General features: G+C 36.7%; 1 protein-coding gene and 1 non-coding gene across 5 annotated transcripts; both read right to left on the reverse strand.

The window, feature by feature from the left end:
* Window positions 1-39,881: 39,881 nt before the first annotated feature.
* COL21A1 (collagen type XXI alpha 1 chain) lies at window positions 39,882-209,999 on the reverse strand. 4 transcript variants are annotated; one of them, XM_049653845.1, is made up of 29 exons: window positions 209,911-209,999; window positions 161,386-161,510; window positions 157,512-158,063; window positions 141,488-141,656; window positions 141,157-141,373; window positions 138,426-138,599; window positions 137,300-137,377; window positions 135,019-135,102; window positions 127,696-127,758; window positions 113,384-113,437; window positions 113,240-113,293; window positions 96,825-96,878; window positions 95,658-95,713; window positions 94,558-94,609; window positions 94,387-94,440; window positions 79,977-80,030; window positions 60,944-60,988; window positions 58,855-58,908; window positions 57,615-57,668; window positions 54,656-54,709; window positions 52,985-53,056; window positions 51,035-51,070; window positions 48,153-48,197; window positions 45,246-45,278; window positions 44,513-44,659; window positions 44,368-44,422; window positions 43,671-43,871; window positions 42,401-42,478; window positions 39,882-41,074 (listed from the first exon to the last, which is right to left on the reverse strand). In XM_049653845.1, exons 2-29 carry the CDS (start codon window positions 161,471-161,473, stop codon window positions 40,887-40,889), a joined length of 2,865 nt encoding a protein of 954 aa, XP_049509802.1. In that variant the 5' UTR covers window positions 161,474-161,510; window positions 209,911-209,999; the 3' UTR covers window positions 39,882-40,886. The 4 variants fall into 4 exon arrangements, with proteins under 4 accessions (XP_049509802.1, XP_049509803.1, XP_049509804.1 ...); XM_049653846.1 differs by lacking the exon at window positions 209,911-209,999 and adding an exon at window positions 163,289-163,808; XM_049653847.1 differs by lacking the exon at window positions 209,911-209,999 and adding an exon at window positions 162,601-162,898.
* Window positions 210,000-258,378: 48,379 nt separating this feature from the next.
* LOC125939196 (U6 spliceosomal RNA) lies at window positions 258,379-258,483 on the reverse strand. Its single transcript, XR_007462955.1, has one exon. It is a non-coding gene; the product is annotated as a U6 spliceosomal RNA (small nuclear RNA).
* Window positions 258,484-288,358: the final 29,875 nt, after the last annotated feature.

Here is a 288,358-nt window from a genome sequence, read left to right on the forward strand (position 1 = left end):
TTCTAGTTTTTATTGATGAGGTTACCCAAGGAATGAAAATATCTTCAATATTAAAGAAACAAAGTTAGGGGTTTAAATTTATTATTTCATGGGCTAAACTAATTTGTAACTTTAAATAATAGTAGTTTAATAAACCAGTGGGAGGATTTTTGTCAGGTAAGATGCACCTCATCTGTTTCCTATCTCTTGGGATCACTGTCTTTTGTTGAGTGTTATCTAGGATCTTGAAAAGCTTTGTTTCATAGGTTTTGTCTGTATCTGTCTTATTGCTTCAATAAGGTCCCTATTCAGTATGGTCTCTATTACTTTTTCTACACTGGAAGCAAAGTGTGTGAACTGATTTTAACAAGAAAGGATTCGTGAAAAGTTTTTGGAAGAGAGAAAGCACTGCTGAGGCAATTGTAGATGATGACATACCAGCCATTGTGGAATGGCGTGGAAAATAATAAATGAATATTTCATTGATTTACTTATTTAACCCAAGCACAGGAAAATTAATTTAGTCTACTTAAGAAATTATGTGGAAATTGACCTCTTATTTTGAGTCAGAATAGGGTGATTTTTCCTGCAGAAACAAAGATAACCCCAAAATTTTATGTACTGCTCCATCAGAGGACCCAGGCTGGTGTAACAGCCTGTATCTGGGGTCTCTAGTTTGATAGTCAAGGTTAACCCAGAAAGTGCCAAAACTTCAAAATGTTTTATTACTTCTTCTCAGATACGGTGCACATCACATTCACCCATATTCTATTGACAAAAACTAGTCACATGCCTATTCTTATCTGGATATAGGACCCTATAAGCAGGGGCCCTATAATGTAAGTCTCCTGAATGTTTTCAACAATAGTAAAATCTATCATGCTCAATAAAAATTATAAATTAGTGGATGCTCAATAAAAATTAAAAATTAGTGGTTCTTAATCTCTTTTGAATTCTTAAGAAGTTCTTGCAGAAAAGTACAAATATGCAACAAATATAGATATTTTTCATACAGTAATATCCTAGGCCTTGTGAACCCCTATGGTTTACCCAAGGACCAAAGGCCATAGACTCTAGATTAAAAACCTCTGATTATATAGCTTTGATGTTCTACATCTTTGGGGCCAGGAGAAATCTCAGGTTATTTTAAATTTTACAGAGTAGAGAGGTCATATTTTGAGAAAAACAGAATGTACTCCAATTTGATTGATTAAAATTCTAATCTGTTTGTAAACATATCAACATATCCCATGGAATAAATATAAATGAATATATTCAATATTTGTAATACATGTGAATTAAAAAGTCATTTAACATACCAGGACTTATGCTTTATTTTCAGGAGTATTGGTTGAACCATCTTAACAAAAAAATTCTTTAAGCTGAAAAAAGTTTGCTAAACTACATTTGAGTTTTTAACTCACTCATTTGATTGGACCTGTGAGAATAACAAAACACCTGTTGGTCAAAGAGTGTTACTTCTGTTTCTTTTAAGAAATCTTGCCAGATTTGTCAGACTGTGAGGCTACACATGCTCCATTAAAAGTCAGAGAATACCGTAACAATCCTGAAATAAGAAATGAAAGAAGTATTGTTTCATTTCTGTTTTGAAGAATGGAAAAGAAACTAAATCAAGAACAAGAAATACCAAAAAAACCAAAGAGTAAAATATTTCTGTTTAGGGCACAATTTTATCCATCTCATTTTGTATGTGAGATCTTTATGTTTATACTGTTATCATTATAAAGTATATGAAAATAGGTGAGAATATATTTATTGGTCTAAGAAAAGAGTATTATTTTTATATTTATTATATTTACTTAGATTTGGATTCTTTGAAAATTATAATTTTGTATCTAAAAACAGTAAACATGTACCACAAACTGCCTTAGGTTTTTTTAGAACAAAGTCAGGAAGCAAATTAATAAAGAAACCACAGTAGGATGACATGAACACTGTAATAATCAGAGTTCCAATACTCAAAATAGAAAAATACTAGGCACATTTATTGACGAAGGAACTATTTTCAAAAGCACAGGCAGAGGGTCAGATAAACCACAGTAACGCTGAAGCACTTAGAGTTAGTAACACTGAAGCCTGTTATGCAGAAGCTCAGAAGACAGAGGTGACAGCAGGTGGTGGAACCGACAATCAGAGTCTTGCAGAGAAGTGTGCCTACAGAAGAGCAATGACTTTTGGTAGAAGGGTGCCACCATCCCAAGATGATCACCCAGGAAGGAAGGAATCAGTGCCAGGGTCTTAGTGACCTTACTTTCCTGCCTCCTTCTGATCTGCTGGGGCTTCCCTTTGGTAAAACCCAGCTGGAAAAGCCAGAAATCAAGGAAATGGATCTTGAAGAGCAACTGGAAGGACTCTGGCCCAAATATTTAGGTAAATAATTGGAGAATTTTATTTTATTTTATTTTATTATTTTATTTTATTTTATTTTATTTTATTTTATTTTATTTTTAAATGTTTATTTATTTTTGAGAGAGAGAGCACAAGTGGGGTAAGGGCAGAGGCGGGGTGGACAGAGGATCTGAAGCAGGCTCTGCACTGACAGCAGCTAGCCCAATGTAGGGCTCGAACTCACAAACCATGAGATCATGACCTGAGCCGGTGCCATATGCTCAACTGACTAGCCACCCAGGCGCCCCAAGAACTGGAGGATTTTGAAAATATGAAATAAGGGGCGCCTGGGTGGCTCAGTCGGTTAAGCGTCCGACTTCGGCTCAGGTCACGATCTCGCGGTCCGCGGGTTCGAGCCCCGCGTCGGGCTCTGGGCTGATGGCTCAGAGCCTGGAGCCTGCTTCCGATTCTGTGTTTCCCTCTCTCTCTGCCCCTCCCCCATTCATGCTGTGTCTCTCTCTGAAAAATAAATAAACGTTAAAAAAAAAATTAAGAAAATATGAAATAATATGATCATGAGTGGATTATACTCCACATCTATGTTTTAACTGCAAAGTAGCATTATATCTTGCCTCATCATTATTTTCCTCTACTCCTCCCATAGGGAAGAAGGAGGGATGAAGAAGCAGAACAAGTCCCCTCAGAGACTTCTAGTCTCAACATCTATAAATTCCTCTCAGCAGGATGCCACACTTATAAATCTTTTTATCCTAAATGCCTAGCATGTATTTAGCACACAATAAATATTTATTGAATGAATGTAATGAATAAGTGAATGAATCATGTTTAAATGGGAAGGAACTGATGTAAATAAATCCCAACAGTAAAAACGGAAATCTATATAACACAGATTGTTAATCCTAAATGTAACTCCAACTGTGATTTCTCATAAATGTATGTGAAACCCAGATACTTTAATTCTCTAACACCCTGGCCTATGTTTCAAAATTATTCCTTTAGGTAATCTCATGCAAGTCTCTGTATATCTAAACATACAACAGGCCCTATGTTTTCAATTTATTTTATGGTACGATGGTTCTTGAAATATATCATTACTAATTCCTCCAGTTTTCTTTGGGTGTTATATTGTAACATATTAATCTCTAAATGAAAACAGGATGATTTGTTGGAATGAATCGGTACTCACTTAGGCCACCCCAGAGAAATAAATCTCAACACTTTCAGGAGAAGCAGGGGAGCCTTGTTCTTTTGGCCTCAGCTTGGCTCACCCAGAGAGTGATCATCTTTAAATAGCATAAAGATCAGAGTCCCTTAGAGACCCAAAACGTGTAGCTAAATCTATTTCCAAGTCAGTTTTCACTTGACTGAAAACACTGCCCCTATGTAATTTACACCCAGAAAGCCTATATCCTCCAGCTAATTATGAAGTCATCCTACTCTGTCCTTGACTTTTCCTTCTCTTTTCTTCTTCTATACCAGGTATAAAACATTCTCAAGTGACATCAACAATTATATGGAAAAAGAAGGAGGGCCAAAGTATATGCATAATCTGCCAATTTCTTTATAGACTTTATGATAGAAACCAACAGGTTTTTTGTTCAAATTTTATGCATTCTACCTTGAACATGGATATGACAAAAATGTCTCCTGTGTAATAGATGGTGAAGGAAAAATTAAAGGAAAAGGGAAAAGGAAGCAAAGGAGAAAGAAAGAGAGAGAAAGATCATTTTCTTCTACTTACCCATTTGTAATTCCTGAATCAGATGTTTCAGATCAAAGTAAGTAACAAAGGAAAAAATGGGGGAAAAATGTGTAAGAGAAACAATACATGTCACCTCAAGTCTTCCAGAACCTTAAATCATGGTCTCAGTTTGATGGACTATGCAGAAAGATCTTACTGACTCAGGTGAACTTTTAGACAAAGACAAAGGAATTCAGGGAAGAAGATGTAAATTCCATGTAAAGAAAGACCGTGAGCTTTTGAGTCAGAATAGGTGGGTTTCAGTGTGGCTATAACTTCAAATGTGTCTTTTGACCAAAAAGGATCCTGGTCAGTAAGTGGCCATAAGATGAGCTAAAAACAATTGCTAAGAAGTTTCTCTCAGAGCCAAGAGAACTTCTGCAGTTGCTTGGTAAGAAGGCATTTTTTGATGCAGGAAACAGAAACAGTGAACAACAAATAAATAAGATTGGTGTACATAACCTATAGGGATCCTTCCAACTCTTGCACACTGTCCCAAGGACTCTGAGGTCTAGTTAAGTTACTTCTTTGGATCAAAACATTCATCTATGGAAAGCTGCGTTCAGCAATCAACCAGCGTACAGCTAACAGTCCCATAAAGCAATTCAGGGCAGTTCATTATCAAAGGGTACATTTTGACAACTAGTTTATCTTAGTGGTCACAATATGAAATTATATTGTTTAAAGCCAAACATTCTTTGTATGATTGAGGTTTTAATGGTGGGAATTTAATGACATAATTTTTTTTTAGTTTTTTTTTTTTAATGTTTTCAAAGATACACATGTCCTAGTATTTGTCAGATGCTTAGATGGGTAGAACATAGTGGAAAAGGGGAAGAAACACAAGATGAAAATGTCAGAGTAGTTGAGGACTAGATAATACAGGCCATGCTGAGGTTTGATAAGAAATTGTATTTTTGTCTCAGAGCAACATGAACCAATTAAAAAGGTTTAAGAAGAGGAATATACAGTCTGAACTATTATTTCTAAATAGTTTTGAGTCTATTGAATAATGTGGTGGACTAGAAATTTTATAAGGGCAATAGCAAGAATCTTGTCCTTTTTTAAATATATGCCTTCTGTTAGATATATGTAGATATATGGTACTTGCCGAACTAACTAAAATGTCTTTATGGTTGATTAATAGTGCTTATAGTAGGCATCACCCTTCAGTGGTCCCTCCTAATATAATCCTCTCCTTTTGACTGTAGACAGAACCTGTGACTTGTATCTAACCAACAAAATATGCCAAATGTGATGGAATAGCATCTCCATGACTAAATTAGATAAGATTATAACTTCCATCTTACTAGCAGCCTGTGTTGCCTTCTGGACTTGTACACTGGGATGAAGCAAATGAATTCTGTCAGTTTTTCAATCTGGATGTAAATCCTCATTCAGTCACACTTTCAGATGAGACTTCAGCCCTGGCTGACATTTTGACTTCACACTCATGAGAGACCCTAAGTCAGAGAAGCCAGAGAAGCCATGCCCAGACTCTGACACTACAGAAGCTGTACAATAATAAATATGTTAAGCCACTACCTTTGTAGCAATTTATTACATAGCAATAGATAAATAGTATTATGAAGAGGTACTCAATTCACACTCATTCTTTTCTGAGAATGATTTTTGCATACAAGTGTAGGTGTTTGGGCTAAGAAACCAGGCACTCTGGCCACACTATTAGTTAATTCATGGGTAGTTTTCAGACCTGAACTAGGCCATTTGGAATCTGTCTCCCAAGAATTTAACACTTGGAAAAGAGAGATAATGAAGTGGAGGTAAGTCACCATTACTAGTGCTACTCTAGAAAAAAGGTTGAAGAACTCCTAACGTTGAGGGTATAATTCGAAAAACCATATTTATGCCAATGGCAGTGGCAAAGTAGGTGGATTTCAAAAACATCTCCTACATATTTAGATTACAAAACTTGAATTTATCCATACAACCTTTAAAATAATAATATAGGTGTGAGAAAATAAGTTCAGAAATTTATAGTCCTATAGCCCTAGCCTTTCATTTTATATTAGGGGAAGAGTTGAGTTAAATTTGTGGCCAACAATTTTTTGTCAAGTGTTTTCATCGTGGATCATGAAATTTGGGAATACAGGATATACATACATGTACTAATCATGGCACTTGGTTAAAAAAAGTGATCAGTGAGGGGTGCATAGTGACACAGTCAGTCAAGTGTTGAACTCTTGATTTCAGCTCAGGTTGTGATCTCACTGTTCATGAGATCCAGCCCCACTTTGAGTTCTGCCCTGACAGCCTAGAATTTAATTAGAATTCTCTCTCTCTCTTTCTCTCTCTCTCTCAAAATAAATAAATAAACGTTAAAAAAGCAATCAATGATAATAATTTGAGCTGGAAGTGGAGAATGATTAAAATTATAATTTTGAGAGGATAATACCCAAAATGCAGAGGTACTTTTTTTTTTCTTTCAGAATATGAGAAATAAGGAAAGGATAAGATGTGATAAAAATTAATCTCTATATTCGTAAAATAAATACACTAGACAGAATGTATCCTAACCTCCTTTAAAGTTATAAATTTTATGGCCGTACAAAGAACTTATTATAAGGGGGGGGGGGGGGGGGGGGAAAAAATCCCTTTTTATTATGTCCTTTCCAACAACTTCCAAAAAAGAAGTGAACAAAAAAAAAAAAAAAAAAAAACAATCAATTACATATAACCTTACCTCCTTTAAAGTTATAAATTTTAAGGCAAGAAAAAGGGGGGGGGGGGGGGGGGGGGGGGGGAAGGTGAGAAAATTCCATTTATACTACTGCCATTCCAACTACTTCCAGAAGAGGGCAGCACAAAGGAAAAGAAGGAAGACGCAATGCCTTAAGCCTTTTCTTAGTTCTTAGAAACCCAGTTACATTAAATATCACAAATAAACCAAGTTAAAAGAAAGAGATGCTTTGATGCAATAAAAACTCAGATAAGACATTTATAAATCTGGAGGGGGGGGTTGGTATACACAAAGGTATAAGTTTGAATTGTTATTTACTATGATTGATAATCAATCCTACATCATCCATCATCACAATTACTAATACACAAAAATCACCAACAATCTAATGGAGACTTAATATCAGGTTCCTTTATAAAAGAAGCGCTATTCTGGGTTCATATTTAGGCATAAAATGATAACTCAAAATGTCAACGTCAATTCAAGGCACCAGGAGGCAACAGTCACTCTGAATCTAGAAATTGTAATCTAATTAGCATGGCATTCCTCATTGGGTGGTGAGTGCATGGAAATTTGAATAGCTACTTTCCTTGCCTTTAAATGTGTATGCATGATCACAAGAGATGGAGAAACTGACTTGTAAAGTTTGAACAAGATGCAAGATTGTTTTTCTGTGTGGTCTCTCTTCTTGAAGTCTAATTTAAACTATTTACAAAATCTACCAAAACACAGCAAGGAACAATGGTGGAACTCTGAATTATTCCAAACCCCTTCTTTTTTCACCACTCAAGCTGTACACAGACATAACCACCAAGAACTAAATTGTGCCCTTAACTGCAGACAGGATGCCTTAGAGAAAGTCTCATGTGTGGATTTATGATAGAATTTGGCCCAATATCCTGTGTTAGGCAGATCCAGTCTTGTTTGTCACATTTATCTGGTTCAATAGCCATTATCTTAACTGTCATTTGTTATTGCGTCTATTAGAATACTCTGAAAAAGACTAAAGTTACACAAAACATTTTGAAAAGAGGAGATATTAAGAATTTATTCAGTTTGGGGATTTTTTTCTATTGGGCATGAGTGTATATGTATTTTAGTCATCAGTATCTCATGTTATGCAAATATATTTTACCTGTAGGTAACTGTTTTACGACATCCACGCATTTAAGGGATCCATTGCTAAAATGACCCAAGAAGAGGAAAAATAATTGAACAAAAGAATGCAACTATAATATAATTCAAATGTAAAAATTGTGAGGCAGAATTCTGAACTTTATGACTACTATTTTATGACTGCTACTTATCAATGAAATAGCTGTGCCTTGGAAAAATGTGCATGACTGGCTATATGGATATAACAAAAGTAGTTTGATTTATATAAAAAGTTCATTTGGGGGCATCCAGGTGACTCAGTCGGTTAAGCATGCAACTCTTGATTTTGGCTCAGGTCATGATCTCATGGTTTGTGAGTCTGAGTCCCACGGCAGGCTCTGCACTGACAGTGTGAGGCCTGCTTAGGATTCTCTCTCTCTCTCTCTCTCTCTCTCTCTCTCTCTCTCTCCCTCCCCAATTCATGCTCTCTCTCTCTCTTTCTCTTTCAAAATTAATAAACATTTAAAAAAAAGTTCATTTAGTCTGCTCTAAAATAAAATAGCTAAATCATCTGTATAACAACAAAAATTGCAGAGTGGTAAATATAAAGATACTGGACTAGAATTCAGGAGACAAAGAGTTAGACTAGGGCTGGCAAATACTTTCAACTCGAGTACCAATTCCAAATTATATAGCACCTACTTAAAACACTTTGATGAGAATGAGTTATGGACTACAGCTGGATTCAGCAGGAAACATACTGATTAGCAATTTTTATCCTAGGTAGGTACAGAGGGAAATGTGTTTGGGGATGGAGGTAAGGGTCAAGTGTGGAATCCCTGTCCTCAGCAATATTGCTGAAATAAGGACTCCAATTTAAGCCCTACCCTATTTGTAGAATGGGGTTGAAGGGAGGGGTGTGCCTCTATTACTCTTTTATCTCTATTTTTTCCTAGTTCTTTTATCTCTAGTTCTTTTATTTCTGAAAAGAGTATGTGGAAATAACCACATTTTTCTATTTAAAGACTGTTTTATTCAAAAATGGTTTAAATATTCAGAGGGAGGACCACAAATATTGAAAGAGAAAATCTGTACTGCCCAAACCACGCTCAAACTAATTTGTAAACCAGCTGGAATTCAGCTTCGGCAAACCATTGCTTTTATTTAAGCATGGATAGGAACCAGGATTAGTTAGTTGGAGAGAATAGTAATTGAGACACACTGTTGATGAGTAACCTTTCTCTACTTTGGAGAAGATCTTCACACGTTCTAACAAATACAAAGGAAACAATTTTCTCTCCACTCTCTGTTATGAGAAGACAAGTGAGAACATGTAATTGAAAGGTGAATTCAAGACCAAGCCAAACAAATAACAAAACCCAACAAAAGCAAGCCAAACAGCAGAGAAAGCACTCTGCACAGCAGACACTCAAGTTTACTTGTGGAGAGCTTTGGTCAATAATGGCAGGAGATCCAATGAAGAGATTCATGAAAGCTCTAATCTGTTTCCTTTTTTTTTTTAATCCTTTAATGCTTATTTATTCTTGAGAGAGACAGAGCATTAGCAGGGGAAAGGCAAAGAGACACACACACACACACACAGAATCCGAAGCAGGCTCCAGGCTCTGAGCTGTCAGCACAGAGCTTGATGAAAGGCTTGAACTCACGAACTGTGAGATCATGACCTGAGCCAAAGTTGGACATACAACCAAATGAGCCACCCAGGCGCCCTCTAATCCTTTTCCTTTTAAGTAGATTGTTACTCACACAAAGTCCTTAAACCCACTAAGAGCAAGACAAGGCATATTCTCTGGAGTTGTTCTGGCTCAGATGCAGAATTTTACCTCTAAGGTAAGATTAAATGGTGACCAATAATATTGGTAGACTTGTGACAGGGAAGAAAATTACACTTAGGTATTTGTGTCTTATTAAAATATTATTTTTTGTACACAGTTTTCCTAAATTTCCTTTGGGGAAGGCTGCTACTTTTCATCAAAATGCATCCCTCCTTCCTTCCACAGCAAGAAAATTGAAGCTGGGCATATCCTCTGGCTGGAAAGGTACCTCCCAGCCAGGCCTATGGTCTGACCATAGACATCAGTTCTCTGTACCATGAAGTTAGCAGAGGTGATGTGAGCCACTTCCTGCTCTTGGCCTTGTTTTAACCTTGGACATTTGTGATCTTCTCTCCCTTCCTATGAGCTGGCATGCACACACACACACACACCTGTGACCCAGATTTTACCATGAAAATGAGGTTAATGTTCTGGGGGAGGACAGAGCAGTAAGAGAGGAAGGGATTTGAGTCTCTGACAACATGAAACAGAGATACCCCCAAAACCTGGATTGTTTCCTAAAGATTATTATGTGAGAGAGGAGTAAATGAATGTTTTTCCTTAAGCCACGGTTTTTGGGAAGCTCTATTATAGCAGGTTAAGTGAGCACTAAAAGATTTTCTCTAGATATTTTTACATTTATTTACATTTACATATTTTACATTATATTTACATTTATGATATTGCATATAACATTGTAATATCATATATATATATACATACACACATATATGTACGCACACACACTTATAGTAAGACGGTGACCATCCCTGTACCCTTCTCTCATAATAAATAAAACATTGCCAATATGATTATGGTCCTGTGTGCTTTTTACCAATCAAAATTCTGTCTTTCCTCAACCTCTGAAGTATATATCAAGTAATCTTGAAGTTGATGCTTATTATTCCTTGTCATGTTTTTATATTTTACTAAGTATGTATGTTTTCTTAAACAATATCTGAATGTTTTATAACATTATAAAAATTTTATCTTTAGCAGCTGAAAATCTTAGTTGCAAATACAAAAGAATATGCTTTGGTTAGTTTAAACAGAAAAGGATTTTATTATAGAATATTAAATAATTCATAGAATCTCCAGGATTCTCAAAAGGCAGTCTAAAACTGCACAGTTTAACCACATCACAAAAGTTTCTCTAATGAAAACATCAAGGCTTCTAATCAGTAACTGTGAAGCTGTGGGATGTAAAGAAAATAACTTTGTGTCTGGGCACTCTGGATGAATATTGCTGAAAACTTAGGATCCTGGGAGAGTAGTTAGAGATTTCCAGAGATATTTACCTAATTCTAGAGGTATGTGTGTACATTTCAAAAGAAAATAAGGCCCAGGACCTTGGAGACATCTGTAGGTCACAAAAAACCAGAGAGATACATGAGGCTTCTATGACTCCTAGAGACATGTATGTATATTCCAAAAGGCTCAAGTGAGAACCCAGAATCCTTTCCATCCCATCTCCACAGAGCAAAGGTTTTTCTTCTTCCTTCCAGAAGAGGAGAGGGAAGGCAGCTCTCCTGCATAAAAGGAGGGAATCCATTTTCCTTGTGCCTCACCAATGGAATGTCCAGCTACATATGTAGAGAGTTTTTCTATCTGGCTTTCATCACATTACCTCAGGGGTAAGAATTTAGGTGAGGGGGAATCACACACCTATTAATTATAAAGTAATAAATATGCAATCTCCCTGATCAGATCACTTTATGTACACATTCAGAATAAGATTAATAAAGATGAATATTAAACCCCAACAAGTCCCTGGGAGTAGGTACTAGAAAATCCAACACACCACTCCTCCCCCCACCAAAACACAGTACATCACCACTGTACTAATCAGATGCCTTGGTCAGGGTATTGGGGGAAAAGGCTCTGAGGCAGAGACTTCTGTGGGGTATATTTATTGGGGATACTCTCAGGAACAGAGCCTCTAAGAAAGTGAGGGAAGTAACTTAGAGGGAGAAATTGAAATGTAATAAAATGGTAACAGAGGCCTCAGTCAATGCCTTAGAGAGCTGTGGACATTTAGAGTTGTCCTAAATTTAGACTAAGAGTTTATACCCCTAGAACTGACTAGTCATTGTTTACAAGCTGTCTCTGGGGAAGAGCTGCCCTCCAAGAGCAATTCCTGGAGAAAGACTCAGCTGACATCTATCATTAGCAACATTCTGGCAACTTCAAGATGGCTCCTTAAACTTCAAGGGAAGATCTGAGCAGTGTGCTTCTGCACCTAGCACCAGATCACTTCTTCCAACTGTAGCCATCTCTTCAACTTGCTCATTTCTGAATCCAAGACCTGCATGAATACATCTGATGGGAGGAAACTTTAAGACCTCTGGTGCACAGGAAAGACTTACCTACATCCAAGTGTGTGTTCCATCAAGGACAAAGCGCTTCCCTGTTCATGACAGAAGGTGTCCATTCCACTCAACTCAACATCAGTTGGCTGCTAGTCCCCTATGGTATGCAACTGCATTCTCACAGGGCAGAGGTGGGGAGCCAGTAAGGGGTGGTGGCAGTTATGTCGGGGTCAGGCGCTGCTGCTAGAAATCTAACATTTAGCAGTAGCCTGGTCACCTTTCATGAAGGGACATCCATGTTGAGCTATGAAACCACCATAATAGCAAATAGTCATTTCGGACATAAACAGACACAAACATGACATAGGTATGTAAAATAAAATTTACTTTTCTAAGTAAGGTTTACTTAGTATAGAAAGAAGTCAGTGCAATCAGAATACTGAAAATTAGAATGTAGCAATCAGGATACTGCAACAATCAGCAGCATTATCCATTAATAAATTTTCATATGACTTATGTTCTCCAAAAAAGGGAAAAATTGCAGGTGAAAAATCTTATTGAAAGTTATGTCAATTCTCTGAAAGCTCAAATGCTCTCCTTCTACCCCAATGTCATATACTAAAACCTGAAAAGGTTCTTCAAACAGGCTCATATGGCTATATGCCAAAGGCAATATCATATAAGGTGGGCAGATGTCATCAATCTAGGTGCTATAAAATATAATAATATAGTTCAATCAGAGGATCCATTATTAAGGGTTCATTTATCACCCCTGGCCTCCCTGGTTTAAGCGCTCTTCTCAAATGAGAGCTAAGAAACTGGAGCAATGATTATATCTGGGACTCATGCTAACAGATCCTATTCTTGTTGACCCTGAAGGTGTACTGCCATCTCCACATGGTAAAAGCCACTCTTTAAGGTACGTTCCTGAAGTGAGGGGGAGAGGGATGTATTTTCCAGATCAATAGCACCACATCAAGTACCAGTAAATTTGCTCTAGTAAAAAACTACATCCTCAATAGAGTCATCACTTTATTAAGCTGCCATTCATAACCCTTATTTCCCAAAGCCCAAGTACAACATGTAAGGTAAATGAACCTGTAATAAAGATAATCACACCTGCATCTTTCAAGTTTTGGATAAAATTAATCTGTATGATTTCTTAGGGATACAGTACTTCTTTGACTTACATTTTGGTAGGGAACTAGTATTCCACGATCTACCACTTGACTCTTCTTCCTTGACAATCTTCATACTATTTTTGAAATTGCTGGGGATGCCTAATTCAATCATATACTTAGGAAAATGAACAAATAATGGGAGGGCTGTGTTTTCACATCTCATAGGCCCACTATGACATGGTCTTATACCAAAACTCCATGTATCACCTGACCTCAACTCTCCTCAAGCCCATCATGACTAGTAAACCACAAGAATGTTCTGGGTGGTGCTATCAGTTTGCTCTTGGAGATGTGACAAAATACCACATATTTAGAAGTTTAAAACAATACCATTCATTATCTCAAAACCAGTAGGTTAGAATTCTAAGGGTCTCACCAGGCTAAAATCAAGATGCTGCTTCAAGGATCAATCCAATGGCTGGCAGAATTTAGTTCCATGTGCTTGTTGGACTGAGGTCCCCATTTCTTCACTAGCTTTCATCCAGGGGTTATTTTTGGCTTGTAGATGCCACCTGCATACTCTGTCTCATGACCTCCTTCACCTTCAAAGCCAGCAATGGCTGATGAATTCCTTATGCTTTGAATCACTCTGACCCAACCCCTTTCTGAAATATCTCTCTGTTTTCCTTTTGTGCTGCCATTGCAGTGTTCTTTCTCAAGGATTCCTGATCTTTTTTCATTCAAGATGCTCTGGATTTGTAAACAATGGATTAAGAAATGGTAAGATGACTTCTGTGGCCAAAAAGGAGTTAGACTGTTAGAAAGCGGCTTCACATAAACTTGGATAAAACAAATCTCTAATCCTAATGAAGTTTTCAAACACCAGTTTATTGTAATAAAGTAACATCTCAAATGTTTATAATTTGAAGTAATTTAATTGTACACTTCAATTGTCTCAAATAGGTATTGTATGGTATTAAATAGAGATAAGACTATAGTCTATATTTTGATGCATATGCATGTGATAACTCTATGATATGTGTGCATGAGAAAATATAGAAATAACAAGGTATAGATATGATAGTGGACACAGAAAATGTGTTTAATGTCATATGCAAACTAAATAAAATAATGACCTATATTTAAAATATGCACATGTATTATTGTACTTCATATTAAAAATATTATAATACTAATTTTCTTTTAGTATAATTAGTACATGAATACAAATAATTTTATTTATTTATAATTACTTATAATTTATTTATATTACTTATAATTATTTTACTTATAATTACTATTATTTGTATATTGACAAAACAAATACTTTAGTAGTTTATTTGGTGTTTATTAGATAGAATCTATTTCTAGCTAAGATAGAATCTAGCTCAACTGAGCTAGAAATTTCTCTGTCTCATAACCTATAAAGAATTTGTTCCACCAAGTCATCTTATCTGATGTCCATAGCATACTGTCTTTCTCTACATGGTCTGAGGACTTGCTACCATGTCCACTTTACAAGAGGCAGGATAGAGGAAGGAGACCAGAGAAGACAGTTTCCCTCCTTTTACAGTACAACCCATAAATAGCCCACCTCACTTCTGACTACATCCCTTGGGGAAGAACTTAGTCACATGGCCACACAGAGCTGCAAGGCAGATAGAAAATATAATCAACACTGAGATAGATGGCATATATTAAGCACCTACTTAGTTACTATACTAAGCCTTCAATGTTGAAGTTTATTTTCATTTAATATTCAAAACTAACAGCAAGCCTATATTACAATTGACTTGTCTGAAGTCACAAATTTGGAAAATTAGGACCAGAACTCAAGTTTTGCAATGCGTAGTTCTTTTCCCTTTCACTCTATCGTGCATTAGTGACAGCCTCATGACTGCATGCTAGGGCAGAAGGGTTTTATGCATGTAATGTGATGTACCCAGAAAGTCAAAAAGAAATTGTCTTTTCCATCAAGTGCTTTATGCAAAACACCATGTTAGATGTTTTTAGACTCTTCCTTGGAGAAGAAGAATAAAAATGAAAGGCCTCTCGATGGGAGGCCATCTATAAATTATGCTCAGCCTAAAAATTTTTGCAACTAAATTCCACCCAGAAGAATGAGAATCTCTAAATTTCATGACCCAATATAGACATGATGTCAAATGCAACTGCGCCTGTTCAGTCTCCAGTGCTTCCTGTCCAGCACAAATCCCTGTGGTCCAACAGGTATCATTTACCCTGACGATTTCCCTCCTCAGTACAAAACAAGCATCCACTTAAATCAGCTCCATTTCAATGGCTTCCTAGTGAGACATTTCACAACAACAACAAAATGCAAGTATATCATCATACAGAAAGATACATAATTTATGGGAAGAATAGTGTAGCTCAGGAGTTGAAACAGAGATGACAGTTTATAAAAATGATCAGATTTTAAATACCTAAAACAACACCAAAAAACAAACAAAACACCCACCCCACCCTTGAAAAAAGAGAAGACAGAAAGGAATAGGAAACAACTATGCAAGCTGGGACAAATTATACCCATATTATGTCCTACTTTGGTGGCCCTTAACTCTCATGGCAGACAGGAACTTAACTCGAAGCAAAGACCAAATCTCTCCAGCAGTAGTCATTCATAACTCCACTTCATAGGATCAATTCCTACTTTTACAACACCTTACCCTCAAGTAGTAATTATCAAAAGTGGTGAACGGGGTTAAAAATTCATACCAGCCCCACAAAGAGCTTGATTTGAGCACAAAATCTTTCTAGAATGAAATGGAAGATGGAATATTTCATGCCCCTGGCTTCTCAGAGTTTATTGGCTTTTGTGTAAGAGGGAGAAATAGACTGAAGGGATTTTGTGGTCTCTAACACAAGGTCCAGAAGTATTTTTAAGAGAGAAAGAAAAAATGGATGATTTTGTCATGAGCAGAGCATGCTAGAAATCTTTAAATATGCAAATGCGTAGTCAAAGCCTTGTATATTATAGTTTGACATTTTGAAGGTGAAAATTCATCTTCAGAGGACTGACATAATCTTCATCCCATACACACTTCCATGCCAAAGGCTCTTTAATGGAGAGCAGCTGTGTGGGCAAATGTTAAAGTGGTAGAAACCAAGATGTTGTGACATTAGCATTACCTTATCTCTGTTCCTGCTTTCTTCTGAGGAAATAGGAGACTCATTTGTCTCCATGAACCATTTCCCCTCTAGGACAAACAGAAGAAAAGGAGATAGGGGTGGGGGGAAAGGGCAGTAGGATAGTGCCCCAGGGCAAACACAGCAATCTAGTCTCTGCAATTTTTCCTAGGTTGGGGTAGAGTGGCCAGTGGGCAGCTAGGGCCAGCCAGCCCCACCTCTTGCCTTGAGGATTCTCCTTACAACCTTTTAAAGCTTAATTTCTTGGTTATTTTGGAGGCAATGCTTATGAAGGCTGTAAGGGTACCAATACTCACTTAAAATGAGCCAGGATGAGAGACCTCTGTAGTGGTTTGCACACCTCTGTCTTCCACTGCTGGAGGTCCTCTTGGCCTTGCCAGCTACACATGCACAGATGAACCTGTTCCTGTTTCAGTTCACACAAGACAATCTCCTGCATCATCTCCTTGCACCTAGGAGCTGGTGATCTCCATAGTCTATGTAAAGTGTAATGAGCAGGGCTAGCCTCTGGAAATCCATCCGTGCATCCATGCATCCACTCATCCATGCTTCTACCTCTCCTAACTTCTATCCTTCCTTCCTCCCCAACTTCCTTTCATTACTGTCTTGGCTGCCCACTACATGAGGTTTCAGCATCTCCAATTAATCTGTGCTTTCAGGGGCAGCTGGTTGTCTCGGTCAGTAGAGCATGTGACTCTTGATCTCAAGGTGGTGAGTTTGAGCCCCACATTCGGTGGAGATTACTTAAAAATAAAATCTTTTTTAAAAAGTTACCTTAAAAACAATCATCATCATCATCATCATCATCATCATCTGTGTTTTCAAGTTCTTTCTGGCAAACCTGAAATACATATATCTGCATTTAAACTCAAAGCTGTGGTTGCTGAAGAAGCTCCCAATGGCTCCTTGCTGGCCATGGTTGTTGCCAGAGAGAGAGGCTCGGGTCACCCACAGGGCAAATTCTGGTGGTCATGTATCTGTCCCAGATGCCAAGAATGAACAAATTTCCACCTGTCCCATGCGGAAGTTGCTTCCATATGGGCCTCTATCACTGTTGCTGATAATGGGGGTGGAAGAGGAGGCTATAGGGCCATTCTAGGGACTGCAGCACCTCACGGTTTCTGTGTGCGGGTCACAGCCTAGAGGCCTGGCTGGGCAAATCAGGCTGACTTGGATTCCTGGTGCTGGGCCTGGGGGACTGTAGGAGAAACAGAGGCCATAGAGACCTCAGACCCTGGCACAGTCAGGCTCTCTTGCCGAGACTGAGAATGAGAAATTTCTTGAGGTTTTAAGACTCTATGGACGTGTAAAATAGAATACGGCATTTTCTGTTCAGTCCTGGCTCACGCAGCTTCTCACAATTCTGTTCAGCAAAATGCAGGGAACTGTTAATCAGTGTATATATGATAACTCTCAAGCAACATATATTTACCAGGGTACATCCTACTTTTGACTCTGGAAGAGCTCTGGGGAAGCATAGGAGGATTGCCATGGAAGGTGTTCAGCTTGTTGCCAAAGGTGAATATTTTGCTGAACACAAAGTCTGCAATCTTGATGTTCATGGCAGCATCCAAGAAAAGGTTCTCTGCAGTTAAGTCTCTATGAACAATAAGCTTCTGGTGACAGAACTGTACAGTAGATGTTAGTTCGTGGCATTTGGTTCAGATGTCTTTCTTGGCTACTGCCTGCAGCACCAGGGACTCAAATACCTCTCCTCCACTAGTATCCTCTATGGGAAGATAGAGTATTTCTCAGTCTCTATCCCTTCAAATAAATTTCACTACATTGGGGTCATTCAATGCCTTCATGAATCTACTTCATGGAATCATTTCTGGAGGCTGAGTTCTGTTGAGTTTTATCAATGATCTTCACATCTATCTCTTTCCCAGTCAAAATGTGCTGGGTCAGTTTCACCTTGGTGAAGTTATGCTTGGTGAGGTTACCATTGGCAATGTTCTAGAAAGACCAGCAGTTGCCAACCTGGGCCTCCTGCTCATCAGACAGGACTAGCTGAGAGGCACTGCAGTGTGTTGCACTTACTGATGGGGTTGGAATCAAGGTGTCCCAAAGGCAGCTTAAGATTTGGAAAAGCTGGTTTTAGAAACTTGGTCCAAATCACCTTAGAAGAAAAACATTTCCCAAGCATGCCTGATGAGCTGATCTTTATAACAGAATCAAAACCTAATTGCCAGACAAAAACAAAAACAAAAAAAAAACAAAAAAAAAAAAAAAACAAACAAAAGACCTAGCAAGCTAAATTTTAAAAATAAGAAAATATTCTTATTGTCCATTTCCTTTCTGTAAAGTGTTCAAGTCCTTTGCACATTTTTTCTATTGGGTTGTCTGCCTTTTTTCTTTTTGGCTTAAAGGTATTCTAAAAGTAAAGGAAAATTGAGAAAAAGGATAAAGAAAAAAATGAGACAAAAATTCAGGAGTAAAAGAAAATAATAACAACAAGCAAAATAGACAAGATACCCACAATGCCAAAGAGCAAACTATCTTTAATCAAAATCCCGTAGGTTACTGAAAATCAACTTCTTGAGCTGGAAGGACCATAAACCTAGGCCCAACCAAGGATTTAAAAGCAGGCTTGGAATTCCATAACAATGAACTAACAATGAGCAAAGAATGGGGATTATCCATAGTGGTTTTCTCATGTTTGTCTGAAGGACCCTTTACTCTTTTAAAAAATTGTTGAGGACCCCATGGAGCACCTGATTGGCTCAGTGGTTAGAGCATGTGACTCTTGATCTCAGAGTTGTGAGTTCAAGCCCCATGTTGGGCCTAGAGCTTACTTTAAAAATCAAATTTATCGAGGACCCCTAAGAGCTTTTTGTTTATGTGGGTTACAGCTGTCAATATTTACTTGAGAACCAAAAATTTTAAAATGATTCTGTGGCATTTTGATGTCTAGTTTAAAAAGCTGTACTAATTTTTGATTTTCAAAGAACTCATAACATCTACACTTACATATTCAATTTTTTTTGTAAACTCTTAGTGATTGGACTTAAATGATGCCAAAAGTTGGGGTGCCTGGGTGGCTCAGTGGGTTAAGCATCCGACTTCGGTTCAGGTCATGATCTCACAGTTCATGGGTTCGAGTCGCATGCCAGGCTCTATGCTGCCAGCTAGGAGCCTGGACCCTGCTTCTGATTCTGTGTCTCCCTTTTTCTCTACCCCTCCCCTGCTCATGTTCTTTTTCTCTCTGTCTCTCAAAAATGAATAAATGTAAAAAAAATTTTTTTTTAAAAGATGCCAAAAGTTAACTGGCATCATGATGCTATACAAAATGTTCTGTTGCATAACACATAGTAAGATATATTATTATCATTCAAAAAGTTGACAAGAATAAACCTCTCATCATATTTTCATTTCTTATTTACAGTTTTTCCCAGTTGCTTTGGAACAGATATCTCCTTTCCAAGAGCCAAAGAACTCACTATGTATATATGGTTTATTATCTTTGACTATAGGGGTTACAGCTGCAGGTTGAAAAAGCAAGACTTCCACTCTTTTTTTTTAAACCAACAATCCATCATGTCCCATGTCCTTCTTATTCAGCATGGACAGTGATGCCCACATGCTGGACATGATAAGCTACTCCTACATGATTAAACTATTAATGATATATTATCTAGATACAGAAATGTGCACAAATCATCAATATACAGCTTGGTGACTGTTCACAAACTAAACTCCCTATTAAACTAACATCCAGACCAAGAAACAGAACATTACCAGCTCCCCACCATCTGCCATCTTCCCTTCTAGGCACTTCCTCCTGAAGAGTAGACACTGCTCTAACAATACAGATTACTGTTGCTTGTTTGTGAACTTCATATAAATAGAATTACAAAGTACTAAGTACTGTGTGTCTGCATCTTGTGTTTAATACATTTGTGAGATTTATCTATACTGTTTACTTTGTTTTTCTAAATGTTGTATAGTATACATTTTGTGACTATAAGACAGTTTGTTGATCCACTTAACTGTTGATGGACATATGGGTAGTTCTGTTTTGGGATGTTAAGAACAGTGCTGCTCTAATCATTCAGTTCTTTCAGTGAACACGTATATGCTTTTTTGCTGGAGATACACCTAGAAAGAGAATTGATATCTTAGAAGGTATGCATAATTTTCATTTTCAATAGATACTGCAGTTTGTACCATTTTAAACACCAGCATATGAGAGCTCTGTTTCCTCTCAACTACCTGTATTCCCTGCCTTTTACATTTTAACCTTTCTGTGGGTATATATTGCTGTAGTGTTGTGGTTTTAATTTGTATTTCCCTGATGCCTAATGAAGTAGAGCACCTTTTCATATTCTTATTGTCCATTTCCTTTCTGTAAAGTGTCTGTTCAAGTCTTTTGCCCGCTTTTTATATTAGGTTGTCTGCCTTTTTTTTCTTATTGGCCTAAAGGTATTCTTCATGTATTTTGCATATTTGCATTTAGGAATTTTCTCTCCTCCCACCCATCCTGTTAACTCTCTGACACCACCTCCTACTATTTTATCTATTATTCATTCTTATTTAGCCATTGGATTTCTTGTTCCTTGGATATGACAGCTGCACTTCCATCTCAGGATTCTGCACTAGCTCCTACTTCTGCCTGGAACATTCCCAGAGATCCACATACCTTTCCCATTCAAATCTTTATCCTAATGTCTCCTTCTTAGTAAGGCCTCCCCTGATCTCCCTATTTCTCCTGAAACATGTCTTACATATCCAATCTATCACCTACATTGTTTTCTATTTTTTAAAAAAGCTTTGTATTATGGAAATTTTAAACACACAAAATTAGAATAGTCTTAAGACTCTCCCTCACATATATATTATCTACCATGAATAATCATCAGTGTTGTTATAATCCATTGTATTTTATCCATAAGTATTTCAGTCTGCATCTTTAAAATACTTTTTTAATGTTTATTTATTTTTTAAATTTTTTTAACATTTATTCATTTTTGAGAGACAGAGAGAGACGGAGTGCAAGCGCAGGAGGGGCAGAGAGAGAGGGAGACACAGAATCTGAAACAGGCTCCAGGCTCTGAGCTGTTAACACAGAGCCTGACCCAGGGCTCAAACTCTCAGACTGAGAGATCATGACCTGAGCCAAAGTCTCACGCTTAACCGACTGAGCCACCCAGGTGCCTCAGTCTGCATCTTTAAATAAGTACTTTCTTAAAAACACAGATGCCATACCATCATCAAAATTAACAAATTAACAGTATTATATAATACCAATCCATATTCAAATTTCCCAGTTGCCTCAAAGATATTTTGTTTCAACTGATATGCCTGAACAAAGGGTCCAAACAAGGTTTGAAAAAGTAATAGATTATTATTATTTTACCTTTTATTCTAGCCTTCAAGCTCTATTCATAGTATCTTTTAATTTTATTTAAAAATCCTATGAATTATAAGAATTTCAGAGGAACTATGAATGCATGTGCTATGAAAGCAAAAGCTGTAGTAAAATTAGTTCCAAATATGATCTTCTTTCAATATCATGATTATTCAGACTATTTACTGGAATGCAGAACTACAGATAATGTGCCAAGATTCTCATATCTTGAAATTCCAAGTAAAAAATATTTGTAATCCTCAGAGTGGAGAACTTCACAGTTCATACAAATGTGCTTCATGATCAAAAATATGTCAATAAAAAATAATCAAATATGCTCTTATCCTCATATTATAAAAGAAGGATATAATGGAACTCACAGTTGAGAAGCATGATTATTTTAAGAAACCAACTTGCATACCGATCTATTAAAATAAATGATTAAATTCTTATTGTTCAAATCCAGTGTCTACAATATGTGTTGCAACCATTCATAGGCTATTAAAAGTAACCTGTTTATTGATATTAGTTTGGATTTCAACATCACATGGATTTAATTTAAGCAAGATTTGTTAGTATTTTGCATGGGCACAGAGCAAGGCAGCAGAGTTGAGAAGAAAACATACTGCCTTGGGAATTAAGAGATACAAGTTCTGGTATACTTTGTATTTTTAGCTAGATACTTCATTTTAGGGAAGTCAATAATTATTTGCCTCCATATCTTTCTTTAAAATGAGATGAAAATACGTGCTCCACTTAGCTCAGAGGGTTGTGTGAGCTTTCTTTGTAAAGTGAGACTTCTCTAAAGATACCAATAATATTTCCCAAACATACCATCCGTTTGACAGGCTGTTTTAAACAAACGTAATTGTTTTACAACTTACTCCTCTCCTTTCTTTTGCAAAAATTATAGGCATACACATTTCGTTTTGAATTTAAATAAAGTGATTGTATTCTAAAGCTCATATGGTCAAGTTTTCAATACATCATGAGTTTGGTGGCTATAAACATTGAGGGAACCATGGCCTTCTACAATGGACTAAGGTCATTCTTTCCAGTCACAACCACATCCAAGTGGATTTCACCACTCTCTCCACACACTGATTGAAATACAGTGGTACAGTGCTTGCTGCTAATTTAGAGACACCCACTGTCCTCATTCCAAAGTTCAGCCAACTTCTCTGCTCCTTACTGAAGTCCACAAATAGGATGGTACTTAACTTGACTTTTGAAAGTACTTTCACGTAAAGTATTATGTTATTCTCTTCCCTTTTTCTTTCACAATCAACTTTCTCTTCTCTTCTCTTCTCTACCCCCTCCATTTTTTCTCAAAATAGCCATAAAAAAACAAACAGCTGGCCCTTCTATAGCTCTCTTAGAAGAGGTCCTGAAGGACATTGTAGGATGAGAAGATAGTATCTGACAGTTCCAGTGTCCTTTTACAAATCAATCTTTCTTTGAAATTTTGTTTTAATGATCATCTGGGATAATAACTTTTGTAAATTTATAACCTGCTAAGTAATGTGGCATTGCATTTGCCTTTATTCAGCTCAAAACCACCTCTTTTCAACATAAGATGAGATTTGCTGGAAGTAAACACAGAGGCTATCAGAATGTAGTCAGGCTTTAATTGGGGGAAGCTGAACCAGATGCTGGGCTAGAATAGGATGCAGATTCAATGGAAGGAAGGCAATTAAAAATTTAGCTTCCACAGCTGTCAAATTTGGTGTGGGACTATAAACTGTCATACAACAAATGCAGGGGTCATTTCAAAAGAAAATCTGAGAGCTTTCTTTCACGTTGTTGAAAAGGTCAGACTCGGTTGAGTCTCTGTGCTAGCTCCTTTTTATTCCTGACTTCCATTTTACAAACATGATCACCAAGGAGTCTTACTGGGTTTGGTTTCATATTTTTCATTTTGATACATATAGGTAAAGTTTTCATGATCCTCATGAAATCTCTTATCTAAGAGAATCTTCTTCCTCTTTCTTTAATTTAGGATTGCAACAGACTTATGCTTTGTGGGCTTCTCTAGCTCATGTTAATATAATCTGTTAATCATTTCAACATTTTTTCATAGCTTTTTCTTTGTTGCTTTGCTATGTATAAGATTTTGAGATCAACTGTGTTTGCTAAATATTCAATAACATATTTTCAAATGGTCAATTAGCTTACTGTAGGTTTTTTTTTCAAATATCTACTTTTTAAGTGTGCTGAAATCAAATAACTATAAAATGAATTTGGCCTTTTTTCTTACTTTATTTTTTTAATGTTTTTATTTATTTTTGAGAGAGAGAGAGACAGAGACAGAGACAGAGCGTGAGTGGGGGAGGGGTAAGAGAGAAGGAGACACAGAATCTGAAGCAGGCTCCAGGCTCTGGGCTGTTAGCAAAGAGCCTGACACGGGGCTTGAATTCACAAACTGCAAGATCATGACCTGAGACAAAGTCGGACGCTTAACTGACTGAGGCACTCAGGTGCCCCTTTTCTTACTTTAAATAAGCCAAGAATATCAATTTTTTAAAAGAGGTAATGCATATACAGAACAAATACATTCCTTAGGAAGTAAAGATGATATAGAACCTAGGCTTTTCTTTGGCTTAACAAGAGAACTAGAGATAAGCGCATGTTGTAAACCCTAGAGGTACTACTACAATAATAAAGTATTTAATAAGTATAGCCAGTAACTCAATAATGAAGATACTATGAAACACCAAAATATATTAAATCCATTAGAAGATGAGAATAAAGAAAAATATAATAAAGAATAGATGGAACAGACTGAAAACAAATAGAAAATGGTAGCTATACACCCAACCAGATTAATAATTACTTTAAATTTAAATGGTCGAAATTAGCGGTTAACAAACCAGGGCTCATGTGTCAAATCCAGCCTGCCATCTATTTTTGTAAACAAAGCTTTATTGCAGCACAGCCAGCCTCATGTGTTTATGCATTGTCTATATATTCTTTTGTACTGCCATGAGAAAGCTGAGAAGATGAAAGGAGAGACCTGCAAAGCTTAAAATATTTACTATCTGGTTCGTTATAAAGTTTGCTGACCTCTGATTTAAACCTTTAGCTGAAAATAGTCAGACTAGATACAAAGCAAGATTCAACTATATACTGCCTACAAGAAATCTTTACACTTGTGATGTAAAAATGTAGATGAGATGAAAATCAAATGAAAAAGGTATTATTATGCAAATTATTTTCCAAAGAATGCTGAGTTTCTATATTAACATCAAAATGTATTTCATAATGAGGACTATTACCATGGATAAAAAGGAGAATTTATAAGCAAAAAAGAATCAATTCATCAAGAAAACATAACATCCCTAAATGTGTGTGCACTGTGTAAGAGAGCTTTAAAATACATAAAGCAAAAACTGACAGAATTACAAGGAAAGGAAACTCCAAAATTGTTGTTGGAAGTTACCATACTCCTCTTTTAGCACTGAGAGGACAAGTAGACAGAAAATCATGAAGAATAGAGAAAACTTGAAAAATACTATTAACTGATATGGTTTATGAAATACTCCATCTGAGGACAGCAGAATACATATTCTTTTCAGTATAGATGGTGTATTTCCAGAATAAACCATATGCTGCTCCATAAAATAAGTCTCATTACATTTAAAAGAATTGATAGGGTTTTTTTCTGCCAACAAAATTGAATTAGAATTCAGTAACAGAAAGAAATCTGAAAAATACCTGAATATTGGAAATTAAATAATACCACTTTAAATAATCCATCTATCAAAAAAGGAATCACAAGAGGAATTAGAAAATACTTTGAACTTCATGAAAATGAAAAGCAACATATAAAAATTTTAGGATATGGGTAAGGCAATGATTAGAGGGAAATTGGTAGCTTTAAATGCTTATATCAGAAAATAAGAAAGGTCTAAAATCAATTAAACAGTATCTACCTTAAGAAACTAGAAAACAGAGCAAAATGAGTCCAAAATAAGTCAGGGAAAGACACAAAAAAGAGCAGAAATTAACGAAGCATAAAATGGAAGAAAATACAGAAAATTTATGTAACCTACCTCTTTTTTTGCAATTCTTACAAATCTACACAAAAGCTATTTGAACTGATAATAAAATGTACATTTAGTAAGGCCCCAGAATAAAAGGTCAATGTACAAAAAAAAAAACAAAAAAAAAAAAAACAGTATTTACCTAAACTATATTAGCAAGGAACAAAGAAAATTGAAGTTTAAAATAATGCATTTACAATAGCGTCCCAAAACATAAATTACTTAAGGATAAATTTTTCTAAATAATTTGTACAAGTCCTATATAATGAAAACTATAAAATATCTCTGAGAGAAATAAAATAGAGAGATAAATAAATGGAGCTGAGATGCTCAGGGATGGGAAGATGAAATATTTTTTTTAAATGTCAATTTTCCCCCAAAGAGTCAATAGATTCATTGCAATCCCCATCAAAAATCCAGCAGGCTGTTTTTGTAAAAATTAACAAATTGTTTCTAAAATATTATGGAAACTGCAAAGGACTTAAAATAGCCCAAATGACTTTGGAAAAGAAGAATGAAGTTGGAAGACTCATACTACCTGATCTCAATCTCAGAGTAATCAAGGTAGTGTGGTATTGGCATAAGGAGAAAAATATACATCAGTGGAACAGAAACATACCATATATTTATAATCAAATGATTTTTGACAAAAGTGCCAAAGTAATTCAATGGGAAAATGACAGTCTTTTCAATAAACAGTGCTTTTAGTCCTTTTGGGGGAAAATGTATCTTGAGCCTTACTTCCCACTTTACACAAAATTTAACCCAAAAGAGACTGTAGGCCTGCCTAAACACAAAAGCTAAAACCATAAAAACTTCTAGACCTGTGTTGCCCAGTATAAGTCACTAGATACATGCGGCTATTTAAATTTAAATAAATTCAAATTGAATTAAAAATTCAGCTCTTCAGCTGTGCTAGTCACATTTCAAATGCTCAATAGCCTTGTGTGGCTAGTGGTGCAGTACAGATATACAAGTTTTCCATCATTGCAGAAATTTTTATCAGACAGAACTATTCTAGCAGAAAACAAAGGAAAAATATCTTCATGATCTCAGGATACACAAAGATTTTTTAGATGAAGCACAAAGAGTACAAGGTATAAAAGCAATAAAAACTGTACATCATAAAAATTTTAAAGTTCTACTCTTAAGAGGATTGTATTAAGAAAATAAGAATGCAAGCCATAGACTTGGAGAAAATATGTGCATTATAGAACAAAGGATTTGTATCCAGAAAATACAGTTGCTTACAAAGTTAAGAATATACTTACAATACAATTCAGTAACACTATTCCTAACACCCAGGAGAAATGAAAATGTATCTCCATATAGACTTGTAAATGGGTGTTCATTGAAGCGTTACAACTTTCCCACACCAGAAATAACCCAACTTTCCATAAACAGATGAATGAGTAATCAAAATGAAATACAGTCAAATAAAGGAATACTATGCAGCAACAAAAAGGACTAAACTATTGATAGACATAAAAGCATAGATGAATCTCAAAAATATTATGTGGAATTAAAGAAGCCCCACACCAAGGCTTACATCATGTATGATTCCATTTATTCAGAACTCTAGAAAAGAAAATTCTAATCTGAAAGCAGATCAGGAGTAGCCTAGAACTGGAAGAGGGATAAATTATCTGGGGAAAGACACAAGAAAACTTTTCAGGGGTAATAGAAATGTTCTATATTTTAACTGTAACGATAGTTTCATGGGCACATACATTTGTTGAAACCCATCAAAATATACACTTAAAAATGGATGCATTATATTGTATGTAATTCACACTTCCATAAAGTGCTCTTTCAGGCTAGCCTATTATATTTATTAAACATACACACTAAAGATAAAAATTTAGATTACATTTTGGTCTTTATATCAGCAAAAAGGCAGAAAAGGAGAGAAAATAGAAAAGCGGAACATAGGAAAAATAGAATACAGATCAATTTCAGGCAATTTCAAAATTCTGAAATGAGGTGGGGAGTGGTTATTTGATTTGTTTATTTATTTTTATTTGAACTATCTTTTGTGTAATCAGCAATACAAAACCACTGCAATTATTTTTGACCTCAGAATATTCTTTCCCCTGAGTAACATTAGGTACAAATTTCATTTCATAGGCATTTATACAGATTTTCATGTAAATAACATTATTGGGAAAGAATGCTTTCTTGCCAATTTCCAATGCAGAAATTAGATAATTCTAGGCATGAAAAGTTATGTGGTGGAACACTTTTCTTTAATTTCCATGCCAAGAGACCAGAATCTCTAATACTCAACAAGCTCTTCTAATTTCATCGGCAGTTAGCCTTATGGAATGCAGAATTTGGCACCCGAAAACCACATTATTCCACTGACAATTGGACAATGTAGTCATGTCCTTAGAAAGCACCAATATTAAATTGGTGGAAAATCAGAAAAAAAAAATGAAACTGTGAATTATGATTTTCCTTAGCAACATATGTATTTTTTCCTATTGTCTATTCCCCCATTTTCCCCTCAAACTGAGTGCCTTTTCTATCTAGTGTTCAATATTTTCAAGGCATTAGGTTAGACTTAATGCTTAAAATTCTCGTTAAGCATTCGTTAAAATGCTTAAAAGCCTCGTTTTCCTATTGCTAAAAAACAATATGGGATTTGGGGATGTTAAAAAAGACAACACAGTACATGTTTTCTACATATTTTAAAATGGAAAAAATGTGTCTGAGTACATTACTTGCTATTTAGATACAGTAAATTCCATTCAAATAATACGAATTAGTTTTGCCAGAATCACAGAAGAAAGTAAATACTTACATTTACTTCCAAGGAGTTATTTCATGATTGAATTTAATGAGTGAATAGTGAAACAGGAGCAAACATTTACAAAGTACATCAAAAATCTCCTGAAAATTCACAATTAGTTGCAATTCTCAGCAACAGTGAGGCCTGATTCCACAGTATCTTAGTCAAGTCAGCTGGATTTATTCAGGAAAAAATGTCATCACATATTTCAGGAAGCAGAGGAACTTTGTGACACGGCCTAATGGCACTGTCAATAGCCACCAGAGGGGCCACAGTCTGGACTGCAGACTGCCTGTTTCGTTACTGTAAATAGAGGCAGTTCTCTAGCTGAGCTAGGGGACTGGCATTACTGAAGGCATTAAACCAGCAAGGGTGGAAAAATGAATTCTGTTTTACATATTCACAGTTAAGTGATGGTACGATATTCCACTGAAGAGGCTTCACTAATTTTGTTATATAAAAGATCAGAGAAAGAGTCGGGATCAAAGTTCGAGGTAAGATCTGGTAACTGTCTGCATGGGCTAAATGTGTCCTAATACTTGAGTGATTACACGCATGACAAGGTGGTAACCAGCCTGAGGAAACCAGCCCCACTAGTAATCACAGAAACAGCTTGCCTCGAAGGGGTGCCTACTACATGTCAGACACTGCTCTGCATTTTTAAATTAATTACCACATTTAAAAATAAAACTCTGATGGGGCCCTTGGGTGGTTCAGTTGAGTGTCCGATTCTTGATTTTGGCTCAGGTCATGATCCTAGGGTCATGGGATCGAGCCTCCAAGTTGAGCTCCACACTGAGCATGGGACCTACTTAAGATTTTCTCCCTCTCTCTCTCTCCCCTCCCCTTGCCCTTGCCCGGTTCATGTGTGTGCACACTCTCTCTCTCAAAAAACCAAAACAGAACAAAACTCCTGGAAAAGGGCAATTCTGTCCAAAACCTGTGCTGCTAAAGAACTCCCTGGGTCCCTTGCATTTTTCTTGTCGTCATTGCAGAAGTTTACAAGAATAATCATCAGATAGCTAGTAGTTATTAAGCACTAACTGTGTCACAGATACTCTTCTAAGAATATTAGTCAACTCACCAATATCCTAGGCTTCTGGCACCACCATTACCCTCCCTTATGTGATCTTCATACTAACAAATATGGTTCAAAAAGAATTTCAAATCAAGCCTTGGCAAGAGGTGTACTTGAAAACATATTTTGAAACAGTGCAGGAAGCTTGCCTTTAACAAGCTCACAGACTCATGGTGGGGGGGCCAACAAAGAAAAGTAGCAAAACAGGGCTAAAAACAAAAATGCCATCCCAGGGAAATGCACAGAATATTAGTGGGACACTTGGAAGAGGTCCCAAAATTGACCCAGGAGAGTCACTCTGAAAGAAACCTGCAAATAACATTCCAAAGGACAGGACAAAAACAGTGCAACATCCTCCAACTAAACTGGATAAATTTTAAGGCAGTGAAAAACTGTGCCAGACACAGTTGTAGAATGATTGGATGGCCTCCAGTTGCCAACTAAATATTGTATTGCAACATGGACTATATAGAGAACACATTTTAGTGATACTCAGACTGAAAACATGAGCGTTGGAGCCTCGCAGATCTGGATCGAATCTTGGATTCATCACCGTCTAGTCATGTGAAGCTCAGTGTTTTCATTTATGAAATGAAAATCTTATTACCTAGTCCTAAGGAAGCTATAAATACTAAAGAAGGGACATTTGAAGTCAATGAATCAATAATAGCTGTTGTTATTAATGTCTTTCTTCTGGCTTCCTAATTTAACTGTCCTTGACAGAACCCAAGAACTCAGTAGATCCCTGTTTCTTCCCCTTTTGGCTTTCAGGACTCTAAAACCTGCCTTGGGGCCATTAACATTTCATGGAGACAGACAACAGCATTCATCTCTTACTCTCTGGGTGTTATTGGAGACAGTGATCATTTCTTACGTGAGCTAATGCCTCTAAAATTTTAACTAGTTTGCCTTAAAATGAACAATGGAATCAGGGTATGATGTGGCATAAAACTAATCAAAGCCAACTGTCCTCCCACCTCCCACCTTTTTTCTATGTGGGTGCCACTTATTCCTGTGAAGGCGTAAAAAGATGTTCTTGGTAAGGTGTGAAGGAGTGTTTGTCAGTTAAATGAAAGCCAGCCAGGACCCCTGCTGACACTTATTTAGGGAAGCTAAAAAGGAAAAGTTTCCTTAAGTGGGGTTAAATACATTATTATGAAAGAGATCCCTGGGCAGGTAGATTAAAGAATCTTAGGTGTTTCTGAAATTTTAAAGAAAATAAAGAAAATGTCTGCTTGGTGCTTAACATTCTTTCCTTTTATCCTCACCAATACCATCTTTAATCATAGACTTTCTTTTTCTTCAGCATCACTCATTTGCATAAACAAAATGCTAATTAACATTAACATTTTGCATCTAAAAATGGTAGGTTAACTCACACGAACTGTGATCAAAGCAATCCTCCAACATTATAATCTGTTCCTTACTCTTCTCTATTCTCTCAGTCTTTTTTTAACCAGACCTTTTGTTTCCTTGGACCCATTCAGAAACACAACATGGGGGAATATTAGCTATATTTCAATCTTCTCACTTAATGTGGAAGAAGGGGGTTCATCCTTTGAATACATGTGCGTCCACTGCTATGATGAAAGCCTATTCTCCATGACAAGACCATCCCAGCCCCAATCACTAACATTCTGTGTCATCATTGTTCCTTTCTGAATAATATTTGAAGTGTACATTTCCCAACTATGATTGATCTTTGCCCAAGTTACCCTTGGGATTGTGCTCTTTCTACTGAGCCACTTTCCACACTTTCCATATCGCCTCTCACTTGTAAAAGGAACAATCCTATTTTTCCAAAGCACTAAGCAATTCTCAAAGGCTCAACTGTCCAATAAATTCTTTCTAGTACAAAAGTTTAATGAGACTTGAGAAAAGGAAATATGTTCCTGACAGTATTTTTGAATTACATCTAACATTCCTGATTTTCTTAGTTTCTCTCACTTCTTCATTTGTCATTGAGAATGAGTTACTGAATACATTTCTTAATGTCTGGATCTGGAAATATTAGTTTGATTAAATCACCAGAGAAAGAAATTTCCATTAAAAGCCTTACGAGGTAACTACTGTTAAATTAATTAAACAAAGAGACCATTAGACTGAGAAGGCTCTAATGCCTTTGTAGCCTGCACAAGCAAACCAAAACCAAAGACTGAAGTGCCTCAAGATTAAGAAATTGAAACCTAGGGACAACCATTCCCAAATAGCCAACTAGCCTTTCCCAAATAAGGCACCTGCATAAGCTATCTCCAATCAAATATTCTTCTCGCTTTGCTTCCACCTCTTGTCTATAAGTCTTTCCCCAGCTCCTGTCCAGTGGAATACCAGTAACCACTTCCAGTTTGGTGCTGCCTAATTACGATCTACTTTTTGCTCAAATCTTAAAATTTTTACTATGTTTCAGTTTACCTTTTAACACACCAGTAACTGACATGTGAATTAGACACTGTTGCCTGAGCTCCTCACCTTTTTAATAATTCTTAAGGAAATTTGGAGCTTATTTTTATTTTAAAGATTTCTGTTGGGGCACCTGCGTGGCTCAGTTGGTTAAGCATCCCACCTTTGATTTCGGCTCAGGTCGTCTCAGTTTGTAAGATGGAGCCCTGGGTCCGGCTCTACGCTGACAGCTCTGAGCCTGTTTGGGATCCTCTCTCTCCCTCTCCCTCTGCCCCAAACACACTCACGTGCTTACATGCTCTCTCCCTCTCACAGTAAATAAATGAAAACATTTTTAAAAAGATTTCTGTTATCACTGAATTCATCATGAGGGGAAATCAGTTAAAATAAACAGGGGAGTAAAACACTTAAAACAACTTATTTAGCTTTTAATTCTCATAGGAGTTAAGATGGAGCATAGCCTGGTCTTTGAAAACAGGATTTAGGTTTCATTCCCTCCTGTTCCCCTAAGTCGTCTATAGCCTTGAAAAATCTGCACCTGAGTTTAGTATGTAAAATGTATAAAATTCATAGTTCATACAGTTAATTCTTAAATTAATAATAGGTATTATTCAAGTTTACAGAATTTAAGTTTATTTCTGGAAAATCCCTAGGAGAGGTCAGAAATGGAAACACACACACACACACAGTTTCAAATTGATTTCCCTCTAAATCCAACCCACATGCTCAGATACTCCTCTCTGTCTACTCCCCAATTCCCTTAACCTCGCCACTTCAGCCAAAGGCAAGGAAAATCACATCTAAATTAGATTTTGCTTTCCTCCAGGCAATTATTAACAATTGCTGGGATTTGGCTCTAAAAACCTCCATTTCCCATTTCTGGTTTAAGGACTTTTTCCTCTGGAAGGTGTTTCCTCCTAGAATTTAGGCTGACTACGGACGCCTTGGGGAGATGGGAGTACATCCTTTTATCAAATCAGCCAACTTGATTTATTGACCCTTTCCAGACAGGATGACACCTATAGACTTTCCGCTCCCCAGCAAACAGTCTGTGTTAACTTAGGGTCCACCTGTTTCACTCTGGGGTGACAAATTCATGCTCAGAGACCAAGTCTGTCTTTGCCAGCAATTTATTTAACACAGGTTCCCTGCAGGAATTTCACAACCCATAGCATAGAGGATAACGTCACTTCAAAAGCCAATGAAGAGGGGCGCCTGGGTGGCGCCGTCGGTTAAGCGTCCGACTTCAGCCAGGTCACGATCTCGCGGTCCGTGAGTTCGAGCCCCGCGTCAGGCTCTGGGCTGATGGCTCGGAGCCTGGAGCCTGTTTCCGATTCTGTGTCTCCCTCTCTCTCTGCCCCTCCCCCGTTCATGCTCTGTCTCTCTCTGTCCCAAAAATAAATTAAAAAAAAAAAATGTAAAAAAAAAAAAAAAAAAAAGCCAATGAAGAAATCACCTACTTTATTGTGATTAACCAACGATAGGGTAGTCACACTATTGTTGCAGGCAAGGGACGAGGAAAAGAATAAAGCCCACATTTAGTTGAGGTGAACCTTTTTACGAGTTGGTGTTTGAGTGAGAAGGCTTGGCCGATTCCTGAATACTTATCTCTGACAACAGATGAGATGAGATGAGGCATCCTGACACGGCTTAATTCACTCTCACGTGAAAACTTTCCTCCTAAAAACAACTTCACTTTGCTGGTCTTTGTCCTAAACAAGTGGATTTGAAATCATATCAAACCAATACATACCACATCATAAAAATAAAAAAGCTTACCCATCACTCTTTACACTCCCGGGGATGACCAGTGCCACAGCACTTACAGCATCGGTCCCAGCAGGAGTGAAATCGTGTTCTCTTGCATCCTGAGGCATCAGAGACAAAAGGAAAACAGATACAATTTACTGTTGTTATCGGCGAAAGACTGGTGTGAATAAGACCTAGGTGTGGAGACTGTCACAGTCAGAGCCAGCATCAGAAACCAGCTGGCATGTTTTGCCCCAGTGGAAGCCTGAAATGAATACTTTCCATGCAATTCCAAACCATGGTTCTCACGCTGACCCTGCCAACATTTTCAGGAGAGGCCCCTAGAAGATGCAGTCCTGAGCCCCGCAAACCAGCTCTTCCTAGGTCGACATCCAGGTGGAAGCCCAAAATGTTTGGTTCATTTCCTATCTCGTGCTACACCAGCAAGCCCTCACCTTCCTGGTGTCACTGGGGTACATTCTGGAAGTTATCTGTGATTTTAGTAGAATAAATTGATGGCCTTTTATTTTCCCCTCTGCCTCTGTCTTTTCCTCTTTTATCTACACTTCTGTCCTCAGTGCCACTGTAATGAAGTTATTTTAACTATTTTTTAATTTTTTTTTTTTAATTTTCAGAGAGAGAGAGAAAGAGAGCAGGGAAGGTGCAGGAAGAGAGGAAGAAAGAGAAAATCCTAAGGAGGCTCTGCTCTGACAGCTTAGATGCAGGGCTTGAACTGTGAGATCATGACCCGAGCCCAAATCAAGGGCAGATGCTTAACTGACAGCCACGTAGGCACCCCTGTAATGAAATTTAATTAGCTTCTCCACTTCCAACTTGCCTGTTTTCATCCACTCACACTGTAGTCAGAGTGATGTATCTGTGAGGCAAATCTCAAAATCCTGGAAGGTTTTTTTAGTATCTTCTCCTTCCCTTTTTATCCCTTTTTCCTACTCCTACTATTTCCACCCTTATCTTTTGCCACCTCTAGCAGCAGCTTTCTAAAACCTAAAAATAGAGAATTACTTCCACTTCCATTGAGCTGTGTTCTCTGGCCCAAGGCCTTTGTAATAGCTATTGCCTCTGCATGGAAGGCAAATCCATTACACCAGAATCTTGGTAGAGCCAAAACAAGGGAATTTTTTTTAAGCGCTAGGTGATTGTAATGTAACAGCCCAGGTTGAAAAATCACAGTAACTTAAACCTTTTGTTTCAGAGATAAGAAAACAAATTCAGAAAAGTTATCCGAGTCATCCAATATTACATGTCTCAGGACTCTCTTTACCTTTTTGTTGCTGTTGTCAAAATGATTTATTACTTTTTTTAATGTTTATATTAGAGAGAGAGACAAAGCATGAGCAGGAGAGGGGCAGAGAGAAAGGGAGACAGAGAATCCGAAGCAGGCTCCAGGCTCTGAGATGTCAGCACAGAGTCTGATGCAGGGCTTGAACTCACAAACCATGAGATCATGACCTGAGCTGAAGTCAGATGCTTAACCGACTGAGCCACCCAGGCGCCCCAAAATGATTTATTTTAAAATTTCACTTTGAATGTCATTCTGTAAGAGCTATACACCTCTCAAATTTGATTTCATTTTTATTTTTTGAGACAGTGCATGCAAGTGTATTGCACGCAAGTGGGGGAGGGCAGAGGGAGAGGGAGGGAGAGAATCTTAAGCAAGCTCTACTCTCAGCACAGAGCTGGACTTGGGGCTCAAACTCACAACCGTGAGATCATGACCTGAGCTGAAATCAAGAGTTGAATGCCTAACCAACTGAGCCACCCAGGCACCCCTCAAATTTGATCTTTTAATACTATTTTGAAATAGCAACTGAATTGGGGACATGATGGAAAAACTGTCACTGTGTCTCAGTTCTCCCTTATGCAGAATGATACTCCAGTCAGCTATTTCAAAAGCTCATTTTCATCTAGAATATCAATATGGGACTTCTAAAATCTATCTATCATGGGGGCCTGGGTGGCTCAGTAAATTAAGTGTCTGACTTGGGCTCAGGTCATGATCTCACGGTTCATGAGTTTGAGCCCGGCATCAGGCTCTATGTTGACAGCTCGGAGCCTGGAGCCTACTTTGGATACTGTGTCTTGCTCTCTCTCTGCCCCTCTGCTGCTCATACTCTATCTCTCTCTCCCTCAAAATAAATAGATGTTAAAAATATATCTATTCAAAGTTCCTCTGTGAAAACCTACTTTTGAAAATGCAGAACCCAGAAATAATTTAGTGAGTAGAGACAGCAATGTTCCTTATTTCAAATGTGTTATTTGGAGCAAGATAAAATTTTTCTACGTACCTTTTAAACTAAAGTTTTGTTAAGACGTTCCAGAGAAAACTTTACAGCTCAATTTAACTAACTTATGGGCTTAATTCTGGTCTTTTCCCTTAAAATTGCAGAGACTTTTAATCTGAGTTTCCCTCTGTGTCCCCCATCACGCCCCACACTCCTCAGAGATTAAGCTCTCAAGGCTTTGGTCACAGAGCTGCTAATAATCTCTTGTGCTGGCATTTTATACAATCTATTGTACCAGGATGATAGGATGTCTGGTTTACTCACTTATAAACTCTAGATAATGATAAGGGCACCTTTCTGCCTGCCACAGGCATAACAAAGCTAAAATACCAGTCAACTGGCCAGATTCGTAACTGAGGAAGAGCAGGAGTAAGTTTCAAATCTCTCCTTTGACAACACAGTTATCAGTTTGAAGATACAATCAAAGCTCCTAGCCATAGCACTTTAACCAGATGAACTGAATCCTACAAAGATAAAGCAGTCAGGCAAGACATCAAAATATAAACAAACCTCATTAACTGTGGCTTAGGTGTGCAATTTACAAAACCTGTGAGTTTTTTTTTTACCTTTGGGATAATAAAGTTTTGAGGATACAAATCTAACCATGCTTGAAAAACTGAGAAAATGTACACATTAAGTAAATATACAGTGATAGTTGATATAATTAATAAATACAATGAGAAAAAGATCATCACAGCTTGGTTCCAGATATGAGTGGATATGTGTATTCTGCTGCCCTCTACTGGGCATCAAAGAATGATTTTCGGTTCCATCTCCAATAAAAATCTTTTCACAATGGAAATTAATTACTTGGTGAAGTTCTAAGAACCAAACATAAAATACAGTTCATAAAAAAAAAAAGTTAACAAAATACAGATAAAATACCACAAACAATAAACCCCAAGGGTTTGATGGGTTTTTTTCCCCTAAATTGTTCCCACTTTACATTTTAGACCAAGATGATCAAAAATCTGGCTGAGCTTTTACTGAGAATTATTTTTATCCTTTTAAAAAATTGCTTAATGTTTATTTATTTTTGAGAGAGAGAGAGAGAGAGAGAATAAGCGCATGAGCAGGGGAGAGGCAGAGAGAGAAGGAGACACAGAATCTGAAGCAGACTTGAGGCTCCGAGCTGTCAGCACAGATTCTGATGTGGGGTTCAGACCTATGAACTGCGAGATCATGCCCTGAGCTGAAGTTGGACGCTTAACCAACTTAGCCACCCAGGCACCCCAGAATTATTTTTATCCTAAAGACTGAGAGTTTCATTCTGAATTGAAACAAATCGGATTAATCAGTTTTATCAGTATTAGTTACACAGACATAAAATGTTTTGAATAGTTAAAATTTCATCTCAAGATTTGCTAATGTCACACTGTATGTTTCTGGTAAGTTATCTAACTTTATCCCATGAAATAATTTTTTTGTTTCACCTAATACTAACTCTTGCTTTTAGGTAAGTACTATTAATATTTCCTATTCAACATATACAGAAATCTAGGCAAAAAGAAATAAATTTTCTGAAGACTCATACCAGAGAAAGCAAGTGGCAATTTGAACTCAGGCAAATTCATTACAGAAGTCATGCTCTTGTGAGTATGTTAAAGGGTATACATGTAAAATGGTGATGATGGACATTACAATGCAAAATGTCCTTGCAGGAAAAAATCACTCACCTATTCATTTGTGAAAGCCAGTACACCATGGTTAATTTCAAATTTGTCAAAGGCAGAAATATGTTAGGACATAACGTGTACCATGATAAATCACAGAAATATTTCATCTTGAGATATCAATTTGAAAAGTAGGGATACTAAAAGTAAATATGGTTTATATTCCACAGGTGATGTTCTCAGAATTCTCCCTGCTTTTCTAACTCCCCAGCTTTTGCTCATTTCCATTATCTTGACATGACTTGGTTAGGTTAATGCCTCCTCGCCTTTCAAATGTGTTTATAATCTTTGCTGCAGGGAAGTTTTCACTACTTTCACATCTGTTTTATGAGCTTGTGCAGAAAATAACAAAATAATATTTTATATGGCATTATTAAGACTGGCTGGCTTAAACAATAGAAATTAATTTTCTCACAACTACAGGCTGGAAATTCAAGATCAAGATGGGCTACCTTCCTGGCTTGTTGACAGTTGCCTTATCAGTACGTGTTCACAGGACCTTTCCTGCATGCCTGTAGACAGAAAGAGAGAGATTGTCCTCTTTCTTTTCTCATAAGGCCACCAGTCCCATAGGATTCATTACCACCTATAAGCCCTGTCTCCAAATACTGCCACATGGGGGTTGGAGCTTCCACATATGAACTTGGGAGGGACATAGCATCATCCTATACTTTTCTATAGCACTTCTCCTTTCTTAGGATGAATGTATTGGAATCACCTGTTTACTTACCTACATCTCATTACACACAAGTAACTGCAGGCTAGACAATGCAACTATTCTGCCACTATATCCTTGGCCACATGGTGAGTGGTGGCTAAATGAATTAATAGGTAACACTAACTACCTATTCTGCTCCTTTAGCATGTCTTAGAAAATGCCATAATCACCTAGGAGTTAAGCCTAAACAGATACCTAGGGCTTTGCTGGAGATTGAATATCCAAACAAGACTCATGCTATGGCTAGAATAAAAAAGTCAAGAAATAAAAGGTGTTGGCAAAACGTGGAGAAAAAAGGTACCCTACTGGTGGTAGGAACGTATATTGGTGCAACCATTGTACAAACTAGTATGGAGATTCCTCAAAAAATTAAAAATAGAAATACCATATGACCCAGCAATTCCACTATTGGGTATTCACCCAAAGAATAAAACAACACTAATTCAAAAAGATGTACACACCCCTATGCTTACTGCAGCATTATTTATAGTAGCCAAATTATGGAAGCAGCCCAAATGTCCACAGATAGATGAATGGATAAAGAAAATGTGGTACACATATATACAATGGAATATTACCCAGCCATAAAAAACAATGAAATCTTGCCATTTGCAACAATATGGACAGACCTAGATGATATTATACTGAGTAAAATAAGTCTGAGAAAGACAAATAATACCATATAATTTCACTTATATGAGGAATCTAAAAAACAAAATGAACAAACAGAAAGCAGAAACACCCCCATAAATATAAAGAACAAACTGATAGTTGCCAGAGGGGAGATGAATGGGAAGACAGGAAAAATAGGTGAAGGGGAATGGGAGATACAGGCTTCCAGTTATGGAATGACTAAGTCACAGGGATCAATGGCACAGCACAAGGAATACAGTCAATGGCACTGTAATAGCGTCGTATGGTGACAGATGGGAGCTACACTTGTGCTGAGCACAGCATAACGTATACACTTGTGGAATCACTACGTCGCACATCTGAAACTAATGTAGCAGTGGGTCAACTATAGTTCAATTTAAAAAAAAAAAACAAAAATGACAAAAAATTCTTGTGCGCTAACTCTGCTACTGAATGTTATGACTTGAGTCTCCCCCACCGTCCTCAACAAAGTGGCAGGATGACATGTCAGTTAAACTAAACGCTGATCAACAGTCACTCCAGGAAGCAGGTGCTGCACCCATTTGTGTGCGTAGTATACCAAATGAATTTCTAAGTTCTTATTTCAGATGATCGAGCTTTTCAAGAATAGGGTAAATAATTCAATAAAGTATAACCATTGAAAACAATGACCATGTGATACAGATACTACACTCAACAATCAGGTAAAATTATGTATTTTAAAAAAATAAAACACTGCAATCAGGCCTGTACAACACTTTATTGAACTTTGAATAACAAGCATGTAACAAAATTTAGAGCATGATTAGGATAAAATATCTCAAATATGTTCCTTACAAAGGCAGTAAGTACAGTACACAAAGACTGTTTGTAATATTTTAAAGTCTGCTAAAAATATCAAGACATACTAGAATCTGTGGAGTTAACTTTCCTCTCAACTAGAGCATTTATTCCCATTAGCTTTGCTACAATGAAAGTTAACATATAGGACCATACACATGTAATAAATGAAATGGAAAATGAAGGCATCCAACAAACATTCCAATTGCTAAGCAAGTATGAAGAATAAAGTCTTTTATTTCTGAACCATCATTTCCTTTGACAACACCAGGTACAAAGAAACTTTTTTCCAAAATGTTTTTAATGTTATATAATTTGGACCATTCCCATTGGAACCAATAGTCTTTCTTAGCATACTCATTAATCAAATTTGAGAATTTGCAAATGTACTTAAGAAACACGTTACTCTCATACAGAGGTGACATTCAAAACACTGAACAACCAGCAGCCCGTTGTCCCTACCCACCAAGCACAGATGCTGGAGTAAATGACTGGCATGGCAATACAGTCTGTCCTAGCTGAATATCAGCCCCGATGTTATTTCCAATGACCAGACACATGTTTTGGCTAATGTACAAGCATGTGCTATGAGATATGAAACATGAAATTCACACAGACATGAAACTGAACTCAAATACTCTGCTGCATGGAGGCTGAATGTGAAATATTTCACAGTGACTGAAATTGACTGGCTAACAGGCAATGGTGTTGGTTTTTTTATATATATAATTCAACTTTGATTAAAATAAATGGACTTATAAGACACCCTTGAGACTTAGTTAATGCTACCAATCCAAAGGCTCTGAATTACTGAGGAGCCTTTAAAATCAGTATATGTGACCTTTCATATATTTTTCCTTAAGAAAAAGTAATAATAAAAACACCGAGGTACTTTAGTTTCTTTTCAAGGGATTATGTTATTATCTTCCTGAGATGCAAAAGACCATAAAAGAAAAGCACCACGCCTAGGTTGCTGAATGAGGCATCAGACACTAATAGTTTGGTCCTTTTCTAAATGGATCTCTTCCAACAATTACACTAAAACATAGCGATGGATCGCAGATTCCAGGGGGGCCTGGTTGTCCTTGGATTCCAGGTTTTCCATGATCTCCATCTTTGCCTGGGAGACCTGGGTCTCCTGGAGGACCTTCTTTGCTTATTCCAGGAGGACCCTCTGGACCTAAGAAGGGACATGATCAATATATGAACAGAGGAGTTTTGGTTTTTGATGATGATATAGGTGATTCTGTAAGAAATGGAAATGGGAAAAAAAAACAAATCCTAAAAGTTTTACATATTTGCACTAATGTGAAAAGAGAAGTACTCTCTTGCTAATTCTATATACCTTCCATTTAGAAGACTATGGAGAAATGATCAGTAATTTTTATAAAACCAGGCTAAGCTATATCAATATAGCAATCACCCTGCTGATTAAGACACTGAGCTAACATTCTAATATTTTAATTGGTGGGTTGTCCAAACTTATTTCTTCCTTCCAGCATATCTTCTGCCAATTATTATAAATTAGCAAGTGAGAGATGAGTAAGGTAAAACTCTACAACTCTACTGAAGTCACTTTTGTGCCATTTTTGCAGTAAAATGATCTTTCATTACACACGTTTTTAGGTTTCCATATTTAAATACAGTGCTATTACCATGGCGTAATTGTGATCATTATACACACAAAGGTGTTACAGCACTAATTTGAGAACCACAGCCTAATTAGCTCAATTAGCATGCTCAAAGGAAGGAGAGTTAACAGGATATTATGTGAAAGGTGATGACTCAAAGTAACAAAAAACATTCAGGGTGTGAAATGGATCAGCATAGGTTGAGGCACTCTCTACTACTAATAATTCCTGCTGCTACCACTAAGAGACATTTAGTCAGCATTTAACTACAACTGTAGATACTGTTCCAAGCATTTTACATGAAGACTTTTGAATGCTTTCATCCCCGCAAAAGCCTCACGATGTTCTAACATCTAAAATAACAGTAATAGCACCCATTTACTGAAAACATGATTGTTACACACTGTTCCAAAAGCACATGTATTAATTCATATCATTTTACAATAATGTCATGATGCAGGCAACATCTCATCACCATTTCACCAATGAGGAAATGGAGGCCTGACGAAGTTAAAATAACACAGCTAGCCAAGGCTGCCCTACGAGTCCACCACTGCAGGTGTTCTGCTTCCCTGAGAATCATAAAGAGCGAACACTGATATACACTAGATAAGCTTGGGTGACTAAAACCACTCCAGAACTATTCTAAGGACCAGTCTTCTAAGGCATCCAAATGATAAACAAGAGAAAATCCGGAATGACTGATCAATAAGCTGGAGGAAGAAAATTCTAGTAGTTAGAGCTCAATATGTTCAATGTGAATCATTGAAAAAAGGAAACAAATGTCTTGATTTCAAATTTTTTGACATAGATTTATGCAGATTTTCTTAAAGCCAAATGTGCAGCAACACTTAGGAGCATGTACCAGTTCTTACCTGGGGGACCAGGAGGACCTTGTTCTCCAGGGTACCCAAACCCTTGGTTCCCCTTTGCCCCGTTTCTTCCTGGTAGGCCTGCAGAGTGTCAAAGATGGGAATAAGCTTACTTTTCCTATAAAATCACATCCTGCTAGATTGCTTCTTTCAAAGCTGTTAATATACACATTGGAAGAAAAATAAATTTTGGGGCGCCTGAGTAGCTCAGTTGAGCGTCCGACTCCTGATTTCAGCACAGGTTAAGATCTCAAGGTTTATGGGTTCAAGCCCCACATCTGGCTCTGCACTGATGCGTGGAGACTTCTTGGGATTCTCTCTCTCTCAAAATAAATACAAACTTAATTTTTTTTAACAAAAAAAGAAAAATCTTTTTTAAAAAAGCTTGCCACTTATTTATTATTACTAATGGGAAACAGAATTTTTGAAGCAAAAATTTCTAAGATTATCAGTGATCTAGAAGGATCTAATACGAAATATTGAAAAGGAAAATGGTTTGGGATTATTAACCCTTGTGTTATTCATAGTTGTTTATTACTTTGACTGAACATCTCAATTGTTCACATAATACTAAATAAAAAGGAAAGAATTATCAACTGACATTTCACATAAACATTCAAAGACAATGATAAGTAAGTTGTGGGCTATTAAGAAGTTTGGTGGCAAAACATAATTTTTCCTATAATAGAAAAATTCTTAAGTAACAGAAGTTACTGGAGTCAAAATAAAGGAAAGTGTGCTTTTCTATTTAAAGACCTTCTTATCAAAGACTCAGGCAAAATCTCTAAGTGCACTATCAATATTTTCTAATTTGTAACTTCACAAGCTTCAAACTTTAATTTTTCTCTACTTTAGAATACTGCTTTAAGAAAACAGAATTGCTTTTTAACTAGTTGAAAAATTATTTTATTTTTTTATTTTTTAGAGATAGAGAACAAGCAGGGGAGAGGGGCAGAGGGAGGGGAAAGGAGAGAAAAAGAGACAGAGAGAAAAAGAGACAGAGAGAAAAAGAGAGAGAGAGAGGAGAGAATCTTAAGCAAGACCCATGCTCTTGAGACTGATGTGGGGCTCAATCCCACAACCCTGGGATCATGACCTGAGACAAAAATCAAGAGTCAGACACTCAACTGACTGAGCCACCCAGGCACCCTGACAAATTATTGAAAGACTCAGGGATACAAAAAGCTTTTTGGCATCATAAAACCAAAGATGAACCCTTGCCTATTAAATCAATTTAGAAAGTGAATACAAAAGATGTACACAAGTTCAGCACCTTTTAATCCTCTGGCACCTGGACGTCCAGGAGCACCCACTAATCCAGGAACACCATCTCTTCCTGGCAAACCAGGAAATCCTCGAGGACCTTCTGGGCCTATGGGACCCGGTGGCCCAGGAATACCAGGAGAACCATGTTGAGACTGGCAATGATCACAATTTTGAATTCTTCCACTCTGAAGTAAGACTGGTAGCTGAGCTTAAAAACAAAGAAGCCCCACCCCTTAAGTTTAAATAGGCATTGGTAAAATCACTAACCATTTTTTTCACAATTTATAGATGCCCATCTCTTGAACAATAACTTCACTTCTAGGAATTTAACTGTGGAAATACTCTGTTCTATGCAATCATTTTATTATTACAATCACTTAAAATGGCGGGGGGGGGGAGTGAAAGCACCCCAAAAAAATAAATTGTGTAAACTACAGACATCCATATTTATGAATTACATTATCAGAATTATGTCAGAAAATTTAATTCATGGTGAAATGATAAATTGTTTTATTAAAAAGATTAGAAAAGAGTACATATTATTTTCATTTTTAAAAAATTACTCATCTAGGGAAAAAAACAGGAGTTTATAAATTTCCTTTATTTTCTTCTAATCTTACTTATATATTTTATAATTTCTACCAATAATTAGTATTATTTTACCAATTTTAAAAAAGTTATTAAAATCTCTGTTTGAGACTTACCTCTTAATACATCGGTGCAAACTTGTCGAATAAACTGTTCTGAAAATTCTCTTCCCTGCATCAAATTATTAGTGGGTTATAACATGTACATACCAAGTAAAAAGCAATGAAAACATGAGAAATTGGAAAGAAGCAGAATACATACAGGCTTTCCATCCAATCCTGGAGGTCCTTGAGGACCTGTTTCGCCAGGCTGCCCCTGGGGACCCATAGGCCCCATCAGGCCGTCCACCCCAGACTCTCCTTTTGGTCCAGTGGCACCTCTGATGCCAGGCTCTCCCTTTTCACCTCTCTAAAATCAGAAGAAATCTTCAGAAGTTCTGTTTCAATATTTCAGAAGGTATAACTGCATCATAAAAGTCCTTAAGGATATGAATATGAACATATACATACATATATATAAAGTACATTATGTAGAGAACAGCTGTGAAATGCTGTTATTGATCAGAGGGGAATTTTCATATCATATTAAACTGCCATTTATCCATCCATCCACCCATCCATCCAACCCCACAAATCTCTTCAATTTATTCAACACATTGTGTAGGCGATACATATAGCACTAGAGAAACAACAAACGTGCCACAGTCTTGTTCTCAAAGAGATTACATTCTGGAGAGACAAATACAGAAACACAATATTCTTTGTTAAATTTTTGCACAAAAAAACTTAGCTCCTAATACAGATGAAGAACCAATAATATTCACAAATATGCAACATTTCACACCTAATTCAACCAATCTACATATTCTGAAAATCACTATTAAAGAACTACTGAAGAATGTGAAAGACATTTTCTGCCAAAGCTAGATTTATTCAGCACTGAAAACTGAAGCAGTATGGACTGAAAAGAGAGCATAATACATGAAGAAACATACCTCGCCTTTTGCACCATGATGACCTTGAATTCCCTTTGAAAATTAGTAGGAGAAAAAAAAACATAATAAATCTGCAAGGTACAGTACTATTAGCATGGTGTGCACCTGTTACCACACATTTAATCAAACTTTACTTTTCAATCTGAAAAGTACTGATAGAATTACTGAAAGAATTACACATGATACTCTCTCTGCCTTTTTAAAGGAGGCTAATGACTAGGTGATATGCTAACTGGATAATATAAAATTGTTAATTTATGTCACTGTTTCATTCTTAGATATGAATATTTTTATATGCTGCAGGTCAAATATGTAGGTTAGAATGGGATTCTATGTGAATTCTATTTCAGTTCTATTCTGGATTTTAAATATGTTGTTATTTTAATGTAAATTAAACTCAATCAGGTAATAGAAGGTATGTTTATTCTTTTATTTGGTGATTAAGATAAGTATTCCATTTTCCCAAGTTTATGTTCTTAAAATTAAATTTCAATTGAGTACTATTTATAAAAGATGGAATAAAGCAAAGATGCCATTAAAGGCGATTAACAGGGAAGACAATACCCATTTGTCCTATGCCTAAACCACTCACTGCTGGCAATTCAGAGATTAGAAAAGCAGTGTGATGTATGATATGGTATTCTTCCCAAGTGATATTATACACACTGGGGAGCTCACGCATGAAACTCATTCACCGTTAGAATCACTGAATACATCTGGATGGTTCTATTAAATGATTTCCCACTCATCTCTCACATATTCATTACAATGGCAAATTATAGATGATAAGAGCTTTCAGGAAAGGCATGAAAATTTCCCATTTCTGAAATTCATTGTACACTTGGGCTTCAAAATCACCTGATATCAGTTCTGGGAAAGGGTAGAGCTTGCACACACACAGGTAGGACTTCATTATTCAAGTTTCAAATTAAAAGTCAGAGTTCTGCAATTCACTATAAAATTTAGCGTATGACATTTCACACAATGAAACTTGAATTTGCATGTTTATTTTGCTTTATTTCTAGGTCCCTTAAACATGGATACCCAGATTGGACAAAAGGGAAGACAAATGGGGTAAAATCAGAGTATGGCACAGAAACAGGCATACTCTCAAATTAAAACAAGAGCATAAAAACACTAAGTTTCCATGTAAAAATATATTAGTGAGTAAAACACTTCAAGATTGTTCTTTAAATATTGAAGTTTCTGCAGAAATGCTGAGGTGTTCCCTCCCAGACAGAACCCTACAACTGGAGCTTGTGTAAGAGGAAACACAGAATAGGAAGTTCTCAGGACTAGAAATGAGTTAGAGCTGCAACTGAAAACACCGGTGATCTGAGAATCCACTGGGATGGTTTCATGAGAGGAACCCAACATGAAGGCCAAGAAATCGCACACTTGCAGCCCTTTGTAGGATGACAGGTAACTAATAATGTTTACTTCAACAACTTGGGACAACTATTCAGCTGCTGAGAAGCAACAGTTGCTTTGACCCCCAGGTACTCAATTAGGGCTCAGTTACCGGTGGTGAGAACACCAGCATCCAACAAATCTTGGGCAGAAGTTTTCTAGGAAGCCCAAACCCTGCCCTAGGGTGGCCGACCACTATTTCCCTTGAGAAGTGAGGGGAAAAAAACCAAACATGTTTAGGGAAGTGTGAAGAGAGTGTTATCTGTAAGCCAGTGAGCTAGCTAAGTTGTGAGCTCAGATTCCACAGGAAATAGCCTTCTTCTCAGAAAGTTCCTGTAAGAATTTTTGGTGAAGGGTCTGGGTTGTGGAGGTTGAATGGACGAGGAAGTTAAGGTTGTCCTATGAGAAGAGCGGTTTATAGATACTGTGTGATTGACTTAGAGAAACCTAGGCAGTCAGTCTGTGCTGCCAGGGAGGAGAATGGGGTCAATGCTGGTCATGTCATCAAGTGGATCTAAGTGGAGGAGCAAAAAAATTAAAAGACACACTTTACTGAGCATAGACGTAGACAGACAAACTTCGTCTTTCTCCTCTTTTGCTCTTGCTGTTGGCTTCTAAATTCTCAACTCTTTTGAATATCTAGCACTCACCTTCCATCCTATCTTACAGACAACCCTGTGACCACATGCTTTTACACCTCTCTCCAATGGTCTCCGATATCTCCAGGCGAGGGACATAGAGACCCCTGTCCTTGAAGACATCACTCACAGTTTTATCCGCCCATCTCCAGAACCAGTGTAATTACTGAATCTGTCTTGAATGTCACATTCGAAAGAGGTCTATCCCATGAGGGGATCATATGTACAGTCGGTCCTTTCAGTGTGGACCAAGTTGGATCTGAGCTTAACTACTGGCAGTGCAGCAGCAAACAAGCTACCGTTACATACAAATCACTTTTATGCCACTTTTGGTCCAATTTGGCTGTGACTGTATTTACATGCCACATGGCAATCTCACTGAAGATAACATTTGAAAAAGTCTCTAGTGTAGGAAATTGTATCTCTGAACACACAAGAGGGAAACAAGAATATTCTTCCACTACTTACAGGCTTCAACTACTCCCATTTCAAGAAAAAAATAAAGAGTGAATAGTAAATATGGAGATACTGTCATTGTATGGCTGCCTTTGGCCAATAACTATTGCAGGAAGTAAGTGGAATTGTCTACCTTTAGCCATTTACTTGAAGAGAAAAAAGCATGGAGAAGCAAGTTTCATAGTCACCAATCAGTACAGGAAAATGAAAACATAAAACATATGATTAAAGCAAACCATTATCACCACCACCACCTGGCATTTTCTTCCTCAGATGCTTAGAATGAGCACTACCATCTATCTACCCTTCTCCCCACTCATTTCCATTTGCAAATAATCCTCTCCCAACACCATCCAGTTATGTGGTTCATTATTCCATTGTCCATCAAAGAAAACAAAAATACCTGTGACCCTGGAATCCCTTGTCTTCCATTTTCTCCCTTTTGACCCTTTAAAATTTAATAAACATCATTGATTAGCTTGCACACATACAATGCAATCTCATGTAAGACACAAACTATGTATAACACTGGTGTCAAGAAGAAAGGTCACAAAAAGCAGTGATGCAAATATGCAAAATGATGTAAGAGATAAAGAAGTTAGTCTCTTGGAGGAAGAAAAAAAGAGAGTCAACCCTAATATTAACAACGTGAAAGATAATTTAAAAACCCAATGGTTATGGATATGTTATTAATTTCAATGACATAATTATGTTTAGTGTTGATTATGTACATGCAAGGACAAGAAGACATCTTTAAAGGAGTTTTTAAAGATGAAAAATATATTACAAATGTGGAATACTACTCATACATCAAAAAATAAAAGGAATCTTGCCTTTTGTAACAACATGGATGGGACTTGAGGGCATTAAGCTAAGTGAAATGAGTCGGACAGAGAAAGATAAATACCATATGATTTCACTTACATGCAGAGTGCGACAAAACAAAACAACCAAACAAGACAAAACAAAAAACTCGAGCTCACAGATACGCAGAATAGAATAATGTTTGCCAGGAGGGAGGGGAGGGTGAGATAGGTGAAAGGGGTCAAAAAATACAAACTTCCTGCTATAAAACAAAGAAGTCATGGGGATGCATATACAGGATGGTTACTGTAGTTGATAATACCATAATGTGTATGTGAAAGTTGCTAAGAGTAATTCTTAAAAATTCTCATCAAAAGAAGAAAAAATGTTGTCACTTTGTATGGTGACACATGATGGTGATCATTTCACAGTGTATACAAATTTGAATTAATATGTTGTACACCTGCAATACAGCTGACCCTTGAATGATGGTAGGGTGACAGGCACCACCTCCCTCAAAGTCAAAAATCTGTGGATAACTTTTGACTCCCCCCAAATTTAACTACTAATAGCCCACTATCGACCAGAAACCTTACTAATCATATAAATTAACATATATTTTGTATATGTATTATATTCTATATTCTTACAAGTTAGAGAAAAGGGAATGTTAAAATCATAAGGAAGAGAAATACATTTATAATACTGTATTTATTGAAAAAAATCTGCATGTAAGTGCAACTGAGGAGCTCAAACCTGCATTGTTCAAGGGTCAACTATATACTGTTATATGTCAATTATACTTCAATTTAAAAAATACTGCAAAAATATTTTGAATGAAGATCTTTAAATCAGGCCAAATAAGAAGAGAGGAAAATTAACAAAGGTATAAACACATTTGTCCATTTAAAACATACTTGTGGATATCCATCATATATAATGCATGGTACTAACCCCTAAAGTACTACCTCATCCCCATGTGGGACGAGATAATTAGCAGGGAAAACATATACCCAGATAATAAAACAGTGACTTATCTAATTACCTAAATTTTAAATCACTCTAGCACTGTTGATTTATTCATTTATTTACTTAAGTGAATTCCCAATATTTATTGAATGATACCTATTTGCTGGTTCGTAGGGGCACTGAACCAAAAACTGGTATCATCAAGTTGCTTACTGTGTGGTGGTAAAGTTAAGTCATTAAATGAAGAATGATGAAAATGCATAATTAAGCCTCTGGGCTGGATACTATGGGGACAGAGGAGGGGGCATCTGAGAGAGGTGCATCCTACAGGGTGGGGAGAACTACTCAACCTTAAGTGTAGGCTTTAGGGATAAGTAAAAGAGAGCCAAAATAGTCAAGTCAGGAAGCACTTCATGGAACAGACTTTAGCTTGAAATGTGTGGGGCACCACAGAAGGATTCCTAAGCGGATGTGTAGCTTAGTTATTGCACACTGGTAGGAGCATGAGAGGAAGTGGGGAGGACACTGGTAATCTGAGACCCATGACAAGAAATGATTAGGACAGTGCGGACAGGGAGAAGGGGCCAAGTTCAAGAGAGATTTAGATGTGAAACTACCTGTGAAGAGAGAAGAGACTGAGTTTTAGGATGGCTTTCAAGCCTTTTTCCCTGAGATCATTTCATGGGTCTACCAATTACCATGACCAAGAATAGAGTAGGAGCTGGTTTATGGGGAAAGGTGATAAGCTCTGTTTTGGACCTTTGGATGTGTACACATGACACATTCAAACTCAGTACCAAGAGGGAAACCGGAATATGTGGGTCTAGAGTTTACAGACACTTGCTTAAAATCTACCTCACTCCTAATTTCAAAATTACAGAAATCATAATAATACTTGAGTATCTTTAGTAAAAGGTACTGAATCAACAGCTAAAAAACAATTGTTGACACTGAGACCTCAGCAGATGTTCACTCTAATATTACTTCAATTTGTAATCTCCTTTTATGCCTCCAGAAATCCTAGAACACTTTGCCCTTGTGGTAACACACCCAAATGAAATATCCTTTCTAAATCACCCTAGATTTCCTCAACCTGATTTTTTAGTATAATTCTGCTTCCAATTATTAGTTTGAACATGTTTTATATTTGGTGTTAAATATAAAATCTTATCACATTTATTTGTGCCATAATCCATTCAAATCATTTCTGGAAACATATATAATATACATATGTAATATTTCAAATAAACATACTAGAAGTATGTAATACAATCTACATATGTTTGGTTGAATCATTTGATTTCCAAGTTTCTACAACAGTGAAATAGAGAATAATCTTGAAAGGAGATCTGATGTTGTCCGAAAAGTTTAGAAGAAAAGAAGAAAGCTGAGACTTAACAATTAGATACTGATGGTGAAGCAGGAAGGAGCCAGAAAACCACGCTACAACTAAAAAGAACAAAGCCCTGATTTTATTGCCAAGCAAAACTTTTAAAAAACCCAGCAACATACCTGAATGCCTTTTTCACCTTGACTTCCTTTGTCGCCCTGCAAAAAGGCAGTTTAATGTCTATCATAATCTAGGATATTCTGTATCCTTTCAAGTAAACATATTTTTCTGCAGGAAAAAAATATATATGGTCTCCTACAAATTCCACAAGTGCCTTATATGCAGAAGCAGACTCCAAAAGGAGAAAAATCATATTATGTCAAAATGTTCTAAGTGAATACTTCCTTGTGCTCTTACATTTCAAAGGAAAAATTATTATAATTTCTAGTTTACCAGAAATAAGAAAATTTGTCTATATTGATCACAATCTGAGGTTTAGCAAACAAACATGAGAAAACTCATTTCGGCAATTGTTTTACAAAATCAAACTGAAAAATCTTCCATTGAGCTAGTAGTAGCCACAAATTTATAGGAAACAATGAAGCAGAATATAATATTGAAATGGTATTTTTGAAAACATACACTTCAAAAATGAATTTTTGGGGTAAAATCCATATTCCATAATATAAATATTCCTGGGACTTTTCAGCTAGAGTAAACCTTCCAGACCAACTAAGTTCAATGTCCTTGTTCTTAGATAATGAATCTGCAAATTAGGAAAGATAAGCACTTGCCCTCAGATGAACTTGGACACTGTTTCCAAATTTCTTTCCTCCCTCACCATGCTCTCTAAACATTAAGAGTTTTGTGTTACAGCCAACAAAATACAGGTGTTCTTTTAAAGGGCAAGTTTTGAACAAGAAATTTCTCAAAACCTCAACATATAGTCCTAGTAGGTTTATGTAATATTCACCAAGGTTCTGACACTTAATTGCTGCCCTGAGGGTCATCCTGTCTCAGCAAGTGTTGCCTACTGCTCACTGGAACAAAACGGTCAATGATCATACTGGTTATAATAACCTAGGGGCCAAGTGCATGACACATGAGAAACAGAAAAATGAAATGGTAGCAAAACCAAAACAGCAAGGGATATAAAGATGAAGATGTAAGAGTTTGTATCTTTTCCAGAATCAAGGTCAACATATTTACTTTTAGACTGAAATGTATATATTTGCAGTGGCATGAACTTCTTTGGCAAACGGGCTGTCAGTTGTTGCTTAAAACCACCAAACAAATACTATTTATATAGATACAGCTTCACGGTTCCTTTTTGAGGAGAGAGAGAGAGTATGAATCTAAAATGTTGCTCTCTTACCTCACCAAAACATTTTATATCAGAATACATGATTTGTATTTTAAACTCCTTAATTTCAAATGAAATTCTATGCAATATAATCTTTCATAAATAGGAACTGCATGGTCAAGTGTTCTGGGTGTAGTTGTTACTATTTTAGACCTTTGTCCCAGTTTTGATAAGAGTAATATTCACATTTTAGTAAGAGTGCCAGACATTGAATACTTTTCCTAAAATAGTCTTGACTCACTTGGACCGACTGCAAAACAATCTGAATTTACAGGCTTTACTTAATAGAATGTTTATATTTTCTGAGCTGCATGCCTCATCCAAGGCCTTCATCTAGGAGACAATACCCATGCAGGAATGTGAAAGATGAGACACAGCTATGGGCATGCGATTGATCATATTTCACATATACCAAATATAAAGGTCATTAAAAGTACAGTCAGTCCAAATTGTGCTACTTTCACAAAAGGAAGACTTACATGCTAATAGCTGATTAAAAGTTAATTTTATCCTGGGGCACCTAGATGGCTCAGTCGGTTAAGCGACCCACTCTTTGTTTCCTCTCGGGTCATGATCTTGAAATTTCATGGGTTCAAGCCCCTTATCGGGCTCTATGCTGGCAACACGAAGCCTGCTTGGGATTCTCTCCCTCTCTCTCTCTTCCCCTACCCGACTCGTGCTGTCTCTGTCTTTCTATATAAATAAAAAAATAAATAAACTTTAAAAAAAAAAAGAAAAAAGTTAATTATATCACCTAAACAATGCATACCTTTTTTCCTTGAACTCCCGGCAAACCCAGGTATCCCGGTTCTCCTGGGGGACCTACTGCTCCTTGTTCTCCCTAAGTAACATAGAAATTACATAAAGATTGCATACCTATTGCTTATGAAAGACACCACTGTTTTTATCTCGACATAAATCCCAAATGTATAACTGATGGTTACAAAGTTTGTTGACCTTTAGTTATTATTGCAGAAATAGTAAAGAATGAAAAGTTTATGGGAGTCCCAACAAAACTTCTTGTACCTTTTCCTAACATTGTAAGTTAAAATAATTCTGATAGCATAGATTTTAAAATTTTATACATATTTTTCATCTTTATTTTATAGCTTCAACAATAAATAGTAAAGCAGTGATAATAAACATAGGTATCTCGTTTTGTTTGCTAACACTTTCTCTTCCTCCTTGAGACTGCTTATTCTCATACTGCTACTTTAAAGAACCTATTTTATTGTTAAAAAACTGGTGAGGAAACTACTAAAATTGCCGAAAATCTCATTATTCATTGTTTTTATTTTGTTATATATTTTCTCACAAACACACAATACACAATTTAGTTACTAAGGTTTTCTCACTACATTAGGCCTAATATATGTCTTTCAACAAGACATATGAATATTGTGATGTTCTTTATATGCCATTATGTTTTTAAAACATAATTTTAAATTACAGAATAGTACTTAACTGTAGTGATTTATCATCTTTAATAAAATGCCTATTGTTACAATTGGTTTTCACAATGTTTATTTTTATAAACAATATGGGGGTGAATGTCTTTGTAGTTAAATCATATGCACACTTATGTTGGTTCTTCATACACAGGGAAAAGTATTTTCTTAGAAGTAAATTCTTGAGTTGTTTTCAGTACAGGGAATATTCCATGACTTATCCCAATTTTTCTACTCTGCATCATCCCACAGGGATTATTTCCTTCATGGAATAAAGATTCCTTACAAGTCTTAAGTAAGAACATTTTCTGAAAGTATATAGTGACGAATTATCAATGACATTTAGGTAATGTCTGTAAGACAGGGGACGCAAACCTGAATTTGCCTCATGGTTTTTGGTTTGAGTTTTACCATTAGTCCCAAACTCTATCACATTAACTAAAGCCTACTGTCTTTTGTGGAAACGGTATTGCCTCTTTACTTACTAGGCCCACTCCTGAGCTAATGATTACTACTCTAGATTGCTAAAGGCTTGAAAAGAATTAAAAATCCTATTGAAATAAACATCAATTATTTGGTTTGGAGGAAACTGGTATAAGCAGCTCTGAGTCCCCACACTGAAGTCCCATCAAGCAGTAAACAAAGGAATAGCATCACTTGTGAGAGTCATACACACTTCCTTTCAGTTACAGAAGACAGGGATAGTCTCTGAACCAAAGAGTAGGTTCATATAAGCATAGGGCTTTTACCATTTCTAGGAAAATCAAGCCAAAATATATTTTGTCTTTTTTACCTAAACTGTGAGAAAGTGTCCCCAAAACAATTGAAACCCCCCATTGGCCATTTTCTTTCCTGAATGAGAACTCTGTGATAGAGGTAATCCTTAATTTCATGTAACTTTTCTTAACGGATACACACAGTAATCTCATCAAATAATAAAAGGGACTTATAATATTTTGAATGTATTTCCAAATGTATCAAATGATAATTACCTTTAGCCCAGAAGCCCCAGGCATCCCTTGAAGTCCAGGTTCACCTTTATTTCCCTGTCAATGCATCAAACCATTTGAGTTAAAAAAAAAAAAAAAGTCATAATATATCTGATATACACACTTAAGGGAACATCTTTTAAATAATTTTTATATTTCCAACTTTCCACCTGTTTGAAACACAGACTCTGTAGGTTAAGCCTATTTATTAAGAAAAAACTCTTGTAAGCAAGGAATGGGTCTGCACATTTATAAAGCTTTCCAAAAGTGTGTTTTAAATCTAGAAGCTCCAAGTAAGGGAAGAAATTCAAATCCTCAGGCACCAGTGCTAATTAGCTGGGTCTCCATACCGCACAGGCCAGAGCCATGGATTCTGACAACATCCTATACATTGAGAATCTTCATATTTCCCTGTGTCACTTTCTCAGGATGACTCACCTTCGGTGTGCAGTTGAAGGAAAGAAAATTAGATTCAAATGTACAGTGGCTTAAAAATATATATATATATGTATGTATGTATTACATATATATGTATAAATGTATAAATTGTGTGTGTGTATACACACACACACACATGCATATATGAAAAGAAAACTTTGTGTTCTTTTTCAGGATTTAAGTGAAGTCCTTTCCAACAAAAGTTTGAAGGACAAGACCAACTTGACAAAGAATACAAAATTGTAAAAAGAGTGGGATATACAGAGAGAATATGTCTGCTGGCTAATAGGAGAGACTGTCAAAGGTAGTGTTGGTTTTCATACACATTCTGATACCTAAAATCCCAACCCGGTTCTGGCAAAAGCCAGAACCAAACTGGATACACTAATAATTAAGGTAACCAACTGCATTTTCAGCTTTTGAAAAGTTTTCTAGGTTGCTCATGTTGAGAAACATATGAACACAATATTTGGACTTCATTAAGCATTGAGCACATAACAACGTTATTAAGCTGTGGAGCATTGGTTCCTTAAAATATCTAATTTTACAAGTGATTCAGCAGAAATCCAGAGGTGACAACTTGCTTCAAGTCACATGACTTGATTATGTTAACCTATCCTAATGTCATTTAGATAATAATTTTAAAAACTGGAATATAGTATGTTTCAGTGGCTATTTTTTAAAAAGGTATTATAAACCAAATTAGAAGTTTTCTAAAGATCTACCACAAAGTTTCAGCCTCATCTTTGCCCTGTTTAATACAGCTTTGTTTTTTTGGTCCCACTCTAGAATTCATAGCAACTGATAAGGCATAGTTCACAAACATATTAGTTGACAAAATAGGCAGGGATAAAGTAACACACAGGTAAGTAACCTACAGCTGATGGGCTGACTCCAGCCTAATGCAGGCTTTTGTAAATAAAGTTTTGCCAGAAACAGGCACATCCCTGCTTGTCCACTGCTGCTTTTGTATTACAAGAGCAGAGTTGAGTAGTTGCAACAGCAACTATATGGCCCTCAAAGATTCAAATATTTACCATCTGGCCATTTGCAGAACACCTGAGCTAACATACTACATGAGGAGAATTTGAAGTGTTTCACTGAAGAGATTATATTTAAAAGGTAGGATTTTAACACTTCGAATCTATTTTTAACAAAATAATTGCACAAGTACAAGATGAGAGGAAACGAACTTCTTAGTAATTCATGTCAAAATAAAGTGATTCTGGAAACAGCCACTTGCCTTCCCAGCCATATCAGCAGAATCTACTCAAATGGCTGATAACACAAAGTATTGTTATAAAACCTTTTATGGAAGTTCCAGTAGATTTAATTGACCTCCTGCTCAGTGTGAGCCAACAATGTGAAGTGGCTGATGAAATCTTAGGTTGAATTCTTAAGAATTACAGCATCCAGAACACCCTGGGGGATCCATCGTATCCCAGTTACTTAAGAAATATACAACTACCCAGCATCTTCTTAGAAAATGACTTTGAGAAATTATGGAGAATCTCCACTTGGCAGGCCCAGTCACTCAAGGGTTTTACACCAACTCTGTGCACACTTACTACTACTAGGACTCCTCACTCCAAAGATTCACGAGGGTCTACCATTGGTGAAAGGGCAGATACTTTTCCCATGATGTTTTATCCTATTTCTTTCTCTAAGTAATTTAGAAATTAAAAGTAGAATAGATTAGGTTGTCTACTCATCTACTCATTCTGCATGCCAGGGTCTATTTCCATGCAACATTGTCTAGTTAGAGGGTCAATGCTTCTAAAACAGCAATTCCATCATTTCCTTTGGAAGGTTGTCCTACATTCTCTAATCATTAAATAGTTGAGAATAGTCTGAGTCTAGCCAGAATGTACTTGATTTGACCCTTCTAGTAAACCAAGAAAAAAAAATAGTTCTCTTAGCACAGGATTCTATACATCTAGAAAATGGTCAAGGCATGGTATTTGGAGTTGCAATTCTATCTTGAAAATAACCTAACCTGACATCCTGAATACGTATGTCAGGTTTGGCTGACATTTTTTAAAAAATGAAAGTAAAGATAATACACTATTTTACCCACAGTCCTGAAGGAGAGAATGCCTAATAAAACCCACTAAAAGACATTTTACAATAAAAACTCCGTATACATCCTACTAAATAAAAATATCAAGAAGAGGACTCAGAAATTGGCAAAAGTCATCCTCAATCAAAACCACTAATCCTCTATATTGGTGAGGTTTGACATGAAACTCCATAGAACTCCACATAATCCTCAGTGCCTGTGAGATGACAATAAAGGAGAAGAGGGTCAAGTAGTGAGAGATTCTGGACTTTTTCCAGCTTAAACAAGACCTGCATTACATTAGCCTACTTTATACAATTCATTTTGTCTAAGGTTTCATTCTTACAAATGACTGTTCATAGAATTAAAACCACACTTAAAATCAGTATAATTGAAAGTTTTGCTGAGGCACACAAATGGTAATTTTGCACAAGTGTTCTGTCTTATTAATTTCATTTTATTTACCTTAGATCCTGGTGTTCCAGGCTGACCCGGTGAGCCATCACGTCCCATCATACCCTATATTTTTAAGTGGAAATTTCAAGAGTTTTATTTCCTTCAATAAAGTATAATAAAAAATCTAACTATGCAAGATAGCCTGAAGGCCAGCAAAGACCTCTTAACGTGGTTAATCAAATAACCTACAAATAGCAAAAATTTCTGGAGAGCTAGTAAAAGACAAATGTAAAGGAAAGTTCATTTTTTTCTACATTCTTACTTTCTTCCTTATGTCATGATGACTAAGAATTAGGTTTCTTGGGGAGCCTGGGTGGCTCATTTGGTTAAGTATTCAACTTCGGCTCAGGTCATCATCTCAGGGTTCCTGGGTTGGAGCCCCGCGTTGAGCTCTGTGCTGACAGCTCAGAACCTGGAGCCTGCTTCAGATTCTGTGTCCCTCTCTCTCTCTGCTCCTCCCCCACTCATGCTGTTTCTCTCTCAAAAATAAATAAATTTAAAAGTAATTAAGAATTAGGTTTCTTTATAGATGTTATCCTGATCAACTTTACTTCCAATTTCTATTTTCTTAAATGATATTCTGAAAGAGTGACAATCTAATAAATTCTCTGAATATAACAATCTCTCTTCAAGTTACAAAAGAGTCATATTTTTAACTAGCCATATGACTCAAAATAAAACAACAATAACTAGCAACAAGGAACTGATTTAATTTGGAGTCTACTTTATTTTTTAAGTGTTTATTTAGAGAGAGAGAAAACACAAGTAATGAAGGGGCAGGGGGAGAGAGAGAGAGAGAGAGAGAGAGAGAGAGAATATATGAGAATGAATCCCAAGCAGGCTCCATGCTTAGTGTGGAGCCTGACACAGGGCTCGATCTCACAACCATGAGACCATGACCTAAGCCAAAATCAAGAGTTGAGATGCTTAACCAGCTGAGCCACCCAGGCACCTCTGGATTCTACCTTAAATGCCAAAACAAACATTAAAAGACATTGCTTTCTCTTAAATATAGCCAAGGAAATGTGATGAGCAAAAAATATTCAATTAATATCATCAGGAAACATAATCTCAGTATGGTCATATTGAAAATACCATGTCATCACTATTATGCTTTGCTATCAATTTAGTATATTATTTCACCTATAAAATGTAAAATACACTAATTCATAGCATAGGGTGCAAAATATTAGAAATGGCACATAATAACTATATTTCATATATCCTGATAATAATGACATTAACCTACAGGAATCCCTGGAGCTCCTTTTTTTCCTAGTGGTCCTTGAGGCCCAATTTCTCCCTAAAAATCAAATACAGATCAAATTTAAAATTGAAAATTATCAGTTCATTTCAATGAATTTCCTACCAAAGCATTATAGAATAAAAATTCAATACCAATCAGCTCAACTGCTTCCCCTTTCTCTACTGTAAACAGAAGCAACAGAGTGTAAAAAACATGGTACATGGTATCTTAAAGATCTGAGCCAAGGGTCTATGGAATCACTAAGTCAAATATTTTTATTAGAAAATCAGGAGTGATACTGTCATTGTTTGAAAGGAAGATCTGGAAGTTCACACAGAGTTGGTGAGGAGAGACAAGAGGGACAAGAGGGAGAGACAAGAGATCAATCTATTTATCATAGATTAAGAAGTATAACAGTTAACATAAATTAATAAAAAAATAGGATAGAGAATAATAGCATTTTTACTTCAATTTCTCAGATTTCTATACCCTACAAGCTAACTAGGTACTCCAAGGGAGTCTGAATCTTGAACATAAAAAAACAACAAACAACAACAAAAAAACAACAACCAACTCTGGAAAGAACATCTTCTGTGAGGGAGTTCTGGTCTTTCAAGAAATGGGTGAAGTCTTCAAAGATCCCTTATTTTAATTAAATACACTCTGAGTTGGGGCTATGATTAAAAGGATTCGGAACAATGCAGAAATCTTGCCAGAGGTCAAGATGCAGAAGCCAAGAAAAGGCCAGAGGCATCTAGAATGCATGTTCAGCTCTTGGGAAACTGAATGGTGGGCTAACAGTGGGAAGAGGGCAGGAATCTTTAATACCTATGATGACCCAGGACTCTAAAAGAGGGCTGACATGGTACCCATGGCAACCAACAGGAGGCAGCTCTCCATGCCCCAATTAGGCTGACAGAACCCATGCCAATTAACATGAAGCAATGAGCTCATATTTAACAAGAAAGAGGAAGCAGCAAGCCACAAGACTGAGAGTTAACAGAAATAACAAAGGGCATTTGGTGGAATTGTTAAAACAGAATTAAGAACAATACATGAGATCTTTACTAATTAAATAATGGAATCATGAAAGACTATTAGGACTGCAAATGAAACAAGAGGCTATCAAGAATAAAAAGATGTTATTAAAAATTTAAACTTTTAGAAAAGTATTTTTTTAATCAACTGCTTAAATAACAGATTAGACACAGTAAAGGAAGAATAATTGGGCAACATATCAAAAAAATTTAACCAGAATGTAAGAAGCAAAGATATAAAAATAAGATACTCTTTAGAAACATGGATGGCAATATGAGAAGGAATAAAATTTCTCTAACTGTAATTCCAGAAGGAAGGAATAAAATTGGAAGAATTGTAATTTGGAGATAATGGATGATGTTTTCCAGAGTTAATGGAAACAATACCACACAGCCAGGATCAAACTGAATTCTCCCCAGGACGACTAAAGAGGCTGTGTATCTAGATATACTGTAATGAGTTTTAGACCAAAAAAACAAAAAAAGCAAATAAAATACCTTAAAAGAATCCCAAATAAAGGGACATATCACTTACAAAAGAACAATACTTAGAATGAGAGCAGATGTTTCATAGTTAATAATGGCAGTCAGGAGACAATGGAAGAAAATCCTCAACATGTTAAGTGAAAATAATCATCAACTCTGAGTTGTATACCCTACAAAATTATCTCTCAAAAGCAAGAGTAAAATAAACATATTTAGAATTAGATAAATCTGAAAGTTTGTTACCAAGATATCTGTACTCAAAGAAATGCTAAAGAAATAGTTCAGAAAATAGGAAAATTATCCCAAAAGGCTGGTCTAAGAGCACAAGATAGAAAAGTAACCAAGTAAAACAGAAAGCATATGTATAAATCCAAATTAATATTATCCATATAGAACAAAACAAAAACTAATTATAAGGACAAATAATACTTTCTGAAATTATATCATATTTCAACAATTAACTATTGCCACTAATGTGGTAAAAATGCATTCTATGTGAAGATATCAACACTTTGTACTTTTAATAAACAGATCTAGGCCTAAATCTTTCAACTTTCATTAATACTCACCTTTTGTCCCATTAATCCTTGATTTCCAGGAAATCCAGGTAGTCCCTAAAAAGTAATAAAGTAGAATCTTAATTAAAAAACAAAACTATATATATATATATAGAGAGAGAGAGAGAGAGAAAGAGATTGATTGATTGAGAGAGAGACTGTATCATTAAAGAAGAATAAGTCCTAATCAGATTTTTAACTTGTAAATAATGCATAATTTCAAACCTGTATCATCCACTTACACTATAACACTGCTACTGATAATAATCCAATTTTGGAAAAAAGAGTATTTATGAAATTCATTATTATATGAACATCCACTGGTATTTAAAGTTTTAAATAAAGGCTTTCAGAAAGAAAAGCTTATGAGGGTATTAATTAACTTGATTTTTCTTTGAGACCAACATAAGTGATAAAATAAGAAGGATATTTCATTTGAACATATTCCTATATTATTTAAAATGAATAATGCAAGAAAAACTATCACATCATAGGAGTTCAGATTCAGTACAACAGTTCCAAAGGCGCCCACTGTCTCACAACCATAATTAAAAACTAACAAGACTAACCAATATCCTCCAAATTGAGCCTTGAAACACCCAGGAACCTAATTTCTTGTATGAAATACATCAATCTTTGTCCTAATGATTTCCTTACTGACACAATCATGAAGAATATGCAGATCACATTTGAGAAAGAAATACAAAGAGCTCTTTCACATGTACAATCCACATGTATAAGTTCTAGCAATTTTCAGAGAATATTAATGATCATTGTATACATTTGAAAATAACAGCACATTTGTTAACGGGAAAGCAATTCTACAGTCAATGAATTTACCAAAATAATCTTTCACCACCCAAAGCAAACAGTGATGGTACTAATCAATTTTCATTTTTATTCATTTCTCTTAGCTCCTTTCTTAATGACACTGCAGTTGAAATAAGTAACATTTGTATGTATATATCTATGTAGACAGACTCCGGCAGGAAAAGGAACTTGAAAGACCAGGAAATTGGGCCCCATCGGTATTTCTTTGAAAGCCCTCTGCATCATCAGGTCTTTCGAAGAACAGCAGTACTCCTCAGAAAAGCAAGGCAGGTGGTGGAGAGGCCACTGTCAATGAGATCAAGTTATCTTCTATTCCAGGGAGAATCGGCCATTTACTTGATTTTCACATCTTGATTTTATTAGCACAATACTGGTCAATGTGTTAGCCACAATTATAGTGCAAGACATATGCATACAGTTTTAGTTTTAAAATCTGAACTTGAATCATAAATTGGAATTCAATTTGATTCTATTTGGTTCCATTTATTTTGCCACAGCACCATACCCTTTGCAGAGAAAAGATGTATCTGAGCAATGACCATCAACCAAGGGCTTGTAGTCTAGTTGAAAACACAAACCTTTAAAAACATACTAACTAGAAAATAACATAAAACCACATACATTTTAAAGTGACGTTATAAAATATGAGCATGGTGTACCCTAAAACATAAAGTAAAATTAAAATATTTGACTTGTATGTATAAAGAACATAAAATGATATGAATTATATCCTTCCAAGGTGGGAAATACATATTCTTAATGTAATCAGTTAAGACTAATATTGTTTCAAATAAAGGCCTCCATTTCAATAGACCATAATTTGGCATGAAACCATCTGTAATCAGCTCCCATTCAAATACACATATACACAAACCCACTATAGGTTTAGACTAATTTCTGAATTTAAATAAAATCTGTAAACTCTTATCAGATACAAGATGGCCATACATTGTTCTATAATGAAAGAGGTGCAGCTGTGGCCATTCAGTGTCCTTTAGCCCCACGAATCCCTAAAGGGGTTGTGCAATTGCTCACGATACTGTCAGACCTGAGGAACTGAATATCTTGCTGCATGGTGCCCTTTATTGTTTAGTTTCATCACTATTCAAGTCTCTATGCCCTCACACAATCAATATCAGTATGAATCAGTTACAGATATCCTACCCCTACTCCTGTTTTCTGAAGCCAATTTCAGGGTCAGAAAGGCTACATCCTCACTGTGGAGGAAAATCGGAGTAACACCCAGGCACCCTGGCCTCCACCTCCCAGAAGCCTTGAGAGCCCCCACAATTCATTTTCTGGATCCGATTTGACATCTTATTCTCTAAATAATTATAATACTAAACTTGGTCTATATTTGAATAGAGCCTCAAATGTTATTTCAGCATATCAGACATTGAGGGTATTCTGGGGGGATTCCAGATCTGAAAAAAATTCTTTTTCCTATTGTCTGCTTAACATGTTAGTAAAACATTAAAATATATTTCAGACATATGAAGTCATGTATTTTATGCCCAACTATGCCAAGAAGTCTTATTTTAAAAATATCAACCAAAAATATGTAAAACTACATAATATTAAAAAAGAAAATGTAAACCTGATTTATGAAAGCAATTCTTGGCAAAACTAACATAATACCATGAGCATGCCTAGAATACAAGACTGTTGACAGACTAACCAGAACTGAAACCAATCAGAGCTATATTAGTTAATAAAATTCTCCTATATTTTATTTTCCTGGGCTTCCACTTATTGAAATTCACTAAATTTTGCCAATTTTACACTAGCAGAAATATTATTCAAAACCACTTGAAATTTAGCAGTTTGCTGATCCAAAGTACTTAGTAACAATTACTTCATACAATAAATGTTTTCCAAGCAAACTATTTTATATTTCACTTTTGGCCTGGGTGGTTCTGGATTCAGGCAACTGTGATAATGTGTAAATAAAGACAGAAACAAGCATTTTATTTGGTAAGAGTAAAGGGGCATATTTCCCCCCTTCTGTGATTTCAGTTTGGGTTTGAGCAAGAGCAGAAAGTCAACTGGAAAATCCTGCATAATGTTGTGGTGAAAAAATGTAGACATTAAAAAAATGTTCTAAAAGCTTCTCTGTAACCGTTAAACCATTGATGTATAACAAAAAAGTCATTAAGAATTGAAATACATATTTTAGAATAAAAAGTCTGGCCCTTATTTCCTAAAGACTACTTTACAAAGAAGAAATGTGTCCATGATACATTACTTGGAAAAGATAAAACATCACTTGATACTTTCTCACGTCCCATGAATGCATTTACCTTACCCCTGAAATCAGAGCATCTTGGATCCAACCTGCCTGTAAGTAATGCAATATTTTCAGTGTAGTAAAAACAAATCTAACCTGTTAATGGTGTTTTTCAGAAGTTTTTATTTATTTAGAGAGTGTGCATGCATGCACACATGAGCAGGGGAGGGGCAGACAAAGAGGGAGACAGAGAATCCCAAGAAGACTCGGAGCTGTCAGCACAGAGTCCAGTGCAGGGCTGGAACTCACAAACTGTGAGATCATGACCTGAGCTGAAATCAAGAGTCAGATGCCTAATCGACTGAGCCATCCAGGCACCCCCATTAATGGTAATTTTCAAAATTTGTAGAGTGGTAGAGATATTTAATATACAATTATCAATATATTAGAAGCATGTTATGTTTTCTATTATATCAAGAAGTGATGTGTTTGTTCCTAAAGATTCATGAAGAAAAAGCACCTATGTTTAAAGTATTGTTCTTATTAGCTACAAAAAATCACAATGATTATTATGATTATTAGTAAAAAGCATAGTGGAAGCAGTTACAAGTTTTGACAATGAAGTCAGCCAGCCCATTATCCGGTGGCTGATGGACTCCAGGCCTGTTATTTAAACTGTGGAATCTTAGTATCCCCATTTTTTATATGATGAAAGTAATGGGATCTGCATCACAGAGTTGGTACATTATATTAACTCTCACAAGTGCTCAGCTCAATGCTGCACATTAATGAATACATCTTCATGACTGTCTTTTCACAGCTCCTCCCTGACCTTTGAAAGTTGTGAAATAGATGAAGTCAATTCTCTCCCATGTCTCAAACTTTGTCCTCCTTCTCCAATGCAGGATGTTGTTGAGTTTTTGTTTTGTTTTGTTTTGTTTTGTCTTTCCACCTTTCTCTACCTTTGTTTCCAAAATCTCCCAGTATACCCATGATTGATTCCAGCAATCTAAGGCTTCCCTTGGGGGTGCCAGATGGTATTGCCCCTCTTCCATTAACTGTGCCTTTTCCTGTTTGGATAACTTTAGGACTTTTGCTTTTTAAACATTTATATGTAGTTCATCACAATTGTTTCAGAAAAAAATGTAACCAAAAGTTTCAAATATATTTTCAGCTGATCCTCATGGTTTTCAATCCTTTTATAAAATTCCACACTAACTGACAGACCACTATGAATGATGTACGAAAGATTATTCTGTGGTAAGAGAAGTCTAAAGACAAGTAACTCACAAACATAGCTGCCAAACCTAAAAGAAACCAATATATAAATACTTGCAATAAACCCGTAATAAGGAAATCACTAGCTTTACTATGTCCCTGAATACTTTAACACAGTTTTACAACTGCCTTTAATCATCAAGGGGAAAAAAGTAATCTGAGTAACATTGGATGAATTTATTCTTCCCTAGCCTACAGATCAGGACCCACATGGGACTGAACCCAAAGTATCCAAAGATAAGTCATTTCAACAGAAAAATGCTTTGGTAAATATTTCTAGGATACTCATGTTTATATACAACATAAAGTGTCACCAGTTTGACATAAAAAGTTAACAGGGATATTATCAGAAGGAAAAAGTGATCTGGGAGCCCCGTACAAAGTTGCTTAATGTTACAGGCATTTTTCTTTGACATCTAAAAGCATTTCTATGTTTTTTTAAAACGTATATTTATTTTGAGACAGAGAGAGAGAGAGAGAGAGAGAGAGAGAGAGAGAGAGCGAGCGAGAGCGCGCACACTCAAGCAAGCAGGGAATGAGAAGAGGAAGAGAGAAAGAATCCTAAGCAGATTCCATGCTGAGTACAGAGCCTAATTTAGGGCTCAATCCCATGACCGGGAGATCATGACCTGAGCTGATGGACGCTCAACTGACTGAGCCATCTGGGCACCCCTCTACATTTTTTAAAGGCCAAAAAGATATTCTAAACAACTTTGTTATTGTACAAGTATCATTTTGAGGGACAACACAAAAAAGAGACAAATGTTTAACAAATTAACATACCTAAAAACTCAGAAGAGAAGGGGGAAAGGTTTCATAGACTCAGGGACGGTCTCTGCACTACCCACATCATGGGAAGGTTACATAACCACCCTGAACCCAGGAATCCAGAAAAATAACCTGTCCCTTTACATTATTAGCAAGTGATATCATGCACGTAAAATATATTAGTGAGTTAAAATGAATGTATGCATATAGACACATTCAATTCCATTTGAAAGTAGTTCCAAAACTTTTTTCTGCTTTAGAATTTATGATCCTCTGAGAACCTAAAAAATATAGACCATATTTTTTGGTACATGGAGCTTCACCGTATAACTCAAAGTGTGATGAATTTCTCAGTAAGGAAAAAAAAGAAAATGAATTTTTCAAAGACCTTTACAGTCAACTCAGTTGCTTAGAATTTATACACTTTTTAGAGAAACTGAATTACTCTTTAAAATTTTCCATATGATAGAAGTCACCAAAAAAAATTTTTAACATCAAAGGTGAAACTAGTTTGATGATGAAATCAAATGAATTTTTAACCTTAATAAAATAAAAACCAATTATATGAAAATTACATCTAATTAGTTGTCCATGTATCTTTTATTTATAACCTATTTTTTAAACATGCATATATTGTTACACCAAATCATATTGTGCAACTCAGCCCACTGTGAATTTTGCTCTGCTTATAAAATGTATGTCCCTATTTTCCTATTGAAAAAGGAGATAGTACACTAAAAAGCATTCACTGAAAGGAAAAAACTTAAAGGAAATGATGTTTTCTATTGACTCATGACAAATTACACACATTTAGTGGCTTAAAAGAACATCAACATATTCTCTTAAGGTTCTGTAGGCCATAAGTAATGCATGGGTCTCACTGGGCTAAATTCAAGGATTTGTCAAGGCTGCACTCCTTTCTGGAATCTGTAGTAAAAAAAAAAAAAATCATTTCCTGCTCATTCAGGTTACTGGCACAATTCAATTCCCTGTAGTTCAGGGGGATGGGGGAAACAAACAAAGTGTTCTGTTTTCTTGCTAACTATAAACTAAAGACCATTCCCAGCTTCTAGAAGTTACCACAATCCTTGGATCATGGTCCCCTTCCTCCATCTTCAACAGCAGCAACTGGCTGGTCAAGTCCTTCTGGAGTTGAATCTTTTTGACCCGTTTCTCAAGCATCTTCTTCCACTTCTAATTATTTGGGATTAGACTGAGCCCACTCAGATAATCCAGGATAATATCTCCATCTCAAGGTCAATGAACTTAAATCACAACTGCAAAGTCCCTTTACAATGTGAGGTAAATGTCCTGGAAACTAGGACGCAGATATCTCTCAGGAGGAGGAAGAGAGTCATTATTTTGCCTACCACAGAAATATTACCTAAAATCCAAGGACCAGATAGTTTCTAATTTATTTAAATGTCTCCAGGGTCCTGAAGATGGAGATCATTGAAGTTCAAATTATGAGGCCACCATACCCTAATAACAAATCCAGTCAAGAATAATACCTAAAAAAGAAACCTCCAAGCTCATCTAATTTAATACAAACACAAATGGATTTACTATAATGTTAGTAAATCAAATATAGCAGTGCATTAGAAAAGCAGAGAATTAACAGGGCTTGTTTCAGGATGGAATGAATGTTCAACATTAAGAACTATACCCATATGATACATTCACATAAGTTATTAATAGTTTAAAGGAAGAACAATACAAAAATCATCTAAAAAGTACTGAAAGTGAATTTTATACAATTTATCACACATTACTAAAAATTCTTAAGAACCTAAGACTAGAACTTGGTAAACCTAAATCTGAATCCATTGGAAATCGATTGCAAACATCATACTTGGTGACACACTAGACATTTCTGCTTAAAATCAGTAATAAAGGCATAAGCTATATTTAGAAGTAGCGATTCCACTTACAGGAATGCATCCTTCCCCAAAATATTGCATAGTATATGGGAATATATATAACATCAATAGGAGAAGTTAGATGAAATACATCATCCATGCTATAAACGAGATAGACTTTATATTCTCTAATATCCAGATATGGCAAAACATTTATAATACTGTGAAGTAAAATAAAATTTCAAAAGACATGACTTTTTATCTTAAAAATGTGTATGTGTTCTGTTTATGTATTTGTATACACAAGTTTGGAAAGAATCTTAATAAATGAATAACGATTGTTATCTCTGGGCATGGGGATGGGATTTGGGTAAATGAAGGCAGATTTTGAAATTTACAACACAACTTCTATATTTTTTTGCCTATTTCAGAGAAGTTAAAGTATATAAAAATGAATAATACATAAATATAAATAAAATAAAATGTACAATAAATAGAGGCATCTAGGTGGCTCAGTCAGTTAAGCATCCAACTCTTGATTTCAGCTCAGGTCATGATCTCATGGTTAGTGAGATTGAGCCCCACAATGGGCTCTGCACAGACAGCTCAGAGCCTGCTTGGGATTCTCGCTCTCCTCTCTCTGCCCCTCCTCCTGCTGATACTCTCTAACATTTTTTGAAATGTACAATAAGTAATAAAAGTTTGCCCACAGTTTTACATTGCAAAACTTTCTCAGAAAAAAATATATTTCCCCTCACATTTAAGTCATTCAATAAACGACTGCTAAATATTTATTTTTCAAAATAAAAAAGTAAAGATTCTAATGGTTGTGGCTATTGGGCTAAACACACACACACACACACACACACACACACACACACACACACCCATAGGGGTGCCTGGGTGGTTGAGTCATTTGGGTATCTGACTCTTGATTTCAGCTTAGGACCCAGCCCCACATTGGGCTCTGTCTTGACAGCATGGAGCCTTCTTGAGGTTCTTTCTCCTCTCTCTCTCTACCCCTACCCCATGTACTCTCTCTCTCTACCTCTCAATATAAATAATTTAAAAAAAAACTAAAATAACAAGAAGTACAGTGCAACCTCAGAGATTGACTCACTGCTGTGACCTGAGAGGGTAACATGTTAGCTTAGTTTCACACCTTGGTAGGTTATTTTCACAGAATACTTTTCACACATTGCTAAAGACATACTGTTAGACAAAGGCCTCAGTCTTCCCATCTAGGGAAGAATAATAAATACTGTGTTTAAGAAGCAACTTCCTTGAAAAAAAATACAGGAATTTGGCATTTCTTCCTCACCATTTCTTCCATTTCTCTGTAACAGAAGTAACAGAAGTTTTCTAAATAAAAATGGTAACACATCAGGTCTAAAAATTGTTTTTTTAAAGACTATAAACATCTTCAAAGCAAATATCTAGGATAACTAATAACCCAAAAGTTTCATTCAAGTTATAACAAAATAAATTTAAGTGACCAAATTCCTATCTTTGTGAGGATTTATCTATCTTCATATAAATAACTTTAGTCTTATTCAATTGCATGCAGATTTCTATTTTCCAAGACAGATTTGCTTCTGAAGTTTTGTCAAAAAGTTATAAATGATTTTAAATACACCAAGAATACTGAATCCATTTGGAAATATAATTTCATATTATTATTCATGGCAATATTGAAATTTATTTAGTCAGAGAAAGATATTAAAGCACATAGAACCTTAAAAAATAATGAGGTAAATAATAAGATAATAATTCCATTTTCATTTACTAGGTCACTAAAATTAATTTTTCTCCTGGAGTAGGTAACTTTGTCTTTCTACTACCTGCATATTTCTCTATTTTGATTAACCTGTATCATAGTCTTTAATATCACTAGTTTTTTTTTTTTTTTATCAGACACACATAAGATAGCCATTAAAAATGCAGTTTCCTTGGTTTCAGTTCCTAATTCTGATACATTAGGACTGGAATGGGCCAAGAAATGGAACTTTAATAACCATCTCTGGAGATTCTGATTAAGGTACTCTGGATCAGAGCTGGAGAAACACTGCTCTACGTGTACTGAAAAAAAAAAAAAAAAAAGACTCTTGAACGTTATTTGCATTGGAGTGTTAAGCTAGAATAGTCATCAAAGAGTTTTTTTTATTTATGATTATCTACCAATTAAATTTTCTTATAATCCATGTTATGTCTCTCTGGTCAAAAACAACTATAGATCATTTCCCCACCAATTTTTAACCCTTTATCAAAATTCTTAATACTCAGCCTTTCATGATTAACTTCATTTGCCTTTAATGGCATTTAAGAGTCTTAACCTACCACAGGCTTTTCATATAAACTTTTGTACAATATGTTTATTGAGTAAATTTTCTATTTCTCCTAACTGGAGAACAATTGTTCCATCTAAAGCCACCGGATACAGTATTGTACATTCTGTGATTGCTAGCAAATATTAACACCTGACTCCACATCTCAATAAGAATCTGCAACAATTCAGGGCAACTAGGTGGCTCAGTTGGTTAAGTGTCTGACTCTGGCTCAGGTCATGATATCACGGTTCATGAGTTTGAGCCCCACCATCAGGTTCTGTGCTGACAGCTCAGAGCCTGAAGCCTGCTTAAGATTCTGTCTCTCTTATTCTCTTTCTCTGCCCCTCTCCCACTTGTGCTCTGTCTCTCTCTCTCTCAAAAATAAACACTAAAAATTAAAAAAAAAAAAGAATCTGCAACAATTCTAAAGTTCTCTAATGGTGGTTTCCCATTTTGTGTGATTAGTCATCTCATTCTTAAAATCCATTGTTCAGAAGTTCTCCATATTCCACCTAAATCCATCAGTTAAGTGCACTCTTTTTATGTAGCCAGCAGAAAGAAAATTCTATCACAACAAAGAAATTATTCATTGTTTTTAAAACTGATAGATCATAAAACTCTTTAGCCCTGATTTTAGTATTAGTTTATCAAATCAGTCTTTATACTTCACCCGCAAGAGATCTTCACTGAAAAATCCTAGTCCCTATGTTCTAATAAAACTATTAAAAGAAATTAATATTCCAATATTATTTGATAATTTCCATTGGATTGAACCATTAGGGTAGTACATGACTTCTAGAATATATTCATAAATACTAGTCTACTCATGATTCATACACTCTTTTGTTAAAACATACCTTGGGTTTTTCCCCTACAACCCCTGAATTATCTATCTATGCCAAAAGCATTTCAAAGCCACACATTTTTAAGGAACCAAAATTAAAACAGCAAAGCAGCTATGGCTTAACTAAGCATACATTTCAAACAATAGAACACCTCAGTATTCAAAATTATAGAAATCATTTTTATAAACCATCTAAGTACCTAGAACTATTGGCAATCAATTACTTATTAGGAGCTTACCTCATCATCAAAAATAAAAATGCACATTGGTATAAACAAGTATTTTTAAGTGCTCTTTCTCAGATATTCCCCATATGTATTTTACACACCCTAACATACTGAGAATATAAATGATTTTCTGATGTTCTCAGGGACATCAAACATTTGTCTAGTGCTCAATGTGGTAACCACACTCAAGCATTTTGAAAATATTTCTTAAAATATAAAAACAAGAGCTGTTTAGAATGAAATAATCTAGTTACCAAAGTGTGCACTCCACATCACATCAACAATGTATTAGTTTCCACACTTGTGAAAATAGAACGAATGGAAAACATTCTCATTTCGTCTGCTAAAATAGCCACTAATATGGATCATGAATCCAGTATTAAAATATATATGCCTTGTCTTAAACAACATTGTTAATTCTGTAGTTTCATGCTTTGAAAATGGAGAATGTATTTGGACTAATTCAAAAGTATCGTATGATACCTTATAACAAGATTAAAAGTATACAAAACCACCCCAGCCCCTGTATGACTAAAGAACATAATTTTAAAGTCAAAGTCTTGAAAGCTTTGAAACCTAGACTAAATATCCTGTACATATGGTGATGTAAGCTTCCTGTCACCCATTCTCCAGAGGTGGATGTAATCAATCCCCATGTCAGTGAGAAGTGAGCCTATGTAAGCAACATGAAGATTCTATTTACCCATATTATATGTTAACCATTCTAAGAACTAATCACACGTCATTTCCTAGGTTCAATTACATTCAACGCTCTTGTCATTTCAGAAATCGATAAAGCCTTTTTGAATTATAAGGAAACAAATAAACAAGGGAAAGACTGAAATAAATCCATTTTAATGCTGATCAATAATTTTACAATGAACATATTTAAAAGATTTCTTCAGAACAGAAAAATGAGCAGTACCATAAACACAGAGCCCCCAAATTTAAAATCCATAAAGTCACTTTATTAAAGTTGTTTGATGGTGGTCTGGTTTACTCTGCCAGTGGAATCATTTATAATGGAAAGAATTAAGTGAATCATTTGTTAAATCTAGTGGGATTTTATTAACTAATTTATACAGATAATGGGCCATTTGTTTTTTATGTTTAAAGAAACAGATACAATATTTTCATAGTCACTACAAAGCCAAAGGCCTTATTCTGGGAAACCAAAAAATTGCAGATATCACCGAACAAAGTTAATCACTCCTGCAGATAAATCAGACTTATACATTATTTAATTTAGATAAAACCAACTTCAAAATTCATTCTAAGGGTTTACTCTCAATCAGGTTTTAAAACATAACCCACCCTGGAATCAGCAGGGGATTATTACAATAATAAATACAATTCAATTTTTCGAATATTCTAAGTTGTTAAATGCGAGCTGCCTTGATACTAAGAAATGCCACGTGAAATTCTCAGGAAACATCGGGTTAAGCTTGTTTCATTCAACACATAACAAGGATGTGTCCTTCCTGGTGCCTGAAAGAAGAGTGGGAAAAAGATGTTACAAATCTCTACAGAATATTTTAAAAAGCTTGTTACTCAAATGCCAATCAAATAGGAACAAAAACAGAACTTGGGTTTTTCTCTTCCTAATAATTTCTTCCTTCTCAATATAAATTAAAAAATACAGTCAAGTAGGTAAATAAGGATACCTCCACATTGCTAATATAATAAAGTGAATTATTCCACATGGGAAACCACCATAGCCTTTTGACATTAACTTTCTCCCAAGAAGTTTATGGATGTCTTTGGCTTATAAGCAGAAAAATGACAAGTCAAATCACCACACCAGAGAAAAGGCAATTAAACAAAACACCTACTCGTCTCTCAAGTACATGATGACTTGGACCAGTTCAGCAGCTAACATTACACCATACACACAAACACAAATTGGGGGTTTAGAAATTTTCTAAAGACATGAGGAAAGGAAACAGAAACCTCTATGAGCCAATGTCCTTGAATATATAGTACAGGGAACACTACATCTTCATTCTTAGAAAAATGATACAGCGAACATTCCCAGAATAAAAAAGGCTTAACACATCCTTATTTTAGAAACGTGTGCTCACCTCCATAGCTCCAGAAAAAGTGCCATCCTTTCTCTCATCCTCATGGAGCTCCAGGAATCTTGGCTCAAAGAGTGGAGTCCAGGCCCTGCTTACACATCTTCGCCATGAGCCACAAGGGGCTGGCTGATCAGGAGAGAAGTAGCGAGCAAACGCCTCAGACCGTCTGAGGAAAAATGTTACCCTAAATACACGTCATCAGGATGGAGCAGCAGGACAAGAACAGCTATGACAAAGAAGCAGTGGAAATGTTGACACCACAGATAATTTGGCCAGCAACAATGGGCCATGGGAAAGTAGCTGGTCAACATGATGATTTGCCCTAAAAGTTCATTTGGTCAAATATGGATGTTTCCAGTTTTTGTTTTTCAACTAATTGAATTTGGTGTGTCGGTGCCCTGTCATCCCATCCACTTAACTGCCCAAGATAAAACCGGAGTGATTTGTGAAAACACATGAGGATTCCTTGGAGCAATCTGATTGTTCTCTATTCCTCGGCACAAAAATGAAAATGTCATCTGACAAGCTTAACATATTTTAAAAACAGAACAGAAAGGAAACACTGTAAGCCACTCACAATCCAGACCTCAATTTTTTTTATAATGTATTACAAAAACAATGGCATGCTCAGGGGAGAAAATAAAATACAGATAAATAAATGGAACATAACAGACATCAAAAACCAACCTGGGGAAAAAATAAGCCAGGTAACCAAAACAGGATTAAACTGTATGTTTACCGTGCAGATTATTTTTTACACATACACATTCATATAGTATCAATTTTTCTAAACTATGTTTAAATCCATATACATTTTACACAGTTTATATATATAACACATTAAGTATCAGACATTTAAACTGTTCCAACCGTGCAAGACCTATAGGCCAAAAGTTACCAAATCGAATGACACAAAAATAGAAAAATGAGAAGTTGATGCATTAAGGTTTTAAAAACACTTGACAGTTTAGCAAAATTTCTAAATCAGAAGATATCTGTGGCTGGGGAGCCTTGCTTTTAACCAAACTGTCACTGAAACTTGTTTACCTATGTGCTTTAATCCCAAATGGTTTTAATTGATACATGTGCTACTACGAAGTGTGTGATAGGTATCAGTATGTGCTCACACGCCTTTTGACACGGGTCCACTCCACAAATGATTTGATAACAAGCCCCCGTGTACTACTGCCCTGTGGCTGCTGTAAAAAAAAGTCACCACAAACTTGGTCATTTGAAACAAAAGAATTTTATTCCCTCCCACTTCTGGAGGCCAGAAGTCTGAAGTCCAGAGCTTAACAGGGTTGTGTTCCCCCCAGAAGCTCTAGTGGAGAATCCATTCTTCATCTCTTCCAACTTCTGGTAACTGTCAGCATTCCTTGACTTGTAGCTGTATCACTCCCACTTCAGCCACCACGTTCTCACCTCTGCCTCTGACTTTAATTCTGCTCTCAGCACCTTTGAACTTGTATCAGCTACCCCTCAGACAATCCAGGATTGTTTCTCTATCACCATATCCTAGTTTAATCACATCTGCAAAGGCCCTTCATTCAAGTAAGATAACATTTACCGGTTTCAGGCATTAGAGGGTCTGATTATCTTGGGGGGGGGGGGGCATTTTCAACCTAGTACACCCTAGTTATTCACAAAATCCGCCTATAATTTCCTTGAATCTGACCCACTATCTCTTATTGGAATTGTATTAGCCTCCATTTGTACATGTCTATTCTTTTCTCATTACCCAAAGCACAGGACACCATTTAAATGTCTTTGTTATTATCCAGCAAGTCCCATGTGAAAATATCGTACGATCATCTCCCTCAGTACAAACTTATTCTCCCTGCTCTCTTTTCTATTTATTGCTTGGTCTCCCTGTGCTATCATCCATGCAGTAGAACTTTGAGAGTCATCCTTTTTCATCATTAAGTAACACATGCAATTGGTCCTTGAACCCTGCTGGTCCACCTTTCAGTTCATTTCAAACCAGTCCCACCCCACTCCCTCCTCCCACTCTCAATGTTCATGCCCTAGTTGTACTGGGGCACAGCCCAGCTAGACAGCTGCAAGGCTCTGTCCTCTACCTCAGCTCACCTTTATCTATTCTCTTTTCTGCTGTCAGAATCACCTCTCTAAAACTTTCTGAATTTGGGGCACCTGGCTGGCTCAGCTGGTTCAGCGTCTGACTTTGGCTCAGGTCGTGATCTCACAGTTCGCAAGTTCAAGCCCTGCAAAGAGCTTTGTGCTGACAGCTCAGAGCCTGGAGCCTGCCTCAGATTCTGTGTGTACCTCTGTCTCACACTCTCTCTCTCTCAAAAATAAACATTAAAAAAATTTTAAACTTTCTAACTCTGATCAACTCACTTGCCTACTCAAAACCTTTGAAAAGGTCCCACTGCTGTCAGATTTAAGGGCAAACAGCACAGACATATGGGGCCCTTTGGGATTTGGCTGCCACCCACCCCCACAACCTCGTCTTCTATTTCTATCCCATCCTTTTCATGTATCCTAAGCAGCCTGAACTAGTATCAGCTTTTCATAAAGTATCATGATTTCTTTTACTTTGACACTGTGGAATATGCTACAGGTTCCTGCCTTGCCAGGCCAAACAACTAGACAACTCCTATTTATCTTCCAGGATGTGGCCAAGAGACTACCTTGTTTAGGAAATGTATCTCTATGTGCTTTAAACAAGTGAATTGTACAGTACGTGAATTATATCTCAATAATGCTATTATTAAAAAGAAAAGAAGAATGAATTGGGCCAAGTGATGATCCCAAACTCATGTAGTGTTACACACATCTTCTTCAACTTTGCAAGACCCCATGTGCCTACCTCCTTAACATTTCTACTAAACTATCTACTGGCTCGTGTGACTGTTTGAGGGCAGGGCCCTCACAAATTAATCTTCACGTTCTCCTGGAATAGTATAATGTCTGGCACAATGAATGATCAGACTATAATCCTTAAACGGAGCATTCCGTGGTTGAAACCCATTATAATATGTCCAGCAAGTGTTAGAACTGAGTATCTGGTCACCTGGGTTGAAGTTAAGTATGTATAATTTGGCACTTAGAAAGTAAATCACCTTTGGGACTAAATCACCATTAGAATTGGCCTATACTAGACTTTAAAATTCAAAAGTATGGGCATTTGAATGTAATTATACTTTAGACGATATAATCTTTTCCCACTGAAATATAGCCTTTGTCCTCAATTTGAATTCCAGGAATTAGGGTTCATATTTATCAATCTGCTTACAGGGATGAACCATGATCTGGCTGCTACAAGCTGTGTTTAATTAGCTTTAAAGCATTTTTCTAAGAGCTTCTGCCCTTCCAATTTAAGCTCCATTAATTTTTGGCTGCCACATTATAAAACAAAGTGAACATGTCCTTTTTAGCGGGGCTAAATCATTCATCATAAATACTTACAACCCACATCCACATGCAATGGAAGAATATTCATTTGTTTGCATTACCAAATATAAAAACTTTCATTTTCTCCTGTTTTCAAAGCTTTTCCACAAATGGTAAAGATCAATCTTCCCAGGATGTTACTTCTAACAACGAAGTTTTCATTAATGGCCAAAGGAAGGGAATAATTTGTAATTACATTCTTTATTGTAAAATAATACACATCACAAGAATTCTATCCAGATAACGTGGGCCAATTTTAGATGCTTAATCTATTAATTGCTTTCCTAAGAGAATATGTCTTCTGGCCTGGGAATCCTGGCTTCTTCTCCAGAGGTTTGCAGGAAAGAGAAAGAGAGGGAGAGGAGGGGTAGGGACCGTTCTTGCCTTCCCTGATCTGGTGGGACAGAACTGGAGAGAGTCCAAAGAGTTACACTTGGTAACTCCCAGTCTTCTATGTTGCTGGTTTAGAAGAGATTACATTCCAGATACTTCCACCGTCCCACTACCATGATTCCCTGCCCCAACACCTTGATTGCCTTGGAACTTTGTAATTAGCTTTTGTTTCTTTATCCCTTTACTGTCTACCTCCCCTGCGAGTCTGTATGGCTCCATGGGCAGTCCCGGTGTTTCTCTCACTAAAACCAATGCCGTATACATTCTGGGAACACAGTGAAAACAGGAAGGGAGCAAAGAAAGAAAAGGTTTAAATCCGAAGGGCCATCCATGTTGCCTGGGATGGAATTTTATCCTAGTGCAAAAGTTCTAGATGAAGGTAAATCTTGAACAAAGTGGGAGCAGGCAAGGCACAAGAAAACACAGATGGGCATCTGCTTCTGGCTGCTGTAAGGAACAGGCATCCTTGGGAGAGGAAAAGAGCCCCTGAGGGCCCCTAATTTCCTATTTATCCTATCTGGCTTAATTAACAGGATCCCAACAGTATTATTTTTAAAGTGAATATATGCCGCTCACACTGCATAATTGCTCACATTTACACTTGGTCAGTCTACCCTTTCTAACATTGTTTCTGTGGGAAGAGTCACAATTCCAAATAACTGACTCAAAGACTTAAAACACAACCAGCTCCAATTATAACCTGTTTTTCATTTCAGTTGTCTCTTATTTCCCTCTCCTATTCCATTTGAACTTTCTCTCTCTCACCTGTCTGTCTTCCCTTGTCCTGCCCGTGTTCATGTAAATGCATGCACATGTGCTCACACACGTGCATACATACACACACACACACTTTATATTGTTTGAAATAAGAACAAATAAACATACCCACTCTCATATCCAGTTACCAAGTCCTAGAATTCTTCCTTAATAATAAAAATTATGAGTCAGACATCCGGTGTTCACATTCCATTCCAATTCACACCCTGAGGCCTTATTTTGCCCATGCCCAGTCTGTCAAAATAGTTAGCAAATTGACGTCTTGATTCTAGTCTCTTCTCTTTTCAATCCATCCTGAATCTATCAGGAGCTCATAGTTGCCTCTAAAGCACTATTTTATATCACATTACTCTTGTTTTCTCATGTCACTTCCATGGCAAGTGAAAAAAGTTTACTTCCCGAATTACTTCTCTCCCAAATTGGAGTTGAGGATCTCCATATTATGATTCTATCCAACTTCCCAACTTCACTTCCTACCGCCCAGTAAGGACCTATCAGTGCAGCCTCAGGACCTCATTAAGATCAATTCATCATGGGGCACTGGGTGGCTCAGTCGGTTAAGCATCCACTCTTGGTTTCCACTATCAGGTCACTATCTCATGGTTCCTGAGATTGAGCCCTGCATCAGGCTCTGCGCTAACATTGTGGAGCCTGCTGGGGATTCTCTTTCTCTCTCTTCTTTTCTCTCAATAAACAGTAAAAAAAAAAAATCATTTCATCATTTCTTGGGCACACACTTAACCATCCCAGCCTGTGTGCCTTTACTAATATTCTTTCTCCCTCTTGTCTTCCTTTCTTTCCCAGTCACCCTTTCAAGATAAAATCTAGCCCCAAATCCTTCATAAATATTTCTCATGATACAAGAATCCCTTTCTCTACTGCTTCTGCACTTGAGATAACTCCATGCATTTGTGCAATGTTCTCACATTTTTTTTTCATGTTTCCTATGTAAGCCTCCCAACAACACAGCAAAGTAGGTATGGTTAAGTATGCACACTTCACAGATAAGGAGAAAAGTTTTCAAAGAGGCAAATTGATTTAGCCAAGCTTGCACAGCTGGAGTGTGGCAGAAACTATCTTTAAACCCTGGCCTTCAGATTCCATGTTAAATCCCTACTTGGCATTTACTAAAAATTGCCGCAGGTTGGCAAGGATTTGCATCCTTTTTTTTTTTTTTTTTTTTTTTTTTTTTACTAGATTATAAGTTCCCTGAAGGCAGTAGCTGTGTAGAGAACTTGCGCTAATGCATTATAATACACAAGATGAGAAGTTAATCAATATCTGATTGCGGCATCCTAAGAGGAGTTCAGTCTGTCCATGTAAGAGGCTTTAATGATTCCTCTCTCCCTCTTCTGTCCAGTATTTAGACTCTGAGGGCTCGTGTGAACATGCTGTGATAAACTGCAATATATCTTGGCGATTTTTAAATTTCTTAATCTAGTTATCCCCAAAACAAACTGCAAATTCCCTAACAATAAGTAACTTTGACGAATAAAATGAGACCTGCTGATCTTTAAATGTTGGCCAATGTCGGCCAGGAGTTGTAGGAATAAAAGGCGGGGGAGACTGTAAGTGAAATTGAGTCCCCTGGCGCACTTGCTAACGACACATATATTGAGGATTCAGAATCGGTACTTTCTCCATCATATGTTTCTTACCCCAATTCTTATTGAACGCATGATCCCAGAAAGCAGACTACAAAACAGCGAACCAGTGACAAGGTGACACTGACTAAAGGGTCAGCAACAGACCCTGTTGTTCGTATTAGCCATTTGTCTGCACAGGCGCGAGTACTCATGATCATAATTCATACTGCACGGGAACTGTCTGCTGGCAACATTCTTCTTGTTTTGCAAAAAGGACTAAATAGTTCACTATTTTACAGTGTTCCATAAAGAGACGTTACGACATCTCAGACTGAAAGTTACTGAACAAGAACAGGGCATCTGACAGGAGCACTTAGAGGATTTCACGACAGGAAATGAACCTCATCTTTTGGAACACAATTAAGAAGATACTCACAGGCTCTCCCCGTGATCCATCCTGACCTGGAGCACCTGGAGGTCCCACTTCTCCCTTTTAAAGATAAAAAAAGAAAATAGAGAATTCTATTTTCAGGCATGCTTAGAAAACAAATATATATAAGTGAGTATTAAAGCACATTAGATACAAACATAAAAATTACTTCCAGATTATTAATAACGCTGTATGGTGACAGACAGCAACTGTACTTACAGTGAGTACAGCATAATATACAGAATTGTTGAATCATTATGTTGTATACCTGAAACTGTCTATAACACTGTGTGTCAGCTGTACTTCAATTAAAAAATAAGTTAAATAAATAATAAAATCGCAAACAAAACTTTGACTAAGAAAAATTCTAACAAGAATACAAGATTTTTTATGTATAATTATAGATCTCTATTAACGAATTAGGTAAAAAGCCTAAATAAAAGGAGATACATATCCTCCTTATGGATAGAAAATCTTTTTCATAGTTTTGAAGCTATAAAGTCTTCATAGCATAAGGATGTCAGATGTCTCCAAATTAATCAAAATTTAGTACAATTTCAATAGAAATTTCAAGGAGATTTTTGTTGTAATTTGGCGAAACAATGATAGGATTTCAATAGAAGAACAAATTACCAAAATATAGACAATCTAGAAAAAGACCAAGAGGGTGAAATGAATCCTTTCATATTTTTATCTTCCTTTTTACTTTAGTATATGTGCTGCCGAAGCGAGCACTCTTCCTTTTTACTTTAAAAATGATCATTCTGTTGTACTGGACCCAATGAATTGGAACATTCTTTTGGATCTATAAGAATTGATCATTCTAATTTGACCTTGCAAGCAACAGTTGCATTTTAAAAACAAATAAAACTTTCATTAAATGGATTTATAGGCTATTACTTGAAATTATTTGGCACTTTCATTTAGTATCTACCTATTTAAAAAAAAAAACTTGTTTAATGTTTATTTATCTTTGAGAGACACAGAGCATGAGTGGCAGAGGGGCAGAGACAGAGGGAGACACAGAATCTGAAGCAGGCTCCAGGCTCTGAGCTGTCAGCACAGAGCCAGACGCGGGGCTCAAACTCACAAACTATGAGATCATGACCTGGGCTGAAGTCAGACACTTAACCAACTGAGCCACCCAGGCGCCCCATAGTATCTACCTATTTAAAATAAACATTTTATATGTTTAAAATGCTTATTTTTAGGTAGCTATAAAAACTATCCTAGTTTTCAGTTTTATGCCTTTAAATTACTATGTTCAAATTATTTAAGCATCTTATTTTACATCCACCTTTTAGCATTCTCAAACTTTTTCCCAAAATGCCAGTGTATACAAAAGTATCTGACACTCTGCTTATAAATATTAGCTGAATTTATTCATAAAATATGTAACATTTACAGATGAATACAGCTATTAAACTGCCGAGACACAAATAAGGGGTAGTGGGGGAGAAGCCTCCTAAAATACACACACAGACACAGACAGACACACCCTCAAACATTTAGGCTTTCTAACCTAACAGTCATTAGGAGCCATATTTTGTTTTCTGTTCAACCAAATGTTGCATCATAACAAGCAAAGTTCTCTGCAATTATGCCACACTTTCCTTCATACCAGAAAAAACATTTCATTCTACATGAGAGCAAGAAAGCAAAACAAAAGCATTTTTCTTGTAAATGCTTCAAATGCCTGAGTGGAAACAGATCTAAGGGTAAAGAGTCTCAGAATACACGTACCGATGCATATGCCAACATTGTTTTCCAGAGTTTCAGATTCTAATGAATTTCCCAAAACTGTAAAAAACGAACCACAAAACGAAGAACATGGCTAACATAATCAGCACTTAGAAAAAAAACTCAACCGTCTCACTTTATGGAACCAGTGTTCTCCCACTTTTATGAATTCTTGCATTTCATAGGCACAGTGAAATACCAGCGAAAGCCAAATATTTCATCTGTTCCAATTTTATTTACAAACACCAGCTGACAAGTGATGACAGAGGGAGCAAAGAATGATGTTTCCTGTAAATTAACCACATTGGGAGGGGGAGTGCTGCTGGCCTGATGGTTCTACAGAAAAGCTAATGAAAATCTCAGAGAAACAAGGATATATGTAGGATCCACTAAGTTTAAAAGCTATAGGTTACCAAGTCTGAAAAATTAAAGAAAAGGGATTTGTCAGGACTTAATAAAACAGAGAAATCCTACAACGACTACATCTAAACTCGACATTAAGATTAACAGGACCATTCATTCCCCCACATCAGCCAGCTCAGCCTCACTTCATGTGGGAACTTAAAAACACAACATTTCAGACCTAACAAATCAGCAGCTCTGGATGGTGGAGCCCAACAGTCGGTTTTAACACACCCAGCTGACTCTGATGATGTGAGGGACATGGTGTATCTTTAAATCATTAGGCCACTTACCTTCCCATACCTCCAGGTACTGTCATATGTGACTTGCTAAGCAAATCTGTAGTTTAGATCTTCTGTATATAAAGGGAGGAGGGCAGTTGTCAAATAGGAGAAACAAGTAATCTGGAATTACAGGACTACTTTAGCTGACAAAAAACTGTCTCCTTCTACTACTCTGAAGACTTCATCTTATTTTTTTATTCTAATTAGCAGAGGGTTTTTTAAAAGCTTACTAATCATCATCAAGGATTATCAATAATTAAGTCCCCAAATTATTTGAGGATTTATTTTCTTTCTATTCCTACTTCTTAAACATAATGATACATCATCATATGAACAAAATATCACTATTTTATTATCTATCACTAGATAATAAATAGTAATAAAATATCACTATTTTATTATCTACAGCGGTGATTTTCATACTAGCTGCAACAGAATCTCCTGGAGAATTTGTTAGACTGAAAATTGTGGACTTCACCCCAGAGTTTCTGATTCAATAGGTGTGGGGTAGATGTCAGGAATTGGCATTTCCAACAAGTTCCCAGAAAGTGCTGGACGGTGGCCACTGGGACCAATGCTCTAGCCCATATCTCAAGAGACTTATACATCCTTGGTTTCGCTTACCAACACCTCTCTGTGTGAACTATAATGACACTGTACAGTTTTACACTTGGCACTGAGTTTTATGATGGCTATGCTGTTCAACAGATATCTTGTTTATGGAAGTGTTGTTTTCCTGAGTTGTACATTCTTTGAAGGCAAGGAACATATCTACATGAGTGTTTTATCACCTACAATATTTAGAATATTGAAACGCATATGAACGCATATGAAACGCATATGAAACGCAAATGAAACGCATGACTACATGTAAAGCTTTATGTCCCCTTCTTTACAAACAACTAAAGAGCATATGAAGGAAGGAGGACTTGGCTATTTATTCTTAAATACTTGATTCCAAGAGGATAAAGGAAATGGGGAGAAACATTTATGCACAGCACTATAGCACTCGCTGTTGTGAAATTACGGAGTTTGGTTATCATAAGACAATGACAAATAATCTTTACCTAGAAGTATGCTCTTGATTCTCTGAATAATGTTTCATTGGGAGATGAAGGATGATTTCTTTGGAGCCATTCTCCATAAAATAATTAAATGCAGTACACAACTAACCTGTGAAGTGCAGTGTTGTGACGTAACCTGATCATCTGATTGCTTTCATGACCTGGAGAACCTGACACATGCTAATTTGTTTGGCTGGTGGAAAACAAATGCCCCTAGCTCTAATCTATCATTTTGCATTCTATTATTAACTTCTTATTTGATATAAAATAACTGAAAAGATGCTATGCTAAACATTATCCCTAAATCCAATTTCTACAGCTAATGTCAACGACGATTTATTCCACAAAAAGCAGCTATTTTTAAGAAGGAAATTTAACCAAAAACAGATATGTAAAACTCGCATTGTATGTGTATTTCCTTTCATGTTGTGGTCACTGGTACTTACCCACAAAAAAAAATTAAAAGAATGGAGAATAATTTAGTTTGTGGTCATAGCAACCCTCAAAATCAGGTGTGTGACCACTAAAATATAATTTAATTTTGAGGAAGTTCCTTACTTTGTTATTAAATACTTTGACTTTGATCTTAATTCATGGTTTATTCTTAGTTTGTAAACAAATCTCTACCATACCAAAGGATATACTGAAGATATAAGACTAGGGAAGCTTCTCCCGGGTTACCAAATAAATAGACAAGAAGTTTGGGACCCATCATGCATAGAGGGGAATCACACAAACTAGGCTTAGAATTCTAGCCCTGCCATGTAAATGACCGCACTTCTGGATAAATTAATTAATCTGTATTAATCTGACCATAATGTCTAAGTGGCATTAATACTCCCAACTCCCAAGATTCTTTTATTAAGAAAACAAATTAAGAGGCTTTGTGAAAGTACCTTGCACATCTCAAGACACAGAAGGGAAGATTCATGAAAGTTTGCTATTTCATTGTCATCAAAAAGTTGGGGTTTCAACAATCCTTTACCTTATGATTTGTTTTAGGCTTCACTTTTTTCAAATAATATGGTATTTTCATATTTGTACTGCTATGGCTTAGCATTATCATTTAGAAAACATGAGTATTTTTAAAAAGATGGTCAATATTTTAATCTAGCTAAAATACCACAAAAATAATAGAGGCCATAGTTCCATCATCATTTCCTATATTGAAGAAAGATTATTTGGCTATAACATGATTTTTCAACAATTTGGTGAAAGACACTTTCAGTGGTTATTAAATTATGGCTACATGATCTAGGACACATTATTAATCTCCTCATTCTTTAGTTGCCTCATCTCTAAGAGGATAATTTCTTTTTTCCACTTGTAGTTCAATGACTTTTGAGTTTAATGGGAGAATGCATATACAATGCTGGGAAAAGAGCCAGGCATGTAGGAAGTATCCATAAATTGTGTCTGTTATCATGTGTCCTGTCCTGTGTTCACTTCTCTCCAGATCCAGTTTCGACACCATTTTTCAGTATTTCAACTGCTAACTGAGATTCTTATCCCTTTGCCTCACTGTTCAAGCACAGCACTTGCTTATGCAAACCTCAATATTGAGTTAATCAAACGGAAAGCCTCCTCAGACCCACTCTTGGGTTTCTAAGTATAGCAGTGGGAGGGGAAATATAGTACCACTGTTGACCAGATGATAACTTCCAGCTTCAAATACACTTCAAAGCAGCTTCTATATTTTCTTAATCTCTTCTGTACCACATTCTCCACAGAGCTAAAAGTTCTTTAATCAACAGAAATTCCCTTTTCCCTGCCTCTCAACAGGTGATAATTTATACTTCCTTAGAGGAAAGAGAAGTTAGACATCTTGCCACCAAACCAACAAACTGTCCTGAATTTACATCCACCCATTCTTTTTTTCTTCTTCTTTTCTTCCTCCCCCTCCTTCTTACATCCTTCATTTCTTCCTTCTTTCCTTCCTTCCTTTTTTTTTTTTTTTTTTTTTTTACAGTGAAAGGGTCTCTTTCCCACAACCTAAGATAGTCCCTTCCAATTCCGTTCACTCTCCCATTCCTTCCCCTCTGCAAATGAGACAGTTATCAGTATTTAACTACTTGCTGGACATGTACTCTTAAATGTGCCACATTATAATCAAATGCACACATTATACTTCTCATTTCTCCACCTCCCCAACCGAAGGCATACTTAACCTATCCCAATAATTGATTCCATTGATTAAATAAACATTGAGGGGCACCTAGGTGGCTCAGTCTCTTGAGCATCCAACTTTGGCTCAGGTCATGATGTCATGGTTTATGAGTTCGAGCCCCACATCAGGCTTGCTGCTGACAGTGCAAAGCCTGCTTCAGATCCTCTGTTCCCCTCTCTTTCTGCCCCTCACTCACGCTCTCTCTCAAAATAAACAACCATTAAAAAAGATTCTCTCTCTCCCTCTGCCCCTGTCCCCCACTCTGATAAATAATTAAGAATAATTAAATAAAAAGCTAACTTCACTATACATAAAAAGGAGATGCTCTAGAATTAAGAAGCCTAGTAAGCTGCTCAAACTTTTACACCCCTATTACTGTAGGTCCAAATACACATAAAACATTTCAAATTGAGAAAAATCTGCAGACAATATTCAAACAAAACTACTAAATGAAAAACATAAAATAAGAACCCAAACATTTCAATTTCTCTCATACAAAAATAAACATGAAGCAGGAAAAAAAAACTGCAACAAATGCTATAACCTGTAGAAAACATGTTAAGACATAAGAAATCAGAGAACACTGTATTCACAAGCATTTCCTAAGAAATACACTATAGAAGCAGCTTCTATAAACCACAATGATGACTATAACTGATAAATATACCTGGGGATGAACCCTGAATATATTTAATTGCAGATTTGAAACAAAGGTGGGCAAAGAGTGGAAAATAGCTTATAAATATTAGAGCAGGGGAGGGGCAGAGAGAGAGGAAGAGAATCCCAAGGAGGCTCCATGCTCAGCACAGAGCCTGACACGGGGTTTGATCTGATGACACTGAGATTATGACCTGAGTTGAAATCAAGACCTAAGTGACCGACCCACCCAGGTGCCCCTCTAAAAGTAGCATTAATGAGAAAACACTGCACATTAATATCAAGGGAATACAATTGAAGCAATAATCAAAAAGAATACATATAATTTAAATACTGGAAGCAAAAAATAGGAAAAGAATGAAAATAAATGAATTCAATTCCCAATTGTAAAACCTAGAAAAATATAAGAAAAAAGAAAGAAGTTAGGAAGTAGTATAAATGTAATAACAAAACAAAAAACGAAACAAAAAAACAAAAACAAAAAACACACCAAAAACCAGAAATGGAAAAATCAGTGAAGTTAATAATTAAATTACAATGTTGGTTCTGTGAAAAAAAAAACACAAATAGAAAAACCACAATCTCATATAATCAAGCAAAAACAAAAAAACAACAAAACAAAACAAAAAAAACAGTAGAAAATGAAAGCACAAATATTCAAACAAGTAACAAAGAGAGACAAATTACTGAAACCAAGAACTTTTTAAAAACTATAGAGGAATCTGCACAATTTTATACAAGTCCTTTGAAAAATCTAGATGGAATGGCTCATTTCCTACAAGAATGAAGTTTACTATTATTGACCCTATGAGAGATATAGTGCTCAACTTAACCAGTTTCCATGTAAGAAATAACAGAAAGTTATCACGAAACGATTCAACACAAAAAGCATCAGGCCAAGATGACAAAGGAGAAAATGAGGAAAAACCCTGTGGTGCATGAATTCAACTGTAACTGTGTTAACTTATTACAAAATATCAGGAATGAGAGCACATTAAAAAATCCTACATTAAAAGGACAAGAATATGACACCAAAATAGGCACATAGATCAAGGGAACAGAAAACCCAAAAAGAAGCCCACATTTACACGGTCAATTGATTTTTGACAAAACAGCAAAGAATACACAATGGGAAAAAGTCTCTTCAGCAACTGATGTTGAGAGAATTGGACAGCAACATGTAAAAGAATGGAACTGGACTGCTGGCTTACACCAAAAACAAAGATGACATCAAAATGGTGAAGTGCCTGGATGACTCAGTTGGTTAAGGGTCTGACTTTGGCTCTGGTCATGATCTCACAGTTCATGGGTTCAAGCCCCACATATTGCTCTAAACTGATTGTGTGAAGACTGCTTCAGATTCTCTCTCTCTCCCTCTACCTCACTTCCCCTCCCTCACTTTCTCCCATACACATGCGGGCGCACTCACTCTCCCTCTCTCTCAAAAAAATAAACTTTAAAAAAATTCAAAATGGATTTAGTACTTAAAGTTAGATCTGAAATTATAAATATCCTTAAAGAGAACAGAGGCAGTAATTTCTCTGACATCAACCATAGCTACTTTTTTTCTAGATATGTCCTCTGAGGCAAGGGAAACAAAAGCAAAAATAAACTACTGGGAGTACATCAAAATAAAAAGCTTCTCAGGGCGCCTGGGTGGCTCAGTTGTTTAAGCATCCGACTTCAGCTCAGGCCATGATCTCACAGTTCACAGGTTCGATACCCACGTCAGACTGTGTGCTAACAGCTTGAAGCCTGTAGCCTGCTTCAGAATCTGTGACCCCCTCTCTCTCTGCCCCTCCCTCTCGAAAAATAAGTAAATGTTAAAAATAATTTAAAAAAAAAGGTTCTGTGCTGACCATCAACAAAACTAAAAGACAACCTACTGAATGGGAGAAGATATTTGCAAATGACAACTCTACAGAGATTTAGAATACAGAATATATAAAGAATTTATACAACTCAACAACCAAATAACAAATCATCTAATTTAAAAATAGACAGAAAACATGAATAGACATTTTCTCAAAGAAGACATACAGATACCAACAAACACATGAAAAGATGCTTATCATCACTTATCACCAGAGAATGCAAATCAAAACTACAATAAAATATTACCTCACACCTATCAGAAAGGCTAAAATAGAAAATAAAAGAAACGAGTGTTGGAGAGGATGTAGAGAAAAAGAAACGCTTGGGGTGCCAGGGTGGCTCAGTAGGTTGGGCATCTGACTTTGGATCAGGTCATGATCTCATGTATCGTGAGTTCAAGCCCCACACCAGGCTGTGTGCTGACAGCTCAGAGCCTGGAGCTTGCTTCAGATTCTATGTCTCCCCTCTTTCTGCCCCTCCCCGACTCATGCTCTTTCTTTCTCTAAAAAATAAACAAACATTAAAAAAAATTTTTTTAAAGAAAAAGGAACCCTCGTGCAATTTTGGTAGGAGTGTCAACTGATACCACCACTATGGAAAACAGTGAGGAGGTTCCTCAAAAAGTTAAAAATGGAACTACCCTATGATACATAATTGCAATACGCAGGATATTTACCTAAAAAGTACAAAAACACTAATTCAAAGGTATACATGCACCCCTAAGTTTACTGCAGCATTATTTACAATAGCCAAATTATGAACATACCAAGTGTCCATCTATAGATGAATGGATAAAGAAGAGATGGCATATACATAAAACAGACTATTATTCAGCCACAAAAAAGAATGAAATCTGCCATTTGCAACAACACGGGTGAAGCCAGAGAGTATAACGCTAAACAAAATGTCAGAGAAAAACAAATACCATATCATTTCACTCATATGTGGAATTTAAGAAACAAATGAGCAAAGGAAAAAAAGAGAGAAACAAACCGGGAAACATCTTTTATTTTAAAGATTTGTGGGGTGCCTGGGGAGCATCCAACTCCTGATTTTGGCTCAGGTCATGATCCCACGGTTCCAGGGTTGTGGGATCAACCCCTCTGTTGGGCTCTGAGTTGAGCATGGAGCTTGGTTAAGATTCTCCCTACCAGCCCGCCCTGCCCCTCTCCCATTCTCTCTCTAAAAATAAAGTATTTATTTATTAAAAATTGCTTGCTTGTTTTTTATTTACTTATTTATTTATTTATTTACTTACTTATTTATTTATTTATTTAGGAGGGGGAGAGAGAAAGAAAGAGAGAGAGAGAGAGAGAGGAGAGCGAATCTTAAGCAAGCTCCATGCTCAGCACGGAGCCTGATAGAGGGGTTGATCCCACAACCCTGGGATCATGACCCAAGCCAAAATTAAGAGTCGGACATTCAAATGACATAGCCACTCAGGCACCCCAAGACTTGTAACTTTTGAGAACTGATGTATTACCCTAGGGGAGGTAGGTGTGGGACTGGGTCAAACAGGTAATGGGGATTAAAGAGTATACTTTTCATGATGAGCACTGAGTAATGCATAGATGTGTTGAATCACTATCTTGTATACCTGAAACTAATGTAACACTGTATGTTAACTATACTGGAATTAAAATTTCAAACTTCATAAAATTAGTTAATTAAACAGACAAGAATAATGCAATATTATAAATAAAATATGCCAACAAATTGAAAATGAAATGAACAAATTCCTTCAAAGACACAAATTAGCAAAACTTACCCAAGAAGGAAGAAAAACACTAAGTATCCCAATATTTAGTAAAAGAATTTAATTAGTAATTAAAATCTTCCTCAAACTTAAAAAGCTCAAGTCCAGATCATTTCACTGGTAAATTCTACCAAATAAGGAAGAAATCATACCAATTCTACATAATCTCTTTTAGAAAAGAAAACCTAGTATTTATCTTGATACCAAAGCCATACAAAAAAAATCACAAGAAAACTACTGACCACTATCTTTCATGAGCATAAACACAGAAGTCCTTAATAAAACATTTCCAAAATGAATCCAGCAATATATAAAAGGAATATAATATCACCACCAATATAATTATCCCAATAATGCAAGGTTAGTGTAACATACAAAAATCAATACCATACATCGTATTAAAGAAATAAGAGAGGAAAACAATATAAATCAACTCAATAAATGCAGAAAGTTTCTCACAAAATACCTAATCATAATTAAAGAGAAAAACTCTAAAGAGATTACAAATAAAAAGGAATTTCTTCAACCTGATGAAGGGTTTCTATATAAAACAACTAACATTTACTGGTGAAAGACTGCAGGCTTTCTAACTACGACCAGAAACAAGGCAAGAAATATACACTCTCACTACTTCTATTCAATGTTGCACCAGAGGGCCTGTATAATGCAATACTATTATTAAAATAAATTTAAGTCATATGAATTAGTATAGAAGAAAATTGTCTTTATTTCTAAACAATATGCTTATCTATGCAGAAAAAATCTAAGGAATTTACAAAGCAAGTTGCAGGAATCAATAAGTGAGTTTGGCAATAATGCAGGGTATATAATCAACATACCAACCATTGTATTTTTATATGTTAGCAAGAGAAAATAAATTTTTAAAAATCTATTCACAAGAGCATTTAACAAAATTTTTGCATATGAATTTAACAAAATCACATACAAGATCTGCATGCTGAAAACTACAAAACATTTCTGAGATATATTAAAGAAAGACCATCTAGGTGGAATGATATACCATGTTCATGGACTGGAAGAACTCAATATTGTTACAACCAGAACTCTCCTCTAATAAATGTAAAGATATGTACATACTCTCCGCTCTGTGAGTTGAAATTTTAATCTCAGCCCCTCTGTCCTATCATGAGTAGGAACTGGAAAAAAGCAGTAAAAGGAAAAAAGCAGTAACTTCACAGTGAAGAAACCTGACAAACACTACCATAACCAAATGATCAAAGTTAATATAATCAATGATTAGTCAAGTGGATAGCATATATACTCTCTGATGAGTAGGTCACTTCACCTTTGTGTTATTCTTCCCTTCCCACCAAAACCATAAATAAAAAATAAAAAATACAGTTACAGCCTAATCATGAAGAAACTATCAGAAAAACCCACATTGAGTGATATTCTACAAAATACGTAATCAAAGCTCTTCAAAATTGTCCAAGTCATGAAAAACGAGAAAAGGCTGATAAATTATCATTGATTAGAAGAGACTAAGGAGACATAACAAAACAATGCAATGTGGAATATCCTCAATTAGATCATGGAATAGAAAAAAGACATATGAATAAAATCCAAATAAAGTATGGAGTTTAACTTATAGCAATGTGTCAATATTGATGTCTTACTTTTGACAAATGTACCATAGCAATATGTTAACATCAGGACAAAATGGACAGAGTGTGTAAGGGAACTCTGTATACTGTTACTTGCAACTTTTGTATAAATCTAGAATTATTCCAAACTAAAAAGTATACTGAAGCTTAGTAGTTTGGTAGTTTCTTAATAAGTTAAACCCAAATATGCATCAACCAATGAGTGAATAAATAGGAAATATCATCAATAAAAATGAATAAAGTACTGTATAGGCCAAAACACAGAAAGAACTTGAAAATGTTCTGTTAAGTGTAAGAAGTTAGCCACAAAAGGCCACATACTGACAAATTCCCTATCAAATATTCATAACAGGAAAATCCATAGAGACAGAAAGTACATTAGAGGTTGCATAGGGCTGAAAGTAGAGGGGTAGTGGCTGGGAGGAAATTGAAAGAGACCACTAATGAGTATAGGGTTTCTTTTTGAGGTGATTAAAATGTTCTAAAATTAGGTTGAAGTGACAATTTAATAACTCTAAGTATACTGAAAACCATTGAATTGTGTGTACAATAAGTTAAATAGGTAAACTATATAATGTGTGGTTTATTTATAAATAAAGCTGTTAAAAACTGAACTATAGTTTACACTTGTGGGTATACGCATGCAATCATGCTACCCAGATTAATATCAAAAAGGGCAATAAACTCAAAAAAAAAAAAAGAAGCTCAAAGTTAGCTGGAGGAAGGAAATGATTAACATTTGAACAAAAATAAATAAAATATAGAATACAAAAAATAGAAAAAATAGACAAAGCCAGAGTTGATTTTTTAAAAAGATATAAAATATGGACAAATCCTTAGTTATCTAGACAAAGAAAAAAGAGAGAAGACTCAAATAAAGTCAGAAACAAAAGAGGAGACATTACAATTGATGCCACAGAAATGAAAAAGATCATGAGGGACTATTATGAATAATTGTATGCAAAAAAAAAATTGGACATACTAAAAGAAATGGATAAATTCCTAGAAACACAAAACCTGCCAAAAGTGATAGAAGAAGAAAGAGAAAGACTGAAAAGACCGAAAAGACCAAAAACAAATGAGGAGACTGAATGGGTAATCAAAAGTCTTGCAATAAATAAAGTCCCAGGACCATAGACTTCACAGGTAAATTCTACTAAACATTTAAATATGAACCCTTCTTAAAATGTTCCAAGAAATAGAAGAGAGAACACTTCCAAATCATTTTATGAGGCCCGTATTAGCCTGCTACTAAAGCCAGACAAAACACCACAAGAAAGAAAACCACAATATCCTTGATGAAGGTGCATGCAAAAGTCCCCAACAAATAGTAGCAAACTGAATTCAACAGCACATTGAAAGGATCATACATCATCACTAAGTGAGATTTATCCCTGGGATACAAAGATGGCAGTATATGCAAATCAGTGTGATACACCACATTACCAGAATAAAGATAAAAATCACATGATCAAGAAATGCAGAAAAAACATTTGACAAAATTCAACATCATTTCATCATCAAAACTCTCAACAAACTAGGTACAGAAGGAACTTAAAAAAGATCGCATATAGGAAAAACCCACAGTGAACATCGTATTTAATGATGAAAAACTGAAAGCTTCTCCTTTATGATGAGGAACAAGACAAAGATGTACACTCTTACCACTTCTTTTCAACATAGTACTAGAAGTACTAGTTAGGGAAATTAGGCAAGAAAAAGAAAGAAAAAACATCAAAATTGGAAAAAGAAGTAAAACTGTCTCTGTTTATAGATGACATAATCTCATATATAGGAAATCCTAAAGACTCCACAAAAAAACTGTTCAAACTAATAAATTCAATAAGGTTGCAGGATACAAAATCAACATATAAAACTCAATTGCATTTTTATATGCTAATAGCAAACTATACAAAAAGAAAATTAAGAAAACATCATATTTATAACAGCATAAAAATAATAAAATACTTTGATATAAACTAAACCAAAAAGGAGAAAGACTTATACACTAAAAACTATAAAACATTAATGAAAGAAATTAAGGAATAAACAAATAAATGAAAGTCATCTCTAGTTCATGGACTGGAATATTTTTTATTGTTAAAACATCCATTACCACAAATGGCCTACAGATTCAGTTCAATCCCTATCAAAATCCCAATGGAAATTTTTATATAAATAGAAAAAAGAATCCTAAAATGTGTATGTTCGATCCAGGAACCAAAAGCATAGGCAACAAAAGCAAAATTAGTCAAGTGGGATTACATCAAACCAAAAAGCTTCTGCACAAACAAGAAAATCATCAACAAAATGAAAAGGCAACCCAAAGAATGGGAGTAAACATTTGCAAACCATATATCTGATAAAGGATTAATGTCCAAAATACAGAAGGAACTCCTACAACTCAACAGCGGTAATAACACCCCTATTTAAACATGGGCAAAGGAACTGAAAGGTCATTTCTGTAAAACAACATACAAATGACCAAGTATATGTAAAAGTGCTCAACATCACTAATCAACAGGGAAATGTAAATCAAAACCACAATGAAATATCACTTCAAATCCGTTTGGGAGCTAAGAGCTTTGTACCTCTGCCTCTAACCCACCAAACAAATTCAGTTTCAATGGCTTATCAAAGAAGTTCAACTCTCAAATATCCAAGGATTTTATTTCTAAGACATAAGAATTCACAACAGACTCCCAAGAAACTTACTTCATTTTTCAATTACAGTAAAACAACTTTTAGCTCATTACTTTATACCAATATCATAATGTAAAAAGTTAAATGTCAGTACATTTTTCAAATGTTCACTCACAAGTTACAGAATTTTTTAATGTAAATACCTTGTAACCAGGACTACCCATTAGTCCATCCTTTCCATGTCTTCCCGGTTCTCCCTAAAAAATAAATACATGTATTTTAATATATTTTTGCACTAATTTTTATTTCTAAAGAAAGAGAGTATAAGATAATTTTTAAGTAAAATACTCAAGAACTTTTTCTGTCAAACTCACAGCACGTCCAGGAAGGCCAGGAAAACCAGCATTTCCCTTTTCACCTTTTGCACCCTGTATTAAAAATAAATACTTAAAAAAAAAAAAAAACAATCCATGCAAAACTTTTATTTTTATTTTTTTTGTTCTTATTACTCAGAAAAGCTTCATTTTGTTTGTTTGTTTAGCTTTCTGACTCTGTGCTTGTGCCTTCAACACTTCCTCAAAGATATTCTGCTCCTCAATAAAGAAAGCAGGCTTGACTTTGGCATGGGCACATTTAGCACACATGGAACCACCATGGGCCCTTCTAACATGTTTTTTTCATTTGAGGCAAATTCATAAGAACTTTAGGTCTCACAGCACAAACTCTGACGTTTGCCTGGGCACACACATGCAGATGTTGGTGCTTTCCCAACTTTGTTGGTAGTAAGGTAAACAATCCTATTACCAGGCATTCTGCACAGCCTAGTTTTGCTAGAGGCTGTATTGTAGAATAGCCTATGACGGCAGTTGGACCACTGTGAATGTCTCTAGACACCATCCTCAGAGGAGGTACAACAATGATTTTTAAATTGCAACTCAAACTTAAGTGAAAAAGTGAGTAAGTGAAACTCTTTATGTAATGACAGAATTCATGGAACTATAGCTTGTGTTGGCTCTACGACTTTTGGCAAAGCATTATTTTACCAGGCCAATGGACACAACATAAAGACATCAAAATTACTGATGAATTTAGGATTATTATAAGCATCGAAATACAGAAACCACATCTCGCAAAATTAAAAAGCAGTGTATTTTAAACACAATATAAAGAGAATATAATCTTCCTTCAATGTGAAGAAGTCAGAAGGCCCTTAACATTGATTCTCCAGGGACATGCTGTTACTACTTCTCCCAAGGAATCGTTCTCCATAAATACTTTAAAAATTCAGAATAATCAATAACACAGGGTACACCTAAACCAGTTATTTTTAGGGTTTTTCATTATTCTAAATAAATCTCCTGAGAAAGATGAACAAAGCTAATTGCTGAAATGGTGGCTGGGAAAGAAATTCAAGTTTTGCATTTCCATGACATTCAAAGTTCCATATAGATACTTTGTTTTACAATCCATACTTCCCTTTTTGCCATAAAATCCAATTGATCCTTTATCTCCTTTGGGGCCCATTTCACCCTAAAAGGCAAAATATAAATATTGGGTTTTGTTTTTTATTAAATTTTTAATTTTAATTCCAGTATTTGTTATGTCCCTTTTTACGTGATTTAACCAAGTGATTCTTCTGTGGGTACTTGAAGAAAATGTATATTCTATTTTTCTTGGATGGAAAGTGGTTTTATATATATCTTTCAAACCATGTAATTTGAAGTATGCTTCTAGTAAAAAATGTTCTTGTTGGAAGAAAAATAACTTTAACTGAGGGTACTCATTTAAAATAAAGCATATCAGAGGGGACGTTGGCCAGAGGCGGGGGCGGATGAGCAAAACAAGTGAAGGGGATTAAGAGTACACTTATTATGATGAACACTGAGTAGTATATTGCATTGCTGAATCACTATATCATACACCTTAAACTAATATAACACGGTATGAAAACGTCCCTTATGAAAACGTATGAAAAAGTATGAAAACGTCCCTCACAGATTAAAGAAAAAAAAGCAACACCAATTATAAACAAGGTTTATTATGTCAACATAATATAAAATAATGTAAGGTTTACAAAAGCCCTATGTTTAAGGCTTTATGAAAAAAAAACAAGGAAAAATAAGGACAGATGGTACCAAAATAGGACCTACAGTTCAGGGCTTATAATTAAAAGAATTTCCATAGAGGGGTGCTGGGGTGGCTCAATCGGTTAAGCTTCCAGCTCTTGGTTTTGGCTCAAGTCATGATCTCACAGTTCGGTTCATGGGTTCAAGCCCCACATCCGGCTCTGCACAGACCCTGCTTGGGATTCTCTTGCTCTCTACCCCTCCACCCCTCCACCCGTCGCACACACACGCGCTCTCTCTCTCTCTCTCTCTCTCTCTCTCAAAAATAAACAAACTTAAAAAAAATTTCCATATGGTAAACTTTACTCATCGATGTTTAAATACCATAAAATTTGTATCTGGAAATTGTAAAGAAAATTTGTAAAAGCTTTCTGTACACTATGATAGTAACCCATTTATTTTAATATACTTTCATTTACACATGAGGATTTATTTATAACACATTTGTAGCATAAGTAACTTTAAATTCAAAATAAAATATGATGTGGTGAATATTAAGACTAGATTTTTTCAACCTTTAATCCTGGCATTCCATGAAGCCCAGGAAAACCAGGAAGTCCACGGTCACCCTGCAAATAAAAGTAAAATTAATGAAAGAAAATACATCAGCCTAAAAAATATCATCATACATTCTTTAACTTCACCCTGGTCAAAGTCTACTGGAAGAAAAATCTTCCACACGCATACATACGTTAAAACCACATGTCTATGAAAGATCAACCCTCATTTATCAAAGTTTCCTTTATGATCAAATAAGGAAAGTATTTTGAGACTAGGTGAACTTTCTCCGGTTCTGTGGAAAATGCTGTTGGTATTTTGATAGGGATTGCACTGAATCTGTTGATTGTTTTGGGTAGTGTGGGAATCTGAACATTAATTCTTCTAATCCTTGAGTATAAAATATCTTTCCATTGGTGTCATTTTCAATTTCTTTCATCAAGTGTTTCACAGTTTTCAGAGTAAAGGTCTTTCACCTCCTTGGTTAAATCAAAAAGCATGGAGACAAATGAAAATGAAAACATGATGTTCCAAAATTTGGGGGAAACAGCCAAAATCTATTAGAAGTAATACCTGAATTCACTAAAGTTGCAGGATACAAAATTAATACCCAGAAATCGGTAGCATTTCTACACACTAATAATGAAACAGCAGGAAGAGAAATTAAGAATCTCATTCTCAATTGCACCCAAAAAACTGAAATACCTAGGTATAAATGTAACCAAGGAAGTAAAAAACCTATACTCTGAAAACTGTAATTCAATTTAATCCCTATCAAAATACCATCAGAACTTTTTATAGAACTAGAAAAAAATAATGCTAAAATTTGCATGGAACCACAAAAGATCCCAAATAGTCAAAGAAATCTTGACAAAGAACAAAGGTGGAGGTATCATAATTCCAAATTTAAAGATCCCCTGCAAAGCTGCAGTAATCAAAACAGTATGGTACTGGCACAAAAACAAACACATAGATCAATACAACAGAATAGAGAGTCCAGAAATAAACCCACACTTACATGGTCAATTAATCTATAACAAAGGAAGTAAGACTATACAACAGGGAAAAGACAGTTTCTTCAATTGATGGTGAAAACTGGTCAGTTACATGCAAAAGGACGAAAGTGGAACACTTTCTAACACCATACACAAAAATCAACTCAAAGGGACTTAAGACCTAAATGTGAGACCCAAAACCATAAAAATCCTAGAAAACAACAGGGCAGTATTTTCTCTGGTATTGGCCATCACAACATTTTTCTGGATATGTCTGCTAAAGCAAAGGAAATGAAAGCAAAAATTAACTTTTGGGACTACATCAAAATAAAAAGCTTTTGCACAGCAAAGGAGATTATCAATAGACAACCTACTGAATGGGAGAATACATTTGTAAATGATATATCCAATAAGGGTTTAATATTTTTAAAATATAAAGAATTTGGGGCAGCTGGGTGGCTCAGTCAGTTAAGCATCCGACTTCGGCTCAGGTCATGATCTCACGGGTTCATGAGTTTGAGCCCTGAGTCAGGCTCTGAGCTGTCAGCACAGAGCCTGGAGCCTGTTTCGGATTCTGTGTCCCCCCCTCTCTCTCTGCTCCTCTCCTGCTTGCACTCCGTGTCTCTCTCTCTCTCTCTCTCTCTCTCTCTCTCTCTCAAAAATAAATAAACATTAAAAAAAAAAGATCACTCCATTGAATACACCCTCGACACGTTGTGTACGGTGTTAGTGTTCCAGTTTCATCCTTTTGCATGTAACTGACCAGTTTTCACCATCAACTGAACAAACTGTCTTTTCCCTGTTGTAGAGCCTTACTTCCTTTGTTATAGATTAATTGACCATGTAAGTGTGGGTTTATTTCTGGACTATTTTGTTGTATTGATCTATGTGTTTGTTTTTGTGCCAGTACCATACCTTCTTTGGATTCTGTCTCCCTTGCTCTCTGCCCCTCTCCCACTCATGCTTTGTCTGCCTCTCCCAAAAATAAATTAACATTTAAAAATATTTTAAAATAAAATAAAATATAAAGAACTTCTACAACCCAACACCAAAAAAAAAATCTGATTTTAAAATGGGCAGAGGACCTGAACAGACATTTTTCAAAAGAAGACATACAAAGGGCCAACAGACACATAAAAAGACACTCAATGTCAGTCATCATCCAAAAAATGCAAATCAAAACCACAATGAGGTATCCCCTCACACCTGTCAAAATGGCTAAAATCACAAAGAAGTAACAAGTATTGACAAAGATGTAGTGAAAAAGAAAACTGGTGCACCCACTGTGGAAAACGGTATGGAGTTTCCTCAAAAATTAAAAATAGAAATACTATATAATCCAAATGCCACTACTAGGTATTTTCACAAAAAATTCCAAAGCACTAATTCAAAGATATATGGCTTCCTACGTTTACTGCAGCATTATTTACGATAGCTAAGATATGGAAGCAGCCCAAGTGTCCACTTATAAATGAATAAAGAAATGTGATATGTATATATACTTGCATATATAATGGAATATTATGCAGATGTAAGAAAAATGCTATTTGGACCTTTCAATAATATGGATGGACCTAGAGGGTGTTATGCTAAGTGAAATAAGTCAAACTGAGAAAGACAAATACCATATGTGGAACCTAAATCCAAAACAAATGAATAAACAAACAAAAAGCAGAATGAGATCTATAAATACAGAGAACAAACTGATAGTTGCCAGAAGGAACAGCAGTGGAGGGAGGGTCAAAATGGGTGAAGGGGAGTAGGAGATACAGGTTTCCAGTTATATAATGAATAAGTCAAGCAAAAGAAAGCACTGTACGGGGAATAGAGTCGATGAGATTGTAATAACATTGTAGTATGGCAGATGGTACCACCTTTGTGGGGAGAGCAATATAACATAAAGAGACACTGAATCACTATACTGTACACCTGAAACTAATGCAATGCTGTGTGTCAGCTGCACTTAAATAAAAAAAAAACATTTTTGAAACTTAAATCTTAATTTTTAAGAAAATTATTTATTCACATATTTTAAAGAGTAACCTAGTTATTAGAGTGTTTTAAAACCCTCCCAAGGCCGCTCTTTTTTTATTCTAAGCTTCCGTATCTCTATGAGCTCAAATCACGTGGTCACACTGCTACCACAGTTTCAGTTTCCAGGCTTATCTACTGACCTTCCTCTGTGAAAAGAAGAGAATCAACCTCTCATACCATCATCCTCTCCCCATCTCCACTTGTAAGAAGCAGAGATCCCCTTAACTTTCTATTAAAGCTTTGGTTAAATCAATAGTCAGCGTTTCTTATATTAAGATTCACAACTAAGCCATCAATATGTTGATTGCTTGCCTTTTCCTGACCAAATGTTTGTTTTACCTACAGTTAACAATAACCTGTTTTGGTAAGGGGGGGGGGGTACACTAGTTTCCTATAAACTTTCTGTAATATTGAACTCCAATCTATCTCCAATTGTCAAGATCACTTCAAAACAGAATCACATACATTGCAAATTTGATATTCTTTGTCCTTCCTACAGCCTTCTCACTTATTTCAATATACATTTGCTGTTCTATCTGTATTTATTCCCTTGTTAGGGGAATACATCATCCAATAGCTTCCTCAAAAGGAATTTATGGGAGACAATCTTTTGAAACCTTAAATTTCTGAAAATAACTTTATCATATTCACTTAAGTAATTAATTCACATATAAAAGTATGGTTTAGATTTTTCTTTCAGACATCTGTAGGCCCTGCTCCATTCTCTTCTTGACATCAGTGTCACCAGTGAGATGTTTGAAGCCTTTCTGATTCTGATCATTTGTATATGGCATATTTTTGGGGGGTGGTTGTAGTGTTTTCCCTCTTGGAATGCTTGTAGGATCTTCCTTTTGGTTAGGGTGTGTTACAGTGTAAAACTGTATAATATTAAGCATGGATGTGGCCTATAATCATCCATTATGCTAAGCACTATGGAAGACTTTTCATCCATAATGACCCCATGCTTACACATGTGGACTCAGACCACACACCCAACTCCATCCACATTTCACATAAACAACCTTCCCTCGGCTACCTCTAAGCATACTGTGTTAAAAGGCTCTCAGCAAGACACAGACAAGAAAGAGGCCTGCAGACCGTGGGAATGGGCCTGGGGTGGTCTGTACAAGGAGTGCCAGGACCAAAGATCTGGAATGTGGTGTACAAGTGGATCACATGCTACAGGACTGTCTCTGTGTTGGCCCTGAAGACGCAGTGTGTCCTATCAAGGAGCTCAGCTGAAGCAGGATCTATCAGGAGTTCTGCATCTCTGAGGGCATTAATGACCATTTTTCCAAGTCTTCTTCACACGTCTTTTGTCAGTTTCTTTAGACTTTTTGGTATCTTTAATTTTCCTAAGATATTTTCTGGTTCCTGGTGGTCAGTTCACCTGGAAGCTGATGATAAGCTCTCACTGAGTGCTGCTCATTGAGATTCTCTATACATGGTGTGGTTGGGTCATTTCACTAAACAGCTCTGGATATCAGCGGATTCCCCATAGAAAGATCTTCTTTGCCTATAGTTTTGTACATCTCCACCTTTTCTTTCCAGTCTAGAAACCCTCAGTCTTATCCTCCCCAGATAATAAACTTTCAAGTCCTACCACGGTAGAAGGGAAATTCACTTAACTACACAGAGGTGAGGAAGGGATAGCAGGATCTCACTGTTCTTAAAGGAATATTCAACCATGTTTTCATTTTTAGCTCTACCTTCAATCCACCTCTATTTTCAAGAATACTTTGTATTACCATTTCCTAAGCTTTTGGGGTACCTGCGTGCATGTGTGCACATGTATGTGTGTGCACACACACAAACAGTATTCTCTCTTAAATGAATCGTATCTCTTTCTATTTTAAGATTGAGCTTCCTTGGGTCTTCGTGGGAGTTTAAGAAATAGAGAAAATGTGTATGTTTTACCCTTCATCTTCATCAAGAAGCCCTAGTGACTTATTGATACTTCAATAGTAATATCCAGAGCACCTTGCCCTGTAGGAGATAGGTTCACAACAGTCCACTGTTACAGGAGACAGCAGGACAGACACAAAAGAAGGAAGATACAAGTTGAAAAAGTACGTACATGGTATCATTTCCAATTATTCCCATGGACACTTTCCACTAGGATGCTTTAAACCTCCTGGACAGGGTTGCTATGACCTCTTGTGTAGGGCCCCAATATTCATTCAGACTTATCCTGTTTTATTCTGAACCAATTTCATTCCTTATCCACTCTGGTTAATTGCAGGAAAATCTGGGAATGTACTTATCTGTCTAGACTAATACAATATTGGCCTTAATTAAAAAAAAGCAGCTTTAATTTTAACAACAGATCTATTTCCACAGAAATATTCCTTGATTTTCCATTAGTGAAAGAATGGGAGCCATTATAAAATAAATTTTTACAGAGAAGGAGCCAGGGCTGAAAGTCCAGGAATTCCCTTATCGTCTCCCATAATAATTGATGGAAAATAAAAAACAGAAGTTACATTATATTTCAGATCCATCTGTATTACATTTGGATCCTTTACTTTATAAGTGTATCTGATACAAAAAGTATACTAACTAATGGTTATATCCAAAAATCTATTCGCCTTATACTACCAAGAGAAGATTTTTATCTGGGCACATAGCTTCCTAACTAGTGACTATACTTCCCAGTCTTCTTTGCAGTGAATGGCCACATAACTAAGTTCTTGCTAGCAGAATGTGTGGGGGACTATGACATGCAACTTCACATAATTGATTAAAAATATTGTTATGACTTCTCTTTCTCCCTTTCCATCAGATTACAATGCAGGTAAGACAGTGACCAGTGATATAGCCTTGACTGTGTAGAAGAGAACAACATTCTCAAGGAGACTAGACCAATAAGAAGGAAAAACCTGAGTCCTTGAATAAGTACATAAACTGACTACATGAGAAAAATAAACTTCTTTCTCATTTACATCACTGCATTTCAGGGTCTGTTTCTGGTCTAAACAGGAATTTTTTTTTTTTTTTTGGCTTGTAAAGAATGTTTTCTCATGGGTAATAGCTTTCCCTTGACTAGTTAAATTTTCCAGTAAAGATTAAAAACGATCTGTGTGTGTGAGAGAGAGAGAGACAGAGTGAGAGAGAGAGAGAGAGAGAAGATCCACTAAAAGTCCACACATTCCAGAGCTTATTAGTCCTAAAATCCAACAATTTAACCAAGGAATAAAAGAAAAAAATAAATTTAGGGGGAAAACAAGAGAAACAAGAAAACTGGGTATTTGGGTATTTCTTTCCCCTACCATGTATATGTAGACTCCTAATTCAAGAACCAAAACTACCTTTTGGAAAAAAATTTTTTTTTCCTTTATGCTTGGGGCAGGTAGGAGTAGTAACCGTTTCTATAGAGAGAAAAGATTAAAGACTACCTGAGCTAGCTCTTGACTGAGCTGAAACAACTCCTTGATGGTCAGGATAGACTAAGTTACACTCTTGATAAAACGGAATTTAGGGGGATAATAAATACTTGATAAAAATACAGAAGAAAGGGGGAAAATTAGGATTCCCTATTAAGACTGCACAAAGTCCCAACTAAGACTTCCATTCTCTGGCTACAGGTTATAGAAGACATAATCCTCAAACTTTAATTTACCAGAGATAACAAACCAATCTCAGATGAAATGAAAAGACCAGCAGCATTCACCGACATTCGGATGGAAAAATTGAAAATCTGGACAAAGCTACCCTCACATGTACAAGCAAGAGTTTTTAAGTAAAATAAAAAGGCAAAGCATACATATTAACACATAGCAGTTAAGAGGGGAGAGGAGAGAGAGGAGAGAAATTTAGTGAGGAAATGGTTGAGGAATATTGACACAATCTACAAAGTACTGAACACAAAGTGTTACCCAACCACACTGCAGTTAACCTCTGAACAATGCAGAGACTGGGGGACCAACTGCCATGTGGTTGAAAATCCACACATAAGTTCTGACTCTGAAAATTTAACTACTAATAGCCTACTGTTAACCAGGAGCCTTACAAATAACATAAACAATCAATTAATGCATATTTTGTATGTGTATTATATACTGAATTCTTAAAATGAAGTAAACTAGAAAAAAGAAACCATGAAGAAAATAAGAGGAAATATGTTTATAATATTATACGATATTTACTGAAAAAGAAATCCATTTTTAAGTGCATATATGCAGTACAAATCCATATTGTTCACCTAATTATGCCCATGGTTTAATATAAGTGGTTGCAAAGAAGTGGTAAAGTTAAGCCAAAATCTATCCACAATGGGCATGTAATGCAAAAGACAAATAAATGCAAATAAATGCAAATGACAAATAAATGCTCTTGTTTGGTCATCTGCTACTGTAATCTAAGCTAATTAATACAAAACTTGGTATAGTAGGAAAAGGACACTGCCAAAACAGTATTAAATAATATATATGGCATTGGTTTTGAGGAATGAAAAAAATTAGTTTATGTTTAGAAAATGGCAATTCATTTAATATAATGGTAAATATTTGATACAAATTTTTACCTTGCAAAGGTAAATAATACATCAAATTAACTTAGAGCTAGAGGCAAAGAATTAAGAAAACAGAATGCTAGTATCATGAAGTGATTGGTATTGGCTATATTTGAAAGACCCTGTAAAAGAAAAGAAGCTCAGAAAAGAATCAGCCAATTTGCAAGTAGTAATGAAAAGCAATAGACCAAGTCCGAAAACATGGAGATTGTAAGATACAACTTTGTTCTCATCACTAATAGGTAAAAATTGAAACTGGAGAGGACCTTTAAAAGAAGTTCAATTAAAATAGCCTCTGTGAAGAATCAAATCAAGGGGGTGGCCATAAACACTATTCTTAAATGCTCTGAATCAGTGAGTGTGGGTCCAATAAATTCCTTCAGGCTGGACAGAATGGCTCAAGAAAAAAAAAAAAAAAAAGCCTAAGAGTGTAAGAGTGTAATGGATGTCTGATAAATTCAAGTCATCTATCATTAATTATCAGTAGTTAATTAATTAATGCAGAGAGGGCCATGACTAAAGCAAGGACTGTGGATGCTGCCATTGGCTGGAATCAAAAGCCAAAGATAGAAAATTGGAAATACTCATCTGCTGTTGAGAGAGTTGTACTACCAAAGAAGCCCTAAACCATAAAAGACTCCACAACTGTTTGAAACTTTAAGAAAAACAGTCACCCAACATCACCATTTTTAATGTTTTTCTATCCAGTTGTGACTAGCCACTGAATTTAGACGAAATACAGAACAAAGTGAGATTAAAAACTAGAAGGAAGAAAACAAATCATCGTTAGGTATGATTATACATCTAAGACACCAATATACCTAATACCCTAAATCACTAATTCAGTTAACTGCTGCTTTAAAAAGGTAATATATAAAAAGGTTTTTATATATAAATACTAACCAAAATGAAAATATATTAAAGAAAAGGTTCCATTTATAATAGAAACAAAGGACATAACAATTCTAAGATATAAACCTGAATAATGTTTAGGACCACTATGGAAAAACTCTAATATTTTATTAAGTTTCAAGATTGAAAATAAAAGACTAAATAAGTCATAATCTTAAATAGGAAAACTCAATATTGAAATTATGTCAATGATTCTGTAATTAATCCATAAATTCAAAGGAATCCTAATTAAAACATGAATAGGAATTTCTAAAATACTGAAGGAAAGATATTGAGCTTTATCTGGAAAAAATAAGCATGCAAGTATAGCCAGGAAAATTTTGATGAAGAAGAATAATGAGGAAGTACTAGGACTGCCAATATTAAATCATATTATGAAGTGACAACAATTAAGAACAATTTGGTGTTGGAGAGGATGTAGACAGATAAATGGAACAGAATGGAAAGCCAAAAACACCAGACCCAAATGAAAATGGAAATTTAGTAATAATGATGAGTTTTCAAATAAATGGAGAAAAAAGTGATATTCCATAAATGTTGTGGCAATTGGATATCCATTTAGGAAAAGAGAGGGAAAAATATGACTACTCATCTACCTTTACTCGAAACAACAAAATTTTAAAGATTAAAATATAAATTAACAAGGTCTAAATATATACTCAAAATGTTATAATGTGGAATCCTTCTATATAGACACAAACATAAGGAGAGAAAAAAAATATCTCTACCTACATAAATATTTAAATTTTATGTGTGGCTGAGATTCCAAAAGCCAAGTCAAAATACATAATATAAACCAGGAAAAAATATTTTCATACAATTTATGAACTGTAAATAACAATCAGCTTTTAAAAAAATCAACAGCCCAGTAGAAAGCAAAAAAAAAAAAAAAAAAAAAGATATGACTAAAAAGCATATTACAAAGAAGTAACAAAATGTCCATGACAAAGTACTCTACCTTAATTACTAATACAAAAATGCAAATCAGACCAATACTATTTATAACTTGTACTGATGACAACTAAAAACCTTAATGAAATTCAGTTTGAATTTGAAGAGTTTGAAGAAAGATGGGGCACCTGGGTGCTCAGTTCATTAAGTGTCTGACTCTTGATTTCATCTCAGGTCATGATCCCTCAGCCCCTATACATGTGAGATCCAGCCCCTATACATAAGGCTCTGCACTGACAGCGCAGAGCCTGCATGGGATTCTCTCTCTCCCTCTCTCTTTCTGCCCCTCCCCCATGCATGTGTTTTCTCCAAATAAATTGTAAAAAAGACTGTGAGCAAACATTTTCACACACTTGCTGGGAGGTACAAACTTATTACAAGTTAAATAGGCAATTTGTATCAAAGTTTAATTATGCATTTAATCCTTTGATCCTATAATAAATTCCAGTTCCAGGATGTTTTCCTATGGATATTCTCAGAAAAAAAATACTGGGATATGAGAAATATATACAAAGATGTTCATTCCAGTAGTGTTAATACATACATACACACATACACACACGCACACAAACACACACAGCAACATATTAAGAACCAGAACATCCCTAATTTAGAGATTTCTTACAGTGGATAAGTACAGCCCGTAAAATATATAGCTGTGATTAACCTTCTGCCTATAGTTTCTTTCATGAATTGTTAACTCCCCTGTAACTTATAGAGATTTTGAGTATGAAACTTTTTTCTTCTTTTTGAGAGAGAAAGAACAAGCACCAGTGGGGGAAGGGCAGAGGAAAAGAGAGAGAGAGAATCCTAAGTAGGCTTCATGCTGTCAGATCAGAGCTCTACTACTGTATCCTAAGCTGATGCTGTGCTTCTAATTAATGATAATTTGCTGAATATGCAAAATATTTTCATTTTCTAAAATATGGTAAATACTTTTGATTCTTCCAAAAATATTCCAATAAAATAATTATTTTGAGGAGTCACAGTCCTGATTGCACCCGAGCTTACAAAAGAGTAGATTCAAAGAGTATACCAAGATTTACAGTAAGATGGTTCCAATTCCACAGGTTGCTTCCAAAACTCTCATGACTCATGAACATGGCTTTGATGAGCTTGTCCATCCTATAATCTGATCTAGAATCATATCGTTTTCAAAGTCACGATTATTTATGTGCATTGTTAAGAGAATATGAAAACTATTATTTTAAAAACCTCATTCTTCAAAAACTTCTCAGTGTATGCATGTGTTTTTAATGCATATAATGCTTTGTTCAGTAGCATAGGCATATAGTTCATAGATGTACATGGAACTACATGCCCAAAAGTCTTTTACTGCAAAGAGCTCACAACTTAAAAGTCTGATAATCTATGATCTAGAGTGAACAATCTCCCTTCACTTGAGAGAGATGGAGAAACAGGAGTCGTCTCTCATGGCACAATCGGTACAATCTAATCTCTTTCATCCAGTTCCCCCGTCCACCTATCTGCATGGCTACTGACAGGCATTCAGGATGCCTGAATTCCTTCACATCCAGTGAAGGCAATAGGGTGCAGTGCAGGCAATAGGGTGAAAAATGAACAAGTCACATGGTTCAAAACTATTCTGGCCAATGCAGAAAACAAACAACAACAAAAAAAAAACAGACTAAAATCAAGACATTTTATTTCAACCCCCTGATTCTTGAGTAACTTTAGACAAATGATTTAAGTTCTTCATTCTTCAGTCATCCCAGCTGTTAAGTAGGAATCACCTACTTCACAATTAATATAAAATCGGCATAGTACTGCTTACTCTAGTAACTTCATAGGGCTTTTTGGGAGGATTTCATGTGATAAGAAATGCATATGGATAATATCGATACAAAACATGTCTAAAAATAAAACAGAAAAAGTGTACACACAACAATGAACGCCTTCAAGCACTCAATACATCAGAAGCCTTACATATCTTGGGTTGTTCCTTGTTCTCTCCCATAAAAACAAATGGGAGGCTCAGGCACTAATGATTTACTGGAAATTGTTTAAATCTGCTAAAATGTTTCCTCTCTTTAATACAGCAATGGGCAATCCCCTTGGGTTTGGAGATCATGACTGAACTGGTCAGGCCTAGGAAAAAGGTAGGTTCGTGAGCTCCTACTACAGAGGCACTGCCATAGCTTCCTAGTGACCACAGAGTACACCCAAAAGAGAAGATGAGAAATGGCATTTAGAACCAACAAAATATGAAGCACTCTGTAAAAATGAAATGTAAGTTTCAAGTTTCTCAAGGGATGCCAGTAAAGAAAAACAAAATGGGACAGAAAAAGGCATTGCAGCCAACAAATGAGGCGGGACCTGGAATTAATGATTCTTTTTAATAAACTGAGATGCTGAATCCATTACAAAGGCTTAAAAGAAAAGAAGCTGCAAGACCAGAAAACAATCAAGACGTTGTAAAAGTATCCACAGAAGTAATAAACACCTGGGCACACACAGGTGAGCACCCTATGTACACAAGAGGCACTTAACAAAACCTGACTTCAGAGAATATTTAAGGAAGGCACAATTAGTGCTGCTTTTTTGGAAGAAAAGCCTCTAAGAAAAGGATATAGAAGGAAAGTGTGGTACCACACCATTCATAAAAAATACAAGAAGTCTTTCCGAAAATCCCTGGTTTTAACAACAATTCGGTTTCTTCATATTCAGATGAAGCAAAGTATTTTATTAGAAAACAGAATGTGTGGGGCACCTGGGTGGCTCAGTCAGTTGAGCATCCATCTTCAGTTCAGGTCATGATCTCACAGCTTGTGAGTTCAAGCCCTGTGTTGGGCTCTGTGCTGAAGCGTGGAGCCTATTTCGGATCCTGTGTCTCCCTCTCTCTCTTCCCCTCCCCAGCTCATGCTCTCTCTCAAAAATAAATAAACATTAAAAAATTTTTAAATAAAAAAAAAGAAAACGTCATGCATATGTATGTATATCTAATATTTTTAGTTTATTAACTATAACACTGATCACATAAATATATTGCTATTGATATACTTATCACAAATACGTATATTTATATAGTTAACAAATAAATTTATATTCATTAAGGTTTATATTTAATAATATTACAATAAATGGACTCATTAAGGAAGGAGAGGAAGGGCATAGGACTGAACTCAGTCGGTAACACTCCAACATTTAGTGAATGAATATAGAAGACAAGTCAACAGTGAAAATGTAACCAACGAAGGCAAGAGAAAATCTAGGAAAATGTGCTATCTTAGAAGCCAAGAGAACAAATTGTTCACAGAAGAAGGGAAAAGTCTGTTGTGTCAAATGCTGCTGGGACATACAGCAAGATAAGCAGAGATCATTGGAAAACACTGACCACTGGACTTCAAAGATGGTAGATACTAATCTAAATACACAGCACAAGTGTGGGATGGAAATCCTACTAGAGTGAATTAAAGGGAGAAAGGGAAGCAAGAAAGTGCAGAGAGAATAAAGGCAAACTTCTCTAGGGTATTTCTACTATAATGGAAAGGAGAAATAGGGTGGTAACTAAAGGAGACTATATGGTAGAGGAGGGGGTTCAGTTTGGTTGGTTGTAGATGGGTCAGCCTTTAGGCTATTGGTAAAAAAATTAACTAAGAAAGAAAAAACCATGACATAGCAGAGAAGGGCTAATTAATAACACAAAGTAATGGAGAAGGATAGGATCCAGAACATAAGAGGAGGACTGGACATTATGGACAGTTCATCCATATTAACAGGAAAGAGGGCAAAATTTAGACACATACACAAGTAAGAGGGTAGACAGTCATCAACATCATCTTTATCATCACTAATTTATAGGTGTTTAATTTTGGCCAAGTACGTGCATAGCCTATTTAACCTTCACAACAAAACTATGAAGAAATACAATAGCACTCACTTTCCAGATTTTGAAATCCAGGTTTAAATAGATTAAGAAGCATGGCTAGGGAGTTAAGCAGTCTTAATTCAGAGCCCAGTCTATAAACCCATAACTGCTTTAAGCCTCCCACCCTCACCCCCCTCCAACCTAGCCATGAGCACACCACTATTTGGGCCTTGGGTGGTGGTGTTATCAGAAAGCTACACAGTTTGATTACCCTCCTTTTCTGAGAAAGAAGAAAAAAGTGGCAACTTCACTAAGCCAATTCTATTTCTCCCTCTCATGTCACTCTTGGCTTTAATTTTTTAAACATTCTTTTTTTTTTGTCTTCAGACATTGTAAGAAGTAAAACCACTAATATATACTAAGTTGGTCCTTTATTCTGTTCTCTCCACATGTATATAGGCACTCCCTAATTATAATTAACCATATAAATCACTGTAATACCACTTAATCTTTTGACTTTGGAAGTGCAGTCATGAAAGTAAGGGATTGATTTGAAGTAAGGAAATCTCATTCCTCACATTATACTCTTTTATGGACACTAAGGACAATGGGAAAGTAAAGTCTTGAAGGGACAATTTCAATGTTAAATGACCTAAAGAGGAAATTAAACAAAATGTGTAATTCACTCCATAATGAGACCTTAGATATAATTAACATATTTTATATCTTAAATCCAGAAAAACGAAGTGATGAGTTTGTACCAAGTTTAGATAGGTTAAAAAAATAAATTACTATCTCCCATGTGTTGAGAATTGAATTTTCCATAGAAAGTTTCATACTCAACTCAAAAACCCATAAATACCTATCATCCCATCAACACAACTTAATATAAGTTTTAACAAAATATATTTCTCCCTATGATTTAAATACATGGGTCTCCTTAAAGTTGAGGAAGTGTTTTGAAGTACGTTTTCTTAAATTCCAAAGAATAGCTTCAAAACATATTATAAAATGAGTTACCAATTGAAGACCATTTGGTGAATTGGTGCTCCTTTTTAACTTTATAAATCGGTGGGGGGGGGGGGGGGGACCTGCAAAATCTATACACACTCTACTGTCTGATATGGGAGCAACAAATGCTAAAGCCAGCAAGAAAGTGCATGTAGTTTTAATTATCTTAAGTGGAAACTCCTACTATGGGAGTTCTCAGAAGAAATCCACAAAATGGAAATGATTCTGGGAAAATATCCTAATGGAGAACAGTGTTGTGTGGAACAATCTCTCAGAGGATGCTATGTGATGCCTGGAAAAAATGTCCTGTACCACCACAAGTCAAAGTCATCTCAGGGTCTATTTTTCAACCTTCCTATTTCTGAAAATTAAGGAAGTATATTCTAGAGGAAGAACCAAGGAAAAGTCTTTAACTTATTCATTTACTGCAACTCTAGATAAAGAACACTCTGAAGCCACAAGGAATGTGGAGGAAATTTAGATGGCACAGCGCACGGTGATCTCAGGCCCACAGGGACTGTGTCAGATCAGACTTTATACCCAAACAACAAATTTCAGAAAACAAGCAACTCTTGAGTGGAATTATTACTGGACTGAAAACAGAGACCTTCACATCATCTTCACTCATCTTATTTTATTCAAGAGAATGTATGACTTGGTAAAACTCATGCCCATCTATGTTGAAGACAGTACCATGACCCCATCCAACAGAGCAGTTAAAGATGTGACTAATCAAATTATTGCTATTCTTCTACCTTCAAACAGGCACTTTACTTCAATTCTTTTAAGATGAATAAAAAACACCCTCCTTTTTATATCTGGTTTCTAAAACCCAAGTAAAGGGAAAAATAGACAAATGTATGCATTCATCCATAGATATATTCATTCATATACTCACACTTTCATTACCTCCCTGCCATCCCCAAATCAGACTAATTGTGACAATGTTAAAAAACAGCAGTGATCCTGTAAACCAGAATATAAGTGAGGTGTCTGCCACACGGACTCCTCAGAACAGGTATCTTCATGATCTCAGTGGAATCCCCCATCACCTGGCAGAGGTCAGGCTATCCCTCTCAACATCGCCACAGCATGAAAGTATAAGACGTCTGCCATTCCTACAGCTTCAGCATGCTCCCTATCACCTCTTAATATATACCTCCATTGTTTAAGAAAGGCAGAGATTTCTCAGTGGCTAAAAAGATTCATAGAGGCCACATAGAAGACAGGAGGATTTTACACTGCTTCTTCAGGAATTTTATTGACTGCTACTGTTGCACTCTGTCCTTTAACTCTCCCCAGATTATAAAGCTGCCCTGACCTATTCCATCTTTTCTGGCCACTAAACCTCCTATTTGCCCTTGGGATTGTTTCAACCCATGTTATGCCCATGACATATGCCAACCTACCCCATGCTACATCCCAACTGCAACCATGCTACTTGGATGAACAAAACAGAACAGTACAAAAACAACTGTTTATTTAAGAAAGACCCTGTACCAGAGCACCTGGGTGGCTCAGTTGGGTAAGTGTCCGACTCTTGATTTCATCTCAGGTCATGAGGTCGGGTCGTGAGATCGAGCCCCACGTCAGGCTCCTTGGTGAGTGTGAAGCCTACTGAGGATTCTATCTCTCCCTCTCCCCCCCTTGTGCAGAGACAGAGAGAGAGAGAGAGAGAGAGAGAGAGAGAAAGAGAAAGAGAGAAAGGCAGGCAGGCCCTGCACCAGGAAACATAATAAATATTTTTCACACATTATATTGTCTCATTTGATCCTCAATAAACCTATGAAAGAAGCACCAGATAGGTATCTATTAAGGAGAGGGACATATTAGAATTGGGCTATCTGTGGCTAACAGGAACATATTCCATTCACATAGTTCTCTCCCTTCTAAGAAGGTAATCCCCCCCTCAGAGTTTAACCACAAGGAGAGAACACGGGAACACGGCATCAGGGCAATGCCAATACCTGTTTCATCTGACAGTGGTCATCTAGTTACAACGTATTTCATCTAGTGACAAAAACCTTCTGTGAGCTTTATTAGCCAATGACCACTGACAAATTTCTGAGCCCACATATCTTGCAATTCACCAAGGTGAACACTACTGAATGGGAGTCGTCATAGGTAACATCCTTTGTCTTCCTTGAATGACCAAAGTGACTGGACACATTTTTGTTTGTGTGCATTTACCTTTTCACCATCTCTCCCTGGTTCTCCTTTGTAACCTGGTAGTCCTTGAACTCCCTAAATCAAGCACAAAATAAAATCCGGTTAGTTATGTTTTGGGTTCACTAGAAACGATAATTCTACAATGTGTATCTATGAATCACATACTTGTATGCCAGGGGATCCTGGGACACCTGGTGATCCTGCAATTCCTTGATATCCCTAAAGAAAAGGAAACACAAAATAATTAATATTTCGTCATACTCACTAAGAGCAGGAATCCAGGATTTACTCTTGTCTGGAATGTCTTACACTTAAGACTTCACTTGGTGACTGTCTAAGAAACAAAAATAACAAAGTTTCAAATGCTGAATAAGGAATTAATATCCTCCAGTCTTTAGGGAAACGGTCTCAAATATCTCTAGATTAATAAAAATAAACAAAAATGCTTCAATTAAAAGGAAGCTTTGGATTTGCAAAAACAGAGCCAATGTTCACAGCTCCCCCCCAAAAAAATGTTTTGCACACAGAAACATATTTAACATATTCGAGAGAAAAACACATAAGATTGGAGGATTATACAAATGGACTACATTTTTAAACCACCTGATTAATGGCCATTTGAGTTAATCCTTGGAATAAATTAAGACTTGATAAATGTTATTCCTCAGAGTAAGTTTTTAACAGCCTTTGGACTGCTCATTTTAGAAAGCTGCTGATGTTATCCATGAGCATGGCTGTGACATGTCTCCCCCACCTCCCAAGGCTGGGCTGTCTGTTGAGGCAAGGGTCACTTTGGTCTCCACTGCTTCTTACATATCCCTCCAGAAACCGGGCCTTTGGCAAAACAGCACAACTGTTTCAACAAGGCAAACTATTCATTCTTCACTCAGCACATGGCAATTAAACTCCAGAACAAACTTGCAGGCCCTCAACATTTGTCTAGGTTTCCCTAGGTCAATGTCACGTTGACTTAGACCACCTGGCACCTACAAACACATTTCACGTTCTTACTCAGATCCCATCTCTCTCGGGTCTTACTGTTTGGATATAGCTTTCTGTTGTCAATAATATTAAAACAGATGTCATTAGTGTTTCCAATTACATCTTCATTGTTAAATCCAAAAGCTTCATTTCCATGTGGCTATTTACGGCTGCTTTTTGTATTCACCCACTCACTTGTCAGCACATTTTTAGCTATGATTTTAGAGATAGCAAAATTCCCTGCTTTACCACTCCCATTTTCAAATATTCCTTTTACTATTTGCTAGGTCTAACAATACTAATAACATTAATAGTTGTCTCAGCAACATCAGTCTTATTGGTTTTCTCCCTTTACATTCACTCACATTTTTTATTCTGTAAAACGCTCTCACTCTCCAAATGATAAACTATATAATTCCTACCACCAAGCATGATCCTTTCCTTCATACTCTTTCAGTTCTTCAGAGTTTATCAGAGTGTATCATCACGCTTCCTCCAGGATTTCTCAACAAATTCTTCTCTTGAATCCCTGTGCCCAATCCTTAAACATTTTGCTTCACCAGTGAATGAGTCTCATAACAAACCTTTCCACGCTCCATATTAAACAACCTGCAGCTTTCAAGCCCAACATATGCTCTCTGGGTGGCCACTGTCTCAAGTGTCATGGGATTATGTGCCCCCTTGATATGGGAAACCCAGTCCAATTCATTTCTTCATTTGCAGCATTGAACAGAGCATTTGGCATTTTGGGTTAATCAAACTTTAGAAGAATTTACCTTCATGTAATCCACACTGCATAAAATCCCTTTCCCGAAGAAACAAGGTTATGTTTGGGCCGCTACCGGTAGCAAATTCAAGTTTTAGTCATGCCTTCGTGTTCCCAAGAATGGTAGGAAGAAAGAACAAAGTCAATTCACACCGTTTGCTCAGCCTCTTATCTCTACCACTCTAGTTACCACTGAATCTCTTTCCTTCAACCACTTTGCAATCAGATAGGTCTGGAATTAAATTTCAACTCTGTCACTGGTAGCATATGCCCAAGAGAGTTAGGTTACTTATAACTGCTGCCACTTAGGATGCCTCCATATCCTTCAAAAACCTGTATGCACTTCTCTGGACAGTCTGATAGGATTTACAACAGGCTGCCGTAATCGGGAGAAACAATAATAGCAATGATTTATACAGAATTCACCAAAGTCCAGATTAAGTACTTCACTTAATTCATGTAACCCTCACAATCACCCTTTAATTAATGTAGGTGCTGTATTATCCTTATTTTCAGATGAGGAATCTGAGGCACATAAGATTAAATAACTTGCCCAAAGTTATTCGTTAGTTGATAGAGTCAGTAGGAACACTCTCTTATCAGAAAATGCTTCATGGTAGATCTGATCTTATGATTCTAGGATAATTAATCAGATTCAAAAAAGCATATTTGCCAGGCTGCTTTTAAGTTGTTTAGAATTCTGAGTGCCCAAAGAATATGAATGTTCATAAAATTCCTCAAAAGAAAGTTACCATGGAGATTGGCTATTTATCAAAATGGCCGGTCATCTGCAAAGTTCACTGTAATGAATTATTTTTTTCACATTTTTTCAAAAGTTAAGCCAAATGTCGTATCTGCTTTATTACTTTTTTTACAAAACGAATCTTTTGTAGAAGATCAAAAGCTGTTCTCTTCTTCGAAGAAGTAAATTAATATGATCCATTTGTTAGAGAAGACACATCACATTTTAATGGATTAAAGCAATGTGGAGATGCCCCAGACTGTGTTCCCAGCTCACCTCTGACTCATAATGTGACCTCAGGCGGAGTGTTCATATCCCCAAATCCTGGGAGGCAACTCAATAAAGTGGAAAGACAATGAATCTTGAAATTGGAAGACCTTGGGCTGAATTTTTGCTCCTCCCTTTACTTTCTACAGGATTTTGACTAACTTTGCCTAGCTAAGTGTCAGTTTCTTAACCACAAACCAGGATAACAGTGCCCACTTAACTTCTGAAAAGAAACAAATGGAGTCACAGGTGAAAATGCCTGGCAGATGCTAAAAACTCAAATGTGAGTTTTTCTTTTTATGTTCTTCAGATTCAATGGCTATTGTACAAAACCATGAGAACACTTCTGCAAAATGTTATTCTGTAGCCTTAATGGGCACCACTAGCACATGAGGAATGGCAGATCCAGTCATCATCATGATTTAACCCTTTTGCAACATTCATATAGATCTAATGGTGAACATGTGAACAAGGCTTCAGTGTATTTTATAATGGCCCTGTTTGTTTTGTCTTTTGAAGAACTGCAATACAAAAAATAACAAATGCTTCCCACAATATGAGAACCAAGTTGATGTGGGATTTTTTTTAACTTACGGTGAGAGGCATTCTAGAAAACTTAGTTATATAAAGAAATTCAAAGATTATTTTAAAAGCTAGAGGAAGCATGATTAGTAACAAAATTAAGAAAAACCAAAACCACATCCACGCTGGGGGATCCCAGGATAAACCACCAGAAGAAATTGGATGAAATTCAGAAAAATGAAATTTGGACTAAAAATCAGGAAAATAAAGGTTAACAGGGAGGAATATTACAACACACAACAATTTCCAAGAGGAGCAAGAACTAAACACTGGTTGACTCATAGCAGGGTACACTTGAACAAGGAAAATGCCCTGAAACAGAAAAAATGATAAGCTTTCCATATAGCTCACTGAGTTTTTATTGTTCTGAATACACAGGCTTCTGTGTTTTCAGGTGGGCCTGCAAATTTCACATGATCTTTGATCAATACTGTTCAACACTAATTTTGCCATTTTGCAATTATTAGCAGGTCCAAATATCCACCCTACAGCCATGTGCAAGATTTCTGACAGTAAAGTCTTTTCCACGTTCACAGAAAGTCTTTTTGTAAATGAGTCATTTTTTAGGAAAAAAATATTCTCACTGCCAAATTGTAGGGTTGAAGAATACAGAATCAATTTAATTTCCTTCCATGATTCATAGTTATAATGCTCCAGGAAAGATGTATAGCATTGAAATGGAAATTAAGGAAATAAAATCAGCAAATGTGCAAGGGTCACAATCTCTTCTGAGCCCAATTCTGATCAGGCCATAAAATATTCTGCCAATCTAAACATACAGATCTTCTCAAGTAGTGAGGAGGATAGAGTAATCAATTTTCTTTCAGTGCTCTAAACTCTAAAAATGAGAATAAAATACAGAGAAATAATTTTGGATGTCACTCTTCTTTCTGAAATGTAAGAATGTGATTCAAAGTTTATTCTATTACATTAATTTTCTTCAAAGTTTTCCAAAATTCCCACAGATACTCTTAAGTATACAGCCATGGTAACTAAGTAACCTAAATCAAGTGTATATTTTGAATATCCACTGTGGATTCTTCTTGCCACCAGCACACTTTATAGCTCAACATAACTAAATTCAAAAAATATTCATAAATCTGTCTTGTCATGTGTAACTAATGTAGAAACTCATTTGCCACCTAACTGAACTACCAGTCCAATAGTTTATATGCTTTAACTGACTGCTCAAATTACTTGACTAATACATCTCATTAATATATGTAAAATTAAACCCAAGCTAAGATCTAAGAAAGAACTGGAATGCTATGGGAGGTGAAGAGTAGATAGGGAAGCTTTCTGAAGAGACAAGCTCAAAGGAACACTAAAGGAAGCACAGTGCAGAAGAGGAAGCCCTTCAAAATGTGCCATGAAGCATGACAAGATGAGACATATCCATGGAGACAAAAGAGACAGCACATGGGGAAGCATGCTGCAAACAAGACTGGACAGTAGACTGCAGCTTTCATGCACAGCTTGTGGGTCTTATGAAGGATTTTTTTAAATATTTATTTTTGAGAGAGAGAGAGAGTGTGAGCAGGGGAGGGGCATAAAGAGAGGGAGACACAGAATCCAAAGCAGGCTCCAGCCTCTGAACTGTCAGCACACAGCCCAATGTGGGGCTTGAACCCATGAACCGTGAGATCATGACCTAATCCAAAGTTGGACACTTAACCAACTGAGCCACCCAGGTGCTCCATGGTTTTTGGTCTTTAACCAATCCACTATACCAGAGGGTCACACAATCAGACTGCAGCTCTGAGAAGCTTGCTTGCTACACTATGGAGATAATTATAAGTGGCAGGGAGAAGCAGAAAGACCAAGTGGGAGGTTCCTGCAGGAGAGAGATAATGGTAGGTAGAACCTGAGTCCATTCAAGTTGTATTTAATTCAACCTGATGATGAGCTACAGGATGTCAGGAATCTGAAGTTATAGTATGATGCCCAGGTTTCTGATTTGTGCAGTGGATGGCAGATAATGTATCACTAACTGAGTGGGGGAATCTGGAGTAAAATACTATTATTTGGTTGCCAAATAATAGCACAATTTTTTTAATGTATTTTTGTGGACTAACATAAAAAATTTACATTTGACAATGGGAAGATATAGACTTTTGTTGGGGGACAAAATTTCTACTCAAAGCAGACTACATTTACTATAAATGAAATTTAATCTATATCTAATTCTCCCACCCTTAAGTAAGAGTGGATGAGTGATAAATATGGAACACATCACCTGCTTTCCTATGATATTTTGCCTTGAGCTTAAGCACATAAAAGAAAAACACTGCCTACCTTTGACAACCTCTATAGATGCAGCTTGGTTCTCAGATTCACAAAACTTAATTAAGCTTAGGTAAATTGCCTCATTCCCTGAGTATGACTGCACTTGAAGTTATTCTAAGCTTATTTCAAAAGGAAAATGTACAGTGTTGCTGGATGGCTCAGTCGGTTAAGGTCTGACTCTTAACTTTGGCTCAGGTCATGATTTCACAGTTCATGAGTTCAAGCCCTGAATCGAGCTTGGTGCTGACTGTGGAGTCTGCTTGGGATTCTGTCCCTCCCTCTCTCTCTGCCACTCCCCTGCTCACTCGCGCTCTTGCTCTCTCAAAATAAGTAAACATTTAAAAAAACAAAAGGAAAATATGCAACTTTTTAAGGTAACCAATAGCATCTTTAGTAGTTCTTACTTCCTAAATTTCTAATAGTAACATTTTCTATTCAAAGAGAAGTGACCAATAACTAGCCTCATTCTCTTTCTGTTCTGCTATATTTTTTCCATAGTAATTACCACAATCTGATATCACTTATTATTATTATTATTATTATTATTATTGTATAGTCATTATTGTTGTCCCTCCCTAGCAGAATGTGAGCTTCAAAATGGCGGGTTTTGTCTTTTTTGTTCATTGCATATCTCCTCAAACTATAACAGTGCCAAGAGCAAAGTAAATACCCAATCAATGTCAGGTATATGAATGGATGAATGAAATAATAAGAAAACAAACATATAAATGTTTATGGTGCCCAACCAGTCACTACTACTGATGGCTCTAAAATAATGGCAGAAACAGCCCTGCATTCATACAGATTACAATCAAAACAATACAAAATATAAGCATAAATTTATCTTTAAAATCACACATGCTAGTTGTGTTATCAATCAATTCCTTCAAGAATTTAAACAGACAAGTAATGGGGCGCCTGGGTGGCTCAGTTGGTTAAGCGTCCGACTTCGGCTCAGGTCGTGATTTCGCGGTCCGTGAGTTCGAGCCCCACGTCGGGCTCTGTGCTGACAGCTCAGAGCCTGGAGCCTGTTTCAAATTCTGTGTCTCCCTCTCTCTGACCCTCCCCCGTTCATGCTCTGTCTCTCTCTGTCTCAAAAATAAATGAACATTAAAAAAAAAATTTAAAAAAACCAGACAAGTAACATTTCTATAAAATATCTACATACACATCATTATTGTATATACTATCCATAATATAAAAAAAAAATAAGTAATGTACTTAAGAGGCCCATGAGGAAAACATGGAGAGATCCATACAGGAGATTTACATAAGGGGTGTGTTCGAGAAAAATGAATTAGCTAGTGGACCAAGCTTTGTCTAGGAAAGCTTTACAGAAAAATTTTAAATCACATTTTATTTTACAAAAGGGAGATAAACTGCCCAAGTGGAAGATAGTTCATTTGAGGCAAGTGGTCCAAATTTTAGTTTACCAGTAAGACTCTCAAGAGGGGTTTGATCATGCATGTGCATGTATTTTATAGTACAGGGAGACAGTGAGACAATAAACCTTTTTGCTAAAGGAATCCAAACTGAGGTGAAGTAAGAGCTCAGGTAGAAATAGTTTTCTCTAGATGTGTATTGTATACACATTTCAGTAAGCCTCTTCTTACAATTCTCTTTTCTAAGCTAAGTAACAGCCATTCCTTTGGCTTGTAACCTCACGTACCCCATTTTCCAGGCCTTAATCTTCATGGCACTCAGCCCCAAATTGCCCACAGCTCTTAAACTGTTGAGTCCACAACTGGCACCATGTTAAGAGTCTGAGGAAAACATAAAAACTTGTCTCATGGGTCTTATTGTTCTACTACTAATTATTCACCTCCTGTCACGCTTACTCTGCAAACCTAACTGCCAGATTTCTTCCCTTTCCTTCCATTCTCTACCAACACTCTTGACTAATTTTAAAACAGCACCTCTTGTTTGGATTACACCTGAGGTACAGTCAATTCTCCCTGACAGACATTCTTCTGAGTTTTCACTCTCTCCCCATCTCTCTCTTGTAAGTCAAATCCAAATTCTACAATTCCCCATAGTATCCAAACCAAATCTAACACTTCAAAAGCAGGACTGTCATCTTTCTTAATATAGACATTATATATTTACTAACAATGCCAAGTATTGCATCAGCCTTTCAGGCAACCCCATTACAAATCCCTTTTCACCAAGGTTAAATTTAAATAACACATCCCAGACAAGTAAGAGCCATACGTTTATTTGGGTTGAATTTCACTACATTAGAACAGCCATTCTCCAAGTTCGCTAAATCTTTTTGGATCTCCATGTCACCGCAAATGCCAAAATAAATTCCAAAAGTGAAGTCAAGAATTAAAATTCTCAAAAATCATAATACAGTAAATGAATACAGTAATGTTCAAAAAAAAAAAAAAAAACACTGGAAGAAATAACAGAACATTTAATTGTGACAAAATTTTACATTACTAGAAATTAAAACAAAACTATAAACCAAATAAATAATTAAAAGAAACATTTACAACATAGATGTCAAAGAATTGATTCTCTTAGTGTATAGGAAGCTCTTACTAATCAACATGAAACATACTATCACTCCTATAGAAAAGGACAAGAGGAAAATCACTCTGACTGTCAGACTTCTATATTCAACTACCACTTAAAATTTGTACTTGAATAGGGGCAGCTGGCTGGATCAATCAGTTAAGCATGCGACTCTTGACCTTAGGGTTGTGGATTCAAGCCCCATGCTGGATGTAGAGATTACTTTAAAAAAATTTTTTTTAATCTTTTTTTTCCTTCAAGTAGGCTTCACAGCCAGCGCAGAGCCCAACACAGTGCTTGAATTCATGACTCTGAGATCAAGACCTGAGATCAAGAGTTGGATGCTTAATGACTGAGCCAGCCAGGCACCCCAAAAATAATCTTTAAAAAAATTCTACTTGACCATCTGATAAAATTTTAATATATCCTAAACCAAACTCTTAATTTCCCTTGCCCTAGTTTCCGTATCCATCCTTCCACATCTCACTGGAGTCTCCTTTGACTTCTCTCCCTCAAACTCAGGCAGGGTACATCATCAAATTCCATCAGCTCTAACTTCAAAATACCCCCAGAAAGTCGCAGTTCTCTTTGCCTCACTACTTACTATCCTGATGCTAGCTGCCATCATCTTACTCTTGGGTTATTTTAAGAGCCTAACTGATCCTGCTTGTGCCCTCATCTCCCTAAAATCTATTCTCAACTCAGAAGTTAGAGTACTTTTGTTTGTAAGTAAGTTACATCACATCAGTCCTTTACTTAAATCCTCCAGTGGTTCCTCAGTTCACTTCAACTGAAAGCCAAAGTCATCACAATGGCCTGAAGAACCCTATTTGATCTCCCCTCCTTTCTCCCTCCTATGTACACAAATTCATCTCCTACTAACTTGCCCCATCCCTCGTATTTGTAGTTTGATCAAGTCAGGTAACTTTGAAATTCCCCATGTGTGTTGACTACTTCTGTAAAGTTGAACCCTCCATAGACAGCTAGCCACTTTCTGGAATCTCTAGATGACACAGGGGTACAATGAAGGGGTGGGGGTGGGGACAAAGAGGGGTGCTGCATCATGGAGTGGGGCTCATTGACCAATCTATTCTTCTGTCTATTGGTAGCACTGTGCTATCAATATTCCTGAATCACTTAAGCCAATAATACAGAAAACCAACTCCAGATTTTGACAGTTTATTCTAGCTTACCTTTCTCTCTCAGTAAATGTGATGGCCTTCACGGAATCTTAGAAAATCAACATTGGACAGAACATGGGCCTCATCTGGCACCATCTTCTCATTTCCCAGATGAAGAAACTGAGGCCCATGAAACCGAAGCATTTTTTAAAAGCAAAACAGAGGGCAAAACAGGCTCAGATCTCTCCAACAGCCAGCAAGGGCTTTGGTTTCATAAAGTACTTTAGTTCATGAAGAGTACTTAATAATGACAGAAAACAGACAGAAACAAACACTACTACAAAATCATAAAACAGTCCTATATATTTTCATAGTAGGCCTTCTTTCAAAAAAAATCAATGTCATAGCAGTATAATGTCTTTACTAATAGCACTACTCTGAACTACCTAGCAGGATATAGAAATATTTCCGCTGCTTCTCTCTATATAATGATAGAATAGCAAAATAGTAATATGCTCAGACACTGCTGATAGAAATCAAGAAAGGAGGGGAAGAATTTGAAAATCGCTCTTTCATTTTGTTTGAAGGCATTTTCCTTATGAAAATTAGTATTTCTCCAAAATGGAATAATTCCTATTTAAAGCTTTAGTTGACTTGGCCTGGTTATGTGAAAGAGATTCAAGCTGCTTATTGAAGGGGATTGCACAGAACCAAATCCAAACAAAGCAGAATTCCCTTCGAATTGTTCCATCCAACTTTCCTTGGTCCAGATGGCTTCAATCGCCAGCCAGAGACTCCACCCACACCTTCCCACTCCCGCTGTGCACTGGCCCTGGACACACACTAATGACCTTCAGCTGTTCTGGCTCCCAGACTCACTTTCTCTTCCTGCCCCGACTCCTATCTCCTACAGATTTCCTACAGGGAAAAGGAGAGATTTAGGAAAAGTTGCACCTTTGGGTAAACAGATTAACATTAGAGAAACCGTTTCTTATTGCTGCTGTAACGAATTACCCCAAACATAATGGCTTAAACTAACACACACACTTGTAGTTCTGTAGGTCAGAAGTCCAACATGGCTTTAGGGAGCTAAACTCATCATGTCAGCGGGCCTGCATTCCCTCTAAAGGTTCTAGAGGGAAAAGTGCTCTTTCCCTTTACCAGCTTCCGGATGCTACCAACATTCCTTGGACATGGACACCTCATCCTGATCTCTGCTTCTGTCATGACATCTCCTCCCCTGACTCTGACACCCCTACCTCCCTCCAATACGGATCGTTGTGATTATACCGGCCACTCAGATAAATTTCCACAGGATAATCTTTGCATCTCAAGATCCTTGATTTAATCATGTGTGCAGAGTTCCTAATCAATACATTTACAGGTCTTAGAGATTAGGATGTGGACATTATTCTGTCTTTTCTCTAACATCAGATATTCTCTAATACCATCTAACCTCTCATATCAGGTACTATGTACCTATCCCTATAACTATACATAAAGTCATATACACATACAAACACATACACATGTACTCAATGAGATGACATAATAAATCCATTATAGCTTAGATAAAAGTCATAAAGCAATATCCATGATTATTAGATCAGGCTTATTGCAACTAGTTTCCAGTACTTCATTCGTGACAAAATATTTAATAAGGAAAAAAAAAAGCAAACTAGAGCTGATAGCCTGTGAAAAGCTTGCTCAGCACTCACCTCGATATATTGAATAACTTATACTAAATTATTATTATACAATTAATATTAATTCTATAACTAATTTAGTAAAATTATAATTTAATACAATTGTATATAGTTATAATTTATATATATTATCTATATTATTGAATTTATATTGTTAACATATATTAATTATATAGTAATATATTAATTATTACAATAATATATTAACATACATTAATATGTATTCGTGTATATTAATATATTACATATAATATTACTAATATATTAATATAAGTACTTATATAACTAATATTTATAATTATATAACTAATTAATATTATTATAATTAATTGTTATACTAAATTATTATTACTAAATAATTTAGTAGTGCTCTCAGAGGAGCTCTGTGTCATTACGAGGTGCCAGCAGATGATATTTCAGCATGTCGTGTATCTGCTTCGAGGGGGAAAGCACCACAGCTACCAGTACCCAGACAGAGTAGGGCCCAGGAAAGGGTCTCCAGGGCATCCCACCACCCAGTGTGATTAGGGAAGAGTTCACACAGGGCCTCAGGCAGCACCATCACCGGGCCGCGGGAGTCACAGTGAGGAATGCCACCAAGTGACATGACACTTTAAGTTATGAAGTGAGAACAGCTGGGATATAAGAAACTCCGAGGAAAATGTTGCCATGTTACAGGAGTTGAGGCTAAAGGCAAAGAGGAGATGTTAGATTAAGAACCTATTTGTTTCATTCAATTCAAATGTCTGATGATACATTTTTCACCTTCTTTCCCACAAATTGCTACCAAGCTACTTCTGTACTTACCAGCTTGGCCTACAACGGCACAGAAAGATTTAAATGCCCATGCTATATACCAATGTCCTCCCACCTACCTAAGGGTTTTCTTCCTGAAAACATCCATTATCGCCCAAATCACGGATATTTTCCTCCTCTGCCTCATTTTCATCATCATAAAAACATGTTACAACATGTCCCATCTCTTAAGTTTTTTTTATTTTGAGAGAGAGGCATAGAGACAGAGAACACTCAGGTGCATAAGTTGAGGGAGGGGCATAGAGAGAGGGAGGGAGGGAGAATCCCACAAACTGTGACATTATGACCTGAGGAGAAACCAAGAGTCGCAGGCCTAACTAAGCCACCCAGGCACCTCTCTCCCATCTTTTAAAAAAACCCTCCTTTTATCCCACATCCTAACCATGCAACTGCTCCATTCATCTGTTCCTCATTCTACCCCTCAGAAAAAGCATCTATATTCAGTCATCATTTTACTTCACACTTTCTCTTGAACCCATTTCAATCCAGCTTTTATACCCACCTTCCCTAAACCCCATTTATCAAGGGCCCCAATACCTCCATCTAGCAAATTCAATGGACTAGGCATAGAGCTCATTTTTCAAAACTTCTTAGCAACAATGACGCAACTGAGCACTCCCTTCTCAAAATGCTTTTTTCCCCTGGCTTCTGGGGATGCCACCCCCTGCTGGTTCTCCTCCTACTTCATTGGTCTTTCTTTCCCAATTTCCTTGGCTGCATCTTCCTCCCCTTTTTCCTCTAAAGACAGCCCAAGGCTCAGTCCACTGCCTTCTTCTCTTCTCTAATCTGTGATTACTCTCTAAAGGATCGCATCCACTCTGGTGGCTTGATATAGATAAATCTACAAACGAAGGAGTCCCAACTGTGTACTTTCATTCCCTGAACTCACATCCCTGAACTCAAGATTCCTCTAATATCCTAGCAAGCACCATGGGCATCCTAGGAGCAACAAGGCATTCTCTCCCAGGGCTGTCCAGCTCAGTAAGCTGTTCACACAAAGATCCTCGGAGTCTTCCTCGACTCTTTCTCTCATGCCTCACACCTAATTTGACAGCAATTCTGGTCAGCTTTACATTAAAAAAAAAAATCCAGAATATGACCACTTATCTTCCCTTTCACCACGTCAACCTGTCCAAGCCAGTCTTAACTTCTCCCTTAGAATCTTGAAATAACCTCCCACACATCTCCTGTTTCCACTCTTGCCCTATATAATCTACTCTCCACATAATATTCATATTTATCTTTCTAAAACATAAGCCAGGTAAAGTTACTTCCTATCTCAAAATACCCAAATGCATTGTCATCACACTTAGAATGCATCCCAGTGTGTCAGTTGAGCAGCACCACCCCAGCCACCCAGCAGCTCCTCAGCTCTCTACAGCTTTAGTGCATCACCATTTTGTGACCTGACTCCCTTTTCCAACAATCTCTCTCCAGAGAGGCTCACCTGTGTACCATTTTCCCACACAAAACTGGTGTATGAGACCCCAGCACATCACTACTTCTTCAAAAGTTGGCTATATTTTTGTATTGAATTTGTCAGCAAACCTCTCTCAGGAACTAACAAGCTCCTCTATCCTGATGGTTGGGATAGTGATAGTCTAACATTAGGCTGTGGTTCCTTCATTCCTTAAATATTACTGACTCACAATACACACCTTCCCATCCTTCACGCAAGAAGTTAATGTTTCATGATAAAGAGATATTTTGGATGACAATTATCTAACATTTAAAAGCAAATTCCTCATGTTTATTTGCTGTTATAAACATGCTGACAGCTGAGCTATCTGAAAATATTTGCCTAGAATGCTTTAAAGTAGATTTGCTTTATGTTTCCTTAATTCAAAAATCTCCCTCAGTTCTCTTGAAACTTACAAGATACTATTTTTTTAGTCAATATATTCCAGTGCACGTATGTTCTTAGGAAAATATCACTTTTAAAAAGATCTTCAACTTGAAAACTGCCATAGACATGAAGGAAAAAGACAAAAAGATTTCTGAACCTAGCTATGCATCGATACTCATTAGACAACTTTTTAAATGTAACAAAGATGCATGCAATTTGGGGATAATGCACCTAAAAAGTGACTGGAAAGCTGATCCTATTGACCCAACCAGGCTTAATGTTCCCCTCAGGTTAACTAAACTTCAGACAGCCTTCTTCCTGACCCTAGGCTCCTGATCTCCCTCTTCTTAGAGCATTTATACTCTAGAAAATTTGTCACTTTCTCTGACCCTCTGAGTGGCAAACCTTTTCAAAATTTCTTGTCAGTTTTGCAACTAGCAACGAATGTCTTTCTCAAGGACCTAGGAGCCATCCCTTTGAAATACACTCATCAAGAAAGGGAAGTACCCAGATCTTCCAGTCTCTGAGGGAGGGTAGGACCCTAACTTCGAGAAGTGCCAATTACCAAAGACAGTTGCCCTAATCACACAGGAAAACATCTGCCAAACTCAGGATAACTCAATTCCTGCCACCCCACTGATCACCCACCTAAAGTTCTCCAGTACTTTTTCACTAGCTCAGGCCAGCACGCAAGAACCCTTCCTTTGTTTCACTGAGTAGAGGTCAATCTCTCTCCCTATTACAACAGTCTTGAATAAAGTCTTCCCTGCCTGTTTAACTTTACCCAGTGCAGTTTTTACTTTGACATAATCCCAGTACTGGAGATGACTAAGCTTTCAGTACTCACAGGCTTACCATCTTGACCAGATTGTCCAGGGTAGCCGGGGTTCCCAGGCTGTCCAGGTTCACCCTAGAAAGGAAAAAAAATCTTCAGTACAAAATGACAAACCATAATGATGCAATCAGTCCACTTCAAGGTTCAAACCAATTCCATTATTTGTACCTCTCTGTATGTTAAAAAACAAAACAAAACAAAAAAAATATAAGTCCCAAAATAGGGTTAGAAAAATGCCATATTTTAAACACCCACTTTACCAAATAAAGGCTTTTTATTATGCAAAATGTTGAAAGGATTTACTTCTGTGAGTATATCAGGTATAACAAGTGAGATACTTTCGCTAATGTAAAATGTCAGTATTTATGGCAGGACATTTTTAGAATTCTAAACAAATTAAGTGTCCTAGCAAATATGGTTTCAATAATAGCCATCTTTCATTTGTAAGTCTACAGTCTTTATTCTAAATGTTACACTACAGATATCAATGACCTATAATGTCATAATTCAATTCACAATTTTTTTTTTTTAAGTTCACAGGCTCTATGATCTTACACATGGGACTCAAGTTTAAAGCTGTATGACACTCATTTCTTTTATTCCAGTCAATGTGTTTCTTTAATAATGTTAAAATTTTTAAATCTGAATATTTACATGAGAGCATAGCCAAGCCAAATCAATCTGCCCAACCCCCACAGTCTTTAACACATTTAATACCTAGAAATGAAGACATGACCTTTGCCTTCACAATCCAAGGATGTCCAAAGAACACTATTCCCTACAATATGACAATTCACCCAGGCACATTTTATGGAACTCTAGTATGTTGCCCAATGGCATTCAGATGGTCACCACCCATAAAAAAGGGAACGTTTTTTGTGAGGTAAGGGAGTTGTATAATTTAATTCTAAGAAATACTTCAAAATTAATGTATTAATCTATTACTGAGTCCATGAGATCCACATGGGGCATCTTGCTTAAAAACATATACTATCAGTAAACTCCTGCCTAGAGGTAAGACAACTGATTTCAGTTCAATAATTAATTATTTAAGAAATCATTCACACAGGACCCCAATAATTGTAAGTTAACTAAACACCAATACTAAGGGTACTTTCACAGAGCCAGATCTGCTAGTCTGAAATACTACTTCAGGCTACTGGTTAGGGAGATTTGTTCCTGAAAAATGGAACAGGAAAAATGGAAAGAACTATGTGAACTCTATTAAGTGGCCAACGAAGGAGGGATGGGCTTTTCACTTAGGAACTGCCCACGAGGCATAGCACAAGGAAAGGCTAAGAAAAATGGAAATGTCATTTTTAAAAGAGAGAAAGAATAGCTACAAATCCAGGGAGAAAAATAATGCTGAAACATGTAATGTCTTCCTGAAGAGACAGAATTTATAATTCTAACCCAAGGACTTCCATTAAGGAGTAACACTCTGGTTCTCTAGGTAGTTAGCGTTTTCTCTTTTTTATTTTTATTTTTTTAATTTTAGAGAGAGAGAAAGAGAGTGAGTAGGGGAGAGAGGGAGAGAGAGAAATAATCTTAAACAGTCTCCATGTTCAGCATGGAGCCCTACATGGGGATCAATCCCATGACCACGAGATCATGACCTGAGCAGAAAGCAAGAATGCGACTCTTAACTGACTGAGCCACTCAGGTGCCCTGAGTTTTACTGTTCTTATTATGAGAGGATCCACCTTCATCTCTGGCCTCCCTGCCATCCTTTATCCATGTTCAGATCGGACCTGAGGTCTTTCAACACATTCCATTTTTTTTTTCTCTTGGCAAGAAGTTTTCCTTCCTTATCCAGTTAAGAATCAATTATTCCTCCCCTGTTATCTCTCTCTCTCTCTCTCTCTCTCTCTCTCTCGAAAATAAACACTAAAAAAAAATTATTTTTAAGGGGCGCCTGGGTGGTTCAGTCGGTTAAGCGTCCAACTTTGGCTCAGGTCATGATCTCACAGTTCCCAAGTTCCAGTCCCGCATCAGGCTCTGTGCTGACAGCTCAGATCCTGGAGCCTGCTTCGGATTCTGTGTCTCCCTCTCTCTCCCTCTACCTGTCTCTTGCTCTCCTCTCTCTCTTGAAAACATTTTAAAAAAAAGAATCAATTATTCCTTTTTACTTGATGTCTTTTTCTTTTGAAATGCGATAGCAGCTCTTAACTGTTTCCTTATTCTTAAGTAGAATTCTTTCAGTTTTTCCTTGATTAGTCTGCATTTATCATTTGAACTGAGACTGTGCAAACTCTTCCTTTTTTGGCAGAAGAGGCAGGGGTTGAAAATGCTATCAAGTAGAGATTCAAGAACTATTTGCCAGTTGATTTATTTTAAACTTTTTTTAAGTTTATTTATTTTTGAGAGAGAGAGAGCACAAACAAGGGAGAGGCAGAAAGAGAAGGAGAGAGAGAGAATCCCAAGCAGGCTCCGCAATGTCAGCTCAGAGCAAGAGGAGGGGCTCAAAACCATGAACTATGAGATCATGACCTGAACCTAAATCAGACACTTAACCAACTGAGCCACCAACATGACCCTACCAATTGACTTAAGTCAAATTTCCTGTTAATGACCCTCTTTATTTGCATATTAATCATCAGCAAAATCTAGGATACTAAAAGGATCTTAGAGAGTTTATTTTTTATGACAAAGCTGAAATACAGGTTTGGGATAAGAAGAAATGAGATTTGTGGTTTAATGCTGCATAAAAGTACAAAACATACTTAACATTTTAAATAAATAAAAACTAAGTTTCAAGACAAAAAAAAAAAAATCACTCACAAGATAAATCCAATGTGACTTTGTAAGGACCATAACACTGGTGAACGGGCCCCAAGAGGGAAAATAATCTCTTTTTCAGGTTCTATTATTTCTGGTAGGTTTTACTGGTTATTTTGACTATTGCCCTACTATTTATTTGCAAAAACTCAGGAAGGGTTGGTGTTGTTTCCATAAAATTGGGAGAATAAAGTAAAACACTAATTTTGGAGAGACGACCAATCAGAATAAAAATTCAATTGTATTACTGTAATAAAAGCTGATGCTCAACCTTTGTTAATTATATGCTACACACTGCTGTAAGAGATTTACATATGTTAAATTACTTATCCTTTTAATAATCCCATGACACAAGTAATTTCATTATTCCCATTTTCTGTATAGGACAACTGAGGCCCGGAGGGTTAGGTCACTTGCTTAAGGTCACACAGCAGTAGTGAAGATGTCACTTGAACTCAGCTAATGTAGGCCCACAGTCCATGCTCCTAAACACCACTGTCCCTGCCCACATTAAAACGCATACAATGATTAGAACCAGACCTGCGGACTGCTAGGAAACTTAACATGGAAAACAATTTCCAAATACATTACACGAGACGTAGGGCCTATTGTACAACTGTGACTAAATTCCCAATCCAGTTTCTTCTAATTTAGTTGAAACATTTGCACATTTTGAATTTTAGAAACTATGTGTTCAGCTGAAAAGCAATACTTACTTATGTTGAACTGAACTCGTGCCACAGGATTTTTGAGTTGTTGACAGGAGTGGAAATGTCATGGACTAAGCTAAAGCATCTCTGCATCTGGCCTCTCAAGTCGTGTAAGTATGAATAATTAAAGTAAGAAACAGTTGTGCTTGCAGAAGCAAGCTAATAGTTTAAGTTGCTCATCTGAAACAAAGGTCTTTGGAGCCCTTCACCTAGGCCCACATCCCAGGTATTCAAGCCCTTTTCTCAAAAATCCTTGTGCCTTCATGCTCCCCTGAAGACTTGCAGGAGTCCTGACCTACGACCTATTCCCTCCTCCCAAACCAACCTCTTCCCTCCCTCAAAACTCAAACACCCACTCACAGGCTAGAAGGAATCCACTTAGTCTGGGGAAATCTACATAAAAATGTGAATGCCCAGTGGCCCCTGAAATTTTCCAAAGGCTTTTGTATTTTAAACAGAGGATACTTTGATAGCTCAAAGAAATCCCTAATCAGTGGACTGATGAGGGTGAAACAAAGGAAGTCAATAGAGATAGATACAGCTGGAGAGGGGGAGGCAGTAATTTCAGAGGAAAGGATTAGTAAGAAATTGCTCCTTCCTAAAAAGAGGACAAAATGCCTTCTTTCCACTTCTGAACTAATAGCTCTAATATCAAGGTTAGATCAAATGTGGGAGTCTGCCCCCACAAACGTTCCTATGACTACTCAAGTGGAGAGAGAACCTGCCAATCACAAAGGTCTTTTGAAAGGGGGTGTTTGTAAATTGGGGATTGCCTGGATCTCCCATAGCACAACAAAGGCATTCCATCCCACACAAGTCAACTAGGAAGAGGGGTGAATCTTATTTGTTCAATGATTTCATAATTCATTAAATTAAAAAACTACCACCATTAAGCACTGTTAGACACTGGAATTTCAAAGGAGAATTTAGTTTTTATTAAATGTAAAGTGCTTGCGTAGAAAAATAATTCCAACAGGTTTATTGGATCCTCCCTATATTTGACATTAAGAATGCAAAATGAATTAGCTATTCTTTAAGGAACTCGCAATCCAATAACAGACATATTTCTATGCTTTTTATAGAGTTATAATGCCATGGTAAGTCTAAGTACAGGCTACAACAGTTAATTTGACCTAGTTTTCCAGTAGGGTTGTCCTATCTTTTGGAAACTCAGAGAATTCTAAACAGATGACTTTCTTTATCCTAGAATAAGCATTTACCCACCTACCCACACAAGAATTTCACCTCAGTTTCAGTCTCAGGCCTCAACTATCAGCTCCCAGAAATCTATTTCTGGTTAGCAGGAATACTAGATCTGTTTTTCACAGGTAACTCTATTTGATGGTTATCTACAAAACTTTCCAGAGAGCATCAAACAAAAATGTGCATTAAGTCTCAGTTCAATCTATAAGTAAAAACACTTGATCTGTTTTAGTTCCAGTTCTGCTGATCTAATTAAAACCCTATTAATTCCCCAAGCCAGAAATTCTCTAAAGGAAATACAACTCAGAGTGTTGCTAGGGATTCTGTTTTTCACATGCAGGTCCCTGATGTGGGCTAGGAACCACCTCCAGGGGAAAGAGCCCTAAAAGGATGGAAGAGTATGTGTGTGTTCCTGTTCTCCTGCCAGATTTTCTGAAGAAAATGGAAAGCAGATCGGGAAGGCACGCCAACTTCAAGATTGGTGGAAAACTGCAATTTCACTTAAAGTAGTAGGTGGCAATAGTGTGAGATTATGACTAAGAAAATGAACATGAGGAACACATGGAACTTGGAAACACTGGATATCAGAGGCTTTACCAGATAAGACAAAGGGTGCTCTGGAACTTTGCTGTAGAAACATATGTGAATAAAAACTGATGTCACTTCAAGACACCTAACAGATCACTAATAAAGATTCAGAAAGCATCAGAGGCATCTGATGTCTCCCCAAAAGAAGACAAACCTTAAGATACCCTAGGGGTGGCCAGAACCTCCCTGGGAGTCAGGAAAGCACTCTGGGCTTTGAGAGGTCAGATATAATGGGACTCTCATTTCCATATTATATATCTTACAGATCAAATAATTCTTATGTATAATATTTCAAGTTGAATTTATATATATACACATATGTGTGTGTATATATATATATATATATATATATATATGTATGTATATACATACATACGTACATACATACACATAAGCCCTGCGTGGGGCTCTGCACCGACAGCACAAAGCCAGCTTGGGATTCTCTCTCTCTGCCCTTCCCCACTCACTCAACCCCCCCCAAAATAAATAAATAAACTTTAAAAGGAAGAACACTTAGATTAACTTACCTAAATGCCATTTAAAAATACTTTATAATAATAAATTGATTATAATATACTGAAGTCAAATTCCAAACCAAATAGATTTTCTTTAAATAAAATAATGAATGTGTACTTTTATTTCTTAAATTATATTTGTTTCTTGATTTTAATGCTAGGCCTGGAGTGTGTCATGAGCTATCACATAAAAATGGACAGGAGAAACATGCATAAAAGATAGGAAGAATTAAATCAGATGAGCAGTTTACAATCTAAAATTTTCAGTGATGGTGACTAAAACACTTAAGGAAATTCCATCGAAATGAACATCAGAATTCATATTTATTGCTTGGTCACCTCAGGCAATAAATGATAATACACAAAACACTCTTTTTGGCTAGGGAGTCATACCTGCTTCCAAGTTAGACATCATTTTTATTTAAGTGATACTGTAAAATACTATTAAAAGAGTAAGATTCACATAGAGTAGACAAACCACTTAACATCTCAGTATCAGGCTGGGTCTAAGTGATGCCACAGTAAGTATTAACTTACACTTAATCATTCATATTTAATAGCATAGAAACATGTTCAAAATATTTAGTTATATAAAAAGTAACTAGTTGAGAAATAGTATGCACATCATGGCTCCAATCACATAAAAATGTATAATACGCAAATAAATATGTAAATGTTTATATACACATACACACAATTAACATATATACACACACAAATCAATATATGCAACTGGAAGATGTGCATATATGAGTATCACTAATAGACCTACTCCCCCAAAGTGATTATCACATAATTAAGTAAAATTAATAAATCTCTATATGCCTGTTTTTTAGAATTAGACATCAAACATAATGTTGAAGTCAATTTTAATATTTCTACTTCAGTTTTCTATCTGAAAGTCATTTCTTTTTATTTTTTAAAAAAAGTTTTCTAATGCTTATTTTTGAGAGAGACACAGAGAGAAACGTGTGAGTGGAGGAGGGGCAGAAAGAGAGAGAGAGAGAGAGAGAGAGAATGAATCTGAAGCAAGCTCCAGGCTCTGAGCTGTCAGCACAGAGCCTGACGCGGGTCTTGAACTCACAAACTGTGAGATCTTGACCTGAGCTGAGGTTGGACATTTAACCAACTGAGCCACTCAGGCACCCCCTATTTGAAAATCATTTTGACAAGCTGAGAATTTGGAACACATCTCAACAAATGCCCTTTCTTCATTTTTTATTAGATTGTAAGGAGGTATGGTTCTTGGTATCTGGCAGCAGTCTTTAAGGGTGGTGGGAGGGAACCAGATAAACCAGCAAACAAACTAATAAAGTTCCCTCACTTTACTGTGGGCCAGGGGAATCAGTTCTAGGTTCAAAGGCACTTATAGATTAGAACATGCTTTTTTAAAAAAATCACTAAAAGTCAGGTTTTAAACTGTTCTAAGACACTAGGTAGAAATTTCAAAAAAGGGTCAGTGGTGCCTAGGAATTTTGCGCATTTGCTCAGCTCTTTTGTTTGTGGGTTTTAACAAGAAAAGCATGTTAGGCAGTACTCACTTTGGGGCCTTGCAGTCCTGGTTTTCCCGGAGGACAAACACAGGGAGCTGGAGTAGAGCCTACATCACTGGGACCGTTGAGGCACTACAAAGACAGAAATGGAAATAAACAACAAATGTGGGAAGACACATACATATGCATGTGTACACAGGTATGTGTATGCACCTGCATGTCTGTGCGAAATGGTAAAGGTATCTCACACTGACTTTCCAATTTTATTCAGACCAATCCAATACGAAATTCTGAATCACAAAAAGCTATGAAAACGAAATACACTCCAATGACATAAAAAATGAGTTCTATTTGTCTAATATACTCACAGTTGATGGAAGCAAGCTAAACAGTCCCACAGTACAAATACTACCTTAAGGAGAATAATAGTTTCCAGGCCTACCTCACCATTCTGAAAGAAAAGGAAGAACAAATGGGTTTTAAAAGATGCTTTTAATTTTTTCTAAATTTTCTTCCTAATTTACAGATATTTCATTGTCCAGGTTCCAGATACATGAAGTATTGGAACCGGCAAGAGTTAAAACATTTGCTTGCAACTATCCTTAAAAAAAAGTACCTATTTGTACATGTTATGGTAACATTTACAGTAGGATAAAGTAAGGAAATGAACAACAATGACGAGTGAAAGGAGTAAACGAAAATGCCAAAGCAGCTTGGTATAATGGCCACTCAGGAGCAAAAGTACCTCGGTGAGATTTATATGCCCCCTCGAACTTTCTGGAAGTCATTTAAGAACCAGAGGAAAAAGCCAAAACACATCTGAGAAAGTCACAAATTCCATACATTAAATTTTATGCCTTTTACTTTAGAACTTCTCACTCAACAATCTGTTTCTCAGTGAATAACACATGATTTTAAATAGGTTAATAATCTTTCCAAACAATAATAAATTCAATCAGAAGATAAGAAAGTGGGAATAAGATGCAAAAGGCAAACAGGCCTCATGAACTCACACCTCAGAGGAAGGGAAGAGACATAAAAACACAAAACAGTGGCTGTGAGGACTGAGAATCCACCATTTAATCCTGGGTTTTCATGATGTGGAAGGGTAATGGTAATGGCCATCACATCGATGAAGAAATATCAACAAATAAGTATATAAGATGGACTCTCAAATGCAATCACTCATTAGTACTTTTAGGAGAGATTAGAGATTCATGTTCTAAGCTATAAATATCTAAAATAAAAGTTACGGTGTTTAAACAACTACCTATCTAAAAGACCAAGAATGAATTATTTCTAAAAGGTTCCATGTTGGATTTTATTATAGATCCTTCATAGGCACTGCTCCACATCCTCAAGTTTTCAGAACATGTGGATTTGCAGATTATTCAGTTTGATAGGAAAAAAGGAGATAATGACAGTATGACTTTACAAACTAAAAGAACTATAGCATGAGCTCAAATGTCACTGGAAACTTTTACAATATTCTGCCTTATTTGCATTACAAATATATATGTGTGTATATATATATGTATGTGTGTGTATATGTGTGTGTATGTACATATATGCATATATATGTATATGTATATATGTGTATGTATATGTACATATATGTATATATGTGTGTATATATATGTACATATACACACCACACACATACACACACACACACACACACACACACATACACATAGGCTCAAGGAGAGAGGGATTGATTACACACACACACTAGGAGCAGACATATATAATCAGACTAATATTTTAGCTTATAATTATTTCCTCCTAACACATTAATGAATATAGCTACATAAATAGAAAGTGGCTTATAACCTAGAAACAAGAAAATCTTACTTAGGTAACAACAACAAAAAGAAACCTATATATTCCTTATGGTTTGAGAAAACGTGCTGATGAACAGGAAAATCAATCACTTCCTATTCTTCAGAATTATGCTGTGTGGGGTATTCTGTCCACACATTTAATGAAATATAGAAATGTATTTACACTCTAGATATTCAGACAAAGAATCCTATGTTTTTCTAGAGCAGGCCCAGCCCTGCTTCACTTGAGTACTGGAAATATCACATGCTGAGATGTGTAAAAAAATACTTCCTTGTACTCTTCCATTCCTATGTGTACAGAGATACATTATAATTTTATTTCAATTATGAAATATGTTTTAATCAATGTAACTTTATTTGCACTGACAATTAACAAACAAATTAATGCTGTATATTTAATTAAGGTTCACACATTATCTGTCATTTGTTTATTGCTCTGAAAGTACTGAAGCAACACTTGGGGGAAAATAATCCATCCTACTCACAAATCCAGGAATCTCGCATGCCGTCTCTCTGTTGTTCTGTTCTGGGTCACAGTAGATTCGCAACTTCTGGACATCAAACTAGGAACAAAACCACTCAAGTTAAAATTGAGGCACAAGCTAATGGCTTAATAAAAGCAACCCAAATACATTAGCTGTTATGTAAGGTTTAGCACTCAGCTAAAACATAAAAACACTAAATCTGAATACCTAAGATACAGTTTAAAGATGTGATGCAACATAATTCATAAAAAAAACTCTAGCACTAAAAACAAATCTCTGATGTCCTTCAGGAACCCAGTGGAGCTTTTATTATTATCTCTGTATTAAGAGCTAGTCTAGAGAGCATTTCCTAGGACACTTAAAAGCTTTCCCAGGCTTTCTGTGTTTATCCTAAATCTCTGCAACATTTCTGATTACAATAGAGTCGGCTTAAGAAGTCATCTTTCATTTCAGACACTTAGTTGATGGCATGGAGTGTTATGTGATGAGTAGGCCAAACACCTGTTTCTATTTAAACACTTACTACAATTTGACATGTAACATTAATACAGAGAGACCATGTGCGTAATTTGGATGTGACAGTCTTCCCTTAATAGAAACACAGTGGGAAAGACACACCTTTTCAAACAAAGCATTTTTCAAGAAATGGCTATCTTTTTATACACACACTTCTCAAACCACAGATAGATACTCCAGCTTCAAAAATATTCAAAAATATCAAAAATTAGTTTTAAGAAGAAAGAACACCAAGATGAATTCATCTTATTGTATCCTCACAGCTGCAAACAAATTTTATAGCCCCTACTCACAGCTCCAATCTTACATTTTCTTTTCCAAATTCGTTATCTCCTGGGAAATATGAAATTAATGTTTCCTAAGAATGTAGAATTCTACCCTTAACCCAGGGGAACATTTTTCTAAGAATTCCTATAAAATCTATTAAGTCTAACTTTGCATTTTAATACACACTCAAATACAAAATCCCACTAATAAACTGAATACATTTTAAGTGTCTTAAAGGAATTAATAATTAAATCAAATGCAGTTAAATGTCATAAATACTACCACAAAGGACAGCAAGAGCTCCACTTTATACAATGCAAAAAGCAAATCATCGTTCATCTACCTGAACGGTTTCTTCTTTCCCAGAATACTTTCCAATTTGAGTTTGCCCGCTGATGAAGATCCCTAAAACTGGATGTAAGGGCTTGTTTTCAATCTGTTGATCATCGATATACAGAGTTACATCTTGTTCTGTTACTAAGAGACGAATTTGATGCCAGCCTTCATCAAATAATGTCTATAGGAAGAAAGTATGGAACATTCATGAACAAAATGCTAACCATCTTTCATTTTCTTTGTTCCCATTCCTTCGCTGCCAACCATAAATCCATACCACATAGACGGTCTGTACTATATACTAATTCACCTTGACCCAAGCTGGACCTTAAAAGCTACTTATTAATTAATCCCCATTTTCCATTACATATTCATTACATATTAGTAGATGTATCAATTTCCTGAAGCAATTCCTTCAAGGTCACAAAAAAAGTTCCTTATGTCTGAATCCAAATGGCTTCTCCCATTCTTCATCCTATTTACTTCATTGCAACTTTGCACCCTTAACGAGTCCATCTTCCTTGATATCCTCATTCAACTTCCATGATTCAAACCATCTTGATCATCTTTCTTTTTCTCCATTTGCTTATTCTGTTTCTTCAAAGGCTCCTCTTCCTCACCTGCCCTTTGATGAGGTCATTCTCCACAGGTTTGTCATTGACCTTTTTCATTCTCCCCTTTGATTATCTTACCCACTTCTACAGGACAATTATTACTTCGATGGAATAACTCCCATATCTACATCAACAGCCTGGACCTCATTCCTACATATGGGACCTACAATTCTAATACTGGCTAGTATAATTTTACCAGGATATTTCACAATCAGCCTGAGAGAATGTGTAAGCAAAATGAACTTGAACTATCCCCAAAACTTTCTTCCTTTCAGTTTCCCTCAGATAAGAACATCTTCAGTTTCTAAACTGCAACAAGTGTCTTTACCTCTTGCCCTCCCCTCAGTTCCAATAATAACCAGATGCAAAGTTCTACCAAATATGTCTTTTGACTCAAATTCACTTCTCCCCTTCCATTCTCATTACCATCGTTTAGGTTCATGGATATCTTGCTTTATCTAAATAATTTTCAAACACATCTCTAATCCTGCTCTCTCTAAGCCATTCTTCATACCTCTACTACCATTAATCTCTCTCACTAGAATTTCATCAAGAGAAGATACCACATCTTATTAATTTCTGGATTCCCAGGACCTATGCCAATTCCAGGAAAGAAATACAAGTATTCTTTGTGAAAGCAAAAGGAGGAGAGCGAGCTGCTTTGACTAGGGCACACCTATTAAAGACTTTTAGATGGAACCCTGTCATCCACTGAATGAAGTCTAAAACCCTGTGTATGGTTTCCAGGTCCCCATAAATTGAGTTCACACCTTGTTAGCTCTTTCTTTCATGTATCTTATACTCCAAACACAGGGGTCACCACTTTCTACCCTTTAAATAAAAACCCTGCATTTTATTATACATGATTACTCAATACTGAAACACCGACTTACATATCCTTAGCTCTCTTCATCAAAATCCTATTCGTTCTTCAAAGTCCCATCCAAAAAGCAGCTCATTAATAAGTCTTGTCCACATTTTGTATTAGAATCTACCTTTCCCTCTACACTCCACTAATACTTAGTACTCCTATTAGATATCAGAGACCTTCAATCTTCCATTATATATAAGTTCCTTCGAGGTATGAAATATGCCTTATTCATTTGTGATTTCTTACAGAACCTAGCAATTTGCCTTTAATAAAAATAAAGTTTTTAAAAATTTAATCTGCTTACCATATGAAATTGCATAGATGCATAATTTCATATACAACCTTGTACACTTCCTAAATTATACAATATAGTGTTAGACTACCATAATTATAATAACGACCAAAACATAACTGTTTTTATCGCTACATCTGTATTCCGAACATATTTGACTTGGAAAATAAACTTTTATTTTTAGTTTATCAATTTTATTAAATACAGCTTCCTTCTGGGGAAACAAAATGTCCTCCCAATAATTGTGAATTCTTTACCCATTATCTACCTGTATTTGATGTTCTAACAAATGTCTTTATCTCAGCATTTTGTAGGACATGGTAATGTAAGGACAACCAACCAGACTTTGAAACTGACAAGACTTAACTTCAATTCCTGATGTCAACACTTACTAGCTGTGTTATTTTGAGGTGGGATTTAATATCCCTGCATTTTTTTTTCTGTCTGTACAATGAGAGCAATACCTTCTTCCTTGGGTGGATATTATAATTACACGCTCAGGGCATCTAGTAGTAGGCACTCAAAAAATGTGAATTAGCCCCACCCCTTAATCCCATTTAAGAAATAATTTTCCTTCAGGGCACCTGGGTGGCTCAGTAGGTTGAGAGTCCAACCTCGGCTCAAGTCATGATCTCACTCCTCATGAGTTCCAGTCCTGATGTCTCACAGCTCAGAGCCCTAGAGCCTGCTTTGGATTCTGTCTCCATCTCTCTGCCCCTTCCCTGCTTGCACTCTGTCTCTCTCTCTCTCTCTCTCTCTCAAATATAAATAAATATTGAAAAATTAAAAAAAAAAGAAACAAATTTCCTTCATCTGTTGCTTTTATTCAGTAAAGCAACATTAAATTATGAAGTCAGTATCTTTTCAGCCATGTTAAAATTATGGCTCCCTTCCTCCAAACACACACAAACCTGCTAATACCACCATGAATACCACCATACTCATACCCAGGCATATTTACCTTAACTTGGGAGTCAGCAAAGGTGACCACCTGTGAGCCATTAATTATGCTGGTTGTTGTAAACAGTAATGTTTTATCCACACCATTTAAGGTAACTGCTATTTGTGGCCTTCCATCAATGGTTAAAATTCTCCATAAATCCCACATTTTCTTGACCTTAAATCTCTGAGTGGAGACAAATACATATGATGGAGGAAGACCTTCTGGGAAAACATTGCTAGAAAAAGAAGAATATGCATAAGCTTAAAGAATTCTCAACATATCTACAGACATACCAAAAGAAAAAAGAAAAAAAAGAAGTCAGATCAACACATAATGTCATAATGTTTACCTTGTGAATTCTGATAAGTCAACTTTAGCTGTTACTTCATATCCTTTTATCTTTGTTGGTGAAAGCAGGATTCTTTTCTTAACCTTTTTCTTTACTCCCAAGCCTAAAAGAATATCAAACCCTTTCTCATCACGAGCTGCGACTGGAATTCGTGTTGGACAAACAGATTCTACAAATCCAAAGCAAAAGCAGTAAACGTTAATTAGTCACAGATTACTTCGACAAAGAAAAAATGTCAAAGGAGAAATATTAGAGAAAATAATAAAATCTGCATATGCACACAAATGGATGTAAATGCATTGTCTGAAAAAATATGCAGGAATGATTTTGGCATTCGAAGTCTCAAAAGTCTTTTTCCCCCTAAAAAGGGATAAAAGTAAAACAGAAATATAAAAGAAACACTTGCTAATGTATTGTTTTAAGAACAACACCATGTTGATGTTTTTACTTCACTATTTTGAACACGAAGCAACCTGATACCAGTGGGGTAGGAGAAGACTGGAATGGCATTCACAATTCTCATCCAGTATTTGGTGTTAATTTGTCACATGACCTTGCAGAATTCTAAATTTCTTGGATCTAGGAGATGAACTCTAAGATTCCATTCTTGCATTCACAGCATTTGAGGGGTAAAAAAAAGTAGGTGTCGTTCTTGATATTCTTTCCAGTTTAAGCAGTTAATAATTCCACAGTTCAAAGCACATTGTTTCTATTACTCTGGAAAAAACTGTGGGTCTTTTCTGTTCATGAAAGTACTCAAAATGAGGCTATTATCTCATCTATTATTAACTATATTATTACATTAATCATATTTATAAATAAAGACTATTTCCTTAAGAAAAATCATTAAGATTTCTATTATACAATCGTCTATATGTTATAAAAATATGGCATGCTTTTTGCTGAGAAACTAGCACCTAAAATTACGTGGAAAATTTTACATGGTTGAATGCAATTAAGCTGTTCTGTAGATATGTTGCAGTATTTTCGGATTCTTCCAAAGTCCTCATATAACATACATATTGAGCATGACTGCTTACATTTTATAGAGCAGCTAACAAAATAAAACAAGAACTCCACTAAACATACTTTAAAACAATCATTCTTACACAACATTAAGAAGAGGGAAAAGTATCATATTTACAATACAATAAAAAGTAATGAGATGGATTTTATGAGCCTAACACATACAGTCATAACTTACACCATAGAATATTGGAAATAAAATAAAGGTTTGATAGAAATAAAATAAAAAGTATTCCTGGAAAAGGAGGGACATTTTTCTCTTCGGGTCTTAAGTTTTGAAGTGACCCAATGAATTACAACCTTCTTTCTCTGGTAAGCTTGGACCTAACTTATGGGGAGATACAGGAATGAGGCAAACACGTTGATCCAGTGAGCTTCATGAGACTGCACACCATGATTAACCCCCACACCATCCCAGCAACGCAGGGCTCACTTACTCCCTCTCCCACCTCAGAAGCAGGGTCTGACCATTAAGCTCATACATGGTCTACAGAGGAAGCCAGAATACACTAGCTCCCCAGGCTCACTGACTCAAGGAGAAGAAAACCGAAGGCACGCTGCCAACCATGACCGGTGACGTTTAACAAACTCACTAATCTGAAAACTCATTTTCTCATTCACTGGTAAGGAGCTAGAAAGGGATGAGAGAGGTCAGTAGAGTCAGTCTAGTTGAAGTTACTCCCAATGAAAACATGAACAGCAGGGAATGTGTTCCTAATAACACTATATTCTAGAGTTTAAATCATAAATCAATCAAATTAAATAATTCCTGTCATGATGCAGGGGTTCTTTTTTGGCAGGCAGTGGGGAGAGGTATGCAGAACAATATATGAAGCCTCATTTCAGATGCATTTGATTTAAAACTACAAAAAAAAAGAAGGTCAGCTGGAAAGAAAATGTGTGAAACATTACATCATAAGAATATTTAGATCTGAATTACTCCTTTGATTTGCTTTACAAATGAGAAATTCTAAGATGTTAGATAAAGATCTCAGACTTCAAACAAGAACCTTAGCTTTAGACTTAAGCCTCTCTCTTAACCTCTCCTGAACCTCTGGATTATCATCTGTAAAGTGGGAACAATGATCTCCTTCACAGGGATTGTCTGAGGATCGAATGTGATGTATGTGAAAGTGCTTTGTGACTCCAAAATGGCCCATAAGTGCAGGGGATAAAGCAATTACTGTGTTCATTCTTTTGCTATAACAAAGTCCTTTACACTGTATTGTAATCCCCACAATTTCATGGGGGAACAGTGTAGCATGGCTTGTGAAATCAAGAATGTACCATACAGCCATGTTTTCATTACTACCTAGCACATCTTATTAGGAAAAATGTATTTAACTAACTATATTTTCTTGAAGGTAATTTTTCTCCCCAATTTGTTCACCTGTAAGGAGAACAGTAAGATATCTTAATACATGGGAACTGAAAAAAAAGGTAGTTGAGATGCTCCGATACCAGTATTATGTTTGTATATACCTAGTTATAGGAAACTGGTAAAAGAAGCTTCCATACATAAAATGTTATGTTTTATAGATGGAGCAATTATTTTATGTATGGAACAACCAACAGTTCTGCACAAACTTCAGCAGAAACCTAGGGAAATAATTTCCCCCATTGTGTAGAAAAAAGGAATATATGCATAAATATATAAACCACATCTAGAGAGAAGTATGGAAACTGGAAATAAGAACTGAAACGTGGAACTTATTCTAAATACGAGGCAAGTCAAATGCTAAGAGAGACTCGGTTGGGAGCCTGTTATAACACCCACAATAAGTAATTAGAACAATCTAGACATACCAAGTTATTTTAAAGGAATGCATTCAGGAACAAGGGTAAACAAAACAGAAGACCTAACTTCACAAATGATTTCCTATACCAACTACACAGTTTCAATTTCATTTTACACTTATATGTTCAGAGTATTCAGAATAGGAATGCTTTCTGGGATGAGCAAAGATTACTCTATTTCTTTTAAACACTAGGGTCCAGCAATGTCTGCTTTTCAGTTTGGATGGCTTATTTTTGCTTTTCTTTCTCTTGCCTTTGGGGATAATTATCTAGAAAAATGTTGCTAGAGCTGATATCAGAGATATCACTGACTATATTCTCTTCTGGCAATTTTGTGGCTTCAAGTCTCACATTTAGAACTTTAATCCACTTTACTTTAGAATGGAAGAAGATATTTGCAAATGATATATACAATAAAAGGGGTTAATATCCAAAATTTACACAGAACTTATAAAACTCAATACCAAAAAACAAACCAATTAAAAAATGGACAAAGGACATGAATGGACATTTTTTTCTAAAGAAGACATACAAAGACATGAAAAGATCACTGATCATCAGGGAAAGACAAATCAAAAGTACAATGAGATATCAACTTACACCTGTCAGAATAGCTAAAATCAAAAAGACAAGAAATAACAAGTGTTGGTAAGGAACAGTGTAGAGGACAAGGTAAATTGGTACAGCCACTATGTCAAACAGTACGGAGGTGACTCAAAAAATTAAAAATCAAAATGCCATATGATCCAATAATTCTGCTACTGGGTAGTTACCCCCCCAAAAAACAGAAATATGAATTCAAAAAGATTAGATGCATCCCTATGATTGTTGTAGCATTGTTTACAATAGCCAAGATATCAAAGCAACCTAAACGTCCGCTGATACATGAATGGATAAGGAAAATGTGACACACACACACACACACACACACACACACACACACACACACGAATATTACAGAGCCATAAGAAAGGATGAGATCATGCCATTTGCAACAACATAGATGGACCTAAAGAGTAGTATGCTAAGGGAATTAGGTCAAAGAAAGACAAATGCCATATGATTTCACTTACATGTGGAATCTAAAAAAATTAAGTAAAATAAAATGAAGAAATAGACAAAAGACAGAATCAGACCTGTAATTACAGAGGACAAACCGATGATTGCCAGAGTAGAGGGAGGTAGGGAGATGGTCAGTACAGGTAAAGGGGAGTGGGAGACATAGCTGATCATGTTTTAATAGTGTCATATAATGGCAGATGGTAGATACACTTGTGGTGAGCATAACATAATGTATAAACTTTTCCAACACTATGTTGTACACCTGGCCTTAAAATTATACTCAAATCAAAAAATTTTTAAATGATCCATAGAACACAGAAAAAAATACTTGCTTTTCTATTAAATCTCAGGGCTTAGTAATATAATACAGTCTTACCAAGGTCATAAAAACATGTTTTATTTAAAATTCTGCCACAGACAAGGACACAAAACCTATGTCTTGAGTCTAACTAGAACAAATTCCAGCTATACTTTTCCACCTATAAGTTAACATCATAGGAACACTAATGAATACATTATTCCAAAATATATCTGGCCTACTTTCTAAGTGCCTATTTAATCTAATTCCACATTGCCACATTATTTATATGTTGCCCCTCTCCAGAAGTCAAATATTTTATTCAGAACAAAGGAATTCTATCAAGATCTGTGGTCAGAAACCAAAAGTAATTTTACTGATCCACACCTGATAGTCCAATAAAATAGAGTTGTCTTTGGGGCCTCTGGTGCAGATCTGTGTGAGCCAACTTCTTAAGACTTCCCGGATTGAACTTGGTTTTAATGATAAGGCAAACATGAGTGTATGTCCAATTGATACACACCCCTCAATGGTATTCAGAGGCAATTTAATACATTTGCCTTTCTGAATGTCTATTATATCATGTACTTTAATATCATGCACAGGTTCATTAAAAGAAAGTACAGTCACCATTGTTTCAATTTAGTACCAAGGTACTAAATCACATCATATTAAAAATATAATAATATATTTAATATATTAATTATATTAATAATTAATAATTAATTAATGTAACATAGTAATATAATAGCAAATAATAATAAATACAACAAAATCACAAAATCAAAATAAATTATGGAAGCACAGAGCCTCTTACCAAAGATTAGTTAAATAAGAAAGAAGGTAGCCCCATCATCACACAATTTCTTTTCTCATTACAGATTGAATAATTTCATTCTCCTTCACCATCAAGTAACCCCACTGCCTTGAAATCTAGGTTAATTTAGAGTCAACAGTTCTCATCTAAGGAAGATGTCTGCCAGATGCATGGCTGACAGGCAATGGGACACAGTAAGTACAGATTTCAGCGGTAAATCAATGAGAACAAGAGACTCTTATTACTCTTTAGTATAACTTGTGCACCAACCAGACAAGTCAGAATCTTTTGCACCATTAAGCAGCCTCACTGATCATAGAATATATTATTTTTAACAATAAGAAAAATACAAAAAGTAAAAATCATTTTTGGCTTAATAAATAGTTAAGAAAGTACAATTTTAAAGTCTTACAAAATTATACAAATAACTCATCTGGTTTTGCCATTTTTCATTGTAAAAGCACTGATTATGTAATGGAATGAATTTTCTTGGTTATTCCTGCTTGAATACTATACATGGAGAAAGGGTAATGTGTTTTGCCTTTACACACCCAGACAATAGTATGTGTATAATTCCTTTACCTCATTCTTTACTCCTTGTTTCATTTTTAATTTGGCAGAGCTTTTGTAAGATATTGCAGTTATGTATCATTTTAACATACACACCATTGCTTTTTTTTCCTTAACCATCTTAACATGTCCCTAATGTTCCTCCTATACATGGATATTAATGTTCATAAAACATGACCTTTATCACCAAAGTTAGAGTCGCTACTTAACTCAAGATCACACTTCAAGAAAGTGATGTTGACAAAGTTAGGAATCAAACCCAGACCCGAGTTTGACTCCAGAGACTGGGCTGGAGCACCATATAATCATACAGCCTCAGGTCTATAGAAAAAAAATCAGCAGACAGTGCTTTACTTTAACAGACATTGTATGGAGTTTTTAAAAATGTTTTTATTAAGGTACAATCTACATTCAATAAATTCAACTGCACATCAACCGGCACATATTTACATGCTTATATAACTAGTACCCAGATAAGACAAAGAACACATCTAACACCATAGAAAGTTACCTCATGTTCCTTCACAGACAATAACCACCACGACCAGAGGCCACCACTGTTAGGATTTCTATCATTGATTAATTTTGTCCATTCTTGAACTTAATATAAATAAACCATAGAATATACTCTTTTACTTGGCTTTGCTTGATCAACAAACATCTGTGGGATTATCCATGTTGTTGCACCTAACGGTGACTTGTTCTTTTTTTGTATGCCACTGTATGAATTATAGTGTATTATGATGTATCGATCCACTTTTATGTGGGCAATCATTTGAGTTGTTTACAGTTTTTGACTATTTTTAATAAAGCTGTTATGGACATTCTTGCAGATGCTTTTTGGTAAATATATGAACTCATTTCTCGTCGTCATGTATCTGGGAGTAGAACTGTTGTTTCATAGGGGATCTATATGCTTTACTCTAGCAGACGATGCCACAAGCTTTTCCCAAGTTGTTGTACCAATTTTTTATCTCTACCAGCATGTCTGCTGCTACTTTAAAAGGATGGAGGTGTTATGAAAATGAAATACATAATTAGGGGACAGAGATTATACATGATATTTCAAATAGAGAAAAGAGGGGGGGAATGGGCTATCCGTACAAGCTTTAAACACTCCTAATGAAAATTATTCTGAATATTTTGCCTTTCATTCCTTTCCTAGTCATAATTAACTCATACAACTGCATCTAGATCTAATCATAAACACTAACAGCAAGATCTGTATGCCATAATTTGTCTATTTTCTAAATCATGCCATAATCATTCTACTTTTCCAATGAATAATCAAATATCACTTCTCACATAAACTATAAGCTTACTGTGTTTCTTTATTTGTAGCAAACATAGCTCTTGCCTCTCTAATTAAATGGAAAATTCTTATTTTGGGATATACCCTAAGTCCCTCACAATGTAAGTTCCCTTCAACTCAGATTAGATTCAAATCCTTTCAATCTACAGATAGAATACAAAGTGATTCCCCTGATGTTTGTTGAGATTTTATGGAGTGTTATACTCAATCCTTTCCTATCCATGAAACTTTATCCCACCTCCCATCCCCCATTTCTTCCTGCCCAACTTCAGTGGTCAGAAATTCATACTGTATGTATACCAATAGTAAAGAGGAAGAATGTAAGTCAGTCAGTTTTATAAGAGAGCAGAGAAGTTAATCACATACATGTTATAAAATCGTGAAAGCTAAAATACTGGCCACCTCCAAAAATATCTCAGTTGTCCTGGCCATGATTGTTGATATGTGTATCCTTACCCTTTGTGACTTCTAATGAAATACAGGTAGAATTATAGAAGTAGGATAAGGCAATGCACTAGGCCACTATTACAAAGCACTGTAAGGCTTGAATTAGATCCAACAATCTCTAAGCAAAGAGCAGTTATACAAAGTATGAGCAGCTTTTGATGGGAGGAAAAGAAATTCAGAAGTCCTAAACATCATTCCAAGTTAAACTGCATTATGGTAGAAAGCACTAGCAGGAGAAGAGCCTCTAAGTTTTATCACATGTAAGATACCAAAGTTCCACTCAAGCAGGCACTGGGCCTCTCTTTCTGTCTCTCTTTCTCACTGACTCACTCAAAGAAGATAAGGCTGAAGATGAATAGTTAATTATCTTCTGACATCTGGCCTTTGGCCCCATTTGAGCAAGTCAACATAATATACTCTCTTAAAAAATAAATTTCCTGCATCATCCAAAAGACAAGATGGCAGGAAACAGAACAGTAAGAATACACAAGTAGTTTTTGAGAGACTATTCTTTACCTGAACCTGTGCATAGTCAAGCTCAACATACCTAAATTAAAACATGGGTCCTAAAGCCAAGTAATTCAAGCCACAGGCTGCTGGATGCTCTTAAAGACACCTAAGGAACCTGATTTACTCAAAAACAGAAGAGTGATGTCAGCAAGATGGAGGAATAGGAAGTCCCAGCCCACATTCCCCCAATGACACACTGATTTAACAATAATATACAGACAAAAATACCTTTACAAAAACTCCGTATTTGGGTTGCGAAGTTGAAATATCCCAAGTGAACACAAAGCTAAGAATAGCCTCATTGAAACAAGTAATATGAGTAATTAACTGTACCCACAACATTCCCTCCCCCAAGCCTGTACGAGTAAGTGGCCGGAGAGAAAGCCCAGCTTATATTGTCCTTGGGTGGAAAAAAGAAGAGTGAAGCATGCTTCCAGGGGGCTTCCCAAGAGACAGGTTTTAGTCTCACCTCATTTAGAGCACTGACGGAACCAGAATCATTTAGATGCCTGGAAACTGCTGAAAACAAAAAAGGGTCAGTTGCAGGTTGGAGGAGGGAGCTTTTGTGGCTAGCATGGCTCAGCATGATCAAGAGAAACATACAACTGGAATCTTCTCCCTCCGGAGAAAGAGAAAATAGTGGAGCATGTATCCAGCACTCTAGCTTTTCCAAGGGCTACCTGAGGAAATGATACTGCTCTTGCCTAAGCATGATGACAGGGAACCAAAATACTTTGGATGCCTAATGCCCACTGGGAACAAGGTGGGGAAGCTTATGGTTACAGAACTAGAGAACTTAAAGAGGTACAAACAAATACTAAAGGGAGTGAGAGATTATGAGCTCCTGGAGAAAAAAAAATAACAAGCCTCTCTAATTAAGAAATTGCTCACTCAATCCCAAAGAAACGGCATCCCTCCATAAAAAGGCTTCAGAGATTCCCTCAAATCTCTAGACAAACTAACTGATGAGGGACTTCCCCTGTACAAAGACAACTGGTAAAGATTGACAGGGATGACTATTTTTTTAAATGTGTGGATCCCAAAACAAAGCTGTAAGGTACACAAAGAAACAGGGAAACATGATCCTATCAAAGGAATAGAATGACTCTCCACAAGCAACCCTAAAGAAACGGAGGTGTATTATCTGACAAAGAATTCAAAACAATCATCATAAAGATGCCCTATGAGCTCAACAAAATGATGGCATAAACAAAATGGCAATACCAACATAGATATAAAATATAAAGGAGAACCAAAATGAAATCTTAGAGCTGAAGAATGCAGTAATTGAACAGGGGGAAAAAAAAAAAAAAGAAAGAAAAAAAAGAACTGGAGAGACTCCAAATCAGACTTGACCAAGCAGACAAAAAGAATCAGAAAACTTAAGGATAGGTCATTTGAAACTATTGGGGCAGAGGAACAAAAATTTAAAAGATTGAGAAAGACTGAAGAAAGCCTAAATGACTTCTGGGACACCATTAAATATACCAAATACATGTTATGGGAGTTTCAGGAGAGAAAGAGATGGGATTTAGTTAAAGTAATAACCAAAAACTTCTCAAATATAGGAAATGAAATGTACATCCAAATTTAAGAACTCAAAGAAATCCACATCAAGACATAATCAAATTGTCAAAAGAGAGAGAGAGAATTTAGAAAGCAGCATGAGAAGCAACTTGTTATATACAAGGGTAGCCCCCCCACCCCATGACTATTGGCAGATTTGTCAGTAGAAAACTTTCCGGCCACAAAGGAATGGGATGATATACTCAAAGTGTTTGCTTAAAGAAAAATACTGCCAAATGAAAATACTATATCTGGCAAAAATGTTCTTCAAAAACACGAGAAAAATAAACAACTTCCCAGCTTGAAAAAAGCCTGAGGGAGTTCATCACCACCAGATCGACATTATAAGAAATATTAAGAAAGTCCTTTAAGTTGAAATTTAAAAACATTAAACAACACAAAAGCATTGCAAAATATAAAACTCACTGGTTAAAGTAAATATATAGACAAATTCAGAATACCATAATACTGTAACAGTGGTATGTAAGCCTCTTTTAACTCTGAAATAGAAGTTTAAGAAAAGTATAAACAATAACCATAACTGTAAAAATATGCTAATACAGTGTACACACACACACACACACACACAAATATAAGATGTTGTAATTTATAACACCACTGACAAAGTGTGAGGGGGGCAGGGAGAAGCAAAAATATAGAGTATATGTGAATGAAATTAAGTTAATAAGTTATCAGCTTAAAATAGATTGCTATAACTACATGATATTTTACATAAGCCCCATGGTAACCACAAAGGAAATACCTATACAAGATACATTTAAAAAATAAGAAAAACATCAAAATATGTCACTACCAAAAAAAAAAAAAGTCAACGAAAGACAAAGACAGAAAGAAAGAAAAGAAGGTACCAAAAAACATATGACTGAAAACAATTAACAAAATGGTGATATTAAATCCTTCCCTCTTGCTATTTCAGATGTAAATGGATTAAATTCCCAAATAAATTGCTGAATGGAAAAAAACAAGATCCAACTATGTACTGTCTATAAGACATATACTTTAGGACTGTGGAGACACACAAGCTAAAAGTATAGGGATGGAAAAAGATACTCTGTGCAAATAGTAATCAAAATACAGCAAAGGTGGCAATACTTAGACAAAACAGACTTTAAGTCAAAAATTCAAATGACACAAAGAAGGACATGATATAATGATAAAGGAGTCAATTCACCAACAAGACATAACAATTACAAATATATAGGCACCCAGTATCATGCCACCCAAGTATCTAAAGCAAACGCTGCCAGAACTGAAGAGAAAAATAATAGACACAGAAAACACAGTCATAGTAAGGATTTCAATAGGCCACTTCCAATAATAAACACAACATCCAGACAGAAGATCGAAAAGGGAACACAGGACTTGAACAATACTATAGACCAAAAGGAGCTAACAGACATATACAGAACATTCCACCACATATCAGCAGAATACACATTCTTCTCAACTGAAAATGAAACATTCTCCAAAACAGATCACATGTTAGGTCAAAAAATGTCTTAACAAATTTAAGAAGACCGAAATCATACCAAGTACATCCTCCAATCACAACAGAATAAAAACTAGAAATTAATGATAGGAGGAAAAATGGAAAATTCACAAATACGTGGAAATTAAACAACATGCTCTTGAGTCAAAAAACAAATCAAAAAAGAAATTAGAAAATATCTTGAGACAAACAATAACTAAAATACAACATACCAAAACTTTTGAGATGTGGCAAAATCAGTACTAAGAAGGAAATTTATGGTGATAAAAATATACATTAGAAAGGAATAAAGATCTCAAATAAACAACTTAACTTTATTCATCAAAAAACTAGAAGAACTAAGCCCAAAATTAAGAGGAGGAAGGAAATAATCTATTTTAATAATCTTTAAGATAATTAAGATTAGAGCAGAAAAAGACTTGTAACTAGTCAGGATATTGAATCAGTAATCAAAAATCTCCCAACAAAGAAAAGCCCAGGACCAGGTGTCTTCACTGGTGAATTCTAACAAACACTTAAGGAATTAATGACAATCCCTCTCAAACTCTTAAAAAAACTGAAGAGGAGGAAATACTTCTAAACTTTTTTTTTTAATGAGGCCAGCATTGCCCTGATACAAAAGCCAGATAAAGACACTACAAGAAAACTAAAGGTCCATATTCCTCATGAATACAGATGCAAAAATCCTACACAAAATACTAATAAAATGAATTCAACAGCATCCTTGAAATGCAAAAATGATTTAACCTAAGAAATTAATGTGATACACCTCATTAATAAAGCATAAAAGTTACGTGATCATCTCAATATATGCAGAAAAAACATCTGACAAAATTCACCCTTCTTTCGTGACAAAAACGCTCATCAAATTAAGAAGGAATTTACCAGGGCGCCTGGGTGACTCAGTCAGTTATGCATCTGACTCTTAGTTTCTGGTCGGGTCATGATCTCACAGTTTGGTGAGATGGAGCCCTGCATCAGGTTCTGTGCTGACAGAGCAGAGTCTGCTTGGGATTCTCTCTCTCCCTCTCTCTCTGTCCCTCCCGTGCTCATGCTGTCTCTCTCTCTCTCAAAAATAAAATACAAAATAAAAAAGAAGGAATTTACCTCAACATAATAAAAGTCATATATGAAAAGCCCACCGTTAACATCATAATCAATGGTGAAAAACTAAAAGTTCTTCCTTTAAGATCAGGAACAAGACAAGGATGCCCACTCTTGCCACTTCTATTCAACTTAATATTCAAAGTACTAGCAGAGGAGCAAAAGTAATCAAATACTAATGAATAAACTTAACTAAGGAGGTGAAAGACTTGAATGCTGAAAATGACAAAACACTGCTACAAGAAATTGAAGAAATCACCAACAATAGAAACATCTCACGTTCACAGATTGGAAAACTTAATATTGTAAAAATTTCCCTATCACCCAAAGTGATGCATCTCTATCAAAATCCCAAAAGCCAGACACAGAAGAACAAACACGGGATAATTCCACCTTTATGAAATACCTAAAGGAGTCAAACTCCTTACAACAGAAAGTATAATGGTGGGCTGCCAGAGTGGGAGGAAGAAGGAAATGGGGAGTGGCTGTTCAATGGGCACAAAGTTTCAGTCACGAAATATGAAAAAGTTCTAGACATCTACAGTATGACACTGTGCTTGTAGTTAACAATACTGTAGTATACACTTAAAATGTTTAAGAGATTAGATCTTATTGGTTTTTTACAACAATAAAAAAAGAATAGGAAAAAAAGAAAAAAATTAGACTCTCAGACAGATAAAGAAAGAAATCATTGCCCATTATAAAAAGATCATCCTGAAATAAGGAATGTATTGTAGAATGCACCTTCAGGGAAATGGTAGTCTATGAAGATGAAATAATCCATGTGAGAACAAAGAGGTGAATAATATTTTGCTCAATGTGGATCAAATCACAGCAAGAGTATAAAGGTGAACAATATTAGGAAATGGTAATCCTATATGATAAGCACCTCAAGGTAAAATTTAACCATTTGTCAAAAAAAAGGAAACTGTCAAATGATTCAAATACAAATTACATGATTAGAGCAATGCATTAATCATACTTTAATACAGTTATTAAAAAGTCAAGTTCAAAAAAGCTCATATACTGCTCTAAGTACAATTTCAAAAAACCACATTTTCAAAGATGGCTATTGTACAGCATGTTTGTGAACTAAATAGACACAGACATTACTTACATTCTTTCTTTGAGTGTGCATGAAGAGTTTTTTGGCAAGATTTCCAATTTAATTTTTTTTTTTTACAGACTGGACATTTCTGCTAAAAGAATTTTTTACCCCTTTTAAGCACAGCTACTCTTTCATGTGTAATTAGAATTTTTTAAATAGAATACATTTACCAAAATACCTATCTACAAAAAATCTCTGAAGTAGTACAAAGACATATTTAATCAAATTTTATTTTAGGATACAAAATAGTAAATTATCACCATGAAAAATCTATTTTAATAATAATATATAGCTAGCTTCAAAACCACATAATTCTAATATGACAAAGCATTTAAACATTTATGTATGTCAAATTATTTCTCAATACGACTGGGAAACAAATCTACACCCCTCTGTTCTGTTCAAGATGACAAAAGTCAACACAGTCTAACTGTTAGAGACATTAAAAAAAAAAAAAAAAAAAAACTGTGATGACCTTTTCTACTTGATATAGTACCTTTTTATTTTTTTTTATTTTTATTTTTTTTTTAACGTTTATTTATTTTTGAGACAGAGAGAGACAGAGCATGAACGGGGGAGGGGCAGAGAGAGAGGGAGACACAGAATCGGAAGCAGGCTCCAGGCTCTGAGCCATCAGCCCAGAGCTCGACGCGGGGCTCAAACCCATGGACCATGAGATCGTGACCTGAACTGAAGTCGGACGCTTAACTGACTGAGCCACCCAGGCACCCCGATATAGTACCTTTTTAAAAGTTTGATTAAATAAAATGCTTAATTTCTATACCTTCTTAAATAATATAAAAAAATGATTAAATGTTTTTTCTGTACTATACACCCAAAGCAAATTTGAAGAAAAAAGAGAAATGAAACTTTTTCTAAGCCACAATCATTTAGAAATATTTCTATGAAATGTGAACCAACCTATTTTTGAAGATTTTGTAGGTAAACTGGGGGAAAAAAAAGCCTTTGCATGTTACACAAATATTATTTTTAGGTATATTGTATATTAAATGACTATAATATTAAAAATAAAAGATACAAATTACTTTCCCCCTAAGTAATATGAACATAAGCATGTGTATATCCTAATAGCATTAATGTTTACTAAAAATACAAACTTTTCCATTTCCATGGAGTTATCATAAACACAAAGTTAGATTTCATGGAATGATATAAAAATAACTGACTGATAAGTACTATATTTTCAAATGTTCTCTCACTAACCATAGAAATTTAAGTCTCTCTCAAGTGCAATTTTTAACATTTTTCCAGAGCTTTAATAATATTAGTAATTTGGCCTTTGTTTTTGGAAGAAATGGGAGATTCTCATTCAGAATTCTGTACAAGAATATTCACTGTTATTTATAGAAAAACTTAGAAATGAACTAAACACCATCAACTGATGACTGGATAAAGAAGATACATCTTCTTTATCCATACACACAGACATATACACATACATACATACAATGGAACCTTCCTCAGCCATCAGAAAAGAATGAAATCTTGCCATTTGCAACAACACGGATGGAGCTAGAGTGTATATGCTAAGTGAAATAAGTCAGAGAAAGACAAATACCATACGATTCCACTCATATGTGGAATTTAACGAAACAGATGAATACAGGAGAAACAGAGAGGCAAACCAAGAAATAGACTCTTAACTATAGAGAATAAACTGATGGTTACTGGAGGGAGGTGGGTGGGGAGATGAGCTAAATGGGTGATGGGTATTAAGGAGGGCACTTGTTGTGATAAGCACTAGGTATTGTATGTAAGTGATGAATCACTAAATTTTACACCTGGAACTAATATTACACTGTACGTTAGCTAACTAGAATTTAAATAAAAACTTAAAAAAAAAAACTAAACACGCAAAAATAGAAAAATTATTCAATAAATTATCTTAGGAGACTGAGATTGTCTGCTTTCACATTAATAGAGGATGAAAATTATACACACAGTAATAGAATATAAAATAATAAGAAAGTAGAGTATGAAATAATATATACAATATTATTCTCATTTAGGCACATAAATAAATTCTCAGACACGCTGAAATAAAAGAGAAAGACTGCAATGAAAAAGACAAAAACTCATTAACAGGAGTAATAATGATCATGTGTGATTTATACATATTCTTGATCTTTTTTTTTTTTTTAGGTTCATTTATTTACTTTGAGAGAGAGAGCTGGGGACAAGCAGAGAGAGAAAGGGAGAGAATCCCAAGCAGGCTCTGCAGTGTCAGCACAGAGCCAGATGCAGGTTCCATCTCATGAACCATGAGATCATGACCTGAGCTAAAATCAAGAGTCGGACACTTAACCAACTGAGCCACCCAGGCACCCCACATGGATTCATATTTTTTTTAGTTTATTTATTTTGAGAGAGAGAGAGAGAGAGAAAGAGAGAGAAAGAGAGAGAGAGAGAGAGAGAGAGAGAGAGAACGTGAACTGGGGGAGGGGCAGAGAGAGAAGGAGAGAGCAGGAATCCCAGGCAGGCTCCACACTGTCAGTGCAGAGCCTCATGTGGGGCTTGCACCCACAAATCGTGCGATCATGACCTGAGCCAAAGTTGGAGGTTTAACAACTGAGCTACCCAGGCACCCCTCTTCATATTGTTTATGTGTCTTTATTTCTACCATCTCTACAACACACATATTGTGATCAAAAAGAAAAAGCAACAAATATAACAAAGTATGACATTTTCCAACTGTAGATTTTTTTCAAGTAATTTTATCCAGAATAAATGAAACACAAAACTAAGTGTTCATTTCAGTTCTAACATCATAGATAATTTGACATTAAATATAACTACACTGGTATAATAAGAACAGGTTATACCAAAATGTTAGAAAATGCAATTATTAATTGTTTCCAAATTCTATTAAGGCTTACCTTCACAAAGTTTCTGCTTCATCACTTCCCTTATTTTGGATATTGCAATATAGTCTTCCACATAAAACACGTAAGTAGATGAAGGCTTATTGGCGATAGCTCTAAGTTCTGCATCCTCTGTTTCTGAGCCAACACCAATAGCAAATAAAGTGATTTTACTGTCTCTTGCTGCTTCTGCTGCGTCCTTAACTTCATCTTGAGATTTACCATCCGTAAGTACCACTGCTATCTTAGTCAGAAACCGTGAGGACTTGGCAAAAAGGTAATCAAGAGCAAACTGGATGGCCTTTCCGGTCCTTGTGTTTCCACCCAGGTAGTGTATGGATTCCATTGCGGCCATCAAGTTCTCTCCTGACTTGTGGCTTCCAAGGGGAATTTCCAATACAGGATAGTCACTATACTGGACCACTCCAACCTGAATAAACTTTGGTCCTATGTCAAAATTTTTTGTGATATTGACAAGCCATTTTTTCACTATTTCAAAGTTTTCTGGACCAACACTGTAAGAGCCATCTAAGATGAAAACTAAATCTGTTGGAGCCGTACGACAACCTAAGTGAAAAAGAAAACCATCAGAGCACATTTGCTGCATAAAAAGAAAAGCATAGGCAGTTTTTACTGCGTGATTTTTAAGTAACCAACTGGGGGAGGGAGATCCTTTCACAACATACATGTATATCAAATCACCATGAGGTACACTTCAAATATCTTACCATTTCCTATGTCCATTATCCCTAAATAAAGCTTAATTTTTTTTTTAAAGTAACCAGTTCACTGGAGCTATGTGAGATTAAATAAGATATACCGCCTAGCTCATGAAAATTCTTTCTGAGGGCTATTATTTTTGTTGACATTTTTAATTCTTTTATCTTAATTTAAGGATTAATGACTGAGCTTTAAAAGTAGGGAATAAAAAAGACATGCTGTATATGACATGATATCTAGATATATCTTTGTAGGGGCAGGTATTACCATAAAGCACCATTTTATTCTATTTCCCCACCCAATAAATGAAAACACAAAAATATGCAAATAAATTATTTTCAGCTATACACTAGTAGCATTAAGTTATCAATGAAATATGGTTCGTTTACTGATAACCTAAAGTATTTACAATAATAAACCAACAAATAAGGGAAAGAAATTTAAAAAGAAACTTTCTGCCAACTTCAGGATTCAACTAGTCAATAAAGATCCATATTCTTTAATATAGTTAATAAAAGCTTAATGAACTGAGATCACCAATGCAGGTCCAATATCTCATTGTCAGCCAATAATATACTTGTGCTAAGCGAATCTATGTTCAAAAGTATAAAGCTATTTATTTCTCCAGAGCGATAAGGATTCTCGTTTCAAGATGCCAGGAAATACATGTGATCAGCACACCTTACATTTCTATTAAGGAAAATAAAAAACTACCGTTGGTATAAGTTACACTTAGACAAGTTCTAAGCAATTGTGGGGGAAAAAATCTTACTGGTCTTTTCCACACTGCACAACATGCCTCCAACCCTATTTCATTCTGTCAGTCTATATATATATTAAATACCTACTCCGTGCTTGATATCCTGCTAGGTACCAGCTTCAAAGATACATAAGATATCTCGAATAGATATCAAAGTCTAGTAAGACAGACAACTGGCTGCTTAGGGAAAGTGCAAAGTATCCTGAGAACATTTAGGAGGGGGTAGCAACCTAACTGTGGAAAACCAGGGTAGATTTTGTGGGAAAGCCGACTGGGAGTCTGAGGTCTGAAAGGAGAGCTGTAGCCAGGTGAAGAGGAGGACCTCCTAGTAAGAGGGGACAGCAAGTGCCAAGGTCCAGAGATAAGAGTCAAACACTGCCCAAAAGACAAACTGGTTCATTTGAGTAATTCCAATAGTTTGAAATGGAAACAGAGCATGCTGAACAGCCATACTTGCTTTCTCTTTCTCTCACTTCTGCAAAGCAACAAAAATACTACTGTTTATGGCCCACATGATAAAGGTCACATATCCTTGGAGATGTAAGTTGGAAAAGAATGAGATGAGTCAAGGTAATATGACAACAAATTTTGTTGCAAGTCTTGTGTTTTTACTCAAATTAATGGTCTCCCTTAAGTAGTGATCAGATGCCCAATTTAAAGTTATAATGCTTTATTTTCCATAGACACTGCAAATGAGATATCACAATTGCCAAGGACAGTCGTGAAGGAAAAAGCAATGTTTACTGACAATTAGTATTTGCATTTTCATATCTCCTTAGGAGTAAAGTCAATCAATCAATCAATCAATCAATCTCTCTCTGCTTTCCTTTCCATTCTTTTCCTCATCTTTGTCTACTTCCATATCTAGGATGATGACAGGGCTCACAGGAAGATGCCTCAATTTTAAAATTAACTCACCCAACACAGTAACCAGCAAAAAGAAACACTATTGTCAGGTGAACATGCAGTCAAGAAATTACTTCCCCCCTCCCAAAAACTTTTTTCAATGCCAAAACATAGATTTATCTCAAAAGTGTAACCATGATTATGATGCCACTCTTAAGGTGGTGGGGAAGTCCAAAAAAGCCTGAGGGACTCTATTCCAACATCCTCTGCCATGGTGACCACAGCCAGGGTTCAGGTTAGGGACAGCAGAAATGGAATTCTGCCCCAGAGGCGAATTTTCTAACTCAAGGGAATGCAATTCTTCTGGGGTTTTTTGGAAGCTGGACTGGGATTACAGACATCTGCTTTCATTCGAGACACAAAAGGACAGGCAAGTTATGTTTACAGAGTTCTTTAGAGTTGTCCTTCCTCAATGCTATGAGACTCATTGTCTAGACCTGCTAGTGTTTGTGTGCCACTTGATTCAGTGTTTATAAACTCTAACCAGGTTGTTCTTGGCCCTTCATACCCCTTTCCAGAGCCACAGAGCATATATTTCACAACTGCAAGGTGAGCCAAGAACATGGGTACGAAAGCAAGTATTGCCGTTTATAAAAGCTAGGCAAAATACCACTCCAAGAGACTTCTTCCTTAGAGAGATGAATTACCAGTGTCACCAGGGGGAAAAAAAATGGACTAAAGAGCAAAGGCATAGTTCTAATACTAGTTATGGCACTAATCAGCTGTGTGACATTAGGTAAGCCCCTTAAATTTTGCTGAATCTCTTTTCCCACCCAAAAAACCAAAGCATATCTACCTTCTATAGTGCTTGGGTTGATTAACCTATAAAAGTGTTATATAAACATTAAATTTATTATTGTTTTAATAAATTTTTAGCAAGTTGTCAAACCATATGATTTAAGTGTTAGAGAAACCATAATTAACTTACAGTAGGGTGTTTATGACTTTTCAAATATGATTATAAGCAAAGTTGTTTTTTTTTTAAAAAGCATGATATCTATAAATAATGGCCTGGGTAGCAGAACAGCGATTAATATAACCCTCCTTCTCTAATGCAAGCTCTCCTACAGGCAATCAGAATAATAATCACCATTTACTCAGATGTCACTGTGCTAAGCCATTAAAATGTATTATCCTGTTTACATGGATTATCTCATTATCTCTATAAGGTAACTTCATAGGATGGTCCTGATAATCATCCTATGAGGTAGATACTTCATCTTCACATCACTAACCTCATAAATGGCTGAGCATGAACTTAATATGAGACCATTTATTCCAAAGCCTGATGGGTAAAATAAACAATTACCACAGAATTTTCTCAAAATTACCTCTGATAGAAGTTTTTCCTCTCAGTTAATACATAACACAGCAATTCATTTTATTTTAGGGCATTACAACATTAAAGACAATAAGATAAGGTCCTTAAAAGAATTGCTTGAGCTCCACTAATTTGATTTCTACAATCGATTTGTTGATCACAAAAATGCTGATAGTTCTTACTTGATCTTATTTCCCCATCTTCAGCTAATACAGAATTCTGAAGAAGCAGGACCAAAACTATCCAAAGAAACATATTATGGTGAGCCATGTTTCTTCTTTCGTTCTAATATTTTGGTTTAGGATTCCTAAAAAGAGAGAGAGAGAAAAAAAAGGAAAGTTAACTATATTAGAAAAATAAAGACAAATAGCTAGTCATTATTGTAAGTCTAGATTTTTTCATTGTAATATCCAGCTGGAGTACAGTTTTTAGTAGCCTTAGAATAATTTACATGTCCAAAATAGCCATATTTTTTAATGTTTATTTATTTTTTAGAGAGAGAACGTGAGCAGGGAAGGGGCAGAGAGAGAGAGAGGGAGACACAGAATCCGAAGCAGGCTCCAGGTTCCAAGCTCTCAACACAGAATCTGACGTGGGGCTTGAACTCGTGAACTGCTAGATCATGACCTAAGCTGAAGTTTGACGCTTAACTCACTGAGCCACCCAGGCGCCCCGGAAATAACCATATTCTAAATATGTTATGCAAGAGGACAATGAATAGGAGCTGAGGAAAACTGTAAGTCTTTTAATTCATAACTATCTTGAAAAGGTATAAACTTTTCTAAAACTTTGGGCTTTGCTCAAAATATTTACTAGAATTCCTCCTTCCAGCATAGCCTGTAGAGCCTTATCACATTCTTTGTATTATCTCACTGGGAGCAAACATTTTTCTTTTAAAAATGGATTTGCATTTAAGAAACACTTAAAGGGCATCTGGAAAAATATTTACATAATAAAGCAAGCGGATTTTAATTTTTTTGAGGATTAAGAGCTATTTTATTTGATTCATAAACAGTTATATGACCTTAATACGTCTTCTAAGTTAGTCCAAGGACTTCACTTCTGGTTAGAATGTGGAAAGTTGCAAGACACTATCATTCCCACCAACTCCAGATAAACTACACAACTATAGTCTTTTATACCCACCCGTAAAGACAGGATTTAAAGAAACTTAAATGAGTAAAATTTCAAAAGTTAGCAATCCTTTATACGATAGAAGAGATTCTGGGCTGATTTCGTCCCTAGCAGAAAGAGAATCCGCTTCAGGAGGGTCCCAGACACAGAAATAGTATGCCCCTAGTCAGCAATACTTGCCCATGAGTCTTAACAGAGTACATGGAACAGACAAGTACTACAGAGAAAGTTGAGAACAACACAGAACAATAAGAGAGATCTACCTTCCTCTCCCTGTTCAGGTATCCAGGGAATTCCTCAAATGCAAATCTTTGGCATGCTGAAGGCTGGGGGAGAAGCAACAGAACTCAACAGAAATCCCTTGGAGGCATGCCGGTTCTTAACTACAGTGGAGAAAGAAAAGAACTCAAAAAGCAGAAAGCTGGGGCACCTGGGTGGCTCAGTCAGTTAAGTATCTGACTAAGGCTCAGGTCATGATCTCACAGTTCATGGGTTCCAGCCCCACATGGAGTTCTGTGCTGACAGTGCGGGGTCTGCTTGGGATTCTCTTGCTCTCCTGCTCTCTCTCTCTCTCTCTCTGTCTCAAAATAAATAAGCTTAAAAAAAAAAAGCAGAAAGTCAAAGAAAGGACAAGAGAGAAAAACAGAACTTGTAAATACAAAAGGCTGGAAATCATACTGACAAGCTGAAAGAAATTTCCCAAGGGTCTCCCAAGATGTGAGAAGAAGCAAGAAAAATCTGATTTTTGATCAGGATTAAAATATTCAGTATAAGCACATCCAGAGATGATGTAAAATGGCTATCATAAATATGTTAAAGGATCTAATGAGTAAGACAAACAACAATGGGCAAAAATATGGGAAATTTCAGAAGAGAGATGGAATCATTAAAAAAAGATACAAACTGAAATGCTTGCCATGAAAAATATGTCAAAAAATAATTCAGGGGCACCTGGGTGGCTCAGTCAGTTAAGCGGCCAACTTCGGCTCAGGTCATGATCTTGCAGTCCATGAATTCAAGCCCTGCGTCGGGCTCTGTGTTGACAGCTCAGAGACTGGAACCTGCTTCAGATTCTGTGTCTCCCTCTCTCTCTCTGCCCCTCCCCTGTTCACTCTCATTCTCTCTCTCAAAAAAAAATAAACATTAAAATTTTTTTTAATTCAAATAAAAATGTAACATTTTAATGCTCACATTTCAGTAATCATTGAATTAGACAAAAAAATTAATGATTGTACAGGTTTCAAAAATATCAACCAACTTCACCTCACTGACATTTACAGAACACCTAACAGCAGCATAATATACATTCTTCTCACTTCTATTCAAAATGTGAATACACTTCTATTCAAAACCGTACAGGAAGTCCTAGCCACTGTCATATTCAAAATGAAAATAAAAGATATAAAGCCTATAAAGAAATAAAACTGTATTTATAGATATGATTTTTCCATAGACAACTTTTTGAAATCTACCAAGAGGGGCGCGTGGGTGGCTCAGTCGGTTAAGCGGCCGACTTCGGCTCAGGTCATGATCTCGCGGTCCGTGAGTTCAAGCCCCGCGTCGGGCTCTGTGCGGACAGCTCAGAGCCTGGAGCCTGTTTCAGATTCTGTGTCTCCCTCTCTCTGACCCTCCCCGTTCATGCTCTGTCTCTCTCTGTCTCAAAAATAAATAAACGTTAAAAAAATTAAAAAAAAAAAAAAAATGAAATCTACCAAGACATTAGTTGAATATGTCAATTTGACAAGGCCACAAGAAACAAGGGTAGTAGGGTTTTTTTAAGTTTATATACTAGCAATAAAATTGGAGGGAAGGGGGAAATGTAATACTCTATTTAATAGTATCAGAAGCATCCTAAACCTAATGAAAAATGTGAAAGACCTCTACCCTAAAAAAATATAATACATTGTTGAGAGCAATTAAAAAAAACAAATAAAGAATCTATATTCATCAATTAAAAGACTCAGTCTTGGTTACATGTCCATCCTTCTTAAACTGACCTATAAATTCAACACAATCCCAATTAAAATTCCAGCATATTTTTAAAAGAAAGTGATGAACTTATTCTAAAATTATATAAAATTCAAATGATTTTGAATTAGAAAAACCATCTTAAATGAAGAACAATTTTCAACAAAGAACCATCTTGATTAAGAAGAACAAAATTAAGAGAATTTATACTACTTGATTCTGACTTACTATACAGCTCCAATAATCAAGAAAGTGTGCTGTTGGTGTAAGGATAACCATACAGAATGGAACCCAGTAGAGTTCAAAAACAGACCCACACGTCTCAGTTGGTTAAGTGTCTGACTTCAGCTCAGGTCATCTCTCAGTTCATGGGTTCAAGCCCCATGTCAGGCTTTGTGCTGACAGCTCAGAGCCTGGATCCTGCTTCTGATTCTGTGTATCCTTCTCTCTCTCTCTGCCCCTCTCCCGCTCATACTCTGTCTCTCTCAAAAATAAATAAACATTTAAAAAAATTACTTAAAAAAAAACAGATCCACACTTACGTGGTCAACTGATTTTCAATAAAAGTGTCAAGGTAAGTGAATACGAGTCTCTTCACTAAATGGTGCTGGATCAACTGGACAAACACAATAAAATGAACCATCTCATCCTGCATACAAAAATTAGATAAAGCATAGACCTAAATGTAAAAGCTAAAACTATAAAGCTTCTAAAAGAAAACTTAAGAGAATATTTTCATGACCTCAGGATTAGGCAAATTTTCTTAGGACACAAAAACCACTAGCAACTTTAAACATGGATACATTCGATTTCGCCAAAATAAACACTTCTGTTCCTCAAAAAACACCCTTAAGACAATATTCACAATACTCAAGAAAAGTGACACATATCCAGAATACATATGTTTTTTAAACTTCTACAGTATTACTCAGCCATAAAAAAAATAAAATAAAATCTTGCCATCTGTGATGACTTGGATGGACCTACAGGGTATTACGCTAGGTGAAATAAGTCAGTCAGAACAAGACAAATACCATATTATTTCCTTCATATGTGGAATATAAGAAACAAAACAAATAAACAAAGAAAACAGAAATAGACTGAGAGACATAGGAAGCAAACTGCTGACAGCCATACAGGGGTGGGGTTGAAGGGCTGGGGTAACAGGAGAAGAGGATTAAGAGGTACAAACTTTCAGTTACAAAATGAGTAAGTCATGAGGATATAACAATACAGGAAATATAGTCAGTAGTACAGTAATAACCATGTCTGGTGACAGATGGTAGCTACACTTATTGTGAGGATCATTTTGTAATGTATAATAATATTGAATCACTGTGATACACCTAAAACTAACAAGATATTTGTGTCAATCATAGTTCAACAAATAAAAATAAAAATATTTTTTAAAAATAAAATAATTTACTGGCAAAAAAAAAACCCTAAAAATCAACAATAAAAGGGAAAATAATCTGGGGTGCCTGGGTGGCTCAGTCAGTTAAGCATCTGACTTCAGTTCAGGTCATGATCTCACAGTTCTGAGTTCAAGCCCCACATCGATCATCTGTCTCCCTCACTCCCTTACTTTCTGCCCCTCCCCTGCATATTCTCTGTCTCTCTCTCTTTCTCTCAAAAATAAACATTTTTAAAAAAAGGAAAACAATCCATTTTTTTTAATAATGGTAAAATTCTTGAACAGATACATTACATAGACAGATACAGAAATGGCCAATAAACCTATTAAATAGAACTCATCATTAGTCATCAGGGAAATAAGTGTTAAAACCACAATAAAGTAACATTTCACACCCACTAAAATAGCTAAAATTTAAAATTGACAGTATCAAATGTTTTTTTGAGACTATGTGGAAAAATTGGAACTCATACATTGTTGGTGAGAGTGGAAAATGAAATAACCACTTTAGAGAACTGTTAGGTTCAGTCTCTTAGAAAAGTTAAACTATGACCAACAATTCCTCTTCTAGGTATAAAACCTAAAGAAATGAAAACATGTGGGGCGCCTGGGTGGCGCAGTCGGTTAAGCGTCCGACTTCAGCCAGGTCACGATCTCGCGGTCCGTGAGTTCGAGCCCCGCGTCAGGCTCTGGCCTGATGGCTCGGAGCCTGGAGCCTGTTTCCGATTCTGTGTCTCCCTCTCTCTCTGCCCCTCCCCCGTTCATGCTCTGTCTCTCTCTGTCCCAAAAATAAATAAAAAACGTTGAAAAAAAAAAAAAAGAAAGAAATGAAAACATGTGCCTACAAAAAGACTTTAAGGATGTTTGTAGTAGTTTTATTCATAACTGTCCCAAACTAAAAGTAACTCAAGTGCTATCAACATGAGAACAAACAAACAAGTCGTGTGGTATATTCACATAAGGAAATAACACACAGCAATAACAATAAAGTCAACTATTGTTATAACCAACACATGAACAAATTTTAGATTTGTTCTGTGTAATGAAAAAAGTCAAACACAAAAGAATACATAAAGCATGATTCCAGTTATGCGAGGTCCTAAATCACAAAACCTACCCATGGTTCTAGAAATCAGGAAACATTTGACTTAGATGAAAGAATTCAACTGGAGGGGCACCTGGTTGGCTCAGTAGGGTAAGTGTATGACTCTTGATTTTGGCTCAGGTCATGATCTCACGGTTCATGAGATCAAGACCCACACTGGGATCTGAGTGGTCTTGGAATTCTCTTTGTTCCTTCTCTCTTGAACTCTTTTTCTCTCTCTCTCTCTCTCAAAAATAAGTTCATAAAAACACTTAAAAAAAAGAATTCAATTGGAAAGTGGCATAAGTAAACTGACTGGGTCATAGAAACATCTACACTTGCAGTGACGTTATTCTGGTGTATAAATTTGTCTAAGCCCATTAAACTTATGGCTTGATAATTATATAATTTGTTGTATATAAATTATACCTCAGTGAGAAACAATCCAACATCATCGCTGTCATTTTTCAAATTAGGCTGGCCCCTCTGGACAAAGAGCTATAATGGTCGAAAAATGTCAATGAGAAGCATTTTTGGTGAGTCATCACCAGGATGTACTATTTTATGGTAATAAGTTATGCTAATAAATATTGACTGGCTTTCACCCCAAAAGCATCAAAGTTAAGTTATTCTGCTCCTCTACCAAAATCATCCTTACTATTTTTATGTAGTATCTAATTCCTTCAGAATTCCTGGGCCAAAGTTAATTGTCTAATTTTATTCAATTCTAGATAGACAGCTATTAAAGTAGATGACATAAAAAGGGCATCAAATACATGTTACAGTCATATTCTTTAGCCTTTGAAACATAACAAACATAACTGGAATGTTTCATAAATATGTTTTATAACTATTTCATTGTACATATGCTTAAGTGCAATGCATACAAACTGAGACATATCCCCTGTTAGCATTTACGTCAATCACCTGGGGAGTTTGTTAAACATATGGATGCCCTAGCCCTACCTACTAGCTTCAGACTATAGAGCAAGGGAACAAACATTAAAAATAAAAAGTTTCCCATATCCATATGCCACTGTATACCAAAGTTCTAGAAATTCTGATGTAAGGTAATACAAAAAATGATAAATAAGGAAAAAAATTTTAAACTCCTACAGTTCCTATTCCCCTGGTAGAGAAATAAGCTAGCAACCCCAAATTGGAAAGCATTACTCAGAGAATCTCTTCAAGCAAAAATGTCTCAAAATTTGCTACTCAAAGAGTGGTCATATGCCACCCTTACACATGGAAAATCCTGGAAACAATGTCTTGGAATGTCTTGGAATGTCTTGGAGTGTCTTGGAAACATTTAACCTTTTAATGCTATAGGAATAATTCTTGATCCAGCAGAATGTAGGAATTAAACTGAGTTCACCTGTTAATGTGGATATGCATTGCATTAGGCTAAATGCACACCATGTAATCCAGGGTATAGATTTAACACTGCCACTAACTTTACCTTAATATCTTTCCCATAATGTTCAAAAAAAAAAAAAAAAAGGAAATTGATGATCCATAATCTTCCTTTCAACTACAGAAATAATGATCCATATTCTCTGACCTCACATTCTTATGATAATGAAAATGTGTAGTTTACAATGGTTGAGGCTACAGCACTTCATTTAATCTTGGGAAGTGTTGAAGAAAATAAGGTTTGCTTAGGTACCATGGCTTGCCTGTCACATGAGCTCTAATCAACAACAGACCCAACACTTAAACTCAGGTTCTCTCACCTAGAATTCTTGACTATTTTCATTCAACAATAAACAGTTAATAAGTGCCTATTATATGACAGATAGGTCTGGGAATTCAGCAGCAACCAAACTAGAGAAGGGATCTGTTTTCATGCAGTTCCTGTTCCAGAGGCTAAAGAAGTAACTTAGTGAGATAATTTCACATAATGGTAAATGCTATGAAGAAATACAAATAGTAACATGTAACTTGGGGCCAGGAGAGGAAGGGCTCTTGTAGATTCAGAAGTCCAAACAGGCCTCTAGAAAGATGCCATTTGAGCTGACAGCTGAGTAATGTTAAGGAGCCATCCTTGCCCGGAACTGAGGATAAACCTTCCCTTTTGCAGATGGAGAAGTTTGGTTTGTTCTATGAACAGAACAAAGGTCAGTGAAGCATGAGTGTAAGAGCAAGAGAAAAAATGGCAGGACTCAAATGACATACAAAGGCCTACATGCAGTATGTTAAATTTAGGACTCTCTTCCCTAAATGCCAAGTGAATCCAATGGAGGGTTTTAAGGATAGGTGCATCATGATCAAGTTTTTGTCACATTTAGTATATCATCCCACTTCCCAAATCAAAGAGCTTTAAAGCTTATTTATTGAGAGAGCACGTGCAGGTGTGTGCACACAAGTGGGAAGAGGGGCAGAGAGAGAATCTCAAACAGGATCCACACTGTCAGCACAGAGCCCAACACAGGGTTTGAACTCGCGAACCTTGGAAGCATGACCTGAGACAAAAATCAAGAGTTGGATGCTTAACCGACTGAGCCACCCAGGCACCCCAAGAGCTCTATAAATTTTAACACTTGATTCTCAGAGAAAGCAAGACAAAGATCAACTGATCAATTATTATCCTTTTTTACTTTTCACTTCTCTTCCATTTCTTTACCCTCTGTGTTGTATCACATTTCACTGTCACAGTCCCTAACATTTTATTAAAATCAAAGTAACTACTTGTGAGTAAATTTGTGAGAACAGTGGATACAAATGAAAGCAAATTCTGTGTCTCTTGTCTCCTTGCAGTTAATGTTTCTTGCAGTGGGTCAGTGGTAAAGGCATGGGAATCAGCAGTATGAGCCATCAGGAATGTACTACAAGCTTTCAAAATAAGGGACTGTCAGGAAAGATGCCATCTCAAAATCTGGTTGCTGTGCTCGGCTGTAAAACCTTCACATAAAACTGAAGACTAAAAATAGTCTCCTCCTGGGACACTAACACTCAGGCTTATTTATAGGCTCTGCCTTTAAACTACGTTGTAAAACAGGAAAAGGTGGAGAAACAAATGGCAGTCCTCACACTTTCATGCACACATACACACACACATCTATTGTGTTCTAGATTTCTTACATTATTATAGAAAGAAGCATTAAGTGGGACAGATAGACTTCAAAAGGGCAAAATGCTGGCAAACCAGAAAACAAATTAAGAAATAATTCACCTATATACATATGGATGTATGTAGAGTTTGGTCTAGAGTCTGAGTTATCATTAAAACAACAGAACTATGGTTATAACATTTGCCATTTCACAGATCCAAGCAAGCCCCCCCAAAATAAATAACTAATCAATGCTACCTTGATTGTGTGTAACAATTTGCGGATATCTAAAAAATGACATTGGTTATATTTCTCTAAACAACAATCTAGTGTGGTAGGGCAGATGGGTAATTATAAACCCCCATTTCACAGATAGACTAACAAATTCAAAGATATTATGTTATACCTTGCAGAGTTTACCTTCCTGCTGCAGAGTGGGTGACTACTTTCTCAATTCATTTGTACATTACACAGCATCCATTAAACCCACACAAGACAAAGTGAAGTGCAGTAACTCGGTTGTCTGTAGTTTGGTGGAGTGGTTTAAAACTCCATCTAGCCATAGGAGCTTCTGAATACTCAAGCAACAAAATACACACATCTGTGCAGGCATTCAAATTGAGGCCAGTAAAAGACAGCCAAGGAACATGGAGCACAGTATATTTTATTTGCCTATGCCAGCAAATCCACTGAAATCAGGCCATAGGATTCTGTCGGTAATTTAAGCTATGCTTAAAATGTAGCCCTTTTTTCTATCCCTAAATTCCTCTTATATTAACATATATTAGCCTAATTTTAATTCTTTTAATTCACCTCTAGTTTTTAAAACAAATTATTATAAAGGTAAAGACATCAATTTCCAAAGAGATAGCTAAGAAAATTTTTCAACACCTAACTCAGGTCAAATTATTCTCCAGCAACTTAATCTTCCAATTCATCCATGTTACACCAAAAAGAATGCTGGATAACAAGTCATGAGGTGTGAGTTCTAGTCATGCATGTCCCCTGTCTGCCTACTTAGAAAATAAAACATAACCATATGCAAAGTTAAATAGCAATATGGGATAAGAAATACAAAATATATGGTATAAACAAAAGAGGAGCCAGGGTAAAGGAAATAGGTGGAAATGAACATTTTTATGTTCATCCCAATTATTGTTTCTAAATACCATTTTCCATTAAAAGGAACCAGGGCTCTTTGGGAAAACAGCAGATTCCAGAACTATAACGACAGAAATCTTGTCATTACAACAAGGAAGTCTCAAAAACTACTGGGATTAGATCAAAAGGACCAGAGAACTAAATTGAGGGGCTCCTACTGGGTAACAATGAAAGCATCTGATCGTTAAAAATAATAATACAATGGATTGAAGCCTAACAATTTGATAAACCTATGAGTTCACAATGATAAATACAAAAAACACCATGGGTCACCTTTGGAGGTTGCTAGTATACAAGTAAAGAAAGACAAGAATTTTCTTTTCCTACATCTGTGATACTTCAGGGTAATAAAACAGTTGATGAAGCAACAGTTAATAAATGCCAGGAGAATAACAGAATTAGAAAATCACATTTTGCAAGGCACCTGGATGGCTCTGTCAGTTGAGCGACCGACTCTTAATTTTGGCTCAAGTTGTGATCCCAGGGGCATGGGATCAACCCCCACGTGAGGTTCTGCACTGAGCATGGAGCCTACTTGAGATTCTCTTTCCCTTTCCCTCTCCCTCTCTGTCTCCCCCCCACACCCCTCTCCCTAACTTGTGCATTCTCGTTCTCTCTCTCTCAAAATAAAAAATAAAAAAAAGAAAATCACATTTTGCAACCTCTCATGAAATAATGGATCTAGGCAAGGATCACTAATGCTGCTAAAGGTCAGACGGGAAATTAGGACACATGTATTAGACCTGTCTAACAAGAGAAAACCTGGGTAAAAAGTAAAATTTAGAGTCATTGACAAAGAAACAAAATATCGCCAAGAAAAAGGTACCAAAAAACAGGCAAAGGATAGATACAAAGCATCGTTATCATCTAATTTAATAATATACTTAAAGTTCTCAGTGATCTTTAAGAATATTTTGCACAAGGATGTGAAATGCATGGTTTCCACAGTAAGATGTTTCTGTAATAGCTTAGCAGGAGAAAGTTGTATTCTCAAAAATTATTAGAACTATTTTTATCCATTAATGACGTGTATCTATCTGCTAAAAATCAAGGAGTGCAAGCATTATGTGGCTTAGAAAATATTAGACTGGGTTTCGCAAGATTGTATTAGGCCTGATTCTGCTATATCATATGAATTTAAGCAAGAGAGAAAGGAAGAAATCAGCTGGGACTGCTCCCTGGGACTTGGTTTTCTTTTCCATGAAAAGAAAAAGGTTGACCAGTCAGTCTGTGATAATCAGCAAAATCAATTTACATGAAGTCTTGATGTTTTGTTTTGTTTTTAACAAAAGTATAATTACACCATTGTGTAACCTGCTTTAAAAAAAAAAAATCATAGGGGCACCTGGTTGGCTTAGTTGGTCAAGCATCTGACTCTTGGTTTCAGCTCAGGTCATGATCTCACAGTTTCTGGGTTCAAGTCCCACGTGAGGCTCCATGCTGACAGCACTGGAACCTGTTTGGGATTCTCTCTCTCCCCTCTCCCATCACTCTCTCTGTCTCTCTCTCAAAATAAGTAAACTTAAGGGGCGCCTGGGTGGCTCAGTCGGTTGAGCGTCCGCCTTCAGCTCAGGTCATGATCTCGCAGTCCGTGAGTTCAAGCCCTGCATTGGGCTCTGTGCTGACAGCTCAGAGCCTGGAGCCTGTTTCAGATTCTGTGTCTCCCTCTCTCTCTCTGACCCTCTCCCGTTCATGCTCTGTCTCTCTCTGTCTCAAAAATAAATAAACGTTAAAAAAAATTATTAAAAAAATAATAATAAACTTAAGAAAAATGATTAAAAAAACCAAATCACAGACATTTAAGAAACAAGTTTAAGAGCCAAGACATTTTATTTCACTGGATAAGAAACAAATACATAGTGTTGGGGAGATTTACAGAAGTTCATCATGTAGTACAGAGCGCTTTCATTTATATTATTGATTGTTCTCATCCACATAACTCTTCCTTGTCTAAACTCCTCACAACCAATCACATCAACTACTTCACTAATGGATTTATGTGTAGAAGAATGGTCTCCCCAGCGAGTAAGTGTACTTGTCCATGCAAGACAAGGATTCAAACCATGGTCACTAATCACTGGGAAAGTTCTCAACTCTTGCTGAGCCATAGTTTTTTCATCTGAAAAATGAGTATGATACCACAGCCCTTCTAGGACTCTTATAAAGATTAAATGATATAGCAAAGGTCTGGCTTGTGTGAGGTTAAATAGCAGCAAGGACTTACATTTCATCCTTTACCCTCACTAGATGCCCAGTCACAAACAGGAAAGTATCTTATATATGTCTTTTGAATTCCACAGAGCCCTTAATAATTCTAAGCCCACAGAAGGCAATGAAATACTTGTGGCATCATGGACTCAATACATACTTATTGAGAACCAGTGTGTGTCAGGATTTGGGGTAGGCACGGAGAGAAAATAAAAATGAAGAAGAATGTCACAGCTCTTTCGCTGAAGATTTTTAAATCAGCTACACACTCAGTAACAAGAATATTAGAAGTATGAAGTAATTTTAACATAACTTGGAATAATTGTGACTGGAGGTTGGCCAGTATTTAAAAATTTATTTAAAAAGTATTTAAAAATACAAAACAAAAATAACAAAAACACATAGTCATTGTCATAACTAAATAGGAAAGATTGTAGTCTATGACCATTGTTTATCTCCCTAAATGAAAATGTCCCTTGGGGTTAAACTTTAATGGGCAAATGTGAATATTTGTCTAATTGGAAACCTGTTTTCTTTTTCTTGGAGCAGGAAATCACAGGAAAAACATTGTAGAGATTCAAGTTCCATGATAAAGAAGAAAAAACAAAATGGGTTTTCATAGATGGGATGAAATCATGTTTCCATGGAAACCCTGAATTGGTTTGTTGCAGCCCAACTTAAGTTGGCAATTTTGGCTAATTTCAACTATAAAAAAAATTTGGCAACTTAAAAAAATTATCCATACTATCATAAAGTAATTTTCAAATGATAGCTAAATACATGGAAAGGATCTCATTAGATTAAACACATATTTTTAATTTCTTTAATTGTTGCCAACTTCACCTGGCAAAGATATCATTTAAATTGGAAACAAATCCAATGAACTAAGTTGTGCCAGAATAAACAGAATCTAGAATATGGTTGTCTTTTGATTCTAATGTTGGAGCAAGAACAGGGACAAGAACTTCCTCTATTACAGACTAGCAGAGTCTGTGGGTTTAATAGCATTTACTGAATCATGATAACCAAAATAGACCCAACATCCGATTCCAAACAGGCAAGGCTACGTTTGTTTTTGGGGTTTTTTTTAGATTATTTTTTTCCAAACTAGAGATCCAGCTGATTATTGGCATATGGCTGTTAAGCCAAATAAGGCATCAAAGCATTTATGTTTTATAGTAATATCTTTAAAATATTTTTAAACATTTTACATTTAAACATTTAAATTATGTTTTACACTTACTAAAGGTTTTACCCTTCTTTAAGGACCTCACTGTTATACAAGGATTAGCTCTAGCCTCTGAATTTGTTTCATACGGATTTGTTTTGCGTGATCTCAAGCCCTTTAGACACAACAAGAGCCAAAAGGCAAGCAAACATACACCTGATCAACTCTGAATTCAAACTGTCCAGTCATACAACCTTGATCAGCTTTTCCCAACATCCAGTAACTATCCCACAATCACATTCAACTAAAGCTTAACCTCCTATGCTTCATTCATATGACAATTCTGCAACTGGGAAACTTACAACTAGTTCTTAACAGATTATGCTTCCCTTGATTCTTTTACTTGCATGTTCCTTTCTCTCCTTCCCTTCATTGCCAAGCTTCATGAGAGAGAGAGGTCTTCATTTTTTTCCCTCCAATCCCTCACTTCCTGCTAAAGCGTGATCCCACTACAATCCAGTGTCTGACTCAAGCACTCCTGTTTAAGGCACCAGTGATTTCCTAAGGGCCAAATTAAGCCAACTCTTTCTAACCATCTCTCTTAACCTCTCCTGCATTTGGCTTATATAGATGGCTTTTTCTTTTTATTGAAATTTTTCCCCTAACTCTTCCTTGACACCACGTTCCCTAGGAGTGACTTATTCTCAGACTTCTCTTAGAGTCCCTCCTATATTAACCTTTATGTGATTAGGTTCCTGGGGTTTAGCCAGAGCCTCTGCTTTTCTAATTCTTCAAACTCTCACTGCAGAACTTCATCCTCCCCTACAGCTTTAGCTTCCACTTTGATATCACCACATCACAAATGTTTATCTCCAGGGCATACTTAACTCTTGCATTCAAGAGTCCATTTCTATTTTTTTTAATTTATTTATTTTTGAGAGCGTGGGGGCAGACAAAGAAGTAGACAGAGGATCCAAAGCAGGCTCTGTGCTGACAGCAGAGAGCCCGATGCGGGGCTAGAACCCACAAACCACGAGATCATAAGCTGAGCAGAAGTCAGATGCTTAATCGACTGAGCCACCCAGGTGCCCCAAAAGTCGACTTTTAAATAATTATATTCAAAACTCTGTAGAACATCAACTTTTAAACAACCAACATAAATCTCCATTTCAACAAATCTTAAAGTGAGCTCAAAATCTACTCGTAAAAAATGGCTATTCTCTATTCCCTATTCAAGAAATGACCCTACCATTTACCCAGCTATCCTAAATCAGCATCATGTGTGTCTTGCAAAAGCTGTTTTCTGTCCATCCCCTCTCACAACTAATAACAAAATCCCCAAGGTTCTATCTATTTGCTCTAAACCCACCACCATATTCAGAGGCTGGGACTTTATGATTCCATACCCATCCAAACTAGTGAAATAGATGCAGAAGAAATATTTGATAATTTCAACACACACTCATTACCTTGAAATACACAATACTATTTACTATATGAAAGTAAAAAGTTATTTAGTATGATAAAACCAAAAATCTTTGTAAACATAATAATTAATGGTGAAATGTTAGAAGAATTCTCCTTGAATAAAGCCAGAAATAATACAAGGATGCTGCAATCACCACTTTTATTTAGCTCTGTAATAAACACTATCTAAGAAGATGACAAAAATAAGGTATAAGATTGAGAAACGAATAAAATTACCAATATTCTTAGGGAAAATATCTAAATTTAAAAATCTACATTAAAATAATTAACAATAACATATTTTAAGAAAGATGCTGCATATAAAACTACACTTTTAAAAATCAAATACCATTCCATTTACTCTAGGAGCAAAAAATTTCAAAAATTACATTATGAGATCATTCACAATGGCAGTAAAAATAATGGCATGTCTAGGGAGACTAGAACAAAACTATAATTGAAGGACAAAAAGTTTTAAATATAGGGAAAATAAATGTGTTCATGACAGGACTTAATATCAAAAAGGTAACAGATTTTCCCTCAAATTAATCTAAACATTTAATGTAATTCTCATCAAAACCCTGGTGTTTTGTGTTTGATTGTGGGTGTACAAGTTGAAAAGTTGATAAAAAAAAATCAGATGAGGGGGAAACAGGCCAAAAGTAGCCAATTTGAGAAAGAAAAATACGGAGGAATAGATTTATACTACCAGATATCAAATTTTATTTTAAAACTACAATATTTATAAAGACTCAGTATTGACAAAAGTTTAGTCCAAAACAGTGGGTATCAATAAATTATGGCCCTAGAAACAAATCCACCTACATATAAGAAATTGTTACAAAAGAGAAGTAGCATTACAAATGAGTTCTGAAGAGATGGACTATTGAATAAATGTTCTATGATAACTAGCAATCATATGGGGGAGGGGAATTATAGATAAAATTGTACCCCTAGTGACACCATATACCAAAGCCAAGTACAGATGGATTAAAGACCTAAATGTATAAAGCAAAACTTCAAAACTCTTAGAAGAATACACAGGATACCCTCTTAACAACAGATGAGGAAATTTATATTTTCATAACAAATGACATCATAAAGTTAAAAGACAAACCTAACCTGTAATAAAATATATGCCAGGTGCACTTCCAACCAAATATTGATGCCTTGGATATTGATGCCTACATTCAGAAGAAAAAATAGAAATAATCCAATAAAACAATAGGTAAAGATTGTGAATGAGACACTCAAGAGGAATCCTAGATGTCTATAATGAAAATATGAGCAATCTTCATAATTGAAAAATACAAAATAGAACAAAATACTATTCACACCCATAAAAATATGTTAACAAAAGTTAAAGAGGATATAGGAAAATAGCAATTCATACTCCTAAAAATGAGAATACACTAGTACAGCTATTTTGAAGAGCAATTACAATGCTTAGTAAAGTTGAAAAAAGCACATGCTATAATCTCATGATTTTATTTCAAGGAGTACCCTGTGAAAAATATAACTATGTACAAAAGTAGACTTATCAAGGAGACATATATATCACTGCAGCATTATGTGTAACCAGAAAAAAATGGAAACGGCCTAATTGTCCATCAATAAGAGGGTGAACACTTATTTCAAGACAGTAAAAATGGATGTTCTAGGGCTATGTGTGCCAATATAAGTGAAAACAGTAAGTTCCCAGAGGAAATAAACAGTATGATGCCATCTACATAAATGTTAAACTTTACACAATAACAATATATGTTGTTTGGGGGTACATAAGTATAGAGTAAGTACAAATATATACCTGGGAATAACACAGCAACCTTCAAACAGCAATCATTTCTGGGCTTGAAGAAATGAAAGGCATGAAGATAGATCTCTAGATGTTTATCTGAAAATTTACTACTTAAAAAAATACAGGACTGGGGCACCTGGGTGGCTCAGGTCATGATCTCGCGGTTCATGGGTTCAAGCCATGTCAAGCTCTGTGCTGACAGCTTAGAACCTGGAGCCCGCTTCAGATTCTGTGTCTCCCTCTCTCTCTACCCCTTGCCCATTTGCACTCTGTCCTATCCCAAAAATAAACAAACAGGGGCGCCTGGGTGGCGCAGTCGGTTAAGTGCCCGACTTCAGCCAGGTCACGATCTCGCGGTCCGTGAGTTCGAGCCCCGCGTCAGGCTCTGGGCTGATGGCTCGGAGCCTGGAGCCTGTTTCCGATTCTGTGTCTCCCTCTCTCTCTGCCCCTCCCCTGTTCATGCTCTGTCTCTCTCTGTCCCAAAAATAAATTAAAAAAAAAAAGTTGAAAAAAAAATTAAAAAAATAAATAAATAAATAAACAAACAAACATGAGTGATGGGTTCATTGGTGTTTATATTATCTATGTTTAAAATATTCTCTAATTTTTTAATATTTAATTAAATGTTTAAATTTAACAATATTAAAATCCCTTAATGGCTCCTATTGCCTTCAGGACTCAGCTCTAGCCCTCCTCAAATAAGCCCTTTCATGATTTAGTCCCCACCTAACATTCAAGAATTATCCACTCCTGCTAAACATCACAATCTGTGTGCTACCTTCCATAATGACATCTTTCCCACTCTCAGAGGGACGTAGGATTCTGCCTCACACCAGAACTTCAGAGAACCTTTGATGTAACAACTGCTTATATACATGTCCATCTTTCTCCACCAAAATGTGTTTCAGAGTGCGATCATATATTAGAAACTCATTAAATGGGGGATAGATACCTATACACAGACATCCATTGCTGAATGTCAGCCTTGTTTCCTACCAGCTTTCAGTTCACAGACATATTCTTTGCCAGTAAAGAACTGGGCATAAACACTTGTATGACATTAAGTGATTCTAGGAGTTTGGGTGGACACTATCCCTCCTCCTACATGTTCACTTAACCCAGATTTCTAGTTTTCAAAGAGTGGTGCTGCTACTTAAACTACACCTGTACTCTCTTGGGGCCCCCCATTCCTGTTCCACAACCTCAACGTGCAGAAGCGTCCACCATCCTGACCTGGCAGTGCAATTACCTATAGATCAAGATGGAAACATTTCTGAAGATCTGTCCATATCTAGGCATTTCTGTAATTTCTTGCACAGACTGCTAAAAGATCATAGGCTTTTACTTAAACAGATTTAAATCCTTCATCTACCACTTACTTACTTACTTACACTTACTGTGTGACTTAAAACAAGTTTCTTCATCTCTCAGAATCTTACTGTCCTCTTCTTTTAAAGTGAGAAGTCTACCCTATCTACCTTGAAGGGTTATTGTGAATGCTAAATGAAATGGCATAAAAGCACCTTATAAAGTCTCTCACGCATTATAAGAAGTCAAAACTCAGTAATTTTTTCGCTCCTCCTTAAATTTATTTAAAAAAACTATATATAATACATATATATAAAATACATACATATATAATATGTATAATATAACATATATATATATATAATATATATATATAAAATACAATGCATACATGAGTGGAAAAACAACTGATTGCTCTAGTTGAAAAGAATTCCCCTTTCTGTCCTAAATACTATAGTAGATTACATGCAAATTTTAAGCAGGCATCCATCACTTTCCTGTAAGGTAATATACATTCATGTGCAAATGTGTATCTCTTAGTTGCCTGACTAGCGAGTTCCCAGACACAGAGTTTAAAACCACCAATTCCCCCAAGCCACACTATGCTTTACATATTATAGGCAATCCGTTAATTACATTGATGGCTCACCCACCACTGTAAGGTATTTTTTTTCACAACGATAGAGTGATGCTAATTCATCTGCATTTTCTGAGATGACTTCCTTTGGGGTCACACAACAGTGGAACGATTGGCTAGGACGAAGTGTACAGAATGCCATTGTGGAACACTAAAAGTCAACTGGCACACAGGACCTACTGCTACCCTAGTAGCTATGTTCCAACCAACCAACTAACCAAACCAGTCCAGAGACCATCCAACCCCACACAGAAGACCAACAATATTGTTTTTGGAAAAGAGCTTATTTTTAGAAAATTCATATTTTAGCTTTGAAATTGTGAACCGAGTAGAGCCAAAAGGTGATAGAACCAAAAGGAAAAACAACAAAAAGATATCCATCCCCTATTCGCACACACATAAATTTCCTTTTGGCCAAGGATGTCATTCAAAGCCCAATCCACACTAGGATGACTCAAAGAAATGCTGAGAATCCCGTCCTCTCCCCTGCTCTATTCTGTTATCCAAGTAATACCCATTGGAATCATCAACAGACCTCTTGATTACAGTCAGCCTCACACAGATGTGAGAGCCTCAATAGTTATATACAGCCAATACTATGTCAGCATTATTCAATGCCTCTGACCATGGCAAGATTCCAGTTCAATTCCTGTCCCTAACCACCTGTAGAGTCTTAGAGCTATACTTTCTTAACATGTGTCTTTTTACTCAGGGCAAAACTTAACACATGAGGACTAAGCTGCATTTTTCTACACATTTTTTAAAGAAACAATGAAAAAATTCGAGGACCTCTGACTCAACATTCTTCATATTTAAATAACAAGCTGAATTAGTCATTTCTTTCTGAAAATCAAGTACATGAGAAAATAAATTTGTATATTTATAAGGTAAGTCCTAATTACATTTTCCAAAGCAACTTCAGTGATACACATATTCTTCAAATGTGTGAATTCTTATAAAAAAATATGTTGCCAGTCCATATTTTTAAGAAACTTTTTAAGTGTAGAGTTTAGTGGTAATTATAAAATATATCAAGTTTCAAAATAAGAAGAAATATATCAAGTTTCAAAATACTCGCAAATGTGATAGAAGTATGATGTTAGCTTTTTAATTAAAATAAGATTTCTACGAAAGGACATGTTACGAGTTTTGCTGAATGGTATCCTCTGTCTGAATAATTTGGCCAGTAAACAGAAGACATAATTTGGTAGAGTCCCACTATTTGGTCATCTGAAGCCAAACTACCAATTAAGTCAAGCTTTTATCTCAGTTAACTCAATCACCAGATTAGAACAGAAATCCAGCCCAACTGTGGGCTCCATAGCAGTGACAACTAAGGATTGAATTTTCTCTGAGACTCAGTATAGCATGCATTAAATGCCATCAACAAATAAGATACTTCCTACTAAAAGAAAAATAAAGGGAATGGCCCTTAAGAAAAATGGACTTATTGACTGAAAGGTACCAGAAAGTCCTTCCAACCCTGTTTCATTGTCTGTTCTTACCAACAGATAAGAAGCTGGAGCTCAGTGGGGTACCTGGGTGGCTCAGTCGGTGTTAAGTGTCCAATTTCGGCTCGGGTCATGATCTCACAGCTCGTGATTTCAAGCCCTGCATCGGGCTCTGTGCTGACAGCTCAGAGCCTGGGGCTTGCTTCAGATTCTGTGTCTCCTTCTCTCTTTCTGCCCCTCCCACACTGATGCTCGCTCTCTCTCTCTCTCTCTCTCCCTCTTTCAAAAATGAATGAACATTAAAAAATTTTTAAAAATTAAAAAAAAAAGCTGGAGCTCAGTGAGCTTAAATATTCTAACCAATTTCAAATGCAGTGACAGAGCCAATATCAGCACCAAGGTCCAGTGGTTCCCAAAACAATGTTCTCCCCAATCTAACATACTGCCTCCCTTACCTGGGAGAAGGTTTAATGTTATTGCTCTAGAAGCAACCTACAGTTGTCAGCCCATGGCTTAAGCACAAAGAAGGCTTCTATCCACAGATAGTATCCCAGGAACCTCAAAACAGCTCCACCCACTCTTTAACACGTAATAAGACACAATCCCACTCCAGCCCCAGCTCTGCAAAGCTGCAGATGCACAATTCTCCTCGTCACTGGGCCCCTCTGAGAGCTGCAGGCCACAACATGTGTACAGAGATCAGAAGCCCACTCTATTAAATATCAATGTCATGAGGACTACATGTGATCATGGAGGCTCAAGCATTTCACACACTGTGACACGTGAAACACACTATTAAAAATTCTACATCCCCAACTGAGAAGATAACCCATTCCTTGATCTGTACGATAAAACTATCTGAACACAACTTACTAACTTTTTCTTCAAAGAGGAATGCATTAAAACACTTAACACAACATTAGCTTGATATAAAATATCAGGAAGGTCCTCAAACTTTTCTAAAGTACTTTGCTTTCAAAGCAGAGAAAACATACTTGATGAATATGAACATTCAGGGGTCTTCTACTCCTAACTGGTCTCTAACATTACTCCAAGGCATAAAAGTAGTTCACTTTGTAAAAATAAAGTGTAAGAAAACCATCATGAGTAACTTCACGGAAGTTGTTAACCATATCATTATTTTGTTCTTAATACACTTCCCAACACTTCTTAAAGTCATGGGCTTTTCCTTAACTGCATAACGAGACCACTACGTGGGTTGTCACTGCAGTACATCTACAAGGAACAGCTCCCACTTAGATGGAAATAAAACACGTCCCTCATTCATTTCCATTGCAGAGAAAACACCCAATATACAGTAAGTACTCTGTAGTTCCCATCACATGAGCACCACTTTAAAATAGTACCTGTTTACCTTATGTGAAATGAGGGCCTATTGCATAAATTCTTGAAATGCCTTTTAATTCTTGGAGTAGGTTTTATGTCTCCTCTCTTTGTGTTGAATATATTATAATATATTGAACACATCCGTCTGGGATTTCTGAACTGGTATTTACTACTTCACACCTTTTAAATCTTGGATTCATTTTATATTTGGAAGTAAAACTAAAGGGTGCTGTCTTTATCTCAGACACAATCTTAGTATTTCTCTCTGCCCACAGAAAGCAGGAAGGAAAAAAAGTTTCAACTGATTAGTATGTACGTTAAGTACTCCGAATGACGAAATCGGTGATTAGGTTCACGGAGAAAAATTATTCTAGAGGAAGGAGGCTGTCCCCATTATAATTTTGCACTGAAAATTTGCAAAATTTTCACCAATTTATGTGGGGTGAGTAATGGTAAAACCAAAGTAGTGAAACCTCCCACAAATTCAGATGATTTAAAATTTAAACACCTGATTTGGTTTACAGAAATGTAATTAGCAAAAATGACATCTGTATCTATTGCTTTAGTGAACCATATCTATCCTTTGTGGTATCATCAAGATAAATTCCATTTAGTTACACAGTTAAAATAGTATTTTGTCAAATAGCTGACTTCTGTTGCGATGAATATTTTGTTTCACTGAATGTGATCACTGAATGTGATCCACTGAAATAGTGATTTTTAAGCATTTATTGAGTACCTGATTTATTGAATGCCTGATAAGCACTGAGGTATTATGAAGATGCAGTCATCAAAGCACTTAACTATGTAGAAGAAGTTTATGATAAATGCATCTTGCTTCTTCAAAAAACTAAGAGCTTTTATGGGGTAGACACTTTTTTATTTTTAATAATAACAGTATTACTGCATAATACATAGAAGCTCAAATAATATTGTTTTTATGGTTAATTATATGTTCATTCATTGATTATTTATTACATGCCTTTCAAATGATATAATACATGCCTAGCACATTGCATGGCACCTGGCATACAGGAGGTGCTTAATAAATGTCATGTTAGATGGAGAGATAAATAGCAAGCCAGCTACGGCTTCTATCAGGAAAAGGGCACACAATATACGTACAAAGAATTTTGATGCTACAGAAATACAGAAAATAGCCTAAGTGAATCCAAGCAATTAACTAATACTGGTTAGCAGAGGGAACTAAGGGAACATTATGAAAGAAAAGTTAGAGTCAATGCCTCAGTATCAAAACACAAAGCAAATTTAATATCACTGAATGATATCAGTGCTACCTATGCCTACCTGATGTCAACCTTATCTATTTCTTACTTACTAAAGACTCAAGGAAGACCATCAGTCATTTTATGTTTTATTTAGGAATGGTTTTTATAACTAAGAAAGAGAATAACATTTGAACACTTATTATAGAGTCAGATGAAACCCAAAATGTTGTCCACACTCTGCTTGAATTCATCCAAAAACAGAAAATTTGCTATCTCTTAAATGCTACAAGGGTCTTCCTGATAGTATCCTGAATAACAGCTAACTTTTATTGAGATCCTATACGAACCAGGCAATAGTTCAACAATTACATAATTTCATTTAATCCTGTAAACCCTTGAAGTAGCAACCATACCATTAGCTCTACTTGACAATAGGGCAGTGAGGCTTAGAGAGATTTAAAGGAAAGTAGTCACACAAAGGGAGAGCCGGAAGTCTTAAGGAAATCCCTCTGAGGTCATATGACCTCTGCTTTCTATTACAATTCAGTGCTAGTCTTGAGGCAAAAACCTCTCTTGTTAAGTGATATTCTGTAGGTCCAGTTCTTCTTTTTGCATTAAATGCACTACTGTGTACTTAGCCCAGGGCTTCTACAACTTAGGTTGACATTTGGGACCAGATGACTATCATGGAGTCTATCCTGTGCATTTTAGGATGTTTGCAGAATCCCAGAGCTCCACCCCACAAGATGACAGTAGTACCCTCTTCCAGTTGTAACAATCAAAAATGTTCCCAGACATGACCAGAGAATAATAAAATCAATGCCATTGAAAATCACAAATTTAGTCAAAAGAGGCTTGCCTCAATGATTGGCAGTTAGAAGACTTAATAAAACTGCTTTTGAACTTGGTTAAGTCTTAGATTTCATAGTAGAAATCAACCACCTTATTTATAGCCCTTCACCCAAAGAATAAGGCATTAAGATAAAAAAAAAAGCATCAGTTTACAATATTAAAAAGGTTTAAGCTTACTGGATAGCCCTTCAGTTTCAGATGTGACATAAAGTCTATTCTTTCACCATCAGTGTTTCCGGGATTTTGCTTCTAGTTCAGAATCAAATGTTCTTATAATAGAAGATATTTCTGCCCCCCCAAAAATGATCAGGCAAATAAAGAAACTCACCACACACAATTCATGGCTTGCTTATATTTGCTTTTAACTTTTTTAAGTAACCTCTGCCCTCAACATGGGGCTCAAACTTACAACCCCAAGATCGAGACTCTCATGCTCTATCAACTGAGCCAGGCACCCCTGCTTTTTACTCTTTGGTCATGAACAAAATTCTTCTAAAATTGGAAGCATTCTCCTACTATTTTATTCTGTGTTCACAGAAAACTAATTGTAAAAGACTATAATGTTCCACTCACTCACATGATAATGGTGGTTATATTTTTCATGTTTCTCAATCCATACCTCTACAAAGCTCTAAAATCTCATACCTATAATGAAATTGTTACATAATCTTGAGTCTTTAGTGCATCCAAAGATAAAGAAGTACCGCTTCTCTGGGGAGTAAAGTTTAAGGCATGTAATCCATCTCTATGATGAAATGCAGATTTCCTACTAGAAGACAAATCATTCATTTAAATCAGTTGAGTAGCACAGTACAAAAAGAAAATTCATCTGGTTACATTTAAGGCTCAGAAAAAATCATGTACAAAAAGATTCTTTGGCTTTCAGCCTAGAGGATTTTCATGTGATTGTCAATTGGATATATTTTCATTCAGTTTAAGCTCATATTCTTCAAAAACAGGGGCTCCCCAGGAGGTGTTAAGAGAATTTCAAAGTGGATCACACAGATCAGAACACCCAGATCCCAAAAAACTAAACCTCCTTGATGACTTTGGCAATGGTAGCCAAGTGGATTAATTCTGTGTCCTTTACATTTCTGCTCTCACACCAAAGAGATCACATGTGAATGGTTCATATACTTATGTTCTGTTAAATGCTGAGAAGGTACATATTGGGAAGAGGGAAGAGATATCCTTGGTCTATTCAGAATAAAAAAATTTGCAATCCCTGGACAAACTACACGAGTCCACTCACTTCTGAGATATGCAGTAGTCCTACCAATATCACTTTCTGATTATCAGTCCATGCATTAGCTGTGTTCATCTGAAGAACGGCTGATAGTGACTGACAATAATATCAATAGAATGGAGGACAGTACCATATTTTTTCCTGTATTATTTGATTCTTTATTGTCTAGATCATATCTTTTCCTTTCCACTGAAGAGTAAAAGTGTCCTCCATGAAGACAATATGAAGGAAAAGGTCTGTACTCTTAGCTCACATTTCTATTCATGCTTTATTTGGATGCCTAAGCAATATTCTTCACTCTATACCATGCTTTGCAGAAATACTGATTTGTTTGCTTTTCCAGGTAAGTAAATCATTACATTTTAAAAATTAAAAATATACGGAATTCTTCTAAAAATGTAGGTATTAGATTTACGTCATTTTCTATATATGGTGGCAAATAAAGTACCTTAAAATTTCCTGGAGGCCAGCAGTAAATGGTTTCTGGTGATAAGAAAAGTTATTACATTGGTCTTACACCAGTGAAGGAGTAATTCTAAGTTCAAAAATTATATAAAAATTTTAAACAGTGTAAAACTGTATTTGCACAATGCACTCATGGTAAACTACCCTTAAATCAAAGATGCTCAGGAATGTAATGCCGTTAGCTATTGCCAGAGTAACAAAATGCACCATACCTCCTCTTGATTAGCTGATATGTAAATAAATATAAAATTTTGCATTTTAATTAATTTTTCTATTGTAAAGTGTTACAAGACAATTCTACATGGTATTTCTGCACCCTCTTGAATCAGCTGTTGTTCTGGACTATTTCCAAAGATTGTGGGAGAAATCCCAAACAGCCTTGGGAGATGGATAGCGTCTCCCTCCTGAGATGAGGCCAGACTTGTTTCCTGACTCAGTAAAGATGATTTCTCCCTCCAGCACAAATGTTGGACAAGTCTACTAGCACCCATTTAATAACGGGGATTTCTTAAGTTCAAAATTCCTCAGCTGTGACCTAAATCACTGCGTATTCCAGTATCCACCTGGGTCCCTCCACACTGCTCTCATGGGACTTTCATGGGCAAGAAGAACCCATGTAGACATGAAACTCGTGCTGTCTGCAGTGTTGTGAGTAATAAAGTCCTTTATCTCTGACCCAAGAGTCTCCACTCTGCCTAAAACTGTGTCAGACTAACTTGTTAGATCTCCAGTAGGGTAAAATCTCAGAACCTTCACATTTCTTGATATAAACAAACACAGAAGAGGCACAGGAATTGTAAACGTTAAATGAAGAGGCCAAATCACCATGTATAACTGAACTCCATGATTTATCATGTAGATTTACAATTTTCCTTAGCAAAAGTATATGTTATAGTCTATACTTCATGTTAGACACAATTAAAACAAAAAATACTGATTATTTCAATATTTTCTATTCTGACACCTACCTTCTTCATTTCAATAGGTGACTACTGAATTCCCAATCTTGGGGTGTCTAGATGGCTCAGTTGGTTAAGTGTCCAAATTTTGATCTCAGCTCAGGTCATGATCTTAGTTTGTGAGGTGGAGCCCTGCATAGAGCTCTGCATTGACAACACAGAGCCTGCATGGGATATTCATTCTCTCTCTCAAAATAAGTAAATAAACTTAAAAAAAAGTAAAACAGTGACACTATGAGGCTTTCGTTTTCCTGACATTGATCTATTTGATGAAAATAATGGTATTAGATTTCACTTGGATAACCATGCTGAAATATTACAGTTGGATAGTATCCGATTCTGTGTAACTGCATTATTTAAATGCAGTTAACAAAAAGTACTGCTTTAACTATCACAACCAGTGAACCAAATCCCACCAACCACTTTTCCTAGCTTTTTCAATACTGATGATGATGGAGAACAGCAAGGCTCAAGTAAGATACCATGCAATATAAATTGTAACATTAAAAAAAAAAAAAACACTTAAGACAATAAACAGGAAAAGAAAAACAAAATCCCCAAACCTCCAGGAAAAAAAAATCATGAAGAGATTTCCCTTTTCTCAAAATTCTAAAAATAAAGTCACTCTAACCACTAAATTAGTCTAAACACCACTGACTCCTTCGAAGCCACAATTTAAATTTTCTTCCCACAAAACCCTTAAAGTGTTCCATTTTCCTTTCATATTATGCAAGTTACAATAAGGCTTCCATTAAAGCAAACAATTTCCTCTGTATGAAATGGCCATTTCTTTAAGTCATTTTGAGACCCTGAGCTATCAAGAAACTAAGCACTAGACCAACTGATCATCCCTGATTCAGAACACCTGCTGCTGAGTGAGGCAATGACTCAACACTTCTGAGACTCTTTTGTTTCACTTTTAGTGGTTGCCACTGGTTCATAATAAGTAAAGTTGAAAATTTTAAGCAGCTAAGTTCTCTGCTCAAGTACAGAGGGAACCTACATTAATTGGTGGAATGACAGCAACCAACACCTACTCTGACAGCAGTGACCTGGCATTTGACTGCATAAAGGTTGCCACTTGAGTAAATTTTCAGCTTCTTCCTGGACAAAGGAGGTGCTGTTTTTAGGGACTCAATGAAAATAACCTACATCATAAAAGAATTTGGTCAGGATATTGGCACAAAAATATCATTTTAAAGAAAAGGACTTCAACTGGCAAGGATGTGTCACTGATATGACTCAGAGGCAAAATTTTGAAATTTTTAAATATATTATGGCCTTTACATTCTTTTTTTTTTATTCTCAAGTTAGTTAATGTACAGTGTAGTCTTGGCTTTAGGAGTAGAATCCAGGGATTCATCTCTTACATATGACACCCAGTGCTCATCCCCCAAAAATGCCCTCCTTAATGCCCATCATCCATTTAACCCACCTCTCCATCCACCTACCCCTCCATCAACCCTCAGTTTGTTCTCCATATTTAAGAGTCTTGTATGGTTCTTCTTTCCCTTCCCCTATGTTCATCTGTTGAGTTTCTCAAATTCCACATATGAGTGAAATTATAGATCTGTCCTTCTCTTACTTATTTCACTTAGCATAATACCCTCCAGTTCCATCCATGTTGTTGGAAATGGCAAGATTTCATCTTTTTCATTAATGAGTAGTATTCCTTTGTATATATATAACCACATCTTCTTAATCCATTCATCACTTACTGGACTTTTGGACTCTTTCCATAATCTGGCTATTGTTAATAAACATTGGGATGCATGTGCCCCTTTGAATCATCAATTTTGTATCCTTTGGATAAATTCCTGGTAGTGCAATTGGTGGGTTGTAGGGAAGTTCTGTTTTTAATTTTTTGAGGAACCTCCACGCTGTTTTCCAAAGTGGCTGCACTCAGGTTGCATTCCCACCAACAGTGCAACAGGGTTCCCCTTTCTCCACAACCTCACCAACATCTGTTGTTTCCTGAGTTGTTCATTTTAGCCATTCTGACAGGTGTAAGGTGAGCTCTCATTGCGGTTTTGATTTGTATTTCCCTGATGATAATCGATGTTGAGCATCTTTCCATGTGTCTGTTTATGGCCTTTACTTTTTAAATATATTAATCATTAAGAGAGCATCTTGCCTTTTTTAATCTTAAATCTCTAAAACGTATTTATAGAAGTTACAATGCGATTTTGTGATTTCTTCAGCTTATTTCAAATACTATTCCCAAGAATCAACCAAGTACAAATACTAAATAGAATTTGTTTATAGAGTACAAACACCAGACAAAATTGTTCAAAGAATCCATAGGTCTTGAATTTTACATTTTTAAACCCTACATTAGAAACGTTACCAGTGGTTAATGCATTCATGAAACTCGTAGCGATAGTGGATTCCCTAACCTGGTAGCTTTTACAATCAAGAATATATACCAAGGTAAGACACTTTAATTTCCTCACCTAGAATAACAGGAATGCAATTTATCTTTCTAGGAATTAGAGAAAGGTAATTTCTTACCAAATGCCCCCTACCATTTAATTTACACAGATCAATTAAATGATTCCACTTTTTGAGAGATAAGCATTTGCCCGTCTCGTTCATGATAGTGGAGGGAAATGAAACTACCATCGAATGTTTGTTAAATGCTTTCTGAATTAAAACTATACAAAATGAACTAGTTCTTCAATTATATTAATGTTACCTGGATTTTCAGGACAGAATTCACTGGGGATGTTGACCATATAAATGCACCAAAATGTCAGACTTCCAGTCTCACCAGCAAACCTGCTAACTAGCTGATCTGGTTTTAGTCACACTGTATTCAGGAAACCCCATTTTCCTAACTTAATTTAACTTGAATTGTTTTTGTGATGGTGTTCTTTGGTTTGCTTTGCTTTTATGGGACGATGTACTGCTTAGTAACTCCAGTATTGCAGTTTATATGAAAATCAGATGCTCCTCACTTCCACAAAGAACCAAACAAGGTGACAAAACTAAATTAGGCAAGATTTAGTTTGAGAATGAAACTTTTGATGAGACTTACCAGACATGAAAATGGGCCATTGAGAAAATACTGTGGAGATTTTTTTTTTTTTTTTTTAAGTAGGGGGAGGCCACCAACAGTTGAATGGACTTGGAATCACCCAAGTGCTTTTTCAAGCCTATAATGGTGACATGGAGGCTCTTCAAAGAAATTAAGAGAACAACTCTTTCTCAATAACTAAATGCAGAATGCAGTTCCAGACCACCAAAACTCTGTGATGCTGGTTTGTGACCCTGACTCAGAGTCAGTGGGATGCGCTAGGAAACCACAATTCTTGGCAGATGCACATCTTATGTGCAAAGGCTTACCAGATGTGAAGTTCATATGATCCATGCTGAGCAATAGAAACAAAAATGAATTTGCTGTGTAATCTGACATGCCAGTTCATTCTATGAGCCAGCAGGGAATAGGCCTGGTCTAAAGCAAAGCTATGAAGTTTGAACTTGAGCAGAGAAAACTTCTTCAACTCCGCTCCACCTCCAATTAAAACCAATCTCATATGCTTGTTAAACCCGAAATCCCACCAAAATTTATTTCTTTAAATTAAGAATTCCTGGGGTGCCTCAGTGCCTCAGTTTGTTAAGCGTCCTACTCTTGATATCAGGTCAGGTCATGATCTCACAGTTGGTGAAATCGAGCCCAATGTTGGGCTTCTTACTGCCCATGTGGAAACTGCTTGGCATTCTCTCTTTCTCCCTCTCGCTCTGACCCTCCCCTGCTCATGTGCGCTTGCTCTCTCTCAATCTTTCTCTCTCTCTCTCTCAAAATAAATAAATAAACTTTAAAAAAAAATTACAAATAAGAAAAAATAATTCCATCCCTGTTAAAATGGAAATTCTCTTGGGAGACATAAACTGTTATCAGTTATTTATACTTCAGTGTAAATGAATTTCGAATCCTGTCTTGACAGCTGGTTTTGATAAAAAGAATACATGAAGCTTGGTTGTTTAGATTGTAAGAGAGAGGAAAAAATCTTCAAGAGATACAAGTTAATAAATGAATAATTACCACTGTTATCTGTCTATTTACTCAACAATTTTTATAAGCACCTACTATTCTTCAGGCAATATGCTAAGCACTGAGGATACAAAGATGAAAAAGCATAGATAAAGGCCTCAAAAAGCATAGGGTTTGGTGGAAAGACATCAAACATGCAGTTACCACAGAGAAGCAAAGATGTTAATGAAGGTACGGGCAAGGTGCAAGAGGAGCTCAGAGAAATCAATACCTAAATCCACCTGGCAGAGAGGAGACAGGAAAGGTTTCCAAGATGAGGTAGAGTTTGACTTGTACCCTAAGCAGAATCAGGGATTTTATCTTCTTGGGAAGATAAGAAGACAGTACCTGGTTATGCCTGGAAACATCAAAGAGCGAGATGTGCTCAGCAAAACAATATTTCTTAAGTAAAGGTGCCCGGAGTGAAGTACCTGTGAGGTATGTATGGGAAGCAGTATCTTAGCTTGGGCTGCCATAACAAAATACCATAGCCCAGGTGGGTTACACAACAGGCATTCATTCTCTCACAGTTTTGGATATTGGAAATCTGGGATCAGAATGCCAGTATATTTGGATTCTGATGAGACCTCACTATAGGTGGGCGCCATCTTGCTGGCTATGTCTTCACTCGACCTTGTCTGTGGGGAGCAGGGGTGGAGGGGAGAGGGAGGAGGGTGAGTTCTCCGGTGTCTCTTCTTATAAGAACATTATTCCTATCATATCAGAGCCCCACCCTTAAGACACATTCAGTTCAAAGCAGGTGGTGAGGGAAATGAATGACAAGGATGGGGTGGGTACTTAGGAAACAAATCATGAAGAGCCTTTCGTATCAAGTAAAGAAGGATCCATTTCGTCTGTAAAGCTCATTCTAGGATTCCAGAGGGATTTTGACACAGGGAGTGACATATTCTGTCTCACATTTTAGAAAGCTCACTATGGCTTCAAAAGGGAGAATGATGCATGGGAAATCAGATGGGCCACAGAGAGGCAGTGAGGGCCTGATGCACAACAGAGGGAATAAGAATAGAGGTGAGAGATATTCAGGAGCAAAAACAGGCCAAGTTTGACTGAATAAATCAGCGTGGAGAGGAGAAATGAGAATGACCCCAGCTCTGGCTTATGCATCTAATAGATTGCAATGTTCTTTCCTGAAAGAAAGAACTCAGGAAGGAAAACCCAATTTGTTTGCTGGGGGATATAGGAGAGAAAATTAAAACCTTATCCGTTTTCAGAAAATTAAGTATAAGTTTCATATGTGGTATGTACATATGGAATTGTTTACTTGGCAGCGGAGTATACAAACTCACCATGTCCCAGGAGTAGAGTAATGGGAGATAAAACTGATGCTAAGCAGAGTGAATGGATATGGATCCTACTCTGGCTTACTATCTGCTTTTGAATGCCAAAGGCTGAGATTTTCATCCATTAAAATTCTTTGTATTGAACTAAACTTAAACATGTAACAGTACAAGGTTAACTAATAAATGCTGGTTCATTTATATGATGGAGCATTACAGAGGCATGATATTCATGCATTCCAAGAATAGTTAAGGACATTAAAAAAAAGAGAGAAAAAGCAAAATACAAAACTATATAGTAAGCTAATTATAAAAATATTTTTCACATAGAACTGTCAAAAATTGTTACCTCCAGGTAGGGGCTTTACAAATATGTAATTTTTGCATTGTTTTCTCATGTTTTCCAAATTTTTTATAAAGAACATATTGTTTTAAAACCAGAAATAAACTTGTTTTTAAACTGGCATATGTTTTTAGGCAAAGTTAGTATTTTTTAAAAAAGGCTCTCTCCCACCACTAGCAGAAACATAATTATTCCCTACCAATCAGGAGATGTTAGGCCATGCTAAATAGCAAAGATTTCCAAAACTTGTAGTGCCTTGTAACAACAAAAGTTTACTTTTTGCTCCTATGATATGTCCACCCTGGGCTGGCTAGGAGCTCTGTTCCACATTCCTCATTTTAAGACCCAATCTGAGGAATATGGTCACCTGCCATGGCAGAAGTAAAGAGCTCTAACATGTCTCAAACTGGCAATTATATGTGCCAGTCCAGAAACACTAGTCAATTTCCATCAAACTCACTGGCCAGAATGAACATAGGGCTAGGAGATGTAAACCTACCATGAACCTGAAATCTATTTATTAACAGAGCTAATAATGATCATATACAACTAGAAATTCATCAGCCCCCAAAAAAAACCTATGGATTTTTTTTTTTTTGAGAAAGAGAGAGAGAGAGAGAGAGAGAGAGCGAGAGCATGAATGCATTGCCAGATATGTCACAATGTAAAATATATTCCTGTGGGTCACGTGAAAACATTTTCAAAGTCATCATTCTGTGGGTAGACAGAAACATAACGTAGATAGAAACATAGCCACGTAGACAGAAACATAACAATTTCCATACCAGGCTCTTCTAATCCTATATTCTTGGACTACCATGAATGATTGGGAAAACTTGTTCTTCCTCCATGGTATCCATCTCAAAGAACTCAGTCCAATTTTTACCTTTTCTTTGGTATAATGCTCTCTCAGTAATAAATTAAGAAACAGCATGAAGTAACTTACGTTGTTAGCACCTTCTGAGAGTATTAGTTTCATCACTTTTAATTTCTCCTAAAATAAAAAATTTCAAGTTTCAAAACATTTCCCTTAATTATACAGATCCTCACTTTATTGGTTTGTTAGGAATATACACAATCTTATATTAATTTAAATGGCATTCTTGATCAAGAGAATGGTAATAAAACCTTTTTACTTTGTATGGGTATTTACTTCTAAAACATCATGAATGATTATCAGGCTTACTTATGTTTTGATGTTTAAGGGAAGAATCCACTTTTCAAAATGGTAAAGTACCTATTGTACGTAACTGTGGTCACAGACTTAATATTCCCAATTTTCAATATTCCACTTTTTATCTTCAACTAAGGAGATACAAATTTGAAATACGCATACTCCATATGTTTGTTTTTGGGGAAAGTACAATGTTTGTCAATTTAATTTCAAATTTCTCATTTCCAAAATGAATCCTTCTTATTACTCTTTCTTCCATCCATGGGAAATGTTTATAAATGCTTATGTAAATGCATGAGCTTCAACCAGTCATTATTTTCAACCCTTCCCCCCAAATACCCTGCCATACTTTTTCCTACCTCCCCTTCACAGCACTACCAGTTCCAAAGCCATCCTTTTGTTTCTACAGAGAAAATACTGGTTAAACCGCCAAGAATAACAAAATGCCTCATGTAGTACAAGCTTCTTTTACCTCCCAAATGGCTCCACTGCCACTTAATTAGATATGCCAGAGAGGCTTCCTGAGGGAAAAAAAGAGTCAACGGGAGCTAATACAATCTACCGTCCTGACATTCAAGAGAACCAAATAAAACATGACTCAGTGCATTTAAAAGAATGGAAAATGAAAAGACCATCCTCAAAAATAAACTAGTGTGCAATTTTTTACCATATAAAAGGAAGCTCTGGTATGGAAAAATGATGAACATCCTGCATTTGTTAATTGAGGAAGCATTATATTCAGTTTAGTAACAGTAACTTGTTTAAAAATGATGAATCATAATACTCTGTTCCTTCCTGGCCTTATGCAGCTAGGTGTGGGGAAAAGAGGATTGTACTGGCAGCTGGACCCTCCACATCCCAGCAAGGCCTCTAAGACACTACAAGAATCTGAGCAAGAAAGCAAGCTCAGCAGGATGTCAGTAGCTCCTCTTTAAGACCAGGAGGTGAGGACACGAGTGAGGATCTCTTCCACTTTAAATTTTCTGCAGTCCTACTCTCTTAAATAACTTACCTAATTATTTATTCCATTAAATACAAGGTTAATAATTAGCTTCTTTAAACCAAAAAAAAAAAAAAAAAGGTCATCTCTTGCCATTATTCCAAACCGGATCTACTATTATGAATTTTCTATAAATTAACATCTTGTAATCAAAATTACCATACCCATAGCATTTCTTTTACATTCAGAGAGCTCCAAAGACAAGCACAGTATCATTCTGATCATTCTCTTTTTGTGATAGTTACTCTTTTTATGGTTATCAGACAAAAAGCAGCTCCTTGGAAATCCTCCTCCTTTTAAACAAATGAAAAGCACTATACAAATCCAACTAAATGCTCATAGTTTGGTTTTGAACCCTAAATGTATAATTTCTTAAACTATTTTACATTGTTCTCCCCCAACACACACACAACGACAGCAAATACATACTAGTCAAATTTGTATCAAATCTGGATTATCTGTCAACTGGGTGGCAAGAAACAAGTAGTACAGATCTTCTTAAATGGTCGAGAGTTTGGGAAAACATACAGTTGAGCATTAGAATGTGTTTTATTCTTCTATTTGAATAAAACAATTCCTGGCACTCTAGAAATTGGCAATAATGTATTTCAAACTGAGTAAATAATGAAACTATCCTAGGAAAAAACCAACCCAAGAGAACTAGAAAACAGTTTAGTTTGTAAATATTTTGGTTCACACCTTGGAAATGAGAAGAGTATGCTTTGTTTAAAACAGTATTTTTAAATCCCTGCTATATAAGACTAGTGTGTTAAAGAGAATGAATTATAGGAGGTGACACTGTCATTAAATATTTATAAAAATTCTTGCAGAAAGGAGCCCTAACAGGGATCACAACACACAAACTCAAGATCGTATTATTACTATATAATTTCCCCCTACAATGCAAGATACTCATGACTTGGGAAACTCTCATAACTTACTGCTCACTCTGAACTTGGTTGGTTCCATTCTCTTATAGAGATTTTCAAATTCAATGGTCTAAAGCAGAAACAGCTGCACTGGACTTTGTTCATGTTGGAAAACTGACATTTCTCTAGCAAGTGCCAAGTGCAGTCTCAGAATTACAATATGTCAGACTTTATCCAAAAGGAGATGCTCTTATTTTCGTACATCATCCAAATGTTGTTCAGAAGAAATTGCAAACAAGATCCCTGAAGCCATATTAACCAGTGTCCCAAAGGAACAATCACGGCTGTCCACATATTGTTTGGTCCAAAATATTCATTTCATAGAAGAAGTAGTAAAGCAGGTACCAAAATGAGTTCTTCTCCTTTCAACAATTACAGGTGTTTTCGAATATTGTCGGATTAGCACTGAACATGATGTCTTCACAACTCCATGCCCTATACTGCTGCGAAGGTCAGAGGAAACATATTACTCAGAGCTAAAAGAAAAAGTATTCTCAGAGCAGGAGGAGGAAAAGTTCCCAGAAAGAGATAGAGTAGGAAGTGATTTGCACGAATGAGGAAGAACAAATGGCCTGTTGGACATTATTCAACTCTTTTCCATTTGTATCCACAGGAAGCCCTGAGTATGGTCTCTTAGACTGGATTGGCAAAGCAATTTCAGGTAAATTCCCCACTAGCAAAACCGGAGAGAAACAGGAAAAAGCCATGTCCAGAAGAGATTAGAATGCCCAACTCCACAATCATTAGGGGCAAGCTATGGGAAACGGGACAAAAAAATCCATATGGTAGTAAATACAAAATCACAAACACAAAGATATGAACAAATATTCAACAAAAACTATCATCATGGAGGAAGACACAAAAATAGAAAATATAGTAACTAACACCCATAGAAAGAGTTAATACAGTCAAAAGACAACTGGCTTAAATGTACTTAATATTCAAAAGTATATGTGAGAATATTTGACTATGGACATTAATATATTGAGAGCTACCTGAGATAACTGAAGAGGCAAGGAGTGAAACAGAAAATCAAGTGAAAGAATTCTACCAAGTTACAATGCAAAAAGGACACTAATTTTATAAAATATTAAAAAAGAATTTTCAGAAGGAAAAAAATTAAAAGACATATGAAGAAAAAATGGAAGAAAAGCTTTCAGAGCTAAATAAAGACCTGAATCTTCAGACTTAAAGTGTCTCACAAGTTACAAATTGCTTGAATGTGGGGGGAGAAAGACCTCTTTTAGACACATACTGGTGAAATATCATAATTCAAAGGATAAAGAAAAAAATCTTAAGTGTTTTTATGGGGTGGGGGAGAGAGGAAATAGAGAGGATACTTATTTGCTCTCTCCAAAAAAATTACTAGGGGATAAACAAAACTAAGAGCTAGCTGTAAGATGTAATTTTTTTTTCACTTAAAAGGATTTGCCCCCACCCCTAACATTCCTCAAAGTTAAACTTCTGTCTAAAATTATTACTGAAAAAAAATTAATAATGTGCTAGAAATACAAGCTCTCAAACTGGTAGCTGGTGGGGAGTGGGAGATGGAGGGTGGTCAAGATGATAGAAATCATGTACATAAGATAAGTTATCTGAGGGAGGGGAACAGATACTAACTAGCTATTAGTAGGAAAATATGTTTTAATTTATATAAAGAAATAGAATGATAACTATTATTATACAAACAGGAATATAATTTCCATAGATAACTGGTAAGGGAAGAAAAGGAAACAAATTTAATTCCAAACAAAGACAGAAAAAATAACAGTAATAATTATAATCAAGAACAAGAAAGCATGATAAAAACAGAAAACAAAGGAAAATGCAAAGAAAGAGAGTCCAAACATTTTAGCAATCATAAAATGTTTAATGGGTTAAATTTAGTATTTAGAATTTAGAGATTTCAAATTGTAGGTGTTTTTTTTTTTAAGGTCCTCCTGCATGCTGCTTACAAGAAACCCACCTACAACATGTGTTAAGTTCCAAGAATACTTCAAATCAAACTCACCTGTACTTCTTTGATGGGAGTACTAAGGTGACATCAGAAGAATACTGTGCTCAAGAGATTACAAAAATGAAAACAAATTAAATCTAAGCTTAATATAAAACAAAATGGCTCCCCAACGGAGAGTAACACCTAATGCCAACATGGTAGAAGGTTTCTAGTGATGGTGTTTAGAATTCTGCCACTTCCAGTTAATTGGTTACTGTAATTTGGGTAAGAGCATTGATGACCTGCAAATGAAAATTCCAAACAAAGCAGAGCTAAGACCTCTGGATGAATGAATAAAAGACTTTGGATTTAAAAAGATCACACCTGGATAAATAATGGACCAACTGCCACAAGACAAAATTCAAAAGAAACACAAAAAAATCCTGGGCTCCAAAATCTGGAGTGTAGAAGGCTCAGTAGGAATCTGTTGGCCTCACAGCTGGAGGTCCAAATAGACTAAAAGGTCTTAGCTCATGGTAAACTGAAGTCATTATTGTAAACTGGCTGCCAACAATTAGTTTGCTCTTGGGCTACACCCTTTCTATTCAGCAACCAATGGTCAGATAGAATCAAGCTTCAAATGTGTCTAGAGAAGGCTGAGGAGACAGGAGAAGTAACTGCAAACAACTACAAAAAAGAAGCAGTGTCAGAAATCTGATGTTTCACTTTGTTAGAAATAAGCCCATCAACCCAATCAAAGGAGGGACACAGAGACTTGGAGCACAGCCAAGCCAGGCTTTTATCACCATTGTTGCAAGAGTGGATGTCTGAGGGACAGGCACACTCTGGGCAGTTACAGCAGACAACTTATCTCCCAGCATGCAAGTCCCTCCCCTGATTCCTCATTGACTGAGTACTACAGAGGTTACAGCCTTACCCAGACATGGCCTGTGCCCATATAAGGCAAAAAGTAGTCTGATTGGAACAAGTGGACATTCCCTGAGGTGACACAGACACTTCAGTTCTTTGGCACATGCTCATTGCAAAGCCCATGAAAATAAGCCCGCAAGAGGGAGAGGGGAAGAAGAACCAGAAGTGCAGTATCCAGGGGTTTGGGACGCCAAGGGGTGGGGGGCAATTCATACATATTTCCAATAGGTTGTAAATCTACTGTTAACTAGACGGCTCAGCTTTTATTTGTATTTCTGAAAATGAATCATCTCCCTTACTTCTCATAAGTTGTCTTCAAATACTGGCAAGGCTGCCACGTGGAAAAGAAATTAAGATTCTCCCTCTCACTCCCAGAGTACGGAATTAGGACCAGTGCCTGGAAACTCCAGGAAGGAAGTTTTCAGTTTAATTTTAAAAAGTTTTTAATAAATGGAGATGTCCCTCAAACTGAAAATTTCCCATCACTAGACGTGTCTGGAATTGGACAATACTCAGTAGGTACGCTACAGGGATAAGCATTACTGGTATCAACAGCATTTATACTGTAAACAATTATTTTTAAGATAATTTCCAAACCTATGATTTATGTTGACTGGAGTGTCTAAACTGAATCATTTATCCAAACTGCACCATGCTTCTAGAAGCAGGTTCTATGAAGCACATCATGACAAAAACAGACCATACCGTCCACAGTGCCTACCACCAGTATTAGACCATTTAGTGCTCCATCACAGTTTTATTTTGCCCCCTAAAAATTATACTTGAAATAGTCCATCTCCAAATGGTATCATAAGCAACCTGGGGTCGTGATCAACGTCAATCTATTAGGTGCCCTGGAAGCCACTGAAATTAAACTTGCTGACTCATCACTTCTCTTGTTTTGGGTTGTTGTTGGGTTTTTTTCCTCTTCATATAGCCCATAGTCAATGTTTTTATAATCAGCAACATGTCCTTGTTGTGAAAATAATGAAATACACAGGAATGGTTTCCTTGGGAGTTTCTATATCTCCCCTCCCCCTTGATATATCAAAATTGCTGCATTTTTCCATTTAAAACTTCCCAACTCCCTAGTGAGAATCACAGATACAGAAACTGAAACCCATTCTTGTGGATTTTTCAGGTAATAAAATACACCTTGTTCCTTTCTCCTTTTACCTTAGAACACACCGATAGATGGCTCTGAGAAAACAGAAATCCCAGAAGATTTTTAAGAGAAAAAAATCAAAACATATAGTTCTTTAGAGTCTAGAGTAATAAAGATTAGCAAAGCCTTGCACTCAAGAGAAGCAAGGCTACATGTCCTCTTCACTAAGGTCTGGAAACAGTACAGTGTATAAGTGGATTCCTTAGGATACTGGCTAGACCAGCCTTTCTAAGAATTCGAAGTACAAAAACAATGAAATAAACAGTAAAAACTTTCTCCTACAGCTCACTTGATGATAAATGCTCATCTTTGAAGATAAACTGGAAGACAGGATGAAGTAGAAAGTGTACACACATTTATTTTTTAAGTCATTAGTACTTAAATTAAGTTTGAAAATGTAAAATTATCTTTCTCTAGTCTACTTAGGCTGCTTTAGGCTCAAAGTTCAGAAACATGGCAGGTTACTAGAAGGGAAATTTCGGATTCAGCTTGGCAGCCATATCCAAAATGTTTAAATGCACAAACTCACTGCATTACTCAAACTTAGTATTTAATAATGTAATACGTCTGGCCAAAAATTGTCCAATGTGAAATTACACTACCCAGCTAAAAATTAAAAATATTTAGAGGTATAGTTAAGGAAACACAGATGCACAAAATGGCTTTAACTATTCTATATCGGTAACTGGCCATTCATTTAATTGATTTAAAATGAATTAAAGATCAAAAATATTCACATTTTCAAAAAAAAAAAAAGAGGTTAGAGTGGAAGACAGCCAAAGCATAAGAGACTCTTAAAAACTGAGAACAAACTGAGGATTGATGGGGGGTGGGAGGGAGGGGAGGGTGGGTGATGGGTATTGAGGAGGGCACCTTTTGGGATGAGCACTGGGTGTTGTATGGAAACAAATTTGACAATAAACTTCATATATTGAAAAAAAAAAGATCAAAAATATTCACATTTTCTTCCAGGGTTCTGACATGTATAGCCTAAAAATAATTGATTCTGATCTCCCAGTGCCTCCCTAACTTTCCTCTGTCAGGCCTCAGTTGGTTGAATTCAATTAATCATGGGGTTTTTTTTGTTTTTGTTTTCTGGGCTTTTTTTTTTTTTTTGGTTTGGTTTTTCATTTAATAGACTAGGTATTAAGTCCAAATACTTTGTAGAAACTTATGTATATCATATATGTAGAACTCACCACGGTTCTGAGAACATAGATCCAACTACAGATGCTAATAGTAAACATTCAGACTAACAGGTCTAGTGGGGGCAATTAATACACGAATGCAAATAAAACAACCTTCTTAAAGGACCCTACTGTAAGCAGCAATAAAACAGGGTGAGGGGCTTTGTGATGTGATGTCCAAAGCATCCATGGGGAAATTTGCTAAGAGAATACGAGTCTTTGAGGACAGTGATCGTGTCTCATTTATTGCTACATCAATAAGATCTAGTTTAAACTACAGAAAGAAGTAAAAAATATATTTTCCGTGTGGATGGATTAATGCATTCCTATACAAATGCACTGAAGTCCAGGCTGCAACAGTACAAAGGCACCTGGCTGACAAAGCAAATGGATACTCAAATCCAGGGCTACACCTGCCCATTGCAATGGCTGTCTTCTAATTTTCACAAAGCTGTGATAATGGGCTATCTATGGCCCTGACCAAAGAGATCTCTGCAATTGCTAAATCCAGGAGCTCGTCACAAACCACCTCTAGCTGAAAACAAGACTTGAGGATACCCTCAACCCCATGAAACCACCACAGTGACCTTCTGGGACTGTGCCATCTAGCAAAGAAGGACAGTCTTGCAGACTCTAGATCAATACTCACAGTCACAAGGTGTTGCTCTCAAAGGCCTCTGTTACTGCTGCTAGTGCACTGCCAGCTTCAGGAGACTCCATCCCCTGCATCCACACTTTCCTCTCCCCCATCCCAACATGGACAATGGCAAAAATCTACATGTGCCTCTTCATGACCCAGGTTGTACAGAGGATATTTTCATCGAAATTAGTAACATGTTTTCCAAAAGATAGATATCCAAGTCCCAAGTGTGATAAAGCTGAGAAGCAGGGAGAATACTATACTTAGTATAACAAATTTGAGCTAACTTGAGTGCTTTTTATCTGCCAGGCACTATGCTGAGGTGTTTATTTGAATTATTCCATTTAACCCTCCTGACCGACCACACTAGGAAGTAGGTCCTACGCTCCTGACTTGACAGAAGGGCAAATTAAGCTTTACAAAGTTAAATACCAAGCATAAGGTCACACAGGTGCTAGGTGTCAGGGACACGACTACACAACACCCATGATCTCAGCTATTATCTTACATGCCCTCAACATCTTAGAACACAGAATATTCTTTGGGCCTTCACAAGGAGTAATAAACTGATATTCTGCTGTTACAAAAACATTCTTTGTCATTTTAGCCATGCTTTACCATCTGTAATTCGTAGTAAAGCCATGCTTTACTGTCTGTGTCTTGTTTTTAAAAGCATATGTGGCACAATATGTACTTTATGAATTACAAGAACATAAATTAATCACACTGTAATATCATCTCTCATTTGTATGAGAATTCCAAATTACAATTTCAAGTGTTTCCATCTATAAGTCAGGCATTCATTTTTGCATTATAAAAGTAACACACGTATATTAAAAAATAGACAAAACACAGAAAAGCAGAAAGAAAATATCATTCTACCAACCAAACACAACTGTTAATGTTTTGAGAAACAGGCAATTCAGAGCTCAAAAATATAATTTCATTACTCATATAAACCTGATTTCCCCCACAAACCCATAATTCAGAATCAGAAAAAAAAATGTTTTCAAGTGTTGACAAGACCAATTTCTTTAAATATAATCCCCACATGGAGGCCGAAGAAAATTTTGTTTAGCCATCATGAAAAGGCATTTACAATTTTCTTGAAATGAAAAGATCTGTCATCGCATTATTCCTCATCCACTGTTGTCCATCTTCAGTGAACACTGAAAAAGCATGTTCATAGAAATTTTAGAAATGCATTCTACATTTCCCAGTAGACTAATTTCCTAAAGGATTCTATCCCACGTTAACTTAAACTCTACATATAGATATCCTACGCTGAAATTCTTTACATGTCCCATGATGGCCTCAAATGGTGTTTTGGTATGTAAAAACATACAAAGAGCGAAATGAAAGACTTTACAATCACACCTGCCCAGCTGTCCCTTACTGTAGGCTCTTCCAAGATACTAGCTTTCAGGGAGTTGGTGGCAGGCTGGGATGAGAATCCAGGTTTCCCATTTCCTGGTCTAGGGCCTTCTTGGGAATAGTAAGAGCATTTATTGATTTAGTATTTGATGTGTAAGTATTACTATTACTGTTTAAATGGCAGTATAGAAATGACACAGAACTTAGACAGTAGGTACCTACTTGGTCCACTACATACTACTCACCTGCTTGCTTCCATTAAATAGATAGACTTTGAATTAGGTTCCAGGTGCCTCCAATTCCCTGCAAGAATATGAACCCTGCCTCTTTTCACCCCTTCTCCCTCCTCATTCCAAAGAAACCCAAGTAGGAACTCTACCTATACCATTCTAGTGAAGACAGTGACCGTGTCATCCCTGCTTCCCCCAGTTTTTATTTCACTCTTTCTCATTTCAAACCTTAGTCCAAGGGTGCTAGCTCACAAGTGTTTTGAACAGCAGAACTGTCAAAGGAGCTATAAAATGGAGAAAAGGCAGACTGCCCAAGGCAAAGGGAAATTTCTCCAGAAAGTGGTGAAGTGCATACATTCTCAGGACCCTAGGTGTTAATCTTCTCCATAGTGCCTCTCTCTAGAATCAACTCTCCCTTCTTGCCAAGATACCCTTCAAATCATATTCAACCCTTTCTAAAGATTGATACACGGTAGCATGTCAAGTGTCAGTCAAAAATGGTTGAAGAAACTAAGGGACACATCAGGCAGTGACTGATTATTCTAAATTTAAATCAGAACTATTTTTGTATTATGCATTTTTTTCACTTACAGAAATTTACAAAATGTTATTTTTATATAATAAATTGAAGGGAGTTTCCCACTAAAGAAAGAAAGAAAGAAAGAAAAGAAAGAAAGAAAGAAAACTGCCAATTAGCTATTTATAGACTTACTAAACTGAACTTAGCAACTTCTAAGAATCCCCCTAGGATAGCCAAGCACAGGGTGAGCGCTTGATCATTATTTGATGACTGGCTGAACACTTACAAAGAATGTTCCTGTCTTAATATTCTATTTAATTCTGGATACTACTGGAAAACACAGGCCTAGACATATCCCACAAAGTGGAATCAAATTCTCTCTTCCTAATAAAGTAGCAAAATACATATATAATAGGATTTTGTATTTTTGAAAGTATTTCAAAAGTTGTTTCAATCATTGAATCATCTATGGATTTGAAAGTTATAACAATATGACACCTATATTCTGGTGTTTATATTTGCCCCAACAGTGTAATAAAACATTTAAAAACTAAATTTCCAAAGAATATTTTTAGAACTTTCTAAAAGCTCAAACTTCACTAGAACTTCCTTTTACTTTGGACTTAAAAAAAAATTGTTGGTCCTTTATCTTTTCTTCTTGCCACCGATAACTCTAAAAACAGTTAACAAATAGCATAACTCTGCAATCATGGCTGAATTGACCTAGATCAAAACAACACACACAAATCAAAACAAAAACTAAACACTGAATCAAACACAAGCAACTGGCAGGATTCCCAGAAGGTCACTAAACTTGGACTTGAGAAAATTGTCAACGTTTCCTGAAATTTTCAAAGGCATCTCTGAGTTTTTTCATTAGTAAAAACCAAAATGCCAAAGAAACAACAAAGAGAAAAAACTAAATTGAATCATTAGAAAAGACAAACCTAGAGAGAAAAAATCCTTTTCCCAACTGACAGCTATAAATTTATTAGCTTGGCATTGTGGACATATTGTTTTCTGTGGTTTTCATTAAGAAAATCTTTTGAATAAATAACTCTGAACGCAAACTGGTTAACTGGGATGGGTAGATCTGTAGCATTCCAAAAGCATTCTCAATCTTGGATTATGTGCCTTTGTCACATCATCTGACTTTTCAGAAGGCAAAGTAGTTGAATGAAAAATGTACTGAGTAGAACACAGGAAATCTGATTTGTTATCCATAGCTATACATGAGCCTTTCACCAAGAATGATGCCTCCAAGCCTCCGTTTCCTCTTTATATTACAAAAATTATAATACCCTTTAGCATTCTAAAAATTCTATGAGTACCTGGGAATCCCACAGATATTAATGTGTGATGTTACAGAACATGTTAAGAACATGATTACTCCTTTTCACAGTACATTAACCCAACTGATTATTTTTTAAATCAGCTTGGGCACAAAAATTCTAAAAAACTCTCCTCAGGTGATACCAACGTGCAGTCAAGCCTGGGAACCAGTGGGTTAAAGCAGGGATTCTCAAAGTGTGGTCTTTGGCCAGCAGCAAAAGCATCTGGGAACTTTTAGAAATGGTATTCAAAATGTTGTATTATTTTCTGAGAAACTTGAAGTACTTCACTTATTATGAAACAAATTCTCCCACTATTTAATACAGAAAAGCCATCACATGAACATAACCTATACTATTTTTTTCTTAGGATCCAATTTTCAGAGGTAAAAACAGGAGAGCTGCCACTTAAACCATTCATTAATTCCAAGACAAAATAACAGTAAATTCTTATTAAGCATTTACTAAGAGTCAGGTTTATATATGCTAGCTCATTTACTCCATACAACCCTGCTGAGGGAGGTAGTGTTTCCCCAATTTTACTAATGAGGAAACAGATGCAAAAAATAAAGGTATATAACTTATCCAAGTTCAAACAACTAATAAGTGGCTAGGCAGCATGGCCGAACAGTGTCCTCAACCAACCATAAGATGGAGAAGAAAGTTAGGGAACTCGGCCTCCATGTCTGATTCTCTGAGTGAGACCGGATCACGTGCCAGGAATAAACATTCCTCCTTTGTTTCTCACAAGAATGATAATGAATCTAGCTAAAGAATTACTACTGCATGCTAAGAAATATAATCCAAAGATAATAAATACAAAGTAAAACATGGATCCATTCCAGTGATGTGTTTTACTCACAAGACTTTCAAGATTGGCCTTCATAGTAAAACCAACCACTTTGGAACAAAATAGGCCCCTGAAACCAAGTAAATGAATGCCAGGTAACTCTCATCAAAACCCTTCTCTAAGTGAGCCAGGTTATGTAAATCAAATGCAATTAAGCTAGCCTCTCAAAAAGATCTCTGCTCCAGTCCTTATGCCTAAAAGTTGAGAATCCTAAAATCACCGTGGGGGCATTGCAGCATTGATCATTCCTAATTGGCCACTTACCACAAGCAGTGCTGCCACATCCTGTCACTGCAAATTGCGACATCACAGGCTCTCTTGGTTCTTCAGATAAATTATCCAGAACACATAATTTGATTACTGGAAGTTTGAATTTTCTTCCACATGCCCTTCATTTTCCCCATCAAGAGATGTGCTTCTGATCTCTCCTCCCACCCCCACAGCTACTTCTCATCTCATAATGAGTGAAACAGAACACTGTACTTCTATGAAATTGTAATGACATTTACCAACATTAAGTTCTAATTATATTCAATTTAATAACATTCAATTGTAATTTCAAAAGTATCTTAATAAAGACCTGATTTCGCAAATGAAGGAGTTACTAACATGCTTATGTGCTGGAACCTCCATTACAGTTTAGTCTTCCAGAAGAAACATAAGATTCGTAATAGGCAGGTATTGTTGGTTAGGTGTGAGAGTGGAGTAAAGCAGAGGCTGGCCACACCCTCAGAGCCACCCCAAGGGTTATCATCCACACCTTCAGAGCCACTTCTAAGGGCTAAAAGAAAAGGAAAGGCCTAGCCACAGAGCTGACTCAAAAGTCACAAGGGGACTTCTAAGAGCTGAGAATGAGCACAAAAGGTGCAACTTGCCCATAAGTACCTTTAAGGTCACAAAGAAAGCTCATTAGACACAGTAATAGTATAACCTCTTGCATTCAAAGATGCAAGATAAAGGCACTTTAAGTTCAAAATCTAATATTCGCTTTATCCCTGAAATCAAAGGATAATCAAGATTAATTTCCAGGTACAGAATAATCTGGCATCCTTTTTGGAATTGATACCCTATTTTTTCATGAGAACTTTTTGGTCCAGATCAGTTCCAATCAAATACCAAGCAAAGAATTGCTTTTTGTGTATGTGGTTTGAAGCATTTTGAAGTTATTACAGTTCAGGAGGAAAAGGATTCTTAAATTACCTCACCTCCCCTTTTTGCCAGTTTAGGCCTGTCCTTGCTGTGTCCTCATTTTGCTTTCTCTGATATTGTCTTGAACAAACCTTGATGTAACTGGATAAGGTTTCATTCTATTCTCACTCACAAGTACTTAAACACCAGGGGCGCCTGGGTGGCTCAGTCAGTTGAGAGTCCAACTTCGGCTCAGGTCATGATCTCACAGTTCATTGAATTCAAGCCCCGTGTTGGGCTCTGTGTTGACAGCTCAGAGTCTGGAGTCTGCTTCAGATTCGGTCTTCCTTTCTTTCTGTCCCTCCCCCACTCAGGCTCTATCTCAAAAATAAACATTAAAAAAAATTTTTTTAAATACTTAAACACCAGATGGTACTTCTCAACTGGTTCTCTTGAATGCCACAGCATGCCACTTTTAGATGCTCTTTTATTTTACCATCTGAATTTTCTTTTGTAAGGAATGATACTGTGGAGGGCCAGAGTTCAAGACTATTTAAATGTGAATGTTAATAGATTATAAAATCCACCAGATGTTGAAATACTTCACCACAGATAGTGAATAAAGACTAGTTGATTTGAAGCTAATCAAGTAAAAAAAAAAAAAAAAGAATTCTAGAAAGTTCCATTAAAAACATGCAATAATATTACAAAAATAATTTGAAAATATTCCTGTGTTCACATTCTGGTAAAAAGCAAATACTGTAAATTCTAAGGGTTAGGTTGACATGTGAATACAAAATCTAATTACGTTATCAACATATTTTTCATTTCAAAAAGTATTTGGGGATTAGGCTTTTTCTTAGTTTGAGTGTGGTGTGTGTATTTCAAGCTAACAAATATTTACTATTTTAAACACTTTAGTATTATTTCATTTAACTTTGACAACAATGTGAGAATTAAAAGTACGCATTATTGTACTACCACAGTCCCCATTTTACAGATGAGGAAAGTGAGGCTCAGAAAAGTTATGCAACCCTCCCAGAGCACAGGGAAGCAGAAGAGCCCATTTTGAACCTGAGACTTGAGCCTCAAAGCCTCCTGTTCGTAACCACTACCTGTATTTTCCCCAGTTCTCTAAACACAAGCTCGGTACCTGTCCCTTAACAAGCCTATATACTACAGTCACAAACTGGCACAGCAAATACCAGCTTGGAAAATAAACGTTCTCTGTACAGGATGTCTTGCTACAGTTAGCACTGTGTTCACCACACCACACATGTGCTGGGGCTGGAGTCATGCCTATTCTAGCTTTTTAATCCAATGTCAGATTTTCTAATCCATTTAAGCTTATTTGCAAAGTCATTCTATTTCTGTACTAATGACTTAAAAACAGCTGGAATCTTTTCAGCCAAAATTTTGAAATCTCAGATCTCTATTAAAAGAAAAAAGGAACCACTTCAGATAATCCAGAGACCTGCAATGCTGAATCCCCTTTCACTCTGGAGAACTGGCATAAATTCCTTAAACCTCCAACTGCTTTAAAAAAAAAAAAAAAAAAAAGTCCTGTAATGTACACTGATGACAGGGATAATCTGGAATCTTGTCGCTGGGAGCCAAAGATTCATGTTGTTACAACTAGAAAACTCCTATGTACATTTCTTCTTTGGCTTCATTTCAACTCTAAGAACATAAAATTCCTATTCTCCCCTAAACTATGCAAATTCCACTATGTCAAAATTGCTCAAGATGATAGCTAAGTCTCTATACCCTTTATAGGATCCTCCAAAGTTCCCAGTATGATTTTTTTTTTTTTCAATATGGGTAAAACCCTACCAATGCATACCTCGGATTTTCCGAAAAGTATGGTTTCCTTCTCCTTCTGTGGAGGGGAATCTGCAGGTGTTTGCCCTTAACTGAGATCCAACCCAACAGTTCTCAAAAGTAAGCAAATGCTAGCATCACCTGGAGGAGTCAAATAACACAGAGAGCTAGGCCCTACTTTGAGAGTTTCAGTCTGTGCCCTAAAGTGTCCCTTCAAGTTCCCAGGTGAGGCTCCTGTTGCTGGCCAGAGATTTACACTTTGAGAACCACTGCTTTAACTCACTGGTTTCCAAACTATTCCACGTGGAAATCACCTGAAAAGAGTTGGGTTTTTTGTTTGTTTTGCTTTGTTGTTGTTTTTTTTGTTTTTGTTTTTGTTTTTTTTTTTTTAATGTGGACGCCCCAAGCCCCACTCCTAGAGACTCTGATTTAATTGGCCTAGGGTCCTGCTCAAGCACCAAGTTTGTGAAGCTCCCCCACGCGCGCGTACAGCGCAGGAATCTTCAAGAACCTCTGGGCAGCGTCCTGCGCGTTCACCCACGCTCCCGACGCGCCACGTGTGGACGCCACCGCCTCTTCCAAGGGGGACGTTGGGCTTAGGGGGTACCTCACCGCACAGCATTCTTTCTCGGGGCCAAACACCTCCAGGCAGAAATCAGCACCCAGCGAACCTCCCGTGATCCGTTAGCACTCAGTAACTTTGCAAGACAAACCCTGACATCCCAGCCTCCAGCCTGGGTGCGGGACTTACCTCTCAGTTCACCAACCGTTTCAGCGCAGGGAGAAACTGTACCCTCAGGCCAACCAAAACGTCAGGCTGCAGCCCCCCTGGAGGGCCAGCAGGGAGAGAGGAGAAGGCAGTGTCACCTTACCTGGCGCAGCGTCCAGGGTCGGGGTGGCGTCGCAATCAGCTGCGTGTTGCACCAAGGGTTCGGGGGCGTCCCAGAGAGTGACCAGCCCCAACCCGGGCAGAATCTGGGCCGAAGCGGGCTTGCTGCCCTCCGCCCCGAGCCCCGTCTCCCCGCAGCGACCAGTGCCGAGCGCCGCGGCTGTGAAGCCTGCTCTCAGCCCCCTGGAGGCGGAGCCCGGGAGATAAGGTTCGCGCTCCCCACCCGCCCCCTTTCCGGTGGGCAAGGCCAGAGGGTGGGTTTTGGATCGCGATCTCCAAACTAGTGGAACCCTGGTAGAAACACGCTCAGTTAAAATCCTGCCAGGACCAGAAAGTAGACGACTGGAGGGGCGGACTGAGGGACTGCCCGGGAAGCGGGAAGGTTAAAGGCGACTTTCAGAGGGTGAGAGGGCAAAAGCACCAAGGGAGCGAGGACCTGGGGAGCGTCGCCGGCACTCATCAGAGGTGGCCTGCCTCTCTTGGCCCTTGAGAACGGCCCCCAGGGGTCGCCAGGGTTAGTCACCCTGCTCCGCCCTGCAGCTGACTGTTGTACCTGTCTTTGACCTAAGGTAACAGCTACCAGAACACTTGAGGGGAGTTCACTTTCACATAGGTAGGCGGTTGCCTTTGCGGACCTAAAAGTTACAGGAAGTCCTGGAACAAGGTGACTGACTGCCTTTGTGACAATAAAGGAATACTCATTTATTCTGTCCATTACTCACAGAGCGCAAGAAAGTTCTTTCACTGTCCTGTGTTTAGAATTCCATTGTGCCCTGGCTCCCTTTACCCCCCTCACCTGTCACTCTCCCCACTTCTCACACTGCTTCCCCACCCCCATGTGGCCTGCTTGCCACCAGTGTGTTTTTCAGTTCCTGCTTCTCTTCATTCAGGTATCACATGCCTCTTCCAGACAGTTCTTCCTGAACACTATAGCCAAATGAAATTTACACAACCATTCACATTCCCCAACCCCACTTTATTTTCAACAGATTACTCACCACTCTTTGAAATTGTATTATTTGTTCTTTGGTTTTGCATCCATCTCAAGGTAAGCTCTATGAGCGAGAATTGGTTTTGTGCCTCACTTTCTGCATCTACAACAATACTTGGAACATAGTAGGTGCTCAGTAAATATCAGCTGAATGAATGCGTGAACTAATTTATCTCCAGGGGAGAATGTTCACAAAGAAATGCCTTCCTTCAATAACTGAATCCTAAATTCAGGTCAGATACAAACATCTTGGGAGAATTGTCATTTTCTGCATTTCTTCACTCATTCATTTATACATTCATGTTATAGTCCATTGATATGCAAATATGTTTCTTCCTAGGTCATATCAATGAAAACATAACAATTTCCCAATAAGGAGACATAGATAGCAGCTATATGTGTGTGTGTGTGTGTGTGTGTGTGTGTATACATATATATATATATATATATATATATATATATAGCTGTAATTATCTGGGGACATGTTCAATGACTTCTTAGATTCTCAAAGCATGACCCTCTGCTTTTCATGTATTAAATGGTTAAAAGCTTTCCATGTATTCCCATGTCTACATCTCCAACCCACGTCTCTTTCTCCAACTTTTAGCCGGACATCTTTATTTGTATGAATGACAAGCACTTCAAATAAAATGTGGTCAAGCCTGAGTTTATTATCTTTGTTTTCCTCTTTAGAAACCTGCTCCTCCTCTCTGCCTTCTTGCCTTTCTCAAAGTCACCACCAGTCTTCCAATTGCTCAAGCTAGGACTTTGCCTCAGTCTTCACTCTAAAGTAAATATGACCCTCTCCTGATTAAAACACTAACATGGTTTTCCTTTGCTCTTAAGCTCTGAATTCCTTAACGTGTCTCCACGACTTTTCTCCACACTTAGGACTTGCCGCTTCCTCTCCACCTTCTCACCCCCTTATCCTTGAAACACTAGCCATACTTAACTTCCACTGCCTCGAACCCTCCGTGCCCAGACTTCTGACTTTCAGAAACTCTGAAATAATGCATTTGTGTCATTTTAAGCTGCTAAGTTTTGGAGAATTTGTTATGTGACAATAGAAAACGAATATGGTGACCATAAGTCCAGATATTCTAGCAAAATCTGAATTCCCTGGGCTATTTTCTCGAGTAATATTAATTTGATATTAAAAATAAATTATTGTATTCCTCAATAAATACCTTATTTATTGGGGCCCCTGGGTGGCTCAGTCAGTTAAGCAACCGACTTCAGCTCAGATCATGATCTTGCAGTTCGTGAGTTCGAGCCTGGCATGCTGACAGCACAGAGCCTGCTTCGGATCCTCAGACTCCCTCTCTTTCTGCCCCTCCCCAGCTCGTTCTCTCTCTCTCTCTCTCTCTCTCTGTCAATAAATAAGTAAACTTAAAAAAAATATTTATTATTTAATTTTTATTTGTTTAATACACTTATTTATTATCTATTAAACACTTTAAGACTTGTCCATAAACATGTAAATTTAAAATTTAGAAAACAGAACATGCTTGCCAAATAAAATTGCCCAATTTTTGTTTTAGGACATTATTGTATCAAATCTATAATATAGCCTCTTCCTCCTTGGTAACAGAGAGCTTAGTCATAGATCCCAAAACCAGAACAGAAGAGACCAAAAAAATCCTTCATTTCCTTTACAGTCCCCTTTATCTCATCTTGGCCCCATCCAAACCCAGAATATGGATATAGAAGGAACTGTGTTACAAAAAGATTGCCTATAATTGATATATTGCTCTCTTAGAAATGCCTTCTGCCCTGACTATTCAGGGCTTAATCCTGCTCAAGCCAATAATTTTTCCTGTTCTCCAGAAGAATAAGCCTATATTATTGCATTTTAAAAATCTCAAATTTGCAACAGCTAAAACATATTTAACCAATCTACCACAGCTGAGCCACACAGCGACAACTAAAAGTCAATACCATTGAGAAGCAAGTGTCATATCTGTATTGCTCACCATTATATTCCCATGTGAACAATAAACAAATATTTATTGAATGAACAAATTGGCTAATGTGACAAGACCAAGGGAGAATAACATGAGTGTATATACACTGAATGCACTGATGTTGTTCCAAGCATCAGGCTAGTCTTTTGGGATAGAGCTGCGAACCAAACAAGCCCCTGTCTTCCTTCAGAAGTAGCTAAAATCACCCTCAGTTAATGCACCATTCACAAAGGCAGCAGTTTTCCAATACTCTCTCTCAGATTGCAGGCAGGATCATCCCAAGCCAGTCTTACCCTTTAAATCAAAGGCAGGCATGAAGGGAGTGAGAAGTACGATAGGCAGCTTGAAAAGGAAAAGGTGAATTACCTGACAGTCTTGGGGATGCACATCACAGAAAGCAACTCTGGATGAGTTCAACAGCAAAGGAATGTATTAGAAAGATAGTGGCCACAGAAATGATAGGAAGCCTGGAGAATCAGGCTCAAAGACAGACTGGTCGGGCCAAGATTTGTGCAGCGATTATTGCCCAACAGTCCGGTAAAGGCAACACAGCATGAGAAAACAAACTGTGTCTATTCTTCCTGCTCATGCAGCACTCTGCCTAAGACCCAAAGTCCAGAGAGAGAGTCCAGTTAGCCTGGCTTGGGTTCTAAGCTCACTCCCTCATCTGGGGATCTGACAGACCCGAAGCCAGTGGTGGAGAAACATCTGATCCTAATACACCAGCTGACAACCAGAAACTAAGCATTGTCTGATCAACCTGACCATAAAATCAGCTGTACCCAGTAGCACTCCTTCAAATGCAGTGTGGACTTAAGTAGTTTCCAAAGTCATGAGGAAATTGCTTGACCAGGTGGCCAACCTTGAGGCAGTTCCCATGTGAGGACTATCCAGGGTGCTAAATGAAGAGGCTTAGGTCACATGCTCCATCCTTGGAGTCAGGAGCGGAGCCGACCCAGGGCCCACAGACTGGAAGAGGGAGATGGTGTTTCTTCAGATAGAATCAGGGCTCTGTTAACTAAAAAAGAGGAAACAAACCTGAGAGAAGGGGATATTAAAAAGCAACAAATGTTCACCACATTTACACCTTTTGCTGTTCAGGCTCCAAATAAAGTTTTTTCCCAAGTGAAGAGAACCCAAAACCTCATCAGACATGCAGCTTCAAATCCAAGATGTGCATTTTTCTTGGTCAGGTTTACATGGTCCAACAACCATGACTAAATGATAAAATTAACCAATATCAATATTAGAGAACAAGTAACTTCAATAAAGACCCCCCATTTGGTTAAAAAAAAAGAGAGACAGAGAATAAAATATATACCACCACTACTGTCAATATATCCTGCTAAACAGGAACAGCCAAGACTGTTCCACAGAAGAGAAGTAGGTGTCCTGGTCAGCACACTAGTAGCTGCTAATTCTCTCCCAGGAGCATCTCCTTTGATCACTGATCAAAGGACATTGTTGCCAAGGTTGAGGTCTATCTGAGAAGACAACTTCCTTTAAACTCTAGGAGGCTTCTTTCAATTCCCGAGGCCAGAAACTAAAGGTCATTAACTTATCGAGTCATGTCCTCGAATCTAAACATCTACGGAGGATTCCAGTTTCCGGAAAGTAGTTTCAGTGTTCTGACCATCTCCCTAGCCTCCATTTAAGCAATTATCAACAGGAATGTGGGGTGGAGAGTCTTGTTCAGTCTGACCTTTGACTCCAAACAAGAGCCAACTACATTTTTGCAATAAATGTCATTATCCCCTCTGACAATCAGACACTTCATAACAAGAGGTACATGCAAGGGTCCTGGAGAGTAGGCTTCTTATTTCCTTCTGTGGTTCCTACTTTCCTACTGTTGATCCTACAAGCTTTATCATTGGCCAGAGAACTTGGCTTTTCCAACTATCCAAGTCCCCAGAGCACCAGGCTTTATGCCATTTCATTTTATAGGCTGCATTCAGTGACTATAAAAAGGCTTTCTTTCACCCAACTTTTCCTGTTTTTGAAATGAGTTTTAGCTCACGTGTCAATTTCTTCTAGTGTCCTACTAAAATATATCCCCAAAACATCAATACCTTCACATTTACCTTATGTGTTTCTGAAAGACTCAGATGGTCTGAATCCCAGTTTACTATAGGCTACAGCTTAACAACCTTTCCTCCTATTGCATAATAATGGTGGCCAACTTCCTAGCCCTGGATAGCATCTTTTCCACCCTCCATCCTCCCTTGCCTAGATAATTTTACATTTTAAGCATTGTGACTTGTATCACCCTACTTCTGGCCCCAATTTCTGTACCAATTAGGGTTTTCTGGTTACAAGCACAGAAACTATTTCCAATCTACACAGAAAATGAATCCTTTTGAAATATATGAGTAGGCCACAGAAGGTCTGGAAAACTACATTAGGAAAAGAAGAACCAGATGAAATCACAGATAACAGAACTACTTAGCATGTTTAAAAGGATACCACTGGTGGTAGAAATGAGCTACTTTTCCCATTCATATATTAACCTACTCAATGTATAAAGATAGTGAATTTTATCGGCCTAGGTTGGGTCATCAGTCAACCCCTTAGATTAGGAAAGAACAAGGCATCTAATTGTACTGGCCTACTAAAACTGCCTACCATGGGGAAGAAGAAATCCACAAAGGAAATCAGGATGTCTGGTACCATAAAAAAAGGAATGAGTGCTGTGTGTGCAAGACAAAATAAAACAGCTACTATGGAGAAAGGAAAGCTATGCTATTTCCTTAGGACGTTTTCAGAACCAACTATAGAGACTACTTTCTATTCCTTTCAACACCTACATTCTTGTATCATACACACACTTTGATGGTTAAATCCAAAGGGTTAATATACACTGATTGTATTCTAAGTAGGTATGGCATATAATAGCCCTACCGTGGAAATAACTGGAAAATACTTCACATCCCAAAGGTCCATGATTTTTCAGTAGTGATTCTAATGGTCCCTAGTTTTGGCCCCCATTATAACATTACTGGACCACCCAATCCACGGAAGAAATCATCCACACAGACTGGTTTGGGGATGGACAAATGACCCAAATTAGGCCAGGCAGAGATCTCTCTGGAATTGTGGAAGGGAGGGAAAGAGGAGTTTTTGTTGTTGTTTTTCTTGGATTTTGAGCCTTAGGGACCATGTAAGTCTGAATCTTCCTAGGAGACTATAACTGAGAATGGAAACAACACAGACATCAACAGAAACACAGGAAGAAAGTACAATCAACAGATATCAGTTGAATATCTACATCCAGCCATTACTGAACCTAGTCCTACTTCTAGATTTTTTCCCTTAAGTCAATAAATCCCTCTTTTGTTTAAACCAATTTGAATTGGGTTTCTGTTACCCTCAGTGAGAAGAGTCCTAAACTGAACATTCAAAGCTGAAAGAGCCTTAAGAAAACAGAATGTCAATATAAAATCATTTAGTGTCTATTACTAGGTATTTATCCAAAGAATACAAAAATGCTGACTAGAAGAGGCACATGCACCCCACTGTTCATAGCAGTACTATCAACAATAGTGAAATTAAGCAAAGAACCCAAAAGTCCATCGACTGATGAATGGATAAAGTAGATGTGTGTGTGTGTGTGTGTGTGTGTGTGTATACACACATACACAATGGAATATTACTAGGCAATCTAAAAGAATGAAATCTTGCCATTGGCAACAATGTAGATGGAACTAGAGTGTATTATGCTAAGTGAAATAAGCTAGTCAGAGAAAGACAAATATATGATTTCGTTCACATGTGGAATTTAAGAAACAACAGATGAACATGCGGGAAGGGAAGGAAAAATAAGATAAAAATAGAGAGGGAAGCAAACCATAAGAGACCCTTAAATACAGAGAACAAAATGAGGGTTGCTGGAGGCAAGGTAGGTGAGGGGATAGACTAAATGGGTGATGAGCATAAAAGGGGTCGCTTGTTGGGATGAGCTCTGGATGTTGTATGTAAGTGGGGAATCACTATATTCTACTTCTGAAACCAGTACTTACTATATGTTAGCTAAATTGAATTTAAATAAAAATATAAATTAGTTAATAAATACCATGTTTTGTTATACATGAAAAAAATCATTTTGTGTCTTAAATCCTTCTTAAATTTATAGCTTGAGATGCTAAATATCATTGTTTAATATTAGAGCTTGACATCAAAAATGAATATTTTTATTCCCTTTAAAATTCCAAGATCCCAGGGCACCTGGCTCAGCAGTTAAGTGTTCAACTCTTGATTTCTGCTCAGGTCAAGATCTAGGATTGGTGAGATTGCTACACTGGGCTCTGAGCTGACAGCATGGAGTCTACCTGGGATTCTCTGTCTCCCTCTCTCTCTGCCCCTCTTCCATTCTTTCTCTCTCTCAAAATAAATAAATAAACATGTTTTCAAAGTAACAAATGTACATAAAAGCCCAAAAGCTCAAGATAATTTGACTCATATTCTAATTTTGTTGGGTGACCTACAGTTATTATTTCCGAGGGGAGGTTCTCAGATCGAAATGTGAGACACCTAAATCAGCAGGAAAAGTTGCAAAAAAGTACAAATACACCAAAAGTGCAGTTAGAAAGAGTTAATTATTCCATTTCATAGCTTCTCTTTTTTTTCATTCAGAGTCCCAAGTTCTTCTAGCCCAGAGAACACTGAATGAATTCACATTCCCCAAGGTTTGGGTCACATTTCTTACATTTTTATTTTAGGGCCAACAGGCAAATCCAACTTCCCTAGATTTAAACCATAACAGAAATGAGTAACTACCCTATTTCGAGCCAGCTGTGGCAATGATTTCTTGTTAGACCCCTTTCCACAGAAACTCTTCAAAAGATGCTTCATTATGATTGTTACTGTCAAGATGGAAGAGGCAATTGGCTTTTGTGGTGAAGCCATTTATATACAGGCATCATCAAAAGTAAAAGGAAGCTAAATTCTTTGTTGGTTAATTTACTTATGATCGAAATTTTGTATCTAAAGTGAAAGTACATATTCAGTACTGGTGTTCCTTTGAGTTACAGTTAAAAGTTGGAAATAGAGGGGTGCCTGGGTGGCTCAGCCAATTAAGCATCTGACTTTGGCTCAGGTCATGATCTCATGGTTCATGAGTTGGAGCCCTGCACACGGAGTCTGCTTTGGATTCTCTGTCTCCCTCTCTCTCTGACCCTCTCCTACTGTGCTCTCTCTCTCTCTCTCTCTTTCTTTCTCTCTCAAAAATAAATAAATAAACTTTTTTTTTTAATTGGAAATAGAGGCCTGTCCACAAGAATTCCACAAGTCCCTGAATTCCTTATAGACATGGTTAGTAATGGGCTGGGATAGATTAAAAGACAGAGAGAGAGAGAGAGAGCTCACTTCCCATTAACTTTGAAGTCGGCAGTGATATATATAAAATTAGTGTTTCAAGTTCCAATGGATGTGTGAGTGTGCATGTGTGTGTGTGGGGGGGGGGGGTAGAATTAGAAATATTTGAAGATACTGAAGTTGTTTAACGTATTTTTCTAAAAATTTTGTATTTTCTAGAAATACTGGTTCTTTAACTTTTCTTAAAGGTCATATTTTATTCCCCTGAGGGTTTGCTTAGCATTACTCTGAAATTGCTTCAAGGGTTGCATAGGACCCTGAATAATAAATAGTTCATACAGGGAATTATCAGTGATAACCACTTGGAGAAGACATCCTACAGTGTGCTGCTTGCTTTAAAAAGAAAAGACAATCCAGGGCACCTGGGTGTCTCAGCCCAGTCAGTTAAGCATCTCTGACTCTTGATTGTAGCTCAGGTTATGATCTCACGGTTCATGAGTTGAAGCCTCACGGCAGGCTCTGTGCTGACAGTGTGGGGCCCGCTTGGGATTCTCTCTCTCTCCCTCTCTTTCTGCCCACCCCCCCACTGGTGTTTTCTTCCTATTTTAAAATAAATAAATACATACATAAATAAAAAAGAGAGATAACCCTATACTGTTTAATTTCCCAATTCATGTTAATAATCCTAGATTTTTTTCTGTCATAATAAGTCATTTATTATCCAACTTACATTTTCCCTCAGGTAAATGGCTCACACTCATTCCCTTACATTTCAGTTCTGTTTAATTCCCAATACTTTGTTTTTATATAAGTCACTTTGACCAGATTTAAGAGAGATTTCATCATATGCCTTATGAAAATTTGGATGTTGATGAAATGATACCTATGGTCCCTTCCCAGATCTAAAGTGCTTGAACCTCTGTGGGACAGACAAGCCATAGTCCTAATCAGACATTATAACCTGCATTTTGTTTTCCTACTTCTCATGTTCTCTAAATCAGAGCTAATTGAACAAACTGTATCCTAGATTCATTACTCTCTTTTTCAATTCTGGGTATAATATCTTTCTTTTCTAACCTTCTAGACTGATTGTTGTTCTTAAAAGGGAGAATGTATGTGTACTTAGTGTCTATATAGATTTTGCCCCAGTCTAACTGCACAGAGCCCTGTAAAACTAATCTTTTCTTAAAGAAATACATGACTCTTTTCGTTAGATGCAATCTCTAGAACTTGCCATCATAAATTAGGCCACCTGCCTGCCTGACATCTTGTTGTAAAGGAACAGGGAGAGAAATATCTCCCTCTTGCTCTGCCAAGGTTTTTCCCTGGCCAAAAGCATACTCAGGAAGCCTCAGTGAAGCAGCAAAGGGAGGGGATGAATGCCTTGGCTTGGCTGTCTGCCCACCTTGCATAAATGCCAAGTTATTCAAAAGAGCAGTCCCTCTTCTGTAGCAGATTCATCTGCTAGAATCTGTGTACAGGAGAGATGTGGCTTTCCCCTCAGGCATTTCAGGAACTCAACTTTGATAAAGCCTTTGAGCCTGAATTTGAAAAAGCCACAATGTACCTGATTTAAAAAAAAAAAAAAAAAAAAGGAAAACAACAAAGGTTTAAAGAGAATCCCAGCCCATTTCTCACCATAGCTGGGCTCTGAGAGATGTGATACACAGGGTAATCACAATCGCTATACACTTTCCGCAAACATGAACCGTGACAATTCTGAGAGGTCTGCTTGGCTCAGCTAAAAGATCCTCACCCAAGGTTCTCATCTAGTGATTGGTGAATTATAAGGGCATTAGGATTATAGAGTCTCCCTATAAGTTTTTCTGATTATTTTTCGTAAGGACAAGTTACAGGACTCTGGAGTATTTTTAGGAGGCACTTTAACCCATTAAATAGTTGCTGAATAAACATGAAGTTCTCTCAACGCCAAGCAGCCTAAGACCAGGCTAAAATTAAAGCTAATTCAATGGTCTCATATCACTTTTCCACCCTAGTTACACTCGCCCTGCTCTTCTTTAAGGATCTGGAAAGCTTAGTCTGAGGATGACTTCCAGGGCTTCTGATCTACCCCCTTTATCTCTGGTGGATATAGGAATGTGGACAGAGACGGAAAATATTCATTTCATAGGCATCCATTGTGTTTTCTCTTCAAATACTAGCAGAATGAATCTTACTTCCTGCACTTTCATGTATAGTGTCCCTAAAAGTTTCTTACTTAAAAGAAATATATTTTCCCTATGAATAGAAAAAAATGAAAATTTTTAGTGTCAAATTAGATCCTTGAAAACGTAACAAGTAAATAGTCAGAATCAGAATCAAGACATCACTTTTATGTAGTGCCAGAAGTAAAGCTTCAAAGAAAAAGAGATTCAAAACTATATCCTCCATGATATAAATTAGTTTCATACTAAGGATGAGTAAAATCTAGACTTAAGATTTTGAACCCTAAATATCTATTTTCTCACTCCACCAACCAAATAACATTAAAATGAGGGTTTTATGGCCCTTTTCAAGGGCAAAGCTATATGCTTTTTAGTCTCACATGAGAGTGAAACTAACAGTGCTTCCCCATCAGGAGGTAAATATATTGATCAATTGATGGAGAAATAAGTGTGGGCAGGTTCAGTTAGAATTTTAATGTTAAAAATGCTATAAATGAGGTTCATAATAAAATGGAGGTGGCCACAGCGTGGACTGAAGAGGCAGAGGAGAGAACAGATGAATTAGAAGACAAAATTATGGAAAAAGAGGAAGCTGAGAAAAAGAGAGATAAAAAATCCAGGAGTACGAGGGGAGAATTAGAGAACTAAGTGATGCAATCAAACAGAACAATATCCGTATCATAGGAATTCCAGAAGAGGAAGAGAGAGAAAGGGCTGAAGGTATATTTGAACAAATCATAGCTGAGAACTTCCCTGATCTGGAGAAGGAAACAGGCATTGAAATCCAAGAGGCACAGAGAACTCCCTTCAGATGTAACTTGAATTGATCTTCTGCATGACATATCATAGTGAAACTGGCAAAATACAAGGATACAGAGAAAATTCTGAAAGCAGCTAGGGATAAATGGGCCTTAAAATACAAAGGTAGACACAAAAGGTTAGTAGCAGACCTATCTACTGAAACTTGGCAGGCCAGAAATGAATGGCAGGAAATCTTCAATGTGATGAACAGAAAAAATATGCAGCCGAGAATCCTTTATCCAGCAAGTCTGTCATTCAGAATAAGAGAGATAAAGGTTTTACCAACCAAACAAAACCTGAACGAATTCATCACCACTAAACCAGCCCTATAAAAGATCCTAAGGAGGACTCTGTGAGTGAAATATTGCAAGGACCACAAAGTACCAGAGACACCACTACAAGCATGAAACCTACAGATATCACAATGCCTCTAAACCCATATCTTTCAATAATAACACTGAATGTAAATGGACTAAATGCTCCAACCAAAAGACACAGGGTATCAGAATGGATTAAAAAAACAAGACCCATCTATTTGTTGTCTACAAGAGACTCATTTTAGACTTGAGGACACCTTCAGATTGAAAGTGAGGGGATGGAGAACTATCTATCATGCTACTGGAAGTCAAAAGAAAGCTGAAATAGCCATACTTATATCAGACAAACTAGAATTTAAATTAAAGGCCGTAACAAGAGATGAAGAAGGGCATTATATAATTACAGGGTCTATCCATCAGGAAGAGCTAACAATTATAAATGTCTATGCACCGAATTTGGAGGCCCCCAAACATATAAAACAATCACAAACATAAGCAACCTTATTGATAAGAATGTGGTAATTGCAGGAGACTTTAGTACTCCACTTATAGCAATGGATACAACATCTAGACAGAGAATCAATAAATAAACAAGGGCCCTGAATGATACATTGGATCAGATGGACTTGACAGATATATTTAGAACTCTGCAACGCAAAGCAACAGAATATACTTTCTTCTTGAGTGCACATGGAACATTCTCCAAGATAGATCACATACTGGGTCACAAAACAGCCCTTCATAAGTATAAAAGAATTGAGATCATACCATGCACACTTTCAGACCACAATGCTATGAAACTTGAAGTCAACCACAGGAAAAAGTCTGGAAAACCTCCAAAAACATGGAGGTTAAATAACATCTTACTAAAGAATGAATGGGTCAACCAGGCCATTAGAGAAGAAATTAAAAAATACATGGAAACGAATGAAAATGAAAACACAACAATCCAAACGCTTTGGGATGCAGCGAAGGCAGTCCTGAGAGGAAAATACATTGCAGTCTAGGCCTATCTCAAGAAACAAGAAAAATCCCAAATACAAAATCCAACAACACACTCAAAGGAAATACAAGCAGAACAGCAAAGACACCCTAAACCCCACCGAAGAAGAGAAATAATAAAGATCAGAGCAGAAATAAACAATATACAATCAAAAAAAAAAAAAAAGTAGAGCAGATCAACGAAACCAAGAGTTGGTTTTTGAAAAAATACACAAATTTGATAAACCTTTAGCCAGGCTTCTCAAAAAGGAAAGGGAGAGGACCCAAATAGATAAAATAATGAATGAAAATGGAATTATTACAACCAATACCTCAGAAATACAAGCAATTGTCAGGGAATACTATGAAAAATTATATGCCAACAAAATGGACAACCTGGAAGAAATGGACAAATTCCTAAGCACCCACACACTTCCAAAACTCAAATAGGAAGAAATAGAAAAGTTGAACACACCCATAACCAGAGAAGAAATTGAATCAGTTATCAAAAATCTCCCAACAAATAACAGTCCAGGACCAGATGGCTTCCCGGGGGAATTCTACCAGACATTTAAAGCAGAGATAATACCTATCCTTCTTAAGCTGTTCCAAAAAATAGAAAGGGAAGGAAAACTTCCAGACTCATTCTATGAAGCCAGCATTACTTTGATTCCCAAACCAGACAGAGACCCAGCAAAAAAAGAGAAATACAGGCCAATATCCCTGATGAATATGGATGCAAAAATTCTCAACAAGATATTAGCAAATCGAATTCTACAGCATATAAAAAGAATTATTCACCATGATCAAGTGGGATTCATTCCTGGGCTGCAGGGCTGGCTCAATATTCGCAAATCAATCAACGTGATACATCACATTAATAAAAGAAAAGATAAGAACCATACGATCCTGTCAATCAATGCAGAAAAAGCATTTGACAAAATTCAGCATTCTTTCTAAATAAAAACCCTCGAGAAAGTCGGGATAGAAGGAACATACTTAAACATCATAAAAGCCATTTATAAAAAGCCCACAGCTAATATCATCCTCAATGGGAGAAAACTGAGAGCTTTCCCCTTGAGATCAGGAACATGACAGGGATGTTCACTCTCACCACTGTTTAACATAGTGTTGGAAGTGCTAGCATCAGCAATCAGACAACAAAAGGAAATCAAAGGCATCAAAATTGGCAAAGATGAGTCAAGCTTTCATTTTTTGTAGATGACATGATATTATACATGGAAAACCCGACAGACTCCACCAAAAGTCTGCTAGAACTGATACATGAATTCAGCAAAGTCGCGACAGAAAATTAATGTACAGAAATCAGTTGCATTCTTATCCACTAATAATGAAGCAACAGAAAAACAAATAAAGAAACTGATCCCATTCACAATTGCACCAAGAATCATAAAATACCTAGGAATAAACCTAACCAAAGATAGAAAAGATCTCTATGCTGAAAACTATAGAAAGCTTATGAAGGAAATTGAAGAAGATACAAAGAAATGGAAAAACATTCCGTGCTCATGGACTGAAATAAATACTGTTAAAATGTGTCAATACTACCCAAAGTTATCTACACATTCAAGGCAATCCCAATCAAAATTGCACCAGCATTCTTCTCGAAGCTAGAACAAGCAATCCTAAAATTTGTATGGAACCACAAAAGACCCCGAATAGCCAAAGTAGTATTCAACAAGAAAACCAAAGCAGAAGGCATCACAATCCCAGACTTTAGCCTCTTACTGCAAAGCTGTAATCATCAAGACAGCATGGTATTGGCACAAAAACAGACACATAGACCAACGGAATAGAGTAGAGACCCCAGAATTGGACCCACAAAAGTATGGCCAACTAATCTTTGACAAAGCAGGAAAGAAGAGCCAATGGAAAAAAGACAGTCTCTTTAACAAATGGTGCTGGGAGAACTGGACACAACATGCAGAAGAATGAAACTAGACCACTTTCTTACACCATTCACAGAAATAAGCTCAAAATGGATGAAGGACCTGAATGAGAGACAGGAAATCGTCAAAACTCTAGAGGAGAAAGCAGGAAAAAAACCTCTCTGACCTCAGCCACAGCAATTTCTTACTTGACACATCCCCAAAAGCAAGGGAATTAAAAGCAAAAATGAACTATTGGGACCTCATAAAGATAAAAAGCTTCTGCACTGCAAAGGAAACCATCAACAAAACTAAAAGGCAACTGACAGAATGGGAAAAGATATTTGCAAATGACATACCGGACAGAGGGCTAGTATCCAAAATCTATAAAGAGCTCCCCAAACTCCACACCCAAAAAACAAATAATCCAGTGAAGAAATGGACAGAAAACATGAATAGACACTTCTCTAAAGAAGACATCCAGATGGCCAACAGGCACATGAAAAGATGCTCAACTTTGCTCCTCATCAGGGAAATACAAATCAAAAACCACACTCAGATACTACCTCACGCCAGTCAGAGTGGCTAAAATGAACAAATCAGGAAACTATAGATGCTGGGGAGGATGTGGAGAAACAGGAACCCTCTTGCACTGTTGGTGGGAATGCAAATTGGTGCAGCCGCTCTGGAAAACAGTGTGGAGGTTCCTCAAAAAATTAAAAATAGATCTACCCTATGACCCAGTAATAGCACTGCTAGGAATTTACCCAAGGGATACAGGAATGCTGATGCATAGGGGCACTTGTACCCCAATGTTTACAGCAGCACTTTCAAAAACAGCTAAATTATGGAAAGAGCCCAAATGTCCATCAACTGACGAATGGATACAGAAGATGTGGTTTATATACACAATGGAATACTACGTGGCAATGAGAAAGAATGAAATCTGGCCATTTGTAGCAACGTGGATGGAACTGGAGAGTGTTATGCCAAGTGAAATAAGTCAGGCAGAGAAAGACAGATACCATATGTTTTCACTCATATGTGGATCCTGAGAAACTCAACAGAAGACCTGGGGGGAGGAGAAGGGGGGGAAAGTTATAGAGAGGGAAGGAGACAAACCATAAGAGACTCTTAAATACTGAGAATAAACTGAGGGTTCATGGGGAGGAGAGGAGGGAAAGTGGGTGATGGGCATTGAGGAGGGCACCTGTTGGGATGAGCACTGGGTGTTGTATGGAAACCAATTAGACAATAAATTTCATATAAAAAAAAGGATTTGTAATGTTAAGTCTAAAATCAGTCATTCAAAATACAAGTAAATTCATGTAGATAGGCAAAGCAACCCTCATCTCCAATTTATACAGAATCAAGTACAAACTTGGATGAATCATATTTCTCATACTATAGGTAGGTATTTCTCCATTACATACTTCTATTTACAATGACTGAGGAGTAAGCAAGTGCAGTGAGGTCTCACAACAGGATGTATCAAGAGCAGAGGCTGCATGATTCAGGGCTGTATTGAAAGGAGAGACAAAAATATAGAGCATATGAAACTTATCCCCCCCCCCTCAGCAAATCCTCATAACTAGCAAGGTTGGACTTAACACTGTTTTGTTATTGAACTTAAAATAGTTTAAGGTGGGGTAGGATACAGATTGTATTGCCAAAAAGAAAATCTTTGTAGCTCTCTTATGCTTCTGGTGGGAAAAGAACTTAGTTTGAGCTTTCTGGAAAGAAATTTGGCATTATGCATCAGAGGCCTTAAAATATTCATACCTTTTGACACAGTAATTTTGTTTTTAGGAAAATACCCAAAGAGAATAATCAGAAAAGTAGGCAAAGATTTGTGCCCAAAGATATCAGTTAAAACATTATTTATAATGGGGAAAAGATTAAAAAAAAACAAATATACCCCCAAATTGTGGATTGGTTAAATGAAAGGTCAGCAAACATTTTCTATAAAAGCCCACATAGGAAATATTTTAAGCTTTGCAGACCATGCTGTCTCTGTCACAATTACCACTCTGCATCGTTGATGTGAAAACAGCACAGACAATAGTAAGTAAGTGAGTGTGGCTGGGTTCTAATAAAACTTTACTAATGGACACTGAAATTTGAATTCATGTAATTTTCAAATACCATTAAATATTATTGTTTTGATTATCTTAAATATTTAAAAATATAAAACCATCCTTAGCTCATGGGTTTTACAAAAACAGGTAACAGGCCAGATTTTCCAACTGATTGATTAAATTATAGTATCCTCATTAAAATTATATGTTCATGTTTACTATCAGCCAAAATTATACAATTTGGTAGGGAGGTGGAGAGGGTGGAAAAAGGAGACAAAGGAGAAACTGGAAGATAATATGCTAAAAGATTTATTGTAGCTATTTCTAGATTGAGAGATTATGGGTGATATGTATAATTTTTCTTTCATTCTTTATTTTGTATTTTTTTGGATTTCCCACAATAAGCATATGTAATTCCATGATTAAAATGATATTTTAAGAACAACTTTTTTGGCTAAAAGGATTCATTTCTTTCTCATTCTTTAAACATTACTCAGAAACTTTGGACTTTCTGAAATTCTTGACAAAGCTTGCACTCTTTTTCAGCAATAACATTTAAACAACACCGTTTGTGTAAATAGAAGCTCTCAATTCATTTATTTTTAAGGGCATATCATTTTTTCAATTATATTAAATTTTTAAATTATTTTAAATTATACTAGATCTTAGCCTCAAAGTCAGGGTGTCTCTCTTACTTTTTCATTCCCTTCCCAGCCCTGCACACCCTTCAGCTCTCCCCAGCTACTCAGCAAGTACATGCTGTCCCAGCTCCCCGTCCTGGCATTAAAAATCCTCCAACTACTTCCCTCTGTCTGCATCTCCAATATACTTTCTCTAACCTCCGAGGCTTGCCATTCAAAGTCCACCAGCACGCACCCCATTCCCTCATCTCTTGCTCACCTGCTATTGGCTCCTGGTCAGTTAACAAGCAGCCTGTCACCTGCTGTGTCAGTGCTGTGGTGTACATACTAGATAAGGACTCATTCTGTAGGACCTCCAGAAATATCTTTATATTTATTTTAAAAGGGGGGTTGGAATCTTAATATCTTAACTCAATTAAATAATTAGCTGACGGACAAATTTCAGGCATCTGAGCCAGCATTTCCCAAATGTATTTCACAAACACTTGTCTTAGGAGATATTGCAGGGGGGGAAATAAGATCTGTGTTCAGATCATTTTGAGAGATGCTGCTTACAGTATTCCATGTTTGAGACTCATGATTCATAATATATATTCATAAATATAAAGGCTTTTAAAGGCTTTGCAAAGTCCAAAAGTAAAGGTAACCCATTTAACTTGTGCAATTCATTGTACCCCAAATTTATTTGTGACTTCCCTCTGTATTGCCCCCTCCCTGCCTCTGTACTTTGTTTTAATAGAAACACATAAATATCAAAAACATCCAGCAGAAGCAGTGTTCCCAAGGTACACTCTTGGAGATACCCTGACCTGGCTAATAGAAGAGCTGATTGGGAAAGAGGAGGTGGGGAAACTAATATGCTTAGCATCCCTCAAATCATTCTGCATTGGATGGTGATGGTCTCAGACTCTAAATCTGGCCCATTCTGGCCCAGGTTCCACCATATTGTCCTGGCTGCTCTAGCACTGCTGCCATTTGCATTTCTACTTAGACTACTGAGTGCCTTCAACTCCCTCCTTCTCCACTTGCTGCTTCTCTTTCTATCAATCTCTCTGATTCCTCGCCACATGTGCTATCACTCTAGTGCATTCCCATCATTACTGAGTGCTCACTCACCAACTGTGTATTTAAATTTAAATTAAAAGCACCATAGCTTTCCTTGGCTTCTGCCAAAAATTAGCATATGTTTTCAGTATCCATGAGACATACACAGCTGACATTTTTAGAAAATTACATTCCATTTGCAAAAACATATGTATCCAACTGTGATGAGATTAGATGTTCCCACATTTATTTTTCTAAGAATTGAGCACATCCAATATACGGTCTTCTCTGAATGCATCTCATTGTTTCTCTTTTGGCAATATCTTTCAAATGTCCAATCACCAGGGAGTTCTGCATTAACCTTTAATTCAATTAATAGCTTCTTAGAAAAACATCTACTTTTTCCAAAAGCAAATTTCTACAGCCAGTCTACAAAGGATACAGAATAAAATATTGCTTCAGGTTACAACAGCCTTCATGAAACCTATTATTTTAGATTGTAAATACGTGCCCCATATAACTAGAGCTTAATATATGGCCAGTTCAGTATTTATTGCTTTCCAGGCTACATTATGGTATTCTGGATTTTTTCTGGAAATTTTCAGATAAGTCTCTTTATCAAGGGGGAAAAGCATGACATTCTTTCTCACGTTAACATTTGGATTCTAACCCAGCAGGAGTGACCCACTGCCACTCCACCATGCACATACACAGCATGTTTCAAATTCAACAACAGGGAAAAGGCAGAAAGTTTTAACCAAATAATGAGTCTGGTTTCACAGGAGAATATTATTCAGGAACCTAGGCTCAAGCTGAATTATTTTTTATCCTCCTTCAAAAAATGACTCAAAACCTGATGGAGTGATTCTTCTATAACCATGGATTTAACCCAAAAGAAAGTTGTGAGGTACTGTTAAACATTACAGGCAATGTTTAACTTGAGTGAAGATTCTTTAGAAAGTGGAAATGGAAGATAACTTTCTTCCCAAAGAAGACTGTTTTTGGAGTACAATTTTGCCTTAAATAATAAAAGCAAATTTTCACTGTCTAAATGAACTCCTTTGTCTTTTGGTTTTCTTGCCTTATTTTATAGCAAATAAGGAGTTAACCATAATTCCACTACAGGGAGCACCTCTCTTGAAAGATGGGATGCTGCCTGATTCATGAATCATTTAATAAAGCCAATTAGATCTTTAAAAAATATATAATTCCACTAAAAATCCAAAGATCTTCCAATGGTCTTCAAAGTTACAACCTCTCAGACCTCTTCTCCCACACTTTCCCTCTCACTTAATTTGCTTTGGTCATAATGTCACCCACTTGCATAAACCTGAAAGGAAGTGCCTCCTTCAATTTTGTACCACAGGTATCTCTCTTGCCTCACCCTAGGCATGGCTCTAATCCAGAAGCTAACACTGCAGTCGGGAAGATTAATCATTGTATTAGTCAGGTTAAACTAAGTTATGCTGCAATAACAAACCAGTCCCAAATTCTGGTGGCATTATTCAACAAAGAATTATTTCTTATTCTCACCACAGGGAGGCCAGCAGGACCCTCTGCTTTACCTAGGGAATTACTCAAGAAACTAGTGATAGCAGCTTTATCATGTTGTATCCCATCTCTCTGGAACATGTGGTCTCTGGTCACTATCGTGGAGGAAGAATGTAGACTTTACCCTGCCTCAGCCCAGGAGTGACTCATGTCATTTCCTTCACATTTCATTATCCAGAACTGCAAGAGGATTGGGAAAGATAAGGAAGAAAGTAGAATATTTGATAAACCTTACTGTCTCTGCTAGACACACATATATAAATAACTACAAATGAATACAACAGATATGAATTTTAGTTATTAATGTATCTGGTTACTCAAACCTAGGCTCTTTCTTAACCCCAGGCTTTGAAACATAAGGCTCCTTCTGCCTGGCATATTCACCACAAATGTACCCCACTGCCAAATCCTACATTTGGCTGCTCAACCTTCAGGTCTTGGCTTAAACAGCATTTCTTCCAAGAATCCTTAAATAACCTTCCTTCTTTCAACCTAGACCCTCTACTGTGTTCTCATTTGCTTTTGTCACAATAATAATAGCTAGCATTTATTTTCTACTCTCCACCAGGGACTGTTCTGAGCACTTTCCATTTAATCCTCCCAATAAGCCAATGAGGTGGTATTGCAGCCCAAGCTCCCTAGAAAACAGAGCCTAAGATGAAAATGTATATGCTAGTCTTCTATTCAGTGGGCAATTCCAGAAGCACTGGAGCCTAAGAAGAGGCCAAAGGGGCAGGAAGGACAGGGAAGACATATAAGGAACTGGCATACAGAGATGGCCATGGTTTTGTGACATGCTAGGTGCTCACAGGAAATCAAGAGATACTGAGAGAGGCAGAAAAGTACTATTCTCTGAAAAGTTCATCCCAGTCTCCAATTAGACTGGAAGTAGTGTTTCCGTAGACACTAGACCTAGTAGCTGCAGCCTGGCTTCCTGCCCAAGAGAAGAAGACAAGCGGTTACAAGGACTGCTCCAGCTAGAAAACAAGGTGAAAATGTGGGTCTGGGGTAGTAGACAAACCCATGCCAAAAACATTTGGTTCAGGTAGTTGTGATTTATTTCAGCTTTCAGCTAAAGCAATTAATGCACAGAAACATAACAATTAAACAAGATTACACAGCTAGAAACTAACCAGGATACAAACCAGGAAATGTGGCCCCAGAACATGTGGTCTCAACCACTACACTGCTACAAGAATGCAAACTCCACGAAAGCAAGAAATGCTTTCTCCCCAGAACCCATCACAAATATAGTCTGACACATAGTAAACATAGTAAATATTTACTGAGTGAATGAATACGTTTAGGCTTAAATAAGTGGTATTTCAGGAAAAGTTAAAGAGATCAGTAGGAAAGAGAGACTATATTTTATTGGGGTGCTATGGAAGGTTCCATGGCAGAAGTGACATCTGTGCTAGATTTTTTAAAGATCTAGAAAAAAGTTTGACCCAGTAGCACAAAAGCCATATTTGGCTTCCATACTGAAATGGAAGGTTGAAATAAGGGAGTGGTAGGAAATAAGGCTTAAAAAGTACATTGGTATTGAATTGTGGAAGCCTCACCATATTCAATCACAATATGCTTAAGTCAGAGAGAAATTCAAAACTGTACATTCCAAAAGACATTTCCACTTGTAACAATGCCCACAGCCAAGGAAGTCAAAAGTGTGCCCCATAATATCTCCAAATCATGGTTCATTTATGCCATGTCTTAGTCTGTACTCCAGGAACCCACCATTGTTCACTCTGTTCTAGGCAAAGTTTCCATTTTGTTGTTACCCACATCTCTATGGCTAAAGATGAAGCTGTGTTCTTGTTTTCTATCAGGAGAAATGGAAAACAGCTGTTTAACATTCTCTTTATAATACGCTTCATACAGTTTAGGCAGTTATTTAAACATTTTCCTGATATTTGAGCATTCACTCAGCATAGAGCATAAGAGATACTATAAGAAATATTAGAAGAAAGGGGTGCCTGGATGCAAAACCAAGAAAAGTGACCCCAGAACATGTGGTCTCAACTACTACACTGCTACAAGAAGGCAAACTCCATGAAAGCAAGAAATGCTTTATCCCCGACTCTCGATTTCAGTTAAGCATCCGACTCTTCGGCTCAGGTCATGATCTCACAGTTGGTGAGGTTGAGTGCCACATCAGGCTCTGAGCTGACAAGCACAGAGCCTGCTTGGGATTCTCTCTCCTTCTCTCTCTGCTCCTTCCCCACTTTTCTCTATCTCCCTCTCAAAAAAATAAATAAATAAATATTTTTTAAAAAGGAAATCTTAGCAGAAAGAACAAATGATAACATTTGCTTTAGAAAGAGAAACGCGCACACACACACACACACACACACACACACAAACTTCTTAAAAAATCTATAAAGAATGAAATTATATTCCCTTATGGGAAACTCTTTAGTTTATAATGTTTTCCTTGTGACACATAAAGCATTGTCTTTGTGATAAATGAAGTCTCTCTGGAACTGATTATAACACACATGGGAAGCAAATTGCTGAAATAAATTTTTATTTAGCAGCATGAACATTCCAAATAAATTCACAAGAGTTTCATAATGCTTCCATTTGCATTTGCATTTCCATTTGGTTAATGGCTTCATGCATCAGTAGGAGCAACATAAATAGAATAATCCACAAGTCACCCTTCTGCCACTGACTCCAAATCCCTCCACTTGCCTTCAACTTAAATATCTTGTGTACCTTGGAAGCCATCTCCTGATTTTCCTTCTACTTCTATGGCTGCTTTTTCTCAGTCTCCTTGGAATGCTTATTACTATCCCCCGACCATTAAGTGTCAGAATTCCTCAAGGACCAATCTTAGACACTTTCTTCTTTTTCATCCTATCCCGGTTCCCTAGAAGATTTTCTTCATAAGACTTGCAAAGTTATATCTGCCTCAAGACTTGGCTGCTAATGTACAGCTGAACCTTGAATGAGGTGGGGTTCAGGATGCCAACCCCCACACACTTAAAAATCTGTAACTTTTAGCTCCCCCAAAACTTCTTGTTGGCCAGAAGCTTACCAATAATACAAATAGCCAATTAGATTATAGTGTGTATATTATATGTATTATATACTATATTCTTATGGTAAAGTAAGCTAGAGGAAAGAAAATGTTAAGAACATCATAAGGAAGAGAAAATACATTTAGAGTACTTTACTGTATTTATTGAAAAATATAAGTAAAAAATATACTAGAAAAATATAAGTGGACTCACACAGTTCAAATCCATGTTGTTCAAAGGTCCCCTGTACATGTAACTAATTGCCCATGTGACATTGACATCTGAATGCCCACCTAGCACCTAGAACTCAACTTATCAAAAACTGAATTTGTAATACATGAACTCTCAACCTGATCCTACTCTAATGCTTTCCTTTCTCATCCCCTTCTCCTTTAATCCTATGTCTAATCAAATATAATCTAATCACCAAGTCCTACAAATATTATCTCTTCAATATTTCTAATCTATCCACTTTTATCCTTCACTGTCACCATTTGCCTAGCACAAGACACTGATGGAGGATGTTGAATGGGACTTTCTTGCTGCCCAGGAGCCATCAGTAGTTCTTGATGAGGTTTTTTTCCCTTCTTTACACATAGAGAAGGAAAGGTACCTCTTGCAATCCAGTGAGGGACAAACTAGAAAAGAATCACTCAGAGAACTGAGATGCTTACACAAGGGGAGACTGGCATCTCAGTCCATGCCAGATATCTGCTTACACAGAGGTCTTGTGGATTTGCCCATTGTGCTTATTTGAGCAAGAGGAGAGGACAGTTGGAGTGAGATGCCAAGGCTGAGACAGGGCTGGCACTGAAGCAGTCCACAGGCAACTTGGAAAAATCAGCAATGTGTGGGTTTGCCATGGGTCAAGTGGATGTCCCACAACTCTTGATGGGGATCCCAGACTAAAGAGGCTCTGGAGGGGACTGCCAGGGCAGATGCTAAGTGGGGAGTTGGAAGAGGTAATAGAATGCATGCAAGTTCTTCATGAAGAGCCAGAATTTGAATGCTTTTTGCATATGCGTCACTAAAGGTTAGTCAGTGTTAGTCCAAAAGAGAAAAAGAAAAAAAAAAAACAAAACAAAACAGGAACTAACAGCTCAAGGACTGTAACAGAGCCAACCAAGAAAGAGACACTGTCCTTTTCCGTTCTCTCCTCCCTACTCCACCTACCAGAACAGCCTGATCCAAGAACAAACAATTGTACTCCCCACCCCCAGTGCAAAGTGGGTCTAAACTCTACTTCAAAAACACTTGTTACATAAACTAATGTGGGAGGTATCAGAATTCCAAATCCCTGTACTTAAAGAAGACTCTATATCTCATAGTTCCCATATGTGACAGATCGTGTCATCTTAATTCTGTGAACAGGGGGCCTGCTTCCATCTGTGTCATTTAATTAGACCTCTTTATGTGCTTCTGCCGGGTGCACAGGGTTGCTTTTTATATTTTCACTCTACTTGCTGATGACATTTTAGGAAAAAACCCTCTCGTAGACAGTTTGAAAACATTAAATAAAATTCTGTATGCTAGTTGGAGTCTTATAAGTGTAAAGTTTTTGAGGTATAAAAATTAAATTCCATCTACCAATGAGAAGAAAAAGTAAGCAAATACACACCAACTAAACTTTCCTGAAAGACGAAAGCCTTATGAATTCTTTTTTAGCAGTTACTAAGGCCTGTCTCCAAGTGCTTTTAATAAAGCAATTTTACTCTGAATAACCAACCACTTTTATAGGCCTGTTATCTAACAAAAATTGCCAACACAATTATGATTTATAGCTTCATTAATGCCGATGACAAAGGACAGTGAATTTAGTCAATGCTATCTTAGGTCATGGTTATTCTTGCCATCAAAAATCAAACTGACAGTAATATTTCCAACTCTGTAGAGAGAAATTAGCTTCATAACTAACATAAACATAAACAACTAATATAAAATTAGAAAATGTACCCTTTTTAGAAAGTACTGAACATTCTAGACCAGGAGTCAGAAAAATGCAGTGCATGGACCAAATCCAGGCTACTGCCTGTGTTTGTGAATAAAATTTTATCAAGGACAACCCCAGTGATTTGTTTACATATTGTCAACAGGGGCTTTCACACAAAAACAGCACAGTTGAGTAGTTGTGACAGAGACTGTATGGCATACAAAGGCTAAAATATTTACTACCTGCCATCTTACAGAAAACTTGCTAACTCCTGTTCTCACTGCAATGCATTATCTCTAGTTATGCTAGAATGGCTGCTCTCCTTTGAAAGAAAAGTAACTGAGTACCTAAATCTTTTCTGGTAGGATTCATTTAGATATAGATAGATAGATAGATAAAAGATAGAATGATAGAATGATAGATAGATAGATAGATAGATAGATAGATAATAGATAGAATGATAGAATGATAGAATGATAGATAGATAATAAATGATAGATAGATGAATAAGGAAGTTTCTACTTATATATAATATTTTCATTAATAGCATCTAAAGGAAATGGGGGGAAGGACATTTAAAGTGCTTTACTAATCTCATTTTAAGAATCATTTTTATTCTTTAGATAATGTGTTTGACAAAGATTATCTACCTCAAACTGTGTTCAAGAAAAGAAAACAATTTTACCATTCTTGTCCTTTGTTCAGTTAACTATTAACAGAATGTATTGACTCAGTTGCATCAATATATTTTCTACAGCATACGACTCAGGCTGAATGTACATAATTAACTTTAAAATCCGGTTAATTTAAGCTTGACTTTAATGTAAGGAACAGATAATAAACACCTTCTTCAATTCCCCTTCCAAATAAAGATCTAAATTACTAATCATGAGTCTCAATACAGCACACATTCACACACACACACACACACACACACACACACACACACACACAAATTATCTCTCATATCACCTAAAATAAAAAGGGGTTATAAGAGCTGTACATTGACATTCTATATAATAACACTAGTAGCTATGTCATTGAAAGCTAACAATGTGCCAGTGCCCCAGAGACTAACTCTTCAGCAAATCTGCTTCCTCCTCTTCTAGGGACACAGCTGGAGGTCCCACTAATGGATTGTTCCTGGTCCACAGAAGTCTCTGGTGCATGGTCCTCCATACTCTCTCTTCTCATTGATTCAAAGGAGATGATCCCAGCAACCTGAAAAACAACTGTTAAAGAGGGGAGAGCTCCAAGATGGAAGAAACCTCATTCTCCAACCACAGTTTGGAGGAGAGCCTGCTGTCAATCAAGATTCCCCGTTTTGTACATTCTGTGAGTGAGAAATTATCCTCTGTAATTCTTGCTCCATGATACCTTTGCTGACTTGTTTGTTACCACAGGTAGCATAGCTCCAATAGGTATTCTCATTTAATCAAAAGATATTTTTGTTATTACTTCTATGTATTTATAATGTCTACCATACACACTAGTAATTTTTATTAATATTACCACGCTAATGTGTAGCAGATTCTTAAAATGTCCTAAAACTCCTTGATCTTAGAAACCCACATACCATTTTCATCACATTTTGCATAAGTCATTTCAGATATTAAATATCTCTGTTAAAACCAGAAAATACTCAATAAACTACAGATAAGCATGTGAACTATAACAATGCCAATATTGGTTTGTGAATTCAGAAGAGATGGGAAGTGGCTAATAAGGCAAGACTTATATTTACACTCCTGACAAATAAATGATATTTGTGCTAATTATACAAAGGCAACAGAGATCTGACTCAAATTATCATTGGTTAATTTCCATAAGGTTTTTTTTTAATACTGGCCAAAATTAAAGAGCTCTGAGCATCTTTTATTTGTTGGAGCATGAAATAATATGTTCAAAGTGGCAAATTATGTCCTTTAAACCTGGATTTATTTCAAAACAATTCTGGACACTTTGTGCTATTTACATTGCAATTTTCTTTTTGTATATTTTCTATTTGGCAAGCACAGAATTAAACAAGCACCAGAACCTTTCATCTTCCTTTCCCCATAAGAATTCCTACCACCACTCTCCTCTCCCTTGAGCATTAGATCCGTCTTATTCAGCTTATGTGAGTAGGCTAAAATAACCGTGGGATGTTTGAAAAACTGTAAAATAACTGCCTGGGGGTTACACTTAATGATCTCAAAAAGCATTCCAGCTGACACAACCCTACGTAAAAGCCAAAAGGGAGCAGGAGGTATGACAGTAGGGGGTTGGAGATGGAAAGGAAAAGAAGCCTTTTTTTTTTTATAAGAATGTCATTTTTGTCCTCTCGTGCTCTCATTATGTGTTGCCTACCCAGGAGTCTATAAACGCTGCACCGCCAACATTCCCTACAATGAGCCAAACTCCTAATAATAGCCTGAGAGGCTTCCCTCTCCCCATTCCCTTTTTCCCCTCCTCCAGATATGCAGGCTATAAACTACACATTCGTGTATGTATACAGCATGGTGCATTTTACAAAGCCTGTTCAAATCTGTTTTCGCTAATCTCTAGGACAATAAGGTCCTATTCCTTGTGGCTGAAGAGGTGCATGGTCATAATCCAAATGAAAAAACTGAGGCTCAGGAATGGCAGCAGCTTCCCCACATCACACCAATGCCTCTTGAAGAATGGCCACTGCGCTAGGACCCTCCACAGACCTCCTTAAACACCTTCCTAAACACCTGAAGACTTCCACCTCCATGAACACCCTCTCTCCTGAAATAGTAATAAAAAACTCTAATCTCCTAGTCTTTACATAAACTATGCTCATGCACGAGAATGAAGTTGCGTAGCCCGAGCTAGGAATCAGTGGCCGCGGAAGGAGGCTGCCATGGACTGGGGACTTGTGTGTAGCAGAGCTGGCTGCCACGTCTTTGCTTGGGCCCCTGCAGTTCCTGGAATCTCTGATAGCAATAGCAGGGGCCGGGAGTGCCTGTCTCCTGGCAGCCAAGCAAGAGCCACTCCTCTCTGAGGCAGCCCTCCTGAGAACCATCCTGTTCCTATTGCCAGATTTGATAACTCCAGGGTCGTGCAGGAAAAATACTGGAAATACTTAAGGGTGATTCACAAACCTCAGGTGCAAAATAAAAGCTGTGTTCATTTAATTGCTTTACAATATCAAAGGAGGTTCTTTTATGAGTGTTAGGTTATGCCTGTGAACAATACTGTCCGTGAGCAAGAGATGAACCAGAAAAAGGTGTTAGTAAGAGCATGGAGGTGCCTTCTGTCCACCAAGGTCAGATAGTTTTATATTTTGGCTGTATGAATCAGATGAGAATTTCTCCTCTGCCTCTAAGACCACCAACCTCCTCCAGTAATTAAATTAGTGTTTAATAGCAATGAAAGGAAACTAAGCCTGATAAATCATTCAATCCCTCAGATGTTCATTTGAACACACCTTCTCCTCCCTCCACTTACCTCCTTTGTCCTACATGAATACAAACACACACAGATAATGTGGGTACCACCTTCCATTACATCCATTACCTTCCAAATAATCTATTTTACTTAACTACTATCCATGAGTTACCATCCATGCATGTCTTTCATTTGCTTAATTACTTTTTCATTGATTCAGTGAATATTTATCCAGTGTCTAGTATGGGCCAGGTCCTTGGCTAGGTCAGCTAATCTCAATTCCACATACCTTTCCTGTGGGGCTCATTTACAAATTTTCTTATTAATATCATTCACTCAACAGGTATTGACTAAGCCCCAAACCATCAAGAGGTAAGTTTGAATAGGTGGCACAGAACCAGGCTATTATTGCTTTATTCTACTTCCCTCCAAGTGTCTCAACTCTTCTCCAAATTCCTGCTATTATTGTGGATTCTTTTGCACAATTGGACACAGCTCAGTGTAGCTGTCCCTCATGGAGCCTCCAGTCTCCAAGGCACTGAACCAGTCACTGGAGTGAAAAAACGAACAAGACACTATCCCTGCTCTTCAAAGCCTCCCCAGTCCAGCAGGTGACTATACTATGCTGTGCGGAGGGCAGTCAGAGAAGCGCAATCAAAGGCTGCAGGCAGGAAAGAAAGCAGGCTAGAAACATGTGTAGCTTGTACATTCTGTGACCAGGCCAGGAACTTAATACACATGACCTTGCATATGAACGATTTTACGATCACCATTCTATGTGTGAGGAAACTGAGGCTCAGAAGGGTGAAATAACTTACCTAAGTCTGTCTGACCCACAGGGCAAGAATGTTCATTCCTTTACACCAGACTTTCCCACAGTCGTCATAGCTCAACAGCCCTGCCTTCCGTATTCCCTGCAGCTTCTATATCCCAGATGCTCCCAGATGGGGAGGCTTCAGACACAGGACCACAATCTGTCAGAAAGAAAGAAAATGGGAGCTTTTATATGTCTTTGAAGAGAGTGACCTTTTAAAGGATAGTCACAATATCAAATAACAATGACAAAGTTACAGTTTACAAAGTCATTTATCATTTAATGCACACATGGTAAATGCTATGGGAGTATACTAAAAAAGATTTTTTTTTAAAATAGTGTGATATGGAAAAAAGAAAGAAACTTCACCCCCAACCACCACTAACATTATCACCATCGACCTAAACAAGCACTTGCTATGTGAGCTCTAGACTTCAAGAATACTTTCAGAATTTTATAAAAGTAAAATGTCCAGCTCTGCTGATACTCTTCCTCATCATGGGCCAAGAGAATGCTTTACCAGTGCTCTGTTAACTTATCTGTCTCCTTCTTTATCCCTGTTAACTTCCTGCTGCTAACTTGGAGTGGCACTTCCAAGGCCTATGAGGTGAGTGTGCTTGCCTCCAGATCTCAAACAGAAAAATTAAGAAATAAAAGAAGTACCCACTCCTTGTATCAATTGATCATGAAATATGTGGGAGGCTGAGAACAGGTGTGAATCAGATGGCACCTAGACTTGGCAGATAAAGCCTATAATTAAATAACTCCAATACTCCAAGAAAAGGTCAAGTGTCATAAGTGGGTATGGGGAAAAAAATAATCTGGGAGTTCAAAAAGGAGAACTATTGAATTCTAGAAACTCTTAGAAAATCTTTAAAATGGAATAATTTCACTGTTGTTTTGGAAGATGACGTGAGTGGGTTTTTAGAATTGCTGTTTTCTAAGTGGTAAGTTTCCATTCTAAGTATTTTTGGAGGAATTCTAAAATCCCTGGTGCCTTCAAATTATAGTTCCAGGAATGCCAAATAAGCAACTGTTGATTGGGGTCACACACAAAAAGTCTGTGTTCCCAGATTACAGAAGCGCTTCAGAAAGACTTAGTATTGGTTGCCATCAAAATTGTATTACAATTATAGGTAGCAATGAAGATTTTCATGGAACCCTGAAAGAAAGAAGAAAAAAAAATTGGAAAACTTTAAGCTGGAGAGAGAGACATTAGCTCCTATTGGGGGTTGGTGGTAAGTTTCATTTTAAAATAAGATTTTATTGTCTCTTAAACACATGGTCTTTCTATAATAAGAGAAAATAAGTTTAGAACAAATGTTCCCAGAGAAAAAAAAAGAAAATCACAAACAAAGGTACAAAGAATAGAGCCATTTTTCTATTGTTCTATTATTATGAAACATGAGAAGACCCCTGGATGCCAGATACCTGATATAAATGGTTCAAAGTGTGTCCAGCTTACGATGGGAAACGCTCCTCTGTGGACAGACCAGAATGCAGAGCCTTGAGCAGCATGTAGACTTCTTCCAGATGCATTGATTACATGCTCAATTATGTAAACCAGATCCAGACACTTGTTTAGCTCACACAAGTTTCAAAATGGGAGGGTTTCCCTAGAAATGTGTACATTGATGTTTCCCCAGAAATGTGTACGTTGATGTTAACCATCTTGCAAAGAAGGCTATCATCTGTACACAAGTTACCCAGATGATGGATTATGTTCCTCCAACAAAAATGATCCTTCCTTATACAGTAAATAAGACTCCTTGCCATCCCAAACCATGTTGCAAACCTACTACAGGGCCACTGAGTTAATGAACTCCAGTTCTTAAAAATTATTTATGTCAATAATCCCCTTCATCACTATAAAAAAATAAGAATATGCTGTATCCACTTACCAGGCTACATAATAGCCTACTCATGTGAACTTTCTTCCCATGGCTTTCTCAGCAAAGATGTTGTTTTATGGATGAATCTCATTTAGAAAATTTTCCATGTAGGTCAGGAGAAACTTCTATTTCAATCCATTATAAACAATGTACTCTAACATTCACTGAATATGCTCAAATTTTTTGAAAAATAATTTAGCAATCTTTATAAAAGATCTTCAAAGATAAAAGCCTTAGCCTAATAAAATCCTCCTTTTAAGTATATGTCCCAGGGAAGTCAGAACGTGCCTAACGATTTATGTGCAGTGTTCTCAGTGTCATACTATTCACAAAACTGAAAAAAAAAAAACAAAGTCCAATTTTTACCATAGTAAAGAATCATTATGAACCCATTGGTTGGAACAATATAAGTCATTAAAATGTTTTTTAACAAATATTTAATCATGTAGAGAAATTTTCATAATTCAAAGTTACAAGAAAAAAAATTAAAGAGGGAGAATAAAAACTCACTGGGAAGCCATCTCCAACTTCACAACTAAGTATAGGCATGAACCAAATGCATGCTTAGAATATACCAAGATGCTAAAAGTGTAAGAGCTCTATTATGAATAATTCTTATTTTCTTCTCTAACTTTCCTATATTTTAAAAGTATTTACAATGAACATGTACTAGTTTTTTACAGGAAGACATAGACCAACACCATTTCTGTCAGTGTTGCTCAGTGATAGAAAAACAGGTATGATCGTTGGTGTGTGAGGGGACCACAAATAAGGAAAGAAGGCCAGTCTCCAAAAGATGAATGAAAGCCATAGAAAAACGTGAGCAGCCATTTGTAGCAGGAACCAATGTTTTAAATAAAGAAGCCTTGCTGAGGAGTATGCCTTAACTCAAAAATTCCAATGAAAGAGATGTAGTCTCAGGAAGGCAGAGCAGGGACACACACACACACGCACACACATGCACACATGCACACATGCACACACGCACACAAAACCTCCTCAGCTAGAGAGAGAGAGAAACAGAGAGAAGGAGAGACAGAGACAAAGAGACCTCAAACAGTAAAAGCAACAAGAGTGGACATAATTCTTCAGCTCTCAGTGCCAAATCAGGTGTTTCAGGAATTGAACTCCACCAACCTGTTTATAGTCTGCCCAGAAGTTCCATCTTCTGGCTAAGATCTGTCTACCCTACAATTTACCTACTCCAAAATACTCATCCTTCTCCATAATATGCCTTGTTTTTCCAAGTTCCTGGGTCTCTGGTCACTTTTTTCCCTTCTCCCCTTCTCTTTGCCTTCAAACCAAGTCAGATTTAGAGAGGCATCTGGTCATTAGAAATTTTTAAAGTTCCCAGGTAATTTGAATGTGCAGCCAAATGTGGGGAATCACTTATCTGGTCTCTGGTCATTTCTATTTTTGTGTCTGTCCCCCTAGTACCACCCCTTACCATCTCCCACAAATTGAATCAATAAATAACAGGGACTTGTCCATTCATTAATTCCTTCATCCAATAGGTATTTACTATGTGCCTTTATGTGCGAGGCATTATTAATTTTCATATCTGACCTCCTTTGTCTCCTTCTTCCTGCCCATTCAACATCTAGCATATAGCTTGGCTTAGAATAAAAACTCAATAAAATTGTGTTTTAATTCACTGAAATCATCACTAGGGATTTTCAGCCCTTAATCACTGTCTTAAATCGCTCTTCTTTAAGAGTGTCAATTAGCTAAGGTGTCAGGCACTTAACTTCTTTTTAACATTATACTAGCTTTGTATATTTTAGATCTGGAAAGGATCTTAAAATCCAACTGTCTCTAGGATACAACTCTAAGGATAGTGTTTGTTCTGAACAGTCCATCTCACACAACACAAGGAGTTCATACATTTAAAATGTAAGTACAATGACTTCACAAAAGAATATATACATGGGAAGTAGAAACCTCATTTCTTTTTGGTTAGGATAAGGAGGAAACACATGACAAAAAGGTGACATCTATTAAATTAGTGTAAAGTCTTCTCGAGTACTCACATGATATGGTATTTAACTGAAAACTCCTGAGGCTCCCTGTTCTCTATTGAGTAAAATCCAAAGGCTGTTCCCACTCTTTAAACCCTTCCTTCAGGGCCGTGCTCCCTCCCCTTCCAACCCCTCTCTCCTCCTCAGCCCACCTTCTCCTAAAGGCACTATTTGTAATAAAGTTTGCTAATCTCCCAAACATGTTTTGCTTACTCTTTTCTTCCTGCCATACACATTCTTCCCTTCTGGGCTCTCACATGAAAAGGAAATGGCAATACTAATTTTTTTTTTTTTTTTTTGCCTTTCCCCTCAGGCTTTCATACCGGCAGTTAATTAAATGTGGATTTCCACTAGCTCAATCTGTTTCAGGAAACAGAAAAGTCAAAAAGAGCAAAGGACTTAAAGTCTCCCTTGATAAGTCCTAATTAACTGGCCAATCAGAAATCATCCTAGTGTTTAGGCTAATAACTATGCCCAGGTATGATTTCATGCAAAGTTTAAATAGGACATACTCAAAACAAGTTAGAGAAGAGGATATCCATAAAAGACGGGTTGAGGAGAGGTCAGTTTGATTCAAAAGTGCATGCATTTGAGCACTCTGCTGCCACTGAAGTTCAGTTACACATACACACGCACACGCACAAACATATGTATACACAAGTACAAGTGCACACATACATGCACATGTCCATACACACAGAGAGACACAAACACATACTTGCACGTGTCTGTATACACATACACGCAGATACATACTAACATACTTGAAAAAAAACCACACATATACTACTCATACATAGCTGCACATATCCATATCCACACATATGCACATGTACACAAATGCACATGTATGCACACTCTTATTTTACCTCCCAAACAAAAGTCTAAGTTCCATGAGGCTGGTACCATGTCCTCTACTTGTAAATTTCCACAGCACTTGGCACTGAGCTGAGCCCACATGAAGTACTCAACAAATACAAGTTAACTCAAAACGTTTACATAATTTTCTACATTGGTATGTCTAAATTTACTAATCATTTGACCTTCTTTATATAACTTCATATCTTGTTTTTCCCAACTGAAAACTGTGAAAAACCCCTGCTTTTCTCATAAAATTATAGGGATGCTCAAAGCTCATGATCCTGGAGCACATGCACTTTTGTAAATGGGAATGCAAGTTTGATAAGGTTCATAATCTCATCAAGTTCTATATAAAATAAGACTGGAGATGAAAGGAATGTTCGTAGAGAGAGATGGAATAATCTGAGGAGCAGGAAGTTTAGATTTTCTTTTCTGAAAAGAGCAGCCTTGTTTTGTTTGCTTTTTGGCTTTTATGTGTTTAAAGATAATGCTGATTTGACTTTAGTGTTCCATGTTACAGTATCATACTAATTGTTCTTAGGGAAATAATGAATAGAAAGCGGCAGAATTATTGAGGACATTTCAGGCCTGTGAATGGATTTGCATGTTAACAGAAACCAAACACGATCCTCGGATTGAGGCTCAAATACACATGAGACATGACATTAAACCTGATCCACAACTACATCTAAGCCCTTCAAGGCTACTTGATATACTTGAAGCAGAATGTTTTATCATAAAGCTGTATTTTTCAAACTCTTTTACATTGTGGCCAGGCAGTGGGAAGAATAATGCCCTCCTACAATGTCTACACTCTAATATTCAGACCTTGAATATATGAGGCTAAATTCAGGACCTAAAATAAGTGACAAAGCAGGCATCTTTACCCAGCAAGCACCTTATAGGACTATCTTTTCTCTCGTAAGGTTATCTGAAAATACGTGGCTCACAAATCTTTTAATAGTCTCTGACACCTAGATAAGCCCACAGTAGATGCTCAGTAAATACATCTGAATGAGCAAATAAATGAGCAAATAGATGAAGAGATGAATTTGGTTGACCTTGGCACATCTTTTAGATCAGGATTTTTCAACCTCGGTACTATTGATATCTTGAGCGAAACAATCCTTTGTTGTAGGGCACTGTTTGTGCATTATAGGATGCTTAGTAGCATCCCTGACCTCTCCCCACAAGATGCCATTAGCATCCCCCACCAATTGTGAGAATCAAAAATGTCCCAATCGGGGGTGCAAAATTGCCCCTGGTTAAGAACCTCCACTTTAGAACAAAGGTCCTCAGCTATGGTTGCATGTTAGAATAACTTAGAAAGACTTTCAAGAACCCAAGGCTTAGACCACACTTCAAATTAATCAAGTCAGACTCATTCAGGGTGGCATCTAAGTAGTTTCCAAAAGCACTCAAGTGATTCCCATTTGCAGCCAAATGTTGAGAATCACTTCTCTAGCTGCTCACTATTAACACTGTGGTCTTTGGACCAGCAGCTGGGCATTACCTTGGGAGAAATGGAGAATCTCAGGCCCTACCTGAGACTCAGACTCAAGACAGAGTCCAGGCAGGAGACAGAAACCACACCAATTATTTAAACAGTGAGAATTTCATATAAAGAATTGTTAACTGGAAACAAGATGAGGATGGCAGAGTGGGAAGACGCCGAGCTCATCTCCTCCCGCAGACAAACCAGAACTACAACTACTTGCAGAACGAGTATCTCTGATAACTGGAGATTCACAGAAAAGACTTCACACACAACTAAGGACGTAAAGAAAACTCACACTGAGATGGGCAGGAGAGGCAGAGACACAGTCTAATCAGGATGCACATCCACATCGCTGAAGCAGCAACCTGCAAATGAGAGGGCTATCACAATCATAGAGACCCTCCCTGACAAATGAGGGGTCTGAGCCCAGCATTGGGTTCTCCAGCCCAGGGGTCCTTTACCAGGAAGAAGAGACCCCCTAAGGTCTGACTTAAATGAGCAGGTCTTTTGTCCAGGAGAGCTGGAGAGCAGCAGGAAACCAAGACTTTGCTCTCCAAGGGCACAAGTACAATCTTACTCACTCTAAGTCCCAGTACAGAGGCAGCAGTTTGAAAAGTACCGTGGTTACACTTGAAGGCGAATCACTGACAAATTTTAGGGCATATGCCAGAGGGGCAGGGATCTGTTAGAATATTGTCTGATGGAAGGACTGGCAGCCATCTCTTTTTTTTACTCCCCTTCCACCTACCTGGCCTGGCACTGGTGGGAGCCGTTTCTGATACTGTCCATGTGCTGTGCCAGCACCACTGGCTCTGCCCTGGGGTTCCCCTGCACACTCACCCTGCCCAACCTGCCTACCCCAGCCAGGGCACTTCTCGAGCAGTTCCCTGCCCCATCACACCCAGAGGAAATAAAGTCTCAATAAATAAGTAAAAAGATCAAGGAAACTAAGAGGTAGTTCTTTGAAAAGATAAGCAAAATTGATAAATCTTCAGGAAGATTCATTAAGAAAAAAAAGGGGGGGCCTGGGTGACTCAGTCAGTTAAGTGTCTGACTCTTGATTATTTCAGCTCAGGTCATGATTTCACGCTTCATGAGCTCGAGCCCTGCATCAGGTACTGTGCTGACAGTGCAGAGCCTACTTGGGATTCTCTCTCTCTCCGCCCCACCCCCGCCCCTCTCCCACTCATTCTTTTTTGTCTCTCTCTCAAAAATAAATAAATAAACTTAAAAAGAAAAAAGAAAAAGAGAGGGCCCAAATAAACAAAATCAGAAATCAAAGAGAGATTACAACCGATATCACAGAAATACAAAGGATCATAAAAGACTACTACAAATAATTATATACCAACAAATAAGACAACCCAAAAGAAATGTATAAATTCCCAGAAACATGCAATCTACTAAGACTGAATCAGGAATAGGAAATCTGAATGGATTTATCCCTATTAATAAAATTGAATCAGTATTCAAAAATTTCTGACAAACAAGTTCAGAACCAGATGGCTTCACAGGTGAATTCTACCAAACATTTAAAGAGTTAATACCTATCCTCCTCAAACTATTTCAAAAAATGGATAAAGAAAGGAAGGCTCCCAAACTCATTCTATGAGGCTAGCATTGCTCTGATACCAAAACCAGACAAAAATACCACAAAAAAAAAAAAAAAGAAAAGAAAATTACAGGCCAATATCCCTGACGAACACAGATGCAAAAATCCTCAACAAAATATTAGCAAACTGAATTCAAAACCACATTAAGAAAGGATCATATACCACAGTCAAGTGAGGTTCATTCCAGGGATACAAGGATGGATGGTTCAGTATCTGCAAATCAATCAACATGATCCACCACATTCACAAAAAGAATGGTGAATATCATAAATCATATGATCATCTCAATAGATGCAGAAAAAGCATTTGATAAAATTCAATATTTGTGATAAAAACTCAATAAATGTCAGATATGATAAACCCACAGTTAAATCATATTCAACAGTGAAAAGCTAAACGCTTTTCCTCTAAAATCATGAGTAAAACAAAGATTCCCACTCTCGCCATTTTTATTCAACATAGTGTTGGACGTCCAAGCCACCAGCAAGCAGGTAAGAAAAAGAAATATAGGCATCCAAATTGGAAAAGAAGTAAAACTGTCACTGTTTGCAGATGGCATGATACCATGTATAGAAAAAACCCCCACCAAAAAAACTACTTGAACTAATAAATGAATTCAGTAAAATCACACAATATAAAATTAATATATAGATTATATATAATAGATTTGTATTTCTATGTACTAATAATGAACTACCGGAAAGAGAAACTAAGAAAACAATCCCATTTACAACTTATCAAAGAATAAAATATCTAAGGATCAATTTAACCAAGGAAGTGAAAGACCTATGCTCTGAAAACTAGAAGATAATAATGAAAGAAATTGAAGATGACACAAATAACTGAAAAGATATGCCATGCTCATGGTTTGGAAGAATTAATATTGTTAAAATGTCCATATTACCCAAAGCAATCCACGGAATCAATACAATCCCTATCAAAAGATCAATGGCATTTTTCACAGAGGTAGAACAAGTAATCCAAAACTTTGTATGGAAACACAAAAAACCTGAATAGCAAAAGCGATCCTGAAAAGGGAGAATAAAAGCTGGAGGTATGATACTCCCTGATTTCAAGCTATACTACAAAACTACAGCAATCAAAACAGTATGGTACTGGCACAAAAACAGACACATGGATCAATAGAATGGAATAGAGAGAGCCCAGAGAGAAACCCATGCTTACATGGTCAACTAATTTTTGACAAAGGAGGCAAGAATATACAAGGGGGAAAAGGCAGTCTCTTTAGTGAATGATGCTGGGAAACCTGGACAACTACATGCAAAACAATGAAATTGAACCACTTTCTTACACCAAAATGATTTTTGAGTTTATTTTTTTATATGGTGTAAGAACAAAAAGAAAACACTAATTTGAAAAGATATTTGCACCCCTTTGTTCATCGCATTATTTACAATAGCCAACCTATCGAAGTACCTATCAATAGATGAGTGGATAGAGAAAGGGTGGTATACACACACACACACACACACACACACACACACACACACAATGGAATATCACTCAGCCATAAAAAAGAATAAAATCTTGCCATTTGCAACAGCATGGGTGGATCTAGGGGATATTATGCTAAGTGAAATAAATCAGACAGAAAAATACCATATGATTTCACTCAAATGCAGAATCTAAAAAACAAAACAAATGAACAAACAAAATAGAAACAGACCTATAGATACAGAGAACAATCTGGAGACTACCAGAGGGTAGGAGAGTGTGGGAACAGGCAAAATAAGGGAAGATGAAAAGGTAGAAACTTCCAATTATAAAATAATTAAATCACAGGGATGTAATGTAAAGCATAGGAAATTTAGTTAATATTGTGGCAACTGTGTATGATTTAGCTAGATTTAGTGGTGATCACTTCATAATGTATATAAACATTGAAGCACTGTGTTGTATACCTGAAACTAATATAATAGTGTATGGCGTCTACACTTAAATCAAAAAAAAGGTTTTAATTGTTCATTAAATTATTAGAGTTGTTAAGTAGGTAATTGAAAGAGTAAAAATAAAGGTCACCTATATTAGGGAGATAACAACTGCAGAAAGCGGTGACCGCCTTTAAGCTTAGGGAAATACAGGAAAGAGGTTGAAACCTCTGACAGGGGAGTTGCATGGCCAGTGCTGGGGTCTCTGAAGGGCATAATGAAGTTCATCTTGAGAAGGCTGGAAAAACTGAAAATTGCCACAGGAAGGACGCGCTGCTCCCAGATGGGAGAAGCACTGCTGAGGTGATGTTCACAGGGGTAGCAAGTAGACAGATCCTTTCTCCCTCCTCCAGCTCTGCAGTCTCCCTCTAGTGCCCCAACTGAAAAAGTCTATCTAGCATGGAGCCAGCTGGCAAAGCATAAATGTGGTTTGCAGAGTCCAGCCCTTGCAACACCAAGGGGAGCTTGAAAGTGTGGGTTTGGAGTTGAGAGACAATAGTTTAACAAAGGCACATCCACTGATTCAGAATCTGCATTTTAGCAAGATCCCCAGGGGGTTCCTATGCACATCAAGGTGTAGGAAATCCTGCTGCAGAGTCTGTCACTTCTTTTATCAATCCTGACTTTTAAACAAGTTACCTTAAACAAGTTACAAGTTAGTCAGTAGCGTGGCGGCAACCCCCTACTTGCAAATAATCACAATGCCAATGGTGCAAACCACTGCTTTATTGTGGTTTTATACGTCTTATTGTCTCATATGTCAAGGGAGAAAGAAATGAATTCAGGCTCTGTGTTCTCTTAAAAACTCAGTATTTCCCTCTCTGTTCTTCCCTTTCTAGTTCAAAGTATTACAAGCAAAAGCAAGTCGGCATTCTTTTGTTTCTTAGTCCTTAAATGGCTAAGTAAAATCCAAAAACTTCAAGTGTTCAATTAATATCAACACAACAAGAGCCCTCAAGGAGATTCTGGGTCCTTTAACTCACCAGGGGACCAGTAAGTCTGAGAACTATTTCTTTACCACACAGCCGCCTCAGCTTCTCTCCGGGAAAGAGGCTGGAGCGTCTCACTCCACCAGGCATCTGGCAAATGTGCCTTGTTCACAAGAGATACCAGGTGGGAAAGCATGGCGGCTCAGTGCCCACACACGGACGCAGCTGAAGAACATAACTGGTCTGCAAACGTCCTCCTCCAGAGCATCAGCATGTTCTCCATAGCACCACCTTGGCATAGCCAGCACGTTCCCAGGACAGGGGGTTTATTTGTGAACGTTCCTGGTACGCTTCTGCCACCCAGTGGACATCCTTAACTCTTATGCTTGGACTTCAATTGTGAAGTCTAGCGTTTTGAATTTATTTAAAGCTGAAGTATAATCGTTCCTAAAAACTGCCAATCTTTTTAATAAATGCATTAGAAAGTTATTTTAAATGGAATATATTCACACATGTGGGCAAGTGTAAACAACATATGCACACATATTCAATTTTACATAAATGAAAATTTATAGTATGCTTTTATAGTGAGAACACAGTTCATATGAAAGTGCGAATGAAAACAAAATGACTTTTTTTTCAAATGTGGGAAGATTCTTCATAGTTCCAAAATACACTAAGAAGATCAGAGTTCCATATATAGGTACATGTTCAGTTTTTATGTTCAAACATTATAAATTCTCTTTCAACTTTCGCATGAAGTAAAAAAATCAAGTAACACAAAAAGTGTCAAGTATTTTGATTCAAAGGTTCACATTTGTTGCAGGCTTGCCAAAATATTTTATTTTGTGAGATTGTTTTGTTTGTGAATAGGGTTATTTTTCTCACATATTTTATCAACCATGGATTCTGAGATTTTTAAGTTCTTTAAGACAATCCATGCGAAATTTAGGGATTATTCTGAATGTGGATGAGTAAATTGATGAGTAAATATGCTGATAAAATATTATATGACATTCTTCAAAGAACAACAAAAAATTGTAATTCCTAATAATCATGTATTTACTATGTAGAAACTAGAAGGCCAGATGTCTTACATTAAAAGGGGGGGAAACCCCAGTTTTAAATCATCTTATGAATTTATTAATAATTTTTGATAATTAATGAAATAAAATATGAGATTATAGATAAAGACTCTTCTGAAAATTTCATATCCTTAGGCAACTCTGACTCAATTGCTAGCAAACATATTATAGAAATCCTGCTCTTGAGTAAAAAAAAAAAAAAATCACAGAAATTTAAGAACCATTAAGAAAAGTTTAAGGAGATAGAGAAAACACATGAAAGCTATTTGATTTTTAAATTTCATTAAAATAACTAAAAAGTTACATGACAATTTCCAAGCAGTTAGCTAATTATGCAAAAATGATTTCAGGCATTAGAAACTATCATGAAAAGGGAGAAAGGTTTTTATCGTGTTATGTTTCAACTGAACTTGAACTATAACAGCTGAGATGCACCAGCTCCTTTTGGAATTTATCCTGGTTCATTGCAAAGTGCATATGGCAAAAACTGCATGTGGTGAGTCAAACTCAATTAAAATAAGACCAGAAAATTGATTTGAAATGGCAATTTAGTTGAACCAGAACTGGACCCAAATTATTTTGTTACTCTACCAATCAAAATCATTCCAAACTCCTATCTTCACTTTACTAAACTAAATAAGGCTATCATTACAATTGCATTTTGATGTTGAATTGTACAAAAAGGCAAGATTAAATTAAGTAGCAATTTTCTGCTTCCTTTATGAGTTCGCTGCAATGTGTGAGGGCTTAACATTTTTTGCCTTTTCAGTCAAAATGAAAAATCAATTAATAATCCACAGCACAAGAGTTTGTAAAGGGTTGAGAAACAATGCATATCAGATATATGATTTGTAAATATTTTTTCCCATTCCATAGGTTCCATTTGTTTTGTTTTGTTTTTGCTATAGAGTTGTAGGAGTTCCTTATATATTTTAGACATTAAAGAGGGGTTGTTAAATTATGTAAAGCTTCAGTTACACTAAATGAATATCCTTGTTCTGTCTCCACAGCTTTCCTTTTCCAGAATGTCATATGGTTGTAATTATGTAATAAACAACATTTTTATATTAGTTTCTTTTTCTTAGCAATATGCATTTCTATGTCTTTATTGCAGCTTGATAGCTCATTTCTTCCTATCACTAAATAATATTCTATTGTCTGGATATACCACAGCTTATATATACATTCATCTACTAAAGGACTTTTTAGTGCTTCTAAGTTTTGGTAACTATGACAAAAGCTGCTGTAAGTGTTCACGTGCAGGTTTATATGTAGACATAAATTTTCAACTCGTTTGTGTAAATACTGAGGAGCACAATTGCTGAATCATATAACAGCATGTTTAATTTTCTAAGGAAATGCCAAACTACCTATCAAGGAGGCTGTATCATTTTGCATTCACATCGCCTGTCACTTCCTATCCTCACCAGCATTTGGTGTTATGTGTTTTGGATTTTAGCCATTCCGATCGGTATATAGTGGTATCTCGTTGTTTTAATTGGCAATTTCCCAAATGACAAATGATATGGTCATCTCCCTGTTTATCTTCTTTGTTAAAGTGTCTGTTCAGATCTTCTTCTCATTTTTAAAATTGGATTATTTTTTTACTGAGTTTTAAGAGTTCTTTTTAAAGAAAACCAAAGTGGGAGGCATCATAATCCCAGACTTTACCTCTACTACAAAGCTGTAATCATCAAGACAGTATGGTATTGGCACAAAAACAGACACATAGACAAATGGAATAGAATAGAGAACACAGGATTGGACCTACAAATGTATGGCCATTATCTTTTGGACATTTTATAGCTTTTCATTTTACCTCTAGGCCTATGATCCATTTTGAGTTAATTTTTATGAAACTCTGTGTCTAGAATCTTTTCTTTTTTCCATATGTGGACATACAATTGTTCCAGCACCATTTGTGAAAAATATCCTTTCTCCATGGAATTGTCTATGTCAAGGATCAATTGACTATATTTGTGTGAGTCGATTTCTGGGCTCTCTGTTTCACTTACGTGTTTTCTATTCTTCCATCAACACCACACTGTCTTGATTATTATAGCTTTATAGTACATCTTTTTTTAATTAATTAATTAATTAATTTGAGTACGGGCGCCTGGGTGGCTCAGTCGGTTAAGCGACCAACTTCAGCTCAGGTCATGATCTTATGGTTGGTGGGTTCAAGCTACACATCAGGCTCTGTGCTGACAGCTCGGAGCCTGGAGCCTGCTTCAGATTCTGTGTCTCCCTCTCTCTCTGCCCCTCCCCCACTCATGCTCTTCTCTCTCTCTCTCTGTCTCAAAAATAAATAAATGTTCAAAAAAATTATTTATTTATTTGAGTATACTTGATGCTTTATAGTAAATTTTGAAGTTCAGATGTGTTAATCCTCCAACTTTGTTTATTTCCTTCAATATTTGACTGGCTATCCTGGGCCTTTAGCCTTTTTATATAAACATTATCATCAGTTTATCAATATCTACAAAATAACTTGCTAGGATGTCCAGTGGCCTTGCACTGGATCTATAGATCAACTCAGGAAAAGCAGACAACAATATTGAGTTTCCCAATCCATGTGTATGGAATATCTATTTATTTAAATCTCTTTTTGTTTTTGTTCATCACAGTTTTACAGTTTTCCTCATATAGATGTTAGATATATCTTGTTATACCTATTTTTCTTTTCTTTTTTTTTTTTGTACTAATGTAAATGGTACTGTGTTTTCAATTTCAAATTCCAATTGTTCATTGCTGTTATATAGGAAAGTAACTGCCTTTTGTGTATTAACTATGCATCTTATAAACTTGTTATAATTCCTTATTAGTTCTGGAAATTGTCTTGTTATTCTGTAGGATTTTCTACATAGACAATCCTATCACCTACGAATCAAAACATTTTTGTTTCTTCCTTCCTAAATGGTATTCTTCCTTTTTCTTTCTTTCTTTCTTTCTTTCTTTCTTTCTTTCTTTCTTTCTTTCTTTTTGTTCTTTCTTTCTTTCTTTCTTTCTTTCCTTTTTTTTTGGACCTACTGGATTAACAAGGACTTACAGCACAATGTTAAATAGGAGTGGTGAGACATCCTTGCCTTACTCCTGAGCTTAGTGAGAAAGTATCTAATTCCTCACCACTAAGTATGATTTTTAGCTGTAGATTTTTCATAGATTTTTTTAATCAAGTTAAAGATGTTCTATTCTCAGTTTGCTGAGATCTTGATTTACTTTAATTAATATTAGTATGTTTCGGTATTAAACTCAGAAATATCTGTCTTAAAGCATGGTGGGCAATATATCATCTTTCCTTTTCTAACCTAAAACTTCTAAAATAAGAGTATGTCCAACATACATCATATTTTTAAATGAAGAAAAAAAATGATAATCCAAATAACTTCCAGTGGGTGTAGATAAGTAGCAATGGCATTTTCCAGTCTTGAATGAAAACTATATTTAAGCAAAATAACCCTCCAATTTTCTTGGTCAAAATCACTTCTTTAAACCATTATGTATACTAATGATTTTAAATTTTTGCCTATGACACTTAGCTATGTCTCCAATTACCTCAACACATATAATAATATTTTTAAACTACTATTATGTTCCCTCTAATTTTCTCAATACAATCATAGGTGCCATGTGCAATAAACATCCAAAGCAATTTTATAATTTTTATCATTGGCTCTGGATTGTTTACAGATACACTGTACATTATGCCAAACTTCTCCTTGAGACAATATCTGGACTGTTTCTGTTATGGTAAACCAACACTTGGGAAAGAATATACCACCACATGGATGGCCAGATTGAAAACTTCATGTGAAATTCCCACAATACTAACCACCAAGAAGAGCTCTCTAGAACAATAAACTACTCTTACATTTTATCCTCACAAAAGTAATTCATAAGTGTCCATAGAACACTTAAGAAATGCTTTACCACAGGCATTAAATACAAGAAACAGATTACAGGAATGAAAGTATGACATGTTTTATCAAAGTGAGGATATATTTCCAAAATTACTGACGTATCTGTCAATCCAAAGAAGGCTCAACCTTAGCTATTACCATCCATGAAATATCTAAGACCCCTTTGAGCATGTACTCATTTCTTGAATTTTCACAGTCAACAGAACTCTTGTTGCAGCTTGATAATACAGCCTACTACTATATTAAATTGCTAATCTCCCATAGAGATCCAATATGGATCTCAGATATTTTCTAATTTTTAAAGAGGGAGGAATTAAAAACAAGTTGAAATGACAATATACATGGGTACAAAAATGACTGAGTACAGATCAAGTTTACAATGAACCTGAGTTATGCAGAATGAATATAATCTTGCACAAGTGAAAACTAGTTTCTATCATTTTCTACCCTTCAAAGTCATCTCAGTAAATTCCCCCCAAAACCTTCATATCTCAGAATTTCCTTCTAGTTATCCATTGTTTTGCTTATTCTCTTCAGCTTAAATAAGGTGAAACCTGAGATTACTTTTCACTGACCTTAAAACTTGGTTAGTAGCCATCTGGCCTTACAAAGATGGGCAGGTCCCTGTATGTGAGCCAACATACATATTTTTACTTTGCTTAATATCCTGTCATGTTGTCAAATAATTCTAATATTTGAAAAGAATGGTCAAGAATAGTTATTTACTATGTTCTTTCATTGACTGTAATTTCTTTTTATTTGACTTCATGGGCAACTGGTTGGTATAACTCCAAAGGATAACTTAGTTTTTTATTTATGGCAACCTGAAAACTAAAGTCCTCAAGAAACAAACATGATTTATAATGACGATAAAATGAGATATTGGGAAATAGGAACAAGTTATACACAATGAAGTTATGGTTCTCAAAAGGTCACAATGCTGTAGACTGATGGCCTCCAAATACCATTACTATGACTCAGAATGCGTCCTTTGAACAGCTGAACATTATGTTACAGTTAGGGTTTAAAAGTTGAGAGCCTTCTATTATTTTACCCTCGGTTAGGCCTCAATTCTGCAGTGTGCATTCTTCAGGGGTACACATATCTCCAGACCTACAAAAGGGGCAAATGGAAGTAAGTGAAATCCTAGTAAAGAGTAAGAATATCTGGCTCAAACACTCAAAAGTTGTGTTAGTGTGAGCCAATTTTTTGGTTTTCATGACATTCATTTTATATTATGGAAGCAATATGAATGCTAAAAGAAGAAAATAACTTGCACACGGTTGTTATCAAACACAGACAGATTAGAAGGGGCCAAGTCTAATGGCAAGGGAGGCTGTGGCCACAATTCATGAAAGAGATGATGGTGAGTAGAACTAATGCAAGTCCACAAGTTTGGAGAACAGCAACAGACTGGAGATGTATTTAACTGGTATTATCAACAGGAATTGACTTTTAATTGGGTGAGGTAGGGAAGGGCCAAGTATTGTTCCCAGGTGTCTGTCTTAGACAGTTATAAACTTAGGGTGTCTTTCTGTGGGAGAGTGAGCATAGGACATGGAATAGATTGGACAGTGGGATGGCAGAGGGATGAGAGTTAAAAGCAGTTGGTTTTATTATGCCTGTAGAAAACCCATATGTGCAATTGGAAGCTGGATATATGGTCTGAGGTAGAAGGAGAAATGGTGTGAAAATAGTAATGGGGAGCGAGGGATACCATTCCACCCTTAGCCCTGAGTCTAAGGGGTTGCTTGGTAAGTGATATAATTCAAGGTAGAACCAAGTTTTATTTTATTTTATTTTATTTATTTTTTATTTTTTTTCAATATATGAAGTTTATTGTTAAATTGGTTTCCATACAACACCCAGTCCTCATCCCAAAATGTGCCCTCCTCAATACCTATCACCCACCCTCCCCTCCCTCCCACCCCCCATCAACCCTCAGTTTGTTCTCAGTTTTTAAGAGTCTCTTATGCTTTGGCTCTCTTCCACTCTAACCTCTTTTTTTTTTTCCTTCCCCTCCCCCATGGGTTTCTGTTAAGTTTCTCAGGATCCACATAAGAGTGAAACCATATGGTATCTGTCTTTCTGTGTATGGCTTATTTCACTTAGCATCACACTCTCCAGTTCCATCCATGTTGCTACAAAGGGCCATATTTCATTCTTTCTTATTGCTACGTAGTACTCCATTGTGTATATAAACCACAATTTCTTTATCCATTTTTCAGTTGATGGACATTTAGGCTCTTTCCATAATTTGGCTATTGTTGAGATTGCTGCTATAAACATTGGGGTACAGGTGCCCCTATGCATCAGTACTCCTGTATCCCTTGGGTAAATTCCTAGCAGTGCTATTGCTGGGTCATAGGGTAGGTCTATTTTTAATTTTTTGAGGAACCCCCACACTGTTTTTCAGAGTGGCTGCACCAATTTACATTCTCACCAACAGTGCAAGAGGGTTCCTGTTTCTCCACATCCTCGCCAGCATCTATAGTCTCCTGATTTGTTCATTTTGGCCACTCTGACTGGCATGAGGTGATATCTGAGCGTGAACCAAGTTTTAATTAAGGAAAGGAGGTAAAGGAAGTCTTTAGAGAAGAAGTTGGGGATGTGGGGAGGTTGCTGTTATTAGAATTCTTTTGCTACAGCACAGGTATCAACATACCATCACTTCACGGACATCAACCACAGAGACCAGAAGCAGACAACTAACCCTTTCGTCTTTGCATTTATATTTGCTCTTTCGGAAATATTTGGCACTATAGTTTTATAGCATTTATAGTTTTATAGCCTTAGTTTATGCAAAACCATAGTACTCAATTTTAAAAATGCAAACCAGAACCTCTTCTTAGAAATTCATCACCTTTGGGGCATTTGGGTGGCTCAGTTGGTTGAGTGCCCGACTCTTGATTTCGGTTCAGGTCATGATCCCAGGGAAGTGGGATCAAGCCCCATGTTATGCTCAATGCTCAGGGCTTACGATTCCCTCTCTCTACCTCTACCCCTCTCCCCCACTTGTGTTCTCTCTCTCTCTCTCTCTCAAAAATAAAATAAATTTTAAATTTTTATTTATTTATTTATTTTTGAGAGAGAGAGAGAGAGAGAGAGAGAGAGATAGCACAAGCTGAGAAGGGGCAGAGAGAGAGAGGGAGACACAAAATCTGAAGCAGGCTCTAGTCTCCGAGCTGTCAGCACAAAGCCCAACACAGGGCTAGAACCCATGAACTGTGAGATCATGACCTGAGCTGAAGTCAGACACTTAACCGACTGAGTCACCCAGGCGCCCCCCAAAATAAAAATTTTTAAAAAGAAATTCATCATCGTAGAGCTTGAAGAAACCTTAAAATCACATAATTCCTTGAAATGACTTGCATTCAAGGCCATATTATTAAAGTACAGATTTCTATACCGTCATAAGTAAAAGAATAAAATAGTTTTATTCATGTGCCATTGGAGATAAAAATAACGTCATCTATGGGGCACCCGGGTGACTCGGTTAAGTGGCCAACTCTTGACTTTGGCTCAGGTCATGATCTCATAGACTGTGAGCCCCTCATCAGGTTCTGTGCTGACAGTGCAAAGCCGACTTGGGATTCTCTCTCTGTGCCCCTACCCAACTCACGTGTGCACACACTCTCTGTCTCTCTCTCAAAAATAAATAAACTTAAAAAAGAATTTTTAAATAAAACAAAAATAAAAAATTTAAAAACTTCATATTTTGTAATATCTGGGAGGGGGTCATCAATGTGGAAGGCAAGAAAGTTGCTTACATTTCTCTGACCTGACACTTTTTTTTTTTCTTGACGGAATGCTTCACAAATTTGTAGGTTATCCTCATGCAGGACCATGCTAATCTTCTCTTTGCAGTTCCAATTTTAGTATTTGTGCTGCTAAGTGAGCACTGAACTGGCACTTTTAGCTGTGTTACCTTTAGCAATTCATTTGATCCACAGACCTCCAGCTCCAAATATGGAGCTGAATTCGATCATTTCATAGATTCTGCTAAAAATCTTTGAGTCCACAAAAGGAACAGGCCCACAGAAACTTTCTTCTTTAGAACAGTGGCACAACAGGGAATTTCAGCTCGATAAATTTTAGAATGCTAAATTTGGATTTGAAAAATTAGAAATTGATTTTATTTATTCCTCCAAATATTTAACTTGTATATTCATAGATAAAATACTGTGACTCAGATACACTGAATGGTTCCTGGTAAAGACCAAAAAAAAAAAAAGGGGGGGGGGACAGAAAGAAATACAGAAAGATAGAAATGCATAAAGATATATCATACGTGTTAATGACATATAATTTTAAAATAATAAAATTATCATCCTCCTCCAGCCCAGCCAAATCTGATAATGCATACTTTTGTTAATATATTTAATACATTGAGGAATATTGCTTATAATCACTGTATATAGACAAATATGAGAAGATAGTATTTTAGTTCCCAAAGAAACATTTCATATTTTCAAATTTTATGAAACCATATTTTATATGGCTTAATGTTTTCTGATTAGACTTTCATCTTCAACAACATCTTTTATCTCAGTTCTAGTGTAGGCTTCACTTAATTATGCCTATGAAAAATTTTCCCTCAGAATGTCCCCTAATCCTGAACTTTCTCTAAGCTCCTCTTAAACTGAGTAATATATGTCTTACCTTAACATTATTTAATACGTTCCTTAAATAAGAAGAGTAGAGTTTGGAGGCTTCCACTCATATTAACTCATATTTCCCCTGTGGTTAAGAGATCCCCTTTCTCTACTCCCAAAAAATCCAAATATTGTTTTAATTTTACTTGCATTCTCATATATATTTCCACATTGTAAGCTATTTTCTAAAATATGAATCAAAGTAATAGGAAAATTAAACAAATCTGGCCAGCTTAGCATTTTCCATGTTTAGTTGTTATATTTTGTCCTTCAGAACAAAACTCCACACAAGGTAAAGAAAAGATAGTAAATATCAGAAAGATTATGAAGCCGCCAAAGTGTGCAGGAAGCCAACATGAATATGAGGAAATTCATGAACAAATCTGCCCAAATGTGTTTATAAATGATTAAATTAATGAATAAAATGATATGGTTCTGGAATTTGCTTGAAAATAATCAGGGTTGGGGGTGAAGGTGGGGATAGGGAGTGGGGAATAGAGTACAGATTAAACAATACTATATGTCATGGGATGATAGTTGTTTAACATGGCTGATGGGTACATGGGGTCTGTTATATGATCCTTTCAACTTTTGTGTACGTTTAAATTTTTGTAGAAAAAATATTAGTCTGTTACACTAAATGCTTAATTTATAAATAATTAAACTAGGCATTTTTTATCCTGAAATATCTTTTTTAAAAAACCAAACTACAGTAAATTATTCACTCATTAAATATAAATGTTTAATAAAGTAATCATAGATTTTTATACACTAGCTTCCTTTACCAAATAATGTATTAATCTTAAAATGTGCTGGCCACGTTTTGGAGTATATTCATCAAACATAAGCTAATAATTATCATTCTACCTTTTTTTCTTTTTATTTCCTAGAGAATTACGCAAACAGGTTTGGCTTCCCATTGCTTTCTTATTAGCTCAAAACACACTGAGCTAAAGTGAACAGACCAGGGTACAATTATTCAGTCTGTATTTGATTGGCAACTGATAAGCACTGCCCCCAAATCTGTTCCATGGGTTGATTGATTGGTGAATATTTAATCCACGCAGATGCTCAAAATTAATTTGCTGCAACAGGACTCCCCTTGATGCTTTATTCACTCAGTCAGCATCTATCAAATACTCTCTCTTCTTTTTTTAACCTTAACCAACTCATTCCAACAAATATATTTTGAGCACCTATAGTGTGCAGGCCATGGTTTTAACCTAGGAATTATATTAAGGCTCATTTGCTGCTCATAGAAAAGGACTCAGAAAAGCACATGGGAAACTATAAGACAAAGCAGAATAAGTACAATACTACAGTGGGCTGAATAATAGCTCCTTCAGAATGCTTACATCTTAATCCCCCAAACCTGTGAATATGTTACCTTACATAATAAAATATACTCTGAAGGTGACATTAAATTAAGGATTTTGAGATGAGGAGATTATCTGGATTATCCAGATTAACACACTGTAATAAAAAAGGTCATTATAAGTGAGAGGAATACAGGAATGTCAGAGTCAGAGATTTGAAGATGCTATGCTGTTGGCTTTGAAGATGGAAGGACCCACAAGCCAAGGAATGCAGGTGACTTCTGGAAGCTGGCAAAGGTAAGGAAACAGATTGATTCATAGAGCACAATCCTTCTAATGCTTTGGTTTTAGCCTCATAATACCCATTTTAGAGTCCTGACCTCCAGAAACTTGAGACCTTCAGAACTTGATTTATGTTCCTTTAAGCCACTTTATGTTTTTAAGTCACTAAGTTTGGGGGTAATTTGTTACAGCAGAAATAGGAAACAGACAGATAGGAACAAAATTACTTCTGACTAGAGACATCAGGAATAGTTTTCTGGAGGAGATTAAATGGAAATATAACAGAGATCTCACTTCTGCATCCTTTAGATCTGTACTGTCTAGTACAGTAGTCACTAAATACATGTGGCTAAATTTAAACTAGAACTAAAAATAAAATTTTTAGAGGATTTAAGATGGCATAGAAATAGGGGGACCCTAAGCTTGCCTTGTCCCTCAAACACAAGAAATCAATCTGAGAACTGAGAGAACAAACAGCATGTCCACAGTAGAAAAATGACCACTTCATGGAAAGTAGGAGCTGCGGAGAGTGGATTTGGGGGAGAAAAGAGCTGCAGGTGCTGCAGAGGGGAGGGAGCCCTGGTCACGAAGAAAGCAGCAAGAGAGAGAATAAGAGTAAAAACATGCACAGGGAATTGTACAAGAAAAACTTCCCCAAAACCAGTGACTGGGAAAAGGAGAGGGGGTGACCATTGCAAGTTTTTATAAGCAACAGAACTCAAAGTCTGTAGAGTTCTGCACCATCACCAATGTCATACCTGGCAGGATTCGTGATGCTCTGGTGGGGAAGAAAGGCAGAGACCCTGGAGCAGGCACCATGGTCTGAGGATCCCCTGGGTCACAGGTGGACAAACAGTTCCTCTTCTTGGAATGCATTTGGGAGTGATGGCACAGCCTCTTCAGGGACAAAAGACCCAGTGGACACCATTGAGCTGCCTTGTTCACTAGCATAGGAACAGGGATGCTGGCTCAAAGCAGTAAGCCTTGATGCCAACTTTCTTTTGCACTTTGTCATAAAATCAAAGCTGCTGCTTGGTCTTATGACCATTTTCTGGGACAAACAAACACTGTTTGTGCAGCAAGACCCTCCTCCACAGGATCAGAGTGGGTCCATGCCACGGGGGTCTCCGAAGTTTGGAGTTTTGAAACCCAGCTGCACCTGAGATAAAATACAGGGGTGCTGTGCCGTCTGGCAGGCAGACAGCTCAGAGGCAGGCAAGGTGAAGGCAGGGATCTGGTGGAAGCCAGCTACAAGGGGGGATGATTGTTTGCTCTTCTGTGAGGGCTTCCTGAGGAGTGGCAGGCACACAGTCCTCACTCCCAAGACAGATATGAGAGACAGCCAAGCCATCTCCCTCCACAACACTGACCAACTTCTGTAAGCAAAACAGCAATGCCAAGTGGAGGCTAGAGCTGCTTACACCTGCGCCCTGCAGGTGCATCTCTACTAGGTCAAATCCTTTGAGAATCAGCTCAGGAGGCCCCACTCCACCAAAGACAGCGCAAACCTTTCATACGCCCCAAGTTGAAGAATCATAGGTGCTGAAAATCTTCAGCTCTAGGGGTAATAGGATCTAGCTTCCTTTGGTTTTGTATTTTTTATGGGATACAGAAAAATCAACTTTTAAATTTTATTTTATTTTATTCTTTATTTTTTACAATTTTTTGGATCTATCCTCTTTTAACAAGCAGACCAAAACAGACCTAGGATTTAGCTTCCCTTTCCTTTTTTTTTTTTTTTTTTTTTTTTTTTTTTGGACCTCTTTTTAATATAGCTATCACTCTCAGGAGCAACCACAAACAAAACAAAATAAAACAAAAAGAGTGTCCTTGACAAAATGACAAGTGGAGGAATTCACCCCAAAAGAAAGAACAGGAAGAAGTAATGGCCAGGGATTTAATCAATACAGATATAAATAAGATGTCTGTGCAGAAGGTTGAAACTAGACCACTTTCTCACACCATTCACAAAAATAAACTCAAAATGGATAAAGGACCTGAATGTGAGACAGGAAACCATCAAAACCTTAGAGGAGAAAGCAGGAAAAGACCTCTCTGACCTCAGCCGTAGCAATCTCTTACTCGGCACATCCCCAAAGGCAAGGGAATTAAAAGCAAAAGTGAATTACTGGGACCTTATGAAGATAAAAAGCTTCTGCACAGCAAAGGAAACAACCAACAAAACTAAAAGGCAACCAACGGAATGGGAAAAGATATTTGCAAATGACATATCGGACAAAGGGCTAGTATCCAAAATCTATAAAGAGCTCATCAAACTCCACACCCGAAAAAACAAATAACCCAGTGAAGAAATGGGCAGAAAACATGAATAGACACTTCTCTAAAGAAGACATCCGGATGGCCAACAGGCACATGAAAAGATGCTCAATGTCGCTCCTTATCAGGGAAATACAAATCAAAACCACACTCAGATACCACCTCACGCCAGTCAGAGTGGCCAAAATGAAGAAATCAGGAGACTATAGATGCTGGAGAGGATGTGGAAAAACAGGAACCCTCTTGCACTGTTGGTGGGAATGCAAATTGGTGCAGCCGCTCTGGAAAGCAGTGTGGAGGTTCCTCAGAAAATTAAAAATAGACCTACCCTATGACCCAGCAATAGCACTGCTAGGAATTTATCCAAGGGATACAGGAGTACTGATGCATAGGGGCACCTGTACCCCAATGTTTATAGCGGCACTCTCAACAATAGCCAAATTATGGAAAGAGCCTAAATGTCCATCAACTGATGAATGGATAAAGAAATTGTGGTTTATATACACAATGGAATACTACGTGGCAATGAGAAAAAATGAAATATGGCCTTTTGTAGCAACATGGATGGAACTGGAGAGTGTGATGCTAAGTGAAATAAGCCATACAGAGAAAGACAGATACCATATGGTTTCACTCTTATGTGGATCCTGAGAAACATAACAGAACCATGGGGGGGGGGGAGAAGAATTTAAAAAAAAAAAAAAAAAAAAAAGGTTAGAGTGGGAGAGAGCCAAAGCATAAGAGACTGTTAAAAACTGAGAACAAACTGAGGGTTGATGGGGGGTGGGAGGGAGGGCAGGGTGGGTGATGGGTATTGAGGAGGGCACCTTTTGGGATGAGCACTGGGTGTTGTATGGAAACCAATTTGACAATAAATTTCATATATTAAAAAATAAAAAATAAAAAAAAAAAAAAAGATGTCTGAACTAGAATTTAAAACAATTATAAAGACACTACCTGGGCTTGAAAAAAATAAAAGCATAGAAGACAATAGAGAATCCCTTACTGCAGAGATCAAAAAAAGAAAAAAAAAAGAAAAAACTAGTCAGGCCAAAATAAAAAACACTATAACCGAGATGCAAACCTAAATGAATGCCAGGACAACAAAGATGGATGAATCACAGGGATAAATCAATGATGTAGAAGATAAAATTATGAGAAAAAATGAAGCTGGAAGGAAGAGGGAAATAAAGATATTGGATCATGAATGTAGACTTAGAGAACTCAGCAACTCCTTAAAATGTAATAACATTCATATCATGAAAGTCCCAGAAGATGAAAAGCAAGAAAAAGGGGCAGAAGTTTTATTAGAGAAAATTTTGCTGAAGACTTCCCTAATCTGGGGAAGGAAACAGACACCAAAATCCAAGAAGCACAGAGAACTTCCATTAAATTCAACAAAAGTCAGCCATCATGAAGACATAGTCAAATTCACAAAATACTTAGACAAGAAGAAACTCCTGAAAGCAGCAAGAAAAAAAAATCCTTAACCTACAAGGGAAGACAGATAAAGTTCACAGCAGACCTATTCACAGAAACTTGATAGGTCAGAAGGGAGTGGCATGATAAATTCAATGTGCTGAATGAGAAAAATATGCAGTCAAGAGTACTTTATCCAGCAAGACTGTCATTCAGAATAGAAGGAAAGATAAAGAGTTTCCCGAACAAACAAAAACTAAAGGAGTTCGTGACCACTAAACCAGCCTTGCAAGAAATATTAAAGGGGACTCTTTAAGTGGGGGGAAAAAAGACCAAAAGCAATAGATTACAAAGGAACAGAGAACATCATCAGAAACAACTTACAGGCTGCACAAAGGCACTAAATTCATATCTTTCAATAATCACTCTGAATATAAATGGACAAAATTCTCCAATCATAAGACAAAGGTTATCAAAATGGATAAAATAAAAAATAAAAAGACCCATCTATCTGCTGCCTACAAGAGACTCATTTTAGACCCAAAGATGCTACCAAATTGAAATTGAAGGGATGAAAAGCCATCTATCATGCTAATGGACATCAAAAGAAAGCTGGAGTAACCATACTTATATCAGACAAACTAGATTTAAACAAAAGACTGTAACAAGAGATGAAGAAGGGCATTACATCATAATTAAGGGGTCTATCCATCAAGATATTACATTATAAATATACATGTCCCCAACTTGGACACCCAAATATATAAATCAATTAATAACAAGCATAAAGAAACTCATTGATAATAATACAGTAACAGTAGGGGACATATGATCTAAGCATAAAATCAATAAGGAAACAATGGCTTTGAATGACACACTGGACTAGATGGACTTAACAGATATAGTCAGAACATTTCATCCTAAAGAAGCAAAATACGAATTCTTTTCGAATGCACGTAGAACACATTTGAGGGTCACAAATCAGCCCTCAATAAGTACAAAAGGATTGAGATAATACCATGCATATTTTCAGACTACAGTGCTATGAAACATGAAGTCAGACACAAGAAAAAATTTGGAAAGACCACAAATACATGGAGATTAAAAAACATCCTACTAAAGAATGAATTAATTAACTAGAAAATTAAGGAATAAATTAAAAAGTATATAGAAGCAAATGAAAATGAAAACATGATAGTCCAAAACCTTTGGGATGTAGCAAAGACAGTCCTAAGAAGGAAGTATATTGCAATACAGGCCTAACTCAAAAAGCAAGAAAAGTCTCAAATACACAACCTAACCTTACATCTAAACGAACTAGAAGAGGAATAGCAAATGAAGCCTAAAGTCAACAGAAGAAGGTAAATAATAAAGGTGAGAGCAGAAATAAACGGTATAGAAACAATAACAACAACAACAAACCAGTAGAACAGATCAACAAAACTAAGAACTGGTTTGTTGAAAGAATTAACAAAATCAATAAACCCCTAGCCAGACTTATCAAAAAGAAAAAAGAAAGGACCCAAATAAATTAAGTCATAAATGAAAGATAAGCAATCACAACCAACACCACAGAAATACAATTATAAAAGAATATTATGAAAAGTTATATGCCAACAAACTGGGCAATCTGGAAGAAATGGACAAACTCCTAGAAACATACAAACTACCAAAACTGAAACAGGAAGAAATAGAAAATTTGAACAGACCCATAATCAGCAAAGAAATTGAATCAGTAATCAAAAATCTCCCAACAAACAAAAGTCCAGGTCCAGATTCCTTCCCAGGGTAATTCTACCAGACATGTAAGGAAGAGTTAATACCTACTCTTCTCAAGTGTTTTTTAAAAAAAGATATGGAAGGAAAACTTCCAAATTCATTCTATGAAGTCAGCATTACCTTGATTCCAAAACGAGACAAAGAACCCACTAAAAAGGAGAAGCACAGGCCAATATCCCTGATGAACATGGATGCAAATATTCTCAACAAGACACTAGCAAATCGAATCCAACAATACATTAAAAGAATTATTCATCACGATCAAGTGGAATTCATTCCTGGGCTACAGGGGTGGTTCAGTATTCACAAATCAATCAACATGATACACCACATTAATAAAGAAAGGATAAGAACCATACGATGCTGTCAATAGATGTAGAAAAAGCATTTGATAAAATACAGCATTCATTCTTGATAAAAATCCTCAACAAAGTAGAGATAGAGCGAATATACTTCAATATCATAACGGCCATATATGAAAGACCCACAGTTAATATTATCCTCAATGGGGGAAAACTGAGAGCTTTTCCTCTACAGTCAGGAACAAGACAGGGATGTCCACTGTCACCATTACTATTGAACATAGTACTGGAAGTCTTAGTCTCAGCAATCAAACAACAATAAGAAATAAAAGGCATCCAATTGGCAAGGAAGAAGTTAAAAATTCACTATCTGCAGATGACATGATATTCTATATAGGAATCCCAAAAGACTATACCAAAAAAGTGCTAGAACTATTACATGAATTCAGCAAAGTCACAAGATATAAAATCAACGCACAGAAATCTGTTGCATTTCTATACACCAATAATGAAGCAGCAGATTAAGAAATCAAGGAATCGATCCCATTTATAATTACACCAAAAAACACAAGATACGTAAGAATAAACCTAACCAAGAGGTAAAAGATCTGTACTCTGAAAACTATAGAACACGTATGATAGGAATTGAAGATGACACAAAGAAATGGAAAAACATTCCATGCTCATGGATTGGAAAAACAAACATTGTTAAAATGTCTATACTTCTCAAAGCAATCTGTATTTAATGCAATCCCTATCAAGATACTACCAGCATTTTTCACAGGGTTAGAACAAATAATCCTAAAATTTCTATGGAACCACAATAGACCCTGAATAGCCAAGGCAATCCTGAAAAACAAAAGCAAAGCTGGAGGCATCATGATTCTGGACTTCAAGCTCTATGACAAAGCTATATTCATCAAGACCATATGGTACTGGCACAAAAACACTCATAGATCAATAGAAGAAATAGAAAATCCAGAAATGGATCCACAACTATGTGGTCAACTAATCTTCAACAAAGCAGGAAAGAATATCCAATGGAAAAAAGACAGTCTCTTCAACAAATGGTGCTAGGAAAACTGGACAGCAACATGCAGAAGAATGAAACTGGACCACTTTCTTACACAATACACAAAAATAAATTCAAAATTGATGAAAGACTGAAATGTGAGACAGGAAATTATCAAAATCCTTGAGGAGAACACAGGCAGCAACATCTTTGACCTCAGCTGGAGCAACTTCTTACTAGACATATTGCCAGAGGCAAGGGAAACGAGCAAAAATGAACTATTGGGACTTAAAGATAAAAGTCTTTCTGCACAGTGAAGGAAACAATCAACAAAACTAAAAGGCAGCCTACAGAATAGGAGAAGATATTTGCAAATGACATATTATATACAGTGCTAGTATCCAAAGTCTATAAAATACTTATCAAACTCAACACCCACAAAGAGATAACCCAGTTAAGAAATAGGCAGAAGACATGAAGATATTTTTCCAAAGAAGACATCCCAATGGCCATTAGACATGAAAAAATGCTCAACATCACTCATCATCAAGGAAATACAAATCAATATCATGATGAGATACCACCTCACACCTATCAGAACAGCTAAAAGTAACATAAGAAACAACAGGATTTGGTAAGGATGCAGAGAAAGGAGAACCCTCTTGCACTCATGATGGGAATGCAAATAGTTGCAGCCACTCTGGAGAATAGTATGGAAGTTCTTCAAAAAGTTAAAAATAGAACTACCCTATGATTCAGCAATTGCTCTACTAGGTATTTACCAAAAGGATACAAAAATATATATTCAAAGGGGTACATGCACCCCAATGTTTATAGCAGCATTATCAACAATAGCCAAACTGTGGAAAGAGCCCAAATGTCCATTGACTGGTGAACGGATTATGAAGATGTGGTGTATTATATATATAATATAAATGTTAATATATTAATATATTTATATGTATATGTAAATACACACACACACACCACATCTTCATAATCCATTCATCAGTGGACATATATATATCATCATGTGATATATATATAGATATATATATATATATATATATACACTACTCAGTGATGAAAAAGAATGAAATCTTGCCATTTGTAACAACTGGAGGGTATCATGCTAAGCTAAATAAGTCAGTCAGAGAAAGACAAATATCACATGATTTCACTCATATGTAGAATTTGAGAAACTTAACAGATATGATCATAAGAGAAGGGAAGGAAAAATAAAATAAAAGCAGAGAGGCAAACCATAAGAGACTCGTAAGTACAGAGAACAAATTGAGGGTTGATGGGGTGGAAAAGGTGGAAATGAGTGATGGGCATTAAGGAGGGCACTTGTTGGGATGAGCCCTGGATGTTATATATGTAAGTGATGAATCACTGGATTCTACTCCCAAAGCCAAGACTACACTTTATGTTACCTAACTTGAGTATAAAAAAATTAAAATTTAACTAATTAATTAATTGATTAATAAAAAGATGTGGTATGTATACAGAACAGAATATTACTCAGATGTCAAAAAGAATGAAATCTTGCCATTTGTAATGACATGGATGGAGCTAGAATGTATTATGCTAAATGAAATAAGTTAGAGAAAGGCAAAAACCATATGATTTCATTCATACGGAATTTAAGAAATAGATGAATTTGTGGGAAGGAAAAAAGAGGGGGGAACAAAAAATAAGAGACTTTTAACGATGGAGAACAAACTGAGGGTTGATGGAGGGAGGGAGGTGGGGGATGAGTTTTGGGACGCCTGGGTTGCTCAGTCAGTTAAGCGTCTGACTTGGGCTCAGGGCATGATCTCACAGTTTGTGTGTTCGAGCCCCACGTTGGGCTCTGTGCTGACAGCTCAGAGTCTGGAGCCTGCTTCGGATTCTGTGTCTCCTTCTGTGTTCCTCCCCTGCTCACGTTCTGTCTGTCTCTCTCTCTCTCAAAAATAAATAAAGGTTAAAAGAAAAAAATGTTTTAAATAAATGGGTGATGAGTATTAAAGAGGGCATTTGTTGGGATGAGCACTGGGTGTTGTATCTAAGTTATGAATCACTGAATTCTACTGGAACCAATATTGCACTGTATGTTAACTAACTAGAATTTAAATAAAAATTTGGGGAAAAAAGAATTTAAAAAAATGTATATTCAGTTTCTCAGTTGCCTTAGCGACATGTCAAGTGCTCAATAGCTACACATGGCTGATGGGTACTCTGTTTGACAAGATAGATATAGAACATTTCCCTCATTATAGAGAATTCTTTTGGGCAGCCTGACTTAGGATTCTTAAAAATGACAACAATTTCTGTTATTCCCCTGGGATATGCTATGCTTTTGATATATTATCTTAGCCAGGGTGGTGGGCACAGGAACACGGCAAATGCAGAGGCTTCCATCTGACCTTCGATTGGTTATTAATTGTGCTCATTCTTTTATTATCAATCCTGGCTGCACAATGGAATGCACTGGGGAGTTTTTAAAAATACTAATGCTCAAGCCCTTCCAAATAAACTGAACCAGAATCTCTAGGCGAGTTTGAGTATCAGTATTTTTAGTGTTCTCCAGATAACTCTTTAATAGGACTATCACTGAGCAATAATTTTATTTAAATATAAGTACTATTATTGGAAAGGGCTTTCTTTTTATTCTCATAAAAGTTACTTGGAGGCCATTTACAAATACATAATTGCTGCCGAAATAACGTGTCTAGCTAGTTAAGTCTTATAGCAAAAATAGGGGCACTTGTACCCCAATGTTTATAGCAGCACTCTCAACAATAGCCAAATTATGGAAACAGCCTAAATATCCATCAACTGATGAATGGATAAAGAAATTGTGGTTTATATACACAATGGAGTACTATGTGGCAATGAGAAAGAATGAAATATGGCCCTTTGTAGCAATGTGGATGGAACTGGAGAGTGTGATGCTAAGTGAAATAAGCCATACACAGAAAGACAGATACCATGTTTTCACTCTTATGTGGATCCTGAGAAACTTAACAGAAACCCATGGGGGAGGGGAAGGAAAAAAAAAGAGGTTAGAGTGGGAGAGAGCCAAAGCATAAGAGACTCTTAAAAACTGAGAACAAACTGAGGGTTGATCGGGGGTGGGAGGGTGGGGAGGGTGGGTGATGGGTATTGAGGAGGCCACTTTTTGGGATGAGCACTGGGTGTTGTATGGAAACCAATTTGACAATAAATTTCATATATTGAAAAAAATAAATAAATAAAATATGGTAGTAGTGAAAAAAAAAAGTCTCATAGCAAAAGCCTTACCATCTAACGCCAAGGAGTATGTCCAGAACAAATGAAGAAATATATATTCATTAATACATTTATATATTTAATATAAATATATATTTGAATATATATGTTACATATAATTACATATTTACTAATATTTATAATGTTATAGAATATTTAAAACACAGTATATAAACATATTTCTATTAGTATATATGTTAATCTTTTTTCCTTTCACCAGAAATCTATTTGACTATTTGGTCCATGAGCATACTTTAGGAATAGACATTTAAAACATGGGTCTTAGGGGCACCTGGGTGGCTCAGTCAAACATCCAACTTCGGCTCAGGTCATGATCTCAAGGTTCGTGAGTTAGGCCCTGCTTCAGGATCTGTGCTGATAGCTCGGAGCCTGGAGCCTGCTTCAGATTCTGTGTCTCCCTCTCTCTCTCTGCCCCTTGCCCACTCACACTCTGTGTGGGTGTCTCTCTCTTCCAAAAATAAATAAACATTAAAATGTGAGTTATAATACCTGGCTCAGATGTTGCAACTGAACAAGGTAACGGGAATAATAAACAACTGTCACTTATGGGTTTTTTTAAGGATAATGTCTTTTAATTAACGTTAGATTAATCAATCACACAATTGCTCCAGGCAAGAGGAGATGAAAAGAATAAAGTTCGAATTTAGTTGTGTGTACCTTTATAGGACTTGGTACTTGGGAGAGATGGCTTAGCCAAGTGAGAGCTGACGTCCAGCTGCCAGTGTAAATGTCAAAGTCTCACATTGTTAGACCATGTTGAGAACAAGCATGCTGGAGATGACGGGCAAAAGGACATTTTTCCAGGGACTGGCTGCATGGCTTGTGCCCCTGCTCAGCTATCTTTTAAAAGATAGAGTATGGGTTTAGCAATGAAATGCCAATGCATTTTTTAAAATTTATTGAGGTATAAATGACATAGAATACTATATTAGGTTCAGGTGTACAACATAGTGATTCAACATTTGTATACATGGTGAAATTGTTACCACAGTAAGTCTTGTTACTATCTGTTACCTTACAAAATTAACACAACATAGGGATACCAGGGTGGCTTAGCTGGTTAAAGTTCCAACTTCAGCTCGGGTCATGATTTCACAGTTTGTGAGTTTTTGCCCCACCTTGTGCTCTCTGCTATCAGCACAGAGCCCAGTTCAGATCCTCTATCTCCCTCTCTCTCTCTGCCCCTGCCCCACTCGCTCTCTCTCAAAAATAAATAAACATTTTTAAAAAAACAAAGTTAATACAATCGTATTGACTCTATTTCCTACCAATGTATTTTAAAAGACACCATTTGGATAAGGAGAAAACTTTCAAAACTCTTTGTGCTAGCCCATCAAACACTAGCTCTAAAGAATACAATGACTCTTTTCCTGGCCAAGACAAATGTACAAAGATCGTGAGTAAAAAGAATAAACCAGAGAATACAATTCTTGGATTAGTGAGCAGAGACCAGTTCCAGGATATGAGTTGTTAGATTAGAGCATTTGTTAGAAAACATGTGTTCCTGGGATAATGATGGGAGCGGTCCAGATCATAGCCCCTTGGCAGTGAGTCACTTGGGCCCCTGCATTGCCACCCCATGCATTTTAATGCCTTCTCTAGTCCTTTCTCCGATAAACAGTGAAAAGAAGAAAGAACATTGGGAAGGCTGCTAGAACCCTTCGTAGCTGGGGTAAAGAAAAATTACATTCCGTATTTTCATGAGAGGGTTAGATCTCAATAAGGTAAGTTTCCTTCAAGTGGATCCACAGTATAGCTCTACAAATTTATAAAAGAGTTTTACTCTACTTTGAAAGACAGCAGCTAACTAACATGGTTATAGCTGTGTAAATGTATACGTTATACATATATACAGACATATACATGTGCATATATGTATATAATTCATCATATTATATAACTAATCATTTTGATTTAAAATCACAAATGCATATCTGTATGTATAGATATAAATATAGATATAGATATCGATATCGATATAGATATATAGATATAGATCTGTAAAAATAATTAGTGAACCACAAGATATTGAAACTGAAGGCTCTGACTGAAAAAAAAAAAAAAAAACTTGCCCTTAGAAAACTTCAGCTTAACAAACACTTGTGAGGACTCATTAAATGCTCGGCTGATTCCTGACTCCACTTCCATTGAGGAGCAAATAAGACACATGTAACTACAGTGGCATCATCAACAGCAGAGGAATGTTCAGGACTCTGTGTGAGCATAGAGGAAAGACATGTAGCCTAATGTGATATCAGGAAGTCTTCTTGGTGGGGGTGACACCTTAACTATGTCCTGAAAAAAAAAATGAGTCATGATATGCATCATTCTTGCTGAGTGAGGGTGAGCACTAAAGAGTTATGGACAGAATAAAGAACATAATGAACTGACAACAAAATTTTGTGAACAGGAAACTATAAAAAATTAAGCAAACTTGGAATATGCTGTAAAAGTGACTGCAGATGAGGCTGGAAGGAAAAGCAGAATCTAGATTACAAGGACCTTGTTTTAAAGACTGAACTTCTCTTTTGCAACCACTCATATTTGCATTTTAGATTATTCAGTCTAGCTGTAGTATGAAAGATTTAAGTGGATAAATAATGGAAGCAGAAAGATGAGTTACAAGGTTAATGCGAACAAGCAATGAAACCTCGTCAACTAGAATAATGGCAGTTGGGAAAGAGAGAAGGGATGGAGTCTGTGATTATTTTGATGATAAAACATAGATTTTGATGACTGATTGGATAAGGAGTAGAAGAAAGAATTGAGACTGGCCCTCAGTTTTCTTGCTTGGGTGATTAAGAGGATGTTGGTATTTGTTAGGGAGTGATGGAGTTTGAGTAAGAACATTCATTGAATGAAAACTTCTAAGTTCAGATTTATAATTTGCTTTGAAGTATCTGTCAGAGATTCAGATATAAATACCCTTATTTTCTATCTGTACAAAAAGAAAGAAAGAGAAAACTACTGGGAAGGTCAAAGAATATGACTGGTAGTAAAAAATACAATAATGCATAAGACATGAGGTTGCCAAAAATAACAACGACAAACACCATTTGGGACACATCAATGCCACTAAGGTACATAAAGGGACAAAAGCATGTCCTTGAGGGACAAGGAAGGGTTAGTTAGGAAGAAAGATAGCCAATACAAATTGGTATCAAAGAAAACAAGGGAAGAGAGGTTTATAAGGAAGGTATAGTCCAGACTGGCAAAAGCATCAGAGAAGTCAGTAAAGACGCTGGGTTCACAGCCTCCTACACTAGGAAGACTGGCCAAACGACACATGTCTTTAACGCAGCTGGTAGGAAACTAACGTGGCCAAAGTACAATGGGCGGGAATGATTTTGGGTTTCAGAATCACACAAAGCTTGATTTGATTTCTTGTTCCACCACTTACAAGGGTGGTGAGTTACTCTCTGATCCTTAGTTTCCAAAACTTTCAAAGTTAAAATGATATAATGATAGCAAGGTGTCAGTATGGTCAGGTTCTAGTGAGAACACATCCAGGATTATAGATAGCGTCTTTTGGATATGTCCTTGCATAGTGGAGAGACAGATCTCTCTCTCTCTCTCTCTCTCTCTCTCTCTCTCTCTCTCTCCTCCTGTTCATATAAGAAGATAGTTCTATCAGATTAGGGACCCACCCTATGACCTCACTTAACCCTAATTACCTCCTTATAGGCTCTGTCTCCAAATATAGTCACATTGGGGGTTAGGGCTTCAACATGTGAATTTGGTGGGGAACACAATTCAGTCCATAGCATAGCCATTCAGATCACCGATAAGAAGGGAATGGATATTCCAGTCAAGTCACCCTCCCTCACAACATATTCTTTGAATAAGAATAAGCACCTGAGGACAGAAACATGGATAGAGGTATTCCTGTATACCCTCCCCCACTTGCCTCTGCCTTGCCCAGCCTATTTTCCCTTCTCTCCTGCTTTGCCCAGAAATAATGCTATGGAATTAATAAAGAGAATAAGGTTTTTAAAATTGTATTATTTTCCTAAAGGAGAAAGAGCATATATCCTTCCTTCCTTAAAATAACCCATGCATTAATTTTCCTTTTCAAGATATGACACATTTTTTTAAATAACATCAAGGACCTTAAGCCCTCCCCCATTGAATAAATGTAACTGCAATATGTGAGTTGTGAAAGTGTGAAAGAAGATTCCCTGCCTGGGAGGCAGGAAACTTGGATTCTAGGCTCAGTTCTACTGTCAATCATCTGCAGCACCTTGGGTAATATATTTACATCTTGAAGCTGGTTTTCTCAAATGTAAAATGACTGGGTTGGATTTAATGGTCTTAAACTTTGTTCCATTCCTAATGTTATATAATTCTAACAATGTCAAAAAGTTTCTAAGTTTCAAAACTAAGGTTTCCATAGTCTCCAACTCAAATTGTCTATTAGAGTTTGATAAGCCTAGTTTGTGATTTTCCATGGTAAGAAATAGGCAGAGACTGTGATATTATGGCTCTTACGCAATGCATTCTCTAAGTAGAACAGAAGCAAAGAGTTTCCTTTATAACTTTTAATTAGTGCACAAGGTTGCTCTCCACATATGGCAGAACAGTGACCGTTAACCCAAGAGCATACCACTAGAGGGCAATACAGTAACATAGATTCTTTTGTACCTTGGCATTTTATCCTGTGGTGGATCACCTGTAAACATGATGTAATTGAATGCCTGAGCACTGCCATTATTATGGGATGTCACTGCAAAGACAGAAACCAAACTAAAAGAATAAAAATTTTAAAAAATCAATGCAACTGGGAATTATTTAATACCAGCATGATAAATTTAGACACTTCGACTGATTATAAACAAGGCAAATGCATGAATATCAATCCCAATAATGGATTCTTTCCTTTTTATCTAGGTGTCTGACCATACAGTACAGTACGGCTACATTCAGCTCCTTTTAAAGGATATTGCCTCATGAAGGCACCCTGACCTATTCCCTGAGCAGGGTGCCTGTGTCCTCCACCTGTGACAGCCCTCCCGGGCCTGCAGGCCTAACTTCCTCCCCTTGATTGGATCCCACAAAAACAGATAACCCATAGCTTGACCAACCAGCTATGAGGTAGCTTCACACAAAAGTTCTTCACAAATGTGGCCAGGGATGACTGGTTGCAATCAACAAGTTTCTCTCACTGTGAAATTTAAATTTAGACCTATGGAGAGAATCAGTCAGTTGATTGCAGGAATATATACATGAGAAGAAAGTAAAGACTGGTGATCTTGGATGCCTGCTGCTGAGTGGCCACTAGAAACGCTTATCTTTAGATCCAGGTTGAATCTTGAATCTTTCTCATTTCCAAATTACATTTCCTGTTTTGTAGAAGCTGTTCCTCACTTCCTTTGAGATTTCTCTCCACTTCTTCCTCCCTTCCTCCCTTCCTCCCTTCCTCTCTCCCTCCCTCCTCTCTCTCTTCCTCTTTCCCTTCTCTTCCCTCTGTATTTGCCTTCCTCTATTTTTACACATAGATTTTTTCAATTACCTCAGTTAGGCTAATTGGGTCCTTTTTCCTTCCCCTGAAAAGGGAGCTTAAAAGCACACCTTACAGTAATTGTAATGTCATTGCTAACTGATTTTCTTTTTGTACATGGTACTTAATTAAGTGTTACTATATTGCAATAACACAAACATGTCCTTGAACTACAAAGCAGTCATAAGTTTGTTACATGCTTGCTAAGAAAAACTACAATTAAAAATACATGTTTGGGGGGCACCTGGGTGGCTCAGTCAGTTGAGCAGTTGAGCGTCCAGCTCTTGATTTTAGCTCAGGTCATAATCTTAGGGCCCTGAGATCTAGCGCTGCTCTGGGCATAGAGCCTGTTTGAGGTTCTCTCTCTTTCTACCCCTCCCCTGCTCACCTGCTCAAGTTCTCTCTCCCTCTCTCTCTCTCTCTCTCTCTCTCTCTCTCTCTCTCTCAAAAAAAAAACAAAAACAAAAACAAAAATATACATTTTCAAACAGATTATTCTTATTTTTATAAAAGAATTATAGTTTTATATGAATACTGAGATGTTTTTGAGCAGCAGAGTGTGTTGCAAATATCCAAATTGTAAGCCTGTTCTAGTCATTGAGGCATATTACTTCTCCAGAAGTGTCATGTAGGATTTGAAGACCACAGCCTCCTGGAGTTTCTCGTTATCATGCTGGTCCACACTCAACCTCTAGCAATTCATCAAAATTATCATTCAAATGTCCCTACCAGTTTATGACTCTAGTGGCTTCTACTCCCGTTAAGCAAATCTCAGCTGTGACTGTCTGAATCCACCTGTCTCAATCCACCTGTGAATGTCTGAATTCACCTCTCTCCACATCTCAGGGTGGCAGTTTGCTCCACAAGCTCAGTTCTCTGATGGGTCATGAAAAGTCAATGATTTTTAGTTTGCTCAGCTTTTTCTTCTTGTAAGGATGAGAGTGATGACTTATGAGCTCTTTCCATGTCAGAACTAAAACTACAAGTTCAAAGATGACTTACTGACCTTTACCATGCACCTGGTGCCGTGCAACCCATTTGATAAGCGTCCATGTCTTTAATTCTCCCCATAACATTATGGCTTTGTGCTGCAACCTCCATACTACCACAATGCCTCCTTGTTGCAACCAGCTGCAGACCCCTGGGTGAGTCCTCCTCACTGTGTGAGGATTTTAATTCCTTGTACAGCAGTTTCTCCTGTTGTAACTTCTAGCAATTTCGAGATCCATGTAGGTGATTATTCCAATATTCCAGACCCTCAGTCCCTCGATCTCCCTTCTCTCCATAGTTGACTGTGTCCTTCATGCGATCTCAGTTACCTACCTGCATGGTCATATCACTGGCAGATTTGCCATGACAAATATGAATCTCTCCATGATCTCAATTTCAAATTTGAATTTTTCTACCACTACCTCTTATCTCCCCAGCTCAATCCCTCTAGTTCTTCTGCCCTCCAAAACACTTCAAAGACAGCAGATTCTCAATCTCTTAATAATACTTTTCATTGATCCCTGCTGTCTTCATCATCCATGCTCTTCTACATCCATGGTCCATCATTATAATTAGACTCTTGTCTAGAGCCTCAAGTCACATGCCTTCTTCATTAGGTTCTCTTCGTTCAACTGTCACTCTGGTTAAATCCAACTCTGCCTAATCCTAACCCTGTACCTGTGAAGTCAAATCTAACCCTGTACCTATGACTAAAAACGAATATTCAACCACCTTGACGGGTTGTAAGTCAAATATGTGTCCACTAGCACTTTGTAATACCTGGAAATCCAAAAACTTGCTAGTACATTTTCTCTTCCATTCCCCTAGACTCTTCCTCATAAATGTTGGGTCTTCAAACCTTCAAACCTTCATCTGCCTCCTTACTCTCAACTGACAACCACACTTCCGATTACTATTTCAGGGGGAAAAAACTATCAAGAGAAAACTTCCATGCTCTCTTACAACCACCACCACCCACTTATCCTGCACCTGTGCCCATGTCCTCTGCCTTTATTCCTATTATAGTTAATCTTGTATCTAAATAAGACCAGTCTTCCCATGCGTACACCAGATCCTTTCCCTCTTACCTTCTCCACCATACCTTTTCTGACATCATTGATTTTTCCTTCTCTAATAGATTATTCTCATCAACATACAAACATGTTGTAAACACTCCTATCTTCAAAAAGTATATATTTAGTATTGATCCTACTAGCTACTACCCCACTTCTTGGGCCTATTTTTCTTTCTTTTTTGTTTAATTTATTAAAAAAAATTTTTTAATGTTTATTTATTTTTGAAGGAGAGAAAGACAGAGTGTGAGCAGGGGAGGGGCAGAGAGAGAGGGAGACACAGAGTCCAAAGCAGGCTCCAGGCTCTGAGCTGTCAGCACAGAAGCCCAACATGGGGCTCAAACCCACAGGCTGTGAGATCATGGCCAGAGCCGAAGTCAGACACTCAACTGACTGAACCACCCAGGTGCCCCTCTTGGGCCTAGTTTTCAATAAAACCTCTTGGAGTTGTTTGTACTTGTCTGAAACTACACACACATACACACACACACACACACACACACACACACACACACACACACACACATAACTCTCTAACACTATCTCCTGCTTCTTCCTCTCTCTCCCTCCACTCTAGCCACAGGCCTCTTTGCTATTTCTACAACTCACTAATCAGGACCTGTCTCAGGGTTTCACATTTTGTTTCCTTTACCTGGAAATCTCTTTCCTTTAATATCCATGTGGCTTATACCTTCACTTCTTTTAGACTTCTGCTCAATTGTCACCTTATCAGAAAAGCCTAACAAATTTTTCTAAAACAACAATGAGCTCTCTCCCATCACTCCACCCAGGATTCTCTTTCCCCCTTCTCTGCTTTGTTTTATTTTTTTTTTCCCAGAGCGTTAGCATCTTCTGAATTTTTTTTATTGTAGAGAGAGAGAGAGAGAGAGAGTAAGAGCATGAGCAGAGGACAGGGGCACAGGGAAGAGAGAGAGAAAGAGAAAGAGAGAGAGAGAGACAGAGAGAGAGAGAGAATCTCAAGCAGGCTCCACACTCAGCACAGAACCCAACACAGTGTTCCATCCCATGACTCTGCCTGGGATCATGACCTGAGCTGAAACCGAGTCGGATGCTAAACTGACTGAGACACCCAGAACGCCCCTAGCATCTTCTAAATTTTTAAAATTATTGATACACACCAGTAAAATGTAAACTCCATAGGAGAGGGATTTTTGTCTGGTTTAATTATTGCTTTTATTCCAAGTGCCTATTGCTTTTATTCCACATTGCCTGGACACAGGAGCATTTAATATGTATTAGCTGAATGAATACTAAATTTTGCAGACAAGGAAACCAAATTTACAGACACTACATGCAATGGCTCATCCACTGGGAGTACAGAACTGGTAAAAATTGTAAAACTTCAAATTAAGCGTGACTTCAGGGTACCTGGTGGGCTCAGTCAGTGGAGCATATGCAACTCTTTATCTCGGGGCTTTGGGTTCAAGCCCCACGTTTGGTATAGAGATTACTTTAAAAACAAATAAAATCTTAAAAAAAACAACACACACACACACACACACACACAAACCCACCATCTTCATCACAATATAGTTAGGAATCAATTATTCATGGGTCTCTCACATTTCTGCACATTTTGTGAGCAGAGGCACTAACTGGTTTTGCTCCAGGCTATATTTCTATGGGTATTTATATACTGATCAGTCCTAGAAATTAGAGATGGCATCTACCTCCAGAACAAAGGGAAGGCATGCTTTCTGGTCATTTTTTAAAAATTGGATTCCCTAAGTTCAGTGTTTCTCTCCTGTAATGAAACCTACCACATGTATAGGCACAAATCTAAACCCAACACATTGGCCCAGTGGAACGTTGGGCACACAGAACTCACACAAACATGCTGCTTGCTGTGCTGTGAGTAATAAACTCCTTTGTTTCTGAGTCAGAAGTTGTGCCTTCTGCCATCATCAAAACTGTGGCAGGCTAACTTGTGAGCTTGCAAGTAGGTAAGATCTCATACTTTTCACAGTTCTTCACAAACACTATACTACTGTTCTGAAGTGCCCCAAGTAAATTCTAGCAGTTTCTATCTCTGATTCTTAGAATCCCTAAATTTACCAAGAATATTGGTTATAGTTATCCCTTAATTCTCTGTTGTTGGCAATAGATGAAAGACTTGATTTTTGCCAATGTTTATATTTAACCCAAGGTGCCAGGTAAACCCTAAGCAATGTGTTGAGGCACAAATGAGGGCCATTCCTACTAGACAAGCCAGGGCAATATTCAGGCTGCTCACTGGACCTTAGTGAAAAGAGTAATTGGGCACTGATTTGGTATTTGTCTATGTTGTCCTCACTCTTCTCCATTCTAGGTGGTGTCCCCTGTATACTAGCCTGTTATCTCTTTTATCTAGTCTAGGGACAGGAAAAGCTTGCTTTGCTAGTTTGAAGCTGAGTCCCTCCAAGAAGTTACCACCTTTGTTTCCTGCTTTACACTTTCCTCAAAGCAGTAGGGACTGAACATTGACTGGGTTAAAGAGAAACTCTCAGAGATCAAATAATCATGAACTTGTTTAGGGTGGTCTCTGTTAGCCCAAATAGCATCCAGTTCCTAGAGCTAACACATTGCTTAGTACTCCCCTAGGAGGACAATCTCTCCATTCACTGGCCCTGAACATGACATGGCCCTAGACACCTGGACAGGAAAATGGCAGCAGCATGGAAGACAGACCCACCCCTACACCTGATTAAGGGAAAATGAGACAGAACCAGATGTCCCACCACATCTGGACAGCCATGAAATTGCATTCACTTCTATCATAGTAATATAAAAATTGAGACCCTCTATATGACTGTGTCATTCTTCCGACAGATATTTAATTAGCATTAGTTGTGATGACTGACTACGAATTTTAATACAAGGCAAGAGCAAACTGGGAGAAACACATGATTCTATTTTGATGTAATATTTGATTAGATATGTTATCTTCCATTATCAAAGCTCTTCATACATTTTAGTTAAGCGTATATATACAAAATGAAAAGATAATTAAGCATTGAAATCTTTTGATCTCTCTGAAAGGAATCTAAGGCAGTTTTTTAAAATAATGGATTCTTCATTCAGATTAAATTTATTATATTAAAAATATACTTTATAATTCACATGTTAATTCAAACCTGAGAAATTAGAAAAACATAGTGAGTTAGAAGCAACAAGATAATCATAATTCTCCCTCTCAAAAAGTAGCTGCAACATGGGTCCTAGCTTACCTGTTGTTTTCTCTTACATAAAACTACCCTCTTCCTCATTTCACTAGGCTCTCAAACTTTGCCAGAGGAAAGATTCTAAAAACTAATCTAACTGCAATTCAGTGATATTGCGTCACAAATCAAAAAGACAGCCCTGTCTTTCTCCCTGGTTAACAATGTTACATGGTGATCAGTTGAAACGATTCTAACAATACTTAAGACATTTATTGCTAGCAAAGTAACTATTTTAAGTTAGGAAATTCTGAAAGACCTTTAATAAAATATCTATTAATTCAACTCATCTGTTCAGTTAAAAACATAAATCTCTATCTTCACTCAATTGGGAACAACGGTAATCAATACAGGAGTGATTTAGTCTCAATTGAGACTAGACAGAAAAATCTAAAACTATCTCCAAAAGTTACTTGCGCCGGACACCTGGGCTTGATAGAGGGAAACCTTAACGGAAAATGGGAATTTCTCCCATTCTAGTTACATACCTGGGAAATGGTTTGTGGAAATGCATGCATCTTCAGCATGGATTTTTTTTTCCTTTTTACATAAACCAATATGATAAAGTTAAACATTCTAATTTGCAGTAGATGATATAAAACTTAATTACTTTGATTTTATTTTTGTGAGGCTCCTAATATTACATATTTTCTTCAAATGTTCTGAAGCTCTGTAAATATTTTAAAACACGGACAGCTTGGTTTTAGAGGAACTCTGGATTTCAGAAATTTGGGAATACATTGGGCAGAAATAAAAAATTATTATCTAATTTCATTAAAAGCAAGTAAAAATATGAGACTCATGCCACATGGTCTGCAGTGAATTTCAACAATAGAATAACACAGTTCCACCTAAGGAATGGAAGAAACTAAAGTAACAGGTTCAAAAATAAGGAAATGAGCATGTCTCCAGAAGCCTATCCATGGTAAAGAACAAATATCAGGTAATAGGTCAGTGGCTATAAGTCCCCCAGTAGAAGAGTCCAAGGGGAGACAGGGGTGGTCTGAAGTCAATGAGGCACTTGGATAATTTCAGAGAATTATGCCCACCTTGGAATATGGTTGAAGGTATGAACTCGACAAATCCGACAGGCCTGAACTCAAATCCTGACTTTACCAGTTAGTAACTAGATACTCTTGGGCCAGCTACTGTCCTCAGAGCTTCAGTTTCTTCAAAATGTAAATGGAGATGGGCGTCTGGGTGGCTCAGTGAGTTAAGCATCTGACTTTGGCTCAGGTCATGATCTTGTGGATCATGAATTCGAGCCCCTCGTCAGGCTCTCTGCTGTCAGTGCAGAGCCTGCTTCAGATCCTCTCTCTCTCTCTCTCTCTCTGCCCCTCCCTCCTCTCAGAAATAAACATTTAAAAACTGTAAATGGAGATGATCACAATGCTTCTCTCCTAGGATTGTTATGAGGAACAATGAACAATCATCCACATAATACACTTAGCACAAGGCCTGGTCACAAAGCAGCACCTGCAGCTGAGGAGTCATGTTGAGAAGAGGGAAGCTGGTAATTAGGAACCAATTTGCAATCTTAAGGAATATAAAAAAGACACAGTAAAAACCCATAAATGGGGCGTCAGGCTGTCCACTGCACAATCGGGAGTTGGGTCATTTACTACCTGCTTTAAAATAAAAAAGCACATTTTCTCATTTTACACGCAAATATGACTTGGAAACAACCTAGTAGTTGTTACAATATATAAATTTGTCCAACCCACATTCTGGTTATATTCACATCATTAATTCAAAAGTTCATTTTCTATGACTCATAATCACATGGTTTCTAGAATGCAAGTGAAGAATTAATATGAGTCATCTTTTCTAACAGCCCTAACTGTATAATGTCTTTAAATCTTGCTTTGTCTAAGTTAAGCAGACATGCTTTCCAAAGGTCACAACCTCTTCCTCTGCCAAAGATCTGAACATTTTCTTATTAGATCTTTAATTCTCTGCAGACCGCCCAGTGTGACCATGAGGTTTAATAACTTCTCATCTAGAAAGACAGTGCATGTCTTTGTCCACACAGATTAAGCTCAGCTCAGTAACACAATTTGCAAAATGCCCCTCTTTATTCTCTACAAGTGAAAACTCACCTTTACTCCCTTATACTCCAACTTGCAACATCAAATATGGAAAATAATTAGTTGATTAATTAGCTGCAGACACTTGACATTCTGATGAAAACTGTAGCTCATATTTTGCCTTTAGGAACATTTTAAATGTTTCTGTTTTAAGAGGCTCACATTTTACTCCCTTTCTTCCAGATTCTTTAATTATGTCTCAGATCTTTAATTACATAAGTCAAAATAAATTGGTCATTATATAAACCAAGTACATAAACTTGTCTTTATAGTGACAGTCGCAAATAGTTTCAAGGTCAACTATTTTTAAAATACAAGTTCTTTTCATTAAAAAATTCTTACATATTTTAAAATCTATCCCAGTTCAAATTTGATATCATAGTATTCATACTGAATTCTAGGTATAAGACTCAATAGCTTTTGTACTCCTAAAGCCAGTGTATAATTGTCTCTTCATTTGCCATTAGTTTTAAGTCATGTTCCCAATCTCAAGAGCGGTAATTGAACTGGAAAAAAAAAATCAAGTAGAGACTCTGCTTATTATGTTTTCCACAAAATCCCCAAAGCCAAGGAAATATTGTTGAATTAATAAGTCACTATTAAAGCATTAATGTGAGTCGCAGAAAGACCAAACCTCTTTCAGTTTGATGAAACCTATACATTTGGAACCATGTCAAAGGTAGAAACACTTTAGATCTTATCTACAAAAATCACCTGGAAGAACTGATAACTATCAATGTTTGGAATTATTTCCTTAAAGGATTCCCAAATTTTTTCGAGATATTCTCTGTAATTCGTTGTAAATATGGGACTCTACCGGTGTGCCCTGGTGGCTCAGTCGGTTGAGTGTCCAACTCTTGATCTTGACTCAGGTCATGATCTCACAGTTCGTGGCTTTGAGCCCCATGTCAGACTCTATGCTAGCATCAAAGTCTGCTTGGGATTCTGCCTCTACCTCTCTCTCTGCCCCTTCCCCTCTGCATGCTCTCTCTCTCTCTCTCTCTCTCAAAATAAATAAATAAACTTTAAATAATGGAACTCTACCAGTACTGTATGTTTTACATCTACTATTTTAAAATATATAACTGAAAAGCATACTATCAAGTGGTAAGTAGGGAGAAAAATTCTAATCAGCAAATTCTGCTAACTGAGCTCACAGTCTGCTGCTCCGTGATCACTTGGCCTGATGAATCCAAATCTTCCCCCAGCAGCAAGGCTCCTGCTTCATGGATACAGTTTTGAAAAGGAAAGGCCATATAGTTCAGAGCCTGGGTTTAGGACCAGAGGAAACTTGGATTCAAATCCCAGCTTGGCCACCTACTTACTATAGCTGAATGACCTAGAGCAAGTGATATAACCTCTCTAATCTCAGCTCTCTCATCTTTAAAATGGGAAAAGCAGTATCTATTCACAAATTGCTTACAATAGCATGAGGCAAATAGCACAGGCTCAAACATAATAGCTATTATCATTATGATTATTATATGACATGTATCTACTGCCATTTCAAGTTTAAGGATTCTTTAACTGTAAAAACTAACTTCTTAATATTTTGTGTGCATATAGTCATACACTCACACTCTCACACATCTGATAATTAGGAGCACCACCCTCCCCGGTTCCCTGGTTCTGTGAGCTCTACCAGAGTCACAGGGCTGTAGGGAAGGAGATGGGCATGGAGGAAGTCAGCGTGGAGGCAGTCAGGAAAAGTAGTTCACATTAGTAACTAGTCAAAAGTCAAATCTGTATAACCACATTGTACCATTTCCTCTCTTGATATTTAATATTACTGCCTGAATAATATAAACTGATTTTTTCCCTCTACATCTACAACAGTTTAGTTCAGAGGTGAGAGGAAATGAAAAGGGTTGTTTGTCAGGAAATAAGTTCTCTGTATGCAGCTGAGAATATGCACTCAACAAAAGTTGTTTATGTAGCAATATACCTAAGTAATACCACAAACTTAAGTCACAGATGTAGTTAATGCAATGACAAACTCGGAACGCATAAAACTTTTGGATGAATCTCAACTAGTCTCCTTCTGTTTTATCATAGGTGTGGCATGTGGTCCCAGTTTCCTGAGCTAAGCTTAATAAAAGTTTCACATATAGGCCAGTGATTCATAGGATAATCTAGACGTCTGTAATTTCAGCATGGCAAAGATACCACAAAATTAATTTTCTTCAAGGAAAGAATCTTTAAAGAATCTTACCGATGAAGCTTCTCATTGATTGTCTCATTTGACAATCAAACACCACATGGCAAAATAATTTTATAAAAATAAAAATTATGATCTGCTTTTTCTTAAAGTATTCTGTTCAACATAACCTATTATATCTTAAAACCACTGGAAGTCTAGAACTATATTTGGTTTGCTATATTGTACAAAGAAACTCAATTCTCTGAATATAAGCATATATTGATCTCAATATATACCATTCATGTTTAAGAAAATGTAATTCATGGATTTAAATTTAAAATGTAAACATTAGGGGCGCCTGGGTGGCTCAGTCGGTTGGGCGTCCGACTTCGGCTCAGGTCACGATCTCGCAGTCCGTGAGTTCAAGCCCCGCGTCGGGCTCTGGGCTGATGGCTGGGAGCCTGGAGCCTGCTTCCGATTCTGTCTCCCTCTCTCTCTGCCCCTCCCCCTTTCATGCTCTGTCTCTCTCTCTGTCTCAAAAATAAATAAAACGTTAAAAAAATTTTTTTTAATAAATAAATAAATAAAATGTAAACATTAAAATTTAAAATTATTTGGAAATAATTTGGAGTTTATTTGAAATCATTCCAAGTAAATTTGGAAATTATTAAGCTGGACTTTTAGTAGAAACCAAATTAACTGCTGCATTGTAGAAATAAAACTACTTGCAAATGGACACAGAAGATACAGTGTTAATATTTCTGAAACACAAAAAAAGAATAAGTTAATAGTAAATATAGTCTTTATGTAACTATGTAAATCATAAAGAAAAGTAACATTTGGGTAGTAATTACCCCTTAAGTTTTAGAACACAAGCTCCAGGCTGGGAAGAGCTATCGTACATAATCAGTAAGATGGTGGGATATTCAAAACAGACTTTAGTTATCGAACTTAGCTGTGAATTGGGTAAAACATTTTTTCCTAAATTGGAGTTATTTTCTTAGGATGTATTACTAGTGTGGAATTTCTAACTCAAAATATGAGGGCTTGTAATACATGTCACCAACCTGTCCTCCAAATGGGCTGCATGCCTGTCCTTCCATTAGTGGGACAGTATGAGGTGGTGTTTTTTTTTTCCTCTATCGCCATTGTCAACACTAAATTATATCAGTTTTTAAAAGTGAATTTACCATATGAGTTTACAAAGTAGAGAGTGACATCATCACCCTGCTCAATTTTAATTATGAGCACCACCCTCCCTGTTCTCTGGTTCTATGAGCACTACCCAAGTTACAGGGCTGTAGGTAAGGAGATGGGCATGGAGGAAGTCAGTTAAACAGCCTAAACATTTCTAGATGTTTCTTCACAATTTGTAGTCCTCCTTTTCCAAATTGCTTATTTATGTCCTTTGCTCATTAATCAATTGGCATGTTCTTAGTCATCTGATTTCTCTGTAAAAATTCTTTATACTTTAAAAATTGCAAGGACATGTTGGTCAATATTTTACCAATTTGTCATGTGCCCTTTAATTTTCATTCTATTGTGTTTTCCTTAATAAGTTTTAGATTTTCATGTAGTTTAATTCTTTAAACTTTTCTTCATTTTATGGTACTTTTTTTGCACTTATGTTTAAGGTCCTCCCACTCAAGATAAGAAATTGCCATGTTTTCCTCCAACTTAAGGTTTCATTTTTTAATGTTTTGGAAGAGTGTTATGGAGGTATCACTGACATACAATCAACTGCACAAGTTTAAAGTGTGCAATTTGATAAATTTTGACAAACACATACACCTATGAAGCCATCACCCATTCAAGATAAGAAACATATCTATCACCCACCAGTGACATTGTGATCTGTATGGTCTTCATCCCTGTTTCCAGAGATTTGGTCTTCATCCCCAGCTGGCACAAAGCTCCTAAAATCTTTGTAATTTCCCAGGTGCATAGAAAGATATAGGTGTCTTTTGTTAAGTTAATGAGGTGGCTTTTGGCAATCACCTCAAGAGGGGGCTGGTTGCCAGGAAAACCAACCATGTGATTAGAGGGTTGGAACTTTCAATCCTACCCCTCTGAGTTTCAGGGAGTGCAAAGGGGCTGGAGATTGAATCAACCACCAATGGTCAATGATGTGATCAATCATGCCTCTGTAATGAGGCCTCCATAAAAACTCAAAAGGAGGGTGTTTGGAAAACTTTCCGGTTGATGAACACATGGAGGTTCTGGGGAGTAGTATGTTTAGAAAGGGCAGGGAAGCTCTGCACCCTTTCCCCATACCTCACCCTATGCATCTCTTTTATCTGGTTGTTCCTGAGTTACATCCTCTTTTTTTAATAAACAGTAATTGAGTAAGTAAAATGTTTCTCTGAGTTCCATGAGCTACTTCAGCAAATGAATAGAACGTCAGGAGGGAGTCATGGGAGCCTCTGATTTAGAGCC

Source organism: Panthera uncia, assembly GCF_023721935.1.
Source record: "Panthera uncia isolate 11264 chromosome B2 unlocalized genomic scaffold, Puncia_PCG_1.0 HiC_scaffold_24, whole genome shotgun sequence".
Taxonomy (NCBI): domain Eukaryota; kingdom Metazoa; phylum Chordata; class Mammalia; order Carnivora; family Felidae; genus Panthera; species Panthera uncia.

What these genes read in the sequence shown, in the direction of transcription:
- COL21A1 (XM_049653845.1), bottom strand. Translation starts at nt 161,473, where the DNA reads ATGGCTCACCATAATATGTTTCTTTGGATAGTTTTGGTCCTGCTTCTT. An exon ending in CAGGGAGAGATGGTGAAAAG is followed by an intron (nt 96,879 to 113,239) that starts GTAAATGCACAC and finishes TTTTATTTGCAG; the next exon opens with GGTGACCGTGGACTTCCTGG. An exon ending in CTGGAACACCAGGATCTAAG is followed by an intron (nt 54,710 to 57,614) that starts GTAAATAAAATG and finishes ATGCATTGACAG; the next exon opens with GGAAATAAAGGTGAACCTGG.